The sequence below is a fragment of the Syngnathus typhle genome, linkage group LG7 (assembly GCF_033458585.1).
Source record: "Syngnathus typhle isolate RoL2023-S1 ecotype Sweden linkage group LG7, RoL_Styp_1.0, whole genome shotgun sequence".
NCBI lineage: Eukaryota > Metazoa > Chordata > Actinopteri > Syngnathiformes > Syngnathidae > Syngnathus > Syngnathus typhle.
The window spans coordinates 2596283-2840075 of NC_083744.1; the positions used below are offsets into that span (position 1 = coordinate 2596283).

A 243793-nucleotide genomic window follows, 5' to 3' on the forward strand; every position below is an offset into this window, starting at 1 on the left:
TTTCCATGGAGGGACGAACAGACCTCTACAGGCTAGAGAAGGTCAGTCTGACAGCCATTAATTAGGTATCGGGATGAAATCCTTGCACCCATGGTCAGACCCTCCTACGCTGGTGCAGTAGGTCCTGGGTTCCTCCTGATCCACAACAATGCCTGCCCTCATTTGGCAAGAGTATGCAGACAGTATCTGGAGGATGAAAGAATTGACACAATTGAATGGCTCTCACGATCACCTGATCTAAACCCGATAGAACACCTCTGGGACATAATGTTTCGGTCAGACTTTACAGGAGCTTGATGATGCCCCTTAGACAGATCTGGGAGGACATCCCACAAGACACCATTCGTCGTCTCATTAGGAGCATCCTGTGACGTTGTCAAACATGCATACAAGCTCGTGGGGGCCACACAAGATATTGAAAATAATTTTGAGTTGCAGAAATTGAATTTAGGCAAAATGGACGAGCCTGCCACATCATTTTTTCACTTTGATTTTTGGGGTGTCTATATACTGAGCCCTCTGTAGGCTGAAAACTTTTATTTCCATTAACAGATGTGGCATCCTTTTGTTTCTGAGACATTAAACTGTCCATATCAGTATAGATATCCAACTTTCTTTTTTCACCACTGAAATCTGATGTGTTTTCAAAGTGTTCCTTTAATTTTTTTGAGCAGTGTATATTGTGATCTATAGTATCAAAGGCTTTTTTTTTTGAGTCGATGAACGCCGATGAGTGTGACACATAATGGCTTGCATGACATGCGGAATCACACTTTTCCCCCTCAGTGCAATGTTTCATGTTAAATTATGGCCAAAATCCAATTTTACAACCTTTAAGGAGCTTAGCCTTTGAGGTACCATGATGTGCCAGTGTAAACTGTCAGAATCTTTGCACCCAACTTTCAAATGCCTTTTTCAGCGGTGGAACAAGCACTACTGTGTCATCTCTGATGACATGCTGTACTATGCAGAAGAGTATGAAGAGGAAAAGGAAGACCTCAAGAAGGTAAAGGAATGTAAAGTTTACAGCTGGAAAATAGATTTGTTTTGAATGTAAAATTGAAAACCCACTAATATTCAGTCAATTTTCACACCAAGCCAAATCTACCAAAAACACAACAGAATAAGCAAGACAATGTTAGATATTGTCCCAGTTCTTTATCTTTAATGCTCACTATGCTAATTATTATTACCAGGAGGCTGCCTTCTCAGTTAACTATTTAATGTATGCCAGAAAGATTGATACACAGCTGTGGAGCCTTCTCTGCGAGATTGCGGAAGAAGGTCTAACCCCCACCTCCAAGGTTCCTATTCTTATACTCTAGGCTGCCTTTCTGCAAGAGAGCGACTCCGCCTAGCCTGTGTGATAATCTGTGACCTTGCAGTCTTAACTGAGATCAATTCCTACGTATGCGCAAAGACTGGCATAGAGGAGGGAAAGCCAGTGAAGCAAGAGAAAGGACACGGTGGTATAACGTCATAGCTCAAGCTACATAGCTAATCACGTGTCAAAGAGACCTAATCCAACAACAAAATTGAAAGATGAGTAATTGGTCTGAGCTCCTTATTAATATGACCAGTTCCGCTGGGTGAAAGCTGTTCAGCTAAGACTCTAAGATGGTAATGAAGTTGACGAAGAGGCTTTCTAACTAGGCTAAGGGCTAACATTGCAGATATGCCACCGCTCAACCTGGTTAATATTCACTCAATTGACAACAATATAAACACAATTCAACTCTGGATGAGCAGCTCCAGCACATGAAATTTTGATGCAGCTCCAGCACATGAAAACCCATGTGAATGCTTTTCCTTATGGTGGTGGGATACAGATTAATTGCAAAAAACTGGCCAACACTTGGCCAGGCTAGATGGGGTCGAGCTTTCTTGCTTGGTCTCAGCACTAGCTCACTTCCCCTTACCTTTAGGTATCACTCCAATAGTAAAAACATTTTTTATGTTGAATAGTTTCCTGCTTACAAACTGACAGTGACTTCACCATAAATGTTAGCAAACAAGAAAAGAAATGCATGCCTGTTTGGATAAGAAATGAATAAACAGTAAAAATCATCACCAACATTTAAAACATACAAAATGCTGAGGCAGGAGTGTTTCAAAAGACCATATAATGTCTTTTCATTTTCAACTACTGACTGGGAATGATATATGTATTATATTCAAGATCACTAAAGTAAAGAACCAATGTGTTTGTTTCCCAGTTCCAGGATTTCCATTGTTCTGAAACATGGTTTCATGGTGGCATTAAAAAGGGTCGTCTGATGGCAGAGCAAATGATTCACGATTACTGTACCAAGACAAGAGGAAGAGATGGTACTTTTTTGGTCAGACAGAGTGATGCTGTTGCCACGGATTTCACCCTCTCCTTCTGGTAGAGTTCTCCATCCATCCATCCATCCATCCATCCATCCATCCATCCATCCGTCCGTCCGTTTGTCCGTCCGTCCGTCCGTCCGTCCATCCATCCCACCATCCATCCAACCCACCATCCATCCAACCCACCACCCATCCATCCATCCATCCATCCATCCATCCATCTATCCATCCATCCATCCATCAAAACCCACCACCCCTCCATTCGTCCATCCATCTATCCATCCATCCATCCAACCCACGACCCCTCCATCCATCCATCCATCCATCCATCCATCCATCCATCCATCCATCCATCCACCCATCCATCTATCCATCCAGCCATCCATCCAAAACCCACCATCCATCCATCCATCCATCCATCCATCCATCCATCCATCCAAAACCCACCATCCATCCATCCATCCATGCATCCATCCATCCATCCATCCATCCATGCATCCATCCATCCATTATGTAGAATTTCACATTACATTGTGGCCACTGGTAGAATCTGGCTCACACGATAAAATGTGATAAATAATCCTCGCGGCAAATGCTGGATGGGTTTACTTGCATGCTTCTTTTTGGCAGATAAATGCCAAAGCTGTTGTTTGGGTTTGGCTGTGTTTGTTATAGCTCATTGAATTCTTTATCGATTATGACGCTGATTGTGTTGCTACAAACATCAGACAGCCAGCTATGATACAAGTGTAACGAAAACAGGGATGACTCATATAGTTAGTGTTAGAGTGGTGCTTACTCTAACTTATTTTGCAAGAACCACACGGAGACAAGTTAGTCGTTTTAGACACCTGCAGGTGGAGAGTTCACTCGTCGCTGTGCTTACAGCGGTGGTCGAATGAAGTCTGACTCTCGCTTCCCACAAGAGCATCTTTATTAAGAGAAAAAGGGTGGGGGTGACAGTGGACTGAATAGACAAGTTAAAGCTCTTGACCTCTAGATTAGCAGAGCAGGGGATGTTTTACGACATTGTGTAGGATAGGACAAACTAGGTTATTTATTACCGGTTACATACCAACATAAGCATAAAACTAATCTACCTAGGTTATTTATTACCGGTTACATACATTCCAACATAATCATAAATCAAGATAGTTTGGAAAACCCTGACAGTTAGTGTTGACATTTATTAGCAACTCGAGAGGAATGGCTGGATATATATCTTAGTTGTTTTCAAACATTAATCTCTTGTCTATTGTCTACCAACATTTATTTAGGCGCAGCGGGAGAGTCCAGCACTGCCGTATTCGTTCTCTTTCAGAGGGACAAAACACATACTACTACCTGGCAGCCAACATACAATTTCCTAGTGTGTATGCCCTGATACAGCACTACAGAGAGAACCCACTGCGCTGTCAAGACTTTGAGTTGCGTCTTACTGATGCAGTACCACATCCAAATCCACATCTCCAGCAAGGGTTTGTCACAATCAACTAATATTTTAGTAAAACAAAATGTACATGTAAAATACTTCTGTTTGTTCTTTCATTTTAACGATACTCCCTAAGTTTAATTAATTATTGATCACCTCCATTACAGTAATGATGCATTTTTTTGTGAACATGTAATGTGCAATGGCTATAAAAGCCTGCTCAAATGCCAGGTTTTACATCCACTGGAAAAAAAGTGCCATATCCAGTCTCTTTCATGGGCTGTTAGACTCATTTTCACGTTTCACGCCCTTATCGTATTCCAGGACTGATGTTAAATGTTGCTCCTTTTGAAAATTCTAATTACGTTTAAATTTGATAAGTCATCAAGTTAGAATACCGTATTTTCCGGCCTATAAGGCGCACCGGACTATAAGGCGCACCTTCAATGAATGGCCCATTTTAAAACTTTATCCATATATAAGGCGCACCGGACTATAAGGCGCACCATTAATGCATCATGTCAGATTTTTAATCCAAATCAAATCATTCTCCATTTTATCTTTTCTATTTCAACTTCAGACGGAACATATTACTTTATAATCATAAAATAATGATCCATAGTCTTTTTGAGTCATGATTCATAGTCTTCAGCGGGCCACTTATGATTGATTTCATGACACAATGCTTTGGGCCAGTTTAAATTTAGGAATTTGGTCCATATATAAGGCTAACCTAAAAATAACCTAAACATTTTAGGTTTTTAGGTGCGCCTTATAGGGCGGAAAATACGGTAGTCTCATTTCATTGACAGAAAACAGAAAATATTGTGTTTCTTAGGGGTATTCCTTGGAACTTTATTATTCTACAATAAAATGTGGAAAATATGTAAGTGTACAATATAAGTACTTTATGTTCTTTTATATTTTGTTTTAGGTGGTTTTATAAAAACCTGAGCAGAGGTGAGGCTGAAGATTATTTGTTGAAAATTCCAAGAGATGGAGCTTTCCTGATACGACAAAGAGAGGGAGACCCAGACTCTTTTGCAATCACGTTCAGGTTGTGCAGCATGCCAATAATGAATTTTCTTAATTAACTCTAGTTTGTACTAAACTACAATTCTGTCTCTCAGAGGTGATGGTAAGGTGAAACACTGTCGGATCCAGAAGGAAGGCAGTGTTTACTTGCTTGGCACAACAACCGAGTTTGAGAGCCTTGTGGAGCTGGTAAACTACTTTAAGAAGAAGCCACTTTATCGCAAGACCAAGCTGCGATACCCAGTCACGCCTGACCTAGTGGCTCGCTTCAGCACAGTGAGTTTCTTATGAATTTAGATGAGGATGGGGAAAAAATGTTCAAACTGTCTCACTCATAACGTAATTGTAATTTTTAGGCATTTTTGAAACATCTGCATTGGACTATGGCAGTGCTTCTCAAATAGTGGGGCGCGCCCCCCTTGGGGGGCGCAGTGCTATTCCTGGGGGGGCGCGTGTGACCCTGGGGAACAGGCTTTTTTTTTTGGCAGTACTAGAATAAAGTGTAATTGCGCGTTTACTACAGCAGGGGGCAGTGGCGCTCTCATTGTTACTTCTGTCACGTTTGCGACAGTGCAACATTTTACGACTTACAAGACAAGTTAGGATAGTCACGGTGGGGAGGGGGGGCGCGAATAGTTTTCTTCTTGCTAGGGGGGGGCGTAACAGAAAATAATTGAGAAGCACTGGACTATGGAGAGTCATTTCCTGCAAAAATTTGACTTTGGCAAAAAAACAACAACAACAACAACAACATTGAGTTAGGACGTTATGTTATTAACATGATATAAAGGATGTCACTTAATCGATTAATTATACTGCAAATTAACTCACTATGAAAATTAATACAATTAATCTTGAGTGGCAAGTCAATGCGTATGCACTTTTAAATTGGTCCAGTGAGAGACACGTAGGCTGAAATGATACGTCATTTCACTGCGCCATGAGACAAATGCAAACGTGTTACTGAGCATGTCCCCTCAAATAAATTTTTGTTCTTTTCCGTTTTTTTCTGCAGTATAAAAGTACAGCCAATTTACCATTTACCTTAGTCTCACATTCACGGATTCTAAGAACTATCACAAGATATTCCTCAGTGGGGTAGACAATGTCAGGCATTGTCCAGCAGACCGTAGCAGTGAGTGAACATGAGGCTAAGTGGTTAACCAACTTACCTACCGTTTTTTTCCGTGTATAGTGCGCCCCCATGTATAGTACGCACCCCTAAAAATGGCATGCTGATGCTGGAAAAAAGCTTGTACCCATGTATAATACGCACCCAATTTTTATGAATCCATCCATCCATCCGTCCGTCCGTTTGTCCGTCCGTCCGTCCGTCCATCCATCCATCCATCCAACCCACCATCCATCCAACCCACCACCCATCCATCCATCCATCCATCCATCCATCCATCTATCCATCCATCCATCCATCAAAACCCACCACCCCTCCATTCGTCCATCCATCTATCCATCCATCCATCCATCCAACCCACGACCCCTCCATCCATCCATCCATCCATCCATCCATCCATCCATCCACCCATCCATCTATCCATCCAGCCATCCATCCAAAACCCACCATCCATCCATCCATCCATCCATCCATCCAAAACCCACCATCCATCCATCCATCCATGCATCCATCCATCCATCCATCCATCCATGCATCCATCCATCCATTATGTAGAATTTCACATTACATTGTGGCCACTGGTAGAATCTGGCTCACACGATAAAATGTGATAAATAATCCTCGCGGCAAATGCTGGATGGGTTTACTTGCATGCTTCTTTTTGGCAGATAAATGCCAAAGCTGTTGTTTGGGTTTGGCTGTGTTTGTTATAGCTCATTGAATTCTTTATCGATTATGACGCTGATTGTGTTGCTACAAACATCAGACAGCCAGCTATGATACAAGTGTAACGAAAACAGGGATGACTCATATAGTTAGTGTTAGAGTGGTGCTTACTCTAACTTATTTTGCAAGAACCACACGGAGACAAGTTAGTCGTTTTAGACACCTGCAGGTGGAGAGTTCACTCGTCGCTGTGCTTACAGCGGTGGTCGAATGAAGTCTGACTCTCGCTTCCCACAAGAGCATCTTTATTAAGAGAAAAAGGGTGGGGGTGACACCAAAATGGGACTTTTTTTTTTTAAGTCCCAATGATCGTCACACACGCAGGGAGGCAATGGGTCCCATTTTTATAGTCTTTGGTATGGTCTTAACTAGGCTGGATGTAATTTTTTTTGTTGGCGTTGATTTCTCCGACTGCCCGTAAACGCACCACCGCGCACGGGAAAGAGGCGGCTCTGTATGGGAGAGACGTTGAAGAGGAATAAAAACACCCTTGGAAACCAAAACTTGCCCCTCGTCGTGACTCGGAGTCGCAACAAATGTTTCGGATTTGTGTAGGGTACATTGTGAGACAGCAAACGAGCAGGTGATCACCCCGCTCACTCTTTGTTCGAGCTTCTGCCCTCTGGGAAGAGGTACAGAAGTCTGCGCTCCCGCACCTCCAGACTCTCAAACAGCTTCATGCTCCAGGCTGTTAGGATCCTGAACTCGCTCCCCCGTTCTGCGTAGCGTCCTGTACTTTCACTGTCTGAACTGTCTGAATGCACACTGGCTCTTATTATTTATTATTTGTTATTACTCTTATTTATTGTTTGTGCCTTTTTGTTTATGATGTTTTTTACTTTTGCGCTATGCTTGCTGGCTCCGTTATTTATTGTGTTATCTGTTTATTTATTATTTATTCATCACTCTTACTATTGATTGTTAGAATTTTTGCCTTCTTGTTTTTATATTGTGTCGCGTACGTGTATGTCTATCGTGTTATGTGTCTCGTCACCGTGGGATAGAGAAAAACGTAATTTCGGTCTCTTTGTGTGTTGTGACGTGTGGAGAGATTGACAATAAAGCTGACTTTGACTTTGACTTTGACTTTGACTTTGATCGAGCAAGCCTTGTCTGATACGAGAGCATTGCGGTCGCATGGAGCGTGTTTGAAGTGAACAGCAGAGAAGAAAGGAACAAGGCAAAGTGTTGTGAAATAAAATGCACAGAACGCATGCGCAAGACACGTCAGCTATATAAAGAGCGAGAGTTGTTTTCTTCCTATTAGTTTCAATTCACAGTTTAATTAGCAGTTTCAATCAGCAAATAACAAAATGCGTATTACAGGAAATATTTTATTTCACAACACTTTGCCTTGTTCCTTTGGTCTCTGCTGTTCATCCTAAAACACAAAGGCGCTCTTTAAGCAATGCGACAGTGAGCGCCCGGCGCGCTGCACCAAATTAAGCTCCCTGCGCAGTGCGCACTGAGGTCCACTTAAATTTTAGAAAGTACATCAGGACTTTAAAAATATCTTCTAAATTTCAGCGACGGCTCTGTCACACTAATGCGACCAGCGCGGTGCAGTTGGGCGGTCGGCGGCGCGCTACGGTTGAGCGTTCTCTCTCTCTCTCTCGCTCTTGCACACACGCACACGCGCACACACGCAAACTGGATATCATACGGAGGCCGCCATTACAGATGCGCAGAACGGATGCGCAAGACACGTCAGCTATATAAAGAGCGAGAGTTCAGTTCTCTACCTAAATCCGTATTACAGGTAATATTTTATTTCACAACACTTTGCCTTGTTCCTTTCTTCTCTGCTGTTCACTTCAAACACGCTCCATGCGACCGCAATGCTCTCGTATCAGACAAGGCTTGCTCGATCACCTGCTCGTTTGCTGTCTCACAATGTACCCTACACAAATCCGAAACATTTGTTGCGGCTCCGAGTCACGACGAGGGGCAAGTTTTGGTTTCCAAGGGTGTTTTTATTCCTCTTCAACGTCTCTCCCATACAGAGCCGCCTCTTTCCCGTGCGCGGTGGTGCGTTTACGGGCAGTGGGAGAAATCAACGCCAACAAAAAAAATTACATCCAGCCTAGTTAAGACCATACCAAAGACTATAAAAATGGGACCCATTGCCTCCCTGCGTGTGTGACGATCATTGGGACTTTAAAAAAATAAAAAATAAAAATTGAAAATTTTTTTGTACCCATGTATAATGCGCACCCCAGATTTTAGGACAATAAATTAGTTAAATTTTGCGCACTATACACGGAAAAAAACGGTATTTCAGCTCTGGTGCAAGTTTAACAAATGTGTTTCTAACAAAAAAAAAAAAAAGGTAAAACACACCTTTTTTACTGACTAACATGGACACACACAACTAACATCTCTTCTTTTTGGAATATGGACTAGAACTTCTCCAGCTCCTCCCCAGCCACGACCGCACCCATGGTCCCTCCACAGCCACGAGACTGTTCAGTTAAAACCATCATGTTATCTTTATCTTTTTCTGATTTGGCCGTTGTAGCCTCCTCTTGTGCTCTGTTCAAGTTAAGCTTTAACAGCTATTGCAATCTATAGTTGTTAGTTTTCTTTTCTCTGACCAGCAGTTAACTGTGCAGTTTTCTTTACATTTTATTGCATTGTGGGAGTAACAGCCCCCACACAACATGGCAGGCCACTGCCACCTTTCTGTCCTGCCATTAAAGCTGTAACATCTGAAATCCACCCCTGGGCTCCTTTGTTTAATTGAGGTAAATTGTCCACCAGTGCCTGTGTGTCCCGGTCCCCCAAAAGGTCATACTGCCATCCCCAACCCAATTCATGCTCAGGCATTTGTAGAAAACATTAATTGTTAAACATTATTCTTAACATTTGAAACCTTTTTCTTACTCGCCACTTCTGCCTTTTGCCGTGCTTCCGTAATGCCATTCCAATCATCAGTGTCACTGTCACTATTGTAATAAGCATTGTTAATGCGTCTGGCATCATCCAGGTTAAAAGTGATGACCATGTGGGTGTTTTCTTTGACCAGTCAGTGGATGGGGTGATCTGTCACCAAATTGTGAGGGGCCCGCTCATGGGTACCGTAAAAAACTAGAGTGGATATTTGGCATTTTGGAATGGGCTTCAACCCTGCACCACCTGCCTCTAAGAAAGTTGTGTTGCGAGAATACGTTTGCTATCTGGTCTGTGTTTCCTGAATTTCATCGATGCCATCATATCGGGTGTCTCCTAAGTGGCAAGTGGGTATGGTGGTGGTGCCTAAGGGACATAAATGATTGTTAATTTGTTGGCAGAGTTGGATACAATGTTGTTTTGTCATTTAACCCTATTACTGTGTTTACCTGCATACTGCATTGGTCACAGGGTCTTGTTCTTCGTGGAGTTTTGCTAAAGCGGTGGTCTTCCATTGCCGTAAGATGCACATGATGTCTCGCTTCATCTCCTTTTCTATTTGTTACTTTGCTTCCCTTTTCTCTCTCCAAATTCGCTCTTCTAATATTATGTTTTCTGTCTCTGTTTCCACATTTCCTTTACGCCACGACACAATTCATCATGTAGCTGCCTCTATGTAACCTTCTTATTATGTGACTTACTATTTCTTTTTTGGAGCTTAACGCATTCTTTCTGCAACCTATCCATATTTCAATCTTTTTATACCAGATTAAACAAAACTTGAGACAAAATGTCTTAGTCATAGTCACAGAGGGCTGAGTTCGATTGAGCGAGGTGTGCCATCGTTTTAGAGGACCCCAAAACTACACTATATGCACCAAAACGTCACGATGTTCCACTGCATCTGGTAGAACGCCAGTCTATGGCAAGGCATATCCAGAACCTGCTAAACACCAATTGATATTCGTTTTTGTACACCTAAATTTAGCGCAAACAATGTACAGATCTTCTGCTTACCTTATTTTAGAACTTCCGCTTACCTTATTTTGGCAGCCGCCAGCGTGGAAGAAGGAAAACAATCAATTTGTCTCTTACAACTTGACCACAAACGAGGCGTTATTAACGTTCCTTAGCCGTCACGCCAGGGTCACAAATTAAAGGCGTAAATAGCCACTGTATTTAAGGTGTACCTCTGGAAGTCCCACATTGAGGTCTTGGTGGGGGAAGGGGGCAATAATGTAAGGTTTGCTAAATATCTGGTGTCCCTAATTTTGTGTCCAGTATTTGTCAAAATAATCCCCCTCTCTACCCTTTAATTCACTGCGCCAAGTTGGAATGGATGACATCATGATGTTGACAGTGCTGCCCCTATCACCCACCTGCTATCGAGTGGATAGCCAGATTGCTTTGCTATGGATAATAATAATAATAATAAACTTTATTTGTATAGCACCTTTCATACAAGAAATGCAGCTCAAAGCGCTTTACAACGAAGAAAGAAAAACATGAACACATAAAAACAAAACAATGTATGCATACACAATTAATAAAGTGAGTTTAAAATAGGAGCAAGCTTTAATAAAATAAAGAATAAAGATTTAAGAAAAGGTAAAAAATATCTATCTGATATCTATGGGCAGTGTGTTCCATAGTTTGGGGGCGTAATTAACCAAGGCAGCATCACCGATCTTCTTTCTGCTGTTGCTGGGAGCCTCCAATAAACCAGCAGCAGATGATCACAGGGTTCTTGGAGGTATGTAGCTAACAAGAGAGTTAGCAATGTAGCTTGGTCCCTGCCCGTTGAGGGCTTTGTATATAAAGAGAAGGACTTTAAAATCAATTCTAAATGTTACAGGAAGCCAGTGCAGAGCAGCTAGAACTGGTCTATTGTGCTCTCCCTTCTCGGTCATGGTTAATAGGCGAGCTGCAGCGTTTTGGATAAGTCAGTGTTTTTTCTTTCGGGAGACGAGTAAAGAGCGCATTACAGTAGTCAAGCCGGCTTGAAATAAAGGCATGAATCAGTTTCTCAGCATCATTTTGATTTATGAACGCTCTTACTTTTGCTATATTTCTAATGTGGAAAAATGATAGTTGTCACCTTGTTAATGTGGGACCTGAAGCTTAGATCTGAATCTAAGATAACACCAAGACTTGTAACCTCGGATTTAATCCAGGGAGTTAATTTCCCCAAATTATTAAACAACATTTCTCTTTTTGTTTTAGGGCCGATTAGCAAGATTTCAGTTTTATCCTCGTTTAACTTTAAGAAATTGTTGCTCATCCATTTATTTATAGCCAGAAGACAGTTGGTGATGGAGTTTATAGGTGTAGCATCATTGGGTTCTGCAGATATGTACAATTGTGTGTTATCGGCATAACTATGGAAATATACATTGTGCTATCTGACGATGTCACCAAGTGGCAGCATGTAAAGTGAGAATAATAGTGGACCAAGGCAGCTGCCTTGTGCAACCCCATAGCGGCTGTCATGTGTGTTGGACACATGCTCTCCTAAGATAACATAGAACTTTCTCCCTTTGATATATGTTCTGAACCAGTTTAACACACAGTCCGAAAGACCGACTAACCTTTCAAGACGATTGATTATGATATCATGCTCAATGATATCAAACGCTGCACTTAGGTCTAAGAGGATAAGAATCGACTTTTCATGAGACTTTAGTCTGAAGTCGCTGATTTCTTTAGTAAGAGCAGTTTCAGAGCTGTGGTATGTTCTAAAGCCTGACTGAAATTCCTCCAGGATATTGTTTTCTTTCAGAAACGAGTTTATTTGCACATATCTTTTCAAGTACCGTTTTTTTCCGTGTATAGTGCGCAAAATTTAACTAATTTATTGTCCTAAAATCTGGGGTGCGCATTATACATGGGTACACTTTTTTTTTTTTTTTTTTTTTTATTATTATTTTTTTAAAGAAAGTCATGGTACAACAAAACCAACAACAGGACTGACCGACAAAGTCGTGGAACAAAAAGACAGGGTGACATTACCAAAGACAGGAACAGAAACCACATCATGACAGTAACACATGCAATGATCCAACGGTGAGCGAGGGGCAGACAGGACTTAAATACAAAACACGTTACATCGATTGAGGTGACACAGGAAGAGAGGGGCGACGCGAACAGAAACTATGGCAACCTAGACACATAGCAAAACTGGGGAGGAGACATGACAAATCTCCCCCGAAATAAAACTTGAAATCACCTTTCTTCTTGTTTGTTGTCAATCGCGCATCGCATTCAGCCATCCTGCCCAACACACTTACTCAGTAAAATACATAATTGACGACACATCGTTTGATGCGATGGTGCAATCCTTGATGGTGTGTTATTGTCATATATTGTTTGTTTTTAAATCTTCATCGCGGACCGGACGTCATACGGAGGCAGTATAACTGCGCATGCGCACTATGGATCCCATGAGCAGAACGGATGCGCAAGACACGTCAGCTATATAAAGAGCGAGAGTTGTTTTCTTCCTATTAGTTTCAATTCACAGTTTAATTAGCAGTAGCAATCAGCAAATAACAAAATGCGTATTACAGGTAATATTTTATTTCACAACACTTTGCCTTGTTTCTTTCGTCTCTGGTGTTCACTTCAAACACGCTCCATACGAACACAATGCTCTGGTATCAGACAAGGCTTGCTCGATCACCTGCTCGTTTGCTGTCTGTCACAATGTACCCTACACAAATCCGAAATTTGTTGCGGCTCCGAGTCACGGCGGGGGGCAAGTTTTGGTTTCCAAGGGTGTTTTTATTCCTCTTCAACGTCTCTCCCATACAGAGCCGCCTTTTTCACGTGCGCACGCCTTTTTCACATGCGCGCACGGAGCGCGGTGGTGCGTTTACGGGCCGTCGGAGAAATCAACGCCAACAAAAAAAATTACATCCAGCCTAGTTAAGACCATACCAAAGACTATAAAAATGGGACCCATTGCCTCCCTGCGTGTGTGACGATCATTGGGACTTAAAATAAATAAATAAATAAATAAATAAAAAAAAATCATAAAAATTGGGTGCGTATTATACATGGGTACAGGCTTTTTTCCAGCATCAGCATGCCATTTTTAGGGTGCGTATTATACATGGGGGCGCATTATACACGGAAAAAAACGGTATCTTACTAATGAAAGGAAGGTTGGATATTGGCCTATAGCTGGTCAGTACATTTCCATCTAGGTTGGGCTTCTTTAGTAAGGGTTTTACCACAGCTGTTTTAAAGACATCTGAGAAGATGCCTGTTTGAAGAGATGTGTTTATAATGTTCAGGACATGACTTGAGACACTGTTGAATACCTGCTTAAAGAATGCTGTCGGTACAAGGTCAATACATGAAGTGGAGGAGTTACACTCAGTGACAGTCTTGCAAAGCTCATTCAATGTAATACAGGTGAATTTTCCCATGTTTACACAATTTTTATAGGATTTACTGAGATCATCTATGTTTATATCAGCAACAATACTGGCTCTGATTGAAGTTATTTTACTAGTGAAGAATAATGCGAGTTCTTCACATTTTGATGCAGAGAACTGTGGTGGTGTGGGGGCAATATTGAGTAGTTGATCAATAGTGGAGAATAATATTCTAGAGTTTCCAGTGTTCTCTGAAATAATCTTAGAAAAGTACCGTTTTTTTCCATGTATAATGCGCAAAATTTAACTAATTTATTGTCCTAAAATCTGGGGTGCGCATTATACATGGGTACAAAAAAATATATATATATATATTTTTTTTTTTTTCCAGATATGATACGGAGGCCGCCATTACAGATGCACTTTCTTCTCTGCTGTTCGCTTCAAACACGCTCCATACGAACACAATGCTCTCGTATCAGACGCTTGCTCGATCACCTTCTCGTTTGCTGTCACAATTTACCCTACACAAATCCGAAACATTCCTTCGCTATGGAGTTTGCTAGCGCATGCACAGTGATACTGACCGGCAGAATAACATCCGGTTGTTCCCAAAGATGATCTTTTTTCTGAAATAATTTTACGTTTACAGACTTAAGTAGGAGTCCAAATTTGGGTGCGTATTATACATGGGTACAGGCTTTTTTCCAGCATCAACATGCCATCTTTAGGGTGCGTATTATACATGGGGGCGCATTATACATGGAAAAAAAACGGTAATCCTTTCTTGCCAGACATATTTTATTATAAGCAGTCATGGCGTCTCTGTATATATCACGATAAACTGTGAGTCTAGTTTTCCTCCATTTTCTTTCAGCTGCCCGACAGACTCTCTTGGTTTGCCTAACATTGCTATTGTTTAACCATGGGGAGATTCTGTCAGTACTTGTCCTTTTAACCTTTAGCGGTGCAACAGTATTCAGAGCAGACAACAAGATACCATTGAAATGTTCAACTATGTCATTTAAAGAGCAGTCATAGTTGTATGGCTCAAATGAACTCATAATATCAGAAAACTCTGCTTCAGCCTGCTCATCTAGGAATCTCTTTTGAACTAGAATTTCCCTTTTAGTCTGTGTTAAGGTTAGCTTTACATTATAAGATACACAGTAATGGTCAGAGATAGGCAATTCACATACAGAGACATTATCAATGTCTAGTCCTGTTGTTATTACTAAGTCCATAGTGTTACCATGCTAGTGAGTGGCTTCATTAATGTGTTGGGTAAGATTAAAACTGTTTAGTAGGTTTACTAGTTCTATAGCTTTGGAGTCGTTCTTTTTATTAATATGAATATTTAGGTCTCCATTCAGGATTAATCTGTCATAGTTAGTGATTCCAAGTGAAATCAGCTCTGAGAATTCCTGTAGAAATAGTGATGAGTATTTTGGTGGCCGATATAATGTGATAATGAGTACTAGTAGCTTTGTTTTAAGTTCAAGAGCGAGATATTCAAATGATGAGAATTCTCCAAGGTCAATGTTATTACCCACAAACTGTGTAGAGAAAATAGCTGGTATGGAAATCTTTTTCTTTTTCACTTATCGCATTTTTTCACTTATTAAAGTGACTTTATTAATTCGTCATATGAGAGAAAAAGTCCACTGCCTGTCAGTTAGGCCTCTGACCAAGGTCATTCCTCCGGGCCACAGCTGTCATGAACAACGAAGGTAGTGAATCAGATTGACAAAGGATGCTATCCCTGACCCAGCCTTATACATTTCATAAAAAAGGCGTGTCTAAGCGTGTGTGTGTGTGTGTGCGTGTGCGTGTGTGTGTGTGTGTGTGTGCGTGTGTGTGTGCGTGCGTGTGCGTGTGTGCGTGTGTGTGTGCGTGCGTGTGCGTGTGCATGTGTGTGTGTGTGTGTTGCCAGCCATGGGTGAGTTGTGCACTTTTCAAGGACCAGATGTCAAATAAGGAGTTGTGTTGTCTTAACTCCATGGGACTATTCGGGTGTAGAATTCAATGTCAGTTCTGTGGTCGCCTTCTCCCACGTGTCGGAAGCTTTTCCTGTTGTTGACTGACTAATAGTCCCTCTGCCGTTACCCACCACCTACAGCAGGGGTGGGCAAACTACGGCCCGCGGGCCACATCCGGCCCGCGGGACCGTTTAATCCGGCCCGCCAACCCTGAATAAATTGTATTATTAAACATTTTTTGGGTCATTTTGCCTGCAATGACTGCGTTTCCCCAGTAGATGCGCATTTACTACCGGAAGCCGTGTCAGAAAGCTCGGTGCACACTCACAAGTGCGTATACGTACTCAGTAGTACGCACATGGCGCACTCGCGCTCTATTTGTATCAGTCCCGAATTTAGAGCGTGGGCTGTGACGACAGCATTCTTGTAATTCGCGCGCTGAGCTTTCAGATGCAGTTTTACGCTAAAGCCACCCACAAACCTTCCCGTGGAATCCTTCCATCAAAATGAGTGGCCCAAAAAAACAAGTGAGTCCCGAATGTTAAAAAAGAGTGGCCAATTTGGCTCGACGTACGCGACGTGACGTTCAGCCACATCAACATCAACCCGTCACAGATCAAGGTAAACGGACCAATACCTCGGATCTCTCCTAAGAATTGCCACAACAAATTTTACTCCAGACTATGACGCACTCGCAAAAAAGGGAGACCAACAACACTGTTCCCACTGAAAATGAAGGGGAGGCTCTCAAGTTTGTTGTAAAAAATTGCATTTTGAATATGATTTGTACACATAGCAGGGATAGAAACTAGCGACCATTCTCATTTTCAAACAATGCAGAATCCTCAAGGACATTGATGCACCACCTGTTTGCGACTAATCTTAACCTGTAAAGTTCTTAAGGCTTACTTTAAGGAAGTGTTTTCCGCTTCCTCACCTCTGTTACCAGGTGAGTTAAAACTCTGCTCTGATTTTCAGATACCCCTCACCGTGTTGCTGTTTTTTTTTTTTTTTTTAATGCTGTTAATAAACGCATTTGTTTTCAAAAAACTTTTTGGGAATATCCATGCTTTACTACTTACTAAAGGCCAAAATCTTTTATGCATTGACCTTTACAGGTCGCTTATATTACTTCACACAAACACTACGTCCATCTGCTCCTGGTTCGGCCCTCCGATCCAAATTTAGAACCCAGTTTGGCCCGCGAGTCAAAAAGTTTGTCCACGACCCCTGACCTACAGTCACTTTGTTGTTTTTCCAGAAATCCTCACAATGCCATTCATACTCATCAGGAAATGAAAGCTACATGGATTATTGCAAACACCAATGCATTTAACTTGTGTCTTTTTTATTCATCTAAATGACAGCTGCGTAGCAAACATCAATGTAAGCCCTTTAGATGTGAATTACTTCAAAATTCCTTCAATTATCACTACTCGGGTTGCGAGTGAGGTTTATCTTATCCCATCTGACTTTGGGCAAAGGTTCGGGTACACCTCAGACTTGTCGTTAGTCAATCAAAGGGCATTTCTAAACACTCACATTCACACCATGCAGCAATTTAGAGTCTTCAGTTAACCTTATGCATAACTATGATTATGCATTGTAGCTCAGAATCAAACAGAACCTCAGTAATGTGAGCCAGGAGTGCTAACTTACTTCTAATTTATTGAGACTTCGTTTTAGCCTCTGCAAAGAATGGTACCTTATGGATGGTATTCTGTTTGACAGGATAACAGCACTGCTGCACTGTACGAAATGAAGACCTATGTGGAACCCAATGAGATTGAGTCATCACTGGTATGTACTGGATTGCTAGAAATATTTTATTTTGTTGATTTTGTATTATGCTTAACGCACTGTATACTTATTGTGTGTTGTTTTTTGTCTACCTAAGCCAAAGAGTACTGTCAGGGCTGTTTATAGCTACCAGGCTACAAGGCCCGATGAACTCACCTTCGATAAAGACGCTTTGATACATAATGTGTCCAAAGACAATGATGGGTGGTGAGTCCGTCTTGCACACGGTTGTTTTTGACATGACCAAATACAAGACTACACAAAAAAAAAACAAATTAAAAAAAGCATTGCCCTTCACATTCTAGGTGGAAAGGAGACCATGGTGGAAAGGTGCAGCTTTTTTTCCCATCCAATTATGTTGAGGAAGTGTCCAGCAACACCAAACTTGATTTTAGACAACAGGTTTGGAAAAATAAAAAACATTTACCATAACTGGAGGTTTGGTGGTATAAAGACTAAATTTCTTGAGTGATTGTGATCTAACTACAGGATATAGAAGACAATCCCTTGGGTCAACTATGTAAGGGTGTGTTGGATATCTCTAAGTGTAACATACAAAACTGTGAGTATAATGTTTTTTCCCTTCTAACAGCATCTATTCAAAACAATGAACTTGACCACGTGATCCCGGAAAGGGAGAGTGTTGGAAAATATTTTCTACACAAAGTCAAAGTCAAAGTCAGCTTTATTGTCAATCTCTCCACATGTCACAACACACAAAGAGACCGAAATTACGTTTTTCTCTATCCCACGGTGACGAGACACATAACACGATAGACATACAAGTACGCGACACAATATAAAAACAAGAAGGCAAAAATTCAAACAATCAATAGTAAGAGTGATGAATAAATAATAAATAAACAGATAACACAATAAATAAGAGGAGCAAAACGGAGCCAGCAAGCATAGCGCAAAAGTAAAAAACATCATAAACAAAAAGGCACAAACAATAAATAATAAGAGTAATAATAAATAATAAATAAACAGATAACACAACAAATAAGAGCCAGTGTGCATACAGACAGTACAGACAGTAAAAGTACAGGACGCTACGCAGAACGGGGGAGCGAGTTCAGGATCCTAACAGCCTGGAGTATGAAGCTGTTTGAGAGTCTGGTGGTGCGGGAGCGCAGGCTTCTGTACCTCTTCCCAGAGGGCAGAAGCTCGAACAAAGAGTGAGCGGGGTGACTCGCATCACTCACAATCGTGGTCGCCTTGCGGGTGAGAGGGGAGGTGTAAATGTCCTTCAAGGAGGGGAGCGAAGCACCAGCAATCTTACCAGCAGTGTTCACTATGCGCTGCAGGGCCTTCAAGTTGTAGTCAGTGCAGCCGCCACCCCAAACAGCAATACAGCTGGAGAGGACGCTCTCAATGGTGCCGCGGTAAAATGCAGTCATGACGGCCGGAGGAGCGCTCGCTCGCCTGGGTTTCCACAGGAAGTACAGGCGGCGCTGGGCTTTCTTTGCCAGTGATGCGGTGTTGGTGGACCAGGAGAGATCCTCACTGATGTGCACCCCCAGGAACTTGGCGCTGCTCACTCTCTCCACCACAGCACCGTCGATGGTCAGCGGCAGGTGTTGGGTGTGACCCTTCCGGAAGTCCACAACAATCTCCTTGGTCTTGTCGACGTTCAGCAGGAGGTTGTTGTCCCTGCACCACGTGGTCAGAAGGTCAACCTCCAGCCTGTATTGAGTCTCGTCTCCCTTGGTGATGAGACCCACCAGAGTCGTGTCGTCAGCAAACTTCACGATACGGTTGTCGCTGTAGGTTGCAGTGCAGTCATGCGTCAGGAGGGTGAAGAGCAGCGGACTGAGCACACAGCCTTGGGGGGCCCCCGTGCTCAGCGTGATGCTGGCGGAGATTTTGTCGCCAACACGTACTAGCTGTGGCCTCTGACAGAGGAAGTCCAGTAGCCAGTTGCAGAGGTAGGTACTGAGGCCCAGCGCGTCAAACTGGTTCAACTCACAAAATCTAAAATTAACTTTTTCAATTCATAGATCAGAATTTAATTTTCTTTTAGTTAAGTTCATTGCTGCAAAAACGAAACGTTCATAGTTCTTTTCTTACCCCCAACACCCATTACCAACCCCCCCCCCCCTGAAAAAAAAAAGTTGCTGCGAGCTGTTACTCTTTGGCATATTGCCATTTCTTGATTGTTTTCCCTCATTCCATCTGACAAATATCCAGGTGATGCTATCACCGTACAATCTCAAATACATGAGAAAACTGCTTGAATTGTTCTTTTCTGTAATGTATTGAAACAAAAACACAACTGTGGACCGAAATGTGCAAACAAAAACAATCTCCTGTAGGTGTCGGACTAAGGTAGGAAACTAAAAACGTACAAATGAAGTGCAAAACATTTAAAGTAGCATTATATTTGCTTTGACTCACTTTTAATTATGTTGTGACTGTATTATTACTTAGCTTGTTTGACCAAAGAACCAGAAAACCTTTAGGACTTGGGACATAAAAGTGCAACGGTAAAGGTGCAAAGCCCAAATGAATTGTGACGAGAAAGATAGGACAACCAAATGTGTCACAGTACTCTTGTTTATTGAATAGGAGGTAAAGGGGAAGTGGATCACAGGCGTTGGAGAGGAGCGGATGCGTCAGCAAAACTGGCAAGGGCGGAGCAGGCTTGTGGTCGGGGACAGGCAGAAAGTCGTACCTGTGCAGAGAACGAAAAACACAAGCAGGTAGGGCGTAGGCAAAACTTGCGGTTGAATAACGGGCAAAGGGTCAGGCCAGGCAGAAGTCATACTTGGGTCGAGTAACAGTTAAACGGGCTAGGTCAGCAACGTGAGTCAGTTTGGGGAAGGCAGACAACAGATAAGACGGGATAGCAACGTGGGACAAACTGACAGTGAGGACTGGGTGTGCTGGAGTTTAAAAAAAAGTGGCCAACGAGCTGGGAGCTGGTGCGAAAATGGTGGGCAATCAAAAACAGACCAGTGCACGGACGCACACTCTTCACAATTTCTAAAGCAGTCTACATTGTATCTTGTTAGCGGTTTTTCCGTTTAAAAATATACTGGAAGGCAGGTCATCATTCGAAAAACAAAACGTACAGTAGATTGGTGAATCACACTTCTCAGTGTTCACTTGTCTTTCTTGGTCTCTGAGCTTTTCTCCTTTTCTCCAGTTACTAAATAATGCTGCCAGCCAGGACGGGAGGGACAAGAGAGAAGCGCTGTCCAGGGAACTGATAATGCGATTGCATGGCATAAATAAACCAAAAAACAATCAACAATCTCATTGAGTAATTTGGAGTCCAACACCATTGAGAGCACTACAACTACTCATTCAAATATTCTTGAATGCTCTCATAGGATGTTACATTTTCATTTGTGTTTGACAAGAAAGGATGAGTGGGGCTGCTCATCGAGGTGCTGAGTACATTGAGTGAAGTGTCATTGCGCTTTTTCCCCTTCTCCAAGCACACATCGCATTTTGATGAGGCACGTGCAGTGTAGGTGGCTGGGGTTACAAAATACCCCCCCGCTTGATTAAGCCTTGTTTACAGTCTGCCTAGCAAGGTTTTCTTTTGTAGGCTAAGAAGAAAAAAATGAACAGGCCCTCAAAAATCGTTGATTGGCCCCAAAATGAGCCAGAAGCAAAAAATGTGCTACGTTTAGTTCACGTTCGTCGCAAATACTAAGAGGTACAACGCTGGTACAACACAAACATAGCAAATCACAAATTTGCCAGAGTAATGACTACTGCATGTGTAACAAATCCAATGAATGCACTTACTTGAGGAAATACTAGAAATAGTTTGGATAGAAAATTTTCTTGCACTTCTTCTGAAGAAATTAAAAACATTTGCATACTGTCCCTTTAATCTGGGCCTTTAAATAATTCTTCTATTTCAAAGGGACAATTGTAAAACATTACAAAATAATCAATTCATCAGGAATATAACAAATGATCAAGAATAAATTAACATAGTCTAGACCAGTGGTCCCCAACCTTTTTTTGCGCCACGGACCGGTTACATGTCAGAAATATTTTCGCGGACCGGCATTTATATAAATAAATAATACATTTAAATAAATAAGTTAATTAATAATACACTTATAATAAATATATAAATATGATGATATAAAATGATACGACTGACATAAAAACAATTACAAATGACAAAAATAAAACTCACCCTTACGTTGAATTAGTGGGAGCACTGAGTTTGTTTCTCAGAAACGAGCCGGTCCCATCTAGACGTAATCGGAGACAATGAGACCCGAAGTGATTAAGGTTTGTCTTTTATTGCAGGATGCTTGGTCTCCATGTGTTTAAGCAGTTTTGAATGCTTCATTGCCTGGTTAGTTAGCCTGTCGCCACATATTAGCTTTGCGGGCTCGACTGGGAAAACATGTCACGTGACCGGGACAAGTGTCTTGACCTGAATTAATTGATCGTCGATAAAAAAAAGAAAAATCTGTGCGGCTTGGCGGGCCGGTACCAAGTGACCCACGGACCGGTACTGGTCCGCGGTCCGGTGGTTGGGGACCACTGGTCTGGACTCTAGACTAAAGAATGCTGTGACATTGAATTCTGTTCTCTCTCTTTTCAGTGAAAAACGGTAAAAACGGAAAGCTACATGTTCTTACTCTGCAGAACATGGAGCAAGACAGCCTGCAATTTGACTTGGCCGCAGACTCTTTGGAGGAGCTTTTTGAATGGTACAAGGTGGCTTGGGGCATCACTCAGAGAGAAATGAGAAAGCAATTCAGTAGAGAACAAGAGGCAAGTATTTGCTTTTAAAATATTTAAATGATTAATGTTAAATTATTAATAGTTAATTTTAAGCACCCCCCTCTCATTTGCACTGCAATGATAGAATTTGCTTTTCTTGTTCTGTACATGACATCTGTAGCACAGATAAATAACATAGTGCTATAGCATTGTTGTTTTTATTATTTTAATCAATATATAAATATGTTTCACAGTGACAACTATTAAAGCAGGTGAACATTTACATCATGAACTTTTTAAACTGTTCCTGTGGTGCTCAGAAGGAAACATTTATTATAACATGTATTTATGAAGAAAAACTCCGGTTATGCTGGTTGTACTAAAAGCTTGCAATACTAAACTAATACAATACTGCAAGGTTACAATAACTCGCCAAACCTATTTGTCAAGACGCCCTAGCCAACGGGGAGCTGTGATGCAGTTGTCTTGGCTGTTTTGAATCACACGTGTTTCGCTTCACTTCTTTAGCATCAGCATACAATGCGGGGATGTCTTTGTGAAGTGCGATTGAGTAGCTCAAGTCTCGGTTCCAGTGTTGCTAGATTCAAATAAATTCGGCAATATAAATTGGCTGCGGGTGTGGAGCAGCGCCTGGCTGCATGGACAACGGACTTCCTCACCGACCGGCCGCAGTATGTGAGGTTACATCGCTGTGTGTCCGACGTGGTGCGCTGCAGCACAGGTGTCCCCCAGGGTACGGTGCTCTCTCCTTTCCTTTTCACCCTGTTCACTTCAGACTTTACCCACGACACTGCTCACTGCCATCGATGCTAAACGTAAACATCGATCTATATCGCCCGTTTTTGACCTCGGACATTAGACGCGACTTTATTTTGAAATCCAGTTCATTGTCGCTTGCTTCCTCTTTCCGGAAACAGTGCGCGGCGTGTTGTGTTGTGAGCAGAGCAGGCACGTGAAAGGGGAGCCGACAACTGCGCGGCTCCTGGGCTGGTGCTATGGCTAGTGTCCAAGAAGACGAGGAAATTCGCTCCCCTTTGGGCTTCAAGTCATTCGTTTGGAAGCACTTTGGATTCCAAAGAAAAGATGGCTCAACGGACAAGACACGTGCAGTTTGTAAATCCTGCCATGCGGTGATCAAATATTCAGGGAACACCACAAATCTCGCCGCACATTTAAAGAAAAAACACGACATCCCTCCCTCAAGCAGCGGCAGCGAAAACAACACGGACACGACGCCCTCCGTGAGCACATTTTTCCCCCAAATGCTAAGTAAAAACTCTAAACGAGCTACATCCATCACTGCTGCAATTTCATATTATATTTGTAAAGACTTGAGACCGTTTAGTAGCGTGGAGTGTGAGGGATTTTCCGAGTTGATGAATATGCTAGAGCCAAGATATAAATATAAATATATATTTTGCGTATGAATTGTTATAAATCAGGATATTGTTCTATATCGATCGTAGAGCACTATATCGTGAATGAATCACAGCAGGCTTAAAGATATCGGCAAATATCGGATCGTGAGTCTGCGTATCGATATGATATCGTATCGTGACAAAACCCGCGATTTACACCCCTACTAGTTACCTGTGTCCAACTTCTTTAACGCATGTTTGTTTTTCTTCTAAGGACAAAGATAGCCACACAAATCAGACTCACACCAGATCACCGTATTTTCCGCCCTATAAGGCGCACCTAAAAACTTAAATTTTTATCAAAAGTCGACAATGCGCCTTATAGTCCGGTGCGCCTTATATATGGATCAATTGATGAATTTGTTGATCCATACTGGTTGTACACAGTGATCTGCCAAAATATTTTAGTACGTTTTAGTACGACTAGTAAATTACAAGGTCACATCGCTTCCCAACATTACGGTAACTGTAGTCAGGGGGCGTCACCGAATAGCTGTTGTACCCGCGAGGCTATTTCATTTCAAAATAGGCTGCTCCGTTAATGTTTCGAGTAAATCTACGGATCGATATGGAAGGGAAACATAGGTAAGTAGTACCAATGCGTTAGATCGAACTTTAGTCAGTTCCGATCATTTTATAGGAGATCGTTTGAGAAACGCGATTGTTTACACTTTGCTGAGGCGCAAAATACGGTAGTTAAATATAATCGAATGAAATTATATTAAGTCTGCGTTCAGGAAAAAGGTTTACAAAACAGAGCTGGGCTTTTCCTCCGACAATCCCTCAATGCAATTTCAGGGGAAAAAAAGCAGTAACAAAGTTCTTGGAAGTGCTCATTTTGAGTCGAGTCGAGTTGCGTTGCACACGTAGGTGGGCGCGAGTATAATGACAGCTGTTTCCATAGGGGTGGAGGCAAGTTCGATGAGAGCTGATTCCATGGGAGTGGGGGCAAGTTCGATGAGAGCTGATTCCATGGGAATGGGGGCGAGTTCGATAAGAGCTACTTCCATGGTGATGGATGCGGTGGGGGTCAGATTCGGTGTTGGGGTGTAGGGTTGATTCAATGGAGGCTGTTTTCCTCCCACGGCTTTCATTCTTTTGGCCTTGGCGACCATCCTTTCGCCGAATTTTTGGTTATCCTTCTCCTGCTTTCCTCTCCGGCTCCTCTGCCTGTTTTGTCTCAAGGTACCGCCACTTTCATTTTCCATCGACCCTCGCATCTTCACAGCATCCACGCAATCATTTTACGCACATCCAGTCCACATCTTGCCAACTTTGCCATTCTTTATGCGGACATGAACATTTTCTACAGACTTGTAAGGACATAAAATTTTGACTTATTAATTGGAACATAAACTGTGAGCTCTCTCTCTCTCGTCAGAGCTCCAACTTGGTGTCGTGGAGCCACGCCAGCATCTCTGGGCCCAGGTCGAAGAGGCCGGCCTCTGAGGGTGGTCTATATAGGGGGCAGGTGTTGATGATGTGGTCGGCTGTCTGCTCGGGGGCTCCACACTCGCATGCCGCACTGTCCGCCAGTCCCCACTGCCGCATAGACGTGTTGAAGCGCCCAACACCAGTACTTAAGCGGTTCAGTGTGGTCCACTGCTGGCGAGGTAGTTTGTTTCCTCGTATGGCGCCGTCTCCTGGTTCCCAGACATAACGGTGCATGAGGAAGGGGCCAGCTGCCTCCCACTCCTGCTTCCAAGCTGCTGCCAGCCAGGGATCTCTGGAGATGTCTTGGGGGATGGAATTGAGCATCTCTTGTGCTGCCATGTTGTAGGGGTGGCGTGCCTTGAGTCTGCTTGGTGGAGCTGGAGTTGTTGTAGTGTTGTGCAGGATGTGGCAGTTGTTATTTTTTGCCTTCCTGGCGAGAACGAGGGTGGCAGCCTCTCACCGAAGGTTGGCCGGCGCTATTCCCACGAGGACAGCCAGGAGGGACACAGGGGTGGGTTTCAGGCATCCTGTTATAGTTCGGAGGGTGTTGTTAATTGCCACATCCACCTTTTTGGCATGGCTTCTGTTCCAAACAGAACAGTACTCTGCTGCAGAGAAGACCAGCGCTTGCGTTGATATCCGCAAGATCTTAGCAGAGGCTCCCCACGTTGTTCCAGCAAGGCGGCGGATCAGTGCAACCCTGGATGTCACCTTTGCCTTCAGATCTTCGAGGTGTTGTTTGAAGGATAGGGTCCGATCCAGACGCATGCCGAGGTACCTCGGGGCTTGTTGAACCTCCAGGCGTTTGCCCTCAAAGCTCACTGCCAGTTCTCTTCTTGCTTCCCTGGTGCTGAGGTGGTATGATGCACCAACAGTCTTTCCAACGCTGAGCTGGAGACGCCACTTTTGAAGGTATGCTGCCATGGTGCGCATGTCTTCATTCAGACCGTCTTCCGTCGCCTTCCACGTTGGTCGACTCAGCATGATGGCAAGGTCGTCTGCATAGCCATACTTTCTGGATGCTGTGTCCGGTAGGTCGTATATGTAGATGTTAAATAGTGTTGGTGAGAGAACTTACCCTTGCTCTTGGGAGAGTAGGGTAATCTGGTCTGCTGTTGACCTTCCGCGACGGAAACCAGCTCGTTCCCGTGGGAGTTGTGAGTCCACCACTGGCTCTATGCGGCTGTGTATCATTCTTTCCAAGATCTTAAATGGGACACTCAGCAGTGAGATGGGCCTGTATGACTTGGGGTCCTCCGCATCTTTGTTTGGCTTCAGCAGAGCTATCACGGAGGCCCTACGCCAGATCTTCGGGAGCTTTAATCTCCGGTAGCATGACGTGAAGAAACTTTTAAGACATCTAGATGTTGTTGGGCCCTGGTGGATGACGAACTCTGGGTGAATGTTGTCACGGCCCGGGGATTTGCCCGGCTTTAGCTTGCTAATGGCCTCATTGAGTTGCTCTGCTGTAAAGGCTCCCGAGAGACTGAAATCGACATTGGCCGCTCTTGAGATGCAAGACACCTCACGTGATATTAGTGGTGCACAGTCTTTGTCTCCATCCGGGAAGCGGCAGTTCTTCAGGAGGGAGGCAATGGAGTCTGCAGTGACTGGGCATCTGTGGGCTGGTGTATTTCTGCCTGTGAGCCGGTTGATGGTCTGCCACCCCTTGCGGCTGGAATGGGTGAAGTCGATTGATTCAATGATTTCTTTCCATCTCGCCTTGCGGGTGGCGTCCAGCTTTTCGAGCAGTGCTGCTGCTGTTGCGTCCTCCTCTTCTCTGGAGCTGGCTCTCTGGTGTTCCTTTAGGAGGCGGCTACACTCCTCATCCCAGCCTGGGATGTAGTTCCTGTTGTACCCAGGTGGGATGGTCTTCTTTGCCGCACGCAGGAGGACCTGGCAGTAGGCTGCATAGGCTGCTTCCTCATCTGTGGACTCTGGGTCTGGCAGGCCGGCAGACCTCCTTTCCGTCTCCTCAGTATACGACTCCCAGTTGGCTTTTCGGAAGTTCCATCTCTTCACAGGCTTCCCTGGCACCGGTTCCACCAGTGATGGAACTTTGATGATGGAAGGTCGTTGGTGTGAGTGGGGGAACCTGTCAAGAACACGCCTTTCCGGTCCTGGGTCGTTGCTGCGGCAGATGGCGAAGGCGAGGTCCGGGTTGGTGGTGGTGTTCCAGCGTGCAGAGAAGAACGTTGGGGGTTCCTTGGGGTCATACAGTAGCAGGGCATCAGTGTTGGAGGCCCATTTGCACAGCGCCACTCCGCTAGGAGTTGAATGGTTGTACCCCCAGTCTGTGTGCTGGCAGTTGAAATCCCATGCATAGATTGCGGGTGCAGTTACAGATGGGAGTGACGTTGTGGTTAGCTCCGATGGTGGGGGCTTGTAGACGTTGATGACTGAGGTTTCCTGGATTTTAGTAACCAGCCACTTGATGTTGGAGCCTGATGGGGATTGGCTACAGGCTGCCCATCTTATTCCAGTGCGGATGAAGGTTGCCACACCGTGTTGCTTGGTGTTGATGGACCCGGCGAGATGAAACCCAGGGATTTTGAGGATGTTGTTGGTCGTGCAGTGCGTCTCTTGTAGGAGCAGGACCACGGCCCCATTGGAGTTGGCCAGGTGCCGAGGGACTTATAGATTATATATTCGGTATCGATTATTATTAAGTCATCTGTGTCGTAAATTCCAAAGAGTCTTCGAGAGTTATTTGTTGGTATGTACGTACCGTATTTATTCTACTGTATTTTTCGGACTAAAAGTTGCCCTGGAATATAGGTCGCATTAGCCATAAAATGCACAATAACGTGGAAAAAAACATATATAAATCGCTCCGGAGTATAAGTCCCATTTTGGGGGAAATTTATTCGACAAAATCCAACACCAAGAACAGACATGAATGAGCAACAACAGGCTAAATGATAGGTATGCTAACGTGACATAAACACAAACGAAGAGCTGAGAACGGGCCTAACGTAACATTCAGAGTTATTCAAATAACTATTACATAAATAACACGTTTATAAAACCATCTGTGTCACTCCAATTCATTAAATCCATCGATTGTCCTTTATGTTAACAATGCCACCCGGCTGCGCGCCGCTGACGGCGCTTGCACTTCAAAATATTCCGCATGCCCATATAACGATATATAAATTATATATCAAATAACTATTACATAAGCAATAATATTATCAAACCATCTGTGTCACTCCAAATCATTAAATCCATCGATCAAATTCCTCGCCCTTTGTTAACAACGCCGCGCGTGCGCCCTGACGTCAGCCTCGTCGTTATTCCACAGATGTAGTATATAACTATATTGTAGCATTCACAAAGTACAAGAAAAGATGTGGGTTTTGTAAACGGCTCTTTATTTAACAAAACAAGAGTTCAACAAGCCAACAACTACTGAACTGTAACGATAAAAACATACATTTTGCTACACGAAATAAAATATATCAAATAACTATAACATAAATAGTTCACCGCCACACAGCCCCAAGCACCGGCGTCGACTTCCAGGCATGTGGCGGCGTGGAGTTCCATCCCCGGAGGTGGCACTTCCAGCCATGGAGGTGGAAGAGAGCTCCATAGAATAGGACCGGGCATGCGTAAAAGCCATGTCTGAGCCCCATCCACCGTCCCCGGACAGCCACCCGGCCGAGCGCAGGCCCCCGACTTCCATCCACGGAGGTGAAAGAGAGCTCCGTAGAGTAGGAACATTTGTGAAAAACTTCACATATAAGTGGCTCCTCTGCATAAGTCGCCCCCCCACCCAAACTATGAAAGAAACACGATTTATAGTCCGAAAATTACGGTAATTATTGCCCAGGGTGATAATTAGAGAAGGTTTATGTCCAACAGGGGGGGTGGGTGATTGATAGAGAACACTTTTTGTCCGATCGCGAAGGGCACTGAAATGGGCGTTATGTATATTTTCCTTATGTAGTATGCAATACCTGCATCTCACTGGTGTTCTTAAGGAACGCAGCATACGTCAAACTCACTTTCCTTTTACTACTCGCCACTCTCAGATTCTTTTACAATCGACATTACCGTAATTTTCGGACTATAAATTGCGTTTTTTCTCATAGTTTGGGTGGGGGGGGGGGCGACTTATACTGAGGAGCGACTTATATGTTGGTTTTTTTTTTTAAATTTTCAAAAAAAAAAAAAAAAGTGAAATCGCGATAAACGAACCGCAATGTAGCAAGGGATTACTGTAATTTGAATTTCAAGTGACGACAGCAGCGCAACGTCGCGTCAGCAGCAGCTCGTCGAGTCAATCTTTGTCCTTTATGTAGACAACCGCCGCGCTGCTGACGCAGCTTCGCAACAACACGTGAGCAACAACAGGCTAAACGATAGGTATGCTAACGTGACATAAACACAAACTAAGAGCTGAGAACGGCCCTGACGTAAAATTCAGAGTTATTAAAAAAACTATTACATAAATAACACGTTAATAAAACCATCTGTGTCACTCCAATTCATTAAATCCATCAATCGTCCTTTGTCAACAATGCGTGCGCGCCGCTGACGGCTCTTGCACTTCAAAATATTCCACAGGCCCATATAACGATATATAAATTATATATCAAATAACTATTATAAAGGCGGCTCGGTGGCGCGCTGGGTAGCACGTCCGCCTCACAGTTTGGAGGGTGTGGGTTCGATTCCACCTCTGGCCCTCCCTGTGTGGAGTTTGCATGTTTTTCCCGGGCCCGCGTGGGTTTTCTCCGGGCACTCCGGTTTCCTCCCACAACCCAAAAATATGCTTGATAGGCTGATTGAAGACTCCAAATTGTCCCTAGGTGTGAGTGCGAGTGCGGATGGGTTGTTTGTCTCTGTGTGCCCTGCAACCGCTGGCAACCGGTTCAGGGTGTCCCCCGCCTACTGCCCGATGACAGCTGAGATAGGCTCCAGCACACCCGCGACCCCCGTGGGGACTAAGCGGTTCAGAAAATGGATGGATGGATGGATAACTATTATATAAGCAATAATGTAATCAAACCATCTGTGCACTCTAAATCATTAAATCCATCGATCAAATTCCTCGTCCTTAGTCAACATCGCCGCACGTGCGCCCTGACGTCAGCCTCGTCGTTATTCTCGTCGTATAACTCTGAATTTTAGGTCAGGGCCGTTCTCAGCTCTTAGTTTGTGTTTATGTCACGTTAGCATAGCTATCGTTTAGCCTGTTGTTGCTCGTTCATGACTGTTCTTGGTGTTGGATTTTGTCGAATAAATTGCCCCCCAAAATGCGACTTATACTCCGGAGTGACTTATATATGGTTTTTTTTTCGCTTTTTGGGGCATTTTATGGCTGGTGCGACTTATACTCCGGTGCGACTTTTAGTCCGAAAATTACGGTATATTCTCTAGAAGCTGCATTAATAGAAGTTGCATCGGCAGCAGCTACAATTGCTTTAACGGTATATTTTCTATATTTTGGCATTTTTTCAGTCGATCATTCAAATACGTCTGAAATAAAATATTTCCAGGAAAGATTCACTGTCAAATCAGTCATATTTAAACTTGCGCAATGACGTCGGCATGCGGTCGCAGAGGAAAGGAAGTTTTGGGGGGAATTTTTAGCAGCATGGGCAATAATTAGAGGCATCAATGTTTTTTATTTATGTCATCGCTAACACACATAGGGCGATTATTAGAATATGGGCGATAATTAGAATAAATACGGTATATTGTACTACTGTATCATAATAATCATGTTATACAAAGAACCGCAAATGGTTCACAAGCCATCTGTCGATCCCATCTGTGCTTGAGTACTGTTTGATATAATCATACATATTTTTTTTCAACCTCAGATCAGGCAGCAGGAGGAAGTGGAGAAGAAGGCAGAGGTTGCTATGGAGATGTCAGACCTGGTGGTCTACTGTCAGCCACGCAGCAAGGACAAGGACCGTTTTGGTAAATGCATGCAGTCATAAAAAACACATAGAAAAACAAATGATTAAGAAACCAATTTACTCCAGGCTCTTGTGTAAAATATGCTTCAGTAGCGCCAGTATCATGTTTTTTTAATACTAATGTTCAGTTTTTACTAATTTAATTATTTTAATTTGCTTTTGGGTTATACCACAGCACTAAGGTAGAATGGTACTTCCACATCAGCATCAGAATCAGCGGGGGGCCTGAACCGGTTCCTAGCCAACTGCAGGGCACACACAGACGAAGAACCATACTCACTCACACCTATGAGCAATTTGGAGTGGCCTACAGTGCACGTTTGTGGAATGTAAGAGCACAGAGAGAACATGCAAACGCCACACAGCAAGGCCGGAGCCGTAATCAGGGATGAGAATTTTCCACGGATCCGCGGATTTCCGTGTATTGTTCCGGCCAGCTGGATGGCCAACTTTAGCCCCTCGGCGACTCGCGAGCATTCGCCCGCCCGACGGCATCTTTTGGCACATCTCAAGGCAAAATTATTTAAGCTGTGAGTACGGAAATCGGCTTGCCTCTGTAAACCTAAATCACTGCCAGCAGTGATGCAAAACATCTGCCTTATTTTCGGCAGCATATTGGAGCTACTTTCATCACATCATTTCCACTTGTTAACTTAATTTACGCGGAGAACTAACGTAATTTTTGGACTATAAACCGAATTGGACTATAAGCCGCACCAGGTGAAATTCAGGGATATTTGTGGTTTTTTTTCTTATATAAGCCGCACAGGACTATAAACCGCACATGCACACGAGTTATTTACAAAGAAAGACAGTACACAGAAAGCCTTTTTAAAGTTTTACCGTTTTTTTCTGTGTATAGTGCGCAAAATTTTACTAATTTATTGTCCTAAAATCTGGGGTGCGCATTATACATGGGTACAAAAAAAAAAAAAAAAAAATTAAAAAAAAAAATTACATCCAGCCTAGTTAAGACCATACCAAAGACTATAAAAATGGGACCCATTGCCTCCCTGCGTGTGTGACGATCATTGGGCCTTAAAAAAAAAAAAAAAAAAAAAAAAAAAAATTTTTTTTTAAAAAAAATTCATAAAAATTGGGTGCGTATTATACATGGGTACAAGCTTTTTTCCAGCATCAGCATGCCATTTTTAGGGGTGCGTACTATACATGGGGGCGCACTATACACGGAAAAAAACGGTAATAACATACCTTAACATTTCTTTCCAAACACTGCCTGTGACGTGGCAGTAATACCGCAGCAACACGGAAGTAACACAGCACTAAAAGGGCTGGATTAAAAAAAAAACATACCGGTGAAAGTCACTGAGACGTGGCGGCAACACAGCAGCAACACGGTAGCACAGCACTAACAGGGCTGGTTAAAAAAACATACCAGTTAAAGTAAAAAAAGAGCCAGTAAAAGAGCCGTCTTCATCTTCCTCCTGTGCACTGAAACAATCGAAGTCTTCCTCCTCAGTGTCCGATTGGAATAGCGTTAGATATCCTTCGCCACACACTTTCTCAGTCTCTCTTTCATCGTCGCTTTTTTGCATTTCTTCTAGCATTTTCCATGATGAGGGTCTGTTCATAATAATTGTATTCATGCACAAAGCACTAAGTTACATTGAACTAGCTCCAGAGTAGACGTGACTGTGAAATAAAGAAAGAAAAAGGTGACACCACACGATGTCATCAATAATGGGCCAAATCGACTGCCTTTAACTTTAAAGCGGTATAATATGCATTTCTTTTTCCCCCCATAATGACGGTTTGTGTATAAACGTTTCCTTACAGTAATGCCCGTCTTGATCTCGTTCTGTCTCTTCTTTGTGTGAATTATACGGCACTATTTGCCTGGTGGACGGGCATGCGATCAACACACCACTTTTCTCCCCAGTGAACGTGTCACGTATCCCTCTGCCCAGCAAAGAGGTGCCGCACAACAGTGGCCCACAGCCTTTTTACGAGTGTATAAAAGTGATCAATATCTATCAATGGAAAAAATAACGTAAAAAATCCTATATAAGCCGGACGTTAAACCCAGGGTTCAAAATTTGAGAAAAACGTTGCGGCTTATAGTCTGAAATTTACGGTGTTTTTACACCGCCACAATGTGAATTTGCGATTGGGTTTTCATCACTTGTAGACGAGTAATTTAGTTAGATAGATCTAGGGCTTACTCAGCAAAAGTTTTCGCCAGCATGGTAAAGGTTTTGGAGAAAAAAGACGAGGATTGTGCCAGGGCAATAGACAAGCCGAACGAGATCAAGATCTACTACAGATGGGGATGGCTCGAGAGCAGCGTCATCGTTCAACTTGGAACACAGTCCATAACCACGTGCCTGACGAAACATATACGTAAACCTTAGCCTGGTTCTTTTATCTTTAATGCTGCTATGCTAATAGTAACCATCAGACGATTCCTTCTTCTCAGTTGAACTATTTAATGCAGGGGTCACCAACCTTTCTTAAACCGAGAGCTACTTCCTGGGTACTGATTAAGGCAAAGGGCTACCAGTTTGTCAAACGCTACGAGCACGGAACTTCAAGTCTGGCGACAAGGAGGCACTGAGGACAGCGAGAGCCAACTTGAACCGTGCCATCAGGTTAACGAAGCGGAGCCAGAGTCGGAAAATTCAGGATCTTTTCCACAACGCCAACAACACCAGGAGTATGTGGCAAGGCATACGGGCGATTACAGACTACAACTCACCCTCCCCCCCAATGGGTGAAGTTGATGCTGACTTCCTAAATGGACAAAATAACTTCTTTGGGAGGTTGGAGGCACTAAACAGCACTCCAGCAGTTAAAACTGTTCCCCATCAGGAAGAGGAGGCACTCTGCCTTGACTCAACCGACGTGTTGAAGACTCTGAGGAGAGTCAACCCACGTAAGGCCCCAGGCCCCGACAACATACCTGGGCGGGTGTTCAGGGAATGTGCAGGTCAGCTGGCTGGTGTCAACACAGACATTTTTAACACCTCGCTGGGCCAAGCCACAGTGCCAGCATGCTTCAAGACTGCCTCCATCATTCTGGTGCCGAAGAAACCTCAAATCACCTCATTTAATGACTACCGGCCTGTTGCACTGACTCCCATCATGATGAAGTGCTTCGAAAGGCTGCTTAAAGAACACATTGTCTCCAGACTCCCCCCAACATTCGACCCGTTCCAGTTTGCCTACCGGCAGAACCGCTCCACTGAGGATGCCAACTCCTCCGCTTTTCACCTGAGCCTGGCTCACCTGGAGGAGAAGAACACCCAGGTGCAGATGCTGTTCCTGGACTTCAGTTCAGCGTTTAACACCATCATCCCACAGCATCTGGTAGGAAAACTGGAACACCTGGGCTTCAGCACCCCCCTTCGCAACTGGCTGCTAGACTTCCTCACCAACATACCTCAGTCAGTCCGGGTCGGACAGAACACCTCCGATGTCATCACCCTCAGCACAGGCTCCCCTCAGGGCTGCGTCCTGAGCCCCCTGCTGTTCACCCTGATGACACACGACTGCGTCCCTAGGTTCACCACCAATCACATTGTGAAGTTCGCAGACGACACAACGGTGGTGGGCCTCATCAGAGACAACAACGGCCTGGACTACAGAGAGGAGGTGGAGCAGTTGGTGGGCTGGTGCAGAGACAACAGCCTGATCCTGAATGTGGAGAAGATGAAGGAGATCATCGTCGACTTCAGGAAAAAACAGCCTCACCACGCTCCACTGATCATCAACAACTCAGCTGTGGAGGTGGTCAGCAGCACCAAATTCCTGGGGGTCCGCAATATCACTGCATTGTTGTAAGCTGTATGCAACGGAATTTCGTTTTGTACACGCAGCGGCCTCTCTCTGTCCATAACGGTGTTTTGTTTTGTCGTTTAATGTGGGTTTGTCCAACAGTTTTGTGTGTTCGTCTCGTCGTACTGGGTTGTGCTACAAGTGCGGCGGGCTGGTTCTGCTCGACATCGGCGAAAGCGAGTTTTGTGGCGTTCTGGACTTTGAAGCGGGGACATTAAAGGCGCTCGGTCTGCTCCGTCGCCGGACTCGCCTGCTATTCCTCCCCCGGTTGGGAAGCGTCGGAAGCGGTGTGCAAGGAGGCTGAAGAGGGGCGAGAGCGGGGGCGTCCGGGCCAGGCTGGCGGCCAACCCAGCTCGCCTGGCCATGCCTTCCATTCTTCTGGCGAATGTTCGGTCGCTGGACATCAACATGGACTTGGTTGACCGTCATCATTCCGGACTCTGCTGTGCATCTCGAGCGGCTAGCGTGCTATCGGGCGGACCGGGCTATTGTACGAGGGGGAAAGTCGCGAGGAGGTGGGATGTGCGTCTACATCGGTGACGGAGGGTGCCGGGACTGTGTGGTGGTATGCGAGCACTGCTCACCACTGGCGGAGTTTGTGATCTCCAGGCTGTTAGGGTTCTGAACTCTCTCCCCCCTTCTACGTGGCGTCCAGTACTTTTGCGCTATGTTCTGACTGTCTGCTGTGCGCTCTTGCTCGGTTTTGCTCCTCTTATTTACTGTGTTATTTGTTTATTTATTATTTATTCATCACTCTTATTGTTCATTGTTTGTGCCTTCTTGTTTTTATTTTGCGTTGTTTGCTTGTATTGTGTACTGTGTCTCGTCACCGTGGGATAGGGGAAACGCAATTTCGATTTCTTTGTGTGTCTTGGCATGAAGGAATTGACAATAAAGCTGACTTAATTTTGTCCCATCGCGCAACTGCAGCGCACTGCCGAACGCGCAACAGTAGCGTGTCGCCGGCCGCGCAACTGCACCGCGCTGGTCTCATTATTGTGACAGAGCCGTCGCTAAAATTTAGAAAATGTATTTAAAGTCCTGATGTAAGTGGACCTCACTGCGCAGGGAGCTTAATTTGGTCTGATCGTGCAACCGCAGCGTGCCAGGCGCTTACTGTCGCATTGCTTTAAGAGCATCTTTGTGTTTTAGGATGGCTTTACTGCTCCCACTTGCTTTCTTTGGAGGCATGATTAGGGGTTAATACAATACTCAAAGTAACGAAAATACAATACCAACGGAGTCAGTCGGCATCCGTGCCGCGCGGTCGGGTTTTCTCGGGTCCTCCCGGCTCATCTCGCGAGGTTTGACCTCCGAATTTTGTTCGACAACCGAAGCAAAAAAATCTCGAATTTTTTGTTCGAATTCCGATTTGTTCGAGAACCAGGACGTTCGAAAACCGAGGTTTGACTGTAAAATAAATAGATGCAGCTCACTGACAAGTGCCGCTATTTGAGCTAATTTTAGAACAGTCCTGTGGGCGACTCATGCGGTCCTCACGGGCGACCTGGTGCCCGCGGGCACCGTGTTGGTGACCCACGATTTAATGGATGCCAGAAAGATCAAGATACGTTCGTGGAGCCTTTTCTGCGAGGTTGTGGAAGAAGTTAGGGTTAACAAAACGTATGCGGGTATCTCTACTTAGGCCCACTTTAACTTATGAAAACATCACAAAACAATCAGCCTTCCCATGGCCGATTTAAAAAAGCAAGAAATGAGCAGCCAATGTGCAGTTTATGAGCCGTTTGTCACATCTGTCTGTTTTCTTTGCAAACATAAAGAGGCTTTTTTCAGCTAAATTATTCATATGTTGTTGGATATTACACTAAAATCTGTTAGGGTTCATTTGAATTACATGGTGCTTCGGTTCAGAAGTCGAAAATTGGTCCGTAAGTAGATGAAAAAAAATCACGAGGCTCCGGTTCGTATCTCGAAAAGTTTGTAACTAAAGGCATTTGTAAGTAGAAGTACCACTGTATTTTGTCCATATCTGTTTCATGGTTTTTTTTTCAAAATAATAGCTGAACCACACTTCAAATGTGTTTATTGTTTATTTTTCTATTTTCCTTTCATCAAGAGAGGTACCAACAATTTGTCCATGTGCACAGCTCACAAAAAACAGTATCTTAAAATGCATTTTTTTATGACTCTCATGTATTTATTGTTTGTGCCTTCTTGTTTTTATTTTGTGTCGTTTACTTGTATGTCTATCGTGTACTATGTCTCGTCACCGTGGGATAGAGGTGTCTTGACATGTGAAGAGATTGACAATAAAGCTGACTTTGACTTTGATCATGCAAACCTCACAAGCTTCCCTTTCTCTGTTTTTGCAGACTGCTACACCTGCAAAGAGGTCCGTTCTTTTGTAGAGAACAAGACACCAGGAAAGAGCCTTTCCATGGACTTTCTGCAGTACAATCACAAAGCTCTGAGTCGAATTTACCCAAAAGGCCAGCGTGTGGAGTCTTCCAACTATGACCCTTACCCACAATGGGCAGTTGGCTGTCACATGGTGGCTCTTAACTTTCAGACGGCAGGTACTAATTATCTGGGTTAAGCTACAAATGCGATCATTTTAGAGTTGTGTTTAAGGACCTTTTCAGAACCAAGATATAGTGACATGTCAGGTATAAAGCAATAATCAACCACACCTTACAGGAACGTCTGAGGATTCCTTTTTTAAATAATTTTCATCATGTTGCCAGTGAGTCCTGGGCCTGGGACACTCTCCAGAGGCTTTCCCATTGTGTTCTAGTTTAATCCAGGCTTTTGAGCATCCTTGCGTTTTATGGCTCTTGTCGCTTCGTGCTTGACAACTGTTCTGTTGTTTGGCACTTGTCCCAGTCTCCTGTCACCCTTGCATCTGCACTGGTGTGCAACCAACATCCAGAACCTTCAGCTGTAGAAACAAGAAGGCTCCACTGATGGGATTGGCCTGGTGATTGCTGGGTCCCTAGCAAATAGCCTAAATAGTCAAACAGTCTTAGGCTCCTATCCCACTGAGTGGTGAACAATTGTGAGTGTTTTCAAAGGCAGCAAATGTTGCACTCATGTCAGAGTTTGTTCGGGTTCGTACAAGGTCGCAAATATTCCCAAAACATTCACCAGACGTGCAACAATTTTTGTGATTTTTCTTGTCGCAAATTTTACACATATTCGAAATTCATCGGAATGACAAAAAAAGTATAAGCGAATGTTTAGCAAATATCTGCCGACTGTTTGGTGAACCTTTACAACCTGAAACAAACCCTGAGAAACCTTGTTGAGAATGCAACATTCGCTTGCAATTGCTCGCCGCTCATTAGAATCTCTGACTTTGCATTTCTTCTTAATAACAGAGACCTGGGCGTACACCAGTAACTCCGCTTTCCTCTCCAAGTTTTTACTACGTGACTGTAATTACAATTCCCCAAACATATTGGGCAGAGGAGACTGTTTTTAAAAAAATGTGAAACGTAAGCAGCTGTTTCTCGTAGTTAATTTCAATAGCTTTTGTCAGAAACGAGGCAAGGCAACCAAGTGCAACTGTCACGGATGGAATGGAGCCAGGGCGACCAAATCCAGCTTGGACCGGGGTTTATTGAGCAAGAAAGGAGTTGGAGGGGAGGATGAAGGGGAACCAACAGAGACACAGGTGGGATACAGTCTCACATCCAGCAGACAGACAGAAGTCCATTGGACACCGGAACAGATTCTGAGCCACCAGACAAGACCGGGGGGAAACAGACGAGCAGGACAGGTACACTAGGCGCGGACACGGACGGGAAGCAATAGAAACAGACAGAGACTAGACAGGACAGAAAGACGAGCGACTAAAACGACGAGAGACGAGAACAATCCGACAGGGTAGTGAGAGGCAGACAGGATTTAAATACAAGACAGGTTACGAGAGGCAGGTGACTGTAATTGATGTGTGAGTAGACACAGGAGGGGTGGGACGAGTACTCAGAGACGCAGACAGAAACCATGACAAAATATAGAGCGACACAAGGAAATTACCAGGAACGAGTCGTGACAGCAACACGAACCATAATTTATTTGATAAGGGGAAAAGGGGAAGTGGGAGAATGTAACGAGCAGCAGATCATTTCGAATCGCAGTCAACAGTGCGAGCCAATGGACCGTGGTCGTGAATCGTTAAAACATCACAAAACAGGCAAACGTGTGAGCATGGTCCTGGCCACTCAGTCCGGGCAGATGGTGTGCCTAACTAAAACAAACGGTTGTATTGTATTGCTATCAGCCAATCACACTCATGGATGATCAGAATTGATATCGCCAGTGTTAAATCCTGATCGTAACATGCAAAATGTGCATTTTCGTAACAACTTTTTGCTGAATTTTATGATTTTTTTTGTAGCGTTTCCATTCAAGTTTGTTTTCCACAATTCTTGAAATTTCTAATTAAAATAGGTAGAGGGAATGCCTGTGACCACCTCAGGTGGCACTGCATTAAAAATTGCCATCACAGTGTTAATGATGTTGTTATGTTGGCTCAGTAAACATTGTTAACATGGTTCATCTCTACATACACAAATGCAAATTAAAACCATCCATCCATCTTCTTCCGCTTATCCGGGGTTGGGTCGCGGGGGCAGCAGCTGGAGGAGGGACTCCCAGACTTCCCTCTCCCCAGCCACTTCATCCAGCTCATCCCGGGGGATCCCAAGACATTCCCAGGCCAGCTGAGAGACATAGTCTCTTCAGCGCGTCCTGGGTCATCCCCGGGGTCTCCTACCGGTGGGACATGCCCGGAACACCTCCCCAGGGAGGCGTCCAGGAGGCATCCTAATGAGATGCCCGAGCTACCTCATCTGGCTCCTTTCAACGTGGAGCATAGACACAAACAACAGTCGGGACCCGTCCCACAAACTGAAGGCGGAGGGAGGCTACCCTCTTGTTCACCTGGGTGAACCCCAATGTGCAGGCGCCCAGCCGTGGGGCAATAAGTAGTATACCCACACCTGCTCGACGCCTCTCACTGTGGGCAACTCCAGAGTGGAAGAGAGTCCAGCCCTTCTCGAGAGGGCTTGTACCGGAACCCAAACTGTGTGTGGAGGCAAATCCGACTATAGTCGGAACTTTTCTGCCTCGCACACCAGCTAGGCCTCCTTTCCAACCAGAGAGGTGCCATTCCATGTCCCAAGAGCCAGCTTCTGCAGCCGGGGATCGTACTGCCAAGGTCCCTGCCTTTGGCCGCCGCCCAGCTCACAATGCACCCGACCCCTTTGGCCCCTCCCACAGGTGGCGAGCCCATGGAAAGGGGGACCCACGTTTCTTTTTCTGCCTGTGCCCGGCAGGGCCCCATGGGCGAAGGCGCTCCAGACGCTCGCCTTCGATCCCCACCTCCAGGCTTGGCCAAATTGAGACCCTACGATGCAAAGCAAAAGCCATTGCCTTTTTCAACTACAACCAGAAGTCCCGGCCTCTTTAGGCCTAACCCAGACATGGGCAAACAACGGACCGCGGGGCCATTTAATCCGCTCGCCAACCCTAAATAAATTGTATTATTAAACATGTTTTTTGGTCATTTTCCCTGCAATGACTGATGGGGAACCGCCGCCCGCGCATTTACTACCGGAGGCTGTGTCAGAAAGCTCAGTGCACACTCTCTGCGTGTAGGTACTCACTAGTACGGACATGCCGCTCTCCGTGCTCTATTTCTATCAGTGCCGAATTTAGAGTGTGTGCTGTGACATCAGCATTCTCGTAATTCGCGCGCTCAGCTTTCAGATACAGTTTTATGCTGAAGCCACCCACAAACCTTCCCCTGGAATCCTTCCATTAAAATGAGTGGCCCGAGGAAAAGAAAGATGGACACTGAGTGCCCAGTGTTTAAAAAAGAGTGGACAATTTGGCTCGATCTACGCGATGTGACTTTCAGCCACATGAACAGCAACATTACCCCGTCACAGACCTAGGTTAACGGACCAGCACCATGGCTCTATCCTAAGAATTGCCACAACAATTTTTAATCCAGACTATGATGCGCTAGCAAAAAAAGGGAGACCAACAACACTGTTCCCACTGAAAATGAAGGGGAGTTTCTCAAGTTTGTTGTAAAAAAAAAGAAGCATTTTGAATATAATTTGTACAAATAGCAGGAATTGAAACTAGCGACCATTCTCATTTTCAAACAATGCAGGATGCTCAAGGACATTGATGCACCACCTGTTTGCGACTAATCTTAACTTTCAAAGTTCTTGAGGCCGACTTTAAGAAAGTGTTTCCCATTTCCTCACCTCTGTCACCAGGTGTTTGAGTTAAAGCTCTGCTCTGATTTTCAGATATTCGTCACACTGTTGCCATTTTGATTTCTTTATTACTTTATTTAGATGTATTCTTTCAGTGATTCTTCAAGATGATGTATTTGGCGCAAGACAAAATATGCTAGTATAGTCTCCGGAGCAAGACAAAAAATTCTTAAGCCTATGCGATAATGTGTCCACTGACAGTTTTGTCAGGGAACACCCCAATTTCAAGGTGGCTCCTCTCAGAGTGTGTTCATTTCATGATGGTGAGCAAGTGACACAATTAAGTCTATTGGAGAATCTGTGCAGCAAGAAAAAAATGGTCAGCAGTGTGCCTTGTCTGACTTAAACACATGCTTAATACGTAAAGTCACCTGAAAATGGAAATACATTACTCTATCATTGAATAAATATTCTATGATCATGTGTTCCCCCAGATAAATACATGCAGCTGAACCATGCCCTCTTCAGCTTGAACGGACACACTGGTTACGTTCTACAGCCAGAGCTCATGCGCTCTGATAGTTATGACCCTCACCAAGAGAAGAAAGTCGTCAAGTACAGCATCGCTATTAGGGTAGGTTAGATCACACGTACTGTAAATACATGCACTCAACTAAATAATCATTTATTTCTATCCATCCATCAAGTTTGGAATTTAGCTCCTCACAAAGGCTTATTGAAAAAGGGAACCAAATGGATATGATGACTGAAACTATTGTGATGATACTAGGTTTATTCCTGGGATAAATGATTCACAGCAATATGTGCAATGGTTGTATTGGATAAGCTGCAAAGTTAGGGGCTTGATTTGGACTACCGTATTTTCCGCACTTTTAGGCGGACCTAAAAACTTACATTTTATTAAAAAAAAACACAGTACTTATAATGCAGAGCGCCTTATATATGGATCAATTGATGAATTTGTTGATCCATACTGTTTGTACACAGTGCTCTGCCAAAATGTTTCAGTACGTTTTAGTACGACTAGTAAATTACAAGGTCGGATCGCTTCCCAACATTACGGCAACTGTAGTCAGGGGGCGTCACCGAATAGCTGTTGTACCCGCAAGGCTATTTCATTTCAAAATAGGCTGCTCCGTTAATGTTTCGAGCAAATTTACGGATTGATATGGAAGGGAAACATAGGTAAGCAGTACCAATGTGTTAGATCGAACTTTAGTCAGTTCCGATCATTTTATAGGAGATCGTTTGAGAAACGCGATTGTTTACACTTTGCTGAGGCTCATGGAAGATTGCGAGCTGAGGCTCATGGGAATTTGCGGATGGCTAATGCTATAACGATAGCTGCTATACACGCCAGGCTATTTCATGTCAAAATAGGCTGCTCTGTTAATGTTTCGAGTAAATCTATGGATCGATATGGAAGGGAAACATAGGTAAGTAGTACCAATGCGTTAGATCGAACTTTAGTCAGTTCCGATCATTTTATAGGAGATCGTTTGAGAATCGTGATTGTTTACAGAGGGCTTGTTGGGGTGGTGCTCACTCTAACTTATTTTGCAAGAACCACACAGGAGTCAAGCAAGTCATTTCAAACACCTGCAGGCGGAGAGTCCATTCATAGCTGTGCTTACAGCGATGGTCGAATGGAGGTCTGACTCAGGCCTTTTCAGGTGCATATTTATTGAGAGAAACAGAGTGGGGTTGAAAGTGGGGGTGTGGGAACACACAGGTTGGGGTGAAGCCGGTCCCCTGCTGATCAAAGCATAGCAGGGGGCCTTTTACGACTTTCTGTAAACAAAGCAACTTTGATTGCTTCCTCTGCGTCTAGTCAATCAGTTGAAAAGATCTTAGCACTTTGGTCAACTACTTTTGTCTAGATGGGACAAGCTAGTTAAATTATTACAGGTTACATTCCAACATAATCATACGATGAAGATATTCTGCAAACCCTAACATATCCCTCCTGTTTTATCATATGATTATGTCAACCCCGAACAGTCAAACATAAGTAAGAAAATACAATGAAAGCAATAACTTCCAGTGAAGATGAGGTTTTCCCTCAATACTCCAGTCCAAAGTTTGTGTGTAACTTAAAAACCTGTGGCCAGATTAAATGCAGGAAAAGAGTTACACGGTCCCTCTGCCTTAGGCGACCAGAATGTTATCAATCAAGATAAAAATTGCTCGTGATTGTTCAGCCGTTGGGGGCTTGGCACGCCCACTGGTGGAGGGTGAGCACGATTCTCACCCCCTTCGCAGATCTGCCCCATCCGGGGAGAACTTGGAAATATCTGCTGCGTGGTCGTTGTCTTCAGTGGCTCAGGGTGGACTACCTGGCCACCAAGGGGGAAGAGGATTATTCTGCCTCTGTATGAACTGGGGGCGGGGACTGTCGATGGCTGATCTGGTTCCTTGCAGGAACCCTTCACTGGGGCGTACTGGGACAGATGATACCACGACTCTCCTTTGCCGGCCAGCCGGACGGCATGTGAGATGCGCTCCACCAATTTATAGAGTCCAGTCGACGCAGGCTCCGTCCCCCTCCTTCTTGGGACCTTCAGCCAGAACGTTGGGGTGATCTGGACCTCGGTCTTTGCTTCCGTACCCGCAGTAGTTTGCTGAGCAAATCCCGATCTGGATCCGCCACCGAAAGAACAGCAGCACATCCGGAAAAACAGCAAAAAACAGCACCTTTTCTGCAACCTTTGCATTAGTCATTTGAGAGGCATTGCTACACCAAAGGGAGGGAAGATTGTGTCTGTAGCAACGTTGATTAGCTAAGGAATGTAGTGTGGTGTGAATTAGCACTCCATTGTCAGCCCGTGACCCCCGCAGAGTTTGTCCATCTGTTCTTCTCCAGTTGTTGGCCGAGTTGTCCTCAAGTGTGATCAGATAACTTGAATTGCCGCTTTCCTGTGGAGCAATGCAACTAGACCTTTGCTAGACTTTATCTACTTAGTAAATTAACACTCAATAACAATAAGTAACTTGTCCTAAACACTAAAACAAATGTTACGTAAATGTAAGGTAACTGGTATGCAGTTCCTTAAACAAACATTGAGTAAATATAGGATAACTTGTACGCAACTACTTCAAACTGTGTTTAACACTTAACAAAGAAAAACAGTTCTGATCAACAACAATCTATGAACCATTTCGCCTATGCAAATAAGCTCTGCTCATTGTTAGTGAAGGCCTCTTACAGGAACAAAAACACACAGATAACATAAGGACAGGAAGGATAAATATGGCTGACAGGGATCAAAAGACATCCCTGTCACTAAAGAGGAAGAACGCAGATAAAAGGAAAGCCATAAACTCGTAAAGACAAGGCCTACAGGTCTGGCAGGCCAAGGCTTCACTTAAATTATTCCAACATTTCCCTCCTGTTTATCACACATTTGCTCAATTTTTACATTACCAAAAACAACCACTTCTCTTGATGTTCAGTTGTCGGATCACAAGTATGAGCACAAATATTTCCACCAAAAAGGATAAATGTTGCGACATCATCATTCGGAAACACACAGATCTGGGAAAAAGTCTGTAAACTCAAGTGCAAAAACTGCATCATCATCATCGTTATCATCAACATGCTGCCGTTCAGACATTAGGCATACCCGGGCCATCTCGTCGTCCATGGGCGAGATTGCTGTAGTGATAAGACGATTAAACAGAGCACGGAGACATGGAATACAACAACATCCACACAAGGTGAGTATAGCAGTAATTGAGGACACAAGGGCTTTATACTTCCCAAAAGCAGTCATCCACTTGTTGTGCTCTTTCATCCTCGTGTTGAGGGATTGCAAGCTTGCAATCACCTTCGTCAGGCTCCCCTCAGGGGCGGTGTCATTCCGGATGAAGGTGCAGCATTGTTCCCTGAACATTGCGCAGACCCTTCCTTTCCCAGACAACAACATAACAAGAGCATTGCGGTTCTGGATTGACATTAGGGAAGGCGTGGCTAGCTGTTCGTGCACTGCCTCAAGTCCCGCTTGTGTCCGTTTGCCCAATTTCTGCATGTTGTAATGGATGTAATTTATCCTGTCAACGTTCTTGTTCATCGTACACCAGCAGCAAATGGAGGACACCCATCCCGCTGCAATTTGGTCAATTAATTCTTATTAATCAGGATCTCCTCTGGGGACTTTAATGGCATCAATTTCAGTCAGATCATCGTCGCCTCTCAAGTTTAAAGATATGTTTTTGTTTTTTCCAGCTTTTTCCCAGATCTTGGCATGTCAGTACATACCAGGCATTATAACCCTGTGGATTGTGTTTAGCACATGTTAAACAAGCTCTACAAATTTTTTTTATAAACGTTTTGACTATGAATCAAATTCATATGTTGTATAAAGCTGACTGAACTGCCCTTCCATCCCCCCTGTTGAGCCAGGTGTCAACGGCACGTGACAACCCCATGGCTCAATACAGCTGCCCATTTGTATCGTTTCCTTTCCTTTCTCAACGTAACAACCCAATCCACCAATCGAATAAAAAAAATAAACAAAATAACTGCTGGTAAAGTAATATAATAGTTAACTGTTGTAGTTTCATAACTTTAACTAACTCAATCGCTCTCTTATTCTCAAATTTTAAATTTAGCTTTGAAATGTCGGTATTTCATAATTGTAGATCATCTAATTCCAGAAAGCAAGTTCTTTCCATCTCTCAAATTTTGTCTAACCAAGGCTAGGCATTAAAGGAGCGTGGACCAGTTTCTGCCCATAAACAAATTGCTCGCTATTTTATTTTTCCTTCCTATCTTAACAAAATCGTTTTTGTTTTGCGGTGCAAATCAGATAGACTACAGATAAATAAATTCTTTAGTGCACCTATATTAGCGAATTTCATTCTTTTAACACATAACACAACACACAGACAACACAAAAACAGCAGAGACACAGCTCACAAACAATACCAACAAACAACGCTGCGCAAACGCCATTATTTTTTTTCTGACGTTTCGGTTGTACTTTTCTTTCTTTCCTCAGTGCCTTTTATCCTTCGTGCAACTATTGTCACACCTTCCCTAGGCATCACCCTGCTTTGATATCACTTGCCACCACGCACTCAGCACACCCCTGGAGTGGGTACGACCCTACTCCGCGCGCAGCCACAGCAAGGGAAGCAAGAGGGGGGGGCCCGGCATTTTCATACTGATTTATTCCAGCCTGGCCAGTACTGGGACAACCAATGCCGTCGTCCCCCATCCCCCCCAACCCAGCAAACAGCTACCCGCAGAGTCCAGAGCCCCACACCTACATCAGTCTCCCCCACAATCAAATTACAATATCAATCACCACAGGAGCCGGCTCCTACACCCTTTTCACACCACAATACCACACTCCCCCCTCCACAGTCCAGTCTAAGTGGAGACAATGGAAGGCAGGAAGGCACAGGTGAGACACCGTACGAGCAAGCTCCAGCAGTCCTCCCACTAACCAATTACAACAAACAACAAAAGCACAAATCACTTATGTCTGTTTGGGAGGATCACAACAGCCAAACGTTACAAATGACAAACCACAAGACGCAGGTCTTGGAACCACATTGACGACCGCCAAACGCAAATGCCGGGTCAAGGACTGTTCTTCGTCTGTTCTTTGCAACTCTTGTCAAAAGCAACCTTTATTTTTCTTTTGTTTGTATTTGGTTCTTTTTTTGCAAAGAACCTAGCATCTAACTTACTCAAAATCATTCTTCCTTCAATGTCACTCAACTACTTGTCCATAGCAGTCTCCGACAACTTCAACCATTCAACCTGTATTTTCCCTTCAGTCGGGCATTCAGTCATCAATGCTCATTTGCATCTCACACACAGTCTCCAAAAAGGAGTCTTCCCATCACATTGGTCCCAATTCATCCAAGCACTCCACACAACATTCACATACCATTTTCAGCTCAAGGTTCCTGATAGAACAATCCACCAATCCAAAAAACTCAACACAAAAAAAAACGGCTGGCAAATAAATTAAATTAAGTTTTTTCTTTGTTTTCAAATTTAAAGAACTCAATCTCTCAGATTCAGATTGCATATAGAAGATCGTATAATCTTACAACACAACCAATCAATAATTTCCATTAAATGTAGCATACAATGTCTCTGTATTAGCATGAGCGGTCAAAAAGGGGGGGGGAGGAAGCTTGACATGTTGAAAATTTGGCTTTTCCTCTGCCTCTTCCTCCACCCTTTGATTGGTACTGTTTTGCACGACGACACTCTTTTGACCAGTGTCCACGTTTTCCACAGTTCCAACAGTTGTCAGAACCTGATGGGGGTTTTGAACTATATGGAGGCCTGCGACCTTGTTGGCCTCTACCTCTTCCTCTGGCCCGCTGGGACCCATGGAAGAAGACTGTTGTATCTTCATCTAGGTCATCATCCTCATCGTTGCCTAGATGAAATACATCAGAACTTTTGCCTCTTTTGATCACCTTTTCAGCATGTCTGGCCCATTGCATAGTTGTTGTCACACTTGCAACATCTACTTCCACCAAATGTTTCCGCACCCAGTTGCCGATTTCAGGGCGGAAATTAGTAAGGAGCGCATTTTTAAGCTGTTGCTGATAAGCACTCTCAGCTGCATCATTGAATGGGATGCCACTATGCACCCTGAATTCTTTTTCAAATCTTAAACGAAAATCATCAGTATCTTCCCCAGGCTTCTGTTTAATTCCTGCCAAATGACCGTAATTCGCTCGTCTTCGAAATATAGTTCTCACTCTTTGCACAAGATCATTCCATTGTGCTGCAAACTCCCCTACCAATTGATTTCCCTCACCGGGATAGGGAAAGGGCCCTTGATTATTTCTACCTGTATAATGACCTCTAACCTTTGCCCAGTCTTTCCCCAAAGAAGACATTGCAGCTTCTCCTGCCTCATGCCCATTCAGTCTATAGGAATGTATGATTCCAGCCATGTCTTCTGCCCATTTATCTGGGTCTTCAGCAACAGGGGTAACCCCTTCAACTGCTTTTCTTGCCTCTTCCAAAGTCCATGGCCGAAAAACATACGTATGTGGAGGTTGGCCTTCCCCTACAATAGGGTTTGGCACCTGTATCATTGGGCACACATCAACATTGTCCAAATTTTGGGAAAACCTAGCAGCAGTGGTCAAACTTCTTGTTTGTACAGGACTTCTAGCAATGTGACCCTGGCTTTTTCTCTGTTATATGGGGGAGGGTGCAGGTCTGTTCAACCTGGATACAAGTTTGGCATACAAGCAGAAGATCCCTCTTGCTCCGCTTGAGCTGCATTTCCAGCTGCGGCTGGAGCCGTGACCGGGACAGTGCGCCTGCTTATTGTGGCCTCATTGTCTTCCGGCCTGACAAACATAGACGCAGCCTCATCACTTTTCAACTTTCTATCTCTTGTCTTTTGGATTTGTTCTCTTCTCTCTTGTGAAGCATTCAACCACATTCTAGCACAATTCAATTCTTTCTCTTTACTTTTCTTTTTCAGTCCCTTTGACTTCCTATTCACACTCTCCTCCAAAACATCAACCACTATCTTCCAGACTTCCACTTTCAACTTTGCTTCTACTCCATACTTTTTCTTCCACTTTGGCATGTATTGCATACAATTAAGAAATTTACTCGCCATGTACTTCTCATCTCCTTGAAGAGCTAGGGATTTACCGTTCTTATTTCCCATCTTAATTTGGTATTTTTGGTTTATACAATTTTTTTATTTCTTTTTCTTTTCTTTTCTTTGAGGATCCTCAATGCAGGTTTAAATTGACCTTCCACCAAATTCTCTTTGCAGTCAATTTATCCTACCAGTCGCACACTCAACCACACAAATTTCTTATCCCTGCCTACGCGAAGTCCTCTTTTAAAAATAAAAGAGCTGCTTCATCCGGATGGGGGACTCTACAACACCCCTTTCTTCCCTGGGAACTGAAGACAACTGTCCAGTTACCCAGCCCTGCCAACGCAAAGTTGTCCCCTTAGAACAGTGGTTGTCAAATGAGGGTACACGGAGGTACGTGAGATTTTACGACTTTCTGTAAACAAAGGAACTTTGATTGCTTCCTCTGCGTCTAGTCAATCAGTTGAAAGGATCTTAGCACTTTGGTAAACTAATTTTGTCTAGACAGGACAAACTAGTTAAATTATTACAGGTTACATTCCAACATAATCATACGATGAAGATATTCTGCAAACTCTAACACTCAATCTCTCAGATTTAGCTTGCATATAGAAGTTTGTATAATTTTACAACACAACCACTCAATAATTTCCATTAAAAGTAGCATACAATGTCTCTGCATTAGCATGAGCGGTCAAAAAGGGGGGGGGGAGCTTGACATGTTGAAAATTTGGCTTTTCCTCTGCCTCTTCCTCCACCCTTTGATTGGTACTGTTTTGCACGACGACACTCCTTTGACCAGTGTCCACGTTTCCCACAGTTCCAACAGTTGTCAGAATCTGATGGGGGTTTTGAATTATATGGAGGCCTGCGACCATGTTGGCCTCTACCTCTTCCTCTGGCCTGCTGGGACCCACGGAAGAAGACTGTTGTATCTTCATCTAGGTCACCATCATCATCGTTGCCTAGATGAAATACATCAGAACTTTTGCCTCTTTTGATCACCTTTTCAGCATGTCTGGCCCATTGCATAGTTGTTGCCACACTTGCAACATCTACTTCCACCAAATGTTTTCTCACCCAGTTGCCTAAGTCGGGGGGTGAAACAGTGAGGAGCGCATTTCTAAGATGTTGCTGATAAGCACTCTCAGCTGCATCATTGAATGGGATGCCACTGTGCACCCAGAATTCTTTTCCAAATCTTAATTGAATGGTGGTCTCATCACTTTTTATCTTTCCATTTTTTGTCTCTTGAATTTGTTCTCTTCTCTCTTGTGAAGCTTTCAACCACATTCTAGCACAATTCAACTCCCTCTCTTTCCTTTCCTTTTTCAGTCCCTTTGACTTCCTATTCACACTCTCCTCCAAAACGTCAACCACTATCTTCCACACTTCAACTTTCAACTTCCCTTCTACTCCATACTATTTCTCCCACTTCGGCATGTATTGCATACAATTAAGACATTTACTCGCCATGAACTTCTCATCTTCTTCAAGAGCTAGAGATTTACCGTTTTTATTTCCCATCTTAATTTGGTATTTTAGATTTATACAATTTTTACAATTTTTTTTTCTTTTCTTTGAGGATCCTCAATGCAGGTTTAAATTGACCTTTCACCAACTTCTCTGCAGTCAATTTATCCTACCAGCCGCACTCTCAACCACACAAACACCAATGCTTTTTATCTCTAAGCCTATCCAGGATGGGTGTAAAACCCTCCAACACAGCTTGGAAGAACGGACAAAAAAAATAATCTACGCCCTTCTTCAATTAAGAAAAAGAAGCTCTGTTCTTTTTTCTTAGCCCGTTCCTTCCACTGGGACTTGAACCCAAGCTGTTCTTTGGCCGGAAAAATGTACAAAGAAAAATCTACACTCTTCTTTGACTAACAAAAAAGAACCTCCGTGTTTCTTAGCACGTTCCTTCCACTGGGACTCTAACCCAAGCCAGATCCCTCAGCTTGGAAAAACAGACAAAGAAAAATCTACGCACTCCTTCGATGAACGAAAAAGAAGCTCTGCTTTTCTTAGCCTGTTTCGTCCCCTGGGACTTGAACCCAAGCTGTCTCCCGTGCACCTTTTACGCGTTTCACAACCACACAATTTTTAACTTACCTGACCCCTGGTCCGTTGCACTGCCGGAACCCGTCAATCCACCTCTGGCAGACGAAGGCAGACCTAAGATGCTGGCCCAGTGAAGAAATTCTCCTCCCAGGACTTTCTTTTCCAGGTCCCCCTAAAGGACGCTGGCTTGTCGACAATGCAGCACGTCCTCCTCCGTCAGCCAGATGGCGAGTATGAGGGTCCCGGGTTTCGGCACCAAAATGTTAGGGTGGTGCTCACTCTAACTTATTTTGCAAGAACCACAAAGGAGTCAAGCAAGTCATTTCAAACACCTGCAGGCGGAGAGTCCATTCATAGCTGTGCTTACAGCGATGGTCGAATGGAGGTCTGACTCAGGCCTTTTCAGGTGCATATTTATTGAGAGAAACAGAGTGGGGTTGAAAGTGGGGGTATGGGAACACACGGGTTGGGGTGAAGCCGGTCCCCTGCTGATCAAAGCATAGCAGGGGGCCTTTTACGACTTTCTGTAAACAAAGCAACTTTAATTGCTTCCTCTGCGTCTAGTCAATCAGTTGAAAAGATTTTAGCACTTTGGTCAACTACTTTTGTCTAGACGGGACAAGCTAGTTAAATTATTACAGGTTACATTCCAACATAATCATACGATGAAGATATTCTGCAAACCCTAACAGGGCTCGTTGGTTATTGGCTAGTGGATGCATACCGCAACCCTAGTCAACCTCAGTTTGTTGCAGTATAGCTTCTATTTTATGCGCCTTATAATCCGGTGCGCCTTATATATGGACAGAGTTTTAGAATGGGCCGTTCATTGAAGGTGCGCCTTATAATCCGGTGCGCCTAATAGTGAGGAAAACACGGTACATTATGGGTCATTAATAGGGGTGTAACGATTCATCGATGCACATTGATTAATCGATATAATGCTCTACGATTTATTGGCATCGATGCTAAACGTAAACATCGATTTATATCGCCGTGTTTGACCTCGGACATTAGACGCGACTTTATTTTGAAATCCAGTTCATTGTTGCTTGCTTCCTCTTTCCGGGAGCAGTGCGGGGCGTGTTGTGTTGTGAGCAGAGCAGGCAAGTGAAAGGGGAGTCGACAACTAGTAAGCGGCTCCTGGGCTGGTGCTATGGCTAGTGTCCAAAAAGACGAGGAAATTTGCTCCCCTTTAGGCTTCAAGTCATTCGTTTGGAAGCACTTTGGATTCCAAAGAAAAGATGGCTCAACGGACAAGACACGTGCAGTTTGTAAATCCTGCCATGCGGTGATCAAATATTCAGGGAGCACAAATCTCGCCGCACATTTAAAGAAAAAACACGACATCAAAGTTTAGTGTTAAAATAAGCACTTTGTATACTACAATACTCTTGTAATTTCCTAAATAAAGAGTTTGCAGTACCTTGTTGATTTTGCGTGTGAATTGTTATAAATCAGGATATTGTTCCATATTTTTTATTTAAAAAAAAAATATATCGATCGTAGAGCACTATATATCGTGATGTATCGTGAATGAATCACAGCAGGCCTTAAGATATCGGCAAATATTGTATTGTGGTTCTTTGTATCGATATGATATCGTATCGTGACAAAACCCGCGATTTACACCTCTAGTCATTAACCTTCTAGAAATTTAGTGATACTTCATTGGAATGAATTCATTTGAAGGGCTACCAGTTTTATACAGGCTTCAGAAAATATAATTATATCAAGTTACTGGTAGTTATATTGATGTGATTAATAGGTAATGATACTAATATCCTTCAAGATGAAAATCGTGATAAAATGTTCTCACACAAACAATATTGATACCTAGAAATAAGGCATTAGAATGAGTCTAATGCAATTAGAAGCAGGTAATAAAAACTACCATTGACCATGAAGTTGTTGATATATGTAGGAAAGCTTATGATTGAAAACAATTGCAAAATAATGTCTATACACACGTTTAATGTAATGTTGAAAGTTCCTACCTCTTTATACTATGAAAACAGGTGAAATAAGTGAGAGTTAATGTAAAAAAGTAAACAGTACACATCCACTGGATTCAGGATCTGGATAAAATTTAATGCGTAACCGTGGATGTTGCACATTGAGGTCTTGCTGGGGAAAGGAAGCAATAATGTAAAGTTCGGTCAATATCTTGTGACCCTATTTTGTGTCTGGTCTTGTATTTGGCAAAATAATCCCTCTATCTACCTTAAATGGACAGCACCATGTTGGAACCGGAGTAACGTCATATCCTTTACCCACCACCTGCTACTGTATGGATAGCCAGATTGCTTGCCTATGGATGGAAATCGTTTCTTTTTCACTAGGTGACTTTAATAAACCGCCACATGAGAGAAAAAAAGTTCACTGTATGCCAGGCAGGCCGCTAAGCAATCACTTTGACACTGCCGCGTCCTCACCGCTGCTGCCAGTAACATCTGCTTCCTTGTTCATCTTGAGATGTCAACAACATCCACACGGCCTGGGCAGTAGACATCACACGTTTCTAACAAATCAGAGTAATTCTCCTACCGTTTTTTTCCGTGTATAATGCGCCCCCATGTATAATACGCACCCTAAAAATGGCATGCTGATGCTGGAAAAAAGCCTGTACCCATGTATAATACGCACCCAATTTTTATGAATTTTTTAATTTTTTTTTTTTTTTTTTTAAGTCACAATGACCGTCACACACGCAGGGAGGCAATGGGTCCCATTTTTATAGTCCTTGGTATGGTCTTAACTAGGCTGGATGTAATTGTTTTTGTTGGCGTTGATTTCTCCGACTGCCCGTAAACGCACCACCGCGCTCCGTGCGCGCATGTGAAAAAGGCGTGCGGACGTGAAAAAGGCGGCTCTGTATGGGAGAGACGTTGAAGAGGAATAAAAACACCCTTGGAAACCAAAACTTGCCCCTCGTCGTGACTCGGAGCCGCAACAAATGTTTCGGATTTGTGTAGGGTACATTGTGACAGACAGCAAACGAGCAGGTGATCGAGCAAGCCTTGTCTGATACCAGAGCATTGTGTTCGTATGGAGCGTGTTTGAAGTGAACAGCAGAGACGAAAGGAACAAGGCAAAGTGTTGTGAAATAAAATATTACCTGTAATACGCATTTTGTTATTTGCTGATTGAAACTGCTAATTAAACTGTGAATTGAAACTAATAGGAAGAAAACTGAACTCTCGCTCTTTATATAGCTGACGTGTCTTGCGCATCCGTTCTGCGCATGGGATCCATAATGCGCATGCGGTGATACTGCCTCCGTATGACGTCCGGTCCGCGATGGAGATTAAAAAACAAACAATATTTGACAATAACACACCATCAAGGATTGCACCATCGCATCAAACGATGTGTCGTCAATTATGAAATTTACTAAGTGTGTTGGGCAGGATGGCTGAATGCGATGCGCGATTGACAACAAACAAGAAGAAAGGTGATTTCAAGTTTTATTTCGGGGGAGATTTGTCATGTCTCGTCCCCAGTTTTGGTATGTGTCTAGGTTGCCATAGTTTCTGTTCGCGTCGCCCCTCTCTTCCTGTGTCATCTCAATCGATGTAACGTGTTTTGTATTTAAGTCCTGTCTGCCCCTCGCTCACCGTCGGATCATTGCATGTGTTACTGTCATGATGTGGTTTCTGTTCCTGTCTTTGGTAATGTCACCCTGTCTTTTTGTTCCACGACTTTGTCGGTCAGTCCTGTTGTTGGTTTTGTTGCACCATGACTTTCTTTAAAAAAAAAAAATTAAAAAAAAAAAAAAATTTAAATATTTTGTACCCATGTATAATGCGCACCCCAGATTTTAGGACAATAAATTAGTTAAATTTTGCGCACTATACACGGAGAAAAACGGTAATTTTGCAGCACCAATTTTGACGAAAGGTTTGTCACTGTGCCATTGAAAAGCCGCCACATGAAAGAAAAAAAAAAAACGACTGCCTGCATGCTCATAGGCGCCATGCAGCGCCGCCACTTGTTTTCTTGTTTGGCGTGCCTTGTGTTGTCTACTTTACTCGAATCTGAGTTATCCTCATAATTTTGTCAAAATTGAAAAAAATGTCTGTCAATCTGTCACTGATGACATTCTCTCTCTGTCACGAGTGGGGTTGACACGTTCAACGAGGACTCTTTAATGAAATGCTTTGACCTGTTTGAAAAAAGTGGGAACTAGTCTTCATCATCACCATCTTAGCAGAGCAGAAGACACCTCATGCAATTGTGTTAACCCATTCTCATTGGATTGACAGTCCCCCCCCCCCTTTTTGGAAAACTGTTAACACAGATGTCATTCAAGATGTAAAAACTCCAGTGTTTTAGCTATGGTTACAGAACAGAAACCATATGCTCCGAACTCTTAGAAACTCCCTGATCAGTATGCAATCACTAAAAGCACCTTTCTGACACTTGACAAAATTTTTCAATTTGCAATTAGTCTTCAGACCTGTGTTCTTTGCAAGCATGGATCAAGGCGGTATAAGGCAGATGAGGGGTAGAGTAAGAGGAAGAGGTAGAGGAATCAGAGGAAGAGGAGTCCGTGTGCGACATGGATGTATAGCTGGAAGGGCTCAGAATTAGAGACAGAAGCGTATCAGACGTGGCTGGCTATCTCTTGTACTCTTATAGTTTAGGCCTACTATAGATTTTTTCATTTTCCTAATTTCTCACACAGCAATAGATATTATTTGTATTTCTATGTATTCTTTGTGTGAACATTTCACTTGTCAGCCACAGTCTGAAAAAAATAATGTACCGTATTTTCCGCCCTATAAGGCGCACCTAAAAACCTAAATTTTTATCAAAAGTCAACAGTGCGCCTTATAGCCCGGTGCGCCTTATATATGGATCAAGTGATGAATTTGTTGATCCATACTGGTTGTACACAGTGCTCTGCCAAAATGTTTTAGTACGTTTTAGTACGACTAGTAAATTACAAGGTCGCATCGCTTCCCAGCATTATGGTAACTGTAGTCAGGGGGCGTCACCGAATAGCTGTTGTACCCGCGAGGCTATTTCATTTCAAAATAGGCTGCTCCGTTAATGTTTCGAGTAAATCTACGGATCGATATGGAAGGGAAACATAGGTAAGTAGTACCAATGCGTTAGATCGAACTTTAGTCAGTTCCGATCATTTTATAGGAGATCGTTTGAGAGACACGATTGTTTACACTTTGCTGAGGCTCATGGGAGATTGCCAGCTGAGGGTCATTGGTTTTTGCGGATGGCTAATGCTATAACGATAGCTGCTATACGCGCGAGGCTATTTCATGTCAAAATAGGCTGCTCTGTTCATGTTTCGAGTAATTCTACGGATTGATATGGAAGGGAATCGTAGGTAAGTAGTACCAATGCGTTAGCTCGAACTTTGGTCAGTTCTGATCATTTTATAGGAGCTCGTTTGAGAGACGCGATTGTTTGTTTACACTTTGCTGAGGCTCATGGGAGATTGCAAGCTGAGGGTCATTGTTTTTTGCGGATGGCTAATGCTATAACGATAGCTGCTATACGCGCGAGGCTATTTCATGTCAAAATAGGCTGCTCTGTTCATGTTTCGAGTAATTCTACGGATTGATATGGAAGGGAATCGTAGGTAAGTAGTACCAATGCGTTAGATCGAACTTTGGTCAGTTCTGATCATTTTATAGGAGCTCGTTTGAGAGACGCGATTGTTTGTTTACACTTTGCTGAGGCTCATGGGAGATTGCAAGCTGAGGGTCATTGGTTTTTGCGGATGGCTAATGCTATAACGATAGCTGCTATACGCGCGAGGCTATTTCATGTCAAAATAGGCTGCTCTGTTCATGTTTCGAGTAATTCTACGGATTGATATGGAAGGGAATCATAGGTAAGTAGTACCAATGCGTTAGATCGAACTTTGGTCAGTTCTGATCATTTTATAGGCACTCGTTTGAGAGACGCGATTGTTTACACTTTGCTGAGGCTCATGGGAGATTGCGGATGGCTAATGCTATAACAATAGCTGCTATACGCGCGAGGCTATTTCATGTCAAAATAGGCTGCTCTGTTAATGTTTCGAGTAATTCTACGGATCGATATGGAAGGGAAACATAGGTAAGTAGTACCAATGGGTTAGATCGAACTTTAGTCAGTTCTGATCATTTTATAGGAGCTCGTTTGAGAGACGCGATTGTTTACACTTTGCTGAGGCTCATGGGAGATTGCGAGCTGAGGCTCATAGGAAATCGCGGATGGCTAATGCTATAAAGATAGCTGCTATACGCGCGAGGCTATTTCATGTCAAAATAGGCCGCGCTGTTAATGTTTCGAGTAAATCTACGGATCGATATGGAAGGGAAACATAGGTAAGAGGTACCAATGCGTTAGATTGAACTTTAGTCAGTTCCAATCATTTTATAGGAGATTGTTTGAGAAACGCGATTGTTTACAGAGGGCTCGTTGGTTATTGGCTAGTGGGTGCAGACCGCAACCCTAGTCAACCTCAGTTTGTTGCAGTAAAGCTTCTATTTTATGCGCCTTATAGGCCGGTGCGCCTTATATATGGACAAAGTTTTAAAATGGGCCGTTCATTGAAGGTGCGCCTTATACCCCGGTGCGCCTTATATGGCGGAAAATACGGTAATCAATAAAATGTGCATCAAAGCATATTTGATTCTAGATGCATTTTTTGTAAGAGGACAAAGTTGACTACAAACGGCACTGGCATGTAAGCTACGTAGAGTCATAGGCTGCAATGACAAGCAATAGGTGCACTGATTCACATAAGTGCTAAATTTTGTTGCACATTGTGTAATGATTGATAGGTGGCGCTCATACACTTGTGTCAAAGTTGAGTTGTTTGAAGGCAAAATTTGCACACACGCATGACCAAGTAGACGCAAGCCTACCTTGGTCATGCGTGTGACATACTAAGTATGTTCTTGACCCCGACCAAATACAAAACAAAATTTGTTCAAAATTAATTCATCTGTCTTTTGCAGGTGATTGCTGCCAGACACCTGCCAAAGCTAGGCCGCTCAATTTCTAGTCCTTTTGTGGAGATTGAACTGTGCGGTCACACTGAAGTAAAGTCCAAGACCACTGTCTATCGTATGCAAGATAATTTTAACGTCTTCATAACAACACAAACAAAATGTGACACAACACGAGTTCAATAATATCGAATGTCTGTCTTCTGCTGACTGTAGGAGATAACGGTCTGAACCCAGTGTGGAAAACTCAGCCTGTGTGCTTCAAAGTGTATGAGCCCGAGCTCACCTTTCTGCGCTTTGTAGTCAATGAGGAAGACATGTTTTCAGATCCGAACTTCCTCGCTCAGGCCACGTTTCCTGTCAAAGGTATATGTTCAGGTAAGAACAAGCTGCACATCTGCTTTTCACACAAATCTCTATTTCCTAGTAATTACATACTTTAATTCATTAACTCTGATGACTTAATTATATTAAACGCTCTTGAAACAATCCAGATTACATTGTGCACGTGCGTGTGTGCATGCGTGTGTATCTAAATTTTTTTTAAAAGTTTTTGATTTGTGGGGAAAGACCAGACCTTAGGGAATAAAATGATGGATGTCATGTAAATCAGTAAAATTCTGCAAAATGGCAGTAGGATGCTATGAAGGACCCTACCTACCAGAATTACCCATTTTTTTTAGAGGATCCGGTACCAAACTTTGTGAGTTCACAAAACCCTGAGAATTCATCTTGTCCCAACTCTCGCAGGGTCCGAGCCATACCACAGGTGGTGTTGAGTAATCACAAAGGAACAATGTGTTTTGGGGTGTAATATGTGGCTATTGCAAAAACAAGAAAATGCAGAGGCCAGGACAAATGAACAAACCAAACATGGCGACACGGGTGGACGCTGGAAGTGATAATGTTCTCGCACAATCAGTTTTCTTTTGAAACAGCCAGAGGTGATTTGTTCAATTTAAGCTGGTACGATTATTATTATTAGCACATCTCCCTCACAGTTAGGAGGGTGCGGGTTCGATTCCACCTCTGCCCCTCCCTGTGTGAAAATTGCATGTTCTCCCCATGCCTGCGTGGGTTTCCTCTGGGAACTCCGGTTTCCTCCTAGACCCAAAAAAACATGCATGGTAGGCTGATTGAGCACTAAATTGCCCATAGGTATGAGTGCGAGTGTAGATGGTTAGTTGACTCTGTGTGCCCTGGAATTGGTTGGCAACCATTCAGGCTGTCACCCGCCTACTGCCCGATGACTGCTGTGATAGCTAATAAATTATTGTATTCGTCCACATACTCCCTACAATGTGTTCATGTGTTCTTACTTGTCATTACTTCTTGGTGCAATTAATGAGTTTTCCGACTGTGTCAGTGGTCACTGACCGCAGAATGCGAGTGAAAACTTAAAAAAAAAAAGGAACTTAACTTCTAAACAGTGAGATTGACAAACAGAACTGTGTGCTTCATGTTTTTAATGAAAACAAGCTGGTACTGTATGCCGCACAGCAACGGCTTCCGTCTTTCACTCAATGCGTGAGCGCTCCTGCAGCACGTTATACCTACTTTGGCACAACTCCCACCACCATACACCGTTGCAGGCTCGACGATACGCATGCATTCACCAGTCATATCGATAGTCTTAGGAGACATACTTGACTCTACTAATTGTATTTTACACTGCTAACACGCCGAGACGAACAAGGAATGGCAAAGCAAAGGAGACAATCCAGCTGTGGAGAGGTGGTTGGGATGTCGGTTCGGAAGTTGAAAACTGGTTCGTAAGTAGATGCAAAATAATTGCGAGACTCCGGTTCGTATCTCAATCTTATCTTTCTTACCGTATTTTTCGGACTAAAAGTCGCTCCGGAATATAAGTCGCATTAGCCATAAAATGCACAATAACGTACAATAAAAAACATATATAAGTGGCTCCGGAGTACGTGTCGCATTTTGGGGGAAATTTATTTGACAACACAAAGAACAGACATGAACAAGCAACAACAGGTTAAACGATAGGTATGCTGAGAACGGGCCTGACGTAACATTCAGAGTTATTCAAATAACTATTACATAAATAACACGTTTATAAACCCATCTGTGTCACTCCAATTCATTAAATCCATCGATCGTCCTTTATGTCAACGATGGGTGCGCGCCCATATAACGATATATAAATTATATATCAAATAACTATTATATAAGCAATAATAATATCAAACCATCTGTGTCAAATCATTAAATCCATCGATCAAATTCCTTGTCCTTTGTCAACAACGCCGTTATTCCAAAGATCTAGTATATAACTATATTGTAGCGTTAACAAAGTACAAGGAAAGACGTGGGTTTGGTAAACGGCTCTTTATTTAACAAAACAAGAGTTCAACGAGCCAACAGCCACTGGAATGTAACGATAAAAACATATACAAGTTGCTACACGAAATAAAATATGTCAAATAACTATAACATAAATAGTTCACCACCACACAGCCTCAAGCACCAGGGTCAACTTCCAGCCGTGTGGCGGTGTGGATTTCCATCCCCGGAGGTGGGATTTCCAGCCACGGAGGTGGAAGAGAGCTCCATAGAATAGGACCGGGCGTGCGTAAAAGCCATGTCCGAGCCCCATCCACCGTCCCCGGACAGCTACCCAGCCGAGCACTGGGCCCCGACTTCCATCCACGGAGGTGAAAGAGAGCTCCGTAGAGTAGGACCGGGCGTGCGTAAAAGCCATGTCCAAGCCCCATCCACCGTCCCCGGACAGCCACCCGGCCGAGCGCCGGCCCCCGACTTCCATCCACGGAGGTGAAAGAGAGCTTTGTAGAGTAGGACCGGGCGTGCATAAAAGCCATAATAGTTTTTCAAACTTTCTGTGTCACTCCAAATCATTAAATCCTTCAAATTCTTCGTCCTCCGTGTCACTTACAAACAAAGACGCTAATGATGCCGGTAGTGCGTAGGGCCCTTCGTCATCCCGTGATCGAATATTTGTCTTTTATGTAAACAACCGGCGCGGCGCTGCTGACGTCACTTGAAATTCAAATTACAGTAATCCCTTGCTACATCGCGGTTCGTTTTTCGCGGTTTCAACTTTTTTTTTGAAAAATTTATGAAAAAATTCACATATAAGTCGCTCCTCAGTGTTAGTCGCCCCCCCCCACCCAAACTATAAAAAAAACTGCGACTTATAGTCCGAAAAATACGGTATCTTCGTAAGTATAGGCGTTCGTAAGTAGATGTACCACTGTACTTGTGTTGTTTCACTTGCAGCCTGTAACTAAAAAAACGCAAGGAGCTGTCACACACTGGCTACCGGCTGCTCAATTACCGTACTAACAGCAACATCAGACGTGTCGGTAGTTAAAGCCATCACCGCCGTAGAAATTAGGTGGGTGAAGAGATCTGTATTTGCGAGGGTGTCCTTACCCTGTTGAAAAGCTTGTCCCCGCTCCGGAAACCACTCGACCGGGTCAATAGCCTTTCTTTTTTTCAAAGCACCGTATAGAGGCTGCAGAAGGTGGGCTGCGAGGGGAAGGAAGCATCCATTCATCAATTTTCTATACCGCTTGTCCCCACGGGGGTTGCGGGCGTGCTGGAGCCTATTCCAGCGGTCATCGGGCAGTAGGCGGGGGACACCCTAAACCGGTTGCCAGTCAATTGCAGGGGGAAGAAACCAGTTATGAAAATTAGCCATCTCCAAAAACTCCTGCAGCACCTAAACTGAGGCAGGACAGGACAATCCACCACTGCCTGCACTTTAGCGGACAACAGGACCGCACCCTAGGCTGACATTCAGTGGCCCAAAAAGTTGATTACACATTACAGGCAGACCAAAGTGACACTTGGCTGGGATTACAATAAGGCTGTGTGGATCAAGGTGCTTGAAAACTTGCATTAAGTGTGACAGATGTTCCTCTGGTGAGGGAGTGGGCTATAGAATGTCGTTGAGATAGACAAATACAAAGTTGAGATTATGTAACACAGAGTCCATCAACCTTGAAAAAGTCTGTGGCACCCTCTTTAGTCTAAAAGGCATGCACAGTAATTCAAAAAGCGTAAATGAGTTTATCACATCACGTCAGGGTCACCAATGAGGCAGTATGAAACACACACATCTGAATTTCTAAACACATTTTTAATCCAAGACTGCCACCAAGATAATGAACATGAAAGATAAAAGCACATATTGCGTCATAAAGACCATAAATAGAAACATGCTCCCACCATGTGCCTGCGGGGTGAGAGGCCTGTTCTAATGTCTACCACAACACTACTTAAAATGAAGAAGACTTTTACTCACCATACCTTTGACTTAAAGCAACCTAGACATATTAGTGTGTATGGAATAACACATTCTTGAGATTCTTGTACAAGGCTGCCTCTCCGGAGCAGGTTTGCGAATCAATGACTTCTTTTGAAAAGGAACTTCCTAACTTTTTAGAGCAATCTCCACCCTGACCCGCCCTGGGTTTTGGTGGGTCTTTGTGGGAGATCGGGGGTCTTAGGATGAGACCAGTGAGAACCCTCCTCTATGTGTTTTCAATTATTTACACTGCCTTTGTTTGAAAAACTGACTGTAACCAAATCTTTGGAACACTGTTTAAAAACAAACCAAAAACCTCAGTTTTGAAGTTTAAGGAACTCAAAGTGTGTATCTGAAAGTTTTATCAAATCTGATTTAATGTTTTTCTTTTTTAAGGTTACCGCTCTGTGCCTCTAAAGAACGGCTACAATGAAAACTTAGAATTAGCCTCTCTTTTAGTTGACATACAAGTACAGCCAGAGGTGAGTACACAAATTATATCAGAGTACACAAACCTACTTGAAATACTGTGTCTTTATCCTTTCATGTTTCTCAGAACACAGTAGAAGAACTGTATTTCTCCTCCAATCAACTGAGGAAAAAACAAGCAGAGTTCAGCTCAGAAGGACTCCTGTACAATACACACACAAACATTAAGCTTTCCCCCGCCCCTTACGAACCTTCCACATCAAATCATTTTGTTAGAGAATGCAGCACAAGTGAGAACAGGTAAGCCTTTTTCATATCAAAGGAAATTTTAAAGTGCAGTGAAAAAGTATTCTCCCCATCCTGATTTCTTTGTTTTGTTTTTGGTGCATATTTATCACATTTCTTTGTTTTGTTTTTTATGCATATTATCACACTTAAATGTTCACGTCATGATGCCAATTTTGACATCTCACAAAAACAACCTGAGTATAATTTCTGTTGACTAATTTAATCATAAAGGGCCCTATATGCAAAAATGATTGCCCCTCTTGAGTTAAAATGATACCACAGATTTTAGAAAGCTGAGTCCAATTTCCTTAGCACTACCCAAATCTGATTACCATCATATTTGTTCAATTATGAAATTACTCAAATAGTAGCTGTCTGATAAAGTTAATTAAGATGATGATGATGATGATGATGATGATGATAGAACTTTATTCATCCCACAGCGGGGAAATTTACTTGTCACAGCAGCATACAAGAGTGCAAGAATACAAGTGCCAAATTTAAATAAGGATAAATAACAGACAAGGACAAAGACAAGTGCCACTAGTAGTGGTAGAGACGAAACACAGTTTTATCAGGCGCCACCACGCATGTTGTAGAGTCTGACAGCAGTGGGAATGAAGGACCTGCGGAATCTTTCCTTCCTACACCGTGGGTGTAATAGTCTGCTGCTAAAGGAGATGCTCAGGGACCGCGCAATGTCATGGAGGGGGTGAGAAGTGTTGTCCATGATGGATTTCATCTTAATTAATTACAAAATATCAATATTAAACCATAATCTGAATAAATTATGAATGACAGCAGCAGCAGTTGAACAGAGTGATTGAAATCTATTTAAGAGTGTAATGAGACGGTGATCATAAACGTACCAAGAACATTTAAATAACTGCCAGTGTCATTGGCTTCTGTTACTTCTTGTGTGCACTGAACATTCAATTTCACTTCTTGCCCACGCATTTCAGCAAGAAGTACAAACTTACCTGTTCTAATGGTGAAATCATTTAACATTATTGGATTGAAAATAAACTAAATGTAAAGCATTGACCTTATAACTAAGTTATTATCGTCAGAAGCATTAATACGTATGCATATAACGTATTTTGCGCCCTATTAGGCGCACCGGGTTATAAGGCGCACCTTCAATGAACGGCCCATTTTAAAACTTTGTCCATATATGAGGCGCACCGGACTATAAGGCGCATAAAATAGAAGCTTTACTGCAACAAACTCAGGTTGACTATGGTTGCGGTATGCACCCACTAGCCAATAACCAACGAGCCCTCTGTAAACAATCGCGTTTCTCAAACGATCTCCTATAAAATGATTGGAACTGACTAAAGTTCGATCTAACGCATTGGTTCTACTTACCTATGTTTCCCTTCCATATCGATCCGTAGATTTACTCGAAACATTAACAGAGCAGTCTATTTTGACATGAAATAGCCTCGCGTGTATAGCAGCTATCGTTATAGCATTAGCCATCCGCAATTTCCCATGAGCCTCAGCTCGCAATCTCCCATGAGCCTCAGCAAAGTGTAAACAATCTCGTTTCTCAAACGATCTCTTATAAAATGATCAGAACGGACTAAAGTTCGATCTAACGCATTGGTACTACTTACCTATGTTTCCCTTCCATATCGATCCGTAGATTTACTCAAAACATTAACAGAGCAGCTTATTTTGACATGAAATAGCCTCGCGCGTATAGCAGCTATCGTTATAGCATTAGCCATCCGCAATTTCCCATGAGCCTCAGCTCGCAATTTCCCATGAGCCTCAGCAAAGTGTAAACAATCGCGTTTCTCAAACGATCTCCTATAAAATGATCAGAACTGACTAAAGTTCGATCTAACGCATTGGTACTACTTACCTATGTTTCCCTTCCATATCGATCCGTAGATTTACTCAAAACATTAACAGAGCAGCCTATTTTGACATGAAATAGCCTCGCGCGTATAGCAGCTATCGTTATAGCATTAGCCATCCGCAATTTCCCATGAGCCTCAGCTCGCAATCTCCCATGAGCCTCAGCAAAGTGTAAACAATCGCGTTTCTCAAACGATCTCCTATAAAATGATCGGAACTGACTAAAGTTCGATCTAACGCCTATTTTGAAATGAAATAGCCTCGCGGGTACAACAGCTATTCGGTGACGCCCCCTGACTACAGTTACCGTAATGTTGGGAAGCGATGCGACCTTGTAATTTACTAGTCGTACTAAAACGTACTAAAACATTTTGGCAGAGCACCGTGTACAACCAGTATGGATCAACAAATTAATCAATTGATCCATATATAAGGCGCACTGGACTATAAGGCGCACTGTCGACTTTTGATAAAAATTTAGGTTTTTAGGTGCGCCTTATAGGGCGGAAAATACGGTACATATTAATGAGGCAACACTTCATACCTTTCAGCTTTGACAATACTTGTCGCAGACTTCCCTCTCCCAAGCCAATTTGTCCAGTTCATCCCGGAGAAGCCCAAGGCGTGCCCAGGCCGGAAGGCAGACATAGCCTCTCTAGCGTGTCCTGGGTCGTCCTCTGGGTCTCCTGCCACTGAGACATTCCTGGATCAAGTTCAGCAAGGTGTCCAGGAAGCATCCTAATAAGATGCCTAAGCCACCTCATCTGGCCCCTCTCTACACAATGGAACAGCAGCTCAAGTCCAAGGCCCTCCCAGATTACTGAGTTTCTCACCCTAGCTCTAAGGGTGAGCCCAGACATCCTGCGGAGAGAACTCATTTTGGCCGCTTGTATCCGGGATCATGTTCTTTCAGTCACGACCCATAGCTCCTGACCATAGCTGAGGGCAGGAAAGAAGATTGACCGGTAAATCGAGAGCTTTTCAATTTGGCTAAGCTCTTTCTACACCACAACAGACCAGTACATCGTCCGCTGTGATGTGGACGCTGAACCAATTCGTCAATAGATTTCCCACTCCATCCTTCCCTCACTCATGAACAAGATCCCGAGATACTTGAACTCCTCTATTTAGACATGGTACACTGTTTCATGACCGGGATGAATGCCACTATTCCACCTGAATTTGAGATTTGAACTCCAGATGGGCCCTCTGCTTCAATACTGAATAGACCTTACCAGGGAGGCCGCAGAGTGTGAGTCTACTGTAACTTGAACACACTATCTGGTCCCACTTCTTAAAACGGAACCACCACCTTTGTCTGCCAATCTAGAAGTACTGTCCCTGATATTTGTCCCTGATGTCCATGCAATGTTGTAGAAGCCTGTCAACCAGGACAGCCACACAACATACAGAAACTTTAGAAACTCTGGGCAAATCACATCCACCCCCTGGGGGATGCTGATGGCTTCCTCAAGCCGTGGTCTCCTGCTCTCACTGGAGCAGTTCGCAGCCGAGTGTGAAGTGGTCGGGATGAGGGTCAACAGCTCCAAATCCGAGTCCATGGTCCTCGGTCGGAAAAGGTTGGAATGCCCTCTCCGGATCGAGGATGAGATCCTGCCCCAAGTAGAGGAATTCAAGTATCTTGGGGTCATGTTCACGAGTGAGGGCAGAATGGAACGTGAGATCGACAGGCGGCTCGGTACAGCGTCGGCTGTAATGCGGACTCTGTACCGGTTTGTTGTGGTGAAGAGAGAGCTGAGCCAAAAGGTAAAGCTCTCAATTTACCGGTCGATCTACGCTCCTACCGTCACCTATGGTCACGAGCTATGGGTCGTGACCAAATCAACAAGATCCCGGATACAAGCGGCCGAAATGGGTTTTCTCCGTAGGGTGTCCGGGCTCTCCCTTAGAGATAGGGTGAGAAGCTCGGTCATCCGGGAGAGACTCGGAGTAGAGCCGCTGCTACTCCACGTTGAGAGGAGACAGATGAAGTGGCTTGGGCATCTCATCAGGATGCCTCCTGGACGCCTCCCTGGGAAGGTCTTCCAGGCATGTCCCAACAGTAGGAGACCCCGTCGACGACCCAGGACGCGCTGGAGAGACTATGTCTGGCCTGAGAACGCCTTGGGATCCCCCAGGATGAGCTAGATGAAGTGGCTGGGGAGAGGGAAGTATGTGAGTCCCTCCTAAAGCTGCTGCCCCTGCAACCCGACCCCGGATAAGCGGAAGAATCCTACTTGGCCAGCAGGCAAAGAATTTCTCCGCATTAGAAAGTTTTCGGAGGGTAGAAAAACTGCTCCACAAAAAAAAATTGTTACGAGCCTTGATCAGTTAAGGGTCAAACATGTTTTCACAGCACTGTATATGGTTGAATAATAACATATATTTTCTATATGTTTAAATCCATGTTTTTATCTTCTAGAGCAAAACAAAAGAAGCTAAAAAGCAGTACATTCTATTCCTGAGAATGGACCAAACCTCACTTCCTCCTGCTGCATAACAAGAAGAAACACTGACAATAAAAGAGATTGCAATGAGTCCCATGAAATCTCAATCCAAATATCTGTGCCTTGCCTTTAATTTCCAAAGCTTACCGATTCAGACGCACTGTTACTGTTGTTTATTTTTCTCATTTCTGTTATCAAGTCAGTGTCAGGTTCTCGTTTTTTTCTTACTTTATTTTTTGTTTTTAGAGGTTTTTTTTAGCAATTTCGATATGTAAAACCATTAAATAATGCTAATTGTGCAAAGTCACTTAAAGAAGATCACAAATTTGTTGTCATTCTTGCTGTCTTTCTTGTTTTTTTATGTGCAATTTAGCCAAAGCATGCCACAGACAAGAGACTGGAAACTTTTTATTTTTTATTTTATTTTTTTATTAATTTTAGTTAATGCATAGTCTCCTTAAATGTTGTATGTTGACGTGATAGTGTACATCTCCACTGAGAGACTAAGATATTCAAATTTTGGATAAAGCTGCACTTAGCCTTGGTTGTTAGTGGAAGTTACAGAAAGTAATTTCTGCATATATATGTTTTTGCGCCATTGAGTGGCCATTAAACATCTCACGCTATCACAGTCTGAAGCTATCTAATTGCTTCACTCTTGCTGCAGTAGTTCCTCTACAAACGCCTGTACTCACGAACTTTTCGAGATACGAACCAGAGCCTCGCGATTTTTTGCATCTACATCAGAACATCCGAAGCAAAGCATCCACAAATATTACAAATATGTAAACTAAAGTCCAATCACATTTGTAAATAAATGACTTCTGGTTTTTGAAATGTAAATAAACCAATGTACCGTGATAAAACAAAAAAAATTGCAATAACTGCATTAACCATCAAAGTGAAGTCTACCGTAATTTTCGGACTATAAGTGGAGTTTTTTTTTCATACATAGTTTGGTTGGGGGGGGAGACATACTCAGGAGCGACTTACCGTTTTTTTCCGTGTATAGTGCGCAAAATTTAACTAATTTATTGTCCTAAAATCTGGGGTGCGTATTATACATGGGTACAAAGAAAAAAAAATTATTTTTTTTTTTTTTTAAATTTTTTTTTTTTTTTTTTTAAAGAAAGTCATGGTACAACAAAACCAACAACAGGACTGACCGACAAAGTCGTGGAACAAAAAGACAGGGTGACATTACCAAAGACAGGAACAGAATGACAGTAACACATGCAATGATCCAACGGTGAGCGAGGGGCAGACAGGACTTAAATACAAAACACGTTACATCGATTGAGGTGACACAGGAAGAGAGGGGCGACGCGAACAGAAACTATGGCAACCTAGACACATAGCAAAACTGGGGACGAGACATGACAAATCTCCCCCGAAATAAAACTCACCTTTCTTCTTGTTTGTTGTCAATCGCGCATCGCATTCAGCCATCCTGCCCAACACACTTAGTCAGTAAAATTCATAATTGACGACACATCGTTTGATGCTTTGGTGAAATCCTTGACGGTGTGTTATTGTCAAATATTGTTTGTTTTTTAATCTCCATCGCGGACCGGACGTCATACGGAGGCAGTATGACTGCGCATGCGCACTATGGATCCGACGCGCAGAACGGATGCGCAAGACACGTCAGCTATATAAAGAGCGAGAGTTGTTTTCTTCCTATTAGTTTCAATTCACAGTTTAATTAGCAGTTTCAATCAGCAAATAACAAAATGCATATTACAGGTCATATTTTATTTCACAACACTTTGCCTTGTTCCTTTCGTCTCTGCTGTTCACTTCAAACACGCTCCATACGACCGCAAAGCTCTCGTATCAGACACTTGATCGATCACCTGCTTGTTTGCTGTCACAATGTACCCTACACAAATCCGAAACATTTGTTGCGGCTCCGAGTCACGACGAGGGGCAAGTTTTGGTTTCCAAGGGTGTTTTTATTCCTCTTCAACGTCTCTCCCATACAGAGCCGCCTCTTTCCCGTGTGCGCACGGAGCGCGGTGGTGCGTTTACGGGCAGTCGGAGAAATCAACGCCAACAAAAAAAAATTACATCCAGCCTAGTTAAGACCATACCAAAGACTATAAAAATGGGACCCATTGCCTCCCTGCGTGTGTGACGATCATTGGGACTTAAAAAAAAAATAATAATAATAATAATTTTTTTTTTTTTTTTTAAATTCATAAAAATTGGGTGCGTATTATACATGGGTACAAGCTTTTTTCCAGCATCAGCATGCCATTTTTAGGGGTGCGTACTATACATGGGGGCGCACTATACACGGAAAAAAACGGTATATATGTTTTTTTTCACAAATTTTTACTTGATCATTAACACATCACTTACAAGTATAGTTGACCACTTCACATGTTATTTTTAGTATAGTTGATCACTTCACATGCTTTGATATCTTTATCTTGAACATATTCAAAACATGAAAAATAGAGAGAAAAAATGAAATAAAGTAATTAACACTTTAAAGCGCCATATCCTCTGGACATGTCCTCTGTTACCATAATGACATAAAGGACGAGAAATTTGATCGATGGATTTAATGATTTGGAGTGACACAAATGGTTTGATAATATTGTTGTTTATGTGATAGTTTTTTAAAATATTGTTTATATATTGTTGAATGGGCCTGTGGAATAATTTGAACTGTGGCGCGGCACACGGCATTGTTGACAAAGGACGATCGATGGATTTAATGAATTGGAGTGAGACAGATGGTTTTATAAACGTGTTATTTATGTAATAGTTTTTTTTAAATACCTGAATGTTACGTCAGGCCCGTTCTCAGCTCCTCGTTTGTGTTTGTCACGTTAGCATACCGTATCGTTTAGCCTGTTGTTGCTCGTTCGTGTCTTGTTGGATTTTGTCGAATAAATTGCCCCCCAAAATGCGACTTATACTCCGGAGCGACTTATATATGTTTTTTTTTTCACATTTTTGGGCATTTAATGGCTAGTGCGACTTATACTCCGGAGCGATTTACAGACCGAAAATTACGGTAATTGTAACTGTAGACATGAAACAAATCTGAATAAGGAAAAACATTGCAATAAAGTAATGCAAACTGGTACCGCTATTGTTGGGGAGCCTGAGGACTGTATAAGGGGTTGGCACGGATGGTTATGCTCTTTTCGCCCCCGGGTGCCGGTCAGAACACAGGAGGGAAGACGTGGTTCAGTTTTGATTGCTTTACTGAATTATTGGGAAAAAAGTAACAGGCACTGTGGCTCATAGGGGCAAACTGGTAAAAGGGTATTGTGTGAAGTGTGTGAAGGGTGTGTGTGGTTCTGCAACAGACATGTCCAATCAACGCTCATCTTCTGATGTCACACAACACTCGTACACGGCACACATTACATAACTAACTGCGCGTAACGGTTCCGCTATACTAAATAACCATAAATGAAATACTTTCTGCAACACACCAAACATAAGTCATCGAGATAACAAAATACGTTAGTCGCCGTGCCGCTGCGTAACGGCTACTCGTACGATGCGAGGCAAACTAAAAGGAGGGCGCCGAAGCTGTCAATCAAACGGCGCGGACACGAAGCAAACCGCGATCGGACAAACGGCACAACAGTGGACAGTAGTAACAACGAAATGTATATACCGTTTTTTTCCCATGTATAATGCGTGAAATTTAACTAATTTATTGTCCTAAAATCTTGGATGCGTATTATACATGGGTACAACAATTTTTGAAGAAAATCTCCCTCGAAATAAAACTTGAAATCACCTTCTTGTTTGTGAATCGCGCAGCGCATTCAGTCATCCTGCCCAACACACTTAGTCAGTAAAATTCATAATTGACGACACATCGTTTGATGCGATGGTGCAATCCTTGATGGTGGGTTATTGTAAAATATTGTTTGTTTTATATATCATACGGATATCATATGAAGGCCGCCATGACAGTATGCGCAGAACGGATGCGCAAGACACGTCAATCGCGCATCGCATTCAGCCATCCTGCCCAACACACTTAGTCAGTAAAACTCATACTTGACGACACATCGTTTGATGGGATGATGCAATCCTTGATGGTGTGTTATTGTCAAATATTGTTTGTTTTCTAATCTCCATCGCAGACCCCATATATCATATGGAGGCCGCCATTACAGTATGCGCAGAACGGATGCGCAAGACACGTCAGCTATATAAAGAGCGAGAGTTCAGTTCTCCACCTATTAGTTTCAATTCACAGTTTAATTAGCAGTTTCAATCAGCAAAAAACAAAATGCGTATTACAGGTAATATTTTATTTCACAACACTTTGCCTTGTTTCTTTCTTCTCTGCTGTTCACTTCAAACACGCTCCATACGAACACAATGCTCTCGTATCAGACGTTTGCTCGATGATCACCTGCTCGTTTGCTGTCCCAATGTACCTTACACAAATCCGAAACATTTGTTGCGGCTCCGAGTCACGACGAGGGGCAAGTTTTGGTTTCCAAGGGTGTTTTTATTCCTCTTCAACTTCTCTCCCATACAGAGCCGCCTTTTTCACATGTCCGCACGTCACTTTCCTCTCTTTTCATTTTAACCTAACTGATCGCGGTGGTGCCTTTATGGGCAGTCGGAGAAATCAACGCCAACAAAAAAAGCCTAGTTAAGAAATCACCAGAAAGATCACCATGACAATTGTGAATAATAAATAAATAATTATTATATATATTATATATATTATTATAATAATAAATAATTGTGATAAATAACTGGAACATCACTCAAATATTGGTGATCCCAAGTCTCACATATTTCTTCGCTATCGTGTTTGCTACTGCATGCGCAGTGATACTGACCGGCAGAATAACATCCGGTTGTTCCCAAAGATAATCTTTTTTCTGAAATAATTTTACGCTTACGGACTTAAGTAACCCGGCCGGGTCATACCAAAGACTATAAAAATGGGACCATTGCCTCCCTGCTTGGCACTCAGCATTAAGGGTTGGAATTGGGGGGTTAGATCACCAAATGATTCCCGAGCGCGGCGCCGCTGCTGCTCACTGCTCCCCTCTCCCCCAGGGGATGGATCAAAATCACACGGGGATGGGTCAAATGCAGAGGACAAATTTCACCACACCCAGATGTGTGTGTGTGACGATCATTGGGGAAAAAAAAGAAAAGAAAAATTTGGGTGCGTATTATACATGGGTACAGGCTTCTTTCCAGCATCGACATGCCATTTTAGGATGCGTATCATACATGGGGGCGCATTATACATGGAAAAAAACGGTACTCACTTTGTGTCAAAGACGCACACGATCACAGCAACATACTCAGTCTATCGACTGCAACCTTTAACTTACCGTTGCGCACAAGCTCCAACAATCGCGATAAGCTGAGGTAACTCACGCGAGACGTAAGTTAAAGTCCCAATGATCGTCACACACTCATCTGGGTGTGGTGAAATTTGTCCTCTGCATTTAACCTATCCCCGTGTGATTTTGATCTGTCATAAATGTCAGGTCTAAATACCATCAGACATTTAACTACACGCTGGAAGGAAGAGGAGAAAAGAACCAGAACAGGTTTACTCGCGAGGAGAACGATAGAGAGAGGAAACTCAGTTACAATCTCCATCAATTCTGAGTTCTCACTCCACGTGCTCCTCTATTTAATGTTTTGGTTGCCCTGGTTACAGGCGTTGCTGCACTAAAGGGAGGGGAGATTGTGTCTGTAGCAACGCTGATTAGCAAAAGAATGTAGTGTGGTGTAAATTAGCACTTCATTGTCGGCCCGTGACCCCCACAGAGTTTGTCCAGCTGTTCTTCTCCCGTTGTTGGCCGACTCGTCCGCGAGTGAGATCAGATAACTTCAATTGCCGCTATCCTGTGGAACAATGCAACCAAACCTTTGCTAGACTTTATCTGCTTAGTAAATTAACACGCAATAACAATGAGTAACTTGTCCTAAACACTTAAACAAACATTGAGTAAATATGGGATAACTTGTACGCAACTACTTCAAACCGTATATATATATATATAACGCTTGACAAGGAAAAACAGTTCTGACCAACAACAATCTATGAACCAAATCAGAACACTTCGCCTATGCAAATATGCTCTGCTCACTGTTGGTGAAGACCTCTTACAGGAACAAAAACAGACACACATAACAAAAAGACAGTATGGAGACATATGGCTGACAGGGAACAAAAGACATCTCTGTCACTAAAGAGGAAGAATTTAAATACCAGGAAAGTCATAAACTTGTAAATGACAAAGGCTTTACTTAAATTATTCCAACATGATCCATCCCCTGGGGGAGAGGGTAGCAGTGAGCAGCAGCGGTGCCGCGCTCGGGAATCATTTGGTGATCTAACCTCCCAATTCCAACCTTTAACGCTGACGCGGTGACGTAACGTCACTTTAAAGGTATCGGGCGCCTTTTAGTGTTGTGAATAGTTAGGGTTAGAGTTATATGGTCTACACCCCGAATGTAAGGCGACCCCAACTTTTTCAGTCTTATTTCAATGCAAAAAACATCGTCTTATATTCGGGCCAATACAGTACCGTATTTTCCGCCCTATAAGGCGCACCGGGGTATAAGGCGCACCTTCAATGAACGGCCCATTTTAAAACTTTGTCCATATATAAGGCGCACCGGCCTATAAGGCGCATAAAATAGAAGCTTTACTGCAACAAACTGAGGTTGACTAGGGTTGCGGTCTGCACCCACTAGCCAATAACCAACGAGCCCTCTGTAAACAATCGCGTTTCTCAAACAATCTCCTATAAAATGATTAGAACTGACTAAAGTTCAATCTAACGCATTGGTACTACTTACCTATGTTTCCCTTCCATATCGATTCGTAGATTTACTCGAAACATTAACAGCGCGGCCTATTTTGACATGAAATAGCCTCGCGCGTATAGCAGCTATCGTTATAGCATTAGCCATCCGCGATTTCCTATGAGCCTCAGCTCGCAATCTCCCATGAGCCTCAGCAAAGTGTAAACAATCGCGTCTCTCAAACGAGCTCCTATAAAATGATCAGAACTGACTAAAGTTCGATCTAACGCATTGGTACTACTTACCTATGTTTCCCTTCCATATCGATCCGTAGAATTACTCGAAACATTAACAGAGCAGCCTATTTTGACATGAAATAGCCTCGCGCGTATAGCAGCTATCGTTATAGCATTAGCCATCCGCAATTTCCTAAGAGCCTCAGCTCGCAATCTCCCATGAGCCTCAGCAAAGTGTAAACAATCGCGTCTCTCAAACGAGCTCCTATAAAATGATCAGAACTGACTAAAGTTCGATCTAACGCATTGGTACTACTTACCTATGTTTCCCTTCCATATCGATCCGTAGATTTTCTCGAAACATTAACAGAGCAGCCTATTTTGACATGAAATAGCCTCGCGCGTATAGCAGCTATCGTTATAGCATTAGCCATCCGCAAAAAAACATGACCCTCAGCTCGGAATCTCCCATGAGCCTCAGCAAAGCGTAAACAATCGCGTCTCTCAAACGATCTCCTATAAAATGATCAGAACTGACTAAAGTTCGATCTAACGCATTGGTACTACTTACCTATGTTTCCCTTCCATATCGATCTGTAGATTTACTCGAAACATTAACGGAGCAGCCTATTTTGAAATGAAATAGCCTCGCGGGTACAACAGCTATTCGGTGACGCCCCCTGACTACAGTTACCGTAATGCTGGGAAGCGATGCGACCTTGTAATTTACTAGTCGTACTAAAACGTACTAAAACATTTTGGCAGAGCACTGTGTACAACCAGTATGGATCAACAAATTCATCACTTGATCCATATATAAGGCGCACCGGGCTATAAGGCGCACTGTTGACTTTTGATAAAAATTTAGGTTTTTAGGTGCGCCTTATAGGGCGGAAAATACGGTACATCATTTACCGTTTTTTTCCATGTAGAATGCGCAAAATTTAACTAATTGTTTGTCCTAAAATCTGGGGTGCGCATTATACATGGGTACAAAAAAAAATATTTTTTTTATTTATTTATTTTTTTAGTCCGGATATGATACGGAGGCCGCCATTACAGATGTGCTTTCTTCTCTGTTGTTCACTTCAAACACGCTCCATACGAACACAATGCTCTCGTATCAGACGCTTGCTCGATCACCTGCTCGTTTGCTGTCACAATGTACCCAGCACAAATCCGAAACATTTCTTCGCTATCGAGTTTGCTAGCGCATGCGCAGTGATACTGATAACATCCGGTTGTTCCCAAAGATGATCTTTTTTCTGAAATAATTTCACGTTTACGGACTTAAGTAAGAGTCAAAATTTGGGTGCGTATTATAGTTTAGTTTAGTTTATTGTTTAGCACATATTATTATACCAATAACAGTGCAAGGAGGGAGACAAAGCCTAGGGCTTGTAAAGAGCTCCACTCCTATAAAAACAAAGTGCAAAAACAAACAAAGCAAACAAACTGCTGTGTCGTCAAATGTCATTCAAGTGTTTAAAAAAAATATCTACATATATATATACATATATATATATATATATATATATATATATATATATATATACACATATACATATATATAAAATACATACATATACATCTAGATATACATACATACATATATACATATAGATATACCGTTTTTTTCCGTGTATAGTGCGCAATATTTTACTAATTTATTGTCCTAAAATCTGGGGTGCGTATTATACATGGGTACAAAGAAAAAAAATTTAAATTTTTTTTTTTTTTTTTTTTAAATAAAGTCATGGTACAACAAAACCAACAACAGGACTGACCGACAAAGTCGTGGAACAAAAAGACAGGGTGACATTACCAAAGACAGGAACAGAATGACAGTAACACATGCAATGATCCAACGGTGAGCGAGGGGCAGACAGGACTTAAATACAAAACACGTTACATCGATTGAGGTGACACAGGAAGAGCGGGGTGACACGAACAGAAACTATGGCAACCTAGACACATAGCAAAACTGGGGACGAGACATGACAAATCTCCCCCGAAATAAAACTCACCTTTCTTCTTGTTTGTTGCCAATCGCGCATCGCATTCAGCCATCCTGCCCAACACACTTAGTAAAATTCATAATTGACGACACATCGTTTGATGCGATGGTGCAATCCTCGATGGTGTGTTATTGTCAAATATTGTTTGTTTTTTAATCTCCATCGCGGACCGGACGTCATACGGAGGCCGCCATTACAGATGCGCAGAACGGTTGCGCAAGACACGTCAGCTATATAAAGAGCGAGAGTTCAGTTCTCCACCTATTAGTTTCAATTCACAGTTTAATTAGCAGTTTCAATCAGCAAATAACAAAATGCGTATTACAGGTAATATTTTATTTCACAACACTTTGCCTTGTTCCTTTCGTCTCTGCTGTTCATTTCAAACACGCTCCATACGACCGCAATGCTCTTGTATCAGACGCTCGCTCGATCACCTGCTAGTTTGCCGTCTGTCACAATGTACCCTACACAAATCCGAAACATTTGTTGCGGCTCCGAGTCACGACGAGGGGCAAGTTTTGGTTTCCAAGGTTGTTTTTATTCCTCTTCAACGTCTCTCCCATACAGAGCCGCCTTTTTCACGTCCGCAGCCCATGCGCGCACGGAGCGCGGTGGTGCGTTTAGGGGCAGTCGGAGAAATCAACGCCAACAGAAAAATAGCATCCAGCCTAGTTAAGACCATACCAAAGACTTTAAAAATGGGACCCATTGCCTCCCTGCGTGTGTGACGATCTTTGGGACTTAAAAAAAAAAAAAAAAAAAAAAAAAAAAAAAAAAATTCATAAAAATTGGGTGCGTATTATACATGGGTACAAGCTTTTTTCCAGCATCAGCATGCCATTGTTAGGGGTGCGTACTATACATGGGGGCGCACTATACACGGAAAAAAACGGTACATACATATACACACACACACACACACACCATTGTGCCACAACGCCTCATCAGCAAACTTGACGCGCTGGGCCTCAGTACCTACCTCTGCAACTGGCTACTGGACTTCCTCTGTCAGAGGCCACAGCTAGTACGTGTTGGCGACAAAATCTCCGCCAGCATCACGCTGAGCACGGGGGCCCCCCAAGGCTGCGTGCTCAGTCCGCTGCTCTTCACCCTCCTGACGCATGACTGCACTGCAACCTACAGCGACAACCGTATCGTGAAGTTTGCTGACGACACGACTCTGGTGGGTCTCATCACCAAGGGAGACGAGACTCAATACAGGCTGGAGGTTGACCTTCTGACCACGTGGTGCAGGGACAACAACCTCCTGCTGAACGTCGACAAGACCAAGGAGATTGTTGTGGACTTCCGGAAGGGTCACACCCAACACCTGCCGCTGACCATCGACGGTGCTGTGGTGGAGAGAGTGAGCAGCGCCAAGTTCCTGGGGGTGCACATCAGTGAGGATCTCTCCTGGTCCACCAACACCGCATCACTGGCAAAGAAAGCCCAGCGCCGCCTGTACTTCCTGCGGAAACTCAGTCGAGCGAGCGCTCCTCCGGCCGTCATGACTGCATTTTACCGCGGCACCATTGAGAGCGTCCTCTCCAGCTGTATTGCTGTTTGGGGTGGCAGCTGCACTGACTACAACTTGAAGGCCCTGCAGCGCATAGTGAACACGGCTGGGAAGATTGCTGGTGCTTCGCTCCCCTCCTTGAAGGACATTTACACCTCCCATCTCACCCGCAAGGCGACCACGATTGTGAGTGATGTGAGTCACCCCGCTCACTCTTTGTTCGAGCTTCTGCCCTCTGGGAAGAGGTACAGAAGCCTGCGCTCCCGCACCACCAGACTCTCAAACAGCTTCATACTCCAGGCTGTTAGGATCCTGAACTCGCTCCCCCGTTCTGCGTAGCGTCCTGTACTTTTACTGTCTGTACTGTCTGTATGCACACTGGCTCTTATTTGTTGTGTTATCTGTTTATTTATTATTTATTATTACTCTTATTATTTATTGTTTGTGCCTTTTTGTTTATGATGTTTTTTACTTTTGCGCTATGCTTGCTCGCTCCGTTTTTCTCCTCTTATTTATTGTGTTATCTGTTTATTTATTATTTATTCATCACTCTTACTATTGATTGTTTGAATTTTTGCCTTCTTGTTTTTATATTGTGTCGCGTACTCGTATGTCTATCGTGGTATGTGTCTCGTCACCGTGGGATGGAGAAAAACGTAATTTCGGTCTCTTTGTGTGTTGTGACATGTGGAGAGATTGACAATAAAGCTGACTTTGACTTTGACATACATACATATACACACACACACACATACACATACATAAACATATATATACATACACACATACACATACATATACATATATATATACATACACACATACACATACATATACATACATACACATACCCAAGTAAATAAACAAAAGCATAACAAGCTATATATTAATTTGTCATATTTATACATGCATACATACTACGAATGTGTATGTATACATACATAAACAAATACACTATACAAAATGAGAAACAAGAGAACAAAATAGTCACTTAGCGATGTTGAAACAATCAAAGAAACACCAGGTAGGAATAGCTTAGAGGGGACAGAAGAAACTGCAAGCAGAAAATAACAAAAACAAGGAAGAATCAGAGTATAAATTGTGGTTTAAGTTGATGTTCTTAGTATGAATCAGCTTAGTGCGGCTGAGTATTTATGGACTGGTAGGATCATGAGTAGAGAAGGTGGCATTTCAGGTGCTTTCTAAAAGCAGCCTGTGAAGATATGGATCGGATATGGATTGGTAGCTCATTCCAGAGGGAGGGCCCTCTAAAGTAGATATTATATTGATGCCGTGATGTTCGACAAGAAGGTGGGTGGAGATTGTCCCTCTGTCTTGTTGGATAAGAATGAAGATCAGATACAAATGTGAAGAAATTATAAAAGGTGGCTGGAAGACAGTGTTTCCTATATATATATTTATGGATGAGTAGACAGGTTTGATGAATGTTTACTTTATCGATTGGCAATAGTGAATAATTTTTAAACAGCGGTGCCGTTGGTTCATATCTATTCGAGAAAGAGATCATACTTAGAAACTTCTTTTGTATGATGAGTAATTTGTTGAGGTATGTTGGATATGTGGCTGCCCAGACTGTGTTGCAGTAATTGAGAAAAGGAAACAGGAAGCTATAATACAGAGTGAGATGAGCAGAAGGATGGACCAAGGGACAAACTTTTCGTAAAATACCTAGCATTTTCATAGATCTTTTGCAAACCAAATCAATGTGTTCAGACCAGTTTAAGTGTTTGACTACTATAACTCCTAAGAATTTGGTGCTAGCAACTTGATGGATTTCGTTATTGTTTATGTAAATTTTGGTCTGTTCTTTGGGGTAAGATTTATTTATATTGCAGAAGATCATGAAATTACATTTTTTTATTTTGAATGACAACTTATTTATTTTGAACCATTTTGTAACAGCGTGCAATTCAGTATTCACACTTGCAATGAGGAAATTAAAATCATCGTGGGTGGCAATAAGATTAGTATCGTCCGCAAATAACAAGGGGAGAAAATTTGAACAAGACATGGAAAAATCATTTATGTACACCAAAAATAATAGAGGACCCAATATTGAGCCCTGCGGGACCCCAGATAGTATTTTCGATCTGTTGGAAGAACAACCATTTATATATACATATTGTTCTCTGTTAGCGAGATAGTTTGTGAACCATTTCAGCGCAGAATTGTTCACTCCATATCTCTCTAGCTTAGCGATAAGGATCTTATGGTCGACGGTATCAAATGCTTTACTTAAATCTAGGAAGACACCAAGAGCGAAATTCTTATTGTCAAGAGCTTTTGAGATGTGGTTGACAAGCTGAAGCAGTGCATGCTCAGTAGAGATTTTTTTGCGGAAACCATATTGATGTTTATAGAGAATATTGTTTGTTTCTAGGTGCTTTGCCAATCTTGAATAAACCATTTTTTCTAGAATCTTGGAAAGGCATGGAAGAATGGATATAGGTCGATAATTACCATATTCATTTGTCTCACCAGCTGTGAAAATAGGAATGACTTTCGCAATTTTTAGTTCTTGGGGTACAATGCCAAACTTTAAAGATAAGGAGAAAATGTGTGACAGTGGAATTTTTATTGAATGAACGATTTTCTTAATAAGTATACTTCTGATCTCGTCATGGCCAGGGGCCGTGTTTTTCAAGCTCATGACGATGCTATAAACTTCCTCAACACTTGGAGGGTCAAGAATAGAGAGTGAAGGAAATTGCCCTGTAATTAGGCAACAGGGGCTTGTATCAGAGGTTGAGAAGCTAGATGCCAAAGTAGCGCCAACATTTACAAAGAAATCATTGAAACCATTAGAAATATCTATTGGGTTAGAATGGGCTCCATTCTTCCCCAACATCTCACTTGGGGTAGATGTTTTAGATTTTTTTGCGATGTAGTAAATGGTTGATAAGATTCCATGTTGTTTTTATGTCACCAGAGGCTTGTGTAAATTTATCAGCATAGTAAGTTTGTTTGGTGTTCCTTAATAATACTGTAAAATTATTTTTATATTTCTTGTATGTTTCTAGATTTATAGGGGTGGGATTTGCAATAGATTTTCTATATACCGTTTTTTTCCGTGTATAGTGCGCCCCCATGTATAATACGCACCCTAAAAATGGCATGCTGATGCTGGAAAAAAGCCTGTACCCATGTATAATACGCACCCAATTTTTATGAATTTTTTTTTATGAATTTTTATTTATTTATTTTTTTTAAGTCCCAATGATCGTCACACACGCAGGGAGGCAATGGGTCCCATTTTTATAGTCTTTGGTATGGTCTTAACTAGGCTGGATGTAATTTTTTTTGTTGGCGTTGATTTCTCCGACTGCCCGTAAACGCACCACCGCGCTCCGTGCGCGCACGGGAAAGAGGCGTGCGGGCGTGAAAAAGGCGGCTCTGTATGGGAGAGACGTTGAAGAGGAATAAAAACACCCTTGGAAACCAAAACTTGGTGATTTCAAGTTTCATTTCGAGGGACATTTGTCACGTCTCGTCCCCAGTTTTGCTATGTGTCTAGGTTGCCATAGTTTCTGTTCGCGTCGCCCCTCTCTTCCTGTGTCACCTCAATCGATGTAACGTGTTTTGTATTTAAGTCCTGTCTGCCCCTCGCTCACCGTCGGATCATTGCATGTGTTACTGTCATGATGTCTGTTTGCTTTCTGTTCCTGTCTTTGGTAATGTCACCCTGTCTTTTTGTTCCATGACTTAGTCGGTCAGTCCTGTTGTTGGTTTTGTTTTCTAAAAAAAAAAAAAAATAAATAAAAAAAAAAAAAAAAAAAATTTAAAATTTTTTGTACCCATGTATAATGCGCACCCCAGATTTTAGGACAATAAATCCGTTAAATTTTGCGCACTATACACGGAAAAAAACGGTAGTTTATTCTTTTTACGTGAAGATTTTTCAAGTTCATCCGTTATCCAAGGTTTCCCCTTAGAGTTATTTTTAGAACTAGAAATTAAAGGAAATGAGGACTCTAATGCATTTGTGAGTATCGTTAGAAAGGAGTGATAGGCTTTGTTGACATCTTGCAACAGAATAACGTCATTCCATGATACAGAACTGATGATAAATACAAAGGATACCATGTTTTTCCCAGTAAATGTACGGAATTTCATTTGATCACCAATATGACCTTTGATTTTCGGACCACTATCACTGTGGATGAAATGGAAGACAGGAAGATGATCAGATACATCACAGATCAACAGGCCAGATGTTATCTTCTAGTCTAGAGAATTAAATAAAATGTTGTCAATGAGAGTGGCCGTTGAGCTTGTGATCCTGGAGGGTTTGTTAATAAGAGGGAAAAAGTTACTGGAATATAATATATTAAGGACGTCTGCTGTATGTGACTGCTTAGTTTCAAGCAAATTAATATTATAGTCACCAAGTAGGACACATAATTTGTTTTCTTTGTTTATGATTTCTAGAGTAGAGTCGAGGGCTTCATTGAAGGTAATTTTATCAGAGTCTGGTGGTCTATATATACATCCAATTATCATGTTCTTGTTGTTTATAAGTGAGCAAGATGAGAGTTCTATAAACACAGATTCTGCTACAGTCATATCAAAGTTAACACTTAGATCCTTTCTGGGAGAGAATTTGAAGTTGTCAATTACATACAGTGAGACTCCTCCACCTTGCTTGTTCGATCTGCAAGAGTGTATAGGAGTGTAGTGAGAGAGATTGTAGCTAGATGTATTATCAATCATCCAGGTTTCAGTAAGAGCTATTACTGAAAAGGAATGTGTTAAGGTTGATAAATAGGTTTTTAGATCATCATAATTTTTAGAGATATTCCGTATATTGAAGTGGACAGTGGAGAATACATTTGTTTGGCAGTGGCCAGGAGGAGTATTGCACAATTTGTTAAACATTTCTTCAGAAAAATATTCACATGACAATTCAACATATTTATACATGGGTACAGGCTTTTTTCCATCATCGACATGCCATTTTTAGGGTGCGTATTATACATGGGGGCGCATTATACATGGAAAAAAACGGTACATTATTTAGGCCTCTCACCAAATGGCCTGCTGTTACCTTTTTCTTTTGTTTTTGTCTTTGTTGCTTTGCTTTGATGACTTGTAACTTTCGCACTTATCGGTTTCCTTTGTGGTGCCGTTGTGAGTGGCAGCCTTTATTAGAAGCCTATTGAGTTGCACACGTCATCAGTATGTCTTTTATATCCCCACTTTTTGGTATAAATGCTGCTGGAAACCTGAATTTCCCCCCAGGAATCACTAACGTATCTATCGACCGACCAATGTACCTACCCATCACACAAAATACACTTTCTCATGGTAGAAGAGGTAAAGTCCCGAAATATTGTCCCAAAAGTGTATCAATGTGAACGAAAGGATGGCAATTGTTAACAAATAGCTCGGTGGTTATCGTGTGAACTCAACTCTTCATCGTGCACCCCCATGATCTTGTGATATCCATCCAACCACCCAAACAACCGGCAATCAACGATGAACTTTTCATTTTTGGAACAATGAACTTAATTAAAAAAATATATAATTTTGAATACCGTATTTTTCGGACTATAAGTCACATTCTTTTCATAGTTTGGGTGGGGGGGGCGACTTATAATAAGGAGCGACTTATATGTGAATTTTTTCACAAATTTCCAAAATTAAAAAAAAAAAAAGTGAAACTGCGATAAAACAAACCGTGTTGTAGCAAGGGATTACTGTAATTTGAACTTCAAATGACGTCAGCCGCATGGCGCAGCGGTTGTTTACATAAAGGACAAAGATTCGGTCACGGGATGACGAAGATGACGAAGGGCCCCACGTACTACCGGCATCATTAGCGGCTTTGTTTGTTAGTGACACGGAGGACAAAGAGTTTGAAGGATTTAATGATTTGGAGTGACACCGAAGGTTTGAAAAAATATTATGGGTTTTACGGATGCCCGGTCCTACTCTTCGGAACTCTCTTTCACCTCCGTGGATGGAAGTCGGGGGCCGGCGCTCGGCTGGGTGGCTGTCCGGAGATGGTGGATGGGGCTCGGACATGGCTTTTACGCACGCCCGGTCCTATTCTACGGAGCTCTCTTTCACCTCCGTGGCTGGAAGTCAGAGGCCGGCGCTCGGCAGCTGGTTGTCCGGGGACGGTGGATGGGGGTATATATGTTTTTTTTCACTTTATTGTGCATTTTATGGCTAATGCGACCTATATTCCGGAGCAACTTTTAGTCCGGTATATATATATATCTTTTTTTTAGCCAACTTACATAATGTTAACATAATGCAATACACTGTGTGCACAATTATTGGGCAAGTGAGCAGTTTGACCATATTATCATTTTCATGCTTATCCAACTTCAGGTTGTTTAAACTTGAAGGCTTATTGGTTTTAAGCATATCAAGTGAAGTGTATTTGTGTAATGAGGGAGGGTGCAGCCTTGGGAGGTCAACACCCTATATCAAGGTGTGCATAATTACTGTAATTTTTGGAGTATAAGTCGCATTTTTTTTCAGTTTGGAGTCGATTTATAATGAGCGACTTATGTGGTTTTTTTCAAAAATGTTCCCCAAAAAACTGGAACCGCGATGTAGCAAGGGATTTCTGTAATTTGAATTTCAAGTTAAGTCAGCAGCGCGACGCAGCGTGGCACGGCGGTTGTTTACATAAAGGACAAATATTCGATCACGGGATGACAAAGGGCCCCACGTACTACCGGCATCAGTAGCGGCTTTGTTTCTAAGTGACACGGAGGACGAAGAGTTTGAAGGATTTAAGGATTTGTAGTGACACAGAAAGTTTGAAAAACTTGGCTTTTAAATGGCTTTTACGCACGCCCGGTCCTGGTCTACGGAGCTCTCTTTCACCTCCGTGGATAGAAGTCGGGGGCCGGCGCTCGGCCGGATGGCTGTCCGGGGACGGTGGATGGGGCTCGGTCATGGCTTTTACGCACGCCCGGTCCTATTCTATGGATCTCTCTTCCACCTCCGTGGCTGGAAGTCCACGGCGCCACACGCCTGGAAGTGTGTTTTGCTAAATAAAGAGCCGTTTACCAAACCCACGTCTTTCCTTGTACTTTGTTAACACTACAATACAGTTATATACTAGATCTGTGGAATAACGACGACGCTGACGTCAGGGCACACGCGCGCCGTTGTTGACAAAGGACGAGGAATTTGATCGATGGATTTAATGATTTAGAGTGCACAGATGGTTTGATAATATAATTGCTTATATAATAGTTATCCATCCATTTTCTGAACCGCTTAGTCCCCACGGGGGTTGCGGGAGTGCTGGAGCCTATCCCAGCCGTCATCGGGCAGTAGGCGGGGGACACCCTGAACCGGTTGCCAGCCAATCCCAGGGCACACAGAGACAAACAACCACTTGCACTCGCACTCACACCTAGGGACAATTTGGAGTCTTCAATCGGCCTACCAAGCATGTTTTTGGGATGTGGGAGGAAACCGGAGTGCTCGGAGAAAACCCACGCGGGCCCGGGGAGAACATGCTAACTCCACACAGGGAGAGCCGGAATCGAACCCGCACCCTCCTAACTGTGTGGCGGACGTGCTACTACCCAGTGCGCCACCAAGCCGCCTATAATAGTTATTTGATATCTAATAGGGGTGTAAATCGCGGGTTTTGCCACGATACGATATAATATCGATATAAAGAACTACGATACGATATTTGCCGATATCTTAAAGCCTGCTGCGATTCATTCACGATTAATCGCGATATAGTGCTCTACGATCGATTTTTTATTTTTTTTAAATAAAAAATATAGAACAATATCCTGATTTATAACAATTCATACGCAAAATCAACAAGGTACTGCAAACTCTTTATTTAGGAAATTACAAGAGTATTGTAGTATACAAATTGCTTACTTTAACACTGAACTTTGATGTCGTGTTTTTTCTTTAAATGTGCGGCGAGATTTGTGCTCCCTGAATATTTGATGACCGCATGGCAGGATTTACAAACTGCACGTGTCTTGTCCGTTGAGCCATCTTTTCTTTGGAATCCAAAGTGCTTCCAAACGAATGACTTGAAGCCTAAAGGGGAGCCATTTTCTCGTCTTCTTGGACACTAGCCATAGCACCAGCCCAGGAGCCGCGTACTAGTTGTCGACTCCCCTTTCACGTGGCTGCTCTGCTCACAACACAACAACGCCGCGGCGCGCACTGCTCCCGGAAAGAGGAAGCAAGCAACAATGAACTGGATTTCAAAATAAAGTCGCGTCTAATGTCCGAGGTCAAACACGGCGATATAAATCGATGTTTACCTTTAGCATCGATGCCAATAAATCGTAGAGCATTATATCGATTAATCGATGTGTATCGATGTATCGTTACACCCCTAATATCTAATTCATATATCGTTATATGGGCTTGTTGAATATTTTGAAGTGCAAGCGCCGTCAGCGGCGTGCACCCATTGTTCACAAAGGACGATCGATGGATTTAATGAATTGGAGTGACACAGATGCTTTTAACGTGTTATTTATGTCATAGTTTTTTTTAATAACTCTGAATGTTACGTCAGGCCTGTTCTCAGCTCTTTGTTTGTGTTTATGTCACGTTAGCATTAGAGATGCACCGATCCGATATCTGGATCGGATATCGGCCCCGATATCAACAAAATAGATGGATCGGGTTTCGGAAAATACAGCCGATCTGTGAGCCGATACTTTCCTTAATCTATTGGGACGCGGGCTACGTCATACGTCAGCAGCACGTGTGCCGCATGCCACGAGAGTTTTCTAAACAAACGCAAACATGGAGCGAACGTTCGCTTCTCTTCCCCGGGTTGCTAAGCGGACGTCAAACCCTGCGCGTTCGCTTCTCTTCGGGTTGCTAATGGGACGTCAAAGGCTGCGCGTTCGCTTCTCTCCCGAATGGGGGGGGGGGGGGGGCGGAGGCTAATCGGATGTCAAACGCTGCGTGTTTGCTTCTCTTCCGGGGGTGGTGTTAATGGGACGTCAAACGCTTTGTGTGGCGGGCTCCATCTAGTGTGGAAACTGAGAAGCTGAGCTCAAGCTTCTTGTGCGGGCCATATTCAATTATGTTTTCAGAATTTGCTGCGGGCCAATAAAAACTGGACCGTTAGTTTGGACACCCCTAATTTAGAGCAAAGAACTGTGTAGTCTGCCTGATGCCATTGCCTTTGGTCTTTTCTGTTCCACATGTAGAGTTATGTAGCTTGTTAAGTCAACCATAATATCGGATCGGTATCGGGTATCGACCGATACGCAAAGCCACGGCATCGGTATCGGTATCGGAACTGAAAAAGTCGGATCGTTTTTTTTTTTTTTTTTTTCGGTATGGCGCCGTAAGTGGCTGCCTCCCAGCAGTGTTCTCTCTTTTCCTCTTTATTTCTTTCTTTTCTCCTTTTTCTTTCTGTCTTTTTGTCCATTCGGCGATGCTGGTGCCTTTTACCGCACCTCGGTATCTCTTCGGATCGGATATTTTGTATTATTTTTTTTTCTTCCTGGGACCGGGATCATCGGTCGAGACCGGCGTAACTCTACGGCTTATCCGGGCAGTGATGACCGGTCCCTCGCCTTGGCCTTGCAGCCGCAACCCCTGTGGGGAGTCCGCTCCCTCGTGCTCGTCGGAACCAACGACTTTCGCCATGCTAGCCCCGTGGTGACCATCTGCACGTGCACCCGACTGGGTGCCCAGGACGCTGGTCACACGTTTGCCTGCTTTGTGATGTTTTTCACCGATTCACGACCACGGTCCATTGGGCGCCGTTGAACTGGACTGCCCCTACACCTGTCTATGGACCCCGTGGAGGCTATTTAGTGTGTTTTGGGGTGTTCTCTTGTATTGAGGGGTGCTGGTTGGCCACAGTTACTTTTTTTCCTTTGTCTTTTATCTTTGTTTTGCTTTGATGGCTTTTATCTTGAGCACTTTCTGGCTTTCTTTGTGGCGCCGTTGTGTGGCAGCCTTATGAGAGCCTGTTGAGTTGCGCTCATGCCATTTGTGCGTCTTTTGTATACCCACTCTGTGGTATGAATACTGCTGGGGCCTGAATTTCCCCACCCCTGGGGATCAATAAATATTCAATCAATCAATCAATCAATCAATCAATCAATCAATCAATCTCTAGTTAGCATACCTTTCGTTTAGCCTGTTGTTGCTCGTTCATGTCTGTTCTTGGTGTTGGGTTTTGTCGAATAAATTGCCCCCCAAAATGCGACTTATACTCCGGAGTGACTTATATATGTTTTCTTTTTACTTTTTTGGGCATTTTATGGCTGATGCGACTTGTACTCCGGAGCGACTTTTAGTCCGAAAATTACGGTATCAGGCAGCGTCTTTTCCTTAGGCAACATAGGCCAAAAAAAGAGATTTAACTGATTCAGAAAAGTCAAAAATTGTGAAAAGACTTTCAAAGAGATGCAGCACTCTTGAAATTGCCAAGATGTTGCGGCGTGATCATCGAACAGTCAAACGTTTTGGTGCATAAAGTCAACAGGGTCGCAAGAAGCGTGTTGAGAAGAAAAGACGTAAATTAACTGCCAAAGATTTGAGAAGAATCAAATGTGAAGCCACCAGGAACCTGCTATCCTCCAGTGCTGTCATATTCCAGAAGTGCACCCTACCTGGAGTGTCCAGAAATACAAGGTGTTCTGTGCTCAGAGACATGGCCAAGGTAAGAAAAGCTGAAACCCGACCACAACTAAACAAAAGACACAAGTTGGAACGCCAAGACTGGGCCAAGAAATCTCTCAAGACAGACTTTTCAAAGATGGACTGGTGAGATAAGAGTGACTCTTGACTTACCAGATGGATGGGCTCGTCGCTGGATCAGTGTCGGGCCCAGAGCTCCACTTTGACTCGGACTCCAGCAAGGTGGAGGTGGAGTACTGGTATGAGCTGGTATTATTAAGGATGAGGTAGTTGGACCTTTTCAGACTGAAGATAGACTCAAACTCAACTCTCAAACCTACTGCCAGTTTTTAGAGGACACTTTCTTCCAGCAGTGGTACAGGAAAAAGAAGACCATGGTTTTTATGCAGGACAATGCTCCAGAGCATGCATCGAAGTACTACACTTCATGGCTAGCCAATAAAGACCTTAGAGATGAAAGAATAATGACATGGCCCCCTTCCTCACCTGACCTAAACCCTATTGAGAACTTGTGGGCCTTTCTCAAATGGGAGATTTACAGTGGAGGAAGACAGTACACCTCTCTGAACAGTGTCTGGGAGGCTGTGGTTGCTCTAGCACGGAAAGTTGATTGTTATCAGATCAAGAAACTGACAGACTCCATGAATGGACGGCTTGTGGCTGTTATTGAAAAGAAGGCTGGCTGTATCGGTCACTTTTTTTTTTTTAAATGTCAATTTGTAAATTATGAGTTGTTTGATTATTATTCTCACTTAAACAGATAAAAATAAACAATCTATGTGGGAACATTGTCGTTTTTCATTTAGTTGCATAATATTTCTGTACACTAACAGTAGCCTAATAATTGCGCACACACAGATTTTCTCCTTAGAAAGCCAAAACCTCAGTTTTACTTTATGAAATAATCAGATTGAAGTTTATTAACATTTTGGATTGACTGCGGTCAATGTACCGTTTTTTTCCGTGTATAGTGCGCCCCCATGTATAGTACGCACCCCTAACAATGGCATGCTGATGCTGGAAAAAAGCTTGTACCCATGTATAATACGCACCCAATTTTTATGAATTTTTTTTAATTTTTTTTTTTTTTAAGTCCCAAAGATCGTCACACACGCAGGGAGGCAATGGGTCCCATTTTTAAAGTCTTTGGTATGGTCTTAACTAGGCTGGATGTCATTTTTTTTGTTGGCGTTGATTTCTCCGACTGCCCCTAAACGCACCACCGCGCTCCGTGCGCAGGGGAAGAGGCGGCTCTGTATGGGAGAGACGTTGAAGAGGAATAAAAACAACCTTGGAAACCAAAACTTGCCCCTCGTCGTGACTCGGAGCCGCAACAAATCTTTCGGATTTGTGTAGGGTACATTGTGACAGACGGCAAACTCGCAGGTGATCGAGCGAGCGTCTGATACAAGAGCATTGCGGTCGTATGGAGCGTGTTTGAAATGAACAGCAGAGACGAAAGGAACAAGGCAAAGTGTTGTGAAATAAAATATTACCTGTAATACCCATTTTGTTATTTGCTGATTGAAACTGCTAATTAAACTGTGAATTGAAACTAATAGGTGGAGAACTGAACTCTCGCTCTTTATATAGCTGACGTGTCTTGCGCAACCGTTCTGCGTATCTGTAATGGCGGCCTCCGTATGACGTCCGGTCCGCGATGGAGATTAAAAAACAAACAATATTTGACAATAACACACCATCGAGGATTGCACCATCGCATCAAACGATGTGTCGTCAATTATGAATTTTACTAAGTGTGTTATTGACAACAAACAAGAAGAAAGGTGAGTTTTATTTCGGGGGAGATTTGTCATGTCTCGTCCCCAGTTTTGCTATGTGTCTAGTCAAGTCAAGTCAAGTCAAGTTTATTTGTATAGCCCTAAATCACAAGCAGTCTCAAAGGGCTTCACATAGACAGAAATTGACAATTATTCTCAAAGCATCCCCTGATCTTAAGCTCCCAAAAGGGCAAGGAAAAACTTAAAAACCCCTAGCAGGGGGAAAATGAGAAACCTTGAGAAGGGACCACAGATGGAAGGATCCCCCTTTCAGGATCACCAGGTTGAAATGGATGCAGAGAGGGCACAAATGATACAACATGAAAATCAATTAAATGAAAAGTGGATGTCCATGTCACAGCAGAGGGCTGCCGAAAGGAGCCCTCAATTGTCCTGGCAGTGCTCTTCGAGGAGGTTGAGCTGCAGTTCCCCTATCCTGAATTGGCCACGAGAATCCAGATAGCCGCTGTCAGCATGGGTACCACCTAACCACCTCCCCGGCCGGGGAGGGGGGAGGGAGGGGTGGAGAGGGAGAGAAAACAAACTCCAGCCGAATCGGCCACTACAGGTTAGTTAAAGGCCATGTCATAGAAATGTGTCTTTAAACGTGTCTTAAATGTTTCTACTGAGGTAGCAGTCCTAATATCCATTGGTAGGGCATTCCAAAGCTCTGGAGCCCGAATAGAAAATGCTCTAGAGCCTGCAGACATTTTCTTAGCCCTCGGTGTCGCTAAAAGGGTAGCGTTTTGCGAACGAAGGTTACGAGACGGAACATAAGGAACAACTAGGTCGACGAGATATGAAGGCGCTAAGCCATGCAGCGATTTATAGGTTAATAGAAGAACCTTGAAGTCACATCTTAAATGGACCGGAAGCCAATGTAAGTTGGCTAGTATTGGGGTAATGTGATCAAATTTTCTTGTCCGAGAGAGCAGCCTTGCAGCGGCATTTTGTACTAACTGTAGACTTTTGATGCGGGACTTAGGAAGACCCGAAAATAGTACATTACAGTAGTCCAGGCGCGACGTGACGAACGCATGTATAATAGTTTCCGCATCACCGGTCGAAAGGATCGGACGAATCTTTGCAATATTACGAAGGTGAAAAAACGCAATTCTGGTTATATTCTTAATGTGCTTTTGAAAGGAGAGAGTTTGGTCAAATATTACCCCGAGATTAGTTACAGTATCGCTTTGTGTCTAGGTTGCCATAGTTTCTGTTCGTGTCACCCCGCTCTTCCTGTGTCACCTCAATCGATGTAACGTGTTTTGTATTTAAGTCCTGTCTGCCCCTCGCTCACCGTTGGATCATTGCATGTGTTACTGTCATTCTGTTCCTGTCTTTGGTAATGTCACCCTGTCTTTTTGTTCCATGACTTTGTCGGTCAGTCCTGTTGTTGGTTTTGTTGTACCATGACTTTATTTAAAAAAAAAAAAAAAAAAAATTAAAAAAAAAAAAAATTAAAATTTTTTTTCTTTGTACCCATGTATAATACGCACCCCAGATTTTAGGACAATAAATTAGTAAAATATTGCGCACTATACACGGAAAAAAACGGTAGTTGTTCAGTCATAAAATTAATCCTCAAAAATACAAATTCCTAATAATTGTGCACACGGTGTATATGGCGCTGGGCTTCTCACATATGATCGTTTCAGTTTCACCAGCAATCTCCTTGTCCTTTATCCACACAAGCAAAAAGTGTTCCATCTCTTCCAGGGCAGGGCTGTGACGTTTAGAGATGATGGTGAGCCCCTTGGATGGCTTGACCGCTTTGAGGGCTTCCTTCTTCTTAATGATCGTCAAAATAGCCATAATCATCATCATCATCATCATCATCGGTTTAAAGTCCGCTTTCCAGGCGCCGCTGGGTTGGACTGGATTCTCAATATGGCTTTCTTCCACCGGGGACGGTCCATGGCCATCTCGTGGTTGAGAGTCCTATACTGAGAACATTTTTGGAGCAAAACCTTTTACAGCCGGATGCCCTTCCTGACACCAACCCATAATAGTTTTTCAAACCTGTGTCACTCCAAGTCATTAAATCTTTCAAACTCTTCGTCCTCCGTGTCACTTAAAAACAAAGCCGCTAATGATGCCGGTAGTACGTGGGGCCCTTCGTCATCTTCGTCATCCCATGATCGAATCTTTGTCCTTTATGTAAACAACCGCCGCGCCGCGCTGCGCTGGTGACGTCACTTGAAATTCAAATTACAGTAATCCCTTGCTACATTGCGGTTCGTTTATTGCGGTTTCAGTTGTTTTTTTTGGTTTTTTTGAAAACTTTTGAAAAAATTCACATATAAATCGCTCCTCAGTATAAGTCGCCCCCCAACCCAAACTATGAAAAAAAACGTGACTTATAGTCCGAAAATTACGATACATTGTTTTATTTTCCAATATTCAAGGTCAACACGTTTATTTTCAGTTTCAAGTTTTATTTTTTCAAATACAAAACTTCTGACCCAATCTGACTCCATAGGGATGGCCTTTTAATGTGTGAATATTTGAGATGTGTGTGTTTGTGGAGCTCTCAAAATGACTTTACATTTGTGTAAAAAATAAATGCACGTGTCCACTGATCCACAAATGATCATTTGGCAATTCACATGCAAAAATTTATATTTACAAATGATAAGTCGTTACAAATGTACACACAATAAAAAAATTTTTTAAAAAAATGAAAATTGCGCAAATATTTACCTGTCCGGGATGGACTGTTGTGAGCCTGTCAGACTATCAGTTTTATGGTGTTGGTGATTAAAAATGAACAGCTCCTATTTCTCCCGGTTTGCATTCAGTTGTATTTCTCAGATGCTTCTGTTTCTGGACTAGTAAGAGGCCATTTCAACAACAAAAATCTTCTCTCGAACACTCAAGTGAAGGTAGGGGCAGAGATATATAAACTGATTCTATGGTGTGTGTTGGATTGCAGGGATTGTCCCACACTGTTATTGTAATGAATGAAATCTGATGACTTTCAGTATACACATCCACCGAGTGGAAAATCTGTTTGCCTGTGCCTCCATTAAATAACCAAAATTGCATTTTGTCACCTTCGCAGAGTTGAACGAGGTTTCACTGAGACTAGTTTACACTTTGTAACCAAATTTGCTACATGATCGCTGCACTAGGGGGCGCAGCAGGAATGCCCAGTAAGGTGTTTACCAAATTCACAAACACAGTGAACTAAACCGGTGGCCCAGCCCAAAAATAATGATGCTCTGGTTTTTACGACAGTCAGAGACTACTTTCTGTTACCAAATTGTCAGATGAGTCGGGGCCGAGGCAACACTGTGTGCTTGAATGCTCAGAAAACCGCAACATGGCAGACTAGACTTGCTATGGCACAAAAATGAAGTTACGCCCATTTTCACATGAGCCCAGGATTACCGGGTCTACCAAAATAGAATGTGCCCCGTTTGTGCAAGTCCAAGCAATAGGCAAACCAGTCCAGGACACACTCAAATCTGGGAAAAATTGTAATTCTAATTAGTTACTGTATTTGTTATTAGTTACTGTTATTGTCTGTACAAGTTGTGAAATTTAAGGTTAGAGTAATCTCAAATCTGGGAAAAATTGTAATTCTAATTAGTTACTGTATTTGTTATTAGTTACTGTTATTGTCTGTACAAGTTGTGAAACTTAAGGTTAGAACTATCTAAATTGAATTAATGAATATAATGAACAATATTACTAATATTGTAGATGATCATACATATTCAAACAAATGATTACATAGAAGATTAACTTTGATTAGGGTTAGGGTTAAATATGACAACAAAAATATTTGTGTAGCAGGCATTCGTGGTTGAAGAGTCCATCCCTCCATTTTCTGTACTGCTTTGTCCCCATGGGGGTCGCGGGTGTGCTGGAGCCTATTCCAGTGGTCATCGGGCAATCGGCAGGGGACACCCTGAACCGGTTGCCAGCCAATTGCAGGCAGGCCATACAGAGACGAACAACCATCTGCACTCATACCTAGGGGCAATTTGGAGTGCTCAATTGCCCTACTATGCATGTTTTTGGGATGTGGGAGGAAACCGGAGTGCCCGGAAAAAAGCCATGCGAGCACGGGGAGAAGATGCAAACTCCACACAGGGAGGGTCGGAGGTGGAATCGACCCACACCCTCCTAACTGTGAGGTGGACGTGCTAACCAGTGTCCCACTGAGCCGCCCTGGTTGAAGAGTCATCAGAGTGAAATTGCAATATGGTAATTTTGTCACATGCTGTGCCATCTGTCACTCAGCTGGTAACTTTCCACCAGCCACTCACTCACAGCCCCCGCCCCCATCTACTCAATCAACACCTGTCAGCCGCTCATCAGCCTTCCTATTTAAACCCCGCTATCTCGTCACTTCCTTGCCAGTCTGTCCCGTGATGCCACTCTGAAGCTCACTGCACGCTCTCCCGTTGCAGACCTTGTCTGTTCACTGACCTGTCTTGCCTTGCCTGCCGTTGGTCCTGGGCCATTGCTCCTTTATGAACACGCTCTGATCGCCACCCGTCCCGACTTTCTGCCTGCCCCTGACCACGATCGTACCCAGCGCCCCATCCTGCTGCGAGCTCGGTCTGCTGCTCTCTCCAACAGGTCGACTCCTGTCCATCGCCTCCCCAGCATAACGTAGCGAGTGTCCCACGGCGCCGCCGCCGATTCCGGCCGCCAGTCACGCTCCGATTACACCAGCTCCTCAACCCAGCTAGAGCTCCAGCTCTACACTTCCTCTTGCCCTATCCTCAATAAAGTCTGTCCCTCTGTACTTGGTTGCCCAGTCCGATACAGTTCTAAAGGTGTACACAAAAACACAGCACCATTCACTTGAAGAGTTTTGCCCAAAAATAATTCTACGATTTGAAGATCAACTGAAAAATTGTTTTCCCACTGGAAATCCAGTTCAGGGTGTCCCTCGCCTACTGCCGGCAGTCAGCTCAGATAGGTTGCAGCACGCCCGCGACCCTCATGAGAAGCAATTAAGAAAATGTATGTATGAATGGAAGTCCCCTACCAAGTTTCTCAAAACTATATCCTTTGGACATATTCATAACTGATGCTTCCCGACCAAGTTTCTCAAAACCAAAACTGCCCGCAGTCAGCTCAGATAGGTTGCAGCACACCCGCGACCCTTGTGAGGAGAACCAATTAAGAAAATGGATGTATGGATGGATGTCCCCTACCAAATTTCTCAAAACTATATCCTTCTTTGGACATATTCATAACTGATGTTTCCCGACCAAGTTTCTCAAAACCATATCCTTCTTTGGCCATATTTAAACTGATGTTTCTTCGATCGCTGTTAAAATCATATTGAGAAAAACTTGCCAACTGGTTGTGGATTTGATGCAAAAGTGTTGTACAGTACATAGATGACATTAATGATATCAAATGGAATGTTACATACTCAAATACATTTCTTAGGCACATTCTCAAAATAGCATATGCTTTAGTATTGAGAATGTCCACACAATTTTAATATGGCATATTTCAATTTATATTGCTCACACAGCTCTCTTAACCATTGGAATGTTTAGAATTATTTTGGCAATTAAGGCCCGGTACACACAATTTTTTTTTCAAATCTTACAAGATTGTTTATCTGTTAGACTTCAAACGTAAACATTTAAAAAATCTGACACTTTGGTCATATCGTGTGTGGTAAGCACTGATAATTTCTACACAGAGCACCACACGTTAAGATTCTCTTCCACCACCGGTTTAGAAAGAAGCAGAACTCTAGCTTGTTCACAAGTGATTTCACCAAAACAAAGAACAGACACTCCCGGATATGCACCATTTCTACCTGCGTGTTACCAGAAAGGACCTGAGGCGGAAGCTATTTAAAACGGCTATGTTGTCAAGAAAAAAATTGCTTTGGAAAATACTTCTTGCTGTCTGGGAAGCTCACTGTTATGCAAGTATATGGTCGGACAAATTTGGTTTTATTTATTGTAGCTTCTTTCATTGGATACATTCTGTTCACGTCACAGTTCATGGACTCAATGACTCTAGAAAATGTTTGCTTTTTCCATTCGCGGGAAGATTATCGGTTGCAAATATTAAAAACGTTTATTATTTAAGATTGTCAAACTGACCCGATTTGGACCCTATTATTGCGACAAATCTACTTGCAAACAGAAGAATAATCTTTTGGGACAATCGTATAACACTCAAGACACTAAAACGTACTTGGTTGGGAATGGGCAACATTTTGACAAAAACAGCCTGATTCTCTATGTGTGTACCCAGCCTTAGACGCCAATAATTTCAATGCAAATTGTGTCATGTGTGAATTTGTGAGAAAAAATAGATCTGTTGTGTTGTGTTGTTGTTCCTGCTGTGCTTGCTCGTGGCAGAGGCACTGTTCTCAAGGTTGATGCTCTTCACTTGCTCTTCTTTCATGAATAGATCTACCAATAAAATCTTCTCCTTGTGGATCTGGAGGCTGATGTCTTTTGGGATGTCTGGTATTAGCCAGTCCACAAGGTCATTCATCAACATGACAACATTCTGAAAACAAAGAGAAGATCAGATGTGTTTGTTGTCTGCCATAATCAGTCCGACTGACAATTAGTCTTTTAACACTGCAGTAGTGTCGCAAAAATGAGTTGGAAAAGTTCCAGTACCAGTGTCACGAAAGACATACAATATTTAATATACCAGCGGGTTCGCGGGTTGCCCGAAAAGTCTGGTCCCAGAGTGACAATCCCAGCCCCATCCAGCACAACCTTGTACACGTAAACTTACAGTAAATCTCCACATAAACACACGTTACCTGGAAAATAATTACAAAGGCCAGCCGAATAGCTAGTACTGCCCAGAATTCCTTTGAAATCTCATACGGAGTTGTTGACCAAGGTGGTTCCCTGTAGTCCTTGTATCTATAAAAATAAACAGAACAAAACTTATTGTGTTATAATACTGGTAATATTAGATCATTAATCATTTCTCACACTTGTGGTGGTGGTATGCTGTGGAGAAAGTCTGCCTCAGAAAAACATTTCGAGCATAAGCGTTTATACAACATATTAATGATTGATTATATTGTTAACGGAAGTAAAAACTGAAAATGGTTGTCATTTTCATTTTTTTTATTTTACAATTTAGAATACATACTATTAACAATAGAGTTGGTTATCTTTGTGACCCTGGCACTACCTATACACAGGTCACAATATGATATGTACCTCGATATTATTCGATTCAATTTTACACAATGCGATACCATACAATAATATACAGCATGGCCTTAATACTCCTTAGTTTATGTTGGACACATCCATATACCCAACAAAATAGAAATGTGCATTCAATATATTGAGGGAAAAAAAATCCTCAACTTTCCTCATTCAGATTGTTGGAGAGCCCTGAGTGTACAGGTGACCATATAGGTGTGTTGGCTCAATTGCTCCACTCTACTCTGCTGCCCACAAACAGTGCCACTCCCCAGCCTTCTACTACCCGGGAGCCCCTCCTCACCTCGCGAGTGACATCATGTTACAGCGACTATCGCTCACATGTAATGCACGCACACAAGCACACGCAATGGAGAGCACGATGGATTGGTTGTTGCTTGTTTTGTGGCTAATCATTTCAACCAGAAGACAGACAAATAAATGAGTCCATCAAAGGAAGGTTATGGAAGTGAAAGCAAACATGCTTATGAAGTACCACAGACTTTTTTGTTCATTTGTGTGACACGGAACAATCACCGTGTCTAGGTTTGGCTATTATGAACATTACATCAAACCCAATTACAGACGCGACCGTGGGAGTGCACACTGCCAAACTCACAGTATGCGCCAAACAAGCACAAAACATGCTAATAAGTGCACGGGTCTATCTATCTATCTATCTATCTATCTATCTATCTATCTATCTATCTATCTATCTATCTATCTATCTATCTATCTATCTATCTATCTATCTATCTATCTATCTATCTATCTATCTATCTATCTATCTATCTATCTATCTATCTATCTATCTATCTATCTATCTATCTATCTATCTATCTATCTATCTATCTATCTATCTATCTATCTATCTATCTATCTATCTATCTATCTATCTATCTATCTATCTCTATCTATCTATCTATCTATCTATCTATGTCACTGTTTAGTGTACTCACGTTGGTTCAGAAACGCACACGATCACCAGAGATATCTGATGATGGTGGAATCAAAATCTAAACTGCAACAGTATTGATACTAAAACATTGATATGATGTTAATATCAGTACATATCTAAGTATATTTTGAATTAACAACAGTGGTTATTCTCCAAAACTTGTTTTTCTGGCTGGAAAATTTTAAACCTTGGCTGTCGTGATACATTTGATCTCCTATTGTTTTTATCCTGCCGCAACTGTGAAGTGAAATTGAGTTCCCACCTGCATATCTCAACTGCATAGCCAAGTTGTATGGGATCCATGGGCTCTTTCCCATCCTGGAAGTTGCTGACATTAAAATATGAGAGAGTATGATTGACAAATCCATGCATGGTACCATCGGGGCTGTACATGTACTGGTACACCATCCGAGGGATGAAGTCTGAGGTGAAGGAGATGACAAATGCCTGGGAATTGTAGGTGAGTAGGTATTGTTATAGGTGGTATTCAAAGATTATATGATTAATACTAGGGGTGTAAACCGCGGGTTTTGTCACGATACGATATCATATCGATACAAAGAACTACGATACGATATTTGCCGATATCTTAAAGCCTGCTGCGATTCATTCACGATATATCACGATATAGTGCTCTACGATCGATTTTTTTTTTTTTTAAATAAAAAATATAGAAGAATATCCTGATTTATAACAATTCATACGCAAAATCAACAAGGTACTGCAAACTCTTTATTTAGGAAATTACAAGAGTATTGTAGTATACAAAGTGCTTACTTTAACACTGAACTTTGATGTCGTGTTTTTTCTTTAAATGTGCGGCGAGATTTGTGCTCCCTGAATATTTGATGACCGCATGGCAGGATTTACAAACTGCACGTGTCTTGTCCGTTGAGCCATCTTTTCTTTGGAATCCAAAGTGCTTCCAAACGAATGACTTGAAGCCTAAAGGGGAGCAAATTTCCTCGTCTTTTTGGACACTAGCCATAGCACCAGCCCAGGAGCCGCGTACTAGTTGTCGACTCCCCTTTCCCGTGCCTGCTCTGCTCACAACACAACGCCGTGCACTGCTCCCTGCTCCCGGAAAAAGGAAGCAAGCAACAATGAACTGGATTTCAAAATAAAGTCGCGTCTAATGTCCGAAGTCAAACACGGCGATATAAATCGATGTTTACGTTTAGCATCGATGCCAATAAATCGTAGAGCATTATATCGATTAATCGATGTGTATCGATGAATCGTTACACCCCTAATTAATACTGTTAATGTTTGATAAACAGTGCATTTTGCACGCATATGAGAATGGGCATGTATCATAAAAAAATACACACAATGACTATGTCGGTCCTGTCTGTCGATCCATCAATGCAGCCACCCCAACCATCCGTCCGTCCGTCCGTCCATCCATCCATCCAATAAAATACTATGAAAAGTCCTAATACTTGAATTCTACTTGATTATAATGTGTGTTGTGGTTTAGAATACAATTTTATCATATTTGAATGATGGCGGCACGGTGACGCACTGGTCAGCACGTCCGCCTCACAGTTCAGAGGGTGCTCGTTTAATTCCATCTCTGACCCTCCCTGTGTGGAGTTTGCATGTTCTCCCCGTGCCTGTGTGCGTTTTCCTCAAGAACTCCGGTTTCCTCTTACATCCCAAAAACATGCATGGTTGGCCGACTGAGCACTCCAAATCGCCTGTGTGAGTGTGGATGGTTGTTCGTCTCCGTGTACCCTGCGATTGGCTGGCAACTGGTTCAGGGTGTCCGATAACTGCTAGGATAGGCTCCAGCACGCCCGCGACCCCGTGGGGACAAGCGGTACAGATAATGGATAGATGGATGGATGTTAAAATGAAGTAAAAAAGTTTGCTTTAACTTACGTTGATGATGACAGCCACTTTGGCAACTCCTCTTAGGATATTGTACCATATACCTAAAGAGAAAATGTAAAATATATTTTAAAAACGTAATACTGCAAGTCACTGCAATATGTTTTTAGGTTCTTAAGGAATGTAATATGATACCATTGGTGCGGGATGGAAAAAGGATGCGAGTCTTTAGATGTGCTAATTTGTTGAACCTCATTTGGCAGCAATAACCTCAACCAAAAGTTTCCCAGAGTTGCAGATCAGCCCTGCATAGTGGTCACAGGGAATATTCCATTTCTCTTTACAAAGCTGTTATTCTTAAAATGTCTTGTGTAAATTGTTCTATTGACGTAATGACAATTTACTGATCGATCGATTGATAATAGAAACACTCTGAGATCGGCCATCATTTTTCTTTTAGAGTTTTGAATTAGATTTAGAAGGGTGATGAGGATGGAGCTGCCAGGTGAGGTTGAAAGATGTAGTAAGGGAAGACGTGTTACAGAGAAGGAAAAGGATGACAAGCTGTTTAACAGGACACAGAGAGAGAGAGAGAGAGAGAGAGAGAGAAGAGAGAGAGAGAGAGAGAGAGAGAGAGAGAGAGAGAAGAGAGAGAGAGAGAGAGAGAGAGAGAGAGAGAGAGAGAGAGAGAGAGAGAGAGAGAGAGAGAGAGAGAGAGAGAGAGAGAGAGAGAGAGAGAGAGAGAGAGAGAGAGAGAGAGAGAGAGAGAGATGAGAGAGAGAGAGAGAGAGAGAGAGAGAGAGAGAGAGAGAGAGCGAGAGAGAGAGAGAGAGGAGAGAGAGAGAGAGAGAGAGAGAGAGAGAGAGAGAGAGAGAGAGAGGAGAGAGAGAGAGAGAGAGAGAGAGAGAGAGAGAGAGAGAGAGAGAGAGAGAGAGAGGAGAGAGAGAGGAGAGAGAGAGAGGAGAGAGAGAGAGAGAGAGAGAGAGAGAGAGAGAGAGAGAGAGAGAGAGAGAGAGAGAGAGAGAGAGAGAGAGAGAGAGAGAGAGAGAGAGAGAGAGAGAGAGAGAGAATCAAACGACTATTAGGTACTGTATATAGTTGACCAACCAATGTCTTTGGCTCTTGCCGCCACTGGTCTTCGCAACTCAGTCACAAACTTCTTTGCATCAAGTCGTATTTCAATTATGTTGTTGAGCAGAGCAAACAATGGAGCCAATGGGAAGGATGCCACAAATAATGTGACAAAACCAAACTGGATTACTGGGGAAAACAGAGACAAAATACCGTTTTTTTCCGTGTATAGTGCGCCCCCATGTATAGTACGCACCCCTAAAAATTGCATGCTGATGCTGGAAAAAAGCTTGTACCCATGTATAATACGCACCCAATTTTTATGAATTTTTAAAAAAAAAATTTTAATTTTTTTTTTTTTTTTTTAAGTCCCTATGATCGTCACACACGCAGGGAGGCAATGGGTCCCATTTTTATAGTCTTTCGTATGGTCTTAACTAGGCTGGATGTAATTTTTTTTGTTGGCGTTGATTTCTCCGACTGCCCGTAAACGCACCACCGCGCTCCGTGCGCATGGAGCGTGTTTGAAGTGAACAGCAGAGACGAAAGGAACAAGGCAAAGTGTTGTGAAATAAAATATACCTGTAATACGGATTTAGGTAGAGAACTGAACTCTCGCTCTTTATATAGCTGACGTGTCTTGCTCATCCGTTCTGCGCATCTGTAATGGCGGCCTCCGTATGATATCCGTTTTGCGTGTGAGCGAGAGAGAGCGAGAGAGAGAGCGCGCGAGAGAACGCTCAACCGTAGCGCGCCGCCGACCGCCCAACTGCACCGGGCTGGTCGATTATTGTGACAGAGCCGTCGCTGAAATTTAGAAGATATTTTTAAAGTCCTGATGTACTTTCTAAAATTTAAGTGGACCTCAGTGCACACTGCGCAGGGAGCTTAATTTGGTGCGGTCGCGCAACCGCAGCGCGCCGGGCGCTCACTGTCGCATTGCTTAAAGAGCGCCTTTGTGTTTTAGGATGAACAGCAGAGACCAAAGGAACAAGGCAAAGTGTTGTGAAATAAAATATTACCTGTAATACGCATTTTGTTATTTGCTGATTGAAACTGCTAATTAAACTGTGAATTGAAACTAATAGGAAGAAAACAACTCTCGCTCTTTATATAGCTGACGTGTCTTGCGCATCCGTTCTGTGCATTTTATTTCACAACACTTTGCCTTTCTTCTCTGCTGTTCACTTCAAACACGCTCCATGCGACCGCAATGCTCTCGTATCAGACGCTTGCTCGATCACCTGCTCGTTTGCTGTCCCGTGCGCGCACGAAGCGCGGTGGTGCGTTTATGGGCAGTCGGAGAAATCAACGGCAACAAAAAAAATTACATCCAGCCTAGTTAAGACCATACCAAAGACTATAAAAATGGGACCCATTGCCTCCCTGCGTGTGTGACGATCATTGGGACTTAAAAAAAAAAAAAAAAAAAAAATTAAAAAAAAAATTTTTTTTTTTTTTTTTTGTACCCATGTATAATGCGCACCCCAGATTTTAGGACAATAAATTAGTTAAATTTTGCGCACTATACACGGAAAAAAACGGTATATCTTAATGAATGAATTACACTTGATGACTATATTCCTGAGGGTTTTGTGAGCATTAACTAGAAGACACCCTGTGAAGGAAAATAATTTCCACAGCTTGTCTTTTTGACCTTATCCATTTGAGAATGACACAGAGCTTGTCACCCCATAGGTGACAATGGGCACATACTAGAGACCAAGGGGTAAATTGAGAGCTGCTCAACTCTTTTGAAATACCGCGCAGATCCATCAGCTCTTTTTTATAGATAATGAAAATACAAACCCCAATGCCAGTGAAATTGGGACATCCTTTTCCACCTATATTCATATGAATACATCACAACGGCAACATATTTAATGCTCAAATTGACAATTCTATTGTTTTTTTTTCTTTGTTTGTTTTGCAAATATTTATTGATTTTGAGGTTGATGCCTCATTGCCTGCAACATGTTTTGATGTACTCACACCACTAGTAGAGTCTCAGAGACATCACTGGGCAATAATATCCTGTTCTTGCCAACTAAATGTTGTTAGTCACCTGAATGTTGTTAGTCACTTAAATGTTGTACAGAGGCTGAGATCAACCGGAGTCAAATTCCTTGTTTGGCATGCACAAACTTGGCAAATGAAGCTGATTCTGATTCTGATGTTTTAAAAAAGCTGGGCATGCTAACCAAAGCGTTCCATTACTTTTCCTTTAACAAAGAAAATTAGATTTTGATATGTGATACTCACTCATTTCCATATATTCAGGTGTTAACCCTGAAAATGGCTCCAGGAAGCGGTCCATTTCATATCTCTGCAACTTCTTCTGCCTTTCTTCCTCTTGAAAAGTGCCTTGCTTTGATTGGATGTAGCGAATAAGCTTCTTTAGCTTGCTGAGGAATGAACAAATACACACTAAGATTGAGATAATTTGATGATTTCAATGCTTTGAATTTAGAAAGGATATTGTTTCGTGTTTATCTATAAAATACCACGTTTTTTTTTCTATAAAATACATGGATTTTTATCTATAAAATACATTAATTCACACACTTTTCATCTGATCTTCCTTAAAGGACCTCTTAAGTGAACAAAAAATGTCAAGCCACAAAGAAGAGTGCTGTGAACCAGAATTAGGCATTTTCATTGGTCTGTCCATACGTCCCGGTTGTAGTTTTAAGAGACAAAAGTTGAAGAGTTGAGGCATTTCAGACCATCATTTATAATTTTACTTATCTATTGATCACTTCAGAGTATGTGGCCAGGGATAACGTTGCCCACTGTAATACATTTGTTTATCCAAAGTAAACTATGCACACCACAATATATTTGCAAATGCATGCTTATTTAAACTGTTTTTATAGGATTCAGGTCAGGTGATTTTGATCTGTTTATTAATAAGAACGGTGTGACTGGAGGAGGCTGCAGAGATGATCAATCAACAGTTGAACTCAAATGGCATGATCAACCGAACCCTGAACCTGGCCTGAGCATGTTATTGAAGGATATCTGTACATAAGCAAACATCTGCCACCTTTAAATGTACATACTGGAAAAAAGACAATGCTCCTTCTCCCTCATCTGCACAGCTGGTGTTAGCACGAAGGTAGAGGCCAGATATCTGTAACTTTAACTCTAAAGTTAAAAGACAGAATAAAATGGAATTCTGTTTTGAATTTCTTATTGGTGACTCTTTGGAGAAAAGCGCACACTCATTTGTGAGTGAGGCAAGAGTGTACTAATTTGGGCATTAGTGTGTTCATTGGGCTTTGGGTACAAAAAGATGAAGATGCCACATCGCCATACGACAATGAGAACATTAAAAATAGGACTGACTGAAGACGGACGGCGTGTGGATTTTTGTCTGTCTCTGTAATTGTCGCTATCCGAGTCAAGTGCCGACTAAATTCTTTGTCTGTTCTCCCCGGGCCCGCGTGGGTTTTCTCCGGGCACTCCGGTTTCCTCCCACGTCCCAAAAACATGCTTGGTAGGCCGATTGACTACTCCAAATTGACCCTAGGTGTGAGTGCGAGTGCAAATGGTTGTTTGTCTCTGTGTGCCCTGTGATTGGCTGGCAACCGGTTCAGGGTGTCCCCCGCCTACTGCCCGATGACGGCTGGGATAGGCTCCAGCACGCCCGCGACCCCCGTGGGGACTAAGCGGTACAGAAAATGGATGGATGGATAATATGGAATCTGCCAAAAATAGAGTTTTATGTTCCCGCTATGTCTCGCGTGTGTGATCTGTACATTCAGACCAAATGTGAAGTTTAAAAAGAAAAAAAGATAACCTTGACAGAAATAGATTAAACTCTTTTCAGTTACAGTCAACCAAATGTATCTAGTGGTTGTTTTGTGTCACTGCAGTGTCTTCTTTGTCATCAAAGAAAGTTTTCATCTGTCCATCCATTTTCTGAACTGCTTTATCCTCATGAAGGTTGCGAATGGGCTGGAGCGTAACCCAGGAGTCTTTGGACGTAGGCCGGTGTACACCCTGAACTGGTTGCTGCCCAATCACAGGGCACATATAGAGACAAACAACAGCGTCATTCACTTTGACAAACACACCTACGGAGAATTTGGAGTGGTTAGTCAGCCTAACATGGAATGTGGGAGGAAACGGAGTACCCAGAGAAAACCCACGCAGATACGGGGAGCTGATGAATGAAGAAAATGTGAGAGAGAAATGGTGGGATGATGTGGAGAAACTAAATAAGGATGAGGTGAGGACAGCTATTAAGAGGATGAAAAGTGGAAAGGCAGTTGGCCCAAATGACATTCCAGTGGAGGCACGGAAATGTCTAGGAGAGATGGCAGTTGAGGTTCTAACCTGATTGTTTAATAAAATCATGGAAATTAAGCGGATGCCTGAGGAGCAGAGACAAAGTGTGCTGTTTTTTATTTTTTTAGAACAGAGGTCATGCGCAAAACTGCAGTAACTACAGAGGCATAAAGTTGATCAGCCACAGCATGAAGTTAAGGGAAAGCGTAATAGAAGTGATGCTTAGAAAACAGGTTAAGATCTGTGAGCAGCAATATGTTTTCATGCCAAGAAAGAGCCCTACTAATTAATTGTTTGCTCTGCGAATACTGATGGAGAAGTATAAAGAAGGCCAGTAGTTGCCCTGTGTGTTTGTGGATTGAGAAAACGCTTATGACGGGTTTCCGGTTTCCTCCCACATCAAAAAAAAAAAATGTATGGTAGGCTGATTGCGCACTTGCAATTGCCCATAGGTATGAGTGCGAGTGTAGATGGTTGGTTGACTCTGTGTGCCCTGCAATTGGTTGGCAACCATTCAGGGTGTCACCCGCCTACTGCCCGATGACTGCTGGGATAGGCTCCAGCACGTCCGTGACCCCCGTAGGGACAAGGGACAAGTGGTACAGAAAATGGATTGATAGATGGACTATTATTATTATTACGATCATTATTATTACTACTGTATTTTTCGGACTATAAGTTGCGTTTCTTTTCATAGTTTGGGTGGGGGGGCGACTTATATGTGAATTCTTTCACAAATTTTCAAAATTAAAAAAAAAAAAAAAAAAGTGAAACCGCGATGTAGCAAGGGATTACTGTAATTTGAATTTCAAGTGGCGTCCGCGGCGCGGCGGTTGTTTACATAAAGGACAAAGATTCGATCACGGGATGACAGAAGATGACGAAGGGCCCCACGTACTAACGGCATCATTAGCGGCTTTGTTTGTAAGTGACACCGAGGACGAAGAGTTTGAAGGATTTAAGGATTTGGACTGACACAGAAGGTTTGAAAAACTATTATGGCTTTTACGCACGCCCAGTCCTACTTTACGGAGCTCTCTTTCACCTCCGTGGATGGAAGTCGGGGGCCGGTGCTCGGCCGGGTGGCTGTCCGAGGACGGTGGATGGGGCTCGTACATGGCTTTTACGCACGCCCGGTCCTATTCTATGGAGCTCTCTTCCACCTCCATGGCTGGAAGTGCCACCTCCGGGGATGGAAGTCCACACCGCCACATGCCTGGACGTAGACGCCGCTGCTTGGGTCCTTGTACTTTGTTAACGCTACAATATAGTTATATACTAGATCTGTGGAATAACGACGAGGCTGACGTCAGGGCGCACGCGCGGCGTTGTTGACAAAGGACGAAGAATTTGATCGATGGATTTAATCATTTGGAGTGACACAGATGGTTTGATAATATTATTGCTTATATGATAGTTATCCATCCATCCATCTTCTGTACCGCTTAGTCCCCACAGGGGTCGCGGGCGTGCTGGAGCCTATCCCAGCCGTCATCGGGCAGTAGGCGGGGTACACCCTGAACCGGTTGCCAGCCAATCTATATAATAGTTATTTGATATATAATTTATATATCGTTATATGGGCCTGTGGAATATTTTGAAGTGCAAGCGCCGTCAGCGAGCCAAACCCATTGTTGACATAAAGGACGATCGATGGATTTAATGAATTGGAGTGACAGATGGTTTTATAAACGTGTTATTTATGTAGTAGTTTTTTGAATAACTCTGAATGTTACGCCGGGCGGCTCGGTGGTACACTGGGTAGCACGTCCGCCTCACAGTTAGGATGGTGCGGGTTCGATTCCACCTGTGTGGAGTTTGCATGTTCTTCCCGGGCCCGCGTGGGTTTTCTCCGGGCACTCCGGTTTCCTCCCACATCCCAAAAACACGCTTAGTAGGCCGATTGAAGACTCCAAATTGTCCCTAGGTGTGAGTGCGAGTGCGGATGGTTGTTTCTCTCTGTGTGCCCTGCGATTGGCTGGCAACCGGTTCAGGGTGTCCCCCGCCTACTGCCCGATGACGGCTGGGATAGGCTCCAGCACTCCCGCGACCCCCGTGGGGAATAAGCGGTTCAGAAAATGGATGGATGGATGGATGAATGTTACGCCAGGCCCATTCTCAGCTCTTCGTTTCTGTTTGTCACGTTAGCATACCTATCGTTTAGCCTGTTGTTGCTCGTTCATGTCTGTTCTTGGTGTTGGATTTTGTCGAATAAATTTCCCCCAAAATGCGACTTATACTTCAGAGTGACTTATATATGTTTTTTTCACGTTATTGTGCATTTTATGGCTAATGCGACCTATATTCCGGAGCGACTTTTAGTCCGAAAAATACGGTACTAGTCTCGATTGTTGTTGTCGATTAAACAAACAACAATAATTCCACTCACCAATCTCAATAGAGCAAAAATTATTCAGTCTCGAAGTTCTCTCAATTGAAAATTCAAAATCAGATCGGTTCTCCTTGTTCCAAAAATCCGAATTCTGTTTAAAAGGACAGGCTGGCCTAAAGGAAGGAGAGGACAACGCCTTAAAAATGGCTCCTTTCTGCTGCACCGAGGTCCACATCTCCTAGCCTGTCTTTACGCTTAAAATTTGACAAAGTCCAATTCGAAGACTCTAGAAATTCATTTTAGTAGATTTTGGTCTAATCTCAAAAAGAATGAAAAATCTATCTTCGTCTAATCGGCGTTCTTGGCCCACGGGCAGCCCGCAGGGGCAAAGCCCTGACGGGTATCGCGAGCGAACCAGCGAGCGAGCAGCCCTGTTCTTTGTCAGGACGACCTCTTTATAGGCCTCCGTATGTGGGTCCTACGCCAGCTCGTACCAGTTTTTCCATTACGTCATATACCTGTGTTTCCAGGGACTGATTCTAGAATAGACTGCAGCTGCATCTCCAACCTCAACCGGATGAGCTAACCTCTGAGCCAGGCTCATGAGTCATCTGCAGTACTCCACCAAGTAGCATCACTGTTAACGTTACATCTGCCCGGGCCTCAATCGGATGAACGTGACCTCGGGTCACGCTCATGCGTGGGACCCGAGCCTTTCCACCACACAGTGTCACTATTAACCCTTGCCTCTTTCCTTTGCTCACATTTATACGTTCATGTGTAAATGGAACATCAATGTTGAATACATGTTGATTAAACATTGCAACAATAAAACATGTTTTCACAATAGTCTCTTTAACACATAATCGTAATCATGATCATGGGTTCTCCTAGTTAGCAGATTAAAATACTCAAGCTGTTTCAAAGTATATTAAACAAAATAATATAAAATAATCCAAAATTGTATGAGGCTATGCGTAATTCAGACAGGTCGTGTTTCTCTAGTCACTAACAATTTAACAATTTACCTTATCTACTAGTTTCCATCAGGTTACTATGTCAAGTCAATCTAACTTTGGCACCACCTTCTGGTGGAATTTGGAGGTTGACTGGTTCAACTAACAAACTTTACCAGTTTACCAATAGTTAATTTTGATGAACTTGAAGAACTAACTTTTAAGTAAGCCTTACTCAGGCCCCCTCCTTCAGGTCTCCCATGTCAAGCTTTGTCACCATCTTCTGGTGAAATTTAGAATTCATCTGAGCCAATTCGTCTGGGCCAAATCCAATACACATTCACGCACCATCTTTTACCATCCTAACCACCATGTAATTTAACACTTTTCAAGATTTTTGCTGTGGTTGAGATCTGTGTTAGGTAAGCACATTTTTATTGCATGATTGCTTGGCAGTGACTGCTTACACAAGAATATGGTTGTGATGAAACACAACCATATTCTTGTGATTTACAGTTCGTTGAAACATTCCTCCCTGAATAAATATATTCAGTATAATTTCAGTACATCAAATTTTTAAAATGGAAATATATTTTATATTACAATTAGTATCTGATGAAAACTTACGGTATTCCAATCTCAAAAAGGTTGTTCTGAATTAGCTGCTTCCCCAACATGGTGATACTCAGTTGAATGCATAACTCCATCAGACAGCCTCCATGAGTACACTATGAATTCAGAATAAAATTGTGAAATAGTGTCAACTCTTAAAAAACAAAAACTGTCACACAACAATCATAGCACCCACTGAAAAAGAAACTATTTTACTGCTACGAATGATTATTTTAAGAATCGATTATTTGATAATTCAGATGAAAAACGCTTCCATTCCAATTTTCATCTTTTTATTAAAAAAAACGTTTAAATTAATAGTTCATAAAACATAAATTACTGGTTTGGTCTGGAATATTTCAAAGAATAGGAAAAATGTTTTCCTTGTTTTCCAAAGAACTCACAGAAAGTTTTATTTTGATTAAACGCAAAGATAATCAGTCTGCTATCATGGATTCTTTACTATTTAGAGGCTGGAATTCAGAGCATCTGAGGAACTTCTAAATCAAAAATGGTAACTACACCATTGATTATAAAAAAATATCAATTAATTTGACAATTGATGATTTGTCGATTAGTTAATTGAATACCATTTTTTTCCGTGTATAATGCGCAAAATTTAACGAATTTATTGTCCTAAAATCTGGGGTGCGCATTATACATGGGTACAATTTTAATTTTTTTTTTTTTAAATTTTTTTTTTTTTTTAAGAAAATCATGGTACAACAAAACCAACAACAGGACTGACCGACAAAGTCGTGGAACAAAAAGACAGGGTGACATTACCAAAGACAGGAACAGAAACCAAACAGACATCACGACAGTAACACATGCAATGATCCGACGGTGAGCGAGGGGCAGACAGGACTTAAATACAAAACACTTTACATTGATTGAGGTGACACAGGAGGGAGGGGCGACGCGAACAGAAACTATGGCAACCTTGACACATAGCAAAACTGGGGACGAGACATGACAAATCTCCCTCGAAATAAAACTTGAAATCACCTTTCTTCTTGTTTGTTGTCAATCGCGCATCGCATTCAGCCATCCTGCCCAACACACTAAGTCAGTAAAATTCATAATTGACGACACATCGTTTGATGCGATGGTGGAATCCTTGATGGTGTGTTATCGTCAATTATTGTTTTTTTTTTTAATCTCCATCGCGGACCGGACGTCATACGGAGGCAGTATCACTGCGCATGCGCACTATGGATCCGATGCGCAGAACGGATGCGCAAGACACGTCAGCTATATAAAGAGCGAGAGTTCAGTTTTCTTCCTATTAGTTTCATTTCACAGTTTAATTAGCAGTTTCAATCAACAAATAACAAAATGCGTATTACAGGTAATATTTTATTTCACAACACTTTGCCTTCTTCCTTTCGTCTCTGCTGTTCACTTCAAACACGCTCCATACGAACGCAATGCTCTCGTATCAGACGCTTGCTCGATCACCTGCTCGTTTGCTGTCACAATGTACCCGACACAAATCCGAAACATTTGTTGCGGCTCCGAGTAACGACGAGGGGCAAGTTTTGGTTTCCAAGGGTGTTTTTATTCCTCTTCAACGTCTCTCCCATACAGAGCCGCCTTTTTCACATGTCCGCACGCCTTTTTCACATGTCCGCACTGATTGCGGTGGTGCCTTTGGGGGCAGTCGGAGAAATCAACGCCAACAAAGAAAAATACATCCAGCCTAGTTAAGACCATACCAAAGACTATAAAAATGGGACCCATTGCCTCCCTGTGTGTGTGACGATCATTGGGAAAAAATAAATAAACAAATAAAAAATTAAAAATTAAAATATAAATAAATTGGGTGCGTATTATACATGGGTACAGGCTTTCTTCCAGCATCAACATGCCATTTTTAGGGTGCGTATTATACATGGGGGCGCATTATACAGGGAAAAAAACGGTAATCGTTGCACCTCTATCTGTAACTAATTTGAAACAGTATACATCTCAGAAATTTAACAGGAAAAATAAATCACGAATGTCGTTTTCAACACAATCGAATACACGTCCATTGCTTTGGGCATAGAGCTTGAAAGTTGTAAGTGGTATATTTCCTACTTCCCAGGACTCTGGAATGGTGCATCAGAACATTTATACATACAAACTGGGAAAGTCAAAGCTACCAGGGGTCAATTGATTCAATACCATTATTTATAATAGAGTGCAACAATATTTTCAGTCACAACTTTTGTTTTCAACTGAATTGCACGACTTACCTCTTCCATTCTGTAGGATTCAAACACATACAAATAGTTGCCTGGTCGGCCAACCAGCCTGATAAGACAATGAAAGGATTAGATTATTATGTTTAATGGTAATGCATTCTTTTATCATTTGTTTTTTTTAACATTCAGTCTTTTGTGCTACTAAGTGAAATAAACATGAAAAACATGAAATGAAATAAACCAAAATTGCAGTGAGACAACTAACCTTCCCCTGAAGAAAGCAATGTAGATAATTGGTGTGAAAGCATTGACAAACTTCAGAATGAAAGTCTTGAATATGAGTCTCTCCTCAAAATTCTTGTCAGTTTTTGGAACCTCTAAAATAGAAAACACATTTTGGTTTGCAAGGTTTACACTTCCTTCACTCAATTCATGTCAATTGTGACTTCCAGTTTACCTATAAATGAGTGAAAAGGCACACAGTATGATGTGTGTAGGTTATTAAGGTGCCTAAAATGTATCACACAGCAACGTGCTCTGTTTTAAAGTTTCACTTGCTCTAATACGGAATATAACTGTGCTTAAATCCAATGCAATGGACTTGACTAAATGCATTATGTCATGCTGTCGGGTTTTGTGTGTCGTTTTTGTCTTGTCCTGTTCGTCGTATTGTCACTTCCTGTTTTGTTTTGGTAACTCTCCTCTCGTTTCAGTTCGTGGGTCCTTCCTCTGTGCGTCAGGCCACTTGACTCTCCTGATCCCAATTGTGTGCACCTGTGTCGTTGGCCCTAATTGTCTGCACCTGTGTCCTCACCCTTCTGCGTGTGTATATAGCCTGCGTCTTCCCCTTTTCTTGTGCCAGTGCGTCTTGAACACTACCGATTGCGTGAGTAACAGAAATCCCCTGTGAGATCATAGTTTAGAAGATACCTTTTGTCTAGCCTGAGCTCTGTGGTTTTTTTAGTTGTGTTTTTTGCCATCGTAATTCCCTCGTTTTGAGGCGCTTTTGGTTTTTGCTGTCTCCAGCCTTTTTGTCCCTCCTTTTGAGGCGCTTTTTGTTTTTTGTGCCGTCTTCAGCCTGTGAGAATAAACACCTTTTGTTGGCACTCTGCATCCGAGTCCTCTCCCTGATCCAAGACTGACACATTATACTGCAATCAAAGATAGTAGATCATGATAGCTAACAAAAAAGACCATTTTATTAACTCCCTCAACTGAAAACAAAAGGCAAGATTTATCTGTCCGTTAATAGCCAACTGTGAGTTTGCCATTTGTGCCTGTTTTCTCAAAACTCGTACACATTTATTATGTAATTCTTATTTATGTAATTATGTATTTCTGAATTTGGTAGACAGGTTAAGCCTCACCGGGCATCCTTGCGCTTCCCAGCAAACTTGTTTACAAAAAGTAAACCAGATTTCAGACTCAATAAAAACAGGTTTAATTTGTGGTGCAGATGCTGTAACACAATTTTAGTGTATTTGAACTGAGGTGAAGGCAAACAATTTGGCGCTCCTCAGACGTACGTGGTGGATGTTATCTATTTCGTACATATGACACCTGTGAGGTACAATCACTCTAAATCATTGTAGAATCAATTCCTTCAATGAATTACAATCTTAATCACAATAGGGTTATGTTATGAGTTGTTTACTGTGTTGATTACTAATGTAAATAAACCTGCAAGTACAGCAACCCCTCGTTTATTGCGGATAATTGGTTCCAAGACCATCCGCGATTGGTGAGAATTCGCGATGTAGTGTACCGTTTTTTTCCGTGTATAGTGCGCAAAATTTAATTTATTGTCCTAAAATCTGGGGTGCGTATTATACATGGGTACAAAAAAATTTTTTTTTAATTTTCTTTTAAAAAAAATATATATATATATTTTTTTTTAAAGAAAGTCATGGTACAACAAAACCAACAACAGAACTGACCGACAAAGTCGTGGAACAAAAAGACAGGGTGACATTACCAAAGACAGGAACAGAATGACAGTAACACATGCAATGATCCAACGGTGAGCGAGGGGCAGACAGGACTTAAATACAAAACACGTTACATCGATTGAGGTGACACAGGAAGAGAGGGGCGACGCGAACAGAAACTATGGCAACCTAGACACATAGCAAAACTGGGGACGAGACATGACAAATCTCCCCCGAAATAAAACTCACCTTTCTTCTTGTTGTCAATCGCGCATCGCATTCAGCCATCCTGCCCAACACACTTAGTCAAAAAAATCCATAATTGACGACACATCGTTTGATGCGATGGTGCAATCCTTGATGGTGTGTTATTGTCAAATATTGTTTGTTTTTAATCTCCATCGCGGACCGGACGTCATACGGAGGCCGCCATTACAGATGCGCAGAACGTATGCGCAAGACACGTCAGCTATATTAAGAGCAAGATATGTTTTCTTCCTATTAGTTTCAATTCACAGTTTAATTAGCAGTTTCAATCAGCAAATAACAAAATGCGTATTACAGGTAATATTTTATTTCACAACACTTTGCCTTGTTCCTTTCGTCTCTGCTGTTCACTTCAAACACGCTCCATCCGACCGCAATGCTCTTGTATCAGACGCTCGCTCGATCACCTGCTAGTTTGCTGTCTGTCACAATGTACCCTACACAAATCCGAAACATTTGTTGCGGCTCCGAGTCACGACGAGGGGCAAGTTTTGGTTTCCAAGGGTGTTTTTATTCCTCTTCAACGTCTCTCCCATACAGAGCCGCCTTTTTCACGTCCGCAGCCCATGCGCGCACGGAGCGCGGTGGTGCGTTTAGGGGCAGTCGGAGAAATCAACGCCAACAAAAAAAATTACATCCAGCCTAGTTAAGACCATACCAAAGACTATAAAAATGGGACCCATTGCCTCCCTGCGTGTGTGACGATCATTGGGACTTAAAAAGAAAAAAAAAAAAATTTAAATTTTTTTTTAAAAAAAATCATAAAAATTGGGTGCGTATTATACATGGGTACAAGCTTTTTTCCAGCATCAGCATGCCATTCTTAGGGTGCGTACTATACATGGGGGCGCACTATACACGGAAAAAAACGGTAGTTCTCTAATTATTAACATACATATAATTTTTGTGTATCAGTAAATGTATAATAAACCATATAAGTACATATGTTATCATTAGAACATTAAATAATAGTTTCAAACATGTAAATACTATATTAATACGTAGTATAAATGACATACAGAAAATAATGTATAAATAGTAGGGGTGTAACGATACATCGATACACATCGATTAATCGATATAATGCTCTACGATTTATTGGCATCGATGCTAAACGTAAACATCGATTTATATCGCCGTGTTTGACCTCGGACATTAGACGCGACTTTATTTTGAAATCCAGTTCATTGTTGCTTGCTTCATCTTTCCGGGAGCAGTGCGCCCGGCGTTGTTGTGTTGTGAGCAGAGCAGGCACGTGAAAGGGGAGTCGAAAACTAGTACGCGGCTCCTGGGCTGGTGCTATGGCTAGTGTCTAAAAAGACGAGGAAATTTGCTCCCCTTTAGGCTTCAAGTCATTCGTTTGGAAGCACTTTGGATTCCAAAGAAAAGATGGCTCAACCGACAAGACGTGCAGTTTGTAAATCCTGCCATGCGGTAATCAAATATTCAGGGGGCACAAATCTCGCCGCACATTTAAAGGAAAAACACGACATCAAAGTTCAGTGTTAAAATAACCACTTTGTATACTGCAATACTCTTGTAATTTCCTAAATAAAGAGTTTGCAGTACCTTGTTGATTTTGCGTATGAATTGTTATAAATCAGGATATTGTTCTATATTTTTTATTAAAAAAAAAATAAAAATCGATCGTAGAGCACTATATCGCGATATATCGTGAATGAATCGCAGCAGGCTTTAAGATATCGGCAAATATCGTATTGTAGTTCTTTGACAAAACCCGCGATTTACACCCCTAATAAATAGTGTAAATATGATACGTGTGTGTGCGTGTGCGTGCGTGTGTGTAACATGTAGATGTAGCTAAAGTATACAGACTGTAAATATGTTTTTAGAACTCTTATTATTATAACAACTTTTTTAACAAGGTACAAGTGTACATACTGTAAATATGTGTTTACAACTATTTTATTATTATAACAATTTAAACAAGGTACAATAACAATACTGTAAATATGTTTTTAGAATTCTTATTATTATAAGAACTTTTTTATAACAAGGTACAAGTGTACGTACTGCAATTGTGTGGGCACTCCCTACCTTCTGCTGGTGTGTGGGCCACTTGTGTGCCATGAATCCTCAATGTAGAATTTTTATTTTGAATTTTTGAAAAAATCCGCAGTGTACTGAAGCCGCGATAAGTGAACCGTGACGTAGCGGGGGATTACTGTATTCGTAACACCTTCACCAACAGAACTCTCCGTCTGTTTACGTTCGTATCTTCAAGTGCAAGGCACACATCCCAGCACTCCATTTATCAGTCCTGGGAAGCGACTACATAAGGTTTAGTCACTTCAGACGCAACAAAACATTACACCCAATTCTACCTGTACAAAGTCTAGACCAGGGGTCACCAACCTTTCTTAAACCGAGAGCTACTTCCTGGGCATTGATTAAGGCAAAGGTCTACCAGTTTGACACACACTTCCGAAATAGCCAATTTGCTCAATTTGGCTTTCACTATGAGTTATTATTGTCATTTCCAGTTCACATGTCAATGTAATTTTAACAAGTATAGCAAAAATACAGTCAAACCTTGTTTTTTTACCACAATCCTTTCCAGAAGTCGAATTCGGTCGAATTCCGAATCTATTTTTCCCGTTAAAAATAATGGAAAAAAAAAAATCAGTTTCAAGACAAAGAATCCCTGCCTTTTTTAAGCATTTTTTCATTTGTACATATTTGTCCGATCGCGCAAGTGCAGCGCACCGCCAAACGGGCAACCGTAGCGCGTCGCCCACCGCGCAACTGCACCGCGCTGGTTGCATTATTGTGACAGAGCCTTCGCTGAAATTTAGAAAATATTTTTAAAGTCCTGATGTACTTTCCAAATTTAAGTGGACCTAAGTGCGCAGGGAGCTTAATTTTGTCCCATCGCGCAACTGCAGTGCACCGCCGAACGCACAACACTAGAGTGTCGCCGACCGCGCAACTGCACCGCGCTGGTCGCATTATTGTGACAGAGCCGTCGCTAAAATTTAGAAAATGATTTTAAAGTCCTAATGTAAATGGACCTCAGTGCGCAGGGAGCTTAATTTGGTCCGATCGCGCAACCCCATCGCGCCAGGCGCTTACTGTCGCATTGCTTTAAGAGTCTCTGTGTTTTAGGATGGCTTTACTGCTCCCACTTGCTTTCTTTGGAGGCATGATTAGGGGTTAATACAATCCTCAAAGTAACAAAAATACAATAACAACGGGATCAGTCGGCATCCGGGCCGGCCGGTCGGGTTTTCTCGGGTCCTCCTGGCTCATCTCGCGAGGTTTGACCTCCGAATTTTGTTCGACAACCGAAGCAAAAAAATCTTGAATTTTTTGTTTGAATTCCGATTTGTTCGAGAACCAGGACGTTCGAAAACCGAGGTTTGACTGTAAAATAAATAGATGCAGCTCACTGACAAGTGCTGCTATTTGAGCTAATTTTAGAACAGTCCTGTGGGCGACTCATGCGGTCCTCACGGGCGACCTGGTGCCCGCGGGCACCGTGTTGGTGACCCCTGGTCTAGACAAAAAAAATGAAAAGAAAGAAAACATAAGAGCACAGTCTAAGATGCTTGGAACGGAAAGAGGGCCCATACAGTCAAATCTCAGTTCTACAATTTATTTTGTTAATGAGCCTAGTCCTCTTTCTAATCCAGTGGTTCTTAACCTTTTCCGTTGTTTGCACCCCATTCAATTCACCAACCAGTTCTCGCACCCCTAACCCTAAATAGTTATTATAATAATAATGGGTTTACTTTACAGCTATAAGGCTTAATTAGCATGATCCCTAATGCCAATTAACACAGTGACTTCTTGATTTCCAGAATGTTTCACTTTTTTTCGTTTACCCGACAATTATCCCCCAAAAATTGTAAATTTCCCCCAGGGTATCATCACACCCCCTAGGAAGCATTCTCACACCCCTAGGGGGTGCGAGCACCCCGGTTAAGAACCACTGTTCTAATCAGATGTTGTCATGCACCATAGTGTTCAGAAAAGCAAGTTCTCTCACTGAACATTTATTCTGAGTAATTAAATCAAAAGTGGGACATACATTGGCAGGAAATCTGTCACTGCTTAAACTGCTCTTATAATATGCACACTGGAACACAACACTGTTCATGTTATTGTTTGTGTTATGTTCGGAATGGCAAAAACATATCTTTTAAGAGGCTATAACTTTTGTTTTTACTTGAGTCTTTGCATAGACTGCTGTGGATTTTCCCTAAACCCAGTGTTTTGTGCAAAGATACACTGTTGAATACAAAATCAAAAAAAAAAAAAAGGATGCTGGTTTGAATCTCGTACAGGTTGAGTCTTGTATATTTTTTATGATTTAACTTGACCCTGCCAGATGTATTAGTGTTGCGTCACCCCTCAGAGAATGCCATCCTGGTTGGCTGCAATCACTTTCACCTGCTCCTTGTTAATTGTTGCGCATTTACGCCTTGTGCCACTCTCTTCCAGATCATCCGTTTACTCTAAGTTTACGTCTGTTTATGCTCCTGTCGTCTTGCCCCATTGCTGTCTGGTATGCTACCCATCTGCTGCCTGTGTTGGCCCCTGTTATCCTGTTCTCCACTAGCCCTTCCCCTTCAATAAACATTGGTCCAAGCTGCATTTGGTTGCCCTGCTTTGTTCCGTGACACTGCCCATATTGGCCATATAAAAAACTGCTACTGATGTAAATAATTGCTGATAAAGCAATTGATATTTAATAACTGCAATCAGTTACAAAATGGGACCTATTTTTGGTAGACAGACTTCGGCAGAACCTGCTTTATGGGAAGTCAAGTTTAGCGTTTTTGTGAATTTGGTAGACCACACAATGGCCTCTTATGCCCCCTTACGGCCACTTCTACATGTGAAAAGTCTAGGAAATTACCAAAACTGAGAAAACTTCACCCATGCACACAGACTGCGCTTTGCACTACATTGGTTCTGTACACAAAAATAGGTCTCAGTGAAGTCAACACATTCTTTAAATGGTTCATATAATTAATTACACTTACCTAAAACAGTAAGCCATCGTGCCACAGCTCCATACACTTCATCTAGTATAAGGATGACCACAAGGTTGATAATGGCTGCTGTTGTTTTGACTGTAAGTTGTACATGGTTCCGTGTCACTGGATTGGCGCTCATATGAAGAGCAGCTTTTGTGGAGATCCGGTATATGATCACACCAAAAACAATGGCAAACGTAACACCCATCTAACAACACAAAAATGCACAGTTACACAGATACAATGTACATCATATCATACTATATGTACAAGACTATCACAACCAATAACAAAGATACATGTAGTAACGCCTTACCATCAACAACATTGTGACAACATTTGTCATGTAGGCAGGAAGGCGATCTCGACATGTCAGCTTTTCCATCTGAGGAAATATAAGGGCTTTTGAAAATGCAGATTTTAATAAGTGCACTATCATTAAAGGTGGTCAGTGGTCAGCGAAGGACATAATGGCCACAAAGTAAAATGTATTCAAGAATGTTCAGAAAAAACAAACTAAATAAACGGACAAAAATGTTACCCCAAAAGGTTTTATTCAGACTAAAATTATGAAAAGAACAAACGCTGTCAGTTGTAGTTGTAAAGGCTTTTGACTGTTCTACTTTAAATAATGTATGCGCTGCATGTTCTTAATAGGAGAGGAAAGGCACTATTTGTATAGCACAAGGTAACTTTGTATAGCACAAGGTAACTCAGTGCTCTTTACATCCTTAAGAGAAAGAACTGTGTGTTTTTTAACAAGTGTTTCTTTGTATAACTGCCATGCATTCTACTATGGAACACTGTTGGCTGGTAACCAATTCAGGATGTATGCCACCTACCGTCCTAAAACAGCTGGGATAAGTTTCAGCATGCTCGCAATCCCCGTGAGGATAAGCGGTTCAGAAAACGGATGGATGGATGGATGGACGGATGATGGATGGATGGATGGATGGATGGATGGATGATGGAGGGAGGTAGGTAGGGAGGGATGTAAGGACGGACAAACAGATGGATGGATTCTGAGTAGTTCCAAGATCATCAAATTGCTTACAATTTGTCAAACGCGCACTTTTTATTAAAGTACCTCCGGCTCCCCGGTAACGGGTTCAATAAGCCGGGGCGAATGGACTCGTCCGTAGCTGACCACCCGAGTTAAATTAATTCTACCAGAATCAATCTAATTTCATTACGACGCCAATCCCTTTCAAGCAGGGCTGTGGACTCGGGGACTCGGACTCGTCGGACTCTGTCATTTTTGACGGACTCAGATTCGGTGCTGATTTTGACCGAGTCCACCGAGTTCGACAATAAAAAAAAATACGTTCAATTTTATTCTCATCATGCTGCTGAGAATGCGTGTAGGAATACTGTCCACAGCCCTGCTTGCTTGTTATGAAGACAAATTTAGTTGTTGCGTGCGCTCCTGCGCCTGCCTACCTGCCTGCGTGCGTGCACGTACAAGACCCACAATGCCGCGCGCGCAGCCAAGATGTAAGAACCCGGGAGCAGCGAGAGAACAATGTTTTGCCTCTAGATTTGGGGGGGAAACGGAGCGTAAGTTATGATCAATGCGGCCATGTTGAGTTGCACTAATGCTAATGTTTACATTATGTACCAATGTGAAGGACGATTATGTCACTCAGCTTATATCATTGATGTGGTTCGATAGTTGTGGGGTCGTTTGTCGGCTGAGCTATAATGATGTAATTAATGATTAAAACTTAAAAGTATCTGTTTATTGTATTCGTTTATATGTTTAATAAAGACAAAGCCATCACAAAACTGTTGTAATTATTTAGATTTTGATCTAAATTAGCCTTGAATAAAGACTAAGCAGTCACATGAATTAACAGAAAAAATGGCCAGCCGGACTCGGACCCGTGGTCAAGAGGCCGGACTCGGACTCGGTGCAAAAATCCGACCGAGTCCACAGCCCTGCTTTCAAGTCATCCAACGCGTGAGCCGAGTAACTCAATTCGAGGCGAGTCGTCGAAATCACCGCGCCATAATGATGGCTCCCTTCGGTTGTTTGATGCTTGTGTTATGTTACCGGTATTTTTAGATGTCTTTGTTAAGACCTCAAGGATTTGTTAATTTACTAGAGCACATTCGCCCTAGCTGAGCTCAAGATAACTACTTCGAACCAGATCTGACAATTCCTGATGTTAAGGATTAAAGCTGTCTTCACTTTAAAAATAATTGAACGGATTTAAAGAATGACTATGATAGGGAAATAAAGACATTTTAAAGTTGTAAATACCGCATATGAAACCATGCTCAACATAGTTAATACGAAATAATCGATACCGAATTAAGGCTTAAGAGATTTAATGAATAAGCAAGATAAAGGATTACAAGTCGAAAAAACAAAAAACAAGACTCACCCACACAGAACAAAAGAGGAGACTAAAGGTCTAAAATCCTATTTGGTTGAACAAGTCGAGTGATCGGCTCTCCTTTTTTCCAAAATCCGAATTCTGTTTAAAAAAGAGGAAAGGTCTGGCCGTGAGGAGCCTAGCCAAAAAAGAAAAATTGGCGACTTCCCCTTTCTGCCCGAGATGGCTGTCTCCTCTGCCTTCCTCGAAGCTTAAAATTCGACAAAGTCCAATTCGAAGACTCTGGAAATTCATTTTAGTAGATTTTGGTTCAATCTCAAAAAGAATGAAAAATCCATCTTCGTTCGTTTACTCCAGGCAGCATCATGGCCATCGCCCTGACTAGGAAAAAGCGCGCCCGCTCTGTGTCCGGGCAACATATTTATAGGCTTCTGGCATTACCTCATCGTAATAGGTAGGTGCACCACTGGTTGTCTTGGCAACCTTGCTTCAAGTAACAACCACCGGATGCAGATGTTTCCTGTTTTGCTTGTTCTTTTTTTTTACTATTAGACCTTAATGTCTCCTCTCAACTTAATACATTCAGGTATGGATGTTAAATACAGGTTGGACAAAACATTGCAACATGAATGGCGGCGCGTGCATATGCAGCGACCTCTCTCTGTCCCGCCCGTACGGTGTTTTGTTCGTCAAATGAGTGTTTGTCCGGCAGTTTTATGTGTTCGTCTCGTCGTACTGAGTCGTGCTACAAGTACGGCAGGCAAGTTGTGCTCGACATCGGAGTTCATTTGTTGAGTTCTGGACTTTGATGCGGGGACATTAAAGGAGCTCGGACTTCTACGTCCTGAAGCGTCGCCGGACTCGTCTGCTATTCCTCCCCCGGTTGTGAGGCGTCGAAAGCGGTGTGCGAGGAGGCTGAAAGAGGGGCAAGCGTAAGGGCGTCTGGGCCAGGCTGGCGGCCAACCCAGCTCGCCCGGCCGTGCCTTCCATTCTTCTGGCGAATGTTCGATCGCTGGACAACAAAATGGATTACATTCGCTTGCTGAGATCTACAAACCGGACAGTGCGGGACTGCTGTGTGCTCGTGTTCACTGAGACTTGGTTGTTCGTCAACATTCCGGACTCTGCTGTACGTCTGGAGCGGCTAGCGTGCTATCGGGCGGACCGGGCCATTGTACAAGGGGGAAAATCTCGTGGGGGTAGAATATGCGTCTACATCCGTGACGAATGGTGCCGGGACTCTGTAATGGTGTGCAAGCACTGCTCGCCACTGGCGGAGTTTATGATCATTAAGTGCCGCCCTTTTTACCTGCCGAGGGAATTTACCGCGATTCTGCTGGTCGCGGTTTACATCCCGCCTTCCAACATCGAAGGCGACAGGATTGCGGCTCTTAGTGAACTGTACCAGGCTGTCAGTGAACAACGGACAGCGCACCCTGGCGGTTTCACCATCTTCGCTGGGGATTTTAATCATGCTGACCTGAAGTCTGTTTTTCGAGGCTTCACCAGCATGTTAATTTTCCTACGCGTGGCGACAGCTTCCTGGACCTGGTCTACTCTTCGCATAAAGGAGCTTTCAAAGCCGCCCCCCTCCCCCATCTTGGACTTTCGGACCATATCACTGTTATGCTTTTGCCCGCATGCAGACAAATGGTGAGAATATCCAGACCGAACCGGTCACCATTTGCAAGCGGGTACGGGTGTGGCCTGAGGGTGCCTCTGATGCGCTTCGTGACTGCTTTGGCTCTACTGACTGGGACATGTTTAGGAGGGCTGCCACTTGCGACGATCGGATAGACATTGAGGAGTATACTGACTCTGTTTCCTCCTACATCAGGAAGTGCATTGATGATGTGATTCTCTCAAAATCCATTGTCACTCGGGCTAACCGGAAGCCATGGCTGACAGGGGCTGTCTTCAGGCTGCTGAGGGCAAAGGACAAAGCCTTTAGAGCGGGGGATGAGGCTGGCTTGAGGACTGCGAGGGCCGACCTGTCCCGGGGCATCAAAGAAGCAAAGAGGGCGTTCTCGTGCAAAATTACCGCCCACTTCAAGGACAGCAGGGACGCACGGAGCCTTTGGCAGGGCATTCAGACCATCACGGATTACAAGCCCGCGCCGCAGAGCTGTGAAGGCGACGTCTGTCTGCTCAATGACCTTAACCGCTTCTTTGCTCGCTTCGAAGCTCAGAACAGCACTTGCCTGCTGAAGGCCACTCTCACACGAGCTGCCCCTGTGCCTCTCCGCCGACAGTGTGAGGAGGGCGCTTGCCGCTATCAACATCCGTAAGGCGGCGGGCCCTGACAACATCCCGGGGTGAGCGCTGAAGGACTGCGCTGGTGAGCTGACGGGTGTCTTCACGGACATCTTTAACACTTCCCTGCAGCAGGCCATCGTCCCGTCGTGTTTCAAAGCTGCCACCATCGTACCTGTGCCGAAGAAACTGCTTCAATGACTACCATCATGAAGTGCTTTGAGCGGCTGGTCGTGGAGCACATCCGATCCGTTCTCCCCCCCCACCATTGACCCCTTCCAGTTTGCGTACCGAGCCAAACGGTCCTCTGAGGATGCCATCTGCTCTGCCCTCCACACGGCCCTCACCCACATGGAGAGAAGGGACTCGTATGTGAGATTGCTGTTTATGGACTTCAGTTCTGCCTTCAACACCATTGTGCCACAACGCCTCATCAGCAAACTTGACAAGCTGGGCCTCAGTACCTACCTCTGCAACTGGCTACTGGACTTCCTCTGTCAGAGGCCACAGGTGGTACGTGTTGGCGACAAAATCTCTGCCAGCATCACGCTGAGCACAGGGGCCCCCCCAAGGCTGCGTGCTCAGTCTGCTGCTCTTCACCCTCCTGACGCATGACTGCACTGCAACCTACAGCGACAACCGCATAGTGAAGTTTGCTGACGACACGACTCTGGTGGGTCTCATCACCAAGGGAGACCAGACTCAATACAGGCTGGAGGTTGACCTTCTGACCACGTGGTGCAGGGACAACAACCTCCTGCTGAACGTCGACAAGACCAAGGAGATTGTTGTTGACTTCCGGAAGGGTCACACCCAACACCTGCCGCTGACCATCGACGGTGCTGTGGTGGAGAGAGTGACCAGCTCCAGGTTCCTGCACTGACAACAACTTGAAGGCCCTGCAGCGCATAGTGAACATGGCTGGTAAGATTATTGGTGCTTCACTCCCCTCCTTGAAAGACATTTACTTCTCCCATCTCACCCGCAAGGCGACCACGATTGTGAGTGATATGAGTCACCCCGCTCACTCTTTGTTTGATCTTCTGCCCTCTGGGAAGAGGTATAGGTGCCTGCGCTCCCGCACCACCAGACTCAACAACAGCTTCATACTCCAGGCTGTTAGGATCCTGAACTCGCTTCCCCTTTCTGCGTAGCGTCCTGTACTTTTGCGCTATGCTTACTGTCTGCTGTATGCACACTGGCTCCGTTTTGCTCCTCTTATTTATTGTGTTATCTGTTTATTTATTATTTATTCATCACTCTTATTATTTATTGTTTGTGCCTTCTTGTTTTTATATTGTGTCGTTTACTTGTATCTTTATCGGGTAATATGTCTCGTCAAAGTTTGCTAGTCTGGAGTAAAATTTGTTGTGGCAATTCTTAGGCGAGATCTGAGGTGTTGGTCCGTTTACCTCGATCTGTGACGGGTTGATGTTGACGTTCATTTGGCTGAACGTCACGTCGCGTGCATCGAGCCAAATTGGCCACTTTCTTTTAAACGCTCGGCACTGTGTCCACCTTGTTTTTCCTTGGGCGACTCATTTTAATGGAAGGATTCCAGGGGAAGGTTTGTGGGTGGCTTTAGCGCAAAACTGCATCTGAAAGCTCAGCGCGCGAATTACAAGAATGCTGTCGTCACAGGCCACGCTCTAAATTCGGGACTGATACAAATAGAGCGCGAGTGCGCCATGTCCGTACTACTGATTACGTACATGCACTTGTGAGTGTGCACCGAGCTTTCTGACACGGCTTCCGGTAGTAAATGCGCAGGCGAGCGCTTCGCCATCTACTGGGAAAACGCAGTCATTGCAGGCAAAATGACCAAAAAAAAATAGTTTAATAATGCAATTTGTTCAGGGTTTGCGGGCTGGATTAAACGGTCCCGTGGGCCGGATAAGGCCCGCGGGCCGTAGTTTGGTGACCACTGGTGTAGAATAACATATGTGTGAAGGCCTTCGCCTTCACACAATAATAAAGTGAATGGAGTAGAATAACATATGTGTGAAGGCCTTCGCGAGTTTTGTGGCGATCTGGACTTTGAAGCGGGGACATTAAAGGCGCTCGGTCTGCTCCGTCCTGAAGCGTCGGAAGCGGTGTGCGAGGAGACTGAAGAGGGGCGAGAGCGGGGGCGTCCGGGCCAGGCTGGCGGCCAATCCAGCTCGCCCGGCCGTGCCTTCCTTTCTTCTGGCGAACGTTCGATCGCTGGGCATCAACATCCCTGCTGAGATCTACGAACCGGACTGCTGTACATCTGGAGCGGCTAGCGTGCTATCAGGCGGACCGGGCCATTCTACGAGGGGGAACATCGCGAGGAGGTGGAATGCGCGTCTACATCCGTGACGAATGGTGCCGGGACTCTGTGGTGGGATGCAAGCACTGCTCGCCTCTGGCGAAGTTTGTGATCTCCAGGCTTTTGGGGTCCTGAACTCTCTCCCCCATTCTTTACTTGTATGTTACTCGTGTACTGTGTCTCGTCACCGTGGGATGGAGGAAACGTAATTTCGATTTCTTTGTGTGTCTTGGCATGAAGGAATTGACAATAAAGCTGACTCTGACTCAGATTTTCTTCTATTTTGTACCTATTATTGTTCACAGGTTATTTTTTTTTTAGTTATGCTTATGTTCTTGTTCACTATCGTTATGCTTGTAAATAGTTAAAATCTGACAATCTCAAATGAATGTAAAAATCTGCAGACCTAACGATTAATCTGTAGAGTTGACAGCACTGACAAGCACAGGCAGTGGGTGTTGTGGCCATCAGCTGAGCTCTGGCGGGACCACAAGCAGCATAACTGACCACAACATCGCTGTAGCGTCAAAAAAGCCGTCCGCCCCCTCACCCACAACATTCATATTCACGCCTCACTGATGTGTCAGATGACATGCAAGTACCACGATTCGATGTTTTGATTGCAGAAAAACAGCAAACATCTCACTAGGCTAGTAAAAGTATAAAGTATAAAAGTAATAGTATGTTTTATGTTGTCGATTTTCGAAAAAAAAATTACATTTATGTTCTCTTTCTTCTTTTGTGTAATAAAAATGGACTGTAACTTTAATTTTGTTTTCACTAGAAATGTAAAAAAAATGATCAATGCTTATGATTTTTTCATGTTCTATTCCTCGCAATCCATATCTAAAGTGCAGGATATTCAAGGTACTGACATATTTGGAAGACATACTGGCAAACAATAGGATTGGTAATAATTATTTCAACAGTCAAGTGAAGGGGGTATGTATCATATTGGACAATCCATTGGGGGTCTGGAATCATTCGAAGGTTAAGAACCCCTGGTGTAGAATAACATGTGTGAAGGCCATCGCCTTCACACAATTAAGTGTCAAAATAAATGTAGATTCAAAATCACTGAACCTACCTGGGTCATTGAATGGAGAAAGGCATACAGATACTATATATTAACAGGGTCTAAGATGAATGAAAAACCACCAAAGCATGTATTACCTTGTACTGTGTTTTGTGATCTCTGCTTAAAGACTTCTTCATGACTTGGAATTCATACTCAGCTCTGGGATGGTCCTGTGGTAATGATGGACAGAAAAATAACTGCTGGGTGTGAAAACGGATTGGGGTAAAGTAAATAAGAATGCATAAAAAAGATGGATAGAGACCCTGCAGAAGAAGAAAGTCATATTTAAATGATAAGAGAGACACTTAAGTAATTTAATCATTGTTAACCTTTATAACCATCACTCCAGATGAGGTATTGTAATTTTGGTTTAATCTCAATTAAAAATGAGCAGTTTGGTATTGCTGCAGGACTCATTCAAGAAATTGAATCTGTAACTCATGTAGAATACCTTTTGTATTATGTATTATGTATGTAGGTATTATAAATAACCTTACCTCAGACTATAAGGACTGAGAAGGAATTCATTCACCACACTTACACATGTGAATACATTCCAACACTGCTAATCAGCCCTTGCAAAACCAAGGTACAAAAGTACCGCCAAAAATCATGCTCTCATTGCTCCAGCTATAAGTTATTTTGTTGTTTGTTTTTCAATTGTTTTTATTAATAGATGTATTATAATATTTAGCGAGAAGGAGAATTAATATGGATGTAGAAAAGAGACAGACTAATAATGTTAGAGAGAAAAAAAATGAAATACTTTATCCAAACCTTGAGCGCTTCCTGTGAAAAATAAACCAAAAGAGACAGAGGGGGGTGAAGGGCAAAGATCTATTGTTAGTAAAAGTAATCAGAATTCTTACGGTAATATGATAATTAATCCATGCAATAATAAAACAATAATGTACATTATTATAAATTGGTATTATAAAAGTTAGGAAGGTGCGGGTTCGATTCCACCTCTGGCCCTCCCTTTGTGCAATTTGCATGTTCTCCCCGTGTCCACTTGGGTTTTCTCCGGGCACTCCGGTATCCTCCCACATCCCAAATAACATGCTTGGTAGACCGATTGAGCACTCCAAATTGTCCCAAGGTGTGAGTGCGAGTGTGAATGGTTGTTCGTCTCTGTGTGCCCTGCGTTTGGTTGGCAACCGGTTCAGGGTGTCCCCCGCCTACTGCCCGATGACTGCTGGGATAGGAATCCCGCGACCCCCATGTGGACAAGCGGTATAGAAAATGAATGGATGGATGGTAATATAAACAAAGCAGCTCATTCACTCTCATTGATTACAAAACAGAGGCAACTGGGAGGTTCAGTCTCTTGCTTGAAGAGTTGAAGGCTGTGAAGGTATAGAATGGCCGCATCCTTTAAGTTAAGAAATATCCACTCTAACACCTGGGCCAAATACAGTACTGTACTAATGCAAATGATGTCAATTGAGTAACAGCTATCTTGTTGAGGGAGGACTTTATTTGTACAAATGCAATTTCAATGTAGTTGGGACATTGTGTAAAACGTTTATACTAACAAAAATGCAAACCTCCATCGACCTACTCTATATTAAATTCATTACACTGCAAACAAGATATTTATTGTTAACTTGATAATGTGTGTGTGTGTGTGTGTGCGCGCGCACGCGCACGTGTGTGTGTGTGTATGTATGTGTGTGTGCGTGCGTGCGTGGACATCATTGAATTTTCTAAATTTCAATGGAAAGAAAACAAAAATTATGTTTTTTGTCCCAGTCGTCCGTGTATATCCCTGTTGACCCAACCCCCCTGGAGTTTTATTCAAAGCCAACAGTCTCGAACGTGTTTTAAATTTGACAGTGATTTTAAATTGGACCATCAAATCAGTGTTCCAGCTTTTTTTATTTTACGAAAATCTACTAAGATGAATTTCCAGTGTCTTCGAATTGGACTTCGAAGCTTCGAGGAAGGCAGTGGAGACAGCCGCTCCGGGCAGAAAGGGGCAGACACCAATTTTACTTTTTTGGCTATGCTCTTCAGGGCCAGACCTTTCCTCTTTTTTAAACAGATTTCTGATTTGGAACAAAGGAGAGCCGATCACTCGACTTGTTCAACCAAATACGATTTTAGACCCTTTTGTTCTAAGTGGGTGAGTCTTGTTTTTTTTATTTTTTCGACTTGTAATTCTTTTTCTTGCTTACCGTTTTTTTCCGTGTATAGTGCGCCCCCATGTATAGTACGCACCCCTAAAAATGGCATGCTGATGCTGGAAAAAAGCTTGTACCCATGTATAATACGCACCCAATTTTTATGAATTTTTTTAAAAAAAAAAATTAATTTTTTTTTTTTTTTTAAGTCCCAATGATCGTCACACACGCAGGGAGGCAATGGGTCCCATTTTTATAGTCTTTGGTATGGTCTTAACTAGGCTGGATGTAATTTTTTTTGTTGGCGTTGATTTCTCCGACTGCCCGTAAACGCACCACCGCGCTCCGTGCGCACACGGGAAAGAGGCGGCTCTGTATGGGAGAGACGTTGAAGAGGAATAAAAACACCCTTGGAAACCAAAACTTGCCCCTCGTCGTGACTCGGAGCCGCAACAAATGTTTCGGATTTGTGTAGGGTACATTGTGACAGCAAACGAGCAGGTGATCGATCAAGTGTCTGATACGAGAGCATTGCGGTCGTATGGAGCGTGTTTGAAGTGAACAGCAGAGACGAAAGGAACAAGGCAAAGTGTTGTGAAATAAAATATGACCTGTAATATGCATTTTGTTATTTGCTGATTGAAACTGCTAATTAAACTGTGAATTGAAACTAATAGGAAGAAAACAACTCTCGCTCTTTATATAGCTGACGTGTCTTGCGCATCCGTTCTGCGCATCGGATCCATAGTGCGCATGCGCAGTCATACTGCCTCCGTATGACGTCCGGTCCGCGATGGAGATTAAAAAACAAACAATATTTGACAATAACACACCATCAAGGATTTCACCAAAGCATCAAACGATGTGTCGTCAATTATGAATTTTACTGACTAAGTGTGTTGGGCAGGATGGCTGAATGCGATGCGCGATTGACAACAAACAAGAAGAAAGGTGAGTTTTATTTCGGGGGAGATTTGTCATGTCTCGTCCCCAGTTTTGCTATGTGTCTAGGTTGCCATAGTTTCTGTTCGCGTCGCCCCTCTCTTCCTGTGTCACCTCAATCGATGTAACGTGTTTTGTATTTAAGTCCTGTCTGCCCCTCGCTCACCGTTGGATCATTGCATGTGTTACTGTCATTCTGTTCCTGTCTTTGGTAATGTCACCCTGTCTTTTTGTTCCACGACTTTGTCGGTCAGTCCTGTTGTTGGTTTTGTTGTACCATGACTTTCTTTAAAAAAATAAAAAAATAAAAAATAAAAAAAAAAAAATTAATTTTTTTTTTCTTTGTACCCATGTATAATACGCACCCCAGATTTTAGGACAATAAATTAGTTAAATTTTGCGCACTATACACGGAAAAAAACGGTATTCATTAAATCTCTTCTTGAGCCTTAATTCGGTTATCGATTATTTCGTGATAACTATGTTGAGCATGGTTTTATATGCAGTAATTGCAACTTTAAAATGTCTATTTCCCTATCATAGTCATTCTTTAAATCCGTTCAATTATTTTTAAAGTGAAGACAGCTTTAATCTTTAACATCAGGAATTGTCAGATCTGGTTCGAAGTAGTTATCTTGAGCTCAGCGAGGGCGCTCTAGTAAATTAACGAATCCTTGAGGTCTTAACAAAGACATCTAAATATATCCGTAACATAACAAAAGCATCAAACAACCAAAGGGAGCCATCATTATGGCGCAGTCATTTCGACGACTTGCCTCGAATTCAGTTACTCAGCTCGCGCGTCGGTTGGCTTGAGAGGGATTGGAGTCATAAAGAAATTAGATTGATTTTGGTAGAATTAATTTAACTCGGGTGGTTAGATACGGACGAGTCCCTTCACCCCGGCTTGTCGAACCCTTTGATGGGAAGCCGGTGACACTTTGATAAAAAGTGAGGGTTTGACAGCACTTAGAGTAATAGGCCCGTAGTGTATTTCTTTATTGAATTTCGCACCCTAGCAGCTGCTTCCGGATGGGACCCTGTAGCCTTAAAGATAGCATTTTTCAAGCCTTAGATGGGTCCTTAAAGGACGAACTGGCAATCCTGGATGAATCGGAGACATTTGATGACCTAATAGCCAGGGGTCGGCAACCTTTTTTACTCAAAGAGCCATTTGGGACCGCCACCCAATGAAAAGAAAGCACCCGGAGCCACAACCCATTTTGACATCATTATATATATTATGCATGCATATATTATGCTATGTACAAAAAACTATTGCATTTATGAAAATGAAATCAACGAACTGCTGCAGAGAACACAGAATTTTGTTTCTGCATGTAACAAAAAGCATTTTACACTTGGTTGACGCTTAGTTTCAAATAAAATACCCGGTGTCTATTTGAGTCCTCGTATTTAAGAAATAAAAATCCAAACTTACCCAACCCACTGAACAAAAAATGCAAACAGCCTGCAGTCACCTGTCCTCTTATTTATGAGATAAAAATCCAAACTTATCCAAATATTATTCACCAGCACTGAACAATCAATGCAAACCAAAAAAATGTGCAGTCTGCTTCTGTCCCATTGCGTGTACTGGAGTGTGCAGCCACTTGTCCTCCTGAATTAAAAAAAATGACTACTTCACTTAATATATAGTTATCACGCTGGTAGTGTGCTGGAAAAACGCCGGCTGCCAGACGTGAGGGACGCCAGGAATTCGAATGTCGCACATCGGCGGATGCGACGCATATTTTGAGTGGTAAAAGTATTAAAAACGTTTAATTTTAATGTTACAAGTTTACCATAATCTTCAATTTCAGAATTATATTTTAAATGAACAAATTAAAATAAAATTACATTTTTATAAAATACTCATTATTTTCAAAGTCACAGGGAGCCACAACAGAAGGATGAAAGATCCACATGTGGCTCCGGAGCCATGGGTTGCCGACCTATGGGTTAGACAATCGAATTAGGGAAAGGAGAAGCTCCCGATGGGAGAGATTGGAGGGAAGATCACAGCCCTTTTTTGGCTAAATCCAGTCTGCCTAGGCAGTTGCCTCGCGAGTCCCCCTCCAGAACCCGAGGCTATGTAGATTGGTCAGAATTGACTTTCTCCGGGGGAACTGCAGCGGCGCAGAGATTCTAGACAATGCTTGTACTGCGGCTCCCCGGATCATTTCGTCTCCTGCTGTCCGATTCGGCCGAAAGAGAGGGTCTGACGGTCGTGAGGGGAGGACCGCCGGACCATCCTCCAAATGTCAAGTCTCCTCGCTTCTCTCTACCCGCTATGATTTCAGTCCACAATCATAGTTACAAGCTATCTGCGCTAGTCGACTCGGGTTGTGAAAGAAACCTAATTGACCAAGAATTCATCTCCCAAGCCCAGATCGAGACGGTACCACTCTCCACTTCCCTCTCTGTCTCCGCCCTGGATGGGAGGGGACTATCCAGAATCACCCAACGCGCCAAACCCATGGAATGGATCATCTCTGGCAACTATCGAGAACTTATTTCCTTCTACGTCTTTCTGATAAGACAGTCAGTCCTTGTCCTTGGTTTCCCCTGGCTCCAGAAACATAACCCCCAGATTAACTGGTCAGAGAGTCATATCGAGTCTTGGTCCACGAAGTGTTTAACCTCTTGTCTCCAGTCTGCCGTGCCTTCTCGCCCACCCCCAGCGACACCTGATGAAGCGGTTTCCATCGATCTCTCACCAATTCCCAGAGAATACCGTTTTTTTCCGTGTATAGTGCGCCCCCATGTATAGTACGCACCCCTAAAAATTGCATGCTGATGCTGGAAAAAAGCTTGTACCCATGTATAATACGCACCCAATTTTTATGAATTTTTTTAAAAAAAAAATTTATTTTATTTTTTTTTTTTTAAGTCCCTATGATCGTCACACACGCAGGGAGGCAATGGGTCCCATTTTTATAGTCTTTCGTATGGTCTTAACTAGGCTGGATGTAATTTTTTTTGTTGGCGTTGATTTCTCCGACTGCCCGTAAACGCACCACCGCGCTCCGTGCGCATGGAGCGTGTTTGAAGTGAACAGCAGAGACGAAAGGAACAAGGCAAAGTGTTGTGAAATAAAATATACCTGTAATACGGATTTAGGTAGAGAACTGAACTCTCGCTCTTTATATAGCTGACGTGTCTTGCTCATCCGTTCTGCGCATCTGTAATGGCGGCCTCCGTATGATATCCGTTTTGCGTGTGTGCGAGAGCGAGAGAGAGCGAGAGAGAGAGCGCGCGAGAGAACGCTCAACCGTAGCGCGCCGCCGACCGCCCAACTGCACCGGGCTGGTCGATTATTGTGACAGAGCCGTCGCTGAAATTTAGAAGATATTTTTAAAGTCCTGATGTACTTTCTAAAATTTAAGTGGACCTCAGTGCACACTGCGCAGGGAGCTTAATTTGGTGCGGTCGCGCAACCGCAGCGCGCCGGGCGCTCACTGTCGCATTGCTTAAAGAGCGCCTTTGTGTTTTAGGATGAACAGCAGAGACCAAAGGAACAAGGCAAAGTGTTGTGAAATAAAATATTACCTGTAATACGCATTTTGTTATTTGCTGATTGAAACTGCTAATTAAACTGTGAATTGAAACTAATAGGAAGAAAACAACTCTCGCTCTTTATATAGCTGACGTGTCTTGCGCATCCGTTCTGTGCATTTTATTTCACAACACTTTGCCTTTCTTCTCTGCTGTTCACTTCAAACACGCTCCATGCGACCGCAATGCTCTCGTATCAGACGCTTGCTCGATCACCTGCTCGTTTGCTGTCCCGTGCGCGCACGAAGCGCGGTGGTGCGTTTACGGGCAGTCGGAGAAATCAACGGCAACAAAAAAAATTACATCCAGCCTAGTTAAGACCATACCAAAGACTATAAAAATGGGACCCATTGCCTCCCTGCGTGTGTGACGATCATTGGGACTTAAAAAAAAAAAAAAAAAAAAAAAAAAAAAAAATTTTTTTTTTTTTTTTTTGTACCCATGTATAATGCGCACCCCAGATTTTAGGACAATAAATTAGTTAAATTTTGCGCACTATACACGGAAAAAAACGGTACCATGAACTAAGACAGGTTTTCAGCAAGAGCAACGTGCTGTCTCTACCACCTCATCGCCCCTACGACTGTGCCATAGAACTTCTTCCCGGAGCTCTGCTACCATCCAGCAGGCTCTACAACATCTCACGCTCAGAAAGACAAGCTATGGAGACCTACGTACATAAACGGATCACTGGCCGCTAGCATCATTCGCCATTCCTCCTTACCTCTGGGGGCAGTATTCTTTTTCGTGGGCAAGAAGGATAGGACTCTCCGCCCTTGCATTGACTGCCGAGGCCTCAACCTGATCATCGTCAAGAACCGGTATCCCCTCCCCCTCATCTCATCAGCATTTGAACCAGTCCAGGATGCCACCATATTCACCAAGCTTGATCTCCAGAACGCATATCATCTGGTCAGGATACGCCAAGGAGATGAATGGAAGACCGTTTTCAAGACCCCGGTTGGCGACTTCGAATATCTCGTCATGCCTTTGGACTCTGTAACGCCCTCGTCGTTTTCCAAGCACTGGTAAACGATGTCCTCCGGGATTTCCTCAACATATCGTCTTCGTCTACCTGAATGACATCCTCATTTATTCACGGAACCTCTCCGAACACAGCCGTCATGTCCCTTTGGTACTGCAGCGTCTTCTGGAGAGCTGGCTATTTGTCAAGGCTGAGAAGTGCGAATTTCACAGACCATCTGTCACTATTTTGGGGTTTATTCTCGAGGTTCGGCCGGACCCTGACAAAGTCAAAGCCGTCCTGGACTGGCCTGTCCTGTAGACCCGTAACCAGGTTCAACGCTTCCTCAGGTTTGCCAACTTCTACTGCCGATTTATCCGTAATTACAGCCAGACAGCTGCCCCCTTCACAGCCCTGACATCAACCAAGGCAGCTTTCACCTGGAGTCAAGAAGCCCACGCCGCGTTCACCGCTCTTAAGGCAAGGCAAGTTTATTTGTATTGCACTTTTCAGCAATAAGGCAATCCAGAGTGCTTCACACAAGACATGAAAGGCATCAAAGAAAAAGAAAACATTAAAAGCATCAAGGCACAGTTAAAAAACATTTAAACAAATTTAAAACAGTTGATTAAAATTGAAATCAGTAAAAATCAAATTAAAACAGGAACAGAGTTACAATGCAGTATACGTAAGTTAAGGTAAAATCAGCAATAGGCCGCAGCAAACAAAGAAGTCTTCAGTTCTGTCTTAAATGCCTTAAATACATTGAGAGTTACAGCAGACCTGCATGTTTCTGGGAGTTTGTTCCAAATATTTGGAGCATAGGATCTGAACGCTGCTTCTGTTTGGTTCTGACTCTGGGAACAGAGAGCAGACCTATGCCAGACGATCTGAGAGGTCTGGATGGTTTGTATGGGATCAGCAGGTCAGAAATATACTTAGGCCCTAGACCACTCAGAGCCTTATAAACCAATAAAAGTATTTTTAAATTAATTCTTTGGCAGACAGGAAGCCAGTGTAAGGAGCTCAGAACTGGAGTGATATGATCAAATTTTTTTTTGTTTTAGTGAGAACTCAAGTGGCAGCATTCTGAATCAGCTGCAGCGATCCTCCAATACTTCACGTCTGACAGTCCCAAAATCCAAACTCAAATCCTTCGGTGACAGAGCCTTCTCCTGCACATCACCCCGACTCTGGAACTCTCTCCCCCAGTCTGTCTGTGACTCACCCACACTTCCCATATTTAAGTCCCGTCTAAAAACATACCTCTTCTCCCAAGCTTATGACCTCCCCTACCCATAACTGGTTTCCTCCTCTTAAGTTTATCCGATTGTTTCCTAACCCCCCCCCCCCCATGTATGTCTTTGCATTGTTCCCTGTAAGCGTCTTTGGGTTCTTGAAAAGCGCTATACAAATATAATGAATTATTAATTATTATTATTATAGCTGTCTGATTGACTTTTTAGAAAAGCCTGTAAAAACGCTACAATAGTTACAATAGTCAAGTTTACTAAAAACAAAAGCATGGACAAGCTTTTCCAAGTCTTGCTGAGACATAAGGCCTTTAATCCTTGATATGTTCTTCAGGTCGTAGTAGGCTGACTTTGTAATAGTTTTAATGTGACTAGTAAAATTCAAGTCTGAGTCCATAACTACACCAAGATTTCTAGCTTGGTTTGTGGGCTTTAACATCACTGAGAGAAGCTGAGTGGTGACTTTTAATCGTTCCTCTTTGGCTCAAAAAACAATTACCGTTTTTTTCCTTGTATAATGCGCGAAATTTAGCTAATTTATTGTCCTAAAATCTGGGGTGCGCATTATACATGGGTACAATTTTTTTTAAATTAAATTTTTTTTTTTTTTTTAATTAAATAACTTTTTTTAAGAAAATCATGGTACAACAAAACCAACAACAGGACTGACCGACAAAGACGTGGAACAAAAAGACAGGGTGACATTACCAAAGACAGGAACAGAAACCAAACAGACATCATGACATCATCCGACGGTGAGCGAGGGGCAGACAGGACTTAAATACAAACACGTTACATTGATTGAGGTGACACAGGAAGGGAGGGGCGACGCGAACAGAAACTATGGCAACCTAGACACATAGCAAAACTGGGGACGAGACATGACAAATCTCCCTCGAAATAAAACTTGAAATCACTTTTCTTCTTGTTTGTTGTCAATCGCGCATAGCATTCAGCCATCCTGCCCAACACACTTAGTCAGTAAAATTCATAATTGACGACACATCGTTTGATGCGAAGGTGCAATCCTTGATGGTGTGTTATTGTCAAATATTGTTTGTTTTTTAATCTCCATCGCGGACCGGACGTCATTCTAAGGCAGTATAACTGCGCATGCGCACTATGGGTCAGCTGCGCAGAACGGATGCGCAAGAAACGTCAGCTATTTACTAATGAGCGATGAATGTGATAGTTTAATACAATCAGCAAATAACAAAATGCGTATTACAGGAAATATTTTATTTCACAACACTTTGCCTTGTTCCTTTCGTCTCTGCTGTTCACTTCAAACACGCTCCATACGACCGCAATGCTCTCGTATCAGACGCTTGCTCAATCACCTGCTCGTTTGCTTTCACAATGTACCCTACACAAATCCGAAACATTTGTTGCGGCTCTGAGTCACGATGAGGGACAAGTTTTGGTTTCCAAGGGTGTTTTTATTCCTCTTCAACGTCTCTCCCATACAGAGCCGCCTTTTTCACGTCCGCACGCCTTTTTCACATGTGCGCACGGATCGCGGTGGTGCCTTCACGGGCAGTCGGAGAAATCAACGCCAACAAAAAAAAATACATCCAGCCTAGTTAAGACCATACCAAAGACTATAAAAATGGGACCCATTGCCTCCCTGCGTGTGTGACAATCATTGGGAATTTATTATTATTTTTTTTAAATGTAAAAAAATTGGGTGCGTATTATACATGGGTACAGGCTTTTTTCCAGCATCAACATGCCATTTTTAGGGTGCGTATTATACATGGGGGCGCATTATACACAGAAAAAAAACGGTACTTCAGTTTTTTTCTTTGTTTAATAGGAGAAAGTTCTGGCACATCCAGCCATTGAGTTGATCAATGCATTTAATCAGTGTTCGTATGGGATTATAATCTCCTGGTGATATGGTGATATAAATGTGTGTCATCCGCATAGTTATGGTAACATATTTTGTTTTCTTCCATAATCTTAGCTAGTGGGAGCATGTAAATATTAAATAGTAGAGGCCCCAGGATTGAACCTTAGGGGACCCCACATGTTATGTTTGTATGTTCAGATGTGTGTGTGTGTGTGTGTGTGTGTGTGTGTGTGCATTGCACACAGGGCGTGTGTGAATCGTCAGTGCAGTAATACTGGGGTAGTAGTGCGTGTAGCTAGTGCATGTTGCATGTTGCTTTCTGCTTGTCACCCTCTGCTTTCAGCTACTGCCACCGGCTAGCCCCTTGACAGAGGTGAAAAGAGGAGCAGACTGCATAAATCTGCTGGCGGTACATAGCCTCTCCACCGTCAAGACTCCTGCAGTGCCTCCCTGCGGCTAAACTGCAGGAGATCTTGGAGCAGCAGTGGGCCCCAGAGAGAAGGCATGCAGGCCCACCGGTGTGTGGACATGCCCTGGCGCCTCTCAACCACTGCCCCAGCTATGGGCAAATAGCATGGGCACAAGGGGCTCATAGCCATCCAATGCAACCCATCTAGGAGAAGGCCACTCCAATGTAAAGCCGAAAACCCCAATGCCCAATGGGTGCACTCACATGTGCTATGGCTACGGGAGTCAAGCCCTAATGAAAAAACTGTGGAGAAAACCCGCATTAGGGAATCACCAATAGACAGTGTTTCTGGCAGTCTTCTCCAACTCTCCTCTGCAGAAGGTCGTCGTGCACTGCATGCCACTGGAATATGTGGGGAGGAGCCAAGGTAGTGAAGGTAGAGACTGCGCGCCACTTCCCTCACTATAATCTACTCCTTTGCGCAGGCTCGCTCCAGTTACCCCTCCACTTCAGAACACACACTCCAAAGTCCCGCGGCGATAGGGAAGGGCGGTAGGTACAGGTCAGGATGTGACTGGAAGTATCTAGCCCAACCCTGCACGCTAGGCGGCGTGAGACATATGCTCGCCGAGGGCCGGGATGGAACAGCACTCCTCTCCGGCAGCCTCTCATGGGACTGAGCACCTCCTCCATGCTCGTCCTGAATAGGGAAAGTCAGAGAAAAGGTGGCCTAAAAATGGTCTTTTCTGCTCAACCCGGGCAGCCTGCCGCAGTTGCCGGGTCATCCCTCTATGCGGTCGAAAATATATGAATAAAAAAAGCCATGTCAATCTCATCATTGCAACCTGGAACGTCCGCACACTTTTGGATGCGCGTGGTGATTCTTATCGCTTCCGAAGAAGAACAGCGCTGGTTGCCCCTGACCTGCAAAGATACAACATCGATATTGCAGCTCTCAGCGAAACCCGCTTCCATGGAGAGGACTCTATGACAGAGGTGGGAGAAGGCTACACCTTCTTCTGGAAGGGGCTACCGGAAGGCTCCCGCTGTCTCCACAGTATAGGTTTTGCTGTACGATCAAGCCTACTTCAGAGGATCCCTGAATCTCTAGTCGGCATCAGTGAAAGACTGATGACCCGGGGGATTCCCCTCACAAACAACAGATATGCCACCCTCATCAGTGCATATGCTCCAACATTGGATGCTGACCCTGAGTGCAAGGAATCCATAGGGTACACCAGACGGAGACACCAAGACTGGTTCGACAACAGTGCACCTGGTATTTACAACCTACTTCAAGCAAAACACAAGGCCCTTGCAGCTCACCTTTCCAACCCTCAATCCAGCTCGCTGAAAGCCAGCTACATTGACATCCGGGCTGAAGCCCAGCGCACCCTCAGAGCCATGGAGAACAATTGGTGGATCAAGAAAGCCAGCGAGATACAGCATCACGCGGATACTAACAACTCCCATCCTTTCTATGATGCCATCCAGTCTATCTATGGCCCACAGAGAAAGAACACAGCCCCGGCTTGATGACTGCAGTTTTCAGAGCCTGTGGGAACACACCTGTTAGAAAAATGTATATATATGTTATCATGCGTTCTCTAATCAATGCTTTACCCCAATAGTCCTGCAAGAGATGCTCGCTGTTTGGCCTTGCTGTTTTTATGATGTACCATAGAAGAGAGATTACAGCTGGGTCAGACAGGACGTAGCTGGCAACTCAGTGACAACTCAACAAAAAGGAAGACATCTACCGTTCCTTTCTGACAATGACCACTTTGTTAGACAACATGCCTCATTGCTGTCTTGCACCCCAGATGAACCTCCAAGTGACCATTAAAGTCAGGGTTTTTCCTAACTATCTTTATTGTAGGATTAGGTTGGAATGTATATAACCAGTAATAAATAACTTAGCTTGTTGCATCCTACACAATGTCGTAAAACTTCCCTTGCTATGTTTTTACTAGAGGTCAAAGGTTTTTTTCTTCTGTATCCAGTCCACTCAAACTCGTCTTCCCAGATGTTCTTATCAGTATGTAAACACCTAGTGATTTTTTTGCTTACGAGACAAGGCCCACATGCCTCCCCCTTCCCCTTAGTTGGCTCTTGTCTCACACTGTGGGTAGGGCAAATCCAAATAAAAAGAGCGGGAGTGCATACAGATATTTTAGTGTAGTGAGATTGTTGTGAAGGATCTGTACTGCACTCCTCGCGAGAAAAGACTTAATATTTCTGTCTCACTTGTGGTTTGTTTGCTGTTGCTCTTCTATTCACGTATTCAGTCAGCGAAATAAACCTGACAGAAATTGGGGGCTCGTTCCGGGATCTCGACACACCTGGCGGGTCCAGCGGACTCTTCGACGCAGGCGAAAATCCTCGGCCGAGGTAAACAAAAGCCCTTTGACGGGACTGTCTCGATCAGTCCGGCTGGATACCGGGAGGGTTGACGAGATCTTCCGAGGAAGAGAATCAGCAGACCGTGAGTAGGAATATTAATTCTACTAAATAGAAACAGTTAAATTCCGCAGGGGCGGATGTGGAGCCCCCTAGCTTTCAAGCTAGTTAAATTCTGCAGCAGGAGGGGCGGACTCCTCTGTTATTAAAAAAACAAAACCAAAAAAAAACCTTGAGAATTCTAGACCCTATCAAGTACAACTAAAAACAGTTAAATTCTGCAGGGGCGGATGTGGAGCCCCCTAACGTTTTATGTTAGTTAAATTCCGCAGCAGGAGGGGCAGACTCCTCTGTTATTAACAAAAATCGCGCGTGGTATGCTTGTGTACGGTTTGACTGAGAGTGATCTCATTTGAGCGCTCCTCTATATAAACACACAGGATTGTAAACGGTGGCTTTGTGTAGGTGCAGAGGCATCAACTCGGGGGAGGTGAAAGGAGACTTACCACACATTGAATTTTTTACCACTGTCCTGTGAATAAAGTTGGTTTTAGGACACTGTAGGTGCCATTTAAACTACCAACTCCAAAATTTAGAAAAATAAACTATGGGAAACTTAAATAGTAAGCGAAAGTCCCTACCCCGACATAAACTAAAATGCAAGGATTGGAAATTAATGGAATGGGTCGACCCAGAAAATGTAAAATATCTTGACAAATGGATAACCGATTACAACTTTGATGGCCAGCTGAGCTCAAAATCATTAAATGACCTAAAGCAATCAATTAAAGCCAAGTGTGGCGCGGATAAAAAGAATAAAGACGGGTATCATTTAATAGTACAATGGGAATTGGAAGCTGAGAAAAGAAAATGTGGACAATTGAAAGAAAAATTGAAGAATAAGGGGAGTGAAGAAAAATCCAAAGAGAGCTTGTTGTTGCATAGGCAGGAAGATGATGAAACAACATCAGCGCGGCCTCGCTTGAGGGCCGTAGCTGAGGGTGTGATAAATGAAGATGAAAAGGATGATCAAATTACAAAGAAAGAAGTTGTGGGACGCCAAAGCGAACCATCTTTTCCAACTTTGTACCCCAAATTGTCAAGCGCAGATGATCCTCCAAAATATAGTGATTCTGCTCATGCCATGGTGACGCGGAGCCGCGTGAAGTCAGAAGCTCCCTCTCCCTCAGCCCCCGCGGCAAGCTGCGGCCCAGGCTACATGGGAGCGGAAGTAGCTGACGCTTACCCAATGATTCAAGTAGCAAATCCTCATGATGACGGGGGCCCCACAATTTTAGTATACAGAACATGGACACAAGCCGATGTAAAATCAGCTACAGAAGGAATGGCATTGCCTTCTGAAGACGTTGAACAATACTGCACCGACATAATACAACTCATTGCTTCCTATAACTTGAGAGGTGATGAGGTGCAGCAGGTTTTTATGGCAACCTTGACCAAAGATTGGGCCAGTGTCAAGGGCGGGTGGAATCCTTTTGATGACCAAGGCCGTCCATTAGAATATAATGGTGTGGCATTGAAAACTCAAATTGACCAACTATTGGGTAGGATAAAAATAAAATTTCAACGTAGAGCAAATTATACAGATATTGGCCGAACCAAACAAAAAGAGGATGAGTTGTTTGAAGATTATAGACACAGATTGGAGAAGGTGTTCAAAGCCAATAGTGGTTTGGAGCCTGGTACTGATGTCTATAACCAACAACTCAAAAATGCTCTACATGCAAATTCACGACCGGCAATCCAAAGCTGGGTTGCTAAACACATGATCACTTTCCCAACCTCTACATTGCCACAATTTATTGATCATGCTATACACGCTGAAAAGGTTGTCAATTTAAAAAAGGGAAAAGAAAAAGGGAAAGTGGCCGCCATCTTTTTTGCAAATGATGATTCATCTGAGGTGTTTTATCAAAACAGAACCTTCGAACCACGCCGGAGAGGGCGCGGTCGTGAGAATTTCCGTGGCAGAGGCAGAGGAGGGTATAATCGTGGTGCGCTCGATTATGACCCAAACTGCCAGCCCGCCCAGGGTCAGTCAAAGCGATATGACTCCCGACCTCCTCTTTGTTGGTCATGTGGCAAAGAGGGCCATATAGCAAAATACTGTCCAAATCCCCATAAGGGTCAGGCTGATCCTCCCTTATGACTAACCGATGGTCAACAGAAAATTGAAAAGGCTGTCCTGGCGACAGCTCCCCCTGCTGATGTAGATTTGAACATTCAGGACTTGTTGATGAACAATGTAGAGAAACCTTTGATAACTTTGATGGTAAATGGGACTCCCATAACGTTTTTGTGTGACTCAGGCGCGTGTGTGACCACATGTCGCGACATACCTGCTGATGTGCGAGAAGGAGGAAAGACTTTCTGGGTGAGAGCGGCAAATGGTGTGACAACCCCAGTACCCCAGTCTCGTCCAGTCTGGATACGGGACCCAGAAGGGGAAAGTTGTTGCATTCCCATTTTGCTGATGCCCAATTGCCCTGTTAATTTGCTAGGAAGAGATGCTCTCACTGCACTTAGTCTTTCCCTTGTGCCCATTAATGACAAAATCGTTGTCAAAAGGCGACATCAATTACAGATTTTTGGTCAGTTTCATTGCTATTATTTCTATTCATTGGATTTGACTGATGCAGAAGTTGTGCAGTTTGGAACCCCTCTTTTAGCCCAGGCAGGCACCCTGTTGCGCTGCCCTGAACAGGCGATGGACCCAACCAACCTGCACGTAACCATGTGGCATAAAGACACGCCTGGTCCTGATCACAACTACGAGAACATGCTTGAGGCTGTTACGCCTGCCTCCTTGAAGGCATCTTTCCTCCTGCATGATGGTGAAAGCCGTGCCTGTGTTGTCATAGGGCCGGCTCCCTCTGAAGTGCAGAAATTACACATGTCTCCCACTCCGCTCCACATCTCATTGTTTCGGCCTTTTACGGCCACATGGCAGAGTTTGGGATTTATGGCCAGAGATGCACTGGTGGCTTCTGATTGGACTCAAGTTGGGCCTGACTCCTTTTATAGTCCTTCTACTAAGTTTTTTAAACAAAACATGAACCAGGTCCTGTCATTTGTGTTAGGGTTTGCAGAATATCTTCATCGTATGATTATGTTGGAATATAACCTGTAATAATTTAACTAGTTTGTCCTGTCTAGACAAAATTAGTTTACCAAAGTGCTAAGATCATTTCAACTTATTGACTAGCTGCAGAGGAAGCAATCAAAGTTGCTTTGTTTACAGAACGTCGTAAAAGGTCCCCTGCTATGCTTTGATCAGCAGGGACCGGCTGCTTCACCCCAACCTGTGTATTCCCAAACCCCCACTTTGTTTCTCTCAATAAATAAGCGCCTGACGAGGCCTGAGTGAGATTTTCATTCGACTATCGCTGAGAGCACAGCGACGAGTGAACTCTCCGCCTGCAGGTGTCTAAAACGACTAACTTGTCTCCAGTGTGGTCCTTGCAAAATAAGTTAGAGTGAACACCACCCTAACAATTTGTTAGTGGAGTTCACGTTGACTCCTGTTCTGAGAAAGCATCCTCATTTTGACATTTTGTGCTGTCGTCCGATGACGAGCAGATCCTCGCTGGGATTCCAAGTGAACTTTGGTCGACAGGTCCCTCTGATGTAGGTTTAGTGAAAGGAGCACTTCCTGTTGTTATTAGACCTAAAAATGAATACCGCCCTTGTGTGAGACAGTACCCATTGAAACCCGATGCCTTGCAGGGTATTGCACCTGTTATTTCTGATTTATTAAGGGCAGGTGTCATCATTCCTTGCCCTGATTCTCCTTGCAATACTCCAATTTTCCCTGTGAAAAAGGCACTACCTTCTGTCGGGTGGAGATTGGTGCAAGATTTGCAAGCTGTGAACAATGCTGTCATTCAAAGAGCACCTTGTGTCCCTGACCCGCATACCCTGTTGAATTCGTTAACACCTGATGCGAAGATATTTTCAGTAATTGACATTAGCAATGCCTTTTTCTCTGTCCCTATTGCTGAAGAAAGTCAGTTTTGGTTTGCTTTCACATATGCTGGTTTGAGGTACACCTTTACCCGATTGCCTCAGGGGTACTGTGAAAGCCCTACAATTTACTCGCAGGTGATGGCAGCCAGCATGGCGAAATTTGTCCCACCAATGGGGAGTCAGATTTTGCTCTATGTTGATGACATTTTGGTGGCGTCCCCTGATTATGCCTCTTGTCAGACAGACACGCTTGCAGTGCTGCATCACTTGGCAAAAGAAGGCCACAAAGTCAGCAAAAATAAACTCCAGTTGTGGTCAACTGAAATAAAATATTTAGGCCACAATCTGAGTTCCCAAGGTCGGACTATAGTTGAAAGTAGGAAGACCTCTATTTTGCTAGCTCCTAAACCACTCACAAAGAAACAAATGATGTCTTTTTTGGGGCTCACGGGTTATTGTAGAAGCTGGATACCTGACTATGCACATATTGTTGCTCCTCTGTCCAAATTGATGTATGAAGAGAACATCTCAATGTCCACTCAATTAAAATGGACTCCCGAAGCTGAGGATGCTTTTGTGCTAATCAAGCAGGCTCTGGTCTCCAGCTCCACTCTGGCCCTACCTAACTATGATAAAGCGTTTGTTCAAACTGTTGATTGCAAAGGTCATTATATGACCTCTGTTTTGCTTCAATCGCATGGCTCAAAGTTTCGACCTATTGCCTTTTATTCTTCGAAATTGGATAGTGTTGCTTGTGCTCTCCCGCCATGTGTGAGGGCCGTGGTGGCGGCCTCCATTGCTGTGGAAAGCAGTGCTAGTGTTGTGTTATTTCATCCTTTGACTCTGAAGGTTCCCCATGCGGTCTCGGCTCTTTTGCTGCAAACAAATATGACCTTCTTGTCGCCTGCACGTCATCTGTCGTGCATGGCTACGTTGCTTTCTCAGCCGCATTTGACTGTTGAAAGGTGCACGACACTCAATCCTGCTACTCTTATTTCCCTTCCTGACGATGGCGAATTCCATGATTGTGTTGATGCTGCTCAGCAAGTTGCGAAGGCTCGACCCGATCTGGAAGACACACCTTTACCTGACAGTCATGTGGTTTTTGTTGATGGGTCGTCAAAGAAAAGTGAACTTGGCGTGACCCTCTCTGGGTATGCCGTTGTCTCTGCTACTGAGGTTTTAAGAGCTGTCAAACTGCCATCCCATATGTCAGCACAGGCCGCTGAACTCATTGCTCTCACTGAGGCTTGCAAAATGTTTGCCAACAAGTCTGTCACTATTTGGACTGATAGCCAGTATGCCTTTGCTACGGTGCACGTTTTTGCTCAACAATGGAGCAACCGTGGCATGATAACTTCTACGGGCAAGCCCGTTACCCATTCTACATTGCTGCCTCAACTTTTGGACGCTGTGCAGTTGCCCGCTAGGGTGGCAGTCTGCAAATGTGCTGCTCACACTACCAGGACTGATCCTGTTTCACTTGGTAATGCTTTTGCTGATAAATCTGCCAAGGCTGCCGCAGAGGGCCTGCTCCATGTCCTCTCGTCTTCCACTGATTGTGGTTCGATGTCACACGTCTCCTCTGACGTGCTGCTTGACATGCAGTCTCAGAGCCCCTCTCAGGAGCGGCTCTCTTGGGAGAGGCGAGGGGCAATAAAAAACAACGATGGCCTTTTTGTGTGACCTCTGGGCAAGCCGGTTTTGCCTCGGAACTTGTTTAAGTGGGCTGCTATTTCGAGTCATGGAGTCACCCATGTCTCGACGGGGGGTATGGTCAAACAAGTTGAAGCTATTTACACAGCATACGGATTTGCGGGTTTTTCACAGCAATTTTGTAGAGCATGTTTGATCTGTGCTAAACATAATCCACAAGGTAATTTAAGACCTCGGAGAGGGAAGTTCCCGACTCCATTATATCCGTTTCAGACAATACATATGGATTATATCCAATTAAATAAAAGCGAAGGAAAAGAATATTGTCTGGTCATAATAGATGCGTTTTCTAAATGGGTAGAAATTTTTCCTACCAAACATGCTGATGCACTCACAGTGGCAAAAGCCTTATGCAAAGATATCATTCCAAGATATGGTATTCCAGAAACAATTTATAGTGACAATGGTCAACATTTTGTTAATCAGGTAGTACAAAATATTGGGAGAATGTTCCACATAAATATAAAAAATCATTGCTCATACCGACCACAATCTGCAGGCCTGGTTGAGAGATTTAATGGAACTATAAAAAACAGGCTAAAGAAATGTATGGAAGAAACCAAACGACCATGGACTCAGTGTTTAGACTTGGTCAAAATGTACATTAATATAACAAGTACAACGGGGCTAACTCCCTACGAAATCGTTTTTGGAAAACCTTATAGGCTTCCTCAGTTTAAAAACACATGGGACATCCCTGAAGAAGCCACATTAGCCGATTACATGAGGAAAATGCTAGAACGTCACAAGAACCAGACCATTAACACTGATAATGACCCCATTTCTCCGCAGGAAGACCCCAAAGTGGTACCGGGAGACTGGGTCTTGATCAAGAGTATCAAGAAGAAGAATTGGCATTCACCCAAGTGGGAAGGTCCCTTTTTGGTATTGCTCACAACGCCTCATGCCTTGAAAATAGCTGAACGCAACACGTGGATTCATTTATCTCATTGTAAAAAGGTGATCTCCACAGATCCAACCTAAGTACGGAAGGTGAGCAAAGTCTGGTAATAGTGCCTGATCCTGGTGTCAAGATCCAGGGTTGACACGAAAGCTAGCAGAAGAATTCCAAGACACCAACCTGAAGCTCAGGGCGTTGACTCTGGGGAGATCTAAAAATAAAGGTTAGGATTAAAAATTAGAATTAGGATGTTACTGTATAAATCCTTTGAGAGAGTGCGGGCCTGCGCCTTCTGGATGACTGTTCTCACGTGTGTTGCTGTAGTAGCATGGGTTGTGTGCTATCGGCCTCTAACCTCTTTTCATCAGAAAAACACTAACCTGGCTAGCGCTCATACTAACCAATATAGTTCATGGGATGAGACTGCTAGACGTAAGCGTGACGCCCAACCCCCTTTTGATCATGTTGTCTGCACGCCTCACATTATCCACACTCCGACTTGCGTACCGTGGCTTTTGTCTTGGACTTACAATAACTCATTAATGTTCACTGTGGCTCCTAACACATCTTCCACTATTACCTTACCTATGAAGAGTTTAAAGGGTTTTCAAAATGGCCACCCCACTACTGGGGACAAATGGCTCGGATATTGGTGGTATTTAACTGGTCATCCAGTTAGCACTGACTGGAGCACCCTTGTCACCACACAAGCGTTAGAATATTGGCCCTCTGGATCCAGTGAAGAGGCTGTGTTTTTTGCTAGGCGAGTAACTTTAAAAAACCAAGGCACAAGCCTCCTTTTGACCTTTGCACTCCCTGATGGCCAAATTCGGCCTCCAAATGCCACTTTGTTTAACACTTCCTGTTGGGGGTTTCAGTTGTGGGCTTGGTCCTCCGGTGTTGATCCTCATTTCCCTGTCGTAATCTGCATTAACAAAACTATGTCGGTGGCCGACCGTCCCGGTATGAATAATTATACTGAAACAGTTGGGGTGAAGATCACGAGTGTGCGCCTCACTGATATAGACAGCTATTTCATGGCCTCCACAGGTATAAGTGGTCAGACTAACAACTGGCTCCTTATGACTGAACAAGCCGCTAAGATGGCTAACACCAGTTGCGTTGTGTGTATGGGACCAAGACCCCTTTTAAGAATTATACCTGCAAACGTTGTTCCAAAGTGTGCTGTTGTTTTAATGTTGAACTCATCCATACCACCTGCTCATGATTGTTTTATATGGGATAGGATTTATCCCGTTTCCCCCATAACAAAAAATAAACCCCTTTTTTCTTCCACTGTAGCTAAGGGTAATTTCACGTGCTTCAAGCTGCCTGGTACCGGTGTGAAGCTGGGTGCTCTAGCCGCACCAATGTGTGCTTCCCTGATTAATGTTACTGCCCCTTTTTTACCCATTGCTCGTAGTGATATTTGGTTTTGGTGTAATAGTAACGAACTTTATGATAGGTTGCCTTTCAATAGCTCTGGAATTTGCGCTTTGGTGACCCTTTTGCTTCCTGTTCAATTGATTCCCATGACTCCTTATGATCTGGGATCTTTTGTTAAATCCATGGTACCCAAATTCTGGTTAAGGACGAAGCGAAGCGCTGAATGGCTGGGCGCAACAGATCCAACATACATAGATGCCATTGGTGTTCCCAGGGGAGTACCGGATGAGTATAAGCTGGTGAATCAGATAGCAGCTGGTTTTGAATCCGCCCTGTGTTGGTGGTGTACTCTTAACAAAAATGTCGACAGAATCAACTACATCCATTACAACGTGCAGAGGCTTGGAAATTGGACCGAGGCGGGTTTCAGGGCGGTCCACTCCCAACTGGCTGCAACTTCCCTCATGGCTTTCCAGAACCGAATGGCCCTTGACATGCTGCTCTCAAAGGAGGGTGGTGTCTGCGCCATGTTTGGTGAGCAGTGCTGCACGTTTATTCCAAATAATACTGCCGCTGATGGAAGCCTGTCCCAGGCCCTTGAGGGCCTGAGGACCTTGAATGGGAAAATGAAGGAACACAGTGGAGTGAACACGGAGGTTTGGAACGACTGGCTAAACGTGTTCGGAAAGTACCGTACCCTGGTGTCCTCGGTCCTAGTCTCCCTTGCCGTTTTTTCTGCTGTTTTGACCTTGTGTGGATGTTGTTGTATTCCGTGTCTCCGGTCTCTAATTAACAGGTTAATTACAACTGCTATCTCTCCAGCGGCTGAGACTTTTCTGTTGCTCCAAGGGGAAGACTTTGCGTCTGACGAGGGTTGTCGCTCTGGCGATGGCTCCATCTTTGAAGCTCCTGTGGTAAACCTGTCCGATTTGTTTCCCGACTCTGACGTTGATTATTACGGCTCAATCTCCTCCCGGGTGTAAATTTGTTCTTATGAATTATGATCCTACGGCTGAAAATCTTTTTGAAGTGGCCGATTTTAGGTGATGAGATGCTCTCTGAGAACTTATGATAAACAGGGGGGAATTGTTAGAAAAATGTATATATATGTTATCATGCGTTCTCTAATCAATGCTTTACCCCAATAGTCCTGCAAGAGATGCTCGCTGTTTGGCCTTGCTGTTTTTATGATGTACCATAGAAGAGAGATTACAGCTGGGTCAGACAGGACGTAGCTGGCAACTCAGTGACAACTCAACAAAAAGGAAGACATCTACCGTTCCTTTCTGACAATGACCACTTTGTTAGACAACATGCCTCATTGCTGTCTTGCACCCCAGATGAACCTCCAAGTGACCATTAAAGTCAGGGTTTTTCCTAACTATCTTTATTGTAGGATTAGGTTGGAATGTATATAACCAGTAATAAATAACTTAGCTTGTTGCATCCTACACAATGTCGTAAAACTTCCCTTGCTATGTTTTTACTAGAGGTCAAAGGTTTTTTTCTTCTGTATCCAGTCCACTCAAACTCGTCTTCCCAGATGTTCTTATCAGTATGTAAACACCTAGTGATTTTTTTGCTTACGAGACAAGGCCCACATGCCTCCCCCTTCCCCTTAGTTGGCTCTTGTCTCACACTGTGGGTAGGGCAAATCCAAATAAAAAGAGCGGGAGTGCATACAGATATTTTAGTGTAGTGAGATTGTTGTGAAGGATCTGTACTGCACTCCTCGCGAGAAAAGACTTAATATTTCTGTCTCACTTGTGGTTTGTTTGCTGTTGCTCTTCTATTCACGTATTCAGTCAGCGAAATAAACCTGACAACACCTGAGAAATATTATATGTTTACAATGTACATGAGATGTGAAGACATGCAGTTAGAACAGGGGTGGGCAAACTACAGCCCGCGGGCCACATCCGGCCCACGGGACCGTTTAATCCGGCCCGCCAACCCAGAATAAATTGTATTATTAAACATTTTTTTGGGGGGGTTGCCTGCAATGACTGCGGTTCCCCAGTAGACGGGGAACCGCTCGCCTGCGCATTTACTACCGGAAGCCGTGTCAGAAAGCTCGGTGCACACTCACAAGTGCGTGTACGTACTCAGTAGTACAGACATGGCACACTCGCGCTCTATTTGTATCAGTCCCGAATTTAGAGCGTGGGCTGTGACGACAGCATTCTTGTAATTCGCGCGCTGAGATTTCAGATACAGTTTTACGCTAAAGCCACCCACAAACCTTCCCCTGGAATCCTTCTAATAAAATGAGTCGCCCAAGGAAAAGCAAGGTGGACACAGCGCCGAGTGTTTAAAAAAGAGTGGCCAATTTGGCTCAACATACGCGACGTGACGTTCAGCCACATGAACATCAACATCAACTCGTCACAGATCAAGGTAAACGGACCAACACCTCGGATCTCTCCTAAAAATTGCCACAACAAATTTTACTCCAGACTATGACGCAATAGCAAAAAAGGGAGACCAACAACACTGTTCCCACTGAAAATGAAGGGGAGGGTCTCAAGTTTGTTGTAAAAAAATGCATTTTGAATATGATTTGTACACATAGCAGGGATTGAAACTAGCAACCATTCTCATTATCAAACAATGCAGGATGCTCAAGGACATTGATGCACCAGCTGTTTGCAACTAATCTTAACCTATAAATGTCTTAAGGCTTACTTTAAGGAAGTGTTTCTCGTTTCCTCACCTCTCTTACCAGGTGTTTGTGAGTTAAAACTCTGCTCTAATTTTCAGATACCCCTCACCGTGTTGCCGTTTTGATTACTTTATTTGGATGTATGCTTTCACCGATTCTTCAAGCTGATATATTTGGTCAGAATGTTTGCCGTTTGACATTATTCTGACCTGCAGGCACTGAAGTGATGGAGACTGTTATTCATAATAACAGTGTCGTATTTTATGAGAATCACTGATAGCAGTTTTTTAGTGATTTTCTTTTTTTTAATGCTGTTAATAAATGCATTTGTTTTCAAAAAACATGTTTGGAATATCCATGCTTTACTACCTACTGAAGGCCAAAATATTTTATGCAATGACCTTTACAGGTCGCTTGTATTACTTCACACAAACACTACGTCCATCTGCTCCTGGTTCGGCCCTCCGGTCCAAATTTAGAACCCAGTTCGGCCCGCGAGTCAAAAAGTTTGCCCACCCCTGAGTTAGAAACTGTTTTCAAAAAGCTTGTTGGCAGAATATCCAAACAGCAGGAGGAGGATTTCAGATGTTGTCCTCCAGGTTTGTATGGTTGATTGGATCAAATTGTGTCATCCCATCCCAAGTGATTTTGGGTTCACACTGGGCTGACACATATCCTGTACCTGCAATGAAGGTAGTGACCGTTTGTCTAATTTTCTGAATTTTGCCAGTGAAGAAAGAGGCAAATTCATTGCAGGCCCTAGTGCAGGCTTCGGGAACCTATGCTTTCTCGAGCCAGATATGGCTCTTTTGGTGACGTTATTAAAAAGAATACATTAGTACACTCGAAAAAATCGTTTGGTCTCAATTCAAGTACATGCATTTAATTGTATCTAGCCTATCGGTGAGATTCCATGTCCCAAGAGCCAGCTTCTGTCAGGATCGGGAGTGAAAGATGGAGCAGGGCGACCAAGTGCAGCTTGGACCAGGGTTTATTGCAGGAACTTACAGACAGACTCGGTAAACAGACATAACTTGCAACCAAACCAACAACAGAAACTGAACGAGATGTGAGACAAAGGGACCGGGTGACATTAGCAATGAACCGACAGGGGAGTGACACGGAGACAGGACTTAAATACAAGACTGGAAATGAGAGGCAGGTGAGAATGATCACACTGATCATTGGAACATAGGAGGGGAGGGGCGAGCACACAGACACACGGACAGACACTATCACAATATGGACATGATTGGGGCGAGTCGTGACAGCTTCTGCAGCCGGGGATCAGACCGCCAAGGTCCCTGACTTTGGCCGCCGCCCAGCTCGCACTGCACCCGACCCCTTTGGCCCCTCCACAGGTGGTGAGCCCATGGGAAGGGGGACCCACGTTTCCTTTTCGGGCTGTGCCCGGCCGGGCCCCATGGGCGAAGGCCCGGCCACCAGACGCTTGCCTTCGAGCCCCGCCTCCAGGCCTGGCTCCAGAGGGGGGCCCCGGTGACCCACGTCCGGGCGAGGGAAAACGAGATCCATATATTTTATTCGTCATAAGGGGCTCGTGTGAGCCGTGCTTTGTCTGGCCCCTCACTTAGGACCCGTTTACCATGGGTGACCCTACCAGGGGCATGAAGCCCCAGACAACATGGCTCCTAGGATCATAGGGGCACGCGAACCCCTCCACCACGATAAGGTGATGACTCACGGAGGGCGGAATCCCCTGTCAGGAAGAGCTTCAACTCCCACCTCCGGCAGAGCTTTTCCCACGTCCCGGGGGAGGCGGGGGACATTGAGTCCGAGTGGACCTTGTTCCGCGCCTCCATTGTTGAAGCGGCCGACCGGTGCTGTGGCCGTAAGGTCATTGGTGCCTGTCATGGCGGCAATCCCCGAACCCACAGGTGGACACCGGCGGTAAGGGATGCCGTCAAGCTGAAGAAGGAGTCCTATCGGGCCGTTTTGGCCTGCGGGACTCCGGAGGCAGCTGACAGGTACCGGGTGGCCAAGCGGAACGCGGCTTCGGCGGTTGCTGAGGCAAAAACCCGGGCGTGGGAAGAGTTTGGCGAGGCCATGGAGAATGACTTCCGGACGGCTTCGAGGAAATTCTGGTCCACCATCCGGCGTCTCAGGAGGGGGAAGCAGTGCAACGTCAACACTGTTTACAGTGGAGATGGCGTGCTGCTGACCTCGACTCGGGACGTCGTGTGTCGGTGGGGAGAATACTTTGAAGACCTCCTCAATTCCACCTACACACCTTCCATTGCGGAAGCAGGGCCTGGGGACTCTGAGGCGGACTCTCCAATCTCTGGGGTCGAAGTCACTGAGGTAGTTAAAAAACTCCTCGGTGGCGAGGCCCCGGGGGTGGATGAGATCCGCCCGGATTTCTTAAGGGCTCTGGATGTGGGGCTGTCATGGCTGACACGTCCCTACAACATCGCGTGGACATCGGGGACAGTGCCTCTGGATTAGCAGATTGGGGTGGTGGTTCCCCTCTTTAAGAAGGGGGACCGGAGGGTGTGTTCCAATTACAGGGGAATTACACTCCTCAGCCTCCCTGGTAAGGTCTATTCAGGGGTGCTGGAGAGGAGGGTCCGTCGGGAGGTCGAACCTCGGATTCAGGAGGAACAGTGTGGCTTTCGTCCTGGCCATGGAACAGTGGACCAGCTCTTCACCCTCAGCAGGATCCTCGAGGGTGCATGGGAGTTCACCCAACCAGTCCACATGTGTTTTGTGGACTTGGAGAAGGCGTTCGACCGTGTCCCTCGGGAGGTTCTGTGGGGGGTGCTTCGGGAGTACGGGGTACCGAGCCAACTGATAAGGGGGGTTCGATCCCTGTATCACCGATGCCAGAGTTTGGTCCGCATTTCCGGCAGTAAGTCGGATTTGTTCCCAGTGAGGGTTGGACTCCGCCAAGGCTGCCCTTTGTCACATCGGACTTCGCTCCCGCGACGCCGGACCCGCGGTCGCAATCGGAGTGCCTCCCGGCATCATCAGACTCGCGGTCGCCATCGGGCTCCCCCCCAGCGTCGCAGGATCTGCGGGCGTCGCCAGATTACAAGCCAGCTGCGCCGGACCCGCGATTGTCGCAGACCCTGCTCCCACTGTTGAAACGCTGACTCGTGCTGCTGTGTGCAGCTCTGGCGTACGAATGCCGCTGATTGCAGTCCGGACTTTCAAGTGCTGCTGATTGCGGCGAGGACTTTTTTTTAGCCGCCCGAGTGCGGCTTTGTGTGAGTAGCCGCCCGAGTGCGGTTTTGTGTGCGTAGCCGCCCGAGTGCGGTTTTGTGTGAGTGGACGCCCGAGTGCGGTTCGGTTCCCCTAGTTGCCGCCCGAGTGCAATTCGGTTCCCCTAGTTGCCGCCCGAGTGCGGTTCGGTTCCCCTAGTGGCCGCCCGAGTGCGGTTCGGCTCCCCTAGTCGCCGCCCGAGTGCGGTTCGGTTCCCCTAGTCGCCGCCTGAGTGCGGTTCGGTTCCCCAAGTCTCCGCCTGAGTGCGGTTCGGTTCCCCTAGTCGCCGCCCGAGTGCGGTTCGGTTCCCCTAGTCGCCGCCCGAGTGCGGTTCGGTTCCCCAAGTCGCCGCTCGAGTGCGGTTCGGTTCCCCAAGTCGCCGCCCGAGTGCGGTTTGGTTCCCCAAGTAGCCGCCCGAGTGCGGTTCGGTTCCCCAAGTCGTCACCCGAGTGCGGTTCGGTTCCCCAAGTCGCCGCCCGAGTGCGGTTCGGTTCCCCAAGTCGCCGCCCGAGTGCGGTTCGGTTCCCCAAGTCGCCGCCCGAGTGCGGTTCGGTTCCCCAAGTCGCCGCCCAAGTGCGGTTCTGTGCCCCAAGTCGCCGCCTGAGTGCGGTTCTGTGCCTCAAGTCGCCGCCCGAGTGCGGTTCTGTGCCCCAAGTCTCCGCCGAGTGCGGTTGTTTCCCCAGTCGCCGCCGTGCGCGGTTCAGGCTATTCCAAGGACCAGTAGGGTCGTCTGTACTGGTGTGTTCCCCCCCCCCCCCCCACGACTCATCCCCGATCATGTCTGTGTGCTCGCCCCTCCCCTCCTGTGTGATCATGTCCATAGTTTGTCAGTGTGCTGTGTGCTCGCCCCACCCCTCCAGTGTGCCCATGATCAGTGTGATCATTCTCACCTGCCTCTTGTTACCTATCTTGTATATTAAGTCCTGTCTGTGTGTCACTCCCTTTCGGAGCATTGTTGATGAAGTTTACTGTCATGAGGTTTGTTTGGTTCCTGTCTTTTGTCTCACCTCTCTGTTCAATTCCTGTTGTTGGTTTTGTTAGTCAGTTATGTCAGTGTACCAAGTCTGTTAGTTTGAGTTTGCTTCAATAAACCCTGGTCCAAGCTGCACTTGGTCGCCCTGCTCCATTTCCACACCCCAATCGTGACATCGAGAAGTGAATCGTTCGAATTCCGAATCATTTTTCCCATTACATATAATGAAAAAAAATTTTTTAGAGCATTTTTTCATTATTTGACCATAAACTGCATAAGTGAGTAGATAACCTATAAATAAATAATATACCGTTTTTTTCCGTGTATAGTGCGCAAAATTTAACGAATTTATTGTCCTAAAATCTGGGGTGCGCATTATACATGGGTACAAAAAATTTTTAATTATTTTTTTTTTAATTATTATTTTTTTTTTTTAGAAAACAAAACCAACAACAAGACTGACCGACAAAGACGTGGAACAAAAAGACAGAGTGACATTACCAAAGACAGGAACAGAAAGCAAACAGACATCATGACAGTAACACATGCAATGATCCGACGGTGAGCGAGGGGCAGACAGGACTTAAATACAAAACACGTTACATCGATTGAGGTGACACAGGAAGAGAGGGGCGACGCGAACAGAAACTATGGCAACCTAGACACATAGCAAAACTGGGGACGAGACGTGACAAATGTCCCTCGAAATGAAACTTGAAATCACCAAGTTTTGGTTTCCAAGGGTGTTTTTATTCCTCTTCAACGTCTCTCCCATACAGAGCCGCCTTTTTCATGTCCGCACGCCTCTTTCCCGTGCGCGCACGGAGCGCGGTGGTGCGTTTATGGGCAGTCGGAGAAATCAACGCCAACAAAAAAAATTACATCCAGCCTAGTTAAGACCATACCAAAGACTATAAAAATGGGACCCGATGCCTCCCTGCGTGTGTGACGATCATTGGGACTTAAAAAAAAAAAAAAAAAAAAAAATTTCATAAAAAAAAATTCATAAAAATTGGGTGCGTATTATACATGGGTAAAGGCTTTTTTCCAGCATCAGCATGCCATTTTTAGGGTGCGTATTATACATGGGGGCGCACTATACACGGAAAAAAACGGTAATATATTCCATGTACCCTTTATATTGTCTTTGTTATTTTCCAGCACTATATTATAATAACCTTCTTTTATTTTCTTAATATATCAGTTAGTTTGTTTTTATATATTTTATATTTGATTTCATTTTTCTAGTTCTATGTTTTATGAATTGCTTATACAAGTTGTTCTTTTTTTTAGTTGTATATTTACTTTGTTGCATTGGACAGCTTCTGTCGTATATGGTCATAAACGTTTTCAACAAAGAGTCATAAGCGGAGTCAACATCCATTGCTTCATATCCTTTTCGCCTATCCTGCCTCAGTAGTTCAGATCTCAATACTTCAAGGGTATCGTCCGTTCTTACTCTCCTCTGTCTTAGTAAATTTTCCTTCTTAGGCCTTTTATAATCACAGTCATAAAAGACAAACACTGGCAGATGGTCACTTATATCATTTATTAGTAGTCCACTTACCATGTTGTCTTCCAACTTATTAGTAAATACGTTATCTATAATTGTAGCTGATTGGGATGTTATTCTGCTGGGTTTTGTCATGGTCGGATAAAGGCCCATATTGTACATTGTAGCAGTGAATTCATCAATGGCTGGTAAATTATTAGGTTTTAATAGATCTATGTTGTAATCACCACAAATAAAAGTGACCTTCTGCTCAATGTTTGCAAAGATATTTTCCATTATTTCTTTAAATGTATCAATACTGGACCTAGGAGCTCTATAAACATTTCTATGGCAATACATTCACATATATCCTTAATGGAACCAGTCATACAGTTGACGATCCTGTATTTTAGTCTTTTATCTACATATAAGGCTGCCCCTCCTCCCCTGTTATCAGCCCTATTAATGAAGTTTAGTTCATACCCGTCTAGATCAAAGTCCACCCCTTTCTCTAGGCTCAGCCAGGTTTCTGAGATGGCTATGATACTAAAGGGTGTGGTGAATTGTCCTAAGTAATCTTTTATATTTTGAAAATGTGTATATAAGCTTCTGCTGTTTAAGTGTATAATCGATACTCCATGTTCAAGATTACTTTTAAATTGGTCATCAGTGTAGTAATTAAAATTTATCTCATTATTAAAGAAGTTACTTTCTGGATCAATATCAGAATTTAAGTCCTGCATAATGCAGGGATGAGAATCTTCCGCGGATCCGCGGATTTCCGTGTTTTTTTTCCGTTGGGAGTATCATTTTCGTGAATCGTGTAGATCAGGGGAGTCAAACTTATGTTTTTCGCGGGCGGCATTGTAGTCATAGCTTCTTTCCGAGGGCTATTATGACTGTCAACCCAAATAAATGTATGAGCACCTCATATTATATACAGTAAAAGCTACAAAACAGACAAATAACTCGTTTTTAAATCAGACGAGTAAAAACTGGTCAAATATAAAAAAACTAAAAAAAGATATTAATAAAAGTGAAGACAATTTGCAATTCTAGTAACACGTAACACACAACTTTGATGCACAATTTGTCTTTGTGGGCCACATAAAATGATGTGGCGGGCCGTATCTGGCCTCCAGGCCTTGAGTTTGACACCTGTGGTGTAGAACCATCCATCCATCCATCCATCCATCCATCCATCCATCCATCCATCCATCCATCCATCCATCCATCCATCCATCGTCTGTACCGCTTTTTCCCCACGGGGGTCGCAGGCGTGCAAATACGTTGAAAGAATTGTTTATTTAATTGCTGGCAGCAGTATTGCGACAACAACTGCCTTATTTTCGGCAGCATTTTGGCGCTACTTCGCCACATCATTTGCCTACTCATTTGCCTAATTAGCAAAGGTTTTAGCCACCACGGCGAATGTTTTAGAGAAAAAAGACGAGGATAGTGCCAGGGAAATAGACAAGTCGAACGGGATCAGGAACTGCTTCAGATGGGCATGGCTCGAGAGCAGTGTCATCTTACAACTCGGAACACAAAGACGCTCTTAAAGCAATGCGACCGGCGCACTGCGGTTGCGCGATCGGACTAAATTAAGGTCCCTGCGCACTGAGGTACACTTACATTTTGGAAAGTACATCAGGACATTAAAAATCCATCCATCCGTCCATTTTCTGTACTGCTTAGTCCCCACTGGGGTCGCGGGCGTGCTGGAGCCTATCCCAGCCGTCATCGGGCAGTAGGCGGGAGACACCCTGAACCGGTTGCCAGCCAATCGCAGGGCACACAGAGACAAACAACCATTTGGAAAGTAAATCAGGAGTTTAGAAATGTTTTCTAAATTCCAGCTACGGCTCTGTCACAATAATGCAACCAGTGCGGTGCAGTTGCGTGGTCGGCGACGCGTTACTGTTGCGTGGTCAGCGACGCGCTACAGTTGCGTGTTCGGCGGTGCGCTGCAGTTGCACGATCGGACAGAAACGTGCAAATAAAAAAATGCTTAAAGTTTTGGAACGGATTAAACATTTTCCATTATTTGTAATGTGAAAAATAGATTCGGGATTCAACCGATTTGCTTCTTGAACCGCCTTCTGGAACGGATTGTGGTCGAAAACCGAGGCTTGAATGTATTATATTCACCAAGCAGGAATATTTTTTTAACAAAATTGTTGAAATTGAGTGATGAAATTAATGGTTTCGAGGTTGCTATACTGCCAAAATCCAGGAGTTTCCAGGGAGCGTTTCCCCCTGAACCCCCTCCGGGGCGTTGCCCCTGGCCGCCTGCGGCCCCCAATGGGGGCCTGTGGCCCCTGTAGCCAATGAAGGCCTGTGGCCCCCGGCCCACTGCGGCTCCCATTGGGGGGGCCTGCGGCCCCTGGCCCCCTGCAACGAGTCTGGGGGAGCACTGATAATGTATAGCAAGGATCATGTACCGTTCTTGTCGCCGCCCACTTGTGATTGGTTCGTACACCTCTGCATGCTTACACATACACACACAACATACTCTCACACACACACGCAACTGCACCACTGTCCGCATAAGTCCACATAAAAAAATAGCCAAGACGTCAGCAGCAACAAAAGAGTTCTTCCACTAAGTAAGTGTCTCTTCAAAAAAAGGATAGGTCCCATGGATGAAGAGTGTCACTCAAACTTATCCAATTCTTCCAAACTCCTGACGCACACCACTTAAGCCTCTTCCGGGTAACCATTTACTTTAATGAAAATGTTCCTGTTTGCAGTCCAAGTAGATTTTCTTTTCTTCTGTTTCCGCAGAAAACGGGCTTTTCGAACGTTGTTAGCATTCCTCTTTGTTAGATGTTCATTCATGTACACGTTGTTTCCTCTCAGTTGTCGGCCTTGTTTTAGAAGCTCAGTTTTGAACTTTGTTTGCATACCGTATAACCACAGCTGGTTTGTCGGTTTCTTTTCTGCAAGGAAGGAGATGACATGCCTCTGTCTTGTTTATGTCCAGTTTGATTTCATGTGAATGGAAAAAGCCGGACACCTGCTCCTCCACAGAGTTGGCATCTTGCTCGGTGAGTTCATCTCGCTTTTCACGGGTTATTGCATGTGCATAAAACCGTGGTTTTATATCCAGTCCAGAGATTATGATGTCATTAATCCTGGAATATTGCTCTAGATCGGCAACCCGGTTCTCCAACAGCTCGATCTTTCTTTTTCTGCGTTCTGGACCTTGAGGGATTTCACCTAATCCACCAGGCCCATAATGATTTTCTGCTGTTTGTGGACAGCAGACACCTCTTACGTGAGGAAATCAAGCGCCTTTTTTAGGTCGTCAATATCCTCCGAGATGTTTTTTTCTGGCTCCCATACTAGTTCTCTAGTTCATTTAGAGTTGTTTTAGTTGTTTCGTTGTTTAGTTAACCAAGAAGCGTGGGACAGCAGCGTCTCCCTCATTCAACCAAAAAAAAAAACTGCCATAAAACTGCCCGAATAAAGGAATTAAACTGAAGAGCAACATATTCAAATGAATTAAAATGTCCATATAACATCTTTTTGCATTTGAGGGAGACATTAAACAGTATGGCAACTCCACCCCCTGCACCTAAAAACCAAAAATTTTATCAAAAGTCAACATAAGCGCGCCTTATAGTCCGGTGCGCCTTATATATAGATCAAGTGATGAATTTGTTGATCCAGACTGGTTGTACACAGTGCTCTGCCAAAATGTTTTAGTACGTTTTAGTACGACTAGTAAATTACAAGGTCGCATCGCTTCCCAGCATTACGGTAACTGTAGTCAGGGGGCGTCACCGAATAGCTGTTGTACCCGCGAGGCTATTTCATTTCAAAATAGGCTGCTCCGTTAATGTTTCGAGTAAATCTACGGATCGATATGGAAGGGAAACATAGGTAAGTGGTACCAATGCGTTAGATCGAACTTTAGTCAGTTCTGATCATTTTATAGGAGCTCGTTTGAGAGACGCGATTGTTTACATTTTGCTGAGGCTCATGGGAGATTGCGAGCTGAGGGTCATGTTTTTTTGCAGATGGCTAATGCTATAACGATAGCTGCTATGCGCGTGAGGCTATTTCAGGTCAAAATAGGCTACTCTGTTCATGTTTCGAGTAAATCTACGGATCGATATGGAAGGGAAACATAGGTAAGTAGTACCAATGCGTTAGATCGAACTTTAGTCAGTTCTGATCATTTTATAGGAGCTCGTTTGAGAAACGCGATTGTTTACACTTTGCTGAGGCTCATGGGAGATTGCGAGCTGAGAGTCATGGGTTTTTGCGGATGGCTAATGCTATAACGATAGCTGCTATACGCGCGAGGCTATTTCATGTGAAAATAGGCTGCTCTGTTAATGTTTCGAGTAAATCTACGGATCGATATGGAAGGGAAACATAGGTAAGTAGTACCAATGCGTTAGATCGAACTTTAGTCAGTTCTGATAATTTTATAGGAGATCGTTTGAGAAACGCGATTGGTTATTGGCTAGTGGGTGCATACCGCAACCCTAGTCAACCTCAGTTTGTTGCAGTAAAGCTTCTATTTTATGCGCCTTATAGTCCGGTGCGCCTTATATATGGACAAAGTTTTAAAATGGGCCGTTCATTGAAGGTGCGCCTTATACCCCGGTGCGCCTAATAGGGCGGAAAATACAGTACTTGAAAAAGGATTGTTCCATATCTTGTTTAAACAGTGGAAGAGAAGGAAACAAGTACAAGATAAAAAATGCAAAGTTTCATCTGTCCATTTTCACAAGGCTGCTATATAGTTTTTTTCATCTTCATTCATCCTCTTCAAGATGACTAGGTGATGGATGGAGTACACTCTGAACTGGTCGGCAGTCAATCGTAGGACATGGTTAAAACAACAGTTCAAAATCACATTCACACTCCATGAAAAGTTCTCAATTGATAATAATCACGTGCATGTATTGGGAATGTGGGAGGAAACCCACTCAGCATGGGGAGAGAACATTGCAAATGCCAGACAGGAAGGTTCAAGGGAAGACTGGAGCCCAGACCCTCTCGATGGTCCTCGTGAGGAAGAGAGATTCAGAAAATGAATGGATGGAAGGATACTGTTTTTCATCCATTCATAAATGTTTCAAATCGCTTGTCCTCACTAGGGTCGCGGGCGTGCTGGAGCTTATGCCACCTGACGTCGAGCAGCAGGTAGGGGACACCCTGAACTGGCTGCCAGCCAATCACAGACTATTTTTCATATTGTAACAATTAGAAGACAATTTATTTGCTTTGCCCAGTTGTATGTGTGAATGACTTTGCTACTGACTTTGGAAAACCGGGGCGATCATGGCTTAATTGGATTGGCCATACAAATAACCTAACATTTAAGCCTTACCTCCTCGTCTTCAAATCCAGTCAGGTCCCATTCATAATTAAGTCTCATTTGCCTCCTCTTCCAATGCTCCATGAACATGGCAGCTTATGTTTAAAGACAAAATAGAGGACAATCGTCAAAGATCGTCAGAAAAGGAATTCGGAAGATGTATTTTTATGTGCGGGGTATTTATTTTTGTCATGGGAAATGCACCTGGTGTGACATGTTTAAATCTCATAAACTCCAGTGCATTGTGGTTAATTAAATACAGTCAGACCTCGGTTTTCGAACGTCCCGGTTCTCGAAAAATCAGAATTCGAACGAAAAATTCGAGATTTTTTTGCTTCGGTTGTCGAACAAAATTCGGAGGTCGAACCTTGCGAGATGAGCCGAAAGGACCTGAGAAAACCCGACCACGCGGATCGAATGCCGACTGACTCTGTTTGTTATTGTATTTTTGTTACCTTGAGGATTGTATTAACCCCTAATCATGCCTCCTAAAACACAAAGACGCTCCTAAAGCAATGCGACAGTGAGCGCCCGGCACGCTGCGGTTGTGCAATCAGATCAAATTAAGATCCTTGCGTACTGAGGTCCACTTAAATTTTGGAAAGTACATCAGGACTTTAAAAATATTTTCTAAATTTCAGCGACGGCTCTGTCTCAATAATGCGACCAGCACGGTGTAGTTGCGCGGTCGGCGACGTGCTACTGTTGCGCGTTCGGCGGTGCGCTGCGGTTGCGCGATCGGACAAAAATGCGCCAATTAAGAATGCTTAAAAAAGGCGCTTTTTTTAGTCTTGGAACAGATTCGAATTGTTTCCATTATTTGTAATGGGAAAAAAAGATTCGGAATTTGACCGATTCACTTCTAGAACCGCCTTCTGGAACGAATTGTGGTCGAAAACCGAGGTTTGACTGTAATTTGAATCATATTAATCATATCCCACTCAAATATAATCAGGTGTAAAGCTTAATTGAAAGGGTTGAAAGTCAGAAAATATCGTTCTGAATTTAGGATCCCTCTGAATGAATTTAGTATTTGCGTCAATTAAAAACAAGATTCAATTCACAACATCATATAAATTCATTTTCACTCAATTCACTTGTATCCTATACACAATAACTTCCTTGTAAAGACTAAATCCTTTAGACTGTTTATTGTTAGCTTAATTTTCAGGGCAATTCATTATAAAGAAACTTTTTTTTTTAATATTAGATGTACAATATGAAATCAGCTAGAATTTCCTTTTGACACACACACGCGCACGCACGCATACACACGCGCGCGCACACGCATGCACGCACACGCACGCGCACACACACACACACACATACACAGTTCCAAGTTATTAGGCATTTGCTGTATTTGTTTTCCTAAATAGTCGATGAGATTTACGAATGACACTAATCAATAACAACAATCACAACAATGTTTTTTAAGCAGAATTACTCTAATGCTGTTTGAGATTGACATCAATAATTTAAACCAGAATCAGAATCAACATACAGCATGCTAAAATGTTACGAGAGAAGCTAAAATGCAAATATTTAAAATATTCTGTGAGTGTGCGTGCGTGCGTGCGTTCACCCACCCCAAAGAGCCATGAATATAGAGAAGAATACGGTTGCTGGGTTGTCGAATAAGTGACTGGCTCTTGCAGTTCCACAAGCAGAACTCAGCTTCCAGTAGCTGCACACTTTATCACACAAAGGACACATTGTGATGTTGTTTTTTTCGTGGCATATCTCCATGCTGTAAGACACAATTTGAATATAAAGTTCAATATAAAGGTCTTAAAATTAGCAAAATTGAAACTTTAGGTTAAAAGGCACCACTGTATCAGCTGCAAGTTTGATCACTTTTTAGGCAGGTGAAAATATCCCAAGGAGTGAACATACTATCAAGATTTATTTATCTTGTTCTGTTCAGCTAAATGGTCACAGTTAGGAGGGTGCGGGTTCGATTCCACCTCCGGCCCTCCCTGTGTGGAGTTTGCATGTTCTCCCCGGGCCCGCATGGGTTTTCTCCGGGCACTCCGGTTTCCTCCCACATCCCAAAAACATGCTTGGTAGGCCGATTGAACACTCCAAATTGTCCCTAGGTGTGAGTGCGAGTGCAAATGGTTGTTTGTCTCTGTGTGCCCTGCGATTGGCTGGCAACCGGTTCAGGGTGTCCCCCGCCTACTGCCCGATGACGGCTGCGATAGGCTCCAGCACGCCCGCGACCCCAGTGGGGACTAAGCGGTACAGAAAATGGACGGATGGATGGAACAATTTTACTTTGCGGGAGGGGGGTTTATATTGTGAAGTTTTTTTATTTGAAAAAGCAGATCGATTGAAAGATAAAAGATTCACAAAATATAAAAAAAATCATAAAAAGCAATTGCATTCCATGCTAGAGATGGGTAGAGAAGATCTGCAGCAAGAAGTTGGCCAGACTATAAACACAGTGCTGGTAACGCATGAAAAACCATTGAGGTGGCCGGCTTGTTCTTGGTGGTCATTATGGTAACCAGCCAACGGCTGCTTGACTCGAGCTGAGGCGATGGCAAACAAACGCCGCCACCGACTGGACTGTCCTTTTGGTGATATTGCACCTGATCTTCAACGGTCTATCAAAATACACAGAAGCGGTCTGTGGTGCAAAGATCATTGATATCAGACGGATGCCATTGACTGTTTTAAATCAGCTTGCTGTTTCACACATTCTCATACACGGTCATATACTTATATAGTTATCCACCGATTGTTTATCCCACTTAAAATTATGACAGAGGTCTGTAATTTTCATCATAGGTACACTTGAACTATAAGAGACAGGATGTGAAAAATAGATCCCTGGAAATCACATTTTAGGATTTTTAGATGTCGCTCTGATGAACTCTCACCACTCATAGAGACTCAGAGTCATCATTGTGCATTAACATCCTGTTCTCGTCACTTAAATGTTTTTAGTTACCTGAATGTTGTTAGTCACTTAAATGTTGTACAGAGGTCAACCGGAGTCAAATTCCCTGTTTGGCATCCACAAACTTAGTCAATATAGCTGATTCCTATCCTGACAAAACCAAAATAGTGAAAGATCTGCAGCACAAATTGTCTCATCAACCTGTTATTTGGCACATGTTTCAGTGCTGCCCAGAGCACACAAGATGTTGCTAATGGTTTCAACAAGTGATCTTTTCCAAAGTATAAGTAACATAATCACCAATACTAGACGTGTGTTTTGTCTCTACACTGATGACAAATGGCAGCATGTGTCATAATATCCTGTGCGTGATGAGAAGCAGAGGCCTTAATGTTTAAAATCAAATAACTTTACTTTCATATTTTCATGTGACGCAGGAAGTCATAGCTGAGTGGCTACGAACAGTCCCTTCTAATGGAGGGAACACAGTTCACGGCCTTGTGTAAGTTTGGTGCCCTTGAGCTAGGAACGGGTAAAGGCGCTAGCATATCTGAGTCACACTCTGTCGGTTGTCGTCTCAAATGTACATTGCTGAGTGGAGTTTGCGTGTTAAAGTTTTTGTGGCAGCAACATGTAGTCCCAGCAATGTATGGGTTTTACATCGTGTGCGTGTTAGAGGAATTGTATTCTACTGTAATGAAGTTTACCTTGGAATATTGTCATCAACTGTTGCACATCCATACAGAAAAACAATGACTCCCACGAGGGAAGCAGCAATCAGCATCTGGGTGTAGAGTCCCAACCAGGCAAAGTACAGTCCAATCTTCTCTCCAAAGTACTTCCTGAAGAAAATGACAAAACAACATGTCAAATGACACTTTCAAGCAGGTTGGAGAGAGAGAGAGAGAGAGAGAGAGAGAGAGAGAGAGAGAGAGAGAGAGAGAGAGAGAGAGAGAGAGAGAGAGAGAGAGAGAGAGAGAGAGAGAGAGAGAGAGAGAGAGAGAGAGAGAGAGAGAGAGAGAGAGAGAGGGAGAGAGGGAGAGAGGGAGAGAGAGAGAGAGAGAGAGAGAGAGAGAGAGAGAGAGGGAGAGGGAGAGAGAGAGAGAGAGAGAGAGAGAGAGAGAGAGAGAGAGAGAGAGAGAGAGAGAGAGAGAGAGAGAGAGAGAGAGAGAGAGAGAGAGAGAGAGAGAGAGAGAGAGAGAGAGAGAGAGAGAGAGAGAGAGAGAGAGAGAGAGAGACCACATTACTTCCCCGAACCGCCATTCCATAGATTTTGGCCTATAAGCCGCAACTTTTTTCTCAAATTTCGAACCCTGCGGTTTACAGTCCGGTGCGGCTTATATAGGATTTTTTCCGTGATTTTTGTGATGACTTGATCGCTTTTATACACTCGTAAAAAGGCTGTGGACCGCTGTTGTGCGGCACCGCTTTGCTGGGCGGAGGGATATGTGACACGGCCACTGGGTAGAAAAGTGGCGTGTTGATCGCATGTCCATCCGCCAGACAAATAGTGCTGTATAATTCACACAAAGAAAAGACAGAACGAGATTAAGACGGACATTACGGAAAGGAAGCTTTTATACACAAACTGTCAATATGGGGGACAAAAGAAATGCATATTATACCGCTTTTAAGTTAAAGGCAGTCGATTTGGCCAATTGTTGATGACATCGTTTTCATCTTTTCTTTCTTTATTTCCCAGTCACGTCTACTCTCGAGCTATATGAACAGACCCTCATCATGGAAAATCCTAGGAGAAATGCATAAAACCGACGACGAAAGAGAGACTGAGAAAGTGTGTGGCGAAGGATATCTAATGCTATTCCAATCGGACACTGAGGAGGAAGACTTCGATGGTTTCAGTGCACAGGAGGAAGATGAAGACGGCTCTTTTACTGGCTCTTTATTTACTTTTACTGGTATGTTTTTTAAACCAGCCCTGTTAGTGCTGTGCCACCGTGTTGCTGCTGTGTTACAGCCGCGTCTTAGTGACTTTTACCGGTATGTTTTTTTCAACCCAGCCCTATTAGTGCTCTGTTACTTGATTGATTGATATCTTTATTTCGAACATCCAAAACAAAAAAGAAAAAAAACAAATAACACTCTAAAGTGCCACATATACCGTAAATTCCGGACTATAAACCGCACCGGATTATAAACCGCACCAGCTAAAATTGGGGGATATTTGAGTTTTTTTCTTATATAAGCCGCACCGGACTATAAGACGCACGTGCACACGTGTTTTTACAAAGAAAGACCGTTCACAGAAAGCCTTTTTAAAGTTGTGACGCAGCAGTAGTACCGCAGCAACACGGAAGTGTGCACGCGAGTTATTAACAAAGAAAGACTGGACACAGAAAGCTTTTTTAAAGTTTTAATCACGTACCTTAACATTTCTTTCCAACGAGAGTTATTAACAAAGAAAGACTGGACACAGAAAGCTTTTTTAAAGTTTTAATAACATAAATTTACATTTCTTTCCAAACACTGCCCGTGCCGCGGCAGTAATACCGCAGCAACACGGAAGTAACACAAGACTAATAGGGCTGGATTAAAAAAAACATACCCGGTAAAAGTCACTGAGACGCGGCGGTAACACAGCAGCAACACGGTAGTACAGCACCAACAGGGCTCGTTAAAAAACATACCAGTAAAAGTAAAAAAAGAGCTTCATCGTCTTCATCTTCCTCCAGTGCACTGAAACCATCGAAGCCTTCCTCCTCAGCGTCCGATTGGAATAACGTTAGATATCCTTCGCCTCACATTTTCTCAGTCTCTCTTTCGTCGTCGCTTTTATGCCTTTCTTCGAGTGTGATGAGGGTCTGTTCATGTTAATTTTATTCATGCACGAAGCGCATTAAACTAGCGAGCGACACGTATAGCTCCAGAGTAGACGGACGGGACCACGAAATAAAGAAAAGGGTGACGCAACCGTCTTGACAAACTAGCACGTCTTCTTCGGCGCATTATCTCTTCTTCGTCTGTCTCGCTCTTGCTTCCTGCTAGAGCGCCCCGGAGGCTGTAAAAATCCATAAATACGCCGCGCCGCCATTTAAGCCTCGGGGTTCAAAGTAACCTTCTGAATAAAATGCATTAAAAGTTCACGTTCATTACAACTTGTTTTTGGTGAGCAAAATGTCAGAAGAATTGAATTTAAATGCTGATTGATTGGGTTTTAATACAATGCAGATGGTCCAAACAGCGCTACTGCTTTGTGTAATCTCTGAGTCACATGGCAGAGTAAGAGAAAGGGTTTAGAGCCCTTTGACGCAGGTCACCTAGCGTACATTCCTACTAAAGCTCATAATAGTCACAAGCAACACAGCCAGAATAAGCAGCAGCCATAGTGGTGTTTCAAAATAGTATTTTTGTTGTTGTTTTTTTCATCAAGATACCGCAGTGTATAAAAGTGATTTTTATTTTATTTTATTTTTTGCCATTTTTCACATGTCCTGAGTGTTGTTAGTCACCTAAATGTTGAACAGAGGGTGTGTTTTACCGAAGTCAAATTCCTTGTTTGGCACGCTCAAACATGGCGAATAAAAAACTCTTGAATCTTGAATCTTCAAGTGATCAAGTCATCACAAAAATCACGAAAAAATCCTTATACATATAAACCGCACCTGACTATAAGCCAAAACTTTGGAAAAAAGTCGTGACTTATAGTCCGGAATTTACGGTAAGTCCATACAGCAAACAAACAAAAATAAACCAACAAACAGAAATAAATAAATTAAATTAATTAATTAATAATAATAATAATACGTAAGTAAATAAATCAATAAAGAATGCTCGAAAAGGAGTAGGAGGAAGCATAGCTTTTTCGATTCTACCCCTTTCTCACTTTATCCATTCCCTGTCACGCGGCAGTTATGTATACCGCAGCAACACGGAAGTAAGTAAAAATGAAACAGAAAAATAAGTGTGAAAGTGTGTCTACTTGTGTTCTGTTGTAGAATTACAGTATATGTTGAATCGTTGGTTGACAGTGTTTGGAAAGAAATGTTAAGCTATGTTATTAAAACTTTAAAAAGGCTTTCTGTGTACCATCTTTCTTTGTAAATAACTCGCGTGCACACTTCCGTATTGCTGCGGTACTACTGCTGCATCACAGGTAACGTTTAGAAAGACATGTTAAAGTATGTTATTAAAACTTTAAAAAGGCTTTCTGTGTACTGTCTTACTCTGTGAATAACTCGTGCACACGCGCATCTTATAGTCCGGTGCAGCTTATATAAGAAAAAAAACTAAAATAACCCCGAATTTTAGCTGGTGCGGCTTATAGTCCGAAAATTACGATGATTAACTTAATGTGCATCTAAAAGATAGCCTTAAAATGAGGGCACAAATAGATACTACCGTAAATTTCGGACTATAAGCCACGACTTTTTTCTCAAATTTTGAACCCTGCGGTTTATAGTCCGGTGCGGCTTATATAGGATTTTTCCCGTGATTTTTATGATGACTTGATCACTTTTATACACTCGTCAAAAGGCTGTGGACCGCTGTTGTGCAGCACCGCTTTGCTGGGCGGAGGGATATATGGACACGGTCACTGGGGAGAAAAGTGGTGTGTTGATCGCATGTCCATCCGTGCCGTAAAATTCACACAAAGAAGAGACAGAACGAGATCAAGACGGACATTACTGAAAGGAAGCTTTTATACACAAACCGTCATTATGGGGGACAAAAGAAATGCATATGATGCCGATTTTAAGCTAAAGGCAGTCGATGTTGATGACATTGTGTTGCATCACCCTTTTCTATATTTCGTGGTCCCGTCTACTCTGGAGCTATACGTGTCGCTCACTAGTTTAATGTAATCTAGTGCTTCGTGCATGAATAAAATTTGCATGAACACACCCTCATCATGGAAAATGCTAGAAGAAATGCATAAAAGCGACAACCAAAGAGGGACTGATAAAGTGTGTGGCGAAGGATATCTAACGCCATTGCAATCGGACACTGAGGAGGAAGACTTCGATGGTTTCAGTGCACAAGAGGAAGATGAAGACGATGAAGCTCTTTTTTTTACTTTTACTGCTATGTTTTTTTAACCAGCCCTGTTAATGCTGTGCTACCGTGTTGCTGCTGTGTTAACGCCGCGTCTCAGTGACTTTTACCGGTATGTTTTATTTAATCAAACCCTATTAGTGCTGTGTTACTTCCCTGTTGCTGCGGTATTACTGCCGCGTCACAGGCAGTGTTTGGAAAGAAATGTTAAGGTATGTTATTAAAACTTTAAAAAAGCTTTCTGTGTCCAGTCTTTCTTTGTTAATAACTCGCGTGCACACTTCCGTGTTGCTGCGGCACTACTGCTGCGTCACAGGCAATGTTTAGACATGTTAAAGTATGTTATTAAAACTTTAAAAAGGCTTTCTGTGTACTGTCTTTCTTTGTAAAAAACTCGTGTGCATGTGCGGCTTATAGTCCGGTGCGGCTTATATAAGAAAAAAACTAGAATATCCCCGGATTTTAGCTGGTGCAGTTTATCGTCCGGTGCGGCTTATAGTCCGGAAATTACGGTATATATTTTATAGTGTGTTATATGTTTTTGAAGGTAGACAAATGGACCGATGGGTAGATAAAAAGGTACATGGACAGATATTGTTGATGAAATGAGAGACAGACAGATTTACCTCACAAGTCCAATGGGCTGGTACTTGTAGAAGACACTGTAGTTTGCCCACTCCTCGTACAGTAGCTGAAAAAGACAGTAGACCACAGTTGGTAACCCAGCATGTCAATGTATGTCATTCCAAAGAATTCATGTAGTCAATACATATACCGTATCTTCCGGACTATAAGTCGCTCCGGAGTACAAGTTGCACCAGCCATTAAATGCATAATAAAGAAGAAAAAGAAAGAGAAAAAGGTAAATTTTGGATTCTATGCGTCACTCTATGTCACCTTAAATGGCGACCTTGCAGCAGTGAGAAGACCCTAAGCTATTTTCGCGGTACAGAGAAGCTCTAGTTTCAGTAATGTGTAGGTACTTAGAATATGGAAGGGCCATTCGTCCGTGACCAGGAAGACCTATGTCCATGCCCTTTTAAGGGCATCGGAGGTAACCAGTAGAGTGAGACTCGAACCGCAGCTGTTGTCTTACGAGGTACAAATGATGGGGGAGAAGAGATAGAGAGAGGCGCGCAAGGCGCGCAAGGGGCAAGAGCAAGAAGCGCGCGGGCCTTTTTGGGGCGAACATCTGTGCTGTCGAGAGCTGAAACATCTTTGCTCTTGGGGCCACTCTAACTTTTGGAGAGACATCACTTTGACATCGGTTGAATAAATCTTTTCCCAATCAGCCGTGTGTCACCGAAGTGCTTCCTTACCCGGACCAGCCATCGGCAACCGAGTGTTTTTTTGGAGACCAGCGAAACAACAAATACCATTCACCACTAGAGATGCACCGATCCGACTTTTTCAGTCTCGATACCGATACCGATGCCGTGGCTTTGCGTATCGGTCGATACCCGATACCGATCCGGTATTATGGTTGACTTAACAAGCTACATAACTCTACATGTGGAACAGAAAAGACCAAAGGCAATGGCATCAGGCAGACTACACAGTTCTTTGCTCTAAATTAGGGGTGTCCAAACTAACGGTCCAGTTTTTATTGGCCCGCAGCAAATTCTGAAAACATAATTGAATATGGCCCGCACAAGAAGCTTGAGCTCAGCTTCTTAGTTTCCACACTAGATGGAGCCCGCCACACAAAGCGTTTGACGTCCCATTACACCCCCCCGGAAGAGAAGCGAACACGCAGCGTTTGACATCCGATTAGCCCCCCCCCCCCCATTCGGGAGAGACGCGAACGCGCAGCCTTTGACGTCCCATTAGCAACCCGAAGAGAAGCGAACGCGCAGGGTTTGATGTCCGCTTAGCAACCCGGGGAAGAGAAGCGAACGTTCGCTCCATGTTTGCGTTTGTTTAGAAAACTCTCGTGGCATGCGGCACACGTGCTGCTGACGTATGACGTATCCCGCGTCCCAATAGATTAAGGAAAGTATCGGCTCACAGATCGGCTGCATTTTCCGATACCCGATCCATCTATTTTGTTGATATCGGGGCCGATATCCGATCCAGATATCGGATCGGTGCATCCCTATTCACCACATTACCGTTTTTTTTCCATGTATAATGCGCCCCCATGTATAATACGCACCCTAGAAATGTCATGTTGATGCTGGAAAAAAGCCTGTACCCAAATTTTGACTCCTACTTAAGTCCGTAAACGTAAAATTATTTCAGAAAAAAGATCATCTTTGGGAACAACCGGATGTTATTCTGCCGGTCAGTATCACTGCGCATGCGCTAGCTAACTCGATAGCGAAGAAATGTTTCGGATTTGTGTAGGGTACATTGTGACAGCAAACGAGCAGGTGATCGACCATGCGTCTGATACGAGAGCATTGTGTTCGTATGGAGCGTGTTCGAAGTGAACAGCAGAGAAGAAAGCGCATCTGTAATGGCGGCCTCCGTATCATATCCGGATAAAAAATAAAATAAAATGAATTAATCTTTTTTTTTTGTACCCATGTATAATGCGCACCCCAGATTTTAGGACAATAAATTAGTTAAATTTTGCGCATTATACATGGAAAAAAACGGCAAGTTGCACTGGAGTATATTACATATAATTAAATTTTTGGGGGACTAAAGGAAAATGTGCTTTTTGGCAGCTTGCAAACATATTTTCTTAAAGGCTAAGTTAAACATATATATAATCACATCAAGTTAATCTTCAGTAGTGGCTGTGCTCATGCAAAGCAGTTGATGAACCGGAAAGTGAGGAAGTGTGCAGACAATTGCACCAAGATGTTTTCTCCTAAGTGTTGTGTACACAGGGTGCAAGCATCGGTCAGGCGAGACCAAGACACGTACAAGCCGTCAAAGTGAGAATCACACCTCGTCATTGTGGTCGGGCGCGCTAGTCAAACCCAACCACCAGGACGTCTGCACTCGCCGATAAGCACCCAGTGGGGAGGAGACGGTCATCAACCAATCATTTCACATTGTTTTGCATGTTTAAATATTCATATTGTGTTTCTTTATAACTGGGCAACCCGGAAGAATGTGTTGTTCCTTGATGGTCACAAGAACACACGAGCTTTAGTGTGAGGGACCCGGAACCCAGGCTTGTATTAGTTTGCTTTGTCAGGAATAAACAATTGGTAGATTCGGTCTGATTGATCTACTGGTCTTCTCTTTGACAGAACGAACTTGCAAAATTGTTAGGTGCGCCAGTGTGTGGATTAGAACATAGCAATTCATGTGTTAAGTGTTGATCATAATTTGGAGTCAGATCAATAGCTAAAGTCCGTAACCTAACAGGGACATTTACTTGATAAAATCCAACACCAAGAACAGACATGTCATCTTGAAAGACAATTTGAAATAAAAATAGAATAGAGCAAGCAACAACAGGCTGAATAATTGTATACATGACACATAAACAACGAACTGAGAACGTGCCTGGTATGATAACATAACATATTAAGAGTTATTCAAATGACTATAGCATAAATAACATGCTGACAAGTTGAACAAACCATCCGTGTCATTCCAAATCACTAAATCCAATGGAATTTTTATCCTCTGTGTCACTTATAAACAACTCCGCTAACCCCGGAAGTAGAAGATGGAGCGCTTGGGAGAATTTTTTTTTTTTTAATGTTGAAGCCATTCAGTTGTTGATTTACTTTTGCCGTTTGGGTCATTGTCCTGTTGCATCTCCTATTCTCAGTTCCACTTCAAGTGAAAGATGTTTTTGTGTTCTTCAGCCAAATTTCTGAATAAATTTGTGAATCAATTTTCCTGTCGATGTCAATACTAGGGGTGTAACGATACATCGATACGCATCGATTAATCGATATAATGCTCTACGATTTATTGGCATCGATGCTAAACGTAAACATCGATTTATATCGCCGTGTTTGACCTCGGACATTAGACGCGACTTTATTTTGAAATCCAGTTCATTGTTGCTTGCTTCCTCTTTCCGGGAGCAGTGCGCGGCGCGGCGTTGTTGTGTTGTGAGCAGAGCAAGCACGTGAAAGGGGAGTCGACAACTAGTACGCGGCTCCTGGGCTGGTGCTATGGCTAGTGTCCAAAAAGACGAGGAAATTTGCTCCCCTTTAGGCTTCAAGTCATTCGTTTGGAAGCACTTTGGATTCCAAAGAAAAGATGGCTCAACGGACAAGACACGTGCAGTTTGTAAATCCTGCCATGCGGTGATCAAATATTCAGGGAGCACAAATCTCGCCGCACATTTAAAGAAAAAACACGACATCAAAATTCAGATTTTTAATCCAAATCAAATCATTCTCCATTTTATCTTTTTTATTTCAACTTCAGACGCAAGAAATGACTTTATAATCACAAAATAATGATCCATAGTCTTTTTGATTCATGATTCAATCATTCTAACATTTTCAGAGGTTGGTGTGCGCACGAGCTAAGATGTCCACATACATTTTGGCTATGTCGCTTGACGTGTGACATAGAAGTTAAGATGGTGTGTGAATAAGTGTTGGATTTGGCCTAGACGACTGGCCTAAATGAAATTCCAAATTTCGCCAGATGATGGTGACAAAAGCTTGACATGAGAGACCTGAAGGAGGGGGCCTGACTAAGGGCAGTTAAAAAGTTAGTTTTTCAAAATTAATAACTATTAAACCGGAAAAGAGGGGCTTGTTGGTTGAACCAGTCAACCTCCAATCCCATTTCGGACTTCACCAGAGGATGGTTCTAAAGTTAAATTGACCTGATAGAAGATCAGTAGTCAAAATTATTAAGTGACTAGAAAGACTTATTCTGCTAACTAGGAAAGCCCATGATCATTGTTAAGAGATGAGAATGTTAACCACAAGTAGAGAAAGCTGAAATACACTATTATATCTTGCTTTGTCATAATATAATCTGGGCACAAAAAGATGATTGTTTGTTGAATCGACTATTTGAGAACATGTTGTTATAAGTTGCAATGTTAACGTTAAGGTTAAACATGTATGTAGCACTGATGTGCCATTTACACATGAATGTACTAAAAGTTGAGCAAGGATGAGGGAGGGGGAGTGCTGTTTGATGGAACACAAGTGAGAAAGAGGGCCGATTGCAAATGTCACGCTGACACAGGTCGACGGACATTGTATGCTAAATTGAGCATCGGAAAATTAGGGAATCGGAAAACACTCTGATGGACTACAGCAAATTCATGGAAATTGGGGTTAAACCGGTGCTCTAGCAACAGAATTTGTTAACCGCAGACCCACTAACAAAAATAAAAATGTATGGATGTGAAGGTACATTTAGAGTAAAACATATCTTTATATTTTATGGTTCAGTTGTTTTTCCAGAGTTTATTTTAGTTTATGTACTGTTATTTACTACATTGTTTGTAATATTTATTTCTGTGTATATTTATTGCCAGTATTTATCAAAATATCAGTTATTCACAAACCCTTCACTTTGTGATTTGAAAATTAAATTAATTAATTAAACTATGTATGACTATGACTGTGTATTTATTACCAGTGTTGTATTGATCAAAAGATCAGTTATTCACAAATCCTTCTCTTTATGATTTGAAAATTCCATCCATCCATCCATTATCTATACCGCTTGTCCCCACAGGGGTCGCGGGCGTGCTGGACTCTATCCCAGCAGTCATCGGGCAGTAGGCGGGGGACACCCTGAACTGGTTGCCAGCCAATCGCAGGGCACACAGAGACGAACAAACATTTGCACTCGCACGTTAGGAAAATTTGGAGTGCTCAATCGGCCTACCAAGCATGTTATTTGGGATGTGGGAGTAAACCGGAGTGCCCGGAGAAAACCCTTCGGAGAACATGCAAATTCGACACGGGGACGGCCGGAGGTGGAATCGAACCCGCACCCTCCTAACTGTGAGGCGGTCGTGCTAACCAGTGTTCCACCGAATAATAATATAATAATAAATTGATTAAATCTCAAAAGACTTTGAGGGGGACTGTCATAGCAATACTTACTTTTCTGTCATTTGGCTCTGCACTTTCTTCATCAATATCTCCCTATAGACAGAAAGATAAAGATATTGTACCATAAAAACACACTTACAACTTGGAGTGCAAGATTTTGACGGTGCAACGTTTTTGGGGTAGTTAGTGTTTTGCCAAGACTTTAAGATTACTGCAAATATCGGTGTACAGAAACCTCAAAGTTGGTCGCGCTCTTGCACTGAAAGAAATTAATCCCTGAAGTATTGGTGAATTGCAGAAAATTGTAACACTTATGGATTTGACATTTCATTTACCCCTGCAAAATAAGATATCACCTATTAATACTCAGTAAATAAATCATTCACTTAACAATATTCTAAAATGTTCTGAAGGTGTTTGAGAATTGCAAACTTTTACATATGTTTTGTATTATCATTAACAAGACGAGACTAACATTAACATTTTGTTGTTTTGCAAAGTCTACTCACATCGTGGAGAGGATAAGCAGCTGTATAGACACCACTACCTAAGAGACTGGTGATACCTGCCGGTGAAGAAAAAGTGATCATAAAATTATTATAAATCTTTGGTATTAATAATAATGATAAATAAATAAATAAATAAATAAATAAATAAATAAATAAATAAATAAATAAATAAATAAATAAATAAATACTGAAGATCCAGTTTGACTTTCAAGGACAGCGGTGATACTTTGCACTGAAAGGTTATAATACAGAAACAACCACATAGTATAGTAACCATATAGACCTAGTATCATGCTCGTGCAAAAGGGTGGGCAGAGTTGTATTGACATCGACAGGAAAATTGATTCACAGATTTATTCAGAAATATGGCTGAAGAACACAAAAACATCTTTCACTTGAAGTGGAACTGAGAATAGGAGATGCAACAGGACAATGACCCAAACGGCAAAAGTAAATCAACAACTGAATGGCTTCAACATAAAAAAAAAAAAAAAATTCTCAGTCAACTCAGCCAAATTCACCCAGCAATACTGACCTGGTAGGGGCCAGCTGGACCCTACCGATCTCCTCCTGGCAGGGCCCCAGCAACAGGCTGGCCATGTTGGGTGACTTTGGCTCATTTCATAGCGTGACTGAAGGTTTGGCTTTTCAAATTTTAGCTGCTTTTGCTGTTGGTCTTGCTGTTGACACCAGGTCAGCATGAAAACACAACCAAACCATGGTGGCCAATGTTGTTTTTTGTTTGTGTTTTTGTTTGTTTGTTTATTTTTCTTTAGCAAGGATACCAGCAAAGATGTTTAAATCAGCCTGTAATATACTGGAATTTTGTGGAAATTATCAAGGCCATAAAGGCTGTGAATATTTTGAAAGCTGATTTTTGTATTGGATTGGACATTATATGACACAACAATATAAAACATTTCGAGACTGGAGTGTTAAATGGTAATTAATATAGTAGTAAATGAATTAATTTAAAAATAGTAGTAAATAAATAAAGCAGTCAAAATAAAAGTAAATTAGTTGATTATTAGATCATTTGCTTTGATCTTGTCTTCTGAATTGTTTATTTTAAAGCTGTCAGACTTACTCATGCTGTACTTGGCCTTGCATTTAATCCTTTTTAGGATTTCATAAACCTAAAAGAAAAACAAAGTGATTAATGCATTACGATAGAAATATTGACAAAATGTGTTGTTCAACACTGATAGCAAGGACAAGCCATTTTTGGGTTTGGGTTCAGTTCAGCTGAGATGCCATCTCAGAGTGTTGCGACCTTCACCAAGTTAAACAAATTTTTGATCAAATGTGTTTGCATGAATTTGTTTTGTGTTTCTAACCAGATAAACCAGGGGTCTCAAACTCAATTTACCTGGGGGCCACTGAAGGTAGAGTTTGGGATGAGGCTGGGTCGAATTGTGTTTTTTAGGCTCAGATAAAAACTTTTACACCCCTGTTCTCAAAATTAAACCACAACTTTAACATTGTAGGCTCCTGCCTCCTTCTTGCTGCTAGAGGACTGGCAGAGCTTCCTCTCCCATAGTTGAGCCACATTTGGTGTGAAGGAGTAAGTAGTTGAGACCTTGAAGATGCTCATCAGTAAGTCTGGACCTGTACTTGGACTTATTGAAGTTCAAGGTAGTAAAAAGGTTTTCGCACAAGTACTCTGTGCTCCCCAAAAAGACACATTCCAATCAGCACCGCACACAACCATACATATCAGAATTGCGGGTCACACTAACATTAAACTTTCATAATAAGGCGAGGGCCGCAAACTATCATCCCACAGGCCGCAATTGGCCCACAGACTGCGGGTTTGAGACCTATAAGCTAAACCAACTAAAACCTTGGCAGTTGATATCCTTGTATCACTAACAGACCTCAGTTGACTTACTATTGAGCTCCTGGTTTTACTGTCAAAAAAGGAATCTTTGTCTGAAAGATCAAACCTGTTGACAGAGACGGACACAAAAGTATTACTATTTCATCATAATAGGACAGCACAAATCCTCAGCAAGAAAAATCACTGTCGGCTGTGATGAAAGTGGCAACGAGCTAGATGGATGGATGGATGGATGGATGGATGGATGGATAGATGGATAGATGGATAGATAGATAGATAGATAGATAGATAGATAGATAGATAGATAGATAGATAGATAGATAGATAGATAGATAGATAGATAGATAGATAGATAGATAGATAGATAGATACCGTATTTTTCAGCCTATAAGTCGCTTTTGTTTTCATAGTTTGGGTGGGGGGGCCACTTATACTGAGGAGCGACTTATATGTGAATATTTTCACAAATTTCCAAAACTACAAAAAAAAAAAAAAGTGAAACCGTGATAAACGAACCACTATGTCGCAAGGGATTACTGTAATTTGAATTTCAAGTGACGTCAGTGGCGCGGCGGTTGTTTACATAAAGGACAAAGATTTGATCACGGGATGACAAAGATGACGAAGGGCCCCACGTACTACCGGCATCATTAGCGGGTACGGGTGTGGCCTGAGGGTGCCTCTGATGCGCTTTGTGACTGCTTTGGCTCTACTGACTGGGACATGTTTAGGAGGGCTGCCACTTGCGACGATCGGACAGACATTGAGGAGTATACTGACTCTGTTTCCTTCTACATCAGGAAGTGCATTGATGATGTGACTCACTCAAAATCCATCGTCACTCGGGCTAACCGGAAGCCATGGCTGACAGGGGCTGTCTTCAGGCTGCTGAGGGCCAGGGACAAAGCCTTTAGAGCAGGGGATGAGGCTGGCTTGAGGACTGCGAGGGCCGACCTGTCCCGGGGCATCAAAGAAGCAAAGAGGGCGTTCTCTTGCAAAATTACCCCCCACTTCGAGGACAGCAGGGATGCACGGAGCCTTTGGCAGGGCATTCAGACCATCACGGACTACAAGCCCGCACCGCAGAGCTGTGAAGGGGACGTCCGTCGGCTCAATGACCTTAACCGCTTCTTTGCTCGCTTCGACGCTCAGAACAGCACTTGCCCGCTGAAGCCCACTCCCCCTTCACACGAGCTGCCCCTGTGCCTCTCCACCGACAGTGTGAGGAGGGCGTTTGCCGCTATCAACATCCGTAAGGCGGCGGGCCCTGACAACATCCCGGGTCGTGCGCTGAAGGACTGCGCTGGCGAGCTGACGGATGTCTTCACAGACATCCCTGCAGCAGGCCATCGTCCCGTCGTGTTTCAAAGCTGCTACCATCGTACTTGTGCTGAAGAAACCTGCTCCGTCCTGCTTCAATGACTACCGCCCCGTGGCACTTACGCCCATCATCATGAAGTGCTTTGAGCGGCTTGTCTCGGAGCACATCCGATCCGTTCTCCCCCCAACCATTGACCCCTTCCAGTTTGCGTACCGAGCCAAACGGTCCTCTGAGGATGCCATCTGCTCTGCCCTCCACTAAGCCCTCACCCACCTGGAGAGAAGGGACTCGTATGTGAGATTGCTGTTTGTGGACTTCAGTTCTGCCTTCAACACCATTGTGCCACAACGCCTCATCAGCAAACTTGACAAGCTGGGCCTCAGTACCTACCTCTGCAACTGGCTACTGGACTTCCTCTGTCAGAGGCCACAGGTGATACGTGTTGGTGACAAAATCTAATGATTTGGAGGGACACACATGGACTGATAATATTATTGTGTATTTAATAGTTATTTGATATATAATTTATATATTGTTATATGGGCCTGTGGAATATTTTAAAGTGCAACCGCCATCAGTGGCGCGCACCCGGCCGGCATTGTTGACGTAAAGGACGATTGACAACCGTATCGTGAAGTTTGCTGACGACACGACTCTGGTGGGTCTCATCACCAAGGGAGACGAGACTCAATACAGGCTGGAGGTTGACCTTCTGACCACGTGGTGCAGGGACATCAACCTCCTGCTGAACGTCGACAAGACCAAGGAGATTGTTGTGGACTTCCGGAAGGGTCACACCCAACACCTGCCGCTGACCATCGACGGTGCTGTGGTGGAGAGAGTGAGCAGCGCCAAGTTCCTGGGGGTGCACATCAGTGAGGATCTCTCCTGGTCCACCAACACCGCATCACTGGCAAAGAAAGCCCAGCGCCGCCTGTACTTCCTGCGGAAACTCAGGCGAGCGAGCGCTCCTCCGGCCGTCATGACTGCATTTTACCGCGGCACCATTGAGAGCGTCCTCTCCAGCTGTATTGCTGTTTGGGGTGGCGGCTGCACTGACTACAACTTGAAGGCCCTGCAGAGCATAGTGAACACTGCTGGTAAGATTGCTGGTGCTTCGCTCCCCTCCTTGAAGGACATTTACACCTCCCATCTCACCCGCAAGGCGACCACGATTGTGAGTGATGCGAGTCACCCCGCTCACTCTTTGTTCGAGCTTCTGCCCTCTGGGAAGAGGTACAGAAGCCTGCGCTCCCGCACCACCAGACTCTCAAACAGCTTCATACTCCAGGCTGTTAGGATCCTGAACTCGCTCCCCCGTTCTGCGTAGCGTCCTGTAAATTTACTGTCTGTACTGTCTGTATGCACACTGGCTCTTATTTGTTGTGTTATCTGTTTATTTATTATTACTCTTATTTATTGTTTGTGCCTTTTTGTTTATGATGTTTTTTACTTTTGCGCTATGCTTGCTGGCTCCGTTTTGCTCCTCTTATTTATTGTGTTATCTGTTTATTTATTATTTATTCATCACTCTTACTATTGATTGTTTGAATTTTTGCCTTCTTGTTTCTATATTGTGTCGCGTACTCGTATGTCTGTCGTGGTATGTGTCTCGTCACCGTGGGATGGAGAAAAACGTAATTTCGGTCTCTTTGTGTGTTGTGACATGTGGAGAGATTGACAATAAAGCTGACTTTGACTTTGACTTTGATGGATTTAATGAATTGGAGTGACACAGATGGTTTTATAAACGTGTTATTTATGTAATAGTTATTTGAATAACTCTGAATGTTACGTCAGGCTCGTTCTCAGCTCTTTGTTTGTGTTTATGTCACATTAGCATACCTATCGTTTAGCCTGTTGTTGCTCGTTCATGTCTGTTCTTGGTGTTGGATTTTGTCTAATAAATTTCCCCCAAAATGCGATTTATACTCTGGAGCGACTTATATATGTTTTTTTTCACGTTAATGTGCATTTTAGGGCCAATGCGTCCTGTATTCCGGTCCTTCCACCCTCATGTTAGCTCAGTTGTTAAGACCTCCTACTTCCACCTCCGACGCATCGCCAAAATCCGGCACTGCCTCTCTCTCTCCCTGCCGCTGAATCCCTCATCCACGCCTTCATCTCATCCCGGCTTGACTACTGCAACTCCCTTATCACTGGAATCACTGCTCACTCACTCCATAGACTTCAACTAGTCCAAAACTCTGCTGCCCGCCTCCTTACCCACACCCGGTCCGGTGAACACATCACTCCTGTTATGTTTATTTAGAGTAGCAACGTGTATGTTGTTAGACTTCAGTAGTTTCCGATTTTCTAGGGAGGCCGGGGGGCAGCAGGGGGGGGGGAAGAGCGATCCAGGGCGCTTGTGTGTGTTAGCTCACATGTTCAGCTCTAGATTTGTGAAATAAAAAGCCGGTTATTAAACCCACATCTTGCCTGGTACTTTGGTAACGCTACAATATAGTTATATACGTAGATCTGTGGAATACGTAATTGGAACCGCCAACAGACAACTCAACTGACGTCAGCGCCCATGTAGGTCTGGAATCGTCAGCTGATTTCTTCTTCTTTTTTTTTGACACAGAGGATGAATATTTTGGCTGATTTAATGATTTGGAGTGACACGAATGATTGGTTAAAATTGTTGTTTATATTACATTTATATGATATATCTAGTCCAGGGGTCACCAACATGATGCCCGCGGGCACCAGGTCGCCCGTGAGGACCGCATGAGTCGCCCGCAGGACTGTTCTAAAATTACCTCAAATAGCGGCACTTGTCAGTGAACTGCATCTATTTATTTTACAGTCAAACCTCGGTTTTCGAACGTCCCGGTTCTCAAAATAATCGGAATTCGAAGAAAAAAAAAAATCTAGATTTCTTTGCTTCGGTTGTCGAACAAAATTCGGAGGTCGAACCTCGCGAGATGAGCCGGGAGGACCCAAGAAAACCCGACCGTGCGGCCCGGATGCCGACTGATTTCGTTGTTACTGTATTTTTGTTACCTTGAGGATTGTATTAACCCCTAATCATGCCTCCAAAGAGAGCAGGTGGGGGCAGTAAAGCCAAATGAAAATATTTTCTAGATTTTAGCGACGGCTCCGTCACAATAATGCAACTAGCGCAGTGCAGTTGCGCGGTCTGCGACGCACTACTGTTGCGTGTTCGGCGGTGCGCTCCAATTGCGCGATTGGACAAAATTAAGCTCCCTGCGCACTTAGGTCCACTTAAATTTTAGAAAGTACATCAGGACTTAAAAAATATTTTCTAAATTTCAGCGACGGCTCTGACACAATAATGCGACCAACGCGGTGCAGTTCCGCGGTGGGCGACGCGCTACAGTTGCGCGTTCGGCGGTGCGCCGCAGTTGGGCGATCGGACAAATATGTGCAAACGAAAAACTGCTTAAAAAAGGCAGGGGTTTTTTTGTCTTGAAACTGATTACCGTTTTTTTCCGTGTATAGTGCGCCCCCATGTATAATACGCACCCTAAAAATGGCATGCTGATGCTGGAAAAAAGCCTGTACCCATGTATAATACGCACCCAATTTTTATGAATTTTTAAAAGATTTTTTTTTTTTTTTTTTTTTTTAAGTCCCAATGATCGTCACACACGCAGGGAGGCAATGGGTCCCATTTTTATAGTCTTTGGTATGGTCTTAACGAGGCTGGATGTAATTTTTTTTGTTGGCGTTGATTTCTCCGACTGCCCATAAACGCACCACCGCGCTCCGTGCGCGCACGGGAAAGACGCGTGCGCACGTGAAAAAGGCGGCTCTGTATGGGAGAGACGTTGAAGAGGAATAAAAACACCCTTGGAAACCAAAACTTGCCCCTCGTCGTGACTCGGAGCCGCAACAAATGTTTCGAATTTGTGTAGGGTACATTGTGACAGACAGCAAACAAGCAGGTGATCGAGCAAGCGTCTGATACGAGAGCATTGCGGTCGCATGGAGCGTGTTTGACGTGAACAGCAGAGAAGAAAGGAACAAGGCAAAGTGTTGTGAAATAAAATATTACCTGTAATACGGATTTAGGTAGAGAACTGAACTCTCGCTCTTTATATAGCTGAAGTGTATTGCGCATCCGTTCTGCGCATCTGTAATGGCGGCCTCCGTATTATATCCGGTTTGCGTGTGTGCGCGTGTGCGCGTGTGCGCGTGTGCGTGTGTGCGCGTGTGTGCGAGAGCGAGAGAGAGCGAGAGAGAGAGAGCTCGAGGGAGAACGCTCAACCGTAGCGCGCCGCCGACCGCCCAACTGCACCGCGCTGGTCGCATTATTGTGACAGAGCCGTCGCTGAAATTTAGAAGATATTTTTAAAGTCCTGATGTACTTTCTAAAATTTAAGTGGACCTCAGTGCGCACTGCGCAGGGAGCTTAATTTGGTGCGGTCGCGCAACCGCAGCGCGCCGGGCGCTCACTGTCGCATTGCTTAAAGAGCGCCTTTGTGTTTTAGGATGAACAGCAGAGACCAAAGGAACAAGGCAGTGTTGTAAAATAAAATATTACCTGTAATACGCATTTTGTTATTTGCTGATTGAAACTGCTAATTAAACTGTGAATAAACTGTGAATTGAAACTAATAGGAAGAAAACAACTCTCGCTCTTTATATAGCTGACGTGTCTTGCGCAGCCGTTCTGTGCATTTTATTTCACAACACTTTGCCTTGTTCCTTTCTTCTCTGCTGTTCACTTCAAACACGCTCCATGCGACCGCAATGCTCTCGTATCAGACGCTTGCTCGATCACCTGCTCGTTTGCTGTCTGTCACAATGTACCCTACACAAATCCGAAACATTTGTTGCGGCTCCGAGTCACGACGAGGGGCAAGTTTTGGTTTCCAAGGGTGTTTTTATTCCTCTTCAACATCTCTCCCATACAGAGCCGCCTTTTTCATGTCCGCACGCGTCTTTCCCGTGGGCGCACGGAGCGCGGTGGTGCGTTTACGGGCAGTCGGAGAAATCAACGCCAACAAGAAAAATTACATCCAGCCTAGTTAAGACCATACCAAAGACTATAAAAATGGGACCCATTGCCTCCCTGCGTGTGTGACGATCATTGGGACTTAAAAAAAAAACAAAAACAAAACAAAAAAAAATTAAAAAAAAAAAAATTACAATTTTTTTTGTACCCATGTATAATGCGCACCCCAGATTTTAGGACAATAAATTAGTTAAATTTTGCGCATTATACATGGAAAAAAACGGTAGCTCTCGGTTTAAGAAAGGTTGGTGATCCCTGATCTCGTCTGACGTCAGCAGCGTACGTAGTTGCGGTGTCAACAGCTGTGTGTGTGTTTTTTTTAAAGTGACACGGAAGACGAAGATTCTGATGGATTTATTGATTTAGAGTGACACGGATGGTTCAAGACCTTCTACACTGCCATCATCCAGTCTGTCTTTTGCACCTCCATCTCTCTCTGGTTTGGATCTGCGTGTGCGTGTGTGTATACGTGCGTGCGTGCGCATTATGGTGAACCTGAAATTACCTGAAATGGACCTGCCACACAGACTCTGTCCGAAAGAAGGCCCAGCAGAGGCTGTACTTTCTGAGACAGCTCAGGAAGTTCAACCTGCCACAGGAGCTACTGAAGACCTTCTACACTGCCATCATCCAGTCTATCCTCTGCACCTCCATCACTGTCTGGTTTGGATCGGCCACCAAACAAGACAAGCACAAACTGCAACGGACAATCAGGACTGCAGAAAAGATAATTGGAATCAACCTCCCATCTATCCAGGACTTGTACCTGTCCAGGACCCGAAAACATGCAAGTAACATCTCTGCAGACCCTTCTCACCCACGTTGCAGTCTGTTCGAACTACTCCCCTCCGGACGGCGTTATAGAACCCTGCACGCCAAAACCAGCAGACACAGAGACAGCTTCTTCCCCCAAGCTGTCGCTCTAATGAACTCACATTTTACCGCGGCACCATTGAGAGCGTCCTCTCCAGCTGTATTGCTGTTTGGGGTGGCGGCTGCACTGACTACAACTTGAAGGCCCTGCAGCGCATAGTGAACACGGCTGGTGAGATTATTGGTGCTTCGCTCCCCTCCTTGAAGGACATTTACACCTCCCATCTCACCCGCAAGGCGACCACGATTGTGAGTGATGTGAGTCACCCCGCTCAGTCTTTGTTCGAGCTTCTGCCCTCTGGGAAGAGGTACAGAAGCCTGCGCTCCCGCACCACCAGACTCTCAAACAGCTTCATACTCCAGGCTGTTAGGATCCTGAACTCGCTTCCCCGTTCTGCGTAGCGTCCTGTACTTTTACTGTCTGTATGCACACTGGCTCTTATTTGTTGTGTTATCTGTTTATTTAATATTTATTATTACTCTTATTATTTATTGTTTGTGCCTTCTTGTTTTTTATATTGCGTCGTTTTCTTGTATGTCTATCGTGTAATATCTCTTGTCACCGTGGGATAGAGAAAACGTAAATTCGATCTCTTTGTGTGTCTCGGCATGTGGAGACGTTGACAATAAAGCAGACTTTGACTTTTTGACTTGACCACTCTTAGAGTCTCAGAGTCATTGCTGTGCAATAGCATCCTGCTCTCCACACCTTTTTTAAATTGTCTGTATAATGTGTACTATGTGTCCACTCTGCATCCATTGCAGCCTGGTCATCCTAGAAGAGGGATCCTCCCATCTGTGGTCTCTTCTCAAGGTTTCTCATTTCCCCTAGTTGGAGTTTTGAGTTTTTCCTTGCCCTCCTGGGAGTTTAAGATTAGGGGATGTTTGAGAATATTTGTCAATTTTCGCACGTCTCGAGTGTTGTTAGTCACCTAAATGTTGAACAGAGGCTGTGATGTACCGAAGTCAAATTCCTTGTTCTCCACGCCCAAACATGGCAAATAAAAATTCTTGAATCTTGAATAAAATTGTTGTTCATATTATTGTTACCGTTTTTTTCCGTGTATAATGCGCCCCCATGTATAATACGCACCCTAAAAATGGCATGTTGATGCTGGAAAAAAAGCCTGTACCCATGTATAATACGCACCATTTTTTTTAAATTTTTTTTTTCTTTAAGTCCCAATGATCGTTACACATGCAGGGAGGCAATGGGTCCCATTTTTATAGTCTTTGGTATGGTTTTAACTAGGCTGGATGTATTTTTTTTGTTGCCGTTGATTTCTCCAACTGCCCCTAAAGGCACCACCGCGATCAGTGCGGACATGTGAAAAAGGCGGCTCTGTATGGGAGAGAAGTTGAAGAGGAATAAAAACACCCTTGGAAACCAAAACTTGCCCCTCGTCGTGACTCGGAGCCGCAACAAATGTTTCGGATTTGTGTAGGGTACATTGTGACAGCAAACGAGCAGGTGATCGAGCAAGCGTCTGATACGAGAGCATTGCGTTCGTATGGAGCGTGTTTGAAGAAAACAGCAGAGACGAAAGGAACAAGGCAAAGTGTTGTGAAATAAAATATTACCTGTAATACGCATTTTGTTATTTGCTGATTGAAACTGCTAATTAAACTGTGAATTGAAACTAATAGGAAGAAAACTGAACTCTCGCTCTTTATATAGCTGACGTGTCTTGCGCATCCGTTCTGCGCATCGGATCCATAGTGCGCATGCGCAGTGATACTGCCTCCGTATGACGTCCGGTCCGCGATGGATATTAAAAAACAAACAATATTTGACAATAACACACCATCAAGGATTGCACCATCGCATCAAACGATCTGTCGTCAATTATGAATTTTACTGACTAAGTGTGTTGGGCAGGATGGCTGAATGCGATGCGCGATTGACAACAAACAAGAAGAAAGGTGATTTCAAGTTTTATTTCGAGGGAGATTTGTCATGTCTTGTCCCCAGTTTTGCTATGTGTCTAAGTTGCCATAGTTTCTGTTCGCGTCGCCCCTCCCTTCCTGTGTCGCCTCAATCAATGTAACGTGTTTTGTATTTAAGTCCTGTCTGCTCCTCGCTCACCGTCGGATCATTGCATGTGTTACTGTCGAGATGTCTGTTTGGTTTCTGTTCCCTTCTTTGGTAATGTCACCCTGTCTTTTTGTTCCACGACTTTGTCGGTCAGTCCTGTTGTTGGTTTTGTTGTACCATGATTTTCTTTAAAAAAAAAAAAAAAAAAAAATTATTATATATATTTTTTTAATTTGTACCCATGTATAATGCGCACCCCAGATTTTAGGACAATAAATTAGTTAAATTTTGCGCATTATACACGAAAAAAAACGGTATTTAATACATAGTTTATATATTGTTATATGGGCCTGTAGAAAAAAATTGAACTGCAACGCGGCGTTGACGTCGGACTTGTTTACATAAAGGAGGACCAACTCGATCGATGGCTTTAATGATTTGGAGTGACACAGATGGTACTTTACAGCAGAGGAACTCAGTGAGGCCATTAGCAAGCTAAAGCCAGGCAAATCCTTGGGCCGTGACAACATTCACCCGGAGTTCGTCATCCACCAGGACCCAACAACATCTAGATGGCTTAAAGGTTTCTTCACGTCATGCTACCGGAGATTAAAGCTCCCGAAGATCTAGCGTAGGGCCTCCGTGATAGCTCTGCTGAAGCCAAACAAAGATACGGAGGACCCCAAGTCATACAGGCCCATCTCACTGCTGAGTGTCCCATTTAAGATCTTGGAAAGAATGATACACAGCCGCATAGAGCCAGTGGTGGACTCACAGCTCCCACGGGAACAAACTGGTTTCCGTCGCGGAAGGTCAACAGCAGACCAGATTACCCTACTCTCCCAAGACATCGAGAACAGCTTCCAGGATAAGGAGAAAGCTGGAGTGGTATACCTGGACTTAACTGCCGCATATGACACCGTGTGGCACCGGGAACTCCACCTGAAGCTGCTGAGGACCATACCGAACCGGCACATGGTGCAGTTCATTATGGAGACGCTTTACAACCGCAGCTTTACTCTCCAAACCAGCAGTGGGCAGTGCAGTAGGCTCCGTAGACTAAGGAGCGGGGTACCGCAAGGGTCAGTTCTCTCACCAACACTATTTAACATCTACATATACGACCTAACGGACACAACATCCAGAAAGTATGGCTATGCAGACGACCTTGCCATCATGCTTAGTCGACCAACGTGGAATGCGACGGAAGACGGCCTGAATGAAGACATGCGCACCATGGCAGCATACCTTCAAAAGTGGCGTCTCCAGCTCAGCGTTGGAAAGACTGTTGGTGCATCATACCACCTCAGCACCAGGGAAGCAAGGAGAGAACTGGCAGTGAGCATTGAGGGCAAACGCCTGGACGTTCAACAAGCCCCGAGGTACCTCGGGGTGTGTCTGGATCAGACCCTATCCTTCAAACAACACCTCGAAGATCTGAAGGCAAAGGTGACATCCAGGGTTGCACTGATCCGCCGCCTTGCTGGAACAACGTGGGGAGCCTCTGCTAAGATCTTGCAGATATCACCCAAGCGCTGGTCTTCTCTGCAGCAGAGTACTGTGCTCCAGTTTGGAACAGAAGCCCCCATGCCAAGAAGGTGGATGTGGCAATTAACAACGCCCTCCGAACCATAACAGGAGGCCTGAAACCCACCCCTGTGTCACTCCTGCCTGTCCTCGCGGGAATAGCGCCGGCCAACCTTCGGCGAGAGGCTGCCACCCTTGTTCTCGCCAGGAAGGCAAAAAATAACAACTGGCACATCCTGCACAACACTACAACAACTCCAGCTCCACCAAGCAGACTCAAGGAACGCCACCCTTACAACATGGCAGCACAAGAGATGCTCAATTCCATCCTTGAAGACATCTCCAGAGATGCCTGGCTGGCAGCAGCTTGGAAGCAGGAGTGGGAGGCAGCTGGCCCCTCCCTCATGCACCGTTATGTCTGGGAACCAGGAGACGGCGCCATAGGAGGAGACGAACTACCTCCCCAGCAGTGGACCACACTGAACCGCTTAAGAACCGGTGTTGGGCACTTTAACACGTCTATGCGGCAGTGGGGACTGGCGGACAGTGCGGCATGCGAGTGTGGAGCCCCCGAGCAGACAGCCAACCACATCATCAACACCTGCCCCTTATATAGACCACCCTCAGAGCCCGGCCTCTTTCACCTGGGACCAGAGATGCTGGCGTGGCTCCACGACACCAAGTTGGAGCTCTGACGTTACACGAGAGAGAGAGAGATGGTTCGATAAAGGTGTTATTTATGTTATAGTTATTTGAATAACTGTTATTGTTACATCAGGCCCGTTCTCAGCTTCTCGTTTGTGTTTATGTCACGTTAGCTTACCGTATCGTTTAGCCTGTTGTTGCTCGTTCATGTCTGTACTTGGTGTTGGATTTTGTCGAATAAATTTCCCCCAAAATGCGACTCGTACTCCGGAGCGACTTATATATGGGTTTTTTTCACTTTATTGTGCATTTTATGGCTGATGCGAGGTATATTCCGGAGCGACTTTTAGTCCGAAAAATACGATCGATCGACCGACCGACCGACCGACAGACCGACAGACAGACAGACAGACAGACAGACAGACAGACAGACAGACAGACAGACAGACAGACAGACAGACAGACAGACAGACAGACAGACAGACAGACTAACAGACAGACAGACTGACAGATAGATATACTATACAGTAGCTACATAAATTGTAAAAACATGCAAAATAGCAAGAATTAATCATCGATTAACATTAAATACATGAATAAATAAATAGACAATATAAACATTGGGCACGACAAACAAAATAAGAGAGGAACAAAATAAGAGGAACAAGCTACAAGACTTAAGTTGAGTAGTTTTGAGTCACTATTCACTTTTAAAAAAGTTGTGAATACTACATCCAACATCATTATGAAACATTTAACAATAATGGATTTTTGTCATTTACTTCAAATAGTTTAACTTCAACAGCCTCTCATATGATAATGGTAAATGGGCTGCACTTGTATAGGGTTTTTCTACCTTTGGTACTCAAAGCGCTTTCTACTGTGCCCCAAAATCTTGCTGCCTTTCTAAAAATGCACCCAGCATTTTCAACAATCATATTTGTATCATCCCATATTGTATTATTTCACATTTTGTGAAACAAATCAGGGGTGAATAGTTTGTTTACATACCTAATATGAAGTGCTCATTGCATATCCTTGTGTAAATCGTAGGTTTCCATCGTTCACGACGAATCGCCGCGATCCATTTATCGCGTTTTTGGATGTTTGCCGGAAATCCATAGAAGCTAAGATTTGGTTTATCGCCTCGTCTATTGCTACATCCAACAGCACAGCAGGTTTCCGGCATTTACAAGCTCAAATAGCAGCAGATGTAACAAGAAAGCGTGTGTGAGTCGTTGATCCGCACTGAAATGTTGATTATTAAACTTTTTATTTTTGGTCATTTTGCCTGCAATGACTGCGCTTCCCCAGTAGATGGCGAAGCGCTCGCCTGCGCATTTACTACCGGAAGCCGTGTCAGAAAGCTCGGTGCACACTCACAAGTGCGTGTACGTACTCAGTAGTACGGACATGGCGCACTCTCGCTCTATTCGTATCAGTCCCGAATTTAGAGCGTGGGCTTTGACGACAGCATTCTTGTAATTCGCGCGCTGAGCTTTCAGATGCAGTTTTGCGCTAAAGCCACCCACAAACCTTCCCCTGGAATCCTTCCATTAAAATGAGTCGCCCAAGGAAAAGCAAGGTGGACACAGTGCCGAGCGTTCAAAAGAGAGTGGCCAATTTGGCTCGACGTACGCGACGTGACGTTCAGCCACATGAACGTCAACATCAACCCGTCAAAGATCGAGGTAAACGGACCAACACCTCGGATCTCTCCTGAGAATTGCCTCAACAAATTTTACTCCAGACTATGACGCACTAGCAAAAAAGGGAGACCAACAACACTGTTCCCACTAAAAATGAAGGGGAGGAATTTTGAATATGATTTGTACACATAGCAGGGATTGTAACTAGCGACCATTCTCATTTTCAAACAATGCAGGATGCTCAAGGACATTGATGCATCAACTGTTTGCGACTAATCTTAACTTGTAAAGTTCTTAAGGCTTACTTTAAGGAAGTGTTTCCCGTTTCCTCACCTCTGTTACCAGGTGTTTGCGAGTTAAAACTCTGCTCTGATTTTCAGATACCCCTCACCGTGTTGTCGTTTTGATTATTTTATTTGGGTGTATGCTTTCACCGATTCTTCAAGATTATATATTTGGTCAGAATGTTTGCCGTTTGATGTGATCTCATAAGATAAACATCTTTCATTAATCTGACCTGCAGGCACTGAAGTGATGGAGACTGTTATTCATAATAACAGTGTCGTATTTTATGAGAATCACCGATAGCAGTATTTTAGTGATTTTTTTTTTTTAATGCTGATAATAAATGCATTCGTTTTAAAAAAAGCTTGTTTGGAATATCCATGCTTTACTACCTACTAAAGGCCAAAATCTTTTAGGCAATGACCTTTACAGGTCGCCTATATTACTTCACACAAACACTACGTCCATCTGCTCCTGGTTCGGCCCTTCGGTCCAAATTTAGAACCCAGGTCGGCCCGCGAGTCAAAAAGTTTGCCCACCCCTGCTCTATATCATTCCATGTCATTCACTGTCATTTGACATCATACCACATTCCAAAAATCTTCCTTCAGCCTCTCAGCCTTCACATGATATTCCTTCAGAAACTTGATTCTCGAGTTTTTACTAATGACAATACATTCTTTAACAAATTGTGCAGTAGATGTGTATAATGCATTTGCTCTGAAATAAAGTCTTAAACTTAGTCAATAAATTGTTAATTATGAACAATTAACTGAACGAGTTCATTTTGAAATTTGTGAACTGAACTTTGAACTAATCCCGGTAGAAAATGAACTTTCCTAGCACTGCACCCTATAATGCGGTATGTGTGGATTAAGTACAAATTAGCCCCTGCAATTGAGTCTTTCAATCTGAAGTCCCTTATGGTGCGGAAAATACGGTACTCAATATGACAATACGATGCCAAGAAAAGAAACACAAATTCATGGTCCACAGATGATCGGAAATTACTTTTGCTTCATCACGTCAATCACTTTTTATTTTTAGTTTGTCACGACTCGCCCCGATCATGTCCATATTGTGATAGTGTCTGTCCGTGTGTCTGTGTCCTCGCCCCTCCCCTCCTGTGTTCCGATGATCAGTGTGATCAGTCTCACCTGCCTCTCATTTCCTGTCTGGTATTTAAGTCCTGTCTCCGTGTCACTCCCCTGTCGGTTCATTGCTAATGTCACCCGGTCCCTTTGTCTCACATCTCGTTCAGTTCCAGTTGTTGGTTTGGTTTCAAGTTATGTCTTGTTACCGAGTCTGTCTGTAAGTTCCAATAAACCCTGGTCCAAGCTGCACTTGGTTGCCCTGCTCCATTTCCTCAGCCGAAGCCTGACATAGTTTGTGCAACAAGATCCTTGATGCATGTAATGATGCAATATGTTGGCTATTGTATTTCAGATGTTTTGTTTTTATAACAAGGACAGTTACCAACACTCAATCAAATATGCTGAACAGGAAATTCCATATGTGGTCCTCAAGCATCAAAGCCATGGAGGGTATACCACTCATGGGCCAGTTATGGTTAAGGCAATGCATAGACTGATTGTAGGATATAATGTAGGATACGTAGGATATGATGCTTTGCAGTATGGCAAGCCATTTGCGCATTTATCCCATATCCTTGATATCAGGCATTCGTGTTCTTCACTAGTTTGGTGTTTGTCAGCATTGTTGGACATTGAGCCACGCGAGTTACGCACTTTGTCTCTAGTTGCACAGAAACTCAGTGACTAGTGATCCAAAATGAATTCCACTCCTTCACTAGTTAAATAAAAATCTGTGTTATTAGTGACTCGGTATGGACTGAACTAGTTCACTAGAAAAAAAATGTTTTTAACTAACAAGTGACGCTAAAATGCGACCAAATAGTAAACTAGTAGATATCTTGATAACATTTCCTAGTTAACTACCGTTTTTTTCCGTGTATAGTGCGCCCCCATGTATAATACGCACCCTAAAAATGGCATGCTGATGCTGGAAAAAAGCCTGTACCCATGTATAATACGCACCCAATTTTTATGATTTTTTTTTTTATGAAATTTTTTTTTTTTTTTTAAGTCCCAATGATCGTCACACACGCAGGGAGGCAATGGGTCCCATTTTTATAGTCTTTGCTATGGTCTTAACTAGGCTGGATGTAATTTTGTTTGTTGGCGTTGATTTCTCCGACTGCCCATAAACGCACCACCGCGCTCCGTGCGCGCACGGGAAAGAGACGTGAAAAAGGCGGCTCTGTATGGGAGAGACGTTGAAGAGGAATAAAAACACCCTTGGAAACCAAAACTTGGTGATTTCAAGTTTCATTTCGAGGGACATTTGTCACGTCTCGTCCCCAGTTTTGTTATGTGTCTAGGTTGCCATAGTTTCTGTTCGCGTCGCCCCTCTCTTCCTGTGTCACCTCAATCGATGTAACGTGTTTTGTATTTAAGTCCTGTCTGCCCCTCGCTCACCGTCGGATCATTGCATGCGTTACTGTCATTATGTCTGTTTGCGTTCTGTTCCTGTCTTTGGTAATGTCACCCTGTCTTTTTGTTCCACGACTTTGTCGGCCAGTCCTGTTGTTGGTTTTGTTTTCTAAAAAAAAAAAAAAAAAAAATTACAATTTTTTTGTACCCATGTATAATGCGCACCCCAGATTTTAGGACAATAAATTCGTTAAATTTTGCGCACTATACACGAAAAAAAAACGGTAATTAACATTTTGAACCTCACGAGTCAGCTAGTAAGGTTGGGAAGAGCCCAACTAGTGGTACTAGTGGACATTTTATACCATCCTAGTGAAATAGTGAGCAATAGTTACCACCATCTTAGACTTTTAAAAAAACATTTCAGCTTTGGGGGATGAGGTACTCTCTTCTCCTTTTCTCAATCACAAGTATGACACATAACGGTTGACAACCACTGAACAGCAGGCAATCTGATGTCTTTGTAGTTATTAGCCCAGGGGTGGGCAAACTACGGCCCGCGGGCCACATCCGGCCCACAGGACCGTTTAAACCGGCCCGCCAACCCTGAAATTTTTTTATTATTAAACATTTTTTTTGGTCATTTTGCCTGCAATGACTGCGTTTCCCCAGTAGATGGGGAGAGCGCTCGCCTGCGCATTTACTACCGGAAGCCGTGTCAGAAAGCTCGGTGCACACTCACAAGTGCGTGTACGGACATGGCGCACTCGCGCTCTATTTGTATCAGCCCCGAATTTAGAGCGTGGGCTGTGACGACAGCATTCTTGTAATTCGCGCGCTGAGCTTTCAGATGCAGTTTTGTGCTAAAGCCACCCACAAACCTTCCCCTGGAATCCTTCCATTAAAATGAGTCGCCCAACGAAAAGCAAGGTGGACACAGTGCCGAGCGTTTAAAAGAGAGTGGCCAATTTGGCTCGACGTACGCGACGTGACGTTCAGCCACATGAACGTCAACATCAACCCGTCACAGATCGAGGTAAACGGACTAACACCTCGGATCTCGCCTAAGAATTGCCACAATAAATTTTACTCCAGACTATGCCGCACTAGCGAAAAAGGGAGACCAACAACACTGTTCCCACTGAAAATGAAGGGGAGGCATTTTGAATATGATTTGTACACATAGCAGGGATTGAAACTAGCGACCATTCTCATTTTCAAACAATGCAGGATGCTCAAGGACATTGATGCACCACCTGTTTGCGACTAATCTTAACCTGTAAAGTTCTTAAGTGTTTCGAGTTTCCTCACTTCTGTTACCAGGTGTTTGCGAGTTAAAACTCTGCTCTGATTTTCAGATACCCCTCACCGTGTTGCCGTTTTGATCACTTTATTTGGGTGTATGCTTTCACCGATTCTTCAAGATGATACATTTGGTCAGAATGTTTGCCGTTTGATGTGATCTCATAAGATAAACATCTTTCATTAATCTGACCTGCAGGCACTGAAGTGATGGAGACTGTTATTCATAATAACAGTGTCGTATTTTATGAGAATCACCGATAGCAGTTTTTTAGTGAATTATTATTATTATTTTTTTTTTAATGCTGTTAATAAATGCGTTTGTTTTAAAAAAAAAAAAACTTGTTTGGAATATCCATGCTTTACTACCTACCAAAATCTTTTACGCAATGACCTTTACAGGTCGCTTATATTACTTCACACAAACACTACGTCCATCTGCTCCTGGTTCGGCCCTCCGGTCCAAATTTAGAACCCAGTTCGGCCCGCGAGTCAAAAAGTTTGCCCACCCCTGTATTAGCCCCTTTCAGACCAAACAGCCCAGGAATTTTGACCAGTGGTCTCATTTTAGGTTTGGAAATGCAAAGTGTCACAGTTTGATCTGGAAGCAATTAGACCTAAAACAGAGCATCTTTTAAATAATGCCACCTAAACAAAGAATACAGAGGACTAGATGCATTGACCACAAATTTATTTTATTGTTCTTTTTACATAAACATATAAAGCTGAAACAGTTTAGTGTAAACAAAAATGTGTACTTACAGGTGTTGCTTTTCCCTGGAAAAGGTGTGTGACAGGTGTTTGATGTTCTTTGGCTGAGGCTCCTCAACATGAGGATGAAGAGGCTCAAGAACTTGACTGACGAGTAAATTAAGCTTCTCTATCACACCACTTGACTTCTTAACTTCATATACCTACAAAAAAATCCATTTGTAAATCTGCATGGGCATGTGCTTTTACACACACGCACACACACACACACACACACACACACACACACACGTACACGTACAGACGCACGCACGCACCTACCATGGTGACCCTGTTCAGAGCAAGATGATAAAGTAAAACTATATTTTGTGTTTCTAAAACTAATTAGTGTTTTTCTCTTTGACAAGTACACATCACCACTATCTGTACTAGTGGTATAGAGTGTCCGCCCTGAGACTGGAAGGTTGTGGGTTCAAACCCCGGCCGGGTCATACCAAAGACTATAAAAATGGGACCCATTGCCTCCCTGCTTGGCACTCAGCATGAAGAGTTGGAATTGGGGGATTAGATCACCAAATGATTCCCGAGCGCGGCACTGCTGCTGCTCACTGCTCACTGCTCCCCTCTCCCCCAGGGGATGGATTAAAATCACACGGGAATGGGTTAAATGCAGAGGACAAATTTCACCACACCCAGATGTGTGTGTGACGATCATTGGGACTTTAATCTTTTAATCTTTAATATATATATGAATCACAACTTCAATGGAAATTGTGAATAATCCTTACCCTTTTGGTGGGCATCTTTAGCTTCATGAACTCTGCTTCTCGACAGAGAACATTCCATGGAGCATGAATTTTCACAAAGCCCACGCCTGGAATCTTGGACTGTGGTGAACAAGACACAAACAATACTAATATTTCAACAGTGTATCAACATTGAAACTATGCAAATTACATTTCTTTTCAATCGTTAACAAGAGCTTAGCCATACTTTGTATAATTTTTCTAAACTCTTAGCACAGACTCACACCTACAAAACACAATTGGTTAAATGGATAATTTTATTCTCAAAAACCCATTTTGTTGAATATACATATGCTAACTCTTTATTTCAAAATAGAACATATCTTTCTCATCACATATTAACTTTACCAAAACACTAGAAATCTGACTCAAAATGGAATTATTCTGTCAAACAATGACACTTGTTTTTCACTTCACAAACTACATGCTGTCAACGAAAGTACACTAATAGTTACTTTTTAAGCGGAAGTACAAGCCGAAACATGTCAGGTAATGCACCTAAAATAATTTGTTTGAGATAAAAGAACCAATGAAGTGAAAGTGCACCAAGTTTCAAAATCCTAGCTATTGTTGAGACTACAAAAACTGCATAAGCTTCTTTGTTTCAGTTTTACATGCAGGTATTTGCTTGCAATCAAGCATTCCGATCAAAAGAAAATCTGTTTTTTTTTCCTTTACTATTTACTACAGAAGGTACAGTAGTAGAGCCTCTCTTAGTGAAAGGTCTTGTCAATGATATTGGCACGAATTTCATCACTGACAACTGTTCTTCTAGCCCTTGAAATGCCACCACCGCACATTCTTACACCTCTACCTTGCCCTCTCTTTTGGGCCTGCTACTCTTACTGGACCTCTCACTGCTTCTGCTTCTCTCACTGGGCCTGCTCTTTTCCATTCACCCCTTGCTCTTCCTATTCCTCCTCCAGACATCACAGTGTTTGTCTTTTGCTGTTTCTGTTTCCCAAAAAAAATTCACTCCTCAAAGTCCTCCTCTTACGTAACCCCTGGCATTTTCAGTCTAAGCCACACTGGAATCAGCTGTGATTGGCCCAATTTAATTTATCGGCTGTCAATTATTCAGTTGTTGTTTTTTTATTATCAGCTGAGATTTATGGCCTTTGAACTGATATACGTAATTGCAGAAGCAGAGGTTTTTATACTGTATCTAAGGTTTGGAATATTGTTTTTACTTTTGTGGGAAGTTATGTGTTAACATTCGTGAATAAGACAAAACCATCGATAATTTAGTTGGGGGTATAGCTTGTCTGTTAAAGAAATGTGTTTGACTGCATATTGTGTGGAAACAACATGAAATGTGTGAATTAGGGGTGTAACGATTCATCGATACACAAGGATTAATCGATATAATGCTCTACGATTTGTTGGCATCGATGCTAAATGTAAACACTACGTAAAAGTGTTTACGTTTATATCGCCCGTTTTTTACCTCGGACATTAGACGCGACTTTATTTTGAAATCCAGTTCATTGTTGCTTGCTTCCTCTTTCCGGGAGCAGTGCGCGACGTGTTGTGTTGTGAGCACAGCAGGCACGTGAAAGGGGAGCCGACAACTACGCGGCTCCTGGGCTGGTGCTATGGCTAGTGTCCAAGAAGACGAGGAAATTCGCTCCCCTTTGGGCTTCAAGTCATTCGTTCGGAAACACTTTGTAATTTCCTAAATAAAGCGTTAGCAGTACCTTGCTGATTTTGCCTATGAATTGTTATAAATCAGGATATTGAATGAATCACAGCAAGCTTTAAGATATCGGCAAATATCGTATCGTGTGTCTTTGTATCATTATGATATCGTATCGTGACAAAACCCGCGATTTACACCCCTAGTGTGAATGGTATGGCCACATAATACCGATGCTGTGTTTGATGTTTAATAAAATTGTTTCTGCCTCAGACTGGAAGTGATGTTGAAACAAAAGTAGGACTTAATTTCTGTGTCAGGCTGTCAGCATCAAAGCTAACCATGCAGATTAAATTTTGTCTATTGGGTTTGATTCCGGCTCTGGCCTTCCTGTGTGGAGTTTGTATGTTCTCCCCGTGCTTGCTTGGGTTTCCACAAGCTCCTCCCACATCCCAAAAACATGCATGGTAGGCCGATTGAGCAATCAAATTACTTGTAGGTGTGAGTGCTAAGTAAGGGTTGTTCATCTATCTGTGCCCTTTGATTAGTATATGTCTATCTGTGGATCGATAGAACTGCCTTTGAAAGATATTCCACTGGCAATCGCAAGCCATCTGGCAAATGGTCAACCAGTGAGCAGCTAGCTGCTAGCCCAGGGGTGGGCAAACCTTTTGACTCGCGGGCCGAACTGGGTTCTAAATTTGGACCGGAGGGCCGAACCAGGAGCAGATGGACGTAGTGTTTGTGTGAATTAATATAAGCGACCTGTAAAGGTCATTGCATAAAAGATTTAGGCCTTTAGTAGGTAGTAAAGCATGGATATTCCAAACAAGTTTTTTTAAAACAAATGCATTTATTAACAGCATTAAAAAAAATAATAATAATTCACTAAAAAACTGCTATCAGTGATTCTCATAAATAAGAGACTGTTATTATGAATAACAGTCTCCATCACTTCAGTGCCTGCAGGTCAGATTAATGAAAGATCTTATGAGATCACATCAAACGGCAAACATTCTGACCAAATATATCATCTTGAAGAATCGGTGAACGCATACATCCAAATAAAGTAATCAAAACGGCAACACGGTGAGGGGTATCTGAAAATCAGAGCAGAGTTTTAACTCACAAACACCTGGTAACAGAGGTGAGGAAACGAGAAACACTTCCTTAAAGTAAGCCTTAAGAACTTTACAGGTTAAGATTAGTCGCAAACAGGTGGTGCATCAATGTCCTTGAGCATCCTGCATTGTTTGAAAATGTGAATGGTCGCTAGTTTCAATCCCTGCTATGTGTACAAATCATATTCAAAATGCCTCCCTTTAATTTTCAGTGGGAACAGTGTTGTTGGTCTCCCTTTTTTGCTAGTCCGTCATAGTCTGGAGTAAAATTTGTTGTGGCAATTCTTAGGCGAGATCCGAGGTGTTGGTCCGTTTACCTCGATCTGTGACGGGTTGATGTTGACGTTCATGTGGCTGAACGTCACGTCGCGTACGTCGAGCCAAATTGGCCACTCTCTTTTAAACGCTCGGCACTGTGTCCACCTAGCTTTTCCTTGGGCGACTCATTTTAATGGAAGGATTCCAGGGGAAGGTTCGTGGGTGGCTTTAGCGCAAAACTGCATCTGAAAGCTCAGCGCGCGAATTACAAGAATGCTGTCGTCACAGCCCACGCTCTAAATTCGGGACTGATACAAATAGAGCGCGAGTGCGCCATGTCAGTACTACTGAGTACATACACGCACTTGTGAGTGTGCACCGAGCTTTCTGACACGGCTTCTGGTCGTAAATGCGCAGGCGAGCGCTTCCCCATCTCAAAGTCAAAGTCAGCTTTATTGTCAATCTCTCCACATGTCACAACACACAAAGAGACGGAAATTACGTTTTTCTCTATCCCACGGTGACGAGACACGTAACACGATAGACATACAAGTACGCGACACAATATAAAAACAAGAAGGCAAAAATTCAAACAATCAATAGTAAGAGTGATGAATAAATAATAAATAAACAGATAACACAATAAATAAGAGGAGCAAAACGGAGCCAGCAAGCATAGCGCAAAAGTAAAAAACATCATAAACAAAAAGGCACAAACAATAAATAATAAGAGTAATAATAAATAATAAATAAACAGATAACACAACAAATAAGAGCCAGTGTGCATACAGACAGTACAGACAGTAAAAGTACAGGACGGTACGCAGAACGGGGGAGCGAGTTCAGGATCCTAACAGCCTGGAGTATGAAGCTGTTTGAGAGTCTGGTGGTGCGGGAGCGCAGGCTTCTGTACCTCTTCCCGGAGGGCAGAAGCTCGAACAAGGAGTGAGCGGGGTGACTCACATCACTCACAATCGTGGTCGCCTTGCGGGTGAGATGGGAGGTGTAAATGTCCTTCAAGGAGGGGAGCGAAGCACCAGCAATCTTACCAGCCGTGTTCACTATGCGCTGCAGGGCCTTCAAGTTGTAGTCAGTGCAGCCGCCACCCCAAACAGCAATACAGCTGGAGAGGACGCTCTCAATGGTGGCGCGGTAAAATGCAGTCATGACGGCCGGAGGAGCGCTCGCTCGCCTGAGTTTCCGCAGGAAGTACAGGCGGCGCTGGGCTTTCTTTGCCAGTGATGCGGTGTTGGTGGACCAGGAAAGATCCTCACTGATGTGCACCCCCAGGAACTTGGCGCTGCTCACTCTCTCCACCACAGCACCGTCGATGGTCAGCGGCAGGTGTTGGGTGTGACCCTTCCGGAAGTCCACAACAATCTCCTTGGTCTTGTCGACGTTCAGCAGGAGGTTGTTGTCCCTGCACCACGTGGTCAGAAGGTCAACCGCCAGCCTGTCTTGAGTCTCGTCTCCCTTGGTGATGAGTCAGCAAACTTCACTATACGGTTGTCGCTGTAGGTTGCAGTGCAGTCATGCGTCAGGAGGGTGCTCTGCCCTCCACTCGGCCCTCACCCACCTGGAGAGGAGGGACTCGTATGTGAGATTGCTGTTTGTGGACTTCAGTTCTGCCTTCAACACCATTGTGCCACAACGCCTCATCAGCAAACTTGACGCGCTGGGCCTCAGTACCTACCTCTGCAACTGGCTACTGGACTTCCTCTGTCAGAGGCCACAGGTAGTACGTGTTGGCGACAAAATCTCCGCCAGCATCACGCTGAGCACGGGGGCCCCCCAAGGCTGCGTGCTCAGTCCGCTGCTCTTCAGCCTCCTGACGCATGACTGCACTGCAACCTACAGCGACAACCGTATCGTGAAGTTTGCTGACAACACGACTCTGGTGGGTCTCATCACCAAGGGAGACGAGACTCAATACAGGCTGGAGGTTGACCTTCTGACCACGTGGTGCAGGGACAACAACCTCCTGCTGAACGTCGACAAGACCAAGGAGATTGTTGTGGACTTCCGGAAGGGTCACACCCAACACTTGCCGCTGACCATCGACGGTGCTGTGGTGGAGAGAGTGAGCAGCGCCAAGTTCCTGGGGGTGCACATCAGTGAGGATCTCTCCTGGTCCACCAACACCGCATCACTGGCAAAGAAAGCCCAGCGCCGCCTGTACTTCCTGCGGAAACTCAGGCGAGCGCTCCTCCGGCCGTCATGACTGCATTTTACCGCGGCACCATTGAGAGCGTCCTCTCCAGCTGTATTGCTGTTTGGGGTGGCGGCTGCACTGACTACAACTTGAAGGCCCTGCAGAGCATAGTGAACACTGCTGGTAAGATTGCTGGTGCTTCGCTCCCCTCCTTGAAGGACATTTACACCTCCCATCTCACCCGCAAGGCGACCACAATTGTGAGTGATGCGAGTCACCCCGCTCACTCTTTGTTCGAGCTTCTGCCCTCTGGGAAGAGGTACAGAAGCCTGCGCTCCCGCACCACCAGACTCTCAAACAGCTTCATACTCCAGGCTGTTAGGATCCTGAACTCGCTCCCCCGTTCTGCGTAGCGTCCTGTACGTTTACTGTCTGTACTGTCTGTATGCACACTGGCTCTTATTTGTTGTGTTATCTGTTTATTTATTATTACTCTTATTTATTGTTTGTGCCTTTTTGTTTATGTTTTTTACTTTTGCGCTATGCTTGCTGGCTCCGTTTTGCTCCTCTTATTTATTGTGTTATCTGTTTATTTATTATTTATTCATCACTCTTACTATTGATTGTTTGAATTTTTGCCTTCTTGTTTTTATATTGTGTCGCGTACTTGTATGTGTATCGTGTTATGTGTCTCGTCACCGTGGGATAGAGAAAAACGTAATTTCGGTCTCTTTGTGTGTTGTGACATGTGGAGAGATTGACAAAGCTGACTTTGACTTTGAAGAGCAGCGGACTGAGCACGCAGCCTTGGGGGGCCCCCGTGCTCAGCGTGATGCTGGCGGAGATTTTGTCGCCAACACGTACTACCTGTGGCCTCTGACTGAGGAAGTCCAGTAGCCAGTTGCAGAGGTAGGTACTGAGGCCCAGCGTGTCAAGTTTGCTGATGAGGCGTTGTGGCACAATGGTGTTGAAGGCAGAACTGAAGTCCACAAACAGCAATCTCACATACGAGTCCCTCCTCTCCAGGTGGGTGAGGGCCGAGTGGAGGGCAGAGCAGATGGCATCCTCAGAAGACCGTTTGGCTCGGTACGCAAACTGGAAGGGGTCAATGGTGGGGGGGAGAACGGATCGGATGTGCTCCATGACAAGCCGCTCAAAGCACTTCATGATGATGGGCGTAAGTGCCACGGGGCGGTAGTCATTGAAGCAGGACGGAGCGGGTTTCTTCGGCACAGGTACGATGGTGGCAACTTTGAAACACGACGGGACGATGGCCTGCTGCAGGGAAGTGTTAAAGATGTCCGTGAAGACATCCGTCAGCTCGCCAGCGCAGTCCTTCAGCGCCCGACCCTGGATGTTGTCAGGGCCCGCCGCCTTACGGATGTTGATAGCGGCAAGCGCCCTCCTCACGCTGTCGGCGGAGAGGCACAGGGGCAGCTCCTGTGAAGGGGGAATGGCCTTCAGCGGGCAAGTGCTGTTCTGAGCGTCGAAGCGAGCAAAGAAGCGGTTGAGGTCATTGAGCAGACGGACGTCGCCTTCACAGCTCTGCGGCGCGGGCTTGTAATCCGTGATGGTCTGAATGCCCTGCCAAAGGCTCCGTGCGTCCCTGCTATCCTTGAAGTGGGCGGTAATTTTGCACGAGAACGCCCTCTTTGCTTCTTTGATGCCCCGGGACAGGTCGGCCCTCGCAGTCCTCAAGCCAGCCTCATCCCCTGCTCTAAAGGCTTTGTCCCTGGCCCTCAGCAGCCTGAAGACAGCCCCTGTCAGCCATGGCTTCCGGTTAGCCCGAGTGACGATGGATTTTGAGAGTCACATCATCAATGCACTTCCTGATGTAGGAGGAAACAGAGTCAGTAAACTCCTCAATGTCTGTCCGATCGTCGCAAGTGGCAGCCCTCCTAAACATGTCCCAGTCAGTAGAGCCAAAGCAGTCACGCAGTGCATCAGAGGCACCGTCAGGCCACACCCGTACCTGCTTGCGAACCGGCCTGGACGCTCTCACCATTTGTCTGTATGCGGGCAAAAGTATAACAGTGATATGGTCAGAAAGTCCAAGATGGGGGAGGGGGGCGGCTTTGAAAGCTCCTTTATGCGAAGAGTAGACCCGGTCCAGGAAGCTGTCGCCACGCGTAGGAAAATTAACATGCTGGTGAAGCCTCGGGAAAACAGACTTCAGGTTAGCATGATTAAAATCCCCAGCGAAGATGGTGAAACCGTCAGGGTGCGCTGTCTCTTGTTCACTGACAGCCTGGTACAGTTCACTAAGAGCCGCGATCCTGTCGCCTTCGATGTTGGAAGGCGGGATGTAAACCGCGACTAGCAGAATCGCGGTAAATTCCCTTGGCAGGTAAAAAGGACGGCACTTAATGCTCACGAACTCCGCCAGTGGCGAGCAGTGCTTGCATACCACTACAGAGTCCCGGCACCATTCGTCACGGATGTAGACGCATATTCCAACTCCACGAGATTTCCCCCCTTGTACAATGGCCCGGTCCGCCCGATAGCACGCTAGCCGCTCCAGATGTACGGCAGAGTCCGGAATGTTGACAGTCAACCAAGTCTCAGTGAACACGAGCACACAGCAGTCCCGCACTGTCCGGTTTGTTGATTGCAGCAGGCGAATGTAATCCATTTTGTTGTCCAGCGATCGAACATTCGCCAGAAGAATGGAAGGCACGGCCGGGCGAGCAGGGTTGGCCGCCAGCCTGGCCCGGACGCCCCCGCGTTTGCCCCTCTTCAGCCTCCTCGCACACCGCTTTCGACGCTTCCCAACCGGGGGAGGAATAGCAGACGAGCCCGGCGACGCTTCAGGACGTAGCAGTCCGAGCTCCTTTGATGTTCCCGCATCAAAGTCCAGAACTCGACAAAACTCGCTTTGGCCGATGTCAAGCAGAACCTGCCTGCCGTACTTGTAGCACGACTCAGTACGACGAGACGAACAAAAAAAACTGCCGGACAAACACTCATTAGACGGACAAAACACCGTTTGGGCGGGACAGAGAGAGGTCGCTGCGTATGCACGCGCCGCCATCTTGATATTTTTTGATCTACTGGGGAAACGCAGTCATTGCAGGCAAAATGACCAAAAAAAAAGGAATTTATAATACAATTTGTTCAGGGTTGGCGGCCCGGATTAAACGGTCCTGTGGGCCGGATGTGGCCCACCCCTGTGCTAGCCGCTAATGCTGTTAATCTGCCACTGTACTATACAAATTTAATCTATGATAGCATAATTAATTTCCATTTTTTAACCATTTTTAATTAGCTATTGGTTAAAATTTCGGGATGGTGTCGTGTTGACAATTATGTTGTCATGAAAACACTATATGACAGCAATACAAGGTATGACAGCAGATTAAAGAATGTCAGAACAACCTTTACAAGGCTGCCAACTCCCATGTCAACCTAGAGTTGGCTAGATAAGTGGTCATTGCTGAATATTTATCGACTGTGTCTGGTTTAGTTAGCTAATAAAGCGGGCAGCAAGGGCTGATACACGTCAGATTCTTACAAATTCCTATTCATGGGAGTTTAAAGACAGCAACTGAGTTATTTTGTTAATATTGTTTTTTCCAACTGTAGGATAAGATTTTATTTTATTTTTTTTCATCCATTATCTGTACCGCTTGTCCCCACGGGGGTTGCGGGCATGTTGGAGACTATCCCAGCAGTTATCGGCAGTAGGCGGAGAACCTGAACTGGTTGCCAGGGCAAATAGAGACGAATTCGCACTAATGGTTGTAACACAGCTAAAAATTGAAATGGTACAGGAAATTTTGCAGTCGTGTTCATAAATCTATTGAAGGGCTACTCTGAGTGTGGGTGGGACCGTATATGGCCCGCAGGGCGCCAGTTGCACGTTAGGCAATTAAAGCCAGTCTAAACCACATCCAAAAATATACAATATATTTATGTGCAGTATGTAATGCAAAAATATTTTGGGTTGTTTTTAAGCCCTTTGAGTGTAACTTTGACACAGTGTGGGAACTTTATTCAAACAGTTTCCTGTTTGTATGCATAAGTTTCCAGAGCTTTCCCAAGAGAGTATTATTCTGTTCTCTCTTTGCATGGTGTTACAGACGCATGTTCATGCACAAACGGTTTTGAGTCATTCATCTCGCACACATAAACCTAGGATTATGGTTTCTGTTCCTTCAGGTCAACCAAGTTAGAATGACAATGTGCCTTTTCTACAAACCAGATTCGGTTGAAGTTGGGAAATTGTGTGAAATGTAAATAAAAACAAAATACAATGATTTGAAAATCCTTTTCAACCTACATTCAATTGAATACACTACAAAGACAACATATTTAATGCTCTAACTCAGACATGGGCAAACTACGGCCCGCGGGGCACATCCGGCCCACGGGGCCGTTTAATCCGGCCCGCCAAACCTGAATAAATTGTATTATTAATTTCTTTTTGGGTCATTTTCCCTGCAATTACTATGTTTCCCCAGTAGATGGGGAAGCGCCCGCCCGCGCATTTACTCCCGGGAGCCGTGTCAGAAAGCTCGGTGCACACTCACAAATGCGTGTGCGTGCGTACTCAGTAGTACATAGTAATTTTATTTATCAGTGCCGAATTTCGAGTGTTGGCTGTGACGTCAATATTTTCGTAATTCGCGCGCTGAGTTTTCAGATACAGTTTTACGCTATTGCCACCCACAAACCTTCCCGTGGAATCCTTCCATTAAAATGAGTGGCCCAAAGAAAAGAAAGGTGTACAGTGAGTGCCGAATGTTAAAAAAGAGTGGACAATTTGGCTCGACCTACGTGTGTGAGAAGACGTTCAGACACATGAACGTCAACAAAGCCCGTCGCAGATCTAGGTTAACGGACTGACACCTCGGCTCTATCCTAAAAATTACCACAACAAATTTTACTCCAGACTATGATGCACTAGCCAAAAAGGGAAACCAACAATACTATTGATTTCTTTATTACTTTATTTAGATGTATTCTTTCACTGATTCTTCAAGATGATGTATTTGGTCAGAATGTTTGCCGTTGGATGTGATTTCGCCTCATTGGATAAACATATTTCATAAATCTGACCTGCAGGCGCTGAAGTGATGGAAAATGTTATTCATCATAACAGTGTCGTATTTAATAAGAATCACTGATAGTAGTTTTTTGGTGAAATATTTTTTTAATGCTGTTAATAAATGCATTTGTTTTCAAAAAGTTTTTTTTTAATATCCATGCTTTAGTATCTACTAAAAGTAAAAACCTTTTATGCAATAACCTTTACATGTCATTTATATTACTTCACACAAGCACTACATCCATCTGCTCCTGGTTCGGCCCCCCGGTCAAAATTTAGAACCCAATTCGGCCCGTAAGTCAAAAGGTTTCCCCACCCCTGCTCTAACTCATGAACTTTATTTTATTTTACAAATAATAATTATTAATATTCAATTGAATACACTACAAAGACAACATATTTAATGTTCAAACTGATAAACTTAATTGTTTTTTGCCAAATAATAATTAACTTAAAATTTCATGGCTGCAACACGTCCAGTAGAAGTTGGGAAAGGTGGCAAAAAATACTGAGAAAGCTGAGAAAAGCTAATCAAACACCTATTTGGAACATCCCGCGTGTGATCAGGCTAATTAGGAACACGTGGGTACCATGATTGGGTATAAAAGGAGCCTCCCCAAACATGCTCAGTCATTCACAAGCAAGGATGGGCGAAGCTCACCACTTTGTCCACAACTGCGTCCACAGTTTAAGAACAACATTTCTCAAAGCAAAATTGCAAGGAATTTAGGGATTTTAACATCTACGGTCCATAATATCATCTAAAGGTTCAGAGAATCTGGTGAAATCACTGAACGTAAGCGTCACGGCCGGAAACCAAGACTGAATGACCGTGACCTTCGATCCCTCAGACGGCACTGCCTTAAAAACCGACATGAGTGTGTAAAGGATATCACCAAAGGGGCTCAGGAAAACTTCAGAAAACCACTGTCAGTAAATACAGTAAGTGCGGGTTAAAACTCTATCATGCAAAGCAAAAGCCGTTTATGAACAACATCCAGAAACGCCGCCAGGTTCTCTGGGCCCGAGCTCATCTAAAATGGACTGATGGAAAAGTGTTTTGTGGTCTGATGAGTCCACTTTTCAAATTGTTTTTGGAAACGCTGGACGTCGTGTCCTTCGGACCAAAGAGGAAGCGAACCATCCGGACTGTTATCAACGCAAAGTTCAAAAGCCAGCATCTGTGATGGTGTGGGGGTGCATTAGTTCCCATGGCATGGGTGACTTACATTTCTGTGAAGGCAACATAAATGCTGAAAAGTACATACAGATTATGGCGCAACATATGCTGCCATCCAAGCAACCTCTTTTCATGGACGCCGCTGTTTATTTCAGCAAGATAATGCCAAGCCACATTCTGCACGTATTACGACAGCGTGGCTTCAAAGTACAAGAGTCCAGGTTCTCCCCTGGCCCGCTTGCAGTCCAGACCTGTCTCCCATTGAAAATGTGTGGCGCATTATGAAGCGTAAAATACGACAGGGAAGACCCCGGACTGTTGAACAACTGAAGCGGTTCATCAAGCAAGAATGGGAAAGAATTCCACAATAGAAGCTAAAAGAATTAGTCTCCTCTCTTCCAAAACGTTTATTGAGTGTTATTAAAAGGAAAGGTGATGTAATGAAGTGGTAAACATGCCCTTTCCTAACTTCTACTGCACGTGTTGCAGCCATGAAATTCTAAATTAATTATTATTTGAAAAATAAAATAAACTTTATGGGTTTGAGCATTAAATATGTTGTCTGTTGAATATAGGTTGAAAAGGATTTTCAAATCATTGTATTTTGTTTTTATTTACAACTTCAACCGAATCCGGTTTGTATTTAAGTGCTGCAGAATTGGGTCAAGCATGAGAACATTAGTTATACCTGGCCAGAATATCACATAGCAAATCAACTCTAGAGTAGTCTTCAAGGTTTTTCAGTAAGAGCTGTGGTTTTGTCCTGCAAAGTTTGTCCATTTCATTATCAATCGATTTCAAGCTTGGACTTAAGTTGTAGCTTGCCTGCTAGTCCTTCGTTTTTGCTACGTGACGAGTTGCTTTGTGAAGAGAAGAGCTGACATAAACGTTAATGCTCACTAAACGTTGATGGTAGCTTAAGTGAATTTGCTTCAAATTCCAAAAAGTTTGTTTCATGTCGATGTATGTAGTGGTTTTCTTAAAGAGCATTTAAAGACACTATGGGGTCCTAAAATGTATTTGATAAAGATGGACTCATATTTTAGGAAACTGTTGTTAATTTTTGAATAAAATTGCAAATTGAGGAGTAATCGATGAAAAATCAACAGTTTGTATGTGATCGTTGAAGTTCATCCTGGAAATTGCCGAAGTGACTGTGATGTAGATCAGTGGTCCCCAACCACCGGGCCGCGGACCGGTACCGGTCCGTGGGTCACTTGGTACCGGGCCGCCAAGCCGCACAAAAAAAAAAAAAATTATCGACGATCAATTAATTCAGGTTAATGTTTCCCCAGTCGAGCCCGCAAAGCTAATATGTGGCGACAGGCTAACTAACCAGGCAATGAAGCATTCAAAACTGCTTCAACACATGGAGACCAAGCATCCTGCAATAAAAGACAAACCTTAATCACTTCGGGTGTTATTGTCTCCGATTACGTCTAGATGGGACCGGCTCGTTTCTGAGAAACAAACTCAGTGCTCCCACTAATTCAGTGCTTCTCAAATAGTGGGGCGCGCCCCCCTTGGGGGGCGCGGTGCTATTCCTGGGGGGGCGCGTGTGACCCTGGGGAACAGGCTTTTTTTTTGGCAGTACTAGAATAAAGTGTAATTGCGAATCTTCACAGCAGGGGGCAGTGGCGCTCTCATTGTTACTTCTGTGACGTTTGCGACAGTGCAACATTTTACGACCTACAAGACAAATTAGGATAGTCACGGTGGGGAAGGGGGGGCGCGAATAGTTTTCTTCTTGCTAGGGGGGGCGTAACAGAAAATAATTGAGAAGCACTGCACTAATTCAACGTAATGGTGAGTTTTATTTTTGTCATTTGTACTTGTTTTTATGTCAGTCGTATCATTTTATTTCATTGTATTTACTATATATTTATTATAAATGTATTATTTATTTATTTATATAAATGTATTATTTATTTATATAAATGCCGGTCCGCGAAAATATTTCTGACATGTAACCGGTCCGTGGCGCAAAAAAAGGTTGGGGACCACTGATGTAGATTATAGGACGCCGAGCGTTGCCGAGTTACTTAGCCCATGTAAACCTAATGGCAGATACAGCAGTGGAAGCGATGTTGTCTGACAAATCTCCCTCAGATGATTCTTCACCTTCAGATGAAAATGAAGAAGGGTATGATTTCTTTCTTGGGGTACAAGAGTACCAATTTGAACCGGTGAGAAGTACCCCAGCAGGAGAAAATCAAACCAAAAATGGCGATCATCGTGGTCGTGGGCAGGGCCATGGTCAGGAAAATGCGGATCGGCTTAGAAATACTGACTAGTTTGTAACAAAATATTCCATAATTAACTGCCTAAATAATTGTGAATAATTTAAAACTATTCTACTTGTTAATACCTACGCGCAAAATGGAAAAAAATAAGATATTCTAACCGGAGATTGCATTGACCTAATTTTCACATGGTCCTTGTTTACATTTTGCATTTGACACTGACAGCTGTCAAGTGCCGCATTATGGCTCTTCTTGTGTAAGTTTTATTTTTTATGGTTTTTCTTTTGTAAATTTAAATTTGGGTACTTGGAAAGTGTCATTGTAAATCGTACTTTGCTAGGTGTTCGTGTACACAATGTGTTGTGATGACATCTGCTGTGGAGTCTTCATGTTGTCAAGAATTTGAAAAGATGACCAGAAAGATCAGCCAATACTCTAAGCTGGAACCAGATAAGGCCCCCACTGAGCTGCATCACTGACCACCCAAGTTTCCAGGCCAATTGTCTAGACCACTGGGTGCTGTAAATTGCCTATCTACAACACAGGCAACAGTGAAAGGATTTTCCACAGCACGATAAGATAAGATAAGATAATCCTTTATTATTCCCTCAATGGGGAAACTCCTGTGTTAGCAGCAGTACACTTAACATATACACACACACACGCATGCGGGGAAGGGGGTAAAGATTTTAAGAAGTAGAAGGTATATATAATTAAAAAAAATATAATTAAAAAAAATATGGACAGTGTATACAAAATACTGGCAATATACAGTGGAGATAAAAAAAAATATTAGATAAAAAAATAGTGCAAAAAAGTGCAAAGAAAGCAGGTAAAAGAGTGTGAGGTAGACAGATATTGCACATAGTGTGATTGCACATATGGTTATTGCACGTTATTGCATGTTATTTTGTCCGTTAGCTACGATGGTCGGCCTGGTTGTACAGTCTGATGGCAGCAGGGAGGAAGGACCTGCGATGCCTCTCGGTGGTGCATCGTGGGTGACGAAGCCGGTCGCTGATGGAGCTCTCCAGGGCTCTGACAGTCTCATGAAGGGGGTGGAAGACATTGTCCATGATGGAGGACAGCTTAGCCACCATCCTCCTCTCCCCCACCACCTCCACCCGGTCCAGACTGCAGCCCAGGACAGCGCCGGCTTTCTTCACCACCTTGTCCAGCCTCTTCCTCTCCGCTGCAGTGATGCCGCTGCTCCAGCAGACCACCCCATAAAAAATGGCGGACGCCACCACAGAGTCATAGAAGGTCCTCAGGAGGCCGTCCCTCACTCCGAAGGACCTCAGTCTGCGCAGCAGGTGGAGTCTACTTTGGCCCTTCTTGTATAGGGCCTGAGTGTTAACAGTCCAGTCCAGTTTATTGTTCAGGTGAACACCCAGGAACTTGTAAGAGTCCACAATCTCTATGTCCGTTCCCTGGATGTTCACCGGCGAGGGGGGGACTTTGCGCCGGCGGAAGTCCACCACCAGCTCCTTCGTTTTCCCAGAGTTAATTTGGAGGCGGTTCCGCCGGCACCAGTCCCCGAATCTGTGATTCAGTTCTCGGTACTCCGTCTCGTCTCCGTTGTTAATGAGACCAACGATGGCGGAGTCATCCGAGAACTTCTGGAGGTGGCAGGTTGATGTGTGGTGGGTGAAGTCAGCTGTGTAGATGGTGAAGAGGAGGGGGGCCAGGACGGTCCCCTGTGGAGCTCCTGTGCTGCAGACCACCGTGTCAGACACACGGCCTCCTGTCCTCACAAACTGCGGTCTGTTTGTGAGGAAGTCCAGGACCCATGATGTCAGCTGCTGGCAGGCTCCAGCATGGTGCAGTTTGTTCCCCAGCAGTTCTGGCTGGATGGTGTTGAAGGCACTGGAGAAATCATAAAACATGATCCTCACAGTGCTTCCAGCCCGCTCCAGGTGAGCCAGGGACCTCTGCATGAGGAAGATGACGGCGTCCTCAACCCCGATGCTCGGCCGGTAGGCGAACTGCAGGGGGTCGGCGGAGGAGCTCACCAGGGGGCGCAGGTGGTGGAGGACCAGCCTCTCCAGGGTCTTCGCCAGGTGGGATGTCAGGGCCACCGGCCGGTAGTGGTTGAAGTCACTGGGGCGAGATGACTTGGGCACTGGTACCACGCAGGACGTCTTCCACAGCTGTGGTACCCTGTGCAGCCTCAGGCTCATGTTGAATATGTGCTCCACAATCCCGCACAGTTGCCCGGAGCAGGATCTGAGCAGCCTGGAGGTGTGCCATCTGGACCCGTCGCCTTCTTCACCTTGAGCCTGGCCAGTACTCTCTCCACCTGGGCTGTGGAGAGCACCATGCTGGGTGGTGGGGTGGTGGGTGGGGTGGGGTGGGCTGCAGGGGGGATGGTTGGTGGGTTCGGTGGAGTTGAGAATGGGCTGGGGGGTCTTGGAGGGGGTGTAGCAGGGGGCGGGGTTGAGGTGAGAGTCCTCGGAGCAGAAGAGGCTCCAGTCGGGGGAAGTTGCAGCAGGGCTGGGTGGGTGGGGGGAGGAGTGGATGTTTGTTCAAACCGGTTGAAGAACCGGTTCAGGTCATTCACCCACTCCTGATCCCTGTCCAGCGCAGGTCTGGAGTTGCTACGTCCTGAGATGGTGTTCAGGCTCCTCCAGACCCCGCTGACGTCGTCCCGCTGCAGTTGGTCTTCCATCCTCTTCCTGTAGTTGCTCTTCCCCTCCCTGATCTTCTTCCTCAAGTCCCTCTGCACCGTTTTCAGCAGGTCCCTGTCTCCCGATTTAAAGACCCTCCTTTTGTCCCTGAGCAGGTCTTTGATCTCAGGGGTGATCCAAGGTTTGCTGTTTGCAAAAACTCTGACTGTTTTGGTGGGTATGGTGGAGTCTACACAAAAGTTAATGTAGTCCGTGACGCAGCTGGTGAGACCGTCGACGTCGTCCCCGTAGTCCTCACAGAACACGTCCCACATCGTGGTCTCAAAACAGTCCTGAAGAGTCTCCAGAGATTCTTCAGACCAGATCTGTCTGGTGTGGGTGACTGCTGGTTGCCTGTGCACCAGAGGCTGATACAGGGGGAGAAGGTGGATCAGATCGTGATCAGATCTTCCAAGGGGGGGGAGGGGGGATGATGTATATGCCTCCTTAAGGTTGGCATAAAAAAGGTCCAGTGTTTTATTTCCTCTGGTACTGCAGGTGACATATTGGCTGAAAGTTGGAAGCGTGGATGAAGGAGAGGCATGGTTGAAGTCCCCGGTAACAAGGAGGAGGGCATGTGGATGCTGTGTTTGCAGCCTGCTTACACAGCTGTGCAGGACATCGCGGGCTGCGTCGGCATTAGCGTTTGGGGGGACATACGCAGTTATCGCGATAACGTGCGAGAGTTCCCGCGGCAGGTAGTGTGGCCTCAAGCTATCGGCTAGCAGCTCAATGTCCGCGCTGCAGAGTTGCTCCTTGATAGTGATGTGCCCAGGGTTACACCATCTATCGTTCACAAACACAGCAAGCCCCCCTCCTTTCCTCTTACCGCTCTCTCGTGTCCTGTCTGCCCTTATCAGGTTGAATCCGTCCAGAGCGACGACAGAGTCCGGTGTTTGCTCCGTTAGCCAGGTTTCCGTGAATAGCAGCATGCTACATTCCCTGTATTCCCGTTGGTGCCGTGCCAGCGCCGTTAGCTCATCCATTTTATTGCAAATGGATCTCACATTCCCGGTGATGATGGTGGGGAGTGTGGGCTTGAAGCGGCGTTTATTTTTTCGGCACATAACACCCGAGCGTTGTCCTCTTTTCCTCCTCTTCAGCTCGGGGGGAACATTGGGCTTGTAGCCTGTTAGCTTCCCTTGGCTACAGAGGGCTAACAGCTGACCACGGGTGTAAACAATGGAGCGTTTACTGCAGGGGTCACCAAACTACGGCCCGCGGGCCGGATACGGCCCACGGGACAGTTTAATCCGGCCCGCCAACCCTGAACAAATTGTATTATTAAACTTTTTTTTTTTTTTTTGCTCATTTTGCCTGCAATGACTGCGTTTGCCCAGTAGATGGGGAAGCGCTCGCCTGCGCATTTACTACCGGAAGCCGTGTCAGAAAGCTCGGTGCACACTCACAAGTGCGTGTACGTACGGACATGGCGCACTCGCGCTCTATTTGTATCAGTCCCGAATTTAGAGCGTGGGCTGTGACGACAGCATTCTTGTAATTTGCGCGCTGAGCTTTCAGATGCAGTTTTGCGCTAAAGCCACCCACAAAACTTCCCCTGGAATCCTTCCATTAAAATGAGTGGCCCGAAGAAAAGAAGTGAGTGCCGAATGTTAAAAAAGAGTGGCCAATTTGGCTCGACGTACGCGACGTGACGTTCAGCCACATGAACGTCAACATCTACCCGTCAAAGATCGAGGTAAACGGACCAACACCTCGGATCTCGCCTAAGAATTGCCACAACAAATTTTACTCCAGACTATGACGCACTAGCAAACTTTAACAAAAAAGACAGCGGTGTCGACAAGCCTACTGGAACCTACAAAAGGATTATAAGGGAGGAACACAAGAACTTTAAGAGACTGCTCATATGTGTCAGAGAGGTTCTGCTCTGACAACTGAGCTGAACTTTTATCTGTTAAGATTGTGCATGGCACAACAGAAAGTTAATGTTCCATGGTTTTCTTTCTATGAAGAACCCAGAGAGAGTTATTTAGTTATTATTTATTTCCTGTTTTTTCTGTGAAGAACTCAGAGAGGGTTATTTAGTTATTATTTATTTCATTAATACGTAGTGTTATTATTTGTTTCCTGACTTTTTTTCTGTATAGAACCTGGAAAGGGTTATTAAATAACCGTTATTTGGTTATGTGTGGCTTTCTGGAAAACAATAAATTTTTTAAGCTCCCCTACGATCGTCACACTTTTTCTGTTACAAACTGACACCGGCCCGCCATCAGAGAAGGGAAAGGTTATGTGGCCCTCACAGGAAAAAGTTTGGGGACCCCTGGTTTACTGCCTGCTTCGGCGGTTGCTGGGATGATGAACCAGGTGAAAAATAGATAAAATAAGACGGCCAGCCTCACTGTTTTCGCAAACATGTTTCTGCCCGGTAAAAAGAAAGCGCAGGACTGAAAAAAAAGAAAAGAGAGTAAAAAAAGAACATATAAAACGAGACAATATACAGACGAGTCGACGGAGCTGCTGCAAACGTGTCGCCACTACCGCGGCGCCAAACGAAGTAGGTGTAATATTAGTATAGCTTTACTCCTAAAAATAAACCTAGATCTAGAGATTCAACTTTTTGATTATTTACTCGAGCAAAGAAATTAAACCTGAATTCATAAATACATTTGTGTACTTTCAGAAAATACAAACACACGGCATTCAGATAATTGGTCCGTTGGTGTTGGGGAGTAGTTGGTCGCCACCACAGAATACCGTTGCCCTCTTGCTGTGTGACAAAGATACGGGCCAGCTTCCCTAACCCTGATGGACAGCCATACACTGGTTTCAAATGGCCAACGCTTTGACTGATTTTCATGAATGACTGTCTTTTATATTGTAATATCATGACCAGAAAAAATATTATAATGTAAAATGATATTTTGAAAGTAAACATACTTTCATGGTTTTGCCACAGGTCAGTGTTTAATTATTGTGTCTCATTCAAAAGTGCCTTGTAAATGCCTCTTTTATGAATCATGATAGGTAAAAAAAAAAAATACCATAAACACCATGTTGTTTGGTTGTTACATACAGAATACAGGAGTGAAATGGATTAGATGCTGGCATTTGCAGTTGATATGGACACTTTAGGGGCAATTCTTAAAAAAGTGACAAATTCTTCAGTTTCAGAAAAATAATTTTAATGATCAACAAAAACTTTCGACTGAGGACTTAGAGAGAATTTCGGTAATAAAATTGTTAATTATTAAATCTGGGAATTTGACGAGTTTGGCCGCGGGTCTTAAAATCAGCTCGTTTTATTTGGACAAAACGAACCCATTGTTGTTGTATAGATTCCGTTGCTGGGAAACGATGTAAACTGTGGGTTTTGTGCGTATTGCTACAAAATGTGACAACACAAACCTTCACCGTCGTGGAACAGACGTTTAAACACCAATTTCTAAACTAAATAAAGCTTATATGTGACGTATTGGAGACAAAACACCAGGAAAATGTGTGGTTCTTTGCGTTATCAATCGGTAAACAATGGGGGGGGGGGTTGTACCACGTGATCCAGAATAGAGCGGTTCATGACAGGGGCGGGGATGATCGAGAAATACAAATTGACTGCGTTTGGCTCGCGAATGCAATTTCATTTCAAATTCTATAATATTATTTGGATACAGGTGAATATAATCGAACATTCTGAGCAGTGGCGTAGCCAGGCCGGGGCGAGCCGGGGTGGCGGCCCGGTTAGGACTCCCTGCGCCTTGGTTGAAAAAAATCGAGCTTTTTCGATTCTTCATTTTCATGCCGTTTTTCTCTTTCGGTCTTGCGCGAATGTGCTTGCGCTATTCTATATGCGCGATGTTATCCATTCATCGTTTGGCTCCCGGACCCGGATGTTGTTTTACCGATCAGCGTGGGTGATGTTCGATTTTTTTTTTCCTGTGGGCGCGCGCCCCTACTGGAAAAATTCCTGGCTACGCCACTGATTCTGAGTGGTTTTTAGAGCATGTTAAAGGTGCCTTTACATACGCTTTAAATAAAAAAAGTCTCAAGTGAATAGAATTTCTTGAAAGTTTATAACTGTACATATAAGGCATACACTAACTGCCTACATTTAAAAAGGAAATGTTATTTTTGACTTATGCATTTACAATTCATATGTGAATTCAAAACTAATGTAAATAATGGCATTACTTTTGCAGATGTCAGCAGCTTGCTTTCAAAAATCGCCATGGCAAATTATAAAACAAAAACAAGATCAAACAGAAAGTATAGATCACAAAATTGAGATTTTCTGATGGCATGACAAAGATGTAATTTCCCTTTTTACCCATGTTGTGATTTGTGACTCCAGATTTACCTCAAGGAGTGGCATGTGAAGAGGTAGGTTTTTATCTTCTGATGTCATTGAAATGTGCAGCTAACTTTGTTTTGTGCTCAACAGGGCTTGGAACTCTAAGGAAAATCACTTCAAAAGTTAAAATTCTGTTGTGTCATGTGATTAACAGTGGTAAATGGGTGAATTGTCAAATCAGACATCTTTTTCCCTTTCCCTCGTTTTCAGACTCCAAGCCTGGAGAAAAGAGGGGCATCTGTATTAAAAACTGACCGGACTCCACAAGGTACAGATTGATTTTTGATTTATTATTGATTGTAGAAGTAATCACAACTGCCTTGCGTTATCTTTGGAAATGTATCTGTTATTGGTGGTTTGAATATATTTATGTATGCTTAGCTACTGTTGAGCATATGCAAAAAGCGTATGTTGTAATTGCAATCTTCATAATGGAACTTGCATTTATGACATGTCAATGCCTTGACTTTCCCACTCCGGAACCGGGGCGGATGTCAAAGTGCAAAAAAAAAACAGGTTCACCCTGTACATTTTCATCATTTGGATAACGACTTGTACAAATAGAACAAGCAATTTTATCAGTACCGTATTTTTCGGACTAAAAGTCGCTCTGGAATATACGTCTCATTAACCATAAAATGCACAATAAAGTGAAAAAAAATATATATATGTCGCTCTCAAGTATAAGTCTCATTTTGGGGGAAATTTATTCGACAAAATCCAACACCAAGAACAGACATGAACGAGCAACAACAGGCTAAACGATACGGTATGCTAACGTGACATAAACACAAACGGAGAGCTGAGAACGGGCCTGACGTAACATTGACAGTTATCCAAATAACTATAACCTATATAACACCTTCATCAAAACCATCTGTGTCACTCCAAATCATTAAATCCATCGATCGTCCTTTATGTCAACAATGCCAAGTGCGCGCCGCTGACGGCGGTTGCACTTCAAATTATTCCACACTTCCATATAACTATGTATAAATTATATATCAAATAACTATTGTAAAAGCAATAATATTATCAAACCATCTGTGTCACTCCAAATGATTAAATCCATCGATCATCCTTTATGTTGAAAATTCCGCATGCGCGCCGCGCCGCTGACCGCGGTTGCACTTCAAATTATTCCACAGGCCCATATGACGATATATAAATGATACATCAAATAACTATTATATAAGCAATAATATTGTCATACCATCTGTGTCACTCCAAATCATTAAATCCATCGATCGTCCTTTATGTCAACAATGCCGGGTGCGCGCCGCTGACGGCGGTTGCACTTCAAAATATTCCACAGGCCCGTATAATTATAAAAAAACAATTTCATCAAACAATTTCTGTCACTCCAAGTGATTGAATCCCGTGATCGAATCCTTTGTCCTTTATGTAAAACACCGCCTCGTATGCGCCCCCCCACCCAAACTATAAAAAAAAAAAACGAGATTTATAGTCCGAAAAATACGTTACTATTTTAAAATAACGTGATTGGATATGTACAACAGCCAAATTAATTTACACCACATTCAAAGGCACAGACAGAATGCCATCATTTTTAATTTTTTTATACAGGTCAAAGTTTATCATTGGACAATGGTTCATTTGAATCTTGCAGCTAACATTTGCTTCATTTTGCAACAGCTAAGAAGCGAGTGTGAAACACCCATGACAGGGAAAAGTAAGAGTTTTTTTGTAAGCATTAGTCGTTTAAAAAGAGGTCATAGCTGCAGTAATTTTAATGAGTACCGTTTTTTTTCGTGTATAATGCGCCCCCATGTATAATACGCACCCTAAAAATGGCATGTTGATGCTGGAAAAAAGCCTGTACCTATGTATAATACGCACCCAATCTTTTTTTTTTTTTTTTTTTTTTAAGTCCCAATGATCGTCACATACGCAGGGAGGCAATGGGTCACATTTTTATAGTCTTTGGTATGGTCTTAACTAGGCTGGATGTAATTTTTTTTGTTGCCGTTGATTTCTCCGACTGCTCGTAAAGGCACCACCGCGATCAGTGCGGACATGTGAAAAAGGCGTGCGGACGTGAAAAAGGCGGCTCTGTATGGGAGAGATGTTGAAGAGGAATAAAAACACCCTTGGAAACCAAAACTTGCCCCTCGTCGTGACTCGGAGCCGCAACAAATGTTTTGGATTTGTGTAGGGTACATTGTGACAGCAAACGAGCAGGTGATCGAGCAAGCGTCTGATACGAGAGCATTGCGGTCGTGTGGAGCGTATTTGAAGTGAACAGCAGAGACGAAAGGAACAAGGCAAAGTGTTGTGAAATAAAATATTACCTGTAATACGCATTTTGTTGTTTGCTGATGTTATTAAACTATCACATTCATTGTCAGTCAAGAAGAGAAGAGGACTATTCGCATCGGATCCATAGTGTGCATGCGCAGTGATACTGCCTCGGTATGACGTCCGGTCCGTGATGGATATTAAAAAACAAACAATATTTGACAATAACACACCATCAAGGATTGCACCATCGCATCAAACGATGTGTCGTCAATTATGAATTTTACTGACTAAGTGTGTTGGGCAGGATGGCTGAATGCGATGCGCGATTGACAACAAACAAGAAGAAAGGTGATTTCAAGTTTTATTTCGAGGGAGATTTGTCATGTCTCGTCCCCAGTTTTGCTATGTGTCTAGGTTGCCATAGTTTCTGTTCGCGTCGCCCCTCTCTTCCTGTGTCACCTCAATCGATGTAACGTGCTTTGTATTTAAGTCCTGTCTGCCCCTCGCTCACCGTCGGATCATTGCATGTGTTACTGTCATGATGTCTGTTTGGTTTCTGTTCCTGTCTTTGGTAATGTCACCCTGTCTTTTTGTTCCACGTCTTTGTCAGTCAGTTCTGTTGTTGGTTTTGTTGTACCATGATTTTTAAAATAAATTGTACCCATGTATAATGCGCACCCCAGATTTTAGGACAATAAATTAGTTAAATTCCGCGCATTATACACAGAAAAAAACGGTATTTTATTTCTATTTCTCTGAAGGTCATCGTGGAGCCCCTTCTGGCGATCCCTGGGCTGAGGAGCCTCAACTCTCGTTCAGAATGTGACGCGGAGAGTGGACGGTGCCCATGACCGATCTGGAGACCTTTGACATGATGTCCAAGGGAATAAATGACAAACAGGATGCAAGACTGAATGACAGAATGATTAAGCTTGCAATTGGTTAGACAAAATTTTGGATGTCTCCCCCTCACTCTTGATAGCTTACAAATGGAACCTGTAGGGTTCTGTTTGGTTTACTTCAGGCGTGGGCCAACTTTTTGACTTGCGGACCGATTTGGGTTCTAAATTTTGACCGGGGGGCCGAACCAGGCGCAGGTGGATGTGGTGTTTGTGTGAAGTAATATAAATCAGTGGTCCCCAACCACCGGGCCGCGTACTAGTTGTGGACTCCCCTTTTACGTGCCTGCTCTGCTCACAACACAACAACGCCGCGCACTGCTCCCGGAAAGAGGAAGCAAGCAACAATGAACTGGATTTCAAAATAGTCGTGTCTAATGTCCGAGGTCAAACACGGCGATATAAATCGATTTTACGTTTAGCATCGATGCCAATAAATCGTAGAGCATTATATCGATTAATCGATGTGTATCGATGAATCGTTACATCCCTATTCATTATAAATTTATTATTTATTTATTTATATAAATGTATTATTTATTTATATAAATGCCGGTCCGCGAAAATATTTCTGACATGTAACCGGTCCGTGGCGCAAAAAAGGTTGCAAGGGTCATTTTATAAAAGGTTTTTACTTTTAGTAGATACTAAAGCATGGATATTAAAAAAAAAGTTTTTTGAAAACAAATGCATTTATTAACAGCATTAAAAAAATATTTCACCAAAAAACTACTATCAGTGATTCTTATTAAATACGACACTGTGATGATGAATAGCATTTTCCATCACTTCAGCGCCTGTTGGTCAGATTTATGAAATATGTTTATCTAATGAGGCGAAATCACATCCAACCGCAAACATTCTGACCAAATTCATCATCTTGAAGAATCAGTGAAAGAATACATCTAAATAAAGTAATAAAGAAATCAATAGTATTGTTGGTTTCCCTTTTTTGCTAGTGCCTCATAGTCTGGAGTAAAATTTGTTGTGGTAATTCTTAGGATAGAGTCGAGGTGTCGGTCCGTTAACCTAGATCTGTGACGGGCTTTGTTGACGTTCATGTGGCTGAACGTCTTCTCACACACGTAGGTTGAGCCAAATTGTCCACTCTTTTTTAACATTCGGCACTCAGTGTGCACCTTTCTTTTCTTTGGGAATCGGGCCACTCATTTTAATGGAAGGATTCCAGGGGAAGGTTTGTGGGTGGCATTAACGTAAAACTGTATCTGAAAACTCAGCGCGCGAATTACGAGAATATTGACGTCACAGCCGACACTCGAAATTCGGCACTGATAGATGGAATTACTACGTACTACTGAGTACGCACACGCACTTGTGAGTGTGCACCGAGCTTTGTGACACGTCTCCCGGGAGTAAATGCGTGGACATTATACTCTTTCATCACAGCAACATCTTCATTACAAATCAAACAGACACACTTTCTGTTGATTTCTTTGAAGAAAATGAGTACATTTTCCCAACGTGTTTGAAATATTCTACACTCACTTACTATTTTGCGTTTCTTCGGTGCAGCCATTCTGGGGACTCGCGGTAAAAGTGTTTCTTCGCTTGATTTCATTTGTGTGGCGGCCTCCATCTAGTGTTGAAACTGAGAAGTGCAAACGAGTTGAGCTCAAGCTTCTTGTGCGGGCCATATTCAATTATGTTTTCAAAATTTGCTGCGGGCCAATAAAAACTGGCGGCCCGCGGGCCGTAGTTTGGACACCCCTTCTTTTTTGCTTGATTTACAAGAGGAAAAAAGTCCTCAATTCAATGTTGTCTACTCTTAATTCCACTTTTCTGAGACACTGTTCATAATGCCTTGTATACAGATTGCAAAGCAGTCTTCTGTTGGGAGGGGCTGATTTGAAGACCTGCATGTTTCCAAGACCATGGACAGGTATTATTAATTTGACATCTGTACTGTAGATTAAAAAAGGACAACAGTGAAGGCTATGCGATGGCTGCGCACAATGTCGACATTTTTTTTCTGTTGTAGACTCTACACAAATGACAATGACAACGTTCAATATGTCTGCTCGTGTGACTTGGGCAGAGGGCCCTCAGGAAGACTGCTCTGATAGCGCTGGTAAATAAAAATATAAACCTGTCTGCTCGTTCCTGTGTGATTTTGGAAAGTACATCAGGACTTTTGAAATATTTTCTAAATTTCAGCGACGGCTCTGTCACAATAATGCGACCAGCGGGGTGTAGTTGCGCAGTCGGCGACGCGCTACGGTTGCACGTTCGGCGGCGCGCTGTAGTTGCGCGATCGGACAAAAATGTACAATTGAAAAAACACTTTAAAAAGGCGTTTTGCGCTTGGAACGGGGTAAATTATTTTCCATTATTTATAAAGGGAAACGTCGAATTCGGAATTCGAACGATTCACTTCTCGAATAGCCTTCTGGAACGGATTGTGGTTGAAAACCGAGGCTCCACTGTAATCCCGAGGTCTACAATGTGTGGTGCCTGATGTCCATCGAGTTCATCTTTGTAGAAGCTATTGGCGACACGCACAGAGGCCACGGATGATGAAACAAGGACCACAATGGCTTTAAAATTAAAACGGGCTCCGGCGCTGAGTAGCAAAGGGGGCTATCAAAACCCCAATTAAATTGTTCAATTAAATAGCCCCTATTTTTAATATTGTATGTATACTTTTACATTTTTAAACATGATTTAAAAACATTGCACATTTAGATTTGTGATGGTTGGATAATGTTTGAAAAAATATTTTTATTTAGGTTCAATTATCGTTTTGGTTAATTTTAGCATCAAAAGGTGTACTTATATCTGCAGCTAACATAAGTATGACTGTTACTGAAACCTACTTTTGTATTTAAAAAAAAAACGATGTAAATTTTCACACCCTGGACCATCACTAATCAAATGCATTTTCACAACATCCTGGAACTACACAAAGGTAAGGATCACAGGTTAAATGTATTGAAGAGAACCTCAATGTTGAATAGACGTCTAGCTGTCCAAATGATCACTAGCTATTAGCGCAATTAGTGCTAATCGCGCCAATAGCTATTAGCCATCATTCGAACATCTACGCAATAAATGTCTGTAAAACATTTTCACATATACTGTTTTTTTCCGTGTATAGTGCGCCCCCATGTATAATACGCACCCTAAAAATGGCATGCTGATGCTGGAAAAAAGCCTGTACCCATGTATAATACGCACCCAATTTTTATGAATTTTTTTTTATGAAATCTTTTTTTTTTTTTTTAAGTCCCAATGATCGTCACACACGCAGGGAGGCAATGGGTCCCATTTTTATAGTCTTTGGTATGGTCTTAACTAGGCTGGATGTAATTTTTTTTGTTGGCGTTGATTTCTCCGACTGCCCATAAACGCACCACCGCGTTCCGTGCGCGCACGGGAAAGAGGCGTGCGGACGTGAAAAAGGCGGCTCTGTATGGGAGAGACGTTGAAGAGGAATAAAAACACCCTTGGAAACCAAAACTTGGTGATTTCAAGTTTCATTTCGAGGGACATTTGTCACGTCTCGTCCCCAGTTTTGCTATGTGTCTAGGTTGCCATAGTTTCTGTTCGCATCGCCCCTCTCTTCCGGTCCGCGATGGAGATTAAAAAACAAACAATAATTGACAATAACACACCATCAAGGATTGCATCATCGCATCAAACCATGTGTTGTCAATTATGAATTTTACTGACTAAATGTGTTGGGCAGGATGGCTGAATGCGATGCGCGATTGACAACAAACAAGAAGGTGATTTCAAGTTTTATTTCGAGGGAGATTTGTCATGTCTCGTCCCCAGTTTTGCTATGTGTCTAGGTTGCCATAGTTTCCGTTCGCGTCGCCCCTCCCTTCCTGTGTCACCTCAATCGATGTAACGTGTTTTGTATTTAAGTCCTGTCTGCCCCTCGCTCACCGTCGGATCATTGCATGTGTTACTGTCATGATGTCTGTTTGCTTTCTGTTCCTGTCTTTGGTAATGTCACCCTGTCTTTTTGTTCCACGACTTTGTCGGTCAGTCCTGTTGTTGGTTTTGTTTTCTAAAAAAAATAAATAAATAAAAGAAAAATAAATAAATAAAAAAATTTGTACCCATGTATAATGCGCACCCCAGATTTTAGGACAATAAATTCGTTAAATTTTGCGCACTATACACGGGAAAAAACGGTAGATGTCTAATAGACGCCATCACAGGTTTGAATGACTATAGACAGATTTGAATGACTATAGACCTGTTGCACTGACATCTGTGGTCATGAAATCTTTCGAGAGGTTAGTGCTGAACCACCTGAAGAATGTCATGGGCCCCCTGCTTGACCCCCTCTAGTTTGCCTAGCGGGCAAACAGGTTGGTGGATGATGCGGTCAACATGGGACTGCACTAAATCCTGCACCACCTGGACACCCCAGGAACGTACGCCAGGATCCTGTTCGTGGACTTCAGCTTGGCGTTCAACACCATCGCTCCTGACATCCTCCAACAGAAGCTCATGCAGCTTGCGGTGCCTGCCTCCACCTGTCAGTGGATCAACAGCTTCCTGACCAACAGCGTGACAGCGTGTGAGGCTGAGGGGCATCACATCTGACACCCGGACCACCAATACTGGAGCCCCCAGGGGTGCGTCCTCTCCCCACTGCTCTTCTCTCTCTGAACCAACGATTTCTCCTCAGGTGACTCTCCTGTGAAGCTCCTGAAGTATGCAGATGACACCACTCTCATCGGACTGATCCAAGACGGTGATGAGACTGCGTACAGACAGGAGGTGGAGCGGCTGGTCCATTGGTGCAGCCAAAACCACCTGGAGCTGAACCCGCTCAAGACCGTGGAAATGACAGTGGACTTCAGGCGTGACCCTTCACCAATTTTACCCCTCACTATCCGCAGTAATACTATTCTCTCCACAGACACCTTCAAGCTCCTGGGACCTGAAATGGACTGGCCACATAGACTCTGTCCGGAAGAAGGCCCAGCAAAGGCTGTACTTCCTGAGACAGCTCAAGAAGTTCAACCTGCCGCGAGAACTTCTGAAGACGTTGTACACTGCCATCATCCAGTCTGTCCTCTGCACCTCCATCACTGTCTGGTTTGGATCGGCCTCCAAACAAGACAAGCACAGACTGCAACGGACAATCAGGACTGCAGAAAAGATAATTGGAATCAACCTCCCATCTATCCAAGACTTGTACCTGTCCAGGACCAGGGAACGTGCAAGGACCATCTCTACAGACCCTTCTCACCCAGGTTGCAGTCTGTTTGAACTACCGTAAATTCCGGACTATAAGCCGCGACTTTTTTCCAAACTTTTGAACCCTGCGGTTTATACTCAGGTGCGGCTTATGTAAGGATTTTTTCGTGATTTTTGTGATGACTTGATCACTTCAGGATTCAAGATTCAAGAGTTTTTTATTCGCCATGTTTGAGCGTGGCGGCTCGGTGGAGCACTGGGTAGCACGTCCGCCTCACAGTTAGGAGGGTGCGGGTTCTCCTTTGTCGGTCAGTCCTGTTGTTGGTTTTGTTTTCTAAAAAAAATAAATAAATAAAAGAAAAATAAATAAATAAAAAATTTTGTACCCATGTATAATGCGCACCCCAGATTTTAGGACAATAAATTCGTTAAATTTTGCGCACTATACACGGGAAAAAACGGTAGATGTCTAATAGACGCCATCACAGGTTTGAATGACTATAGACAGATTTGAATGACTATAGACCTGTTGCACTGACATCTGTGGTCATGAAATCTTTCGAGAGGTTAGTGCTGAACCACCTGAAGAATGTCATGGGCCCCCTGCTTGACCCCCTCTAGTTTGCCTAGCGGGCAAACAGGTTGGTGGATGATGCGGTCAACATGGGACTGCACTAAATCCTGCACCACCTGGACACCCCAGGAACGTACGCCAGGATCCTGTTCGTGGACTTCAAAATAAAGTCGCGTCTAATGTCCGAGGTCAAACACGGGGATATAAATCGCTGTTTACGTTTAGCATCGATGCTAATAAATCGTAGAGCATTATATCGATTAATCGATGTGTATCGATGAATCGTTACACCCCTAACAAACAACAATCACATGTGAAAAATGGCAAAAAAAAAAAAAACTTTTCACTTTTATACACTGCGGTATCTTGAAGAAAAAAACAACAACAAAAATACTATTTTGAAACACTACTATGGCTGCTGCTTATTCTGGCTGTGTTGCTTGTGACTATTATGAGCTTTAGTAGGAATGCACGCTAGGTGACCTGCGTCAAAGGGCTCTAAACCCTTTCTCTTACTCTGCCATGTGACTCAGAGATTACACAAAGCAGTGGCGCTGTTTGGACCATCTGCATAGTATTAAAACCCAATCAATCAGCATTTAAATTAAATTCTTCTGACATTTTGCTCACCAAAAACAAGTTGTAATGAACGTGAACTTTTAATGCATTTTATTCAGAAGGTTACTTTGGACCCCGAGGCTTAAATGGCGACAGACGAAGAAGAAATAATGCGCCGAAGACGACGTGCTAGTTTGTGTTTTGAACATTTCACGGATCACGCACACACCCTCATCATGAAAAACAGACGAAGAAATGCGTTTGATGCAGGTTTTAAGTTAAAAGCAATCGATTTGGCTAAATGGCGGCGCGGCGTATTTATGGATTTTTACGCCCTCCGGGCCGCTCTAGCAGGAAGCAAGAGCGAGACAGACGAAGAAGAGATAATGCGCTGAAGAAGAGGTGCTAGTTTGTCAAGACGGTTGCGTCACTCTTTTCTTTATTTCGTGGCCCGTCTACTCTGGATCTATACGTGTCGCTCGCTAGTTTAATGTAATTTAGCATTTCGTGCATGAATAAAATTAACATGAACAGACCCTCATCACACTCGAAGAAATGCATAAAAGCGACGACGAAAGAGAGACTGAGAAAGTGTGAGGCGAAGGATATCTAACGCTATTCCAATCGGACGCTGAGGAGGAAGACTTCGATGGTTTCAGTGCACTGGAGGAAGATGAAGACGATGAAACTCTTTTTTGACTTTTAATGGTATGTTTTTTAACGAGCCCTGTTGGTGCTGTAGTACCGTGTTGCTGCTGTGTTACCGCCGCGTCTCAGTGACTTTTACCGGGTATGTTTTTTTTAATCCAGCCCTATTACTTTTGTGTTACTTCCGTGTTGCTGCGGTATTACTGCCGCATTACTTCCACGTCGCGAGCAGTGTTTGGAAAGAAATGTTAAGGTATGTTATTAAAACTTTAAAAAAGCTTTCTGTGTCCAGTCTTTCTTTGTTAATAACTCGGGTGCACACTTCCATGTTGCTGCGGTATTACTGCTGCGTCACAGGCAATGTTTAGAAAGACATATTAAAGTATGTTATTAAAACTTTAAAAGGCTTTCTGTGAACGCTCTTTCTTTGTAAAAAACGCGTGTGCACGTGCGGCTTATAGTCCGGTGCGGTTTATATAAGAAAAAAAACTAAAATATCCTCAGATTTTAGCTGGTGCGGCTTATAGTCCGGTGCGGCTTATAGTCCGGAATTTACGGTACTCCCCTCCGGACTGCGTTATAGAGCTCGGTACGCCAAAACCAGCAGACAAAGAGACACCTTCTTCCCTCAGGCTGTTGCTCTGATGAACTCACACCACTCAGTCATTACTGTGCAATAACATCCTGCTCTCCACACCTTTTTTGAATTTGTCTACACTGTAATATGTGTCCTCTCTGCATCCATTGCAGCCTGGTCATCCTGGATAAGGGCTAACCTTCCCATCTGTGGTCTCTTCTCAAGGTTTCTCATTTCCCGTAGCTGGAGTTTTGAGTTTTTCCTTGCCCTTTTGGGAGTTTAAGATCAGGGGATGTTTGAGAATATTTGCCATTTTTCACATGTCCTGAGTGTTGTTAGTCACCTAAATGTTGAACAGAGGATGTGATTTACCGAAGTCAAATTCTTTGTTTGGCACGCTCAAACATGGCGAATAAAAAACTCTTGAATCTCTTGAATCTTGAATAGACGCCTATCCTGTAGACGTCTAAAAACTTTCACATATGTCTATAGTATAGACGTCTATTAGACGTCTATTAGACGTCTATACTATAGACGTCTATTCTTATTACACTTTTAGACCATTTTTAGACGTGTTTTAGCCGAGACGTCTGGGTAGCATATACGTCTAACAGACGTCTATTAGACGTCAAAATGCTCACAGGATTAGGGTTAGGTTTAGCTGATATGCATGCAACTCTACAAACATCATAAACTCATTGCCTTTTGAATCCTTAAATTACATTTATAATTACTATAAGTAAACTGAATAAAACTTACGTCTTCATCAATCTCCAGTTCCAGGCCCATATCTCGAAGTTTCCCTTCAAACTCCTCCCTTCTGAAGTTTTTTTGATCTTCTTGGCCACTAAAGTTCTCTCCTAGGGAGTGTAGATCAACATTGGATAGTGTTGAGGTTTGTGAAGATAATGAACCTTTTTCAGCAGAGGGTGGATGATGGCTACGTCGCAGGCTGCGTGCAACAGCATTTTCTGTCAGCAAATGTGTTGAGTATCGAATAGAACGTCCCGTCGACGATTTCTTCAAAGAATAGGTGAGAACATAGTCCACATGCCGCTGACCATCTTGAAAGTAGAGACCGTGTCGACAATGGGCATTTTCCTCTGGGGTTAGAGTCTTCAGCAGCTAACAATATTTACAAAAGACAGGCAGACAGTGAGAAAGTTAGTTACAGTTTATACGTATTATACATACTAGGGGTGTAACGATACATCGATACACATCGATTAATCGATATAATGCTCTACGATTTATTGGCATCGATGCTAAAGGTAAACATCGATTTATATCGCCGTGTTTGACCTCGGACATTAGACGCGACTTTATTTTGAAATCCAGTTCATTGTTGCTTGCTTCCTCTTTCTGGGAGCAGGGAGCAGGGAGCAGTGCGCGGCGTTGCTGCACGTGAAAGGGGAGTCGACAACTAGTACGCGGCTCCTGGGCTGGTGCTATGGCTAGTGTCCAAAAAGACGAGGAAATTGGCTCCCCTTTAGGCTTCAAGTCATTCGTTTGGAAGCACTTTGGATTCCAAAGAAAAGATGGCTCAACGGACAAGACACGTGCAGTTTGTAAATCCTGCCATGCGGTGATCAAATATTCAGGGAGCACAAATCTCGCCGCACATTTAAAGAAAAAAACACGACATCAAAGTTCAGTGTTAAAGTAAGCAATTTGTATACTACAATACTCTTGTAATTTCCTAAATAAAGAGTTTGCAGTACCTTGTTGATTTTGCGTATGAATTGTTATAAATCAGGATATTGTTCTATATTTTTTATTAAAAAATATATATATCGATCGTAGAGCACTATATCGCGATATATCGTGAATGAATCGCAGCAGGCTTTAAGATATCGGCAAATATCGTATCATAGTTCTTTATATCGATATTATATCGTATCGTGACAAAACCCGCGATTTACACCCCTAATACATACGTATATATACACACACACATATATATATAGTGTGTGTGCGTGTGTGTGTGTGCGTGTGTGTGTGTGTGTGTGTGTGTGTGTGTGCGTGTGTGTGTGTGTGTGTGTGTGTGTGTGTGTGTGTGTGTGTGTGTGTGTGTGTGTGTGTGTGTGTGAGAGACAGGACTGTCTCAGAAAATTTGAATATTGTGATAAAGTTCTTTATTTTCTGAAATGCAATTAAAAAAGCCAAAAATGTCATACATTCTGGATTCATTACAAATCAACTGAAATATTGCAAACCTTTTATTATTATTATAATATTCAAACTTAATATTCAAACTTACGTCCGTCCGCCCGCCCGACCCCGTCCTTTTTCTATACCGCTTGTCCCCACCATCAAATATGAAATATTAAACGCTAAACCTGATGTAAGTTGTACAAATAATGTGCAGAAGTTGTATTGCTCCATTTTAAACAACCAATGATCTATGTGAAGTGTGGCTATTTCTGTAACCTGTAACCTAGAAGTCTATATTAGGTTATTCCATTGCCCTTATATAGATGCCAAAATTAAATCCATCAAATATGAAATATTGAACCCTAAACCAGCTTTAATTTGTAGGAACAATGTTGTATTGCTTTGTTCGAAACGCTAGGCGCAGACATGTGCATAAATTGTGCGCCACCGTAAAAAAAACAACAAGAAGAAAAAGAAGTCGAAGTTGAAATCGAAGTAAAAGTGACTGCAGCAAGTAAACTGCAAGACAAAATTAGAAAAAGACACTAAGGACAGCTGCTTTGAGGTGAGTCTTCCAGGTTTGTCAGTAAAAGCTGTTGTTTTGTCCTGGAAAGTTTGTCCATTTGATTATCAATGGATTTCAAGCTTGGACTTAAGTTGTGGCTTGCCTGCTAGCTAGAACTTATTATTCTATTATTATTATTTTTCCCATAATTCGCTACGTGACAACCATAATTTTCGGACTATAAGTCGCGTTTTTTTTCCATAGTTTGGGTGGGGGGGCGACTTATACTCAGGAGCGACTTATATATGTTTTTTTTCACAAGTTTTTACTTGATCATTAACACATCACTTACTTACAAGTATAGTTGACCACTTCACATGTTATTTTTAGTATAGTTGATCACTTCACATGCTTTGATATCTTTATCTTGAACATATTCAAAACATGAAAAATAGAGAGAAAAAATCAAATACAGTAATTAACACTTCAAAGCGCCATATCCTCTGGACATGTCCTCAGTCACCAGGATGACATAAAGGACAAGAAATTTGATCGATGGATTTAATGATTTGGAGTGACACAACTGGTTTGATAATATTGTTGTTAATGTGATAGTTATTTGAAATATGGTTTATATATCGCTGTATGGGCCTGTGGAATAATTTGAACTGCAGCGCGGCACACGGCATTGTTGACAAAGGACGATCGATGGATTTAATGAATTGGAGTGACATAGATGGTTGTATAAACGTGTTATTTATGTAATAGTTTTTTTTAAATTACTGAATGTTACGTCAGGCCTGTTCTCAGCTCCTCGTTTGTGTTTGTCACGTTAGCATACCGTATTGTTTAGCCTGTTGTTGCTCGTTCATGTCTGTTCTTGGTGTTGGATTTTGTCGAATAAATTGCCCCCCAAAATGCGACTCATACTCCGGAGCGACTTATCTATGTTTTTTTTTCACATTTTTGGGCATTTTATGGCTGGTGCAATTTATACTCCGGAGCGACTTATAGTCCGAGAATTACGGTAAATGTTTCAGTTTGAATAATCTGGAAGAGAAGCGCTCCTGACACAAACGTTAATGGTTAAATCTTAATCGTAGTGGTATTTTTAAGTAAATAAAATCTCAAGTGAATCAAATCTTTTTGAAAGTTTATAACTGTATGTGTAGCCTACATTTAAAAAGCAAATGATATTTTTGACAAGAGGTTATGCCGTATGCATTTACAATTCATATGTGAATTCAAAACTAATGTAAATAATGGCATTGCTTTTGCAGATATCAGCTGCTCGCTTTCAAAATTCGCCATGGGTATTATAAAGGAAAAAAACAAAATCAAACAGTAAGTATAGATCTCAAATTTGGGATTTTCTGATGGCAAAGATGTAATGGGACGTGAAAAGGTAGATTTTTATCTTCTGATGTCTTTAAAATGTGCACCTAAATTTGTTTTGCGCTCAACCGGGCCCGGAACTCTAAGGCAAATCACTTCAAAAGTTAAAATTGTGTTGTGTTATGTTAGCAACAGTGGTTAATGGGTGAATTGTCAAGTCAGAGATCTTTTTCCCTTTCCCTCTTTTTCAGACTTCAAGCCTGGAGAAAAGAGGACCATCTGTATTAAAAACTGGCCGGACTCCACAAGGTACAGATTGCTTTTTGATTTATTTTTGATTGTAGAAGTAATCACAACTGCCTTCCGTTATCTTTGGAAATGTATCTGTTATTAGTGGTTTGAATATACTTATCTATGCTTAGCTCCTGTCGAGCATATGCAAAAGGCGTATGTTGTAATTGGAATCTTCAATATGGAACTTGCATTTATGACATGTTGACTTGAGTTTCACACTCCGGAAACCGGGGCAGATATCAAAGTGCAAAATAAAACCCAGGTTTACCCTGTACATTTTCATCATTTGGATAATAACTTGTAGAACAAGCAATTTTATTTCTAAACAGTACTATTTTAAAATAATGGTATTGGATATGTAGAACAGCCAAATTAAATTGCAGCACATTCAAAGGCACAGACAAAATGCCATCATTTTTTTCAAACAGGGCAAAGTTTATTAGAAAATGGTTCGTTCGAATCTTGCAGCTAACATTTGCTTTATTCTTCAACAGCTAGGAAGTGAGTGTGAAACGCCCATGACAGGGAAATATAAGAAGTATTTTTTATGTAGGTATTAGTCATTTAAAAAGAGGTCATAGCTGCAGTATTTTAAGTGAGTATTTTATTTCTATTTCTCTTTATTCTCAGAGTTTCTGAAGGTCATCATGGAGCTCCTTCCGGCAATCCATGGGCTGAGGAGACTCAACTCTCGTTCAGAATGTGACGCAGAGAGTGGACGGTTGCCGATGATTAATCTAGAGACCTTTGACATGATGTTCAAGGAAATAAATGACAAACAGGATGCAAGAATGAATGACAGAATGATTAAGCTTGGAATTGGTTAGTCAAAAATTTTGATGTTGTGGTCCCCCCCCTTCACTCTTGATAGCTTACAAATGAAACCTGTAGGGTTATTAATTGCTGTACTGTCAAACCTACTGACTTTTCAGTTATTTTTTTGCTTGATTTACAAGAAAAAAAGTCCTCAATTCAATTATGTCTACTCTTAATTCCACTCTTCTGAGACACTGTTCATAATGCCTTGTATGTGTTATTTATTTTAATCTTTTGTAATGTGTACCTTTTTTTGTTTGGACCCAAAGTTTTATACTTTTGTCAATAAACTAACTAACTAACTATACAGATTGCAAAGCAGTCTTGTGTTGGGAGGGGCTGATTTAAAGACCTGCATGTTTCCAAGAACATGGACAGGTATTATTAGTTTGACATATGTACTGTACATTAGAAAAGACAACATTGAAGTTTTACGATGTGGTGTTTGCTCTCAATGTTGAAATTTGTTTTCTGTTGTAGATTTTACACAAATGACAATATGCGTGGTGGTGAAACTCGTGCAAAGAGGGCGCACAAAAAGACTGCTCTGATAGGGCTGGTAAATAAAAAAAATCCTTGTCTACTCGTTCCTGTGTGATTGCTTTATGTTTGAAATGTGTGTAACATACATGACATACATCAAGAAAAAATATTTCATAGGTCGTTTTATTTTTCCATATTCATATTTCTTTTACAGAGTAATCCCAAGGTCTACAATGATTTGTGCCTGATGTCCATCAAGTTCATCTTTGTAGAAGCTGTTGACGACACTCAGAGGCCACGGATGATGAAACAAGGACCGCAATGGCTTCAAAATTAAAACAGGCTCCAGCGCTGTGTTGCAAAGGGGGCTATCAAAACCCCACAAGAGAGTGATGTTTATATTGTTTCCCCCTTGTGTTTCGCCGAGCTGGTTGTTTTGTTTATTTGATATGTCCTACATAAAATATGTATGTATTTATATTGTAACTTACCGTTTTTTTCCGTGTATAGTGCGCAAAATTTAACTAATTTATTGTCCTAAAATCTGGGGTGCGCATTATACATGGGTACAAAAAAAATTTAATTTTTTTTTTTTATTTTATTTTTTTTTTTTTTTTTTTAAGTCCCAATGATCGTCACACACGTAGGGAGGCAATGGGTCCCATTTTTATAGTCTTTGGTATGGTCTTAACTAGGCTGGATGTAATTTTTTTTGTTGGCGTCGATTTCTCCGACTGCCCATAAACGCACCACCGCGCTCCGTGCACAGAACGGATGCGCAAGACACGTCAGCTATATAAAGAGCGAGAGTTGTTTTCTTCGTATTAGTTTCAATTCACAGTTTAATTAGCAGTTTCAATCAGCAAATAACAAAATGCGTATTACAGGTAATATTTTATTTCACAACACTTTGCCTTGTTCCTTTGGTCTCTGCTGTTCATCCTAAAACACAAAGGCGCTCTTTAAGCAATGCGACAGTGAGCGCCCGGCGCGCTGCACCAAATTAAGCTCCCTGCGCAGTGCGCACTGAGGTCCACTTAAATTTTAGAAAGTACATCAGGACTTTAAAAATATCTTCTAAATTTCAGCGACGGCTCTGTCACAATAATCGAGTTGGGCGGTCGGCGGCGCGCTACGGTTGAGCGTTCTCTCTTGCGTTCTCTCGCTCGCTCTCTCTCGCTCTCGCAAACACGCGCACACACGCACACACACGCAAACCGGATATTATACGGAGGCCGCCATTACAGATGCGCAAGACACGTCAGCTATATAAAGAGCGAGAGTTCAGTTCTCTACCTAAATCCGTATTACAGGTAATATTTTATTTCACAACACTTTGCCTTGTTCCTTTCTTCTCTGCTGTTCACTTCAAACACGCTCCATGCGACCGCAATGCTCTCGTATCAGACGCTTGCTCGATCGCCTGCTCGTTTGCTGTCCCGTGCGCGCACGGAGCGCGGTGGTGCGTTTACGGGCAGTCGGAGAATTCAACGCCAACAAAAAAAATTACATCCAGCCTAGTTAAGACCATACCAAAGACTATAAAAATGGGACCCATTGCCTCCCTGCGTGTGTGACGATCATTGGGACTTAAAAAAAAAAAAAAAAAAAAAAATTAAAAAATTCATAAAAATTGGGTGCGTATTATACATGGGTACAAGCTTTTTTCCAGCATCAGCATGCCATTTTTAGGGGTGCGTACTATACATGGGGGCGCACTATACACGGAAAAAAACGGTAGTAGTTTTGTTCTATTAAATAGCCCTCATTTATTAATATTGTATGTATATTTTTACATTTTTAAACATGCTTTAAAAAATTGCACGTTTATATTTGTGATGGTTGGATAATGTTTGAAGATTTTCTTTTATTTAGGTTCAATTATCGTTTTGGTTCATTTTAACATCAAAAGGTGTACTTATATCTGCAGCTAACAAGTATGACTGTTACTCAAACCTATTTTTGTATTTAAAAAAAAAAAACGATGTAAATTTTCACACCCTGGACCATCACTAATCAACTGCATTTTCACAACATCCTGGAACTACACAAAGGTAACGATCACATCTTAAATGTATTGAAGAGTACCTCGATGTTGAATAGACGTCCAGATGTTCAAATGATTACTAGCTATTAGCGTGATCAGCGCTAATTGCGCTAATAGCTATTAGCCATCATTCGTACGTCTACGGCTCTACGCAATAAACGTCTAAAAAACGTGCATTTATAGACGTCCAATAGACGTCTATCGCGTAGACGTCTAAAAAACTTTCGTCTGCTCCGTAGACGTCTATAGTGTAAGACGTCTATTAGAAGAAGAAGTTGAAGAGGAATAAAAACACCCTTGGAAACCAAAACCTGCCCCTCGTCGTGACTCGGAGCCGCAACAAATGTTTTGGATTTGTGTAGGGTACCTTGTGACAGCAAACGAGCAGGTGATCGAGCAAGCGTCTGATACGAGAGCATTGCGTTCGTATGGAGCGTGTTTGAAGTGAACAGCAGAGACGAAAAGAACAAGGAGTCGGAGTCAGCTTTATTGTCAATTCCTTCATGCCAAGACACACAAAGAAATCGAAATTACGTTTCCTCCATCCCACGGTGACGAGACACAGTACACGAGTAACATACAGGTAAACAACGGGGGAGAGAGTTCAGGACCCCAAAAGCCTGGAGATCACAAACTTCGCCAGAGGCGAGCAGTGCTTGCATCCCACCACAGAGTCCCGGCACCATTCGCACATTCCACCTCTTCGCGATGTTTCCCCTCGTACAATGGCCCGGTCCGCCCGATAGCACGCTAGCCGCTCCAGATGCACAGCTGTTACGCATTGTCTGGTTCGTAGATCTCAGCAGGCATGTTGATGCCCAGCGATCGAACGTTCGCCAGAAGAAAGGAAGGCACGGCCGGGCAAGCTGGGTTGGCCGCCAGCCTGGCCCGGACGCCCCCGCTCTCGCCCCTCTTCAGCCTCTTCGCACACCGCTTCCGACGCTTCAGGACGGAGCAGACCGAGCGCCTTTAATGTCCCCGCTTCAAAGTCCAGATCGCCACAAAACTCGCTTTCGCCGATGTCGAGCAGAACCAGCCCGCTGTACTTGTAGCACAACCTGGTGCGACGAGACGAACACACAAAACTGTCGGAGAAACCCACATTAAACGACAAAACAAAACACCGTTTGGGACAGAGAGAGGCAGCTGCGTGTCCACGCGCCGCCATCTCAAAGTGTTGTGAAATAAAATATTACCGTTTTTTTTCCGTGTATAATGCGCCCCCATGTATAATACGCACCCTAAAAATGGCATGTTGATGCTGGAAAAAAGCCTGTACCCATGTATAATACGCACCCAGATTTTGACTCCTACTTAAGTCGATGAACGTAAAATTATTTCAGTAAAAAGATCATCTTTGGGAACAACCGGATGTTCTGCCGGTCAGTATCACTGCGTATGCGCTAGCATACTCAATAGCGAAGAAATTTTTCGGATTTGTGTAGGGTACATTGTGACAGCAAACGAGCAGGTGATCTAAAGCGTCTGATACGAGAGCATTGTGTTCGTATGGAGTGTGTTTGAAGTGAACAGCAGAGAAGAAAGCACATCTGTAATGGCGGCCTCCGTATGATACCCGGATTTAAAAAAAAAAAAAATTGAGAATTTTTTTTTTTTTTTGTACCCATGTATAATGCGCACCCCAGATTTTAGGACAATAAATTAGCAAAATTTTGCGCATTATAAATGGAAAAAAACGGTACCTGTAATACGCATTTTGTTATTTGCTGATTGAAACTGCTAATTAAACTGTGAATTGAAACTAATAGGAAGAAAACAACTCTCGCTCTTTATATAGCTAACGTGTCTTGCGCATCCGTTCTGCGCATCGGATCCATAGTGCGCATGCGTAGTCATACTGCCTCCGTATGACGTCCGGTCCGCGATGGAGATTAAAAAACAAACAATATTTGACAATAACACACCATCAAGGATTGCACCATCGCATCAAACGATGTGTCGTCAATTATGAATTTTACTGACTAAGTGTGTTGGGCAGGATGGCTGAATGCGATGCGCAATTGACAACAAACAAGAAAAAAGGTGATTTCAAGTTTTATTTCGAGGGAGATTTGTCATGTCTCGTCCCCAGTTTTGCTATGTGTCTAGGTTGCCATAGTTTCTGTTCGCGTCGCCCCTCCCTTCCTGTGTCACCTCAATCAATGTAACGTGTTTTGTATTTAAGTCCTGTCTGCCCCTCGCTCACCGTCGGATCATTGCATGTGTTACTGTCATGATGTCTGTTTGCTTTCTGTTCCTGTCTTTGGTAATGTCACCCTGTCTTTTTGTTCCACGACTTTGTCGGTCAGTCCTGTTGTTGGTTTTGTTGTAACATGATTTTCTTTAAAAAAAAAAAAAAAAAAAATTTAATTGTACCCATGTATAATACGCACCCCAGATTTTAGGACAATAAATTAGTTAAATTTTGCGCATTATACACGGAAAAAAACGGTATATTGATCTCCTTATATACTCCCTTTAAAAAGGGGAAACTATCAAAACTGAGACTGAATGGACAAGAGAAAACGGTATTCCATTGCACTGTTTTTACACACTTCAGCCATTTGTTTCTTTTTCCACAATCAAACTAAATTACTAAAACAAATGAAGAAAAATGTCACCACTGTCTGTCACTATCGATGTCAGGTCATCTATGAGATCACTTCCACTTTTAACTTCTGGCAACACTTAGATGACTAAACCTCACATGAAGTTACATGCGTAGGTACTCCACCCATTAAGAACGCAGAAGGATAGAGCTCTAATAAGTTTGTTTTATTTGGATTGATGTACTTTGAAAAAGAAAAAAAAAACACATGGAATAAACTATCATATTCACAAACTGAATTTGTACTTCATCACATGGAACAAAGACACACATATTGCAAACGCCACACAGCTGTCGGCTAACCATACATCTGAAATTCACTAGGTTTTGTGACGCACAGCAGTTTTTTTTCGTAAAATGTCCCAAAATCAAAATAGGGAATAAACTCTTTTGCATGTTCAATATTTTCCAGGAGATGAATGTCAAAGTGGCTAGATGATAACAGCATCATACTACTACTACTACTACTACTAGTACTACTAGTACAGGCTTCCACTTTTATAAGACTATAGGTACATTTCTTTACAATATCAGACAAAACTGCATCAGCCAGTAGAGTGTAATGTAATGTAAAAATAAAAGTACAACTGTATGCCTTACACTCACCTCAAATTTGCCATGGAAGACAACATTTTGCAGAAAATGTGGAATCTGCTGCACTGAAGATCCTGAAAGGTCTGTAAGTTCTGCCTCATCTTTCATTGTTGGTAGTGACACTAATGTGTTGAAGAGGAAATAGTAAGGTTGAATATCCTAACTGTCTTTCTTCTTACATGTGTTGTCTGGTAGTTGACATATTTCATCTTTCAGTGGATCTGGAGTCAAATTATCCTTATACCTCTAATGGAATGATTGTCCCCCTTAAAGCTCAATGTAAAGAGAGCTGGTCTCCGTCTGTTTCTGTCACCATGTGGAGCGGCAGTGCTGACCCGCAAGCCTTGCTACTTGAGAAGCTGAATTTGAGCCAACATCTAAACTTAGACAACCATAAAACCCTGATGAGCACAAGGCAAACTCCCTCACTTCCTGTCAAAATCAACATGACCCTCTGTCTTCCTCCTTCGCTTACAGCATTGGGAGGGGACAGATGCTGAAAGGTCAACTGTGATTCAAACATTTTGAAGAAATAAAAAACCTCCATACAGGAAATGACAAACAGTCCCTGCCTATCTCGTCATAAGTCAAAGAATGCTGATAAAGGAGTGTCATCACAAATTGTACTGTATTAAGTTTTATTTTGTATTATTTTTATTTCTTTATTTAATCTTGACTTATCTAAGTGAGGTAAGTGTGTCGACTTGGCAGCATACAATAGAATAAAACAAAACAAATTTAAAGCAAATACAAACACATAAATTGTACAGTACAATACAGTTGCATAATGCACTGAATGCATGTGAGTCAACATTTACAGGTTAAATTAAGCAAAAAAAGATTGGCTGGAGTGCAATTTTTGGTTTGAGTTGTAAATGGACATTTATTTCCTCTCCCTTCTCTTTTGTAAGTCAGTTGAAATTGTAGCAGGTAAAAAGCATTAGTGGATAAAATGCACATACCGTAAATTCCGGACTATAAGCCGCACCAGCTAAAATTAGGGGATATTTTAGTTTTTTTCTTATATAAACCGCACCGGACTATAAGCCGCACGTGCACATGCGTTTTTTACAAAGGAAGACCGTTCACAGAAAGCCTTTTTAAAGTTTTAATAACATACTTTAACATGTCTTTCTAAACATTGCCTGTGACGCAGCAGTAGTACCGCAGTAACACGGAAGTGTGCACGCGAGTTATTAACAAAGAAAGACTGGACACAGAAAACCTTTTTAAAGTTTTAATGACATACCTTAACATTTCTTTCCAAACACTGCCCGTGACGCAGCAGTAATACCGCAGCAACACGGAAGTAACACAAGACTAATAGGGCTGGATTAAAAAAACATACCGGTAAAAGTCACTGAGACGCGGCGGTAACACAGCAGCAACACGGCAGTACAGCACCAACAGGGCTCGTTAAAAAACATACCAGTAAAAGTAAAAAAAGAGCTTCATCGTCTTCATCTTCCTCCTGTGCACTGAAACCATCGAAGTCTTCCTCCTCAGATTGGAATAGCGTTAGATATCCATCGCCTCACACTTTCTCAGTCTCTCTTTTGTCGTCGCTTTTATGCATTTCTTCGAGTGTGATGAGGGTCTGTTCATGCTAATTTCATTCATGCACGAAGCGCTAAATTACATTAAAGTAGCGAGCGACACGTATAGCTCCAGAGTAGACGGGACCACAAAATAAAGAAAAGGGTGACGCAACACAATGTCATCAACATCGACTGCCATTAGCTGAAAAGCGGCATCATATGCATTTCTTTTGTCCCCCGTAATGACGGTTTGTGTCTAAAAGCTTCCTTTCAGTAATGTCCGTCTTGATCTCGTTCTGTCTCTTCTTTGTGTGAATTATACAACACTATTCGCCTATCAAAACAAAAACTAGCACGTCTTCTTCGGTGCATTATCTTTTCTTCGTCTGTCTCGCTCTTGCCTTCTGCTAGAGCGCCTCCTAAGTCCAAAATCCATAAATACGCCGCGCCGCCATTTAAGCTCTATTTCCCTCTTTGACAGCCAAATCGATTGCTTTTAACTTAAAAGCTGCATCAAATGCATTTCTTCGTGTATTTTCCATGATGAGGGTGTGTGCGTGATGCGCGAAATGTTCAAAACACAAACTAGCACGTCTTCTTCGGCGCATTATCTCTTCTTCGTCTGTCTCGCTCTTGCTTCCTGCTAGAGTCCCCCCTGAAGGGCGTAAAAATCCATAAATACGCCGCGCCGCCATTTAAGCCTCGGGGTTCAAAGTAACCTTCTGAATAAAATGCATTAAAAGTTCACGTTCATTACAACTTGTTTTTGGTGAGCAAAATGTCAGAAGAATTAAATTTAAATGCTGATTTATTGGGTTTTAATACAATGGAGATGGTCCAAACAGCGCCACTGCTTTGTGTAATCTCTGAGTCACATGGCAGAGTAAGAGAAAGGGTTTAGAGCCCTTTGACGCAGGTCACCTAGCGTGCATTCTTACTAAAGCTCAGAATAAGCAGCAGCCATAGTAGTGTTTCAAAATAGTATTTTTGCTGTAGTTTTTTCTTCAAGATACCGCAGTGTATAAAAGTGATCAAGTCATCACAAAAATCACGAAAAAATCCTTATATAAGGCGCACCTAACTATAAGCCGCAGGGTTCAAAATCTTGGAAAAAAGTTGCGGCTTACGTATAGTCCGGAATTTACGGTATATCAGCATGTCCAAAGTCCGGCCTGCGGGCCAAATCCGGCCCCTTGTCAGATTTCATACGCCCCGCAGCTACGGCCTTATACCGTAAATTCCGGACTATAAGCCGCGACCTTTTTTCAAAGTTTTGAACCCTGCGGCTTATAGTCAGGTGCGGCTTATATGAGGATTTTCTCGTGATTTTTGTGATGACTTGATCACTTGAAGATTCAAGATTCAAGAGTTTTTTATTCGCCATGTTTGAGCGTGCCAAACAAGGAATTTGACTTCGGTAAAACACACCCTCTGTTCAACATTTAGGTGACTAACAACACTCAGGACATGTGAAAAATGCCAAAAAAAATAAAATTCACTTTTATACACTGCGGTATCTTGAAGAAAAAACAACAACAAAAATATTATTTTGAAACACTACTATGGCTGCTGTTTATTCTGGCTGTGTTGCTTGTGACTATTATGAGCTTTAGTAGGAATGTACGCTAGGTGACCTGCGTCAAAGGGCTCTAAACCCTTTCTCTTACTCTGCCATGTGACTCAGAGATTACACAAAGCAGTAGCGCTGTTTGGACCATCTGCATTGTATTAAAACCCAATCAATCAGCATTTAAATTCAATTCTGGCGTATTTATGGATTTTTACGGCCTCCAGGGGGCGCTCTAGCAGGATTGCTTCTTATTATTATTATTGCGTGTTCGGGCAATAATGCGCAAATGAACAAATGCTTAAAAAAGTTATTTTTTGTTTTTCAAAGTCAAAGTCAAAGTCAGCTTTATTGTCAATCTCTCCACATGTCACAACACACAAAGAGACCGAAATTACGTTTTTCTCTATCCCACGGTGACGAGACACATAACACGATAGACATACAAGTACGCGACACAATATAAAAACAAGAAGGCAGAAATTCAAACAATCAATAGTAAGAGTGATGAATAAATAATAAATAAACAGATAACACAATAAATAAGAGGAGCAAAACGGAGCCAGCAAGCATAGCGCAAAAGTAAAAAACATCATAAACAAAAAAAGCACAAACAATAAATAATAAGAGTAATAATAAATAATAAATTTATTGCTTGGAACGGATTAAATTGTATTCCCATATTTCTAATGGGAAAACATGATTCGGAATTCGAACGATTTACTTCTCGAACAGCTTTCTGGAAACCGAAGCTTCACTGTATTTGTAATGGGAATAAAAAAATTGGAATTCGACCTATTCGCTTCTCGAACCGCCTTCTGGAACGGATTGTGGTCAAAAACCACAGACGCAATGCTGAGGTCCCCAAACCGGACACCCTCAACTCCTCAGCTGCACCTAGAAATTCATTCCATAAAAGTCATGAACAGAGCCGGTGACAAAGGGCAGCCTTGGTGGAGTCCAACCCTCACTTGGAACGAATCCGGCTTACTGCCGGAAATGCGGACCAAACTGGCATCGATGATGCAGGGATCAAACCGCCCTTTATCAGTTGGCTCAGCACCCCGTACTCCTGAAGCACCCTCCACAGAACTTCCCGAGGGACACGGTCGAACGCCTTCTGTAAGTCCACGAAACACACGTGGACTGGTTGAGCGAATTCCCATGCCCCTTCAAGAATCCTGCAGAGGGTATAGAGCTGGTCCACTGTTCCATGGCCAGAACGAAAGCCACACTGCTCATCCGGAATTAGAGGTTCGACCTCCCGACGGACCCTCCTCTCCAGGATCCCTGAATAGACTTTAGCAGGGAGGATGAGGAGTGTGATTCCTCTGTAGTTAGAACCAGGGCTGTGGACTCGGTCGGATTTTTGCACCGAGTCCGAGTCCGGCCTCTTGGCCATGAGTCAGAGTCCGGCTGTCCATTTTTTCTGTTAATTCATGTGACTGCTTAGTCTTTATTCAAGGCTAATTTAGATCAAAATCTAAATAATTACAACAGTTTTGTGATGGCTTTGTCTTTATTAAACGTATAAACGAATACAATAAACAGATACCTTCAAGTTTTAATCATTAATTACACCATTATAGCTCAGACATTTATCTAAACACAAATAATTAGTGACGACCCCTTATTTGGAAAGCGAAAAACCCATGTCGTACGGCGTCAGCACTATGTTGTTTTCAATAAAAACATGAAGAACTCACGTTTGCGTCAGTCAATTTTAATTTTTATAAAGGATTATTCTCATTTGATGCCATCCGCATTCTGCCATTGAAGCGGGGTGCATTCAAAGACCAGTCGTACAGACGGAACACTCATTCACTTCACCAAAACGCAACAATAT

At 43.3% G+C, this 243793-nt stretch overlaps 2 protein-coding genes across 20 annotated transcripts in view; one reads left to right on the top strand and one right to left on the bottom strand.

Annotated features, from left to right (window-relative positions):
• plcg2 (phospholipase C, gamma 2) overlaps positions 1–67803 on the top strand; it is a 155176-nt gene extending 87373 nt beyond the window's left edge. For 7 of the 11 annotated variants that reach the window (XM_061283069.1, XM_061283073.1, XM_061283072.1 and 4 more), the window contains 18 exons: positions 920–1006; positions 2217–2386; positions 3609–3809; positions 4698–4820; positions 4894–5074; positions 17635–17703; positions 17801–17910; positions 18009–18105; positions 18193–18265; positions 22283–22455; positions 31112–31214; positions 37342–37545; positions 41697–41836; positions 57863–57971; positions 58070–58231; positions 62544–62629; positions 62704–62876; positions 67153–67803. In XM_061283069.1, coding sequence (XP_061139053.1) covers positions 920–1006; positions 2217–2386; positions 3609–3809; positions 4698–4820; positions 4894–5074; positions 17635–17703; positions 17801–17910; positions 18009–18105; positions 18193–18265; positions 22283–22455; positions 31112–31214; positions 37342–37545; positions 41697–41836; positions 57863–57971; positions 58070–58231; positions 62544–62629; positions 62704–62876; positions 67153–67195 — 2304 coding nt within the window. In that variant the 3' untranslated portion in view covers positions 67196–67803. Of the gene's footprint in view, positions 1–919; positions 1007–2216; positions 2387–3608; positions 3810–4697; positions 4821–4893; positions 5075–17634; positions 17704–17800; positions 17911–18008; positions 18106–18192; positions 18266–22282; positions 22456–31111; positions 31215–37341; positions 37546–38507; positions 38643–41696; positions 41837–57862; positions 57972–58069; positions 58232–62543; positions 62630–62703; positions 62877–67152 lie in introns of those variants that run through there. The other 4 variants (XM_061283071.1, XR_009714916.1, XM_061283077.1 and 1 more) reach the window with 4 other exon arrangements.
• Positions 67804–90211: 22408 nt separating this feature from the next.
• LOC133157566 (anoctamin-1-like) lies at positions 90212–239264 on the bottom strand. Of its 9 annotated transcripts, none has more exons than XM_061284206.1 (26): positions 239087–239261; positions 238855–238964; positions 228766–229131; positions 196678–196776; positions 195941–196092; positions 178153–178207; positions 177349–177397; positions 176262–176317; positions 175804–175845; positions 170431–170495; positions 165499–165633; positions 163476–163636; positions 161902–161984; positions 127492–127503; positions 126810–126884; positions 119071–119139; positions 118761–118962; positions 111822–111933; positions 111608–111665; positions 109383–109483; positions 103437–103579; positions 101211–101363; positions 100155–100207; positions 98533–98717; positions 96913–97018; positions 90212–96647 (listed from the first exon to the last, which is right to left on the bottom strand). In XM_061284206.1, the coding sequence occupies exons 2-26, from the start codon at positions 238948–238950 to the stop codon at positions 96420–96422; spliced, it is 2856 nt and encodes a 951-aa protein (XP_061140190.1). In that variant the 5' UTR covers positions 238951–238964; positions 239087–239261; the 3' UTR covers positions 90212–96419. The 9 variants fall into 9 exon arrangements, 8 of the variants coding, with proteins under 8 accessions (XP_061140190.1, XP_061140192.1, XP_061140189.1 ...); XM_061284208.1 differs by having other exon boundaries at positions 228766–228866; positions 228921–229131; positions 238855–239261; XM_061284205.1 differs by having other exon boundaries at positions 238855–239260.
• Positions 239265–243793: the final 4529 nt, after the last annotated feature.

Bases quoted from the DNA above. Each gene is read 5' to 3' on its own strand.
- LOC133157566 (XM_061284206.1), bottom strand. From the start codon at position 238,950: ATGAAAGATGAGGCAGAACTTACAGACCTTTCAGGATCTTCAGTGCAG. The intron at 229,132-238,854 runs GTGAGTGTAAGG...AAATATTGTTAG, and splicing joins TCTTCCATGGCAAATTTGAG to CTGCTGAAGACTCTAACCCC. The intron at 176,318-177,348 runs GTAAGTCTGACA...CTTCACCGGCAG, and splicing joins CAAGGCCAAGTACAGCATGA to GTATCACCAGTCTCTTAGGT.